Genomic DNA, 288,358 nt, shown 5'->3' with positions numbered 1-288,358 from the left:
GAAGAGGTCAGGGCCGACATTTTCAATCTGAATGGCAAGGACTATATTCTTCTTGTTTACTACAAGTCCACATTCTCTGAGGTTATCAGCCTTGGCTCAACATTATAAGAAACAGTTATCACTACGAACAAGAGCATTTTTGTGTGCCATGGTGTCCCCAAGCTACTATGCACAGACAATGGAGGACAGTTTGTAGCCAAGGAATTCAGGGACTTCGCACAGTTCTATGGCTTCTGTCATGCCACCAGTAGTCCTCGATTGCCGCAATCAAATGGAAAGGTGGAATGGATTATCCGAACTGTCAAAGACATCCTCCTCAAGTCGAAAGACCCATACCTGTCTCTGCTGGCTTGTCGAGACACACCCGGGCGTCAATGGAGCTAGCCCTGCTCAGCTGTTGATGGGCAGACACCTGCAAGCATGCCTCCCCAAGACAAGTAATCTGATGAGGCCAAGTTGGCCATCGTCGTCGTCGACCAAGTCAACTACAGAGATGACGCTAACAGACAAAGACAGACGAAGGACTTCAGCAGAAGGCATGTTGCTTGTGAGCTCCATCCACTTCTGCCTGGTGAACTGGTTTGTATCAGTGACATCAAGAGTACGGTGGTTGTCTTAAGCCCTGCACAACATGCGTGCTCATATGTAATAAAGAACGCCAGGGGCATTTCTCGTTACGGCTGAACTATTTGTGTGCCAAGGAGGCTGGACTTGTAAGGGGACTTGGAAGGGGAGATGTATTGTGCCGAGCTTAACATAGATGGTGCCAGGGCACCTATCGTGGTTTGTTGTAATAAAGCGAGTTCCCAGGCGGAGGCAGCCAGTCTCCCGCTGGATGCAGTTGATCTCCTGGGTCCATGTTTTCGGCATGCGAATGCCTCAGTGTACCCACTCAGCCACTCTCTGCAACTACTGCCATCTGACATCAAGGATGGGAAGAAGGTCAGGTTTCGGCTGGCAGCTGCTAGGGGGACGGTGGAGAAAACCACTGAGGAGCTCAGTCGAAACGCACGGTTGGATGAAAGTTCTAGTTGATCCACGAATAAATCATTAGTCGTTCCCATGGTGACCATGTATTGACTGATACATGGCAACCTAAACGCTGTCGATTAAAAAACCATGTGATTGCTAGCCTTATAGTTTTTCCGCAGTAACTTTCATGACGAGCTGAGCTCAAGTGACGCTTCGTTGCAGTTGGCCTTCTCCCGAATTATAGACAACCCAAACCTCTTTTTTTTCCTAACACATTACATGACCAGATAACCACTATCTTCATAGCTCAGCTGCAATAACTTCAATGACATCTACAATTCGTTTTCAACAAGCTGAGCTCAAGTGAGATTTCATTGCAGTTGGTGTTCAGGTCCCAACTTGCTTACTGACTACAATCACTTCTTTCACTAACGTGCCACATGACAAGCTACGTCAAGGCCATCTTTGGCCATGTCACACAGCTTGTTCAAAGCTCGTACTACCGCAAGTCTCCATGTGCCTCGCCAGGCGTTGTTGCCGTGTAAAGCGTGCCGGACACAAGTTGCATGCATATGGCCGCTCGCCTGTGTGCCGACGCATGTGAATCTTGACACTCTGCTTTGCGGTGAATCGCGCCTGGCAGATGGGGCAGTAGTAGCGGCGTTCTCCGGTGTGCGTCACCTGGTGTCGCTTGATCCGATAAATGTCAGGAGCAGTGTACAAACATCGGTTGCATCGCCAGACACCCGACACCCTCGACCATGGTGGCGATGGAGGACTCCGAACACCCGATGACGAGTCATCAGATGCCTCGGCCTTGATGGTCCACAGATTTTCGTGTGCTGCCCAGGCCTCTGTCACCGCTGGAAAAGACAGACAGGGTGCTCTGCTCAGAAAGGCATCACATTTTTTTAAAAACTCACCACTCGGCAGCTTCAATATTTATTAAAACACAGAGTAAAGTAAAGAATAAAGTAAACACATGTTGCTCCACCAGATGCTCAGCTTCAATGCTGTGATCGTTTAGCTAGCATGAAATATATGGCAATTCCGTTACTTCAGCTACATTTCCTGAAGAGGCGAATGCTACTCGCGAGAAAAATTGGAGTTAGCTAACTAAAAATATTTCACTAGCCTTTGTAAATATTAAATTTTGAGCACATGTCCAGAAAGTCAAGCAGTAAAGAAGCAATATGCATTTAGCAGATATCCTAAACTTAGCAGCAGTTTTGATATATACTTTTTCAATATCTGCAGCAAAATGCATTGGAGTGTTATCACTTAATATGATAAATCAGTTCTACGGAGCCTGCAAAGTATAGGAAGGTTCGTGACAGGGAAAATTGTACTAGACCCAACAGCAGCTTGAACCTGCAAAGGCAGATTTCCTTTGTAGCATTGTGTTACGGTCATATGGATGACAACATAATCCCTTTCTGCAACACTGGTATCACCACTGCTAAAGAAAACAGGGTGTTAATAAGTGCTCATAAGATAACTGCTGATAATCGCATGCTGAGAAGTAGATCATAAGCTTGTTTCCATCAATATATGTAATCTGGCATACAACTACTCATGTTTGAACGTTTGCACAGAAACCAGGTTAAGTATACAATGAGATACACACACTATCAGGTCACCACAAGTGTAAGCTAAAGAACTGGCTTGCTGATCCAGAAACATTATACAGGTATGATAATGGACCAGCCACATGTATGAAAAGAGCAGTGGTAGTCACAAAAAGGGGGCATTGTCAAAGTGTGGTGAACATGAGTTCTACTACAGCAAAAACATGGCATATTGTACATGGAACAGGTGTATAGCACACTGTCTGTCACACACAAACCAAGCACTTATTGCTCATCCAACAAGCCAGTGCAGCTGGGTCATGGCCATACTGGTTCACGTGAATACTTGAGAATGGCACAGTACAAGTGCATGTGTTACCTGTCTGCGCTCTTGCTGTCCGGTCATCTCCTGTGGTTTTTCACATTGTTCCTTATTCCCACAAACACAAATCAAAAAGCTAGTTCACAATCCTTCTGCCCCACTAGGTCAAGCAGCAAAGCAATGTTGCAATTTAAACACCACGAAACCAATTTGGCCTCTGGATGCCTTCTGAAACTGGAAGGAATTGATTGCACATCTGCACTAGCTGACAGAGCATTCTTCGAACACAACATCAAAATGCACAGAAAATTTGAAATGATGTCTCGAAGTTAGAACATAAAAATGCACAGAAAATTTGAAATGATGTCTCAAAGTTGGATCAGTTGGGTAGCAATTGTGGTGGCAGAAACAAAATGAGAGCAGACAAAAGGACTACCTTGCTCCTCAGTCCCTTCATTTTCGCAGCGGTTTTTGTTCTACCATAAATGCCATTATACCAGCTGTCTTTTATTATGTGGAACACATCTTGTTATTTAAGACGTACATCAAAAACACTGTTTGAATCTGACACAATGGCATTTCACCGTTTAATTTTGGTTTCACGGCACCCACTGTGCAACCTTTCCTTTGCACAGCGTTCTCAGGTTGTCACATATGTAACTGACAACAAGGTGTTCCTTTTTGGCGCTTCTCACTCCTCTTGTACCCAAAGAATGACATATGTGCACACTATGTGCTTACACACTCATTAAACTCCTTTGGGTCAAGCTCGTGTGATAAACAGCAGACTGTGGAGTAGTTGCTAACCGGCACGCGAACATTACTGAAAAAGGTGCAAAATGCATGCAGAGATGTGAAGAGGTCAGCTTGGAAAGAAAGTGGTAATCCTCATAGGCTCTTCGTTGTAGTTCTTGCTGTAAAAAAGAAAAAGGAAGTTAAGGAAAACGTCTGATAACACACAGTAAAAGAAAAGAGGAGTTTCCACGCCGCCTCGCGTCTTCCCTAGCTTACAAGTTTTGACCCTCACTTTTGTAGGAACGCATTAGCAGAAAAAGTCGAGTACCAGTCACACGAAAATTGTGGAAAGTTAGGTATGAATGTTTTGCAATGGTACACCACATTAGAAAAAGTGCAAACAACCTTGAGAAGCTACATTATTTGCATCCCTGGCTTCACAATTATCAACTCGCCAAAGCCATGAAAGTATTGCTCCGGTGTTCTCACTGTGTTCCACTAAGCAAAAGAACCAATGAATGATTTCATTAAACATACAACAGAGCTGGGCATCTGTGATGCTTCATGTTCTTATGCATGCATTGCTTTATGTGAAGAGCTGGAAGCTCGTTCTCTGAACAAAAACAGGCTAATCACGCACAAGTGCACCTGAAAGGGCTTTCAAAATACACGTCTTGCGCGTGATTACAGTGATGTACGTTCTATTGCTTATCAACCGCTGCTTTATGTGCACTTTTATGAACTTGCGCCGGCAAGATATAGATACCACATGCTTTAGCGCCTCTGTGTTGGCTGGATGGAAGCAACTTTATAGAGAATCTGGCAAAGTTTAATGACCCGGGCACAGGTCTCCCACGAGGAGACTTCAAGGCTTTGCCTTGTCGTTGGCTGTGGTGCAATATGGTGGGACCATCTAGCACATGCTTGGAAAATGGAGCCTATTTCCTGCGAGATTTTGGTGTAAACATTTGCACAATTTTCCATCTTTATTTTTTTTCTGCTGGAGTAGACATATGATGTACAAAAGGCTAGAAATGAAAAATGAACAAGTGCAAACATAAAGTATAACCTGCTATCAGGAGTAAAATTTTGCACAATTACACATTATAAAGGCCAGAATGGCAGGTAAAAGGCTTCATGAACCAGTGCCAGCAGAAAGTACACTGCTTGTAAACTGAAACACGAACAGCGATGAATGTAAATTATGCGTAATTACATAGAAGCACTACACCCAATCGCTCTGTAGCTGGTTTCTAAGCATGGAGTAGTCGCAAGTGTACATATTGGAGTTTGAAATAAGTCACTGTTGTAAACGCTGGTGAGCCTGGAAATTAAACAATGCATTGGAGTAGTTTTGGAATTGGTCACATTTGAATTTACGAGCCCTGTACACCACAAGTAAAAGTCCTGAATAGGCATGCACACTGCAAAACCAGCATTCCTCCAGTGCTGCTCATGCACTACAAAGATATTAACATCATTGCGGATTAACATCAAATAACTGTTTCCGTCAGTGCAATGAAAAATGTGATGAGTTACGGCTGCATCATACCCGAAACGGTGCATAACTTGGATTTACCTGCATTTTCACGTGCTAGAAGCCTCTGCAAAAACCGACACATTTAATGTAAACACCAAACAAATGCAGCCGCAGTGCATACTGAACACTACACTAACCTAAGTTTGATTACAGAAAAACTGTGTATCTCGTCCATGTTAGAAATGCATGGTAGATACAAGAATAATTAACAAGAATGACATGAAGCAAGGTGCAATCATGAGTTTCACGGAACATCATCTGGTCAGGTAAATGCATTGTTCGTACAATAGGCCAATGGCCAATGTCAAAAAAAAAAAAAAAAAACATTTACGTTTTGCGATCTGCACGGTCTGAAAACGTCACACTGTGTTTTTTGAACATTGGTCGGTGACCTATTGTATGAGTAATGAAGCAGGATGCTACAGTTTCTTTTCTAAGCAGCTACTAAACTCTTCACCAAACTTGTTCCAACACAAGTGAACATAGTTACACTTGATACATGTATAACGTCACTATGTCACACGTACTTCGATCCACGCAAGATAGACAAATAAAAGTTTATGGAAGCAGGAAACTAACAGCACAGATAGTTCGAATGATTAACCTACTGACAATGTAAAATGCGTCGCTGGTCTTTAGCTAATTACTTCATCAATTTGCAACAGGCCACTTTGTGCTGCAATGCTACCTTTATTTGCTGCAATGTCACCTTTATTATAAATCGCGAGCAAGGCAGCCTCGTGTGGACAAATAAACAAGAAGAGTTCGCCCTTCAAGAAAGTGGTGCTACAGTAAAATGAAAGCTGCTGCTGTTACAGCGGCAACTTCACATACATTCTCCGCATACATTGGTTAAGAACGCCTGTGCTGGTGACCTAACGATAACAGTTTTTAACTGCCTTCGCTGGAGTTACTTTGCTGTAGCCTTCACTTAATTGTCCTGCCGTAGGTGAGCGAAATACTGCGACGTTTCCAGCAACAAACACAGCTTGCCGTGTCCGAATTAATTGAAAAGAGCTGGTATGAAGTCATGCATGTTTGTACACTAGCCAAGGGAAACGGAAGCAAAGCGCATACTGACGTTTAGCACCAGAAGTAGTCATGTTTAATGTTGTACGCGCACCGACACAACCAACTTATAGCTTTTTTTCTTCTTTCGCGGATCAGGCACGCACGGAAATCAAACAAACACAGATGGTCGACAGGCTAGACTTCCTACGGTTGCCGAAACTACCATGTCGTCACGTCGCTCGCGTGTCAATGACTTTATTAAAGATCAACAACAAGCACGCTGCTAGACATGCAGTTGGCAAAGAGTACTTTGTCGAGAGGTAGCTTTGTTGACGCTCTGCGATGAGCAGCGTCCGTGCACGACTCGCCTTTTTAGCTGGATGACTCCACGGCTCGGTCCACATAGCGGTTGAACGATAATGCGCCCGATAAAGAGAAAAGTGAAGCAAGCGTTCTAGTGCGAATTACGAAGACACTTGCAACACTCCATTAAAAGATAGGACACTTTTAACACGCCTGACACATTCGTAACACAGCGTTAGGAACACAGCGTCAGCAAACAGCGCCATGTCGTGATGTCGATGAAAGTGGGGGAATGATGCTAGCGTAAGTGACGTTCCGTACTTCAGAGAAGAAATTATTATTGTATTATATTCATTAAAGTTTTCACTCACTCGCTCCAATTCCTAGACATGAAAGTTACCTATTTTTAGCACTTTTCCCCGCATGACTCTAAAACATTCCCCACAAATTTCCCTGCGCATACATGCACACTAAAAGAAGTTTGCACCCTTTGGGGTGTATATCTGCCACACAACGATAATCGTCATCTGCCTTGATGCGTTTCCTTTCTCGAAAACGCCGCGCCCGCTATTTCCTGTCGGGAATGCTACGTCATGCTGATAACGCGCATGCCGTTCGTTACTCGAAAGTACCGGGCTCTTAGCGTTAAAGAAAGGAAACGCATCAAGGCAGATGACGATTATCGTTGTGTGGCAGATATACAACCCAAAGGGTGCAAACTTTTTTTAGAGTGTGCACTCTACACTCACTCTTAAAAAGGTTGCACCCTTTGGGGTGTATATTTGTTCCACAACGATAATCGTCATCTGCCTAGCTTGCGTTTCCTTTCTTGAAAACTCGGCGCTCGCTACTTTCCTGTCGAGAATGCTGCGTCACAATGATAACGCGCGTGCGGCTCGTGACTGGGAAGTACCGGGCTCGCAGCGTTAAAGAAAGGAAACGCAGGCAAGACAGATGACGATTATTGTTGTGGGACAAGATAAGCCCCAAAGGGTGTAAATTTTTCTAAGAGTGCTCTTAGAAAATTTTACACCCTTTGGGGCGCATCTTGTCCCACAACAATAATCGTCAGCTTGCCCGCGTTTCCTTTCTTTAACGCTGCGAGCCCGGTACTTCCCAGTAACGAACGGCTGATAACGAACTGAGCAAATATATTGACTCAACAGTTTGGAGCTAGCGTTTAATTGTACGAAACAACATATCGGCTGTTCAACAATGTAAGAACGAGAAAATGACCGACTCCAAGTTAAACCGAGCACTGACAAGGATATGTTGTGGATCGACGATATGGTCTTTTGTCCATTGGCATAACTTTAATGTTTGCTCCATGAATCTAAAATTCCCTGTAATACAAGGAAAATTGCCTTTTCCCCTTTGGTCCACGATTATAGCTGAAAATTCCCAGAAAAAGGAAGGTTCCCTGCACGGAACATCACTGGCCAGATTGCGTTACCGTGTTGTTAAAGTGTGTTGCTTTGTCCCGGTCTTCTCGGTGAACTGTGCGGGGCACGTTGGATTGGGCAAACTTTAATAAAGGTCCTGACAAATTTCAATAAATGTCCTGTGCGTGGCACGTTGTTTATATTTTGTTGAAGTAGTAAGTATGTTAACGAACGATGAATATTTCGGCTGGGGAGGGTTATTACAGCCTTTAAAGAAAGTTACTTATTCGAACGTTCTAGTACGCTTAGTTCTATAATATGGTGGCTAGATAGTTCTAGCATGGTTCTAGCTGGTTCAATGTTTCTCACAGTCCTAAAACGGCTCTACGAGACACCAAAAAATTTGGTGAAAAATAAATGCGATGCTAAGTGCAATGCGTGGCGATGTTTTCACGTTTCTTGCTTAATTAGAAGCGTTGCAAATAATTACCGAACCCGCGTTTTTGTTTTTCTTTCCTATTTTCCTGCGTCATACGAAGTTCGTAGTTAGTTTCTCCAGTGTCCTCTATGAACCAAATAAGGCACGTTATTAATATTTGGCCAAATTACAGGGCATAAAATTTAGCCCGCTACCCCAGCATAACTATACACAGACGTCATCGTGATCAAATTTAGCGAACATTGGGGGAACGCTTATGGCAAGCATGTGTGCGAACTTAAATGCATATGTGATAAATGCAGCCTTTGTAAAACATTCCTCTATGAAGATGAAATGCATCAATGTGTCCCTTTTACGCCATGTTTCCCCGTGTCCCAAGGATACCTTACGTTGCACAAAGTTTACGTTTAGCGAAAATAAGAGTAACATTATAGGTTCTGTGCAGGCAAAATTCCAAGTGTGTGAGTTAATTAAAGCTTTCGCAATAAGTTTTGTACTGAAGCGCTCCACGGCGTAATGTAACTAAATTTTACGAGCGGCGCAAAATAAAATTACCACGCATCCTTGTAATAACTACAAATGCCGCTAAGATCAAGGTTAGTAATAAAGGGTGGATGACTATGGTAAACTTGTGTACAAAGCTAAACACGTGTGAATAGACTAGAGTTTTTGCAAAGCATTTCTATGAATTGAATTGAATTGAATTGAATTGAATGAATTGCCTGAAAGTGTCACGCGGTTATTATAAGCTACGTTTCCTAATGATCCCAAACAACACTGCTATACGCAAATTTTATATTTAGAGGACATAGCAGGCATCTTAAGTGATCGATATGTATCGCAGTTTTAACGTTTCTTACTTAAGTAGAAGGGTTACAGATAATTGATGAACTCCCATTAAAAAAAATTCCATGCGTTATACGATGCTTTGCCCTGTGTCCTCGGGGTACTTAACGAGGCATCTTGTTTATGTTTGGTGAAAATAACGGCCAGATATAATAATGTGTAGGCAAAGTTCAATCTGGGTGGCTTGCAAAGAGATGAATAGGTGGGCTGTTTGGTAAAGCATTATAATAAAAATTTACACAAATATAATAAAGACGTACACAAAGGCGTGTGGTGTTTGTTTCTTCTACGTCCTTTGTGTTTTTAGAGCTCTAAGCTTTTCTCGATTATAGTGGGTGGGTTACTTGCCACTTTCGCAGTAAATTACGCATGCCCTGTCTCCTTGACAGAACTACAGTTGCTAACAAGATGAAATTTAATGATAATGGGGGGAAGGCTGTTGGCAAAATCCGTGCGCAAAGTTAAATATGGATGAAATACAGCCTTTGCGAAAAATTCATTCAGAAATTAAGTGCTCGAAAGCGTTATATGGCCAATTTCTAACCCATATTTCCCAGTGTCCCGAGTTTTCCTCGCGGGACACTGAGGAAAGAGTTTGAATTTGGCGACACGCACGGTACGGGTTAATTATGTTTAGGCATAATCCAACGTGTTTAAGCTTGCGCAATAAATCCCGTATTCAAGCGCTCCAGAACGTTTATCTACTAGTGTGAAAACTTCGTGCCGTGAAATGGAGCGGAAATGTATTTCCTCCGTGCACTGTAAACACAACTGATAACAGCCGGCATAGGTATACGAGTGGGAACGCACAACCTATTTAAACTCCTCGGCTCAAGATACTTTATCGGCTGAATTCATTCCAAACGCTCGTAGATGTACGAAAAAATCTGTCGAAAATGTAGTCCTTCTTTTTTTCCTCGCGAAAGACCTCATGTCTAGATGGAGTAAAGTAGTGGCTATAATGCGGCGGTGGCATAAATTAGGCATAGTAGGGTTCTTTACGGCTCTGCAATTGTTTCTTCTTTCGTGCACTTCCCCTCATGGATGCTACGTGGTATAATCAGCGGCCATTTCTAAAGGCCTTTGGCGTCACTAGAATATATGACAGCCGCGACATCTCGATGCCTTCTTTGATCAGCACGCCACTCACACGAAGTTTGTAGCTTGTATACGAATTTGAGAATACCATGAGAATACTACCAAGAAGACAGATTTTGTGACGAAAGAAAAAGAAGTATCGTGTCTGCGCAGGGGTGCGTGTGCGCATGCGCGCTTTTTTGCTACGTGTGTGTGTATACGTCAGTGCTTTCTTTTTTTATGGAAGCTTACGCATGAGCGCTTTCAAGTGCGTGTCCGTGTGCATGTAGTTTCGTTTCAGCAGCGCTTGAATGCTTGCATGCACTTACCTGTTGGGGTATTGACATCGGTCAGCGCGCAGGTACACAGGCACAGACGTTCGTCTTTCATGACGGCGCGGGGCATGGGGATTACAAGCAAGTTGTGGAGACGATGATAAATCGTAGTCTCTCGTCTCGTTGACACGCATCTGGAGGGTTTTGTTAACGCTACCTAGACAAGAGAAGGCCTGAGCGCTCGGCGAGTGACGTCACGGAGAAGGGGCCGGCGGCGTGCTCGGGGATACGGGTTGAATGAAGGGATCGCGCCCTTATGGGCAACGTTAACCAGAGCGCAGTTATTGCTTCTTTAGGCATAGTTGAGCAGATGGCCCGCAGAGAACAGAGGGTGTTCCAAGATTATTTTATATGTGCGAAACTATTTAAGCACTGCATTAATAAAAAGCCCGTCCATAAAAAAATTAAATGGTTCAACCTTAGTACTGAGAACGAATTTCGGGTAAATTATGACAGGGAGCATGGCTTAGATTGAAAAGTTACAGTGCTGCTCTCTTCTTCAGAGTAGCTTCTTTGCCTTGATTTATCCTCGGCGTCAAAGAGTTTGCCGTTCATGCGACCACAAAAGTTCTTCAAACAAATGGTAGCACTGCACCATAACACATACCTCATGACAACCTCACTGGTGTTCCCTTCTTTACATTCGGGACACATGTACTTATTCCAGTCAAGATTAGACTCTAAACGAATAATTTCGCTTTCGAGGCATGCATTATCACATAGAGTACCGCAGCCCACATATTTACAACACCTCAAATGAGTTTAGCAATGGAGATACAAAACATTCGTTCAACTATTTACAAAAAAACAACTGCCTTATTCCGCAGAATTCCAGCTTTTCTCCTTGCCTTAGCATTGGCACCCAATATTCTGTCATTGATCTTGGGGAAACATGAACGCGTGATTTTTCGGTCCCGATTTGTAATTGCTCCAACAATTGGGCACGCTGCAATTATTAGGCATATCATGGCATGAACATAATCCCCATTCCGCGGCAATGAAGGCTTGCCGGACACACAACCGCAATCGCAGCACAAGCGCAGACTACACGAACGGTTCACGTCCAGAAAAAAAGTGCGCTCGGAAGCATGTCGCATCATGCCAGGACTTTTCTAACCCCGAAGCTATCCAAGGAGCGGCAGGATTCCCGGAACTAATCGAATTGTTGTGGCCGTCGTCACCCACTCGGTCTTCCGCGTCTCATTTTCAACGCAGATGCGCCGCTCGTACTTAGTAGCACGCTGCACGAAACTTCTATGTGGGCCTCTTTTGCGTGACGTAGCTCAAGCGGAGAGAGTACAGCCAGAAGGACTTCAGTTCTCTAGAGGGTGTTGGTTTTATGGACACTCACCCCCACCGGAATGCTGCGTGAACATTTTCGCTATAGGGTGCCTTCATGTTCTCCTCCAAGGAGGTTTGAGAAGAAACCTCCTCGGTTCTACCGAAAAAACGGTTCCTCCTTGGTCTTCTCTCACCCGGCGAGGAGGAGACCATTCAAGCCAACGTTGCTAGACTAGCATAGTAAAGTTCATTCAAACACCCACGCTAGGCTGTTTTCTTTTTAAAGAAAAACCCTCGTCCCCGGATGACATTTCTTGCAGTAAATGTGGTTTACCCAAATTTAAGGAATAGCTATACTTCACAGAGTTTGCTCGAGTATTTAAAATCTTGTTAGAGTTGGCCACGCATCGTTCTGTTCAACGTATAGTCAGTACCTAATTTTATTAGTACCTCCGCATTGTGTTGTTCTTGTGGGCGCGTGTTTATTGAATACGCGATATTTAGAGCCTCATTGATGTATGGTATGTACTTTATATTATTGCTAAATGATATGCATAATTTTCAATAAGATGCTCTTAGTATACGTAATTTAATTTCCTCGAATACTGTGTTTTCCTCTATGCTTTGTCTCTACCGTGTGACGTTGTAATGCCCCCCCCCCCCCTACATATAATAAAGATACACTTCACACAGCTATGCGAACAACCCGTCGGTTTTATTTTGTTTATTAAATCGCAACGTAAGTTGAAACGCTAACATCAAATACATAAGCGAGAATGTACTCCTGTCAAGGTTTCCATTTGCTAATGGTGTCAAGAAAAAATTCATCGTGCACACTTCAATTATGTATCAAGGTAACATGCTCTTGCCGACGTGAAAGCGCAAATGCCGGCGTTATATTTTTTGCCGAGTTTGCGTTTCGATTTAGGTTATTGAACAAAGTTGTCTAGCCGAGAAATTGCGGTTAACTAAATGAGTAGATAAATGTTCTTACTATACTTCAATTCTATATTAATCTCCCGTGCAGTATCATAAATGAATTCACTATCTAAGAAAATATAATTAAAAAGGTGGGAAACAAAGTAAGTTACGGTAAAACTTGTCAACGCGGCACAGAACATTGCGCCTGCGGAACTTCACCGGTCAATAATAAGTGTCCTGAAGCCACGGTACGAAACCTGAGCCTTCATTTCGTTGCAGGAAAAGAAAAAGTATAAACAATGCAGTAGGATATTGAGAAACCCTCTTCAGAAATGAAATCATATTTACTACGCTTGTAACGCCTCAGGAACCCTTTCCAAAATCATATATTGTTTGCTCCATCTGAAACCCCTAAAACCCTAGTAAGTATGGAAGTAATGTTCAGTCCAGTTTGAGCACTTAAAGCTCTTTCAAAAAATGAAGTAATTTTTGATGTCGGCGTGGCAGCCATGATCGCCACGCCTGGCACGTTGGGCACGCCGGGACGGTGACCTGAAGAAGGAGACACGGATGCAGAAGGGGACCGAAGCTGAGGAAGCGTTTATAGCGTTTATTCAGAGCGCGGCCACTTAAATAGGCTCAGCGTCACTATCACAGCGCCCCCTGAGGGCGAATAAGATTCGGATGCGAAACCGAAACCCCGATACAACAGTACTTTTCACTCTATTTAGGATACCTAAAAACACCTTCCAGAAAGGAAGTAATATTCACTCCCATTGGAACACCTATAACGAACTCCCGGCTGTAAGAAATGAAGACATAGGCAATCCTATTTGAACACCATAAAGACTCTTGTGAAAGATGGAGTTAAATGAAACTCCATGTGAATGGAGTATATTATACTCTCATTCGGGAATGCGCCAGGTAATGAGGCATTTACTCCCTTCTGAGATCATTTCTGTTTAGCGCAGTTCGAGCAGGATCGAGTTGGCAGAACTGGCTCAGCAGCACCGAGCGTAAGCTGTTGAAAGTTGCGCATTCTAGTAAAGCGGTGGAGTGTTTCGTTGTAGTGTCCACAAGCTCTCGGTACGAAGGGCTCCGTGAACATGCTTGCCGCTGAAGGTGATCTGCTACATTAACGCACGGACATAGATTGGTGCAAGAATGTACGATCCCTCATAGATGCGCTCATACGGGTGCGATCGCTGTAGGTGGCGGCGTCTAAGCAGTCGCTCGTCGCCGAATTTGCATCAGGTAGTCAACGTTGTACGCTTAAGTCGCCAGAGCATTGGCTGCGTTGTTTACTGAGATACCGTTGTGAGGTAATATACCTGTCAAAAAAAGTTATTGGGTTTTACGTGCCAAAACTACTTTCTGATTATGAGGCACGCCGTAGTGGAGGACTCCGGAAATTTTGACCACCTGAGGTTCTTTAACGTGCACCTAAATCTAAGCACACGGATGTTTTCGCCCCCATCGAAAGGCGGCCGCCCGCGACCTCGTGCTCAGCAGCCCAACACCATAGCCACTGAGCAACCACGGCGGGTCTGATACACCGGTCAACTATGCCGAATTTACCGCAATGTTCACGAATTAAGTAGCCTTCAACGAATTTACAAATGTTGCGTCACGTCTGACGAAAAGTTCTGTTGGTGAGAACATTTCGCACGTCCGTCTACGACCACACCTTTGGAAGTCTTCTGATCGTAAGAAAGAAACACCCGAGGGTTACCTGCTTCCAGCAAGTTTATTCCGACACGTTCATATAGCAGGCAAAATAGGCAACAGCAAAATTGCTCAAAAAAAGCATTGCGGTATAAAAGCAATGTGTTGCTTGTTAGCCTCTTCTGATCCATGATTTGCTGCTGCTTGTGTGCTGCATCTAATGGTAAGTCACCTTTAATAATGCACTTACACAACCCACAAAGGTTTGCGCGCTTAGGGGCTATAAATGTTTGTAATGCGTGCTACAGATGTTCGGCAGGGATGCATCAATCAGGATTGCACTTATATATCGGCGCGAAACGATGGGATTGTTGTTTTGCGACATGCATAGGCCCGTTCATATGGCTGTCTCTCGCTGGCGTTTACACGGAAGAGCGAAATGAAGGAGCCACATAAACGGAAGTGCTTTTGGGGAGGTGACTGGCGCGTACCGAACGTGATGCACTGCAAGAAATGGGACATGCTTCGCATCGGCGCATCCGCACTGCTGTTTCGACAAGCGCGTGAAGAAATGAGTGTTTTTTTAAGAAAACGACCACTTGGACTGCTCTTTTATTTTCCGCAAAAGCGTTCCCGTGCTAACATAGCTTGCGTGCTGCCCGTTTGTGCACATAACTATAACGTCCTCGGCGTCACCCACCCGCGTGTTTACTGGCCTTGTCACGTCCGGCCTGCAAAGAGACAGAAATGGAAACTATAAGAAAGTGAACGGAGCTGCGAACATATATACTCATATTCGAGGCCAACTCGAACTCATAACTCCGTACAAAAAAAATCGCAGCTATGTCAACTTCACATGCAGAAAGACGTACTCGACAGAAATTGAATTTCAGTTCAATTATTTACGTCCAGGGCCGTAAGGAGAGGAGTGGAAATAAAACCAAATAAACAATACTAGTAAGTACCTGTTCACAGACACCATATTTGAAGGCATCATAATCTATCATAATATATATATATATATATATATATATATATATATATATATATATATATATATATATATTATTAGATTTGGCAGACGTAGCTGTAGAGATGAACTTGGGACGACAGGGCTAGGCGAGCAGGATTTAATTGCAGGATTTGCATTTAAAACAGGACATACATTGGCAGCCTAGCGCGACTCCCATATGGAGCCCGCAAGACTAACATACAGCAAACAGTTTACGAGCACACAGCTCACTAGTACATTTCTAGTATGACAGAGCACTCAGCTCCCGACAACGAGCACGACACGAGCACACCCTAGCAGCCGGCAAACGCTGCTTATAAGCCCTTGCTCGACGTCATAGTTCGACGTCATTCAAGATGACCCGCCTTTTTGGAGGATGAGGTGTGTCGACTTGGAGGATGAGGGCTCACATACACGTGCCGCACATACACACAGGTGAAAAGGCCGGACAGTTCTCGGTACCGCCAAGCTTTCAGTGCCGACGTCAGAGGGCTTCGTAGAACTCTGCTTTGTCCCGGGTGGCTCGGCCAAGTACCAATTTCCTGAGTTGATCGCGCGCCACGTGGCTGCCGGCCCTTCGCAGTTCTCCGAAGGGCGCCCCGTCTGGTGGGCTTGGAACACGTGCAGCGGGCTGAAAGCTGGCACGTTGCCACCCCGTACGGCCATTCTTAACAATATATATATATATATAAAATGCTGACAGAGGAAGCAACAAGGCGATTACAGCATTGATTTCTTTCAAGAATGAAAGCTTCGAAGTATATATACACGGCACTTCTAAGTCCTTCATATAGAGTATATTAATACGTATAACAAAGGCGAGAGACGCAGAAGCGTGCGGAGCTCCAGCTATAGTATGCACAGTTGTGGATACTCCGCACATCCACCAATTAGAGACATTTGTTGGCAAAAAGGGTTCACGGGTCAACTGAGCCCTGCGGATACGTTGCTCTGGCTCCCCTCCCACCATCTGATTAAGAGGCGCGCCATTTTGTTGTCCCCTTCATAGATTCCACTGAGCTGCTGAAGATAAGCGGATCGAGTTAAAATCCCAGATAATCATTGTAGTGGCTGTATAACAATATGACTACCTCAACGTTCTCAGTGCACGTCCTCTATACTGCTATGGGGGTACGCATGTAATCGCGACAGTGCAACGAAAGGTTGGACGGTGTTCCACCGGTCAACGCTCATTTAAGCTCATTTAATATCTGTTCTATATGCAACGCCCTACTGGAAAATCAGTGCTGCGGAAGCCCGCAACGCTCTAATGTAATAAATTCGTATTAATATGTTCCTGTTACTGCGCTATTGTACCAGGCCCCGAACACTATCAAGTTCCTACGATCGCCACAGCGAAAAACCAACCCCGACGCGTTCCAGCACCAGGCGCAATAAGTGGAGCTACTGCAATTTGGTCGTACACGCTAATTCGTACTTTTTCTGCTAGGGACGCTCCAAGTTTCAGTCCACTCTAAACAGTTTACACCCTTTGGGGCGTATCTTGTCCACAAAGAGTAATCGCCATCTGTTGTGCTTGCATTTCCTTTTCTGAAAACTCTGCGCACTCCACTTACATGTCAATAACGTTATACCACGCCCGATGACGCACATGTGGTTCGTGACCAGGAAGTACTGGGCACGCAGCGTCAAAGAAAGACACGCAGGATAGATGGCGATTACTATTTGAGATAGAGATAAGGGTGCAAAATTTTTGAAGTGTCGTTCTGAGACGACACACATCTCTGCTTTCATCAACGCTCTGCCGACATGCTGATAGAGGCAGGCCACAGAGACAAGTGCACTGCTCGGACGTGCCTTCGATGCAGATCTTGCGGCACTCCTGCTTAGTGAGGAAGTTGTTGAAGTTCCGGCCGCAGCCGGTGTAGGTGAACTCGTTGCAGGATCCCCTGTCCGGGTCGTAGTAGAACATCACCATGTTCTGCAGGCACCAGCCGGGCTCCGGCGGCTGCGAGCACGGATCTTGGACGCACCGCGTGAACGCTGCAACGAGAGAAGGGATGCACCGCGTTTCAACAACCACGTCCTCCGAGATCGTTAGGCGCCACATACTTCCCAGACCTCGTAGGCCATGGAATAACTTTAGAACGGGCACATCATAGAGAGAGAGAGAGCATTGTGCAATACGACTGAAGCCAGACGAATGGGAACGAAACACTCGATTGTCACGTCAGATCGCGCGGTAGGTTTTAGTGCTGCTGCTCTGCAGGAAAAGCTACGGTAGGGAAGCCGTTCACTTGCCAAGGCTGGCTGCGTCGACGTGATGCTCCCTCCTTTGTTTCCTGCCTCCGTGGCGTACATAAATATCCCAGGTGAAAATATGTCATTAACGCACGTTTCTGCAGGGGTGCTGGACACTCAAATCCAGCCATTTTGTCGAATTTCGTTGTGCTGTCTGCTCTGACTGGTTCACATGTCGTCTACGCCCTGTCTGATTGGCTCAAGACGAAAACATGGTGGAGCTTGGGCAATGTAGCGAAATTCGACAGCGTCGCATCCCATGTTTCTTCAGCAGCGTTTGAACGGTCATGGCGCTGATGGAGACTGGGACGTACATTGACTTGACTAAAGTTCCTTCATCGAGCTTCAACGATTTTGTGGACTCTCCTATATGTTAGAATAACCATCGTCCCACCCGTTTGAATTACAATGGTCTCAGAGATCGGGACAGCACCTCGTACCACCCAATCACGAAATGTCGAACGTGTTGAAATTTATTCATACGTTAATAATTACGCACCTAATTTCAAATTATTTCAAACGTATGACACTTGACTGCTCCGAGGAAATGCTGTGAGGTTTGAGCGGCACACAACTGAAATGTAAATAGCAGCAAAAGAATGTGCGATGCACAGTGCCAGACGATCCATGCGAAATTGTCGACAAATATCCCTGACAGAGTTAGTATACGAGTAACCATGACCCGCCGCGATGACTCAGTGGTTTTGGCGTTCCTGCTGCTATGCATGAGGTAGTGGTTTCGGCTTCCGGTTGTACTCATGCACTTAGATTGGGTACACGACAAAGCACATCAGGTGGTGGAAATTAATCCGCAGCCCCCTACTATGGTGCCCCTAAAAGCCGCAGTGTTGCATTAGGAAGTTCACCCACATGAATAAGTAAACCAATCAATTAGTGTACCTATGGCTACACTAACTCCAGTACCTAAGATTATCAGGCTTGCTGAACGACTGAATCGCCATATTTTCGCCTATGGCGGCAAAACGAAGCGCACTGCGAAAAATCGCCTCCGAGATTGGGCGGCGCTCATGATATCCGTGCGACATCCGATCTCGGAGGTCGTGCAATAAGTCTACACGGCAGAAAAAGAGAAAGCAGCAGCGGCCACCGGAAGATCACACAAATACGCAGCTCGCATTAGAAGACACGAGGTCGGAAATCGTGTTGCCTCACGTGTCGACAAATAAAAAATCCGAGGACACGTACCTAAGCACTTCTTATGAGTTGTGAAAGCGAAAGCATTAATGTCCAATCGAACGCCGCTCAGCGGTCCTTCGAGTTTTGCGCTGCGAATAATGTACCACAGCGGTGCGTGCTGCCCGAGCCAGCAAGCAGCAGAAATCTGCGGTGCCAACGCCGCATGCCACCGACGTCCTTTGCGATGAGAGATCCAGGAACCAGCACCGGTCACCAAGGCCGGCACTCGCGCGCAGCAGCAAAGTCGAGTGGGGGTGAGAGAGAGAGAGAGGGAGCTACGGACAGCGCGCAGGCTTCCTTGAGCCAGAGCGAGGATGACGTGGCGTCGCGGCGATGCCCTCTCCCCTCACGCAACACCTGGCGCGTTAGCTCGGCAACAGGTGTTCCCTGACGTGGCGTCGCAGCCAATGGGAACTCCGCCGAGGCGCGGTCCTGACTTTGCGCTGCAGCCAATAGGAATTTAAGTGCCGTTTCACTGTTCCAGAAGACAGATGCCGGCTTTTTTCGCTCAATGGGCCATTTGACGCTGTTGCGTCAAAGGAAAGTCAAACTTCGCGGTGATACGGGGGCCTATATACGACCTATGGTGGTGTCTACGCGCGGAATCTCGTTATAAAGCCGCCGTTTTATGGCGTCGCTGCAGATGTCACAACAATTAGCCGACATCGTGAAAGAAAGGCCCCGGAACCATAGTTATACATTAGGACTCATCGCTGCTGGAAAGCTGTCCGTGCACGTTGAACCGATGTCGGCCGTGGGGGCAATCAAAGGAAAGCTGTTTCGGACGCTGCCACGACTTTTTCCCTTAATAGTCTAACGCACACATTTTACGGTTACGCAAGTATAGAGAAAACAGCATCAGTCTGGATTGACGAAGTATTATTTTAAAACTATTTTGATTAATCTAGACATTAGATTTTGATTACTAGAAGATTAACTGAACGACAGGGTATATGTCGTGCTTGTCCGGTGTGTTCTTTCGCGGTTGTCAACTGTACTCCGCACATAAGAGGGCGAACCCAGGCGACCCCGCTGCTGTCCTCCCAACAGAGCGCATACAAGGAGCGACGACCTCAGAGCGTGCAAGCCGAGGTATGAAGAGCAAAGGTTGAGTCATACACCATCCGTGTCGTAATACGATGTACGTATACATAAACTCGCACAAGCGTGGCCACGAGGTGCATGGCACGACCCAGACCGCGCGGACGCAGAGGGAACGTCAGCAAGGGCAGCAACAGCTGCGACCGATAGCGCGTGCTCCGAGGAATGCGGCAAGCAAGGAGACCTACCCCTCAGCCCCTTCCACCCACCCACCGAGATGGCGTAGAGAGCGCGTGCTCAGTTCCGTGAACCGACGATACGGGGCCGGCGGTTCGCGCGTGATTTACGGTCGCCCATGGATGGACTCCGCGGAGTGAGGAGCGCAGGCACGAGCAGCGCAGGCACGGACAAGGAGGCTCGGACTCTGCGCCGCGCCTGCGTCGGAGTTCCCGCGCCATCTCCTTTTAACGTGTTAAAGGGACGCTAAATGGAAACACCACATCAGTTATAGGCTGATACAACATTAATGCGAAGCATTCTTTACCTCATTCTTGGCACTTCGCAGTAGGTAGGTGGGTAGATAGGTGGGCAGGTAGACAGGATCCTGTCTCGCCTCGCTTTGATAAAAAGCGAAAAAGTGCGTGACCGATAGCGGGATCGAACCTCTGCCGCTGAGTACAGAAACCCGGTGCTCGAACGATTAGCGATCTCTTTCTTTTTTCTTTCGTGCATGGTATTTATTGCAGCTTTTTAGGCCACGACCGCACGCGTACTTCTCTCGTTCCAAAGGTGCGGCCAGCTCTTCGACAGATTCGGAGCGTGCTCGTCGTGCCACAGTCTCTCGTCTCCTTTCGTTGTGCTGCAGCTCGCGCTTTGAGGCGCCACGGTATACTGCAATATCTCCGGGACCGGCCCGTTTTTCCCCCCAGTACTTTCCTCATAGCACCTAATGCTACGCGGAAACTGCGCGACGTCGTGTACGGATGAACAGAATGAGGCTCAAAGCTGCAAGTTTCGAATTGCGCGCCGAAAACCTCAACGCCAGTACGTCAGTGTGACGTCACGGAATCGGGCCGTAAACGTTATCAAAACTCGCTTATTTCAGTCTACGGCTGCTTTGGAAAGCGATGTTTGGGCCAATAAACAGGCCCAAACAAACACCGTCAAAATCTGTGACGTCATAGCGAGCTAAAGAGGGAACTTAAAAGCCACGTCACCAACCATTCTTTTCTTTTGCGTTTTCTTCTGGCTTTTTGAGCTTGCGATAACGCTAAAGAGATTTCATTTTTTTTAAATTAGAAGGGAAATTTACTAATAAAGCTCGGATTACATTTTTAGTACGTAATCATACACCTAGTACGTATAGTTGGCTACGGGACACAACATACTTTTTTTTTGGCGGACTTAAGAGCCAGAAACATTTGATTGATGGTTTTACGCTGTCACAAATACAGTGCTGCCTCAGTGCCGGCAAAAATGTCTATATTCGCTGCTTCACGGAGTTTCTTCACAATATTAGCCAGAGACACAGCCGTGCCACAGGAAATGAACCTGGCGTCACTCCATCTGCACAAGTTTTCCTAACACGGGCCCCGTGCCACCATGGAGATACCGCGATATTAGTGGATTGGCTTGCCTCGAGCGTGAGTTGTCTTAAAACGTGGCTGAATCTCCGCACATAAAACTTCCTTATGATGGAACGTTCCCAAATAGTCTCAAGAGGAAGCTTTACCTCGGGGGTTTCCATATAGATACATAGGAGCGGAGAAAGCGTGCTTCCCGGCAACCATTGCACCGAATTACAGCATGTTTGTTACATTTAAAAGAAGAAAGTTAAAATCTAGAGGCTGTAAGAAGCATATTATTTATTAGGCCTCCAATATTTTAACAAAAATGTTCAAAATTGCAACATTTCAGAAAACGAAACTATGAAGTATGCAACTCTGTAATTCAGCGATAAAAACAATATCACAATTCTGTAGACTGCACCTAATCACACATCTAAAGAGGACAAAATTGATGCGTTATACACGTACGGCTCTGAAACAACACTAATTTGTGAGTATGAACTTTTGCAAAACCCTCGTACACATTGTAATAATTCCACGTAAGCTTTAAATTGATGTAATAAATTTGTCCGCTTTAGATTCTCTAACAGATGCGATTTAAGAATTAAGATACATGTTTTAGTGCGGAGTTACGGATTTGTCAACTTCGTTCTTCGATTTTTTCGAAACTTTCCAATTCTTGGGAATTCCTGAAAAAAAAAATGTCAGTCCCTGTATCGAAATGATGCTCCCTACAGTTACTAGAACAGATCTTTCTCTCTCAAGCTCAAGAAATTTCATTCAAGTAAGTCCAGCGGTCCTTTCATACAATAATTTATGCGTTTTATATGTATATCTGAATTAGCCAAGAGCTAAAGCTTCCTCTTAAGTATCGCATAATACATCTTGCATCATAGATAGAACGTCTCACCACTCAACCCTCTACATTAACTCAAGAAAGTCGATGTCTCCACTGCCCCTCGACAAAGGTAGTCACCGGTTTTATTTAAACTCCACTGCCATTCTTGAGAAGTGTAGCCTCTTTCTCAGCCGAGGGGCGACGCTGTGCCCAACTCGGTAGAGTGTAGGAAAAGCTTCGAATTCCGAGCATCGTTTGAGAATGCGGGGGTTATAATTTCTCCGTAGATGCATTACCGTTTGCGGAATACTGCCAAATCGGAGCACACTGCCAAATGTGTACGGCAGCAACAAAAAGTTGTAGTTTTTCCGGTGACACAGAGTCTCGTGATACAGAGTTTAACCAAAAGGGCGGCTGTGTCAGAGCTTTAGTCATATCTCTTAACCGCATGGCAGATCTTTCCATCCAGAAGGTGCAATGAGGGAGATTGCCGCATCATCTACGGCTGTCGGGGAGGACTCGGCCCTGCCAACTTGTTGCCTCGCAATCGAAACGGGTTGGCGCGTGCGACTCGTGCTTACTCACCGTCGCTGAACTTTTTGTGGAGCATGCTACCGCTCCTGGACAGCAGCTTGATCTTCGCATTGTAGTTGCGTTCGGTCATCTGGTCGACGTACTCCACCATACCTGAATGACGAGGGTGAGAGGCATGTAATTAATTAAGGTCGGGTCGAACACCTGCCGGCTGGAGTCCAACAAAACCAGAAGTGTACCCGCAACATTCGCTTTGGTCGGTGCAACTCTACAAGTGAAGCACTGCTCTGCGACTTCTGCTGACGCGTTACACATCGAGAGCTAGAAAGGCGCAGAAGTATCGAATGCTATATACGCGGGCAGGCGTACATTGACACGCGTCATTACCGCCTATTCTAGTCCGTATAACTTTCGTGCTGAAACACTACAAACTAATGTGGCAAGTTACACCTTTTAATTCACTTTCACCGCGAGAGTGGATAAGGGGAAGAGAGAAAATGGACGTTCTGCCTCCTGTCGGCGCGTATATTTGCCGGATTGCAGTTGGACAACGGGTGCATCAAACCGGGAGCGGAAGAAGCAGTTGTCAAAAAGCAAGAGAGAACATTGTACAATAGTACAATACAAAGATAACATATATTAATGCAATCGCACAGACGTTCACAAAGTAATAAAAAGCGCAACGACAAGTTGCCGTTCCATCCGGAAGACAAAGCGTCGAGAACGATAGCAAAGCATTAGACAACTGCATGAAGTAATGTTCGTAGTTTCACAAGCGGTGTAAATTGCAGTAAGCATTCACTTACTAACTAAACAAGCATGGTGTCACGCGCGAACAGACAAGCATGAACAGATCTTACTCGATCGCCCCAATCGTTCGCAATCACAACATTGGCGTTATGAAGGCCGCCGCAGCGGGGGAGCCGTGCGTGCTTGTCCCAAAGCGAACTCTTAAAATGGTGAAGCGAGAGCGGCTGCACGAAGTTTGCATCGTCTCCAAAACTCCGACTACGCGACGTCCAACAACAGGCGTGCAGGAGCGCGCTATCTACCCATGCTCGCTCTTCGCCCTGGCACTCGCAGCAGATGACCGCGAATATGTGCGGCGCGGGCAGCCACGGCCGGGCTAGAGGAGGAGACCCGCGCTCTCCTTCTCTAGTCCGGCCGCAGGGCAGCGCGGCCTGTATCACGTGACCTCCAGGCTCCAACGTACGCCGCAGGAAGGTGGCGCACATCAACCAACCACCATCTCTCTCGGCTCGCCCTCGCAAAGTTGCCCTTGCAGCCACAGCACATAACGTGGACATAACCGTCACGTGATGTGCGTTCTTCCCCTCCCACTCGGACTTTATTCGAGACATCACGGCGACGGCGACGGCTAGAATGTGCCTCGCGGGTGTCCGCATATAACAGCTATCTCAGTGAGAACAGAAACTAGCGGGCAGACAAAAGAGCGCGCTTACGGCCCAGCAGTATGTGGAAACGGCCTCTCCTGTCCGGCGGGGCGTCCCGATAGTTGATGACGTTCTTGATGCAGTGCTTGGCGCGGGGCTTGAACACGGCCAGGTTGTGCACCGTGCCGACTATCGAGCGGCCTTTCTCGAACGGCGCCGCCGCGTCGAGGTCCGCGTCCGCCAGGGCGCAGCCCAGCAGCGCGGCCGCCGCCACCAGCGCCGGCACGACGCGTGCGCAGCTGGACACGCCGCCGCTCGCCCCGTCAGCAGCGCGGCCGGCAGAGGCTGGCATCCCGTGGCATCCGCTGTCCTCGTTGGCGCTGCTGCGGCTGGGCGCGCGCGAAGGGGGCGCGCCGGGCGTTTAACGTCAGGTTAGAGAACTCAAATCGCGAGAAGGAAGTACGTAGACGAATATACATTGACAAGGTGGAAGCTTGGGCGAGTTGGTGATTCAACATCGACGTGTTTGCACAGCGCTAAAGACGAGGATTGGAGAAAGAACACATCACGGCGTCTATGTTGTGTTCGTCCTTCAGTCCCCATCTTTCGCGCTGTGCAAGCATGTCGATAACGAACTACACTCATGCATCAAAGACACAAAATCGTGCGAGAGACTGCCTCTGCCCAAAATCTGAGCGACGGCTTTGCAAACGCTTCACGATCATCTGGTGCCATGCTTTCTCCATACCGGATTCTTCAAACGTTTCACTATGTCCGAGTTCGTTAACACCAAGCTCGAACGATATAGTGAGGCGTTTCTTGATCCTCTGAAACGTTTCAGGGCCATCGTTCACTCTCCACGCTGCCTTCTAGTGATAGGTATAGGCCAACCCTCACTGTAAGAGGGATGATATTGCCATTTAAGAAGTGCAATGTACTAATACAGCTTAGCTTAAAGGAAAGCTGAAGCATATTATATAAAAACGAAGAGAAGAATGTTGGAATGCGATCCAACCTCTAGCTGAAGTCGATGAAAGATAATGCCTTCCTGGGCGAGCTGCGTGTGATAATGGGATGCATGAACCATAAAATTCATTGTGAGATTCAAACGCTTGATCGACTTCAACTCGAGGTTGAATCTTATTCCAAATTTTTGTCTTTTTATCGTCACCATCGTCGTAGTGTCGTTTATAGACATAGGAATTTAAAGTAGCTAAACATGACATGACATGGGGGTTACATACACATCTATACTGGAGTGCACTCATTTAGATACATACTCAAAGCGTACCAAGAAGACGAACGCCGATTTACGCGTTCAACACATTCCGCGCTCAAAAAGAAAAAAAAAGAAACGCAACGTAAGCACAGCGCAAACACAGTAAAAAAAGAAAAAGAAATAAGGAACCGCGGTTACAACTTTTGACATAAAAATGAAACCCGCGTGCTATGACGAGATAAGAAAAAAGGAATGCGTGTGTGTGTGTGTGTGGGGGGGGGTGACAAAACGCTGTAAAATTGAACACTTGGGAAGCCGCTGAAAAGATTTCGCGCGCTTAGTATCGTGTCACGGGAGATCGTGCGTGGCATCTATAGGAGCGAAAAAAAAAAACGATTCTTCAGAAGTGTCCACTGAAGGTAACTTATCGCACTGCCGTAATGTGCGCGGGACAAAAAAGAAAGAGAGTTAGCAAAGGTGGTTGTTCTGCGATAGGCGATAAGGGGTAAATGGCGGTAACTCGCCAAAGAAGATATGGACTTGAAAAAGAAAATTGTGGAGGAACCATCGACGACTGTTGTCAGTCTAAGCGAATAGCCAAACGTTTCTAGAGAGGTATTGCAGTAAAACACGTTGTGGGGCTAGTTGTTGCATAGCTTTTAATATATGAAGCGCCAACAGTAACAGCGCACTAAGAAGGAACAAAGACAGGAGAAAGTGCTACTTGCAACTGTTGCAAGTAGCGCCTTGTCCTGTCTTTGTTCACTTCTTAGTGCGCTACATGTCGCTGCTGTTTATTCATATTTTGAAAGCTTCTAGAAAACTATTAGCTTTATTAGAGGAATCGTGCCCTTAAGGGCGTTTATTTGCTGCAGTGAGGGTATTTACATAGCGTTTGTTGTTTCATTGCTTGGTTCCATAGAGGACAGAGCCGTTAACCAGCACAGCTGTAATGCTAATACAGGTGGCCATGCACATAATCCGATTCTTAACATGCGTGTTGAACCATGAAACACATCCATCCACTAACCACCATTCTCATGGTAGGCAAAGCGATCGCAGCGCCAGGGTTCCCCCTGGTGATTTTAGTGGGAAACTCCACGCTTCGCGACATTCTGTGGAAGAGACGTGCGGATGGCCACAACGTTCACACGTCACGCCAGCTGGCTTTTAGTTGCATAGGCGACGAGGTAGGAGGCTCGAGTGGCGGCAACAGGCTCGTTAGCGGCGTGAGACAAAAGCAAACAGGCGGCGTTAAAGGAGGCCTGAATGAGGCAGAAAGCAAGGCACTTAGCGAGGAGCCGCTGATTGCTCTCGGCTGAGGCATGAAAACTTGAACGAGGGTGGCGTCCCTGCCGTGAGCTGAGCGAATTTCGTTGCCCGTGTGATCCCTGTGTTTCTTAGTTATTTACTTTTTCTTAAACGCAAAAAAGAAAGAAGAGAAAGCTCGATGTTTCTAGGATAGCAATGAGCATCTCTTTAGTTGTGCCCTCGTGTAGTAACCTCAAATGTATTTACAATCTCTGTCCTTCAGTTGGATAAATTTTTGGTTAGACAAAAAATGTGTGTGCTTACTGGAAACTCGATTGTAGCATCTACAAAAAAAAATGACTGTCGTATTCTGTAATCTGTAATATATTATTTTCTAATGAATATATATCATTTTTCAGCCTTTGGCTATATGAGTCCAAACATTCCTTTTGCATATTTATACGATGAAATGCATAAGTAAAGAAATAAAATTGAATACTTGCATTTGTATGCTGAAAAGCAGCACTTGCATGACATTTTCGACCTGCCATATTCTTTTGTTTTGTTTTTGCGGTACATAAAAGTGCGAACTCTCGATATCCCATGAAAAGTACTGGCAATTAAGCTTCAGAACGCACTTAATTTTTACCAGTGTACTTTTTTCTACGAGCAAATTTCTGTATAACTACACAGTTAGTGCACGCGTCACAACGATATGGTAAACTGGCTCAATCCGCTCCTCCGATCGCCGTGAATGTCACACGCGAGCCCAGCCAAAGGAAACGCGCGCAGTACTCCATCTTACGAGCGACGTCATTATACATGTAGCATGCACATACATAACGTCAACAAATTTTACTGTTTGTAATGACGTTACGATAATGTCGATGACTGCGGGCCCGTCATTAAAAAAAAAAAAAGAAGTATAGTGTCAAACCAAATTGTAAATACTCGCCAAGTGTCATCCCTTCACGTGCCAGAAGCGTGCGCTTGCGTCTCTAGAACTTGTTTAATTCTGCGTCAGTGTCTCAAGAAAGAGCCACTAAATAAAAACAGTTATCGTGTTAAAGCTGTGTAAGTGTGGATTGCGCTTCTGCTATAGCAAAGCGGCTACTCGATCGTACAGGACACAGATGATCGATAAGCCAGCAAAGACGAAAAAAAAAAAACGAAAGGCTGGTGGCGACGCTGTCTCGAAGTTCCCGCACTAACGCGCCATGACATCACTGACTTCCGGTTAGCTCACCATGACGTCACTGACCGAGCGTCTAGTGACTTCCGGTTAAGAGGAAGCTTTAGCTTGGGCTCAATTACAGTGCCGCCTATTCAAATACATGCAAAACGCAGAAACGCTTTTCTGAGGTAGCCCCTGGAGCGATTTTAATGAAATTTGTTGCACTTGAGGTTGAATGTTAAATTCCAGTGACTGTTGGAAGCGGAATTTCGATTTATCGCCTGAACGTATTAAAAGGAATTTTCGAAAATTGGTACGTCTGAAAAAATGAAATAGAAGCACGAACTTTGCAAATCCGAAGCTCTATACCAAGAACAAATATCGCATGTCTGTAAACTGCATCCGTTATAGCATCCAAAGTGGACAAATTTAATATGTCCATTTGTATCTTACGCGAATTTGTTTACTAGGGCTTTGCAAAAGCTCTACTCATATATTAGGGGTTTATTCGAGAGTGCTGCATAATATATAAATTTTGTGCGCTTTAGGTGCAATATTAGGTTCAACTTACAGAATTGTGATATCATTTTTTATTGCTGAGTTACAGAGTTGTAAACTTGATAGCCTTGTTTTCTGAAAATTCGTAATTCTTGCCAATTTTTATTAAATAATCGACGATCTACGTTGAAAATTCGCAACCTACAGTCACTACATTTTAACATTTCCTTTTTAAATGCAAAAGAAATTCGTCAAACTTGGTGCACTGGTGGCCGAGAAAAACGATTTCCCCTTTCCCATGCCTCGTAGATAAGAGCTCCCCGAGCTAAAGCTTCCCCTCAACTGTTCGTCGGTAATGGAGCACTACGTGGCATTCCAGTGGAACCAGACGCCCAAACCAATGAGATTCGAGACCATTGGGGGGGGGGGGGGGGGGAGAGAAGGGTTGAGGGGGCAAAATCAAGAAAACATTTTGAAATCTGTGGCCTCACACCGATCTTCCGGACCCGTCACGGTAGTCCAGCGGCTGCCCAGACCGAGGTCGCGGGTTCGAACTGGGTCGCGGCGGCCGCATTTCGATGGGGGGGGGGGGGGGGGGGAGAAATAAAATTATGGGGTTTTACGTGCCAAAAGCGCTTTCTGATTATGAGGCACGCCGTAGTGGGGGACTCCTGAAATTTTGACCACCCGGGGTTCTTTAACGTGCACCTAAATCTAAGTACACGGGTGTTTTAGCATTCCGCCCTCATCGAAATGCGGCCGCCGTGGCCGGGATTCAATCCCGCGACCTCGTGCTCAGCAGCCGGGGAGAGAGAAATGGAAAAATTGATCGTTGTACTTGTTTGGATTTATAGGGTGCACTTTTTAAAAAACGCCAGGTGGCCAAAATTGATCCAGAGTCACCCCCACTACGGCGTGCCCCATCATCAGATCGTCAGCCCTCCAGAATTAATTTTTTTTTAATGTTCAGAAGTTGAGGCTCCGGCGCGATGTTGAAACAGGATATTCAGTCGTTATCTTTTTTCTCCCCACCGCTAGACAGCCTTTTTTTTCTTTTGCTCCATATAAATGAAATTACAGTTTCGAAGGACTACTTTACCAGACTTAACTAAATTCACGTTACTCTTTAATTGGTTGTCCCATTAAGATCGTTTGAGAGCAGGTGCCCGTTGAGGTGGCTTTAGTGGCTACACGGTGCTCTTCTGGCGAGCGTGAGGTCGCGGGTTCGAATCCTGGCCAAGGCGGCATCATACCGATGTAGAGCAAAATGCGAAAAAATAAAAGGCCTGTATACTTAGATTCAGGTGCACGTTAAAGAATTACGGGTGGTCGAAATTAATTCCGGGCTCTCCACCCACGGTGCCTCTCATAGCCTGCGCGTTGCATCGAGGCGTCAAAGCAAAACATAGACCCTGTTAAATTAGTTCAGCCACGCAAAGAATTTTTTTTCTGGATAGCATTTTCATTTATCTGGAGGAAAAGAAAAGGTTGCTTTATTAGCTGGGAAAAATAAAACTATTCCTCTATTTTGAAAATCTCGCTCCAACCATAGCTCGGCTACGTCAGTGCGGCGTCTTAAATTTGAAAGTATTTGCTCAAGTTCATGCGCTTCTGCCTGGCAAAAAAAAAAAAAAAAAGAATTCCAAACTTTCTGAAGGTGGCAGCCTCGTTGCTAGTGTCTAGTAAAGAAACTGTGCGTTTCAGCGCATGCCAGTGTTTTTTTATATTACTATTATTATTCGTTTAGACCACGTTTTTCTGGGCGTTAGCCATGCGTAGTGTGCGTAACTATTTCTTTACAGGCACATATTGCATCTGCCAGGGTGCTGTACAGATGTTCACCCATTTCAAAGGGTTGAGCCACACATCATCAACGCAACATAATCTTTTTTCCGCACAATAAACTCGCGTTGCAGACAAACTATCAAATGTAGTCGCTGAGAAGACGCTTTCAAAATCTATGACGTCATGAGGAGCGTGACGTCATTGTGTGCGTACATGTGCACTACGAAGTACGTACTGCACATTCGTGATGTGCTTTCAGCTTCAATGCGATCAATTCGTAACCTTACTCCAACGTCTTGTTCCGTTTCCAGGTTCACTCGCGTTTGAATCAGCGACCTAATTCAGATGCCACCCAAAAGAGCACACTTGACACTATTCGGCACAATTATAAAACAACTACAGAGCGACCGCACGTCGCGATTTCATGTAATCATGCGGTAACAGGCGTTCTCACCAGACACTTTCTGCGCGCGTTTCAATTTATCGCTGACGTTGCGCCTGTGTATAACCAAGGCGCGATGTTCTTCGCTAATGTTTTGAGGCAAGCCGTGATGTACAGCCGTAATCACGGCCCTTTAAACTTCCATCCAACGCGTGCTCAGTGTCGGGAAAAGCAACGGACGCAAGAAATAAAGAAAGAAAGAAGGAAGGGGAACAAAAAACGCGAACGGGAGCGAGTCGAGTTGCAGACACCCGCATTCATATCCGGCGCTGCGACAGGCGGCGACAGCATAGGTGACAGCAGCGCGACAATTTCTTTCTCTACGGCGCGACGGTCGTTATCCGGTCGCGTGCCTCGCGCTCCCCATCGTAGAGAAAGAAATGCTTCCCATTTCAGACGCCCCTCGACTGCTCCGAAACCGTCTTCACCGCATCGCGCGTTCGCACGCGCTCCCGTTTCCGCTGTCATGAACTCCGGTCACAGTCGCGCTGCCGGCAGGGACGGCCCGGCGCCTGCCTGGCCTGCCCTGTGTGTATACTCCGTTTCGTACATCAGGTGCAATGCTGTGGAGGCTAGAGATACTTTTAAACCGAAAGCTTTACTGGCCGCGAACTTGCGATTTCGCCGTGGCCGTGCTCCTGTAGGAGGCACATGACGTCACATCGCGTTCCTCGTCGTTGCGTTCGCCTCCGCTCGCTTCTCCAGCTGCGCCGCACGCGCGATAACATGTCGGAGGATTGAACAGGAGAGCTCGCGTGCGCCGCAACCACAGTTGAGGCGGCAGTATGGACGTTCGATTGCGATTTCGCCGTGGCCGTTCTCTGAGGAGGCACATGACGTCACAGCGCGTTCCTCGTCGTTGCGTTCGCCTCCGCTCGCTTCGCCAGCTGCGTCGCACGCCGGATAACATGTCGGAGGATTGAAAAGGAGAGCTCGCGTGCGCCGCAACCACAGTTGAGGCGGCGGTATGGACGGCGACAATTCTGATAAGCAGGAGGAGGCCTGGAATCGACATCGGAACGAGATGAAGAGGAAACGAATCGCCCAGGAAACAGACGAACAGCGCGCCGGGCTAAACGCCGCAACATAGCTAGACAACCAGACTAACCTGGACTTGCTATCAAGATTAACCAAGGTTAACCATGCTATGCCTTAGCTTTCGCTACGTATATCCTGGCATAGCCGAGCTAAGCCACTGCCAATTATTTGCAGTGACCGCGTTCGCGTTTAGATATAGTTGGGCGTCTTTTAACCGCTTTTTGCGAAAATGTTCTTTATATAAAGTCAGTTCTGAATGAAAATGAGAATTTACCCCTAGAAGGAGACAAACCGTACACGCTTATTTGGCTGCTAACACGTTGTTTTACATCAATTTGCTTTTCGTTGTTTTTTTTTTATTTGCATCCCGTCACGGCAGCCTCACGTGCATGCTCGCGCGAACAAACGCCGCTGGCGCCTCTGGCGAAGCGTAGACGGAACGCGCGGAGCGATAAAATTTGGAGGCCGCACGACGTGCCCAGCTTCCACAGTGTTGCACCTGATGTATGAAACGGAGTATAAGCTGTCGACCCCTTTCCTCGTGCTAGAGGAACTGCTTACTCTCCGGGACAAAGATAAGGTGTCAAACGGGTCTGACAAACGGTGCGCAGGCAATTGATTTATCGAGCAAACGGTAAAATTCGGAAGATGAAGAGAAGGGAGAGAGAGAGAGAGGGGGAGAGAGAGAGAGTTTGATGAGAAGTTGGACATGTCAGGCCGCGCTATAATGCAGGACTCGCTACTTCAAATTGGTTTGTTTTGAACTGACAACAATATAAAACAAAAGGAAGCAAGCAAGACAGACGGAACGTAAGGTGTAGAACTGAGCGAATTGGCTGACGTTTTCTATAATGGCTGCGCAGCTGGGGAAAGCGGCACACAGAAGAGAAGCAGACAACACAATGCGCTCTGTCCCGTGTTGCTTCTCCTACGTGTCGCCCGCCCATTTGCTCTGCCGCCATGATGAAAAAGCGGAGCTGGGAATAAACAAACAAGTCGAGCCCAGAGTAAATGTATTCAAAGGGTGTCTATAACATGGCGCCCGTACGTGGTTTGGACTGCGTCCGCACTTCAATCCCAGAGCACCAGGAAATTCGCTATAGTGTGTACCGTTTGTCGTCGCATATCAATTGGACAAGTCATAGCTGCTAACTTCCCCGCCGTGGTTGCTTAGTGGCTCTGGTGTTGGTCTGCTGAGCACGAGGTCGCGGGATCGAATCCCGGCCGCGGCGGCCGCATTTCGATGGGGGTGAAAATACCCGTGTACTTATTTAGGTGCACGTTCAAGAACCCCAGGTTGTTCAAATTTCATGAGTCCCCGACTATGGTGTGCCTCATAATCAGATCATGGTTTTGGCAAGTAAAAGCCTATAATGTTATTTTAAAAAGAAAAATTTAATTCTCTGGTTTTACGTGTCAATCCCTAGATATGATTATAAGGCACTAAGGCACGCTGTACGGGTTATTCCGTATAAGTTTGATCCCTTGGGGACATTTAATGTGCACCTAATGCACAGTACACGGGCATTTTTATTTTTTCATTTAGCCTAGGAGTTCGCCTGCGTCATGATTTCAGGGAACTGATCGAACGTAATCGGCTGGCGCATTTATACAAACTCAGCTTCAGTTGAATAGCGATGCCTTATTCCCTCAATGCTTACAGGTTCTCACTAAACTTTTTAACGCTCTTATGCGTCCAGCAGGCCCGGGGTGCGCTCGAAAAGCACAAGCCTCATGCCCCGCTACAAACGGGCCCAACTGGGCTAGTGCAGAGTAGGGTACAACCCCGGGTCGACGCTTGCCCAGCGTCACGACGCGTTAAACCGTCGTTTGCCGGCACTTTATTAAAATTATCCCTATCCTATCCTATGGGTGTATGAAGGGTTCTGGGCTTGTTTGTCCAATGGCTTTCTCAAAAACAAAAGAAAAAAAATATAGTTGTAGCTAAGGAAATCACGCTGGCCCCGGTAGTAAAATCAAGAAAAAGAGAGTGCGACATACGTGCATATATATATATATATATATATATATATATATAAACGAGAAGGAAAGGGTTTAACCGAGGGGCCCGATTTTTATTATTCATATCATAAGAAGCCAACAAACACTGACGCCAAGGACAACATAGGGGAAATTACTTGTGCTTAATAAATGAAATAATGAAACAATAAATTAATGGAAATGCGAAGGTTGTGGGTTCGGTTCCCACCTGCGGCAAGTTGTTTTTTCATCCACTTTAATTTCCATTAATTTATCGTTTCATTATTTCATTTATTAAGCACAAGTAATTTCCCCTATGTTGTCCTTGGTGTCAGTGTTTGTTGGCTTCTTATGATATGACTAATAAAAATCGGGCCCCTCGGTTAAACCCCTTTCTTCTCGTTTATTACATAACGAGGGTCTCGAATCCGGCTACATTGATGCCTTCAGGTAGCATATGTGGGTTTATTGACCAGTTGCCTTCACCCAAAAAGATCACGTTATTGTGACGCCTGCGGGATAAAGGACGTTCCACGTCCGCCGCCATGGTCTGTGAGTGGTGGCGCTGGCTAACACTCCCAGGGTTCTACTAGGACACATAAATACCCAAGAAAGTGGATGGGCAAACAGCGCCGCGGTAGCTCAATTGGTAGAGCATCGCACGCGAAATGCGAAGGTTGTGGGTTCGGTTCCCACCTGCGACAAGCTGTTTTTTCATCCACTTTTTCCCATTAATTTATCGTTTCATTATTTCATTTATTAAGCACAAGTAATTTCCCCTATATATATATAAGAAAAGATATAAGAAAAAGAGAGTGCGACGTACGTGTATGTATGTATGTATATATACATATATATATATATATATATATATATATATATATATATATATATATATATGCATACACTTAATGGTAAGGGCGTTTGTCACCGACTGTATAACTCCGGCCATCCTCTAAGAGCCTCGCCTATCGCAATTTATTCTCTGCATAAAACTGAACAGAAATGAACAATACAACGAACACATGCTGAAACACTTGTCTCCGTCATGGTGTGCGCTTGCTCCTTCCCGCATACACTCAACGCTTCGCCTTTAATTTCTTTCTTTTTTCTCGGCCCTCACGAGTCTCGCGACACCGCAACACGTCGGCGTCCATACAGCGCCGTCCTGAATAAATCGCTCGCTCGTTCCGTGTTCGGAACGCGAGGCCCGAGTTACCCGTCACCGAAACTCGTCGTGAGTGCATGCACGTGCCAAGCCCTGATTTGCATAAGTGAATCATCGACGAATGTCTTGACGACGACGTCGTCGGACGCGTGCGCTTGCTTGGTCTATGCGTAACACTTTTTTTGTCGTTTTCGGGTTCTCCCTTTTTTTTATTTCAACCTGTTTTCCTTCGTAACGCGTGCAATTATTTCAAGTGTTTCGTTGTTTTGCGTCTCTTTTTTTTCTTTCCTCCGTATTTTTCCTGAAGGCATACAGACCTTTCTTCAGTTAATATGATGAACAATGGTGATAAATTCGCACAGCCGCCTCCCCCCCCCCCCCCTCTCACAGAAATATTTATTGTGTTTTATTTAGGACTTGATTAAATGAGGCCTCTGGAATTAACTGAGTTTTCAATGAAAAAAGTGTTTATTTCTCCTCACCTTTGGGAACAAATTGGCATGCGCGAGTCAAAATAAAAGTGAACCACGTTTTAAGTAAAACTATCGAGTAGACCCAATGTTCTACTTTGTATTATTTAGGTTCTGATAGTCCAGACGCGTTAGAAAATTTTTCATAAAGATATTACAGCAATTTCTGTGACAATCTAGCTTTTCCACACTTTTCCGGCAGTTTCGCCATAACAAGGCTTTTTTCCAGTCAATTTACGTAGTTCACTTCTTTATGAGTTTGTTCTTTATCGGTGTAACCTTTACTTCTTTCCCGATTGACGCTTTATCCCTTATAAATATGACTATTGAAATGTTGTTCGCATATTGTTGATGAATTGCTGACTCAATAGCCTTTTAACAATACCTCAACAATTATTGAAAGCACAGAGCAATAATTAAACAATAAGGTTGTTCGGTGGTTCACAACAAAAAAGTCGTTGACTAAAAGCTGTTGCCACATAGTTGAATAGTATTGAGTATTATTGAGTCATTGATGAGTAGTTCCCAACAATAAAGTCGTTGGCTAAATTTTGTTGATATATTGTTGAATTATATTGAGTAGTATTGAGCAATATTGAGTTTCGAAGTATATGTGAAAAACACACACATGTGTATGTGCGCGTCTTTTGCACATATATATATTGTTTTATTGATCACTTAATCACTATTGCATATATACAGGGTGTTGTTTCACGTTACTTGAACCAAAGACGTATCTACCGAGTGGGCAGGGGGACAGTGCCCCCTGTCCACCATGTAGATACGCCTATAGTTCAAATTACGTGACTTGACCCGTGCCCCCTTCACGTTACTGGTTGGGCGCCCCTGTCCACCCAGTAGATACGTCTGTGGTTGAAGTTACGTGAAACACCCTGCATATATATATATATATATATATATATATATATATATATATATGAGGCCTATATATATATATATATATATATATATATATATATATATATATATATATATATATATGACTTCATGATAGAGGCATCTATGGCTGCCGCAAGGTTTTCTTGGAAAAGTTGACGCACTTCTTGAAAAACTTTCTCTCATTCACACACCTTTTCTTATGCCGGGTGTCCCAGCTAACTTTAGCCAGAATTAAAAAATATGGGAATGCCACGTAGCTGGATAGAACCAAGGTAATCTTGTTTGCCGTCGCTTGGTGACACTCAACTTATTATATTTCATTCCACCTAATTGGATAATTAATTTTAATTAGTTATTCGACTTCTCAAATATAGTTAGATGAATAGTGTCAATGAGAAAACTGTTGAGCGACATGAAAAACTCCCGATACAGCTTTCTGTTGCTCAACACGTGGGAATATGCAAGAATCGTACTGCAGTGCTGTTTCAACATATCACATACACAAGTGAGTGAGTGAGCGAGTAAATTTTTATTGGGTCCAGCAAAACGCGATAAAACGCGCACCCGGCTAATCCCACGACGGGACTAACAGACCTAGCATGTCGGTAACCGCGCTATGTGAACATGTGGGAAGCAACAACGCACCCTCCGGCCCTAGCGATACATATATATATATATATATATTCACTCTACCAGCATATACCGTCAGGCCCCAAGTACCATGACTACCCGGTGAGACACGACATCTTTTTCAGAAATTAAGGAATAATTGAATTGCGCTTATGATATCTGTCTGCCTACGCTAACGTGGGTGGTGGAGCTGCCCACAAATGGTAACTAAAGATGACAAAGAAACGAAGAAACCCGATTTCGCTCATAGTTTAGACAAAAGTTTCACTTTGCTTTGTAGAGACGATTAAGGTGTAAAGACGACAGTGTAAAGAAACTGTCAGTGTAAACAAGATTTTTCTTTTATCAATCAAGTAATGTCCAATTTTGGTCTAAGGGAATTGTCTGCAGTAAAAAATAGGAATGCTGTGTTTTTCTGAAGGTACGCCTTCCACGAATGTTCGCAAGAGCATCTCCGTTGAAAGTCCATTAAACGCAGTCAAGTAGGTAGTAGTTTATTGTGTCTATTCAACACGAAGTACTTCGAGACCCTACTGACTACACTAAAACATGAAACTCAATATTTTCTTTTTTTTAATTCGTCGGAGCCCAATGAGAGCTTGCCCAGACGCGGAAGGGAAAAGCCGCAAAATAAGTAAACTTTTACCTTCAGTGGCGTGCTTTGTCTTGTTAAACTGTTGCTAATAAGGAACTGTTTATGTTTGCTCTTCCCCAGCCTAAACGAACTTGGATAAAAACACGGGACCCTTTTCAGAAGCGCTCTCATTTGTGCGCGCTTTGCCACCGTAGCTTTCCCTTCGTTGCCACAGAATGTTGTCCACTAGACCTTAGCACGACAAGGGCGACGGCGACACCAACGACGCTTCTTTTCTTCTTCGGAGCGCGGGGGAGGGGGGAGGAGCGGAAGGGAGGAGGGGAGTGTCCGTATAATTGCTATCACAATAAAAAAACGGATTGTCTCACCTTCGAGCGTGGTCTCATTCGCCTTTGTTTATTTACGTTGTCGTAAATCCACGTCTGCCAACGGACAGCTGTATCGGTTGCTCGCATACAGAGCGGAATACTGCTTACGTGCATTACGAAAGCGCCTGACGAAAACAAAAAAATGAAAGAAGAGGGGGCAGGGGTGCGGCTCCGGCGCATTCGTATTCTCATATTTCATAGACTCCCGCTCGGGTTGATGACGCCAAGGCTAGGACTGTTGGTTCTGGGCCTCTGTCGATTGCTCGGAGAAGTGCTATTACTGAATCCCCCGCCCTGTTACGTTACGCCATTATTTCTATTTCTTATTTTGTTTTTCCTTATCACTGACTGCACCCGGAGTGCTGGCTAACTACACTTCAGTGCAGTGAGCATTCATTCCACCTGACGCGAGGCTTCCGTTTATGCAAGAGTCTGTTTGTTGCAAACTTTTTCAATTTCATCACAATCAGCCAGTCAGTCACACGAACGTTAATTAAACTCGCGTCACCTGTGTCCGTGTGTAACGGCTATAGAAGCTAATTAGGCAATCAATAGCAGGGGTATACATCGGAAATACCACGTCTACTTCAGCACCAAAAATTGAGAACAACAACAACAGCAACGACAATGTGAGCGCGTTCTCTCCAGAGATGCACGAACCCAGCAAGCTTCTGGAGCACGACTTAAAAGGAGAGCGTCGAACGCGTTCCCGAGACGCGTCCCATTCCGCGAAGCGTGGCAGCGTTTATTAGAGAGTTTTAGTTTAGGGTCTAGGTCTGCGCATGCGCAGTACCGTCTCCCCTAGTTCTTGCGTAGGCAAGCAGCTTGCATCCCTTAGCCTAAAACTCTCTATTAACCGCAGCTGCGGCTTTGCGCACTGGCAGGCGGGCGCGTATGATTCGCCGTAGCTCGAGACGACGCGCAGGGAGCCCTAGACTACATGATGTGTGTGTGTGTGTGTGTGTGTGTGTGTGTGTGTGTGTGTGTGTGTGTGTGTGTGTGTGTGTGTGTGTGTGTGTGTGTGTGTGTGTGTGTGTGTGTGTGTGTGTGTGTGTGTGTGTGTGTGTGTGTGTGTGTGTGTGTGTGTGTGTGTGTGTGTGTGTGTGTGTGTGTGTGTGTGTGTGTGTGTGTGTGTGTGTGTGTGTGTGTGTGTGTGTGTGTGTGTGTGTGTGTGTGTGTGTGTGTGTGTGTGTGTGTGTGTGTGTGTGTGTGTGTGTGTGTGTGTGTGTGTGTGTGTGTGTGTGTGTGTGTGTGTGTGTGTGTGTGTGTGTGTGTGTGTGTGTGTGTGTGTGTGTGTGTGTGTGTGTGTGTGTGTGTGTGTGTGTGTGTGTGTGTGTGTGTGTGTGTGTGTGTGTGTGTGTGTGTGTGTGTGTGTGTGTGTGTGTGTGTGTGTGTGTGTGTGTGTGTGTGTGTGTGTGTGTGTGTGTGTGTGTGTGTGTGTGTGTGTGTGTGTGTGTGTGTGTGTGTGTGTGTGTGTGTGTGTGTGTGTGTGTGTGTGTGTGTGTGTGTGTGTGTGTGTGTGTGTGTGTGTGTGTGTGTGTGTGTGTGTGTGTGTGTGTGTGTGTGTGTGTGTGTGTGTGTGTGTGTGTGTGTGTGTGTGTGTGTGTGTGTGTGTGTGTGTGTGTGTGTGTGTGTGTGTGTGTGTGTGTGTGTGTGTGTGTGTGTGTGTGTGTGTGTGTGTGTGTCTGTGTGTCTGTGTGTCTGTGTGTGTGTGTGTGTGTGTGTGTGTGTGTGTGTGTGTGTGTGTGTGTGTGTGTGTGTGTGTGTGTGTGTGTGTGTGTGTGTGTGTGTGTGTGTGTGTGTGTGTGTGTGTGTGTGTGTGTGTGTGTGTGTGTGTGTGTGTGTGTGTGTGTGTGTGTGTGTGTGTGTGTGTGTGTGTGTGTGTGTGTGTGTGTGTGTGTGTGTGTGTGTGTGTGTGTGTGTGTGTGTGTGTGTGTGTGTGTGTGCGCGTGTGCGTGCGTATTCGAGAATGCCCCGCTTATCATAGTACATGCACGAGGGCGTGAAGAACGCTTTCTGCGATGGATGACTGTGTTCAACCTAAGCCACACTATATAATGCTTTCCCTGGCTTCCCTATGTCCTTGCTTCTTATGGTTGTGGTGGCGTTGAAAAAACGTCTCTACATACAGGTATGATATGGTGGTTTTTTTACGAAGGGATCGGGCAAAATGTCGCACGTCTCGTATCAGGGAGTCAAACTGACTCCCCGTCGCTAGCTGCAACAGAAGTAGTGTCAAGGTACACCGAATAAGTAGCGAGGAAGGTACGCGCGAAGGTGACGTGTTGGCAGGGCTGTAACAAGATAACACACGCCCAGTGGCACTACAATCTGCCGCCATGTCCGTGAATGGCTCTCACTAACACACCACATCGGCCCCGCCCTTTCCCAAGGGTACACCATACACAAATACCCTAGAATGTGCATTAAAAAAACGAGTAGCAGCGCAAGAGACAGAACACAGGAAGAATGTAGACGGGAGGATGGCCGTCGCGGTAAATTCAAAATTAAATTATGGGGTTTTACGTGCCAAAACCACTTTCTGATTATGAGGCACGCCGTAGTGGAGGACTCCGGAAATGTCGACCTCCTGGGGTTCTTTAACGTGCACCTAAATCTAAGTACACGGGTGTTTTCGCATTTCGCCCCCATCGATATGCGGCCGCCGTGGCCAGGATTCGATCCCGCGACCTCGTGCTCAGCAGCCCAACACCATAGCCACTGAGCAACCACGGCGGGTGCGGTAAATTCAAGAGACACTGAAGCAAAATGTTAAGTCGAGCTAGATCAATAGATTGTTCGTCCAGAAGTGTACTATCGTTTTGCTGTTTACTAATGTATCCCTTTGTTGCCGTATATATGAAAATTGCCGCCGAAGGTGCTTCCGTCACTGCTTCTCAATTTGAACTGCCCGCGTCAGAACGGGCGAGCTGACGTAATCACCTCCCTTTCTGTGAATCAGCCACTGCCGACTTCGCACGAGAGGTACCACAGTTCACAATAGGTGGCGCCACTCCGACTTCCAATTAGCGTCATCATCTCGCTTATAACAGCTATATTCGCGCTATGGATTAAAATTCGTTATTACCTAAACCTATTCTTTTAATCTAACGCGACTCAATGTTTTCTTTTAGTGTCCATTTAATGGTAACGCAGCGCGCGCGCAGCGCTAATGTTGGTACGGCTCCAACCTGCGGCTCGTTATCATTTCGCCTACTTTTATTTTCATTTTCCCTATTGATTACACATTTCAAATAAAACTAACAGTTAATTTCTAGTATACGCTTTTCTTGGCTTGTCTGTCGGTTTGTTTTGTACGGTTGTAGCCCGTGCAATGCAACCTCTCTAAACCTGTAACCTTGGTCACATTTTTCTGCCAACGAGCACCTCTCGACACAAGCATGTTTAGAATTAGTACTAGTTAAACAAAGTGGCTCGAAGTGTCCCGACTAGCGTTTCGGTTGCCAGCGCGTGGATTCCGAATTGTGACATTACACTCTACATAATACTGCTTAGCAGACAACGCTGCAAAGACTACGCAAGTAGTGGGGGCATAGAAGTGTCACTGCGCGCATTTCGCTTATTTCGCACTTATCGGAGCCTCAGAAGAGATAGACCAATGCGAGCAGTCACCGTGGTCAGTGTTATTATGGCACTGGGGAGCCGTGGTAGTTGTACGGGCACACTAAAGTTCTCGAGCCAATGCGTGAGGCAACATCCGATGAAATACTGTTCCCCCGTTCTTTTACTGCAATGCGATGCTGCGCCAGATAAATGAAAGCAGAATCACAATTCGCAAGCGCCTCAGTTGACCGGGTGTCCACTTGCAGACGGCATTACATCCGCGTCGATCTACACGATCATTTTCTTTAATAAACTGGACTCTACGCAAACCTTACATTCAATATTGTTTAGAAATAATAAAATAGACGCTATTCGAATCGATATGAGAATGCTGTTCTTCTAGAACGTCGCTATTCGATGATTTGATACGGAAATATCACTATTCGAATATTGGCACTCATTTTTTATCTTACGGAATCTCCTACGAAAAGGATAAAACGTACATTTTCCGATACAACAACAACAACAACAACAACAACAACAACAACAACAGGGAAATCGTCGAGTGAGCGCTATATTTTGCAGCAAGTAGTCAAGAGGGAAAGGCAAGCAACACAAGGCAAAGAAGAAGAGAACCAGCGAGTACGGTTCAACCACAAAAGGCAGGCATAGGGTTGATCAGCATAGAGGAATAAAAGGCTGCAGCGTGTTCAACGTCACGTGGGATCACATGCAAATTTTGGCGTGGACGATTTATTTCGTTATTGATCAGCGTAACCAACGCCTGACGAATCGCCGCTCTTCGCACGTATGCCTACGTGCGAAAGGCACCCGCGACACTACGAGAGACTTGCTCGTGTTTCATACATGAGGTGGATGTGACAAAGGGGGTTGCGCATGAACATCAAAAAAGAAGGAAAAAAAAAAGGAAGCTTGTTCAATGTCCGCAAACTCTTGCGGTTGTCGCCACTGACCAGCGTACATGTTTATCTCTGTCCGGTGACCGCATCTGACCGGCAAATGGTAAAGGTCATCGCCCAGCCCAAGACCAACACCACCTAGATAGCACAAGGCTTTTCACTCCGATCCACGACGTCATGTTACCTAGCCCGGCTGCTATAGAATACAATGGGGATGATCCCGAGTAGGCAACAGTGATTTTGACGTCACCGCTTTCGTCACCCCAGCCTTGTCAATGGGAATTTAGGGCCATGTTTGTGACGTCATGGATCGGAGTAAACAGGCCTTGCGCTATCTAGGTGGCATTGCCAAGACGCGCCTTTCCGCATCGGAAGTCTCCGGAATGTAATCGATGGTTCCATCTATTGTCTAACGTTGTCGCCGAGACTTGTGTAATCAAATGCTGTGTGCGACGGGAATACCGGCGTACATTCGAGAACTTACTCGAGCACCAGTGATTGCGCTAGAAGGTTCGTTGGTCCATGTATAATAGCCGACGCGTCTGATCCGTAGATCAGATTTCGACGGTAGCCGAATGTTGGTCGCCGCTATCGTTGTGCTTTGAGCGTCGCCTGCTTTTGTGGGCACAGGTTCGCCGAATAAAAAAAAAGTTGATCTCGTGATTCACGGTCTTTTTTTGCTACTGTTTTCTTCACCGTCACCACGCCACTATCGTGCGAATCTCGTTTGAGACTTTCTCGAACTCTCGCAGTTTCCTGCAATGGTTAAATATTTTTTTTTTTCGAATCTTACGTTCCAAATTTGCGATTTGATAAGGTGAAACGCCGCAGTGAGGAACGCCGCACCTACGGTTCTTTAAAGCGTTCGCCCAGAGCACGGGACACGGGCGTGTTTGCATTTCGCCTCCGTCGATCGAGACAAGATAAATTGATTTCTGATATCTGGTGGCTGGCCATCAACCTGGTGGCCTAACGCGATGGAACGATTCTGTACCAATTCTTTAACATTTCGCGCGTCGTCAGTGGCCCGAACGGTGCTCCACCGACGTTATCACCGCGATCGACTGCTCAAGACAGGTGGATAACACAAAAGGAATGAAATCAAGCGAAAGAAATCGCTAATTCCGTGGACGGTACCCGATCGCCCATCTAGAAATTACCGACGTCGCTACACGGACGACTTCACTGCGGGCGCAGTCAACGTCACAATCTCGCACACCACGCGCGGTAACTGACATCTAGTCAGCGAGATTGTCTGAGAGTGCGATAAGTGAGAGAAAAACAATAAGAACAACAACAACAAAAAACGAAAAAACTGCACATCAGTGCGTGTGTTCTTGAATATTTCATATTTGGTACGCGAGCGAAGATAAACGCAGGCAGCTGTACTTACAGTGGTTGCGTAGCCCTGTGAGTCGGTTTCGGTCGGTTGTTCGCCGCAAATTTCTCTATAGTTGCAATCAACACAGAATCCATTATAAATGAAAGAAAATAAAAAAAACGAAGATAAAGAAGTAGAAAGACTAATTGCTATCGTTTCCGAGAACATCGTATGGGGTGTTGAAAAAGAAAAGCAAAAATAATAACATTGTCAGATCATTTTCTCTATTCTGTTTGTTCACCATAAGGAACCAGACGTTATGGCGACGGAATACATGTCACCAAAACAGACGAGTGACAAAGAAAAAAAAAAGAAAACTAACACATCCAAAACAGACGAGTGACAAAGAAAAAAAAAAGAAAACTAACACATGTCAAAGGAGTGGAAATCCTAGAAATACTCGTCTAGCGTAAATGCATCCTCATGACAGTTTCGCGAGAGAGAAGCTAGAGCAGCACTAGCTGAAGGTGGTTGAGAAGACAAGTTTTTTGAGGCAGGACATGCCCTGGCAGACACGCTAGAACTTAAAATAAGGAGGCGAATTCCCTAGAAAACGGGTCCATATTCGCGATTTTGAAGAAAAGATCGCGCGCACTGAGGAAAAAAAAGAGGGAGACAAAACTTTTTTTTCCTCCTCTTTTTTAAGGAATCGAACCGAACGACGGAACCATTGAATGCGAAACGAGATCTATATATCACGCGCGTGAAAACGACACAAATGTTTCTGGCCTTAGCGTAAACAATCTCGTATAAACGAGGTTGTGTGAAACAATATGAAGCTAAGTACGGAGAAAATGCACATAAAACATATACAAAAATGCTCTCTGACTGAACGACTAAAACCGGTGTACACCACGTGTTGTGTCTACGCATGTGCTGGGCTCTTCACGAGAGTGAAGTGCAGTATTTAGCAAGCAAAGGTTTCCGTGCCTCTCTAAGTGATCCCTTATAGTTCCTCGTATATCATGGTTACGAATAACTGATTACGAGCACGAATAACTAAACTTCATTTCTTGTGCATAATCATTCCCATTATTTCTCCTTGTTATTTCTACGTCTCAATTAAATATCACAGCTTCAACCATGCACCTACGCTTCCTTTGGCTTCATTCCCTGTTCTCTTCACATAGTCAGGGTTAATTTTGACCGCCTGGGATTGTACACCTAAATCGAAGCGCACGGGCGTTTTTGTATTTGGACCCCGGAGAAATGCAGCCGCCGCGGTAGGGATCGAATCCACGACTTCCAGCTAAGCAGCGCAACGCCATAGCCACTGGAACACCTCGGCGGGTAGCTACAGATATGTGAAGAGCGAAGTTCCAGATAACCTGGCTCGTTTAACTGGAACACGCGTCCACATACTACGTTCCGCGGAAATGTGTTCCACATTTATTTAGCAAGAAGCTTGGGTCTGAAATATACGGAACACACATTTACATGTATTTCATACGTGGAACGCCAGTTACATTGGTTCAGTGGAAAATATTGTAAAAAAGAAATGTTCCGCCTACTAGCTAGAACCTAAGTGGGACACGGTTACGAGTGTATATACCGTGAGTCAACTGGCTCACGATTCGGGGTTCAGGGATGCGCCGAGCAAGACGACAATTCGCAGAAAGTCCACGACACGAAGCGGACAAATGCGCGAAACCCACCTTCTCAAAATCGCACGTTCCTCCGGGAAAGGTGGCCACTTCCCACTGCGGTGACAACGAGCCGTCTTCCTCGGGTCAACAAACACAGTCACACTTTCCGTGGGCCAGCAAAACCACAATCACTTCGAAAGTGCTACACTCGCCATCCATCCTGTCCTACACTGCGCACATGTCGAAGAAAGAAAGTAGAGTGGCCCGTCCTAAACGCCGACGTCGGTATACACACAGTTTGCCTCGTTTCTACGTAATTAAGCCCAATTACTGCAGCAGCTGCCGTCAGCTTGCTCCATCTTCAGTGTCCGCTCAGCTTCCGTCGAGAAGACCCCTGAATGGTCCGTATACACCCTGCTTTCGGTTTCTAATTGCGCTAATTAGGGTGGCTTCTGTCGATTCACGCTGCATTCAATGGCCGCTCGGAGTCCGTTGGTAAACGCGTCTCGGAGCGGTTTCCCCCTCAAGCGCGGCGCTGCGTCTCATGGCGGCGGTAATAGTTTTTTTTTTTCTTTTTCCTGAAAGAACTCCTGCTTCGCGAAGATTAAAGCGGTCGGGGCGCTTTCGCCTGACGCCGTTGTGAGAAGTTGAGCTACGAGGTCGCGCGCACGTGTATAGTTTGGCGAAAGCGCGCTCGCTTCATCTTGAATGCGGGACAGTCGTGAATGCCTCGCCACTTGGAGCCACGGGCTAAGCTCTCTTACTAAGCTGCGTGATAAGCTCCAGATGTCGGGCATGCCGCCGGGGTCCGTGCGCCGGGGTTTCTCAGCTGCGTTCTACCGAGCTAGTTGCTCTGAAATGCCTCTCTCTCTCTCTCTCTCTCACTCTCCCTTTTCTTTTTTTTTTTTCCTCGGGAGAACTTCGGGGTGGTTCCACGCGCACGCTTTGCGTAACAAGCGTGTTCAGGCGAAGCGCCTGTCGCGCCTGCTTCCCACACACAGAGAAAAAAGCTCGCCGTGGTCGCGTGTTTAGCGCGCTTTTCGACACAGTCGCAAGCCTCTCCGCGCTGTTGACGCGCGCATTTCAGCGCGCTGGCTCTGTGTCAACACCGCCAGCCCGCGCCTTGAATCCCGCTCCTTTCAGCTCCTCGTTTGCGAGTCATCACGCCTCTAAATACGTTTCCCCATTTTGTAACCTTCCTCAACTCTTTCCCTTCCTTACCCTCTAATGCTACTTTTCTTGAATGCTTGCTTGCTTTTATGTTTGATTCGTCGTGGCTCCCTGCCTTCTCTAGGTCAGCCCTTCCACCCTCCCCCCCCTTCCCTCCCCCCCCAAAAAGTGTAAACAGACCTATCAGCCGAGCATTGTTGTAGGTTTAAGCAAATATACTTGAGCGAAGGCGCGCGCTTCCTGTTGTTACTTTACTCTGCCCTACACACATCTGCAACATAATGGAAAACGAACTAGCCCGATCTGCTAGCCTTCTAAGATCGCGGCGGCCCACAGTCACGCCCGCAAGTGAAATGATATGAATGCGCGAGGTAAGAATAGTCACCCTTTCATAATCCGCGAGCGGGCGTCTCGGCGCTGCACATTTGCCCAACTAATGAAGGCACAGTTCGCAGTTCAAGCGACGACAAGAGAGAGAGAGAGAAAAGGAAAGAAGGAAAGGCAGGGAGGTTAACCAGACTAAGTCCAGTTTGCTACCCAGCACGTGGGGAGGGGAATGGAGAGTGAAAGAGAGAGAGAGAAATAACTTAGGTGTAGGATGTCTATAGTCGGGCACTCAAGTCTGTTGCCCTCAGGTAGTGAAAAAGCGCTCGAACTGAAGCGACGACAAAGTTCCAGCTGCGCATGCTGGGTCTTGTCGCTTGCGCATGCTCTTATCACGAGAGCCTCGTCTACATTTTTTTTCGTGTCGTAATGTACGCGCAAACAGTGCTTGTACACGAAGTTTGTCAGAATGACTACGCTACCATTGGTTGGGCAAATTGCATCGCAAGGAAGTTAAATTCACGGTTATTAAGGGAGTCTGAGTGTTCACAACCAGGAGTCAGATAGCCAAGAGATGAATAAAGTGTCGGACAAGTGTAACTTGCCTAAGGCAGTGTCGTCGTTCGATAAATGGGTGGGGTCTGCCCCGGGCTGACGTCTAGGACAATTACAGCAAAACCTCGTTATAACGAAGCTGAAGTGCGGGCCAGAATTACTTCGTAATATCCATTGATTCTTTCCATATATTACTGCACGTCTTATGTATGTATATGCATTACTGCAGAATGTCAGTGAGAATTTCAAGAGGACTTACTTTGTTACATCTCGTTTCGTTATATCGAGGTTTGACTGCAACTCGCTGTAGAACGCCGCGCGTGAATATTCCATTGTGAGCCGTAACTTGGCACGATCACTCTTCCCCATTGCCCACTCCCTCAAGTAGGCCTCGAGCCATCATTTATTATTCTAGCTATCTCTCTCTCTTCTCCTTTAATCATTTTACGTGTCAGCTTTCCCAGCTGGAGTCGGCGAACCACACATCTCTTTCCTTCTTTTTTTTTCGCTCATCTTTTTGACTGGGCCAACACCTGGAAATCTGAACAACGAAGATTTCTCGCTGTCTTTCGCAGACACCGCGAGGTCTCGTTGAGCACGCGAAAAAGAGAGAGCGAGAGAGAGTGAGAGAGATAATGCTTGCATGCGTGGATGAGCAGAACGAGTGGAAGAGGGGGGTTGTGAGGACGCAGCTGTCAGGCTCTACGCAAGGCTACGTTTTGCGCCGCGATGAGCAAGTTTTATTGAAGTGTTCTCAGAGGCGCGCTCGCGGAACAGCACACGACGTGCGCATGTCTCGCCAAGTGCCGGCTCATAATTAGCCAGCGCAAGGAAAAAAAAAATGAAAACAAAACAATCGGCGCTCCCGTAACGTCGAGAAAAGAAAGGGAATTGGGAGATGACCGCGGCGAGGTGTACTCTCGCCGTGGTTCGGGCGCGAGCGAGAAAATGCGAGAGCGAGAGGCGGACGGCATTTACTCTGATCGCAGGAAAAAGAAAAAAAGAACTTACAAGAGCCGGCGCTTGAGCTGACTGTGAGCGGTCAGAAACGATAGAATAGGGTATATATATATATATGAACGCATCAATGAAACTATAGGCGCTCTCTCCCCTGGTGTTTAATGCGCGAAGTATGTAGAGAACGTAGAACGTAGGTAGAGAACACATGGTGGCATGGATTATTAGTGTCACTTGACAGATTTGTCGGTTAGTGACCGTGAGACGTTGAAACAAAAGACGGGCGTCTTTCCTGTAGTCGATAACAATTTTCTCCCTCTTAGGTAGACGTGCCATAAGCTCCGAGGAAACGTACTAAACGTAAGTAAAATTACACCCTCTGGGTCGTACCTTGCCCCACAACGATAATCGTCATCTGTCTTGTCCGCATTTCCTTTCTTTAACGCTGCGAGCCCGGTACTTCCAAGTCACGAACTGCATGCGCGTTATTAGCACGACCGAGTATTCTCGGAAGGAAAGCACCTCTGAGAGCGCCGCGTTTTCAAGACAGGAAACGCAAGCAAGGCAGATGACGATTATCGTTGTGTGTGCAAGATACGACCCAAAGGGTGTGCATTTGTTTAAGAGCGTAGAACAAGAAATCAAACCTCCGCGATGTAATTTTTTACACCCGTAAGGGGAAGGGTGTCAGTCATTGGACAAACCAAACGCATCCTTAGTGGTGTAAAAATGATTTTTAATCGCTCTTTTACACCTTTCGGGGGCTTTTACATAGATACATGGCAAAGGAGGAGTAGTTTTTTCTTGAAAACCACTGTATACAAGAGAAATAGTTATGTAGTGACTATATAAGAAGCGGATATTTTTTTTTAGGCCGTCGTTATTTTACAAAGAAAGGTTGAAATTGCAAATTTGCCAGAAAAGTAAATTTACAACTGCGTAACTAGGCAATAAAAAATAACACACAATTTCATATTTCTATAAACTCCCCATAATGCTTCATCTAAAGTGGACAAGACGTATGCGTTATATACCGCTCTTAAATATACCCCTAATTTGTGAATCGGGCTTTGGGAAAACACATGTAAACAATATAGAAATTTCATGTAGGTGGTAAAAATGTGTAATAAATGGGACTGAACTCATCTACGAATACTATCCGGGTAATGCGAATAGCGCTATGTTTAGCTGAAGATGTATTTTATACACTGGAAAGGGGAACTTTATTCAACGAAAACATTCATTTGCCACGTGGGCTTACACACTAAATGCTTTTAACTTGCGTCTGCATATCTTATGCAAGCGCTCGACGCAAATCCAGTACTGCAATATGCTGCTTTACAAAACGTGCTACATGTCTACGCCGTAAGTTACATAGTTTATTAGAAGCGTTATAGTACACCCATGAGGAAAAGTATACGGACCACAGGGTTGCCGAAAAAAAAACTGAATTTCTTCGTAATTGAAACGCACAAACGAAAACTGACGAGTGCACTAGAAAATCCGCAACGAGATGTTTGGACTGCAATCTTTAATTTCAATTTACACTCACAGGCAAATGAGGAAATCTATCTTATCGCGCAATCCCGGACCCGCACACTTTTGCCCAGGGGTGTACATATCTCACAAATATTAAAGAAATAACTGCTTCTGTAAGGTTCCGCATCAGGCACTGCCGAAAAATCGATTTTGCCTGCTTGCGCCACGAAAAGCGAAGCGTCAACCGTATGTTGACGCTAAAGAAGACAAGGTCGACGTACGTGGTTGTTCAAATGATTCGATGATCAACTGTTGATTGAACGTCTCTATTCTGTTTGTTTTCCACGTTACTTCGGCGCCTTGGACGTGGAACGCAGCAGAGCACTAAATCAGCTGTTGCCGCAGCACATGCGCGCATGCGCAGAGAAAGCGCGGCGAGAGAGAGATTTTTCGTTTGGAGAAAGCGCAAACTCGGAACGCTTTCTTCCATGCGCGCTGTCCTCTTTCTAATCCCTATCTCCCAACCGCAGTGTAGGGTAGCAAACCGAGACCGATATCTGGTTAACCTTCCCTGCCTTTCCTCTTCGTTTCTCTCTCTTTCAATGCGCCCGCACCGTATAAGCCAGCGTACTGGCGGCAAGTCAAGCTAGCGCGCGATGTACTCTCTCGATCGTAAACTTCACGCTTCAAAATTTTTAATAGCGTTAGCGTTAGGAGTGTCATAGTGGTAAAAAAAAAATATATGTGCGTGAAGTGTGGGAAGCCGGTCACGTGGTAGAGGTATAGAGGGGAGGAGAACCCCAGGTGGTCCGAATTTTCCGGAGACCTCGATCCACTACGGCATGCCTCATAATCAGATCGTGGTTGCGATCTGATGGAAATGAAACCACACAATTTAAATTTTGTTTTGGGGGATGGGCGAGCTTAGAAGAGTGTGCATGTGTGAATACTTCTGCGTATATATACTGTACATATACAGGGTGTTTCAGCGAACACTTACAAAATTTTTTAAGACTTGCCTGTTGCAGATGTCACAATTCTAGTTTATGAGCTGGCCTACTCGAAGTGACGAACAATACTTGCCCGACAAATTGAGATGCAAAACCGGGTAATTAATAAAACAATCACTAATTATGTTTTAACTAATTACATTATGGCCCATATTGCAATTTACAAATTCTAGCAGTGGAGTTCGCAAGGCGGATCTACTTGGAAGGAATTTTCAAGATGACACCGGTTTCGAGATATAGCTTCCCGAACTTTGCGGAGAAATGCGTTGTCGTTCCAGTTAACTTGTTAAGAAAACATCGTTCCATGCACTGAAGCACACAAGTAATTATATATATATATATATATATATATATATATATATATATATATATTCCGGCACACCGTCAGTTGTACACTTCGCTCCTCGACGAGGCAGAACCTGTGTCTAGTGAGCTCCTGAACAACGCCTTGCAATGTGGTGAAAGTAGTTTACATCATAGATCCTGGACCCTATCCGGGACGTAATGCTCTCTCATTCCTCCCGCATTTACCGCTAAATCGTCACTGAATTTTTTTGAACTCGACAGTTTCCGGGAATTTTCGTTAAAAACAAATTCAGGGCCTAAGTCAACATTGTGCTTCGTCGATTCACCAGAATTTACCGTTCTCTCTCAAATGCGACAAATTCTTCGTGTAGCGGCTGTATCACAAGAGCGCTTGCTTATGTGTTTTACATATTTCAACAGGCAAGTCAGAGTTGGCCCCGAGTATTCTTGCTTCTTTCTTATGGCGTAATAAGCGCCAGAAGCACACTTTATTTTGGCGATTGTGATGTTATTGGTTGATTTTGGTGTTTTGAAACGAGTTGCTTTCTTTCGCTTCTTCGCCGGTTCTCGCGTTCGGTGGTCGTACTTTCAGCGCCGGTTCAAAGGCGCCGACGCGAAGGACGCGTATATCAGGCATCTCAAATTAAAAGACCATCGGTGCGAACGTAGTTCTCAAGAACTTATGAGTTTTGGATTATCGTACCTGTCGTGGTAAAATTACTTATTAGTCCACTTTCAACGAACATCCAGGGCTATTGCAAAGATTGTAAATATAAGCAATGGGCAACACTGCGATGGCATGACTCGGCTGTGTTGTAAGCATAAGTTCATTGTGCCATCGCTGTACCAAAACTCTTGCGTTTTATATAATATCGCGCGAATCGCTGCCATGCCTAGAAAATTCGGCTGTTAAATCGGCCTTTTAAGATAAAAAAATACTTATGGGATGGGTATCAGGGCGATCTTGTTTCAAGACCAGCTGTTCTCCGCTCGGCTCATGAACTTCGAGGCTTGAGCCTGCCGTCGTTGCCAGTTGCGTGCTCGAATCTCAAGGGTCATCACAAGGGTCATCAGTGCTGCCCCGAAAGCACATTTTTTGCAGCTCAAACTTATGACAGCTTAATGGCAAGTGTTCTATGCGTTCTCCCATGAATTACCGCACGGACAACGAGACCCATCTGAACGACGCACGCCCGCTTGCTGAACGTCCGTCCGCACACATCACAAGGTAGCGTCTGATCTTGAGCGTTTCTTGACGCAGCAGTTCACATATTTAGACACCTCAGCAATACGTACCGGTTACTCGTATCAGTGAAAATGTCCCTTTCTTTGAGCTGAACAATGCGCGTCGCCTTCAATGTGAATCGTAAAAACGGAAAAGCTTATTAGGAAATCGTTTGCCATAAGACCTACGTGGTTCTGAGCGGAGGCGGAACTGGCAGGTGCTAGAAACTAAAGAGAGATTAGCAAGACGGGGGAAGGGGGGAGGATGTCTTGTCCCCTTTTCACGCTGCCACAATTGTTGGTTGCCTGAAACACAATGACAGGCTATGCGCGAACGTGCAGTTGCACGTGCATTTAGGACCCTTACATAAGACATTCTTAGTGTGCTTATAGATAAGCGCTCGTTGTTTGAGAGCTTAGTACTTTGAGCCGCAATATTTGCTTGTCGTGGCGGGGCGGCTCCTTACCGGTAATCAGCGCTAAGTTACAACGTACAACGTATAGTTTCCTCAGACACATTGGAATTCATATCTGGAGTTACCCACAAGAACAGTTGGTTCTTGATGGTGAGGGACGTTTCTACGTCACTCGTCGTCAAATTTCTTGACTGTATTGAAAAGGGAGGCGTGCCTGAGACTTCTTCCTTACTAAACTAATGCTAGATCGGCTCTTTCTAAATGTCTAAGCATTTATATGTCTACCTAACTAGAATATTGTCCATCCGTCACGTAAGACTAATGCAATGACTCATAAACCCCTAAACGATGGCTCATACTCGCATAAGCAAGCAAAAAATGCAATGGCTCATACCCTCGTAAGGTAGAGGCTACAAGCGCTCAGTGAAGTGAAGCGAACAGAGCATATATTCATTGAAATCACCCTTACTACACACACAACAGCACACAGAACAGCATACAGAGCAGCTGGACTGTGCTACGGCGAAGGGAAGGGATGGAATGGAAGGTCCAGTGGCAATGTTGTTTCTCGGCTGAACAGCCGAAAGAACGGGGAATAACCGGCAGTGTCGTGGCGCGATGAATTACATGCAAATGTGACATAGGATAGAGCAAGGTTCCAATCAGTATGGTCGGACGAGACAAATTTTGCAAGCATATCTGTCAGGGTTCGATTCAGACGCTCCGTGAGGCCATTAGTTTGCGGCTAGTAAGACGTAGTAAGCTTGTGCCTGGTTGAGCAGGACTGCAGGATGTCGGCGATGACTTTTGAAAGGAACGTCCGGTCACGGTCAGTGAGCAGTTGGCATCGTTACATGTTGTAAAATCACGTCGTGTAAAAGAAAAATCGGCGACATCTGTGGACAGCTCGTTGGACACACTCCAGTAATTGCGCAGTGCGTGGCGTAATCTTTCGCCACAGCGACCCACTTGCTGCCATATTTTCATAGAGGGAAAAGGTCAAGTAAGTCCAAGCCAACGCGAAAGAACGGCTCCGACAGGACGTCGAGCGGTTGAAGGCACCCGGCAGGAAGCGTCGAAGGTGTTTTTTCGGCGCTGGCATTTCTCACACGCCGCAACGTATTTCCGGACACAGCGGGCAAGGCTGGCCAAAAGAAGCGTTGGCGAATCCGGTCGTAAATGCGGGAAACGCCGAGGTGACCGGCGGTTGGTAAGTCGTGAAGTTTGTGGAGGACAACTGACCAGAGGAGCTTAGGAATGCTGAGGAGCAGGGCAGGACCGTCGGGGCGAACGTTGTGGTAGTATAATACACCATCCCGGAGGACAAACAAGCGAAGGGACAAATCGGAAGGCGAAGATTCCAAGCGATCAATGACGGCGCGCAAGGGGGCATCACGGCGTTGCTCGTCGACAATGCGGAGCAGTTGAGAAACTGAAAAAGAAGCGCAAGCATCGGCATCAGTGTCAGGAACGGCGGGTGGTTCATCCACTGAATAACGTGATAAACAGTCCACCTCCTGGTGCAGACTGCCTGACTTCTACATCTACATCTACACTTCTACATCGGAAAATTCTTGCAGCCGCAGAGCCCAGATACCAAGCCGGCCGGTAGGATTCCTGAGTGACGAAAACCAGCAGAGTGCGTGATGGTCCGCAATTATAGGAGAAGTGCGTGTCATGCTTCACTTAAATTCAGTGCAGTGTCTTCACGGGTGACATATTAAAATACTTGTTTACTTTTTTCACTCTTTTTTGTTATCGAGTGTGTTCGTACTGTCGCCTTGTTGCAAATTGTCTCTTGTATGCAATGGCCTTTGTGTTGAAATAATCAGTTGTGCGATAGCCGGGCCAGCCGGCACGTGTTATGAGTGAGTGAGAAAACTTTATTTCGAATCAGAACGATTCGCGTCCAATGAGTTAGTGGGCTGGGGAACCCGCCGAGGTAATACGGCCAAGAGTCGCTCGAGAACTTTTGGATTGTCGGAAGGTCTAGATACTCTAGTGGAGCGCTCAGGACATACATTCTTCCTCTTCTCCCGCCACCCTCTCTCTTGTGGCGGCCGCAGGAGAGGGCTCCGACACCGTTACAGATGTTCTGGCTAAAGGCTCTATTCTGTGCAGAATTACGCAGTGAAACAACAGACGACAGCAAGGTGTCCTCACTGCAACAAACGAACGCCGTCAAGCTCATCGGTCCTTTAACAATGCTAATAACTTTCTAGAAGCGTACGGCTATTTATTACATTTACAATCATCGTCGATGGTTTCTGCACATTTTTACACCCTTAAGGGTGCTTTTCTTTTGTCACCCCCGCAAATAACACCCTTTTCGTTAAGGGTGTAACAGGAGACCTATAATAATTTTACGCCCTTAAACGCTGTTTGCGGTTTCTCCCATGCCCGACACCCTTATACTTATGCGAGTAAATATGCCAATCCTCACAGGCTGTCACTCTTAGAACGAAGGGAATGCGTCGCGCACCTAATGTATCCCGACAACACGAGTCCATTTCCTGGGTACCCAAACAAACGCAAGTCGAGAATATGTCAGCCTTCTCTAACCATCAATGGAGTGTAGAGTATACCAGTCTCACTTTTCCGTGCAATTTCACTGCGATTCACCGGTGGAATATAAGTACGATAGAAATATTGTGTGTCTAAGTTCATGCACTGCCTCTTTTCCCTTTTTTTGGCAATGTTTCGCTTTTTTCCCCGCCTTTCTTCAAGCCGTCAAAAATACGAATGAAGTGTTTCTTTCAGCAATTTTCAGCCCAGAAAGACGCAGAAGAAACCCAAGCCTGTTTCCCCCCATTTGCACTCCAAAAAAGCTTGGAAGTATTCATGACAGCCACGCGCTTCTTTTTTTATTCTTGGAATCTCAGGCATCGCAACGTACAATACCCACTCCTAACAGTAACAAATTATCCGAGCTTTCTTTATTTTTGAGAACTGTTGTGTATAACTTTTGTTAGTAACAGACTGTTCTTATGTTTTGCATTGCTGTATTTATTTAGTTACTTGCTATTCTTCAAAGAGTTGATACTTTTCAATGTCTTAAATATGTTGCTGTAAATAGTTTTGATGTTTTCTCTCTTATTAGTTGTATTTTGTTTTATTAGTCAACTGCTACTTCTGCTGCGCCAGCGAGGTAAAGGCCTTAGTCAGGAGGACTACGCCCTCCTTTTGCCTTACCTTGCGGGCAAACTTTGTATTTGTTTCGTCCAAAATAAATAAATAAATAAATAAATAAATAAATAAATAAATAAATAAATAAATAAATAAATAAATACTGGGCAGCCCTGAAAGCCAGCGTCCGCGCGGAGCCTGCTGAACAAAACTCGGCTGAAGAGTGTAAAACATGCACTGGTTGCTTGTACAGCGGACTAATGCACACACGCTGCTTCTGACCACTCTGGCAGGCAGCAATGATGACGTAGAAGTGGGGCAAACGAAGACCCACTCGTCTCGCTTGAACAAAAAGATGCCTTAGGGGTTGACACATATAGGTGGGCACCTAAATTTGGCCACCGTGAGATCCCACTCTTATTTTCTGTGGAACACGTTCCTCAGTTTTCAGATTTAGCTTTTCGTGAACGCCACCCGATCAAAAACACACTCGTAGCTCTATGCTGCACAATACGGTCCCACAGTCGCACGTACTATGTGACTGCTGCTGCTACTACTTGTCAGATAGAGACAATCTTTTTCTTGCCCCCTGCGTAGGGTAGCAAACCGGACGTCCGTCTAGTCGACCTCTCTGTCTTTCCTATCTTTGTTTCCTTTTTTTGGTTTCTCTCTCTCTCTCTCTTCGAAGGCAGCACTACTTGAAGCGTGACTCGAGTTTGGAGCTGGCTGACAATCTCGACCCGTGGAAAAGCACCACGCGCGCGTTACGCGCCATGAAAGCGCTACTGGCCTTACTGAGGGCAGCAGACCTTAAGGCACATTCCTGAATAAAAGTATTGTGTATATTTGTAACTGTGCCTGCGCGTGCTGTTTGTGTGATCACTGAGTATACCACAATCAGCCTCCAACAGCTGAAGTAACACGCCAGGCTAACATCTACAGCGTATCATTATAGTTTGTATCTCTCTTCATGCACTTGTGTTCACCAAAAGGTTAAGAAATGGCGATATGTACTCGAAACACCATAACTTGCGTGGAAATTACATTTATCTAAAGTGTATGGAGAGCATCGCTAACCTTTAAAATGCGAAAATATCTCCTTCAACAGCAGTCAGCACAATTGCGCACGTCAAGGTACTCCATCAAAAGCAAAGTCACTGATGAAAATAATAGATAAGACATGTCTTAACTGAAATACTTCCGACTGGACCTGCGCTGCAAGAAAAACTATTCCAGTAAAACGAGTTAAAAGACAGACAGCTCGTTGTTTGCTCTCGGCGTCACTATGCTGTCATGTAGACAGTTCACTTCTTTCATTGTTTTCACCGTGTTTTACAGCAGGCACATACCTCAATTGGTTAAACAGCTGCTTTTCAAGTATGCTAGACGCGACGCAGTTGACGCTCTTATTTTCCGGCGTCCCTGTAGAGAGTTCTCGCACAGAGTCCACATTCTGCAAACTTGGCAAATCTCGCTGACCAACCGAGAATTCCTCTTGAATGTGTAAATAGCAGGGCGCAAAGATCAGGACCGAAGAAAAACACAAACGACAGGACCGGCACCGGTCCTGTCGTTTGTGTTCTTCTTTCCTGATCTTTGCACCCTGCTCTTTACACATTCAAGCATGAACCAACTAGCCCAAGTAAGAGTTTTACTTCAGAATCCCTCATTCTTTGTGAAGCCGTATACACTTTGCATGAGTGCGAATATGCGAGACGCGTGGCGAAACAAAACTTTGAATGGAGCGACTTAATTTGGCACCCGAAGGGGAAACGACACGTTTGCGAAAGTTACCGCGTCGAAAGCGTATACGAATGCGATTTTCGCGCATACTATACGACTGTCTTCGTCGACGAACGACGCCCATGGCGTATGCGATCGGCGCGGACGCGTGTGCGTATCGGTTCGTTGGTTATTCGCTGATGAATGGCAAAGGCCGCAGCTGCTTCGTGTTTGCGGCCACGGAAACGCACGTGGAACGCCCGGCTTTGCGCACGCCTTCGCGGTCGACGATGACACCGCAGCGGCCAGCTGCGAAAGTATACGTGAAGTCTCTCGCTAGGGAGCTATTGGAACGCCCAGGCAGCCCCCAAAAAGAAAGAAAGAAAGCTAGCTGCCTGACCAAGCAGTCTGGTATTGAGAAGCGTATACTTACGTATCGCCAGTAGCCACTTACACGAGCCCTCGGTGCAACATACCCTTCGATTCCATGCTGCAGTTCGAGGCCGCCAGGAAATTAAGTTCAGTCGTGCGGACTGCCACGCACCGAAAAAAGCTCTGTAGGCGATAAGTTCAATGCGTCCTACGGGGAACCCAGCGCCAGCTATGAGATGCTACGTCATGTTTGAGCGTGCAAATAAAGTATGCTGACGCCGTCCCGTAGGGATGCCGCGTAAATGGCACAACACTTTTGAATGATAACCGATTCGCGCATATATGGCTGCGTTTCGATACCTGCCGCAGACGGCGGAGTGGACCAATGTAGACGGCTAAGCGGACAGCAGACATCTTAAGTATCACTCCAGTTCTGACGAAGACGTCGAATATGACAGCTTCGCGAAGACAGCGTCGTACTCAGAAACGATGCAGAGTATACATTCCCGTCCAAACAAGATTGCGGCTGGGCGAGAAGCTTGCAAACTTGACGGCAATGTCCGTATGCGCACAAGAAAACGCAACCGCGCTTTCCTCTGCGCCAAATGTAAGTGACGCGTTTCTTTCATAGGTTCGCACACGCAGACAGTCAAAATACAGAAATAATGTGCGCTTTTCTTAGATTTTTTTCTTGTCGCCGAAAGGTGGCTTCACGTCGCAGAGGCGCCTTTCCATCGCAGTAGCAACAACTTGATTCGGGCGAGTTGGTTCATATTGAGTAAAACTTGAGGCAACGCGAAGAAGACGAAGACAACAAAAGAAAACACACAGCTCCCGTCCTGTTGCGTGTGTTTTTCCTTTGTTGTCTTCGTCTTCTTCGCGCTGCTTCGAGCTTTCCGTCGCCTTCCAGTCTTTTCATTACACGCGCTCAAAGCTGTCTCCCCAGCTCTGTACGTTGACTGCCTCCGATGCTGTCCAGAATTGGAACGCGGGCTATACATCAGCGCTCGGTTTAGCCTAATGCGTCCAGCCAAGCTATACCCATGGTAGTGTTTCCCACAAAAAGTTACCAAAATTAACTGTGGCTCTATAACGCTCATGGAAGCTCCAAGCATGGCGGCTCAACTAGCGTGAGAAAGCTGGCATGGATTTGCCTAAAGCTTCGTCCTTCTGACTTCAAACGAATTTGTGATCTCGCAGCGAATTCCCCATTTTCAACAAAATATTGCGTTTATGAGGGAGACGATTCGCAATGGCTATCTGCGTGCGCCCAGTCTCGTTGCCTTCTTCGATGAGAAAAAAAAATTTTCGAACTTTTAAGGCCAATAGAGGCACGTAAATAGTAGTAAACGAAGCCACAAGAACGTTTGAACTCCCTAGCACGAAGATGAGACGAATCCACGTACCAAACAACATTGCAGTGGTGTGTACGAACGATCGCAGCGCCAGAGTTTCCCCTAGTAGTAGTTTTAGTGGGAAACTTTTCCGTAGTACAACGTGGGCCATGACCGTGAGCCTTTGAAGCAGCGCATGCTTTCTCACATTCTACAAAGCCGCTGCCCAACGAGGTCACAAGCGGAAGATGAACGGTGAAGTTGCTGACGCGAAATGGCAGTGTGTACTACCAAAAACTGCTTCCTCCTCTTGCTAGTCTGTGCTACGGCGCTGTTGTTGGCACGCCAAACCCCAGCACTGGTTGCCCATGGTAACCGGACACTGAACCTACCTGATCGACTTTCTTTGTTTTTCCTTTCGCCTGTTCTTATCAATGCTGGTAGCATTAAAAAAATCACCAGGTTGCGGCACAAGACAGGAGCATGAAGAAAAAGAATACTTTGGCAGATAACTTGGTTCTTTCTTAGTGTTCGTTTAAGAAGCTCGCCAGCTAAGCGAGGTTAGCACGCTGTTTTCACGCTTGGAAACTCGTGTTAGGGACTCTCTAGCTATAAATAGGCGCGATGGGCGTACACCGTTGGAGCAAAGTCGAAGAGCACGAGCGACCGCGTACGAACCGGTGTCTAATTTATCCGCCTTTGAGCTGCTCCGCTCGGAGCAAATGTGAGGGAACCAGCCGAGCCGACAGTTCGAATTACGCGTACGCATTACTGGCGCTCCCCCCCCCTCCCCCCCCCCCTGCAAAATTATGCGACGCTCATTCACGGCTCGTCACGGGCAGCGCGAGCCGAACAAGCAGCCGGGTGATAAATGATGACTCGGATCACGCCTGTTCACGTTGAGAGCGCGCGTTTCCGTGTCTGCGCAATGGCCGTAATAAATTTGACTTCTCAAAAGTTTCCTTCGACGGAACGACTTATGTATAGGTGCACGGGCGGCTTCGAAGCGGAACGGCAGTATAGAAACCAAACACTCCTCAAACAGAAGAGATGAAGGAACCCTTAGGGCAACGCTAAATCAATTTATACGAGAAACTATTTTTCTTCAAAACTTTTCTATTTTAATTCATTTTGCGTGATATGGTTGATCTTATTTACTGGGGTAAACGAAGACCCTAGTTCCTGCTTCTTGAACGACAGGAAGATGAACGATGGCATTAGGATTGATGAATTCAAAACAACAACAACAACAACAACGACGACGACAACAACGACAACGACGACGACGACGAGAACAACAATGACGACGACGACGACGAGAACAACAACAATGACAACGACGACGACGAGAACAACAACAACAATGACAACGACGACGACGACGAGAACAACAGAATTAATTATAAAGCAGGCGCAAGAAACACACGAACTCAAGACAGACGATAACGACAACTCAAGCACCAATTAACAACTTAAATGTCTCCTTGCTACGAAAAAAGAAAATAATAAATTAAAACAGACAAACAAAACTCTGCATGCTCTGGAAACAGACAGCGACAGTTCGTCAACGAATCCGTTCTCCATAACGAAGAGCCTGTACGGCTATCTTTCGAGCGTCAACACCTGCCTCCATCAATGGGACCTCTGTCGGTGCAAGAAAAGATCCCTAAACGTGCTACATTGAGCGTTTGTTTCCTATAGGACATAATGGGGCCTTTTATTGTCGATAAACAATTAAATAGATCCTAGTAGCCACCGTCAACTTCAAGCCAACTTCAGAACACCGTCACCGCTCGTCTTTCGTTTTTGCACATTTTATTTACCACGCCTCATCTCACAGCGACGAGTGACTTATTATTTTCATTAAATAAGCCCAATTTACTGATACAGCTGAACGTGAGGGTTCTCTTCAGTGCCCATTTCAGCAAGGATCATGGTTCTTAATTTCGAATTTAGTTATGTTTAGAGTGCTCTTCAGTATCAGTTTTTATCTTAAGTAGTGCCACTTTGTTTAAACGAAGTAAAAATAAAGGACAGACTCAAGCAAACCTACTACTTCAGGGGCTTCCGAAACAAACGTTAAGACACCCCTCGAAACGGCAATTAGTTTCACAAGGTGGACGCTAAATTAATCTATTAAAATGGGAAAATCCAAAATATTTGTAGCCTTCTGCATGTACTCCATGTCTAAATGCACCTAAATTACAAGTTGTTTCTGCTAACTCGTCCCAAGCTCTAAAAAACTGTGAGTGCGTCAAAAGAATTCAACCAACTTAGAATTCTTAAGCTCACAGAAAATACTTTGAGTTGCTAAATATGACAGGGAACAATCCTAAGTTGGCTGCATTCCCGCACCGAGTAAGAGGACTTTTTAAAGCTTGGCACGAGTCATCTAAAACACCGTGTATCTTTACTAAATGAAATTGAACTGACTTGAAAATTTGTTCTAAAGTTCACCTAAAATTTTAGTTTTCAGTACCGTGGCTCACACACACACACGTACGCACGCGCAAAGTTCGCCAAAGCTGGCTTAACCGCAATAAATTTACGTGCCCTAAGGAGAAGCCAACATCTTGCATTCACTTTGTACTACGGGTGACAGCTTACAAGGGTGACATGTCAAATATAGCGCAGGTGGATGATACTTCAATGCGCTTAAAATGGGCAATATAATTTGTTATGGTACACAGTTCAGGTGAAATTGTAATTTTTTGTAACACCGCCCACGCACAAAATAACGTTCGCCAAAGCTGGCTTATCCACAGTAACAGTCTTCATGGGGAGAAGCCAACTTAATGCATTCCTTTAATTTTACAGGTGATTGCCGGTCAGGGTGATCTCCTTACAAATCTAGCACAGGTGGACCCTACTTCAGCGTGTTTATTATTATTATTATTATTATTATTATTTGTTTTGAAAACATATATACACTTGATGCGAAAGAGAAAGCGAGGAGCAGGCTGGCAAGTGCCATCGGAAAGGGAACCACGCCTGCCTACTCTTCAGAAAGGAGGAGAAAGAAACATAGAATTGGCAAATAAGAAGCAAAGGAAAGTGAAAAGAAAGAGGAAGACGACATATCTCAAAGAATAAAGCAAAACACACGTAGTACAGGTGATATACGTAGGGCCGCTCACTGCATGTCGTGCTACTGAAAGAATGTTAATGATATAATAAATAATATCCGAGGTCTTGGCATTTGAAAACAAAAGGAAATAAGCTACAAGCGGGAACCGAAATCAGTTCCTTGTATAAAAGTAAGGAGAGTGCGATGAGCTTGATCGCCTCGAGGCACACCACAGGCCAGCGAGATGATAGTTGTCACTAGCGACTTTCGCGGCGTAATGAAAGTGGGACACTCGAATATCCGGTGCTGAAGCGTCCCGTGGGCAAACCTAATAATGCATTAGTTAGAATCTCACGGTAAATTATAAATTTCTCTAGCGCGACTTGCACAACACACGCACACACACACACGCACGCGCACACGCACAGACACACACACACACACACACACACACACACATGTTCGCCAACTCTGGCTTGTTCGCCATAACAGTCCTCATTATGAGAAGCCAGCTTCATGCATTCCCTTCGTTCTACAGGCGACAGCCTGACAGAGTGACCTGTTTACAAATCTAGTGCAGCCGTACTTACGGAGACGCAGTATAAACAAAGTGCTATATCTCATCCAAAGATGTACTCGCATTATAACCGGCGGTATGTTAGCGCCCAATACTGCAAGTGCGACACACAGAACAGAGAAGAACGAGAGCTACATTTGTGAAACGAGCTACCAGCGCCTCCACCTCCTCGCCTCCCGGCTCTCTATTTCTTTAGTTCCACTATTTCTTTAGCGCAGCAGCTAATGTCACGCACTGTAAGCAAAACCAAATAGTATTTTCAATCAGCCATTTGATGCGCTACCTGAGACGGATGACGCATGGCTTCCCAAATCGGTCGAAGCCTGTGAGCGCACCCCATTGTCGGTAGCCACGGGTGACGATTAGCTACATCCTGTAGCTCACTGGTGGCGGCTCAGTAAAAAAAAAAGAAAAACGCTGTTTCATTCACAGCTCTAGTGGCAGGTGTCGGCGACACTGGTGTGACACACGATGATGATGATTATGATTGAATTTGCCTTCGGAAACGTGGCGGTGACATATGCCACCACACTCCCGCATACTATTTAAGTTCACGCGCAGCTTTAATATACTTACATATATATTTCCATTTCGACTTCTTGCTGTCTAGAATAAGTGCACGATTACACCATTCTGACATCGTGTACCACCAATTTTCAGCCGACATCGCTCTGTTTCTCTACTTACACGCCACCAATATTCCAAACACCTCTTACTTACGTTTACTGCGGTGTTTATCACCTGATTATTGTCTTCAAGCCCTATAGCTTCATAAAAAAAAACTGACGACCTTTTATATAATTTTGAATGTCCATTCCGACATTCTAACAAGATACACCTGTATGCGTAATTGTCTCAGCGGTATTTTTTACTTGCAACGTAAACATCACCATCTTGTGTAAACGATCCCTTCTAACTTGGCCTTAGACTACCAGCCCTAGTCTCAAGAAGTGCGCTGTCCCTCTAGTAAATGTAGAAAATTTATTTTTTGACCTCTTCTTTTATTTATTTTACAGCTTTGTATGAAAGAATCGCAGTTTACATCAGAGTTAATTACAACTGCTAAAAGGAACTCTGGCGCTAGTGGCTATAACATCTGTAAGCATGGTGTTTCGGCCAGCATGGGAATAATGATGGTTAGTACATGGGTTTGCCCTAACTCCTTCCACCTGGCTTCAAACGGCTTCGTGATTTTGGAAACTGACACTTTTTGACAAGATAATGCGTTACAAGCGCAACGATTCGCAGTGATTACGCATACACACGGAGTCTTACTGCGTTCTGCGTTCAGATATACATAGAATACTTTAAAGGTTGGGCCCATCGAATCAGCTGAGCGTTGTAAACGAAGCCACAAAAACGTATCGATGCCACAAGCACGAAGACCTGACAAACCGATGCAATAACCGCCATTCCCATGGTAGTAGCGGAACGATCGCATCGCCAGAGTTCCGTCTAGCATTTATTCTAGAAAACACTATAGATGGTGGCACTGACGTCACACTGGCTGCCATCTTGGCGTAATAGCGCGTCGAGAAGCTGCGTCAACAAGAAACGTGACCACACAACGAGTGCATCGGACGCTAATCGACAAATCGATAACAGTGATAGAGAGAGAGAGAGAGAGAGAGAGGAGATTGGGAGGAAGGGAGGGAGGGAGGGAGGGAGGGAGGGAGGGATATAAGGAAGGCAGTGATGTTAACCAGTCAAGAGTCTGGTTGGCTAACCTACGCTGGGGGAAGGGAGAAGGGGAGGAGACAGAAGGGAGAGAGAGAGGGTATAGAGACGTGCACATACAGTCGTTGAGTCAAAGCCGCTCGTGCAAACCAGACGTCCTCAGAAAGCAGAAAAGTGCCTTCACTGCGTTCTGAGCCGATGATCGGTGGGGACGGTGCTCTAGTACTGTCTGTTCACTCATAGGACGATCATCTAGTTTTCTGAATGCGTCAGACAAAGATTGTCTTTGTGCTTGAAATTGACGACAGTGGCACAATAAGTGGTCAATGTTCTCCTCGCACCTGCAAACATCACATGCAGGACTATCAGCCATTCCAATTGGTGCTGAGTAAGCTTTCGTGAAGGCAACTCCCATCCACAACCGACACAAGAAAGACGCTTCGCGTCGGTGCAGTCCGGCCGGAGGTCTGAGTTGCAGTGATAACAGTGATAATGCGGCGAAAGATAGTCACCGTCAAAAAGCAATGCAACGTGTGATAATATGGCGCGCTGACCTCATCGCGGTCGCCATGTTCGGGTACTACTAACACGACGAAAAGTTGTGTCCGTGACGTGACGTGAAAACTATATTTTACGATTATTATTACTGTTGTTGTAGTTGTTGCCCTTGTGTCGGCTGACATCCCCTTCGAAACGGGGCGGCGACTAATAGTCACCTAGCCTGCCTGAGTTGGTCAGGTTTTACTACATCTACTGCAGTCTAGCATTTTGCATACCAATTTTCTTTAAAAATATTTTCTCTGTTCAATAAAACCTCTCTCTCTATATCCTGCACTTACATTTTACCAAGCCCGGCTCTATAAATCTTTCCCCACAAATACTCCAAACGTCTCTTGCTAATCTCGACCGCTGACCAGTTAATTAGTCGCAGCGCCGTCTGGTCGGCGCCTATATAATGCCGCAGGGAGAGTTCTTTGACCCCGTTTTTTTTTTTCAATTTAGCCAGCCAGCTTCATACACACGCGGTAGAGTGCGCGTACCCGACGTAATCAAAAAAGGCATTACGGTTGCTCAGTGCTTGCAGGAGGCTCCCCACGTGTTTGTTTTTGTTTTGTTTGTTTTTTGTGTCGGCTCGTCAGTGCGAAACAAAGGCGACACCGGCGTACAAAGACAAAAGCCAGAACAAAAGAGCGCCGAATTGCTGCTGACGTCAGCCCGAGATTATGGATTCTTGTTTTTTTTAATGCGTTAGCATTAGGAGTGTCAAAATGGAAAAAAATGTGTATGTGAAGTGTGGGAAGCCGGTCACGTGGTAGAAGTCGAGAGGCGATGGGAGAGCTTAGGAGAGCGTGTAATGTATGCATATACGACTCGTACGTGTATAGTGCAACAGACGGTGGTCTTCGCTCCTCGAAAAAAGGACAGGATGTGCGTCGAGTAAGTTCCCGAACAACGCTTTTGCAACGTGGCGAACACGGTTTCAATTATGGATCCGGGACATCAAAAAGGTGCGACGTAACGATAACGCGTTTCTTGCGCATTCACCGCTAAATCGCCCGCATAGTTTTTGTGTCCACCTTTTTCTTCGCATCAATCGCGCTGCTAAGACGACGTAAGGCCGCGCTGGAAAATGGGAGAGCCCCCGTGAATGGGAAGGTTTGCATTTAAAAGGCGAGCGTCACCGACGCTTTCGTTGACACATGGCAGGGATTACAAACAGGGATTAACGCTCGAAGGAAGTGAGCTCGCAGTAGATTCGCAGAAGCTTTCCGAACAAGTCTAAACTACCAATGAAGGAAGTTACCATAAGCGAGAATTTCGTAGCATAAAAGTACAATTGTGCAGATACAACGAACACGTCGAAGATCACGTGAAGCAAAGCTTCAATCTCTGGTGGGTATTTTGGATGCTTGATTATTGATTTCTTTGAACATTCATGCTTTGTTAACTTTCGTATATGTATCTGCAGACCACGCGTTCCTTTGATTTCTATGTGTGTTTCAATCACTTATATACGATATTTTTTCAGTAAGACATTCAGTTGAGAGTCAGCGCTCGTCCTGCGTATCTCGTCTTCGTCCTTTCGCGCTGCAAGAAAAATTATGTTGTACCGTAACAACTCGCCCAATTGTCGATCACCCAGCAGCTATGCGCGCTGGCACAGCGAGGAGAACGGAGTCGCAGCACGCTCCATGGCTGCCCGCCCGCTGCTGAGCGACGTGTGCAAAAAAGTGGCCTCGAGGGTCGCGGCTTTGCGCTCGCTGCAGCTTCCCAGTTTCGGTTTCGCGTGCTCTGATAGCCGAAATTGCTCGTGCCACAGTTCCGCGGGTAACCGCATTTCTCCAGATCCAAAAGCCGATATGGCTTGTACGGAGGGCTTGCTTCAATTTCTCAGTTATGATGAGCCCACTCAAATCTAAAGTTAAAATGTTAATTGTTCTTTTGTTCTTTAGCGACTAATTACTACGTATCACCCGTCACCCCGTGGTCGCCAATATGGAACCGCCCTTTCTTATTTCAGAATGGTTATTTTTAAATATTACCAAAAATCTTCGTAGAAACCCCTGTATAACCGATCGACGCCACGATGTAACCTTCCTGAGCATGCGCAGATGATTTTTGTGTCTTCTTTCTTTTTTCGCCTCAGTGCTCCCTTCAGTTGATAGTCGGCGTTCGTGTTGTCTACTTCTCTACTCTTGTGTCCTGTCTGCACGCCTCACTTTTTTGCATGACTACACCACCGGAGCACTTCCCAGGGCTCTGACACACCGGTCATCGGCATAAGTACGCAAACAAATGTACACGAAGCGCCTGTAAGGCTACGGACTACGGGAAAAAAATATCGATTGCTCCGAGATTGGCAGTAAGGTCGCACGCCTTCGCAGCTTTACAAACTTGGGCAGCACACTCGGCAATGTCGTGCTCAGTATGAATTGTAACTCGTACGACACGTCAGCTTCAGCGCAACATTTCACTGCGGTACGCAGAAGAGAAAGAAGATAACGCGAGCACATTATATTGTCGTCTCCTTTCGCTCCATCTACAGCGACGATTACACAAATCAGACAAGTTGCGCATCGCATTGCATTTCTAGGGCAGCGCATTCACGCAAAATAATTAATTGAACTCTGGGGTATTACGCGCCAAAAGGAAAAACCACGATATGGTTATGAGGCACGCCGTAGTCGGGGGACTCCGAACTGATTTTGACCGTCTGGAGTTTTTTCTTTTTTTTTATCGTGCACCCAATGCTCGGTACACATGCGTTTTTGTTTCTTTTCTTTTCTTTTCATTTCGACCCCATCAACAAGTGGCCGCCGTGGCCGGAGTGAAACCCGCTTAGCATCGCATCCATGTAAACTGAGCTAATGCGCTAGGAAAGCGAATTGAATTGATGCGCCAGGAGGGAGTATATTTCGAGACGGGGAAAGTGGTCTCACGCGGTGCACGTGAACGCCGGCTATCGCATTGGCTATCACTGGCTATCGCATACTAGTAACGCTGGCGTATCGAATTGAGAGAGAGAGAGAGAGAGAGAGAGAGAGAGAAAGAGCTCTATAGTGGAAAGTGAGACGGCTGCCGCAGCGTGGTATTCTGCGCTGACCGGCGGAACGCTAATCGCCAGGGGACAGGTTCCGGCTAGTTTCGGATGAAGGCGGTTACGCCACAGGTAAACGCTGTCGCATTGCAATTACCTCGATGCGCTAAAGAATGCAACACGCCACCATCGCGTTGAAAGGAACGCGGCCGTAACGTTGCGCTGACGCTAATATAAGTCATACAACTCGAGGTATCCTGACCAACCTGTGTTGCTGTAACTCGTGCTAACAGTGCGCCGTCGTTGCACAATATCTGTAGGCACAGTATGAGCAGGATCTCCACTTCATATACTTACTCACACTGTTATACCACTGTACCGTACTCAGTACTTACCCTCTCCCTTTCTTCCTCTTTCTATTCCCCTTTCCCCAAATCCCAGTGTAGGGTAGCAAACCGGATGCTGTTCTGGTTAACCTCCCTGCCTTTTCTACCCTTGTTTTTACTCTCTATATACACCACGAATTGCCGTGAAAAGTGCGATAAAGTTAAACACCAAATGCGATCTTCGGAACGACGCACTCAGTTCGGCGCCTAAGCATGGCCGAATTCCGACCGGTCAGAAGGAACGTGACACATTGCGGGTGTTACAGGTCCACTACCTGTAAAGTGCAATCCAACGGGTAATCGCTTCGATTGCCCGTTGGAGATGGATGTTTACACCTGCCCCCCTCTAAACAAAGAGAAAAAAAATGTTGTATATACCAATCCAAAATGAATGTCACAGTAAGTGACAATAGAAATCAAACGCACACGCTAAGTAATACTTCCGAAGTGTACTGCTGACGTCGATAGAGGGGCTCGGTGAAGGCGAAACAGATTACCGTCGACACGTTTTGGTTAGACGGCATGACAACTCGACGACGGCGGTGTGACGAGGGCGGTATGACGGCGATGCAGATCGAGAAGCAGATGACCGGCGCGACGACGACAAAAGTGATGACAGCGCGACGACACGATGGCGTGACAAACGGCTGCGCGACCTGCGCTTGCTTCTCGACTCGTTCCCATCAAGAACCGCACGCACTCTTACGTCTCCGACCACTTGCGTCACTATTGCGCAGATCTCGCGCACCGTGGGTGTCGTTCCGAAGCTCTGCTCTGCTGATGAAGGGCTTTTAGGGAGTCATGATTAGCAGGAATGCGAATTCGGAGTTTAGAAAGTATGCAGGGTGTTTCAGCGAACACTTTCAAAAATCGTTAAACGTTGCCTGTGGCAGAGATAGAGAGCGAGAGAAGGGAAGAAGGAAAGGCAGGGAGGTTAACCAGACTGAGTCCAGTTTGCTACCCTACACGTGGGGAGGGGAATGGGGAGAGAGAGAGAGAGAGCTTAGGTGTAGGATGTCTATAGTCGGGCACTCAAGTTTGTTGCCCTCAGGTAGTGAGAAAGCGCTCGAACTGCTTTCTGGGCTAATGAACTGTGATAACGAAATGTGATTGTAATATCTGCCTGTGGCAGTTACTACAATTCTAGTTCATGAGCTGGCCTACTCGAAGCGGCGGACGACACTTGCACAAAAAAAAATTTGTTGCAAAATCGACCAATTAGTAAAAATTCACTAATTAAGGTTTTAACTAATTACATTATGGCCCATGTTGCAATTTACAAATTCTAGCCGTGGAGTTCGTAAGGCGGATCTACTTGGAACGAATTTTCGAGACGACACCAGTTTCGAAATATAAATTCCCGAACTTTGCGGAGAAACGCATTGGCGTTCCAGTTAATTTGTTAACAAAACATCGTTTCATGCATTGAAGTGCACAAGTAACTGGAACGCCAGTTCATTTTTCCGCAAAGTTCGGGAACTTATATCTCCAAACTGGTGTCGTCATGAGAACTCGTTCCGAGTGGATCCGCCTTGCGAAGTCCACTGCTAGAATTTCTAAATTGCAACATGGGTCATAAGATAATTTGCCAAACAGTTAATTAGTAAATTATTGTTAATTAGTCTATCTTGCATGTCTATTTTTTTTTGCAAGTAGTGTCCGCCGCTTCGAGTAGACCGGCTCATATACTAGAATTGAGCTATATGACACAGGCAACCTTTAAAACATTTTGATAGTGTTCTCTGAAACACCCTGTATGTCTTCCGGTAGAGATGCTGGCTAGTCGGAGATATTGTGCCTGTAGGTGTGCTTCGGTTAGTTCTGATGAGCCGGCAAGACCAAGCGGCCTAGTTCGACGAAGACACGCGAAGCTGACTGCGGGCCACGTGTGCGCCCTGGAGCCGATAGCCGACAGGTCGAGGTAGCGGAGAAACGCGACATGGCGCGCGCGACACCGACCGCGGCATGTAAACCTTCAGACGCCATATTTACACACGCACAGATATCTGCGTTACATATATCACGTGTCCCAGCTAACGTTAAGCCAAGCTGTTCAATGAAAAAAAAAAGAAGGTTTTTAGAACACGGTGCAAGATACAATTACAAGATACAAGATACAGAAGGAATACCGTAGTTCATAAAATCGTGTCTTGCTTCGTGTTTCTTCAACCATTTTTTTCCCCCGTTGAACCCAAGTTTGGCTAACATTAGGTGGGACACCGTATAGGTATTACACGTATACGCGTATGTAAAGGCACCAGATATATCAAAAGTAGGGACGTAAAACCATGCAGAAGTTCTTTATGAGCGTACAGTGATTTAGAAGTAGTTTTTAAATGTTCAATGCTATCTTCGAAAGTTGCTGTAGTGTTAGTGAAGTTTAAATTCCCCGCGAGATTGTTTAGTGCATAAGGCATTTCATGTGCCATTTTCTGTCTTCCGTATTCAGTCCGCACTTTGAGTGTGCGTCGTCTATGAAATCTTAGACAATAGTTAGAACTTAGTTAATCACCCTTTTGTGCGAAATTTGTTTCGGTATATTAGTTGTAAAAGCTCGAAATAACACAACTGGTCTGCCCGTAGCATAGCGGGCTTTGCAAACAGAAGAGCTACTCCGAAATCAGGCACTTTACCGTAACAATTATCAAAAGAACGCAATATTAAAAAAATAACAACCTTCTTGTAATTTGTTTGCGTAGTATTATCTCAAGCTATTAAACTATACGTAAGTTCAGAATAAAAAAAGGTAATGATAAAGAGTTCCATTTAGCCACAGTGGTATAAAGTAGGCTATCCTTTAATGCATCCAATGGTACACTTCAAGTCATGAAGTGCGGTAGTTTAAATGTGCAGACCAACTTGGCTTGTCTTGAAACCATACCCCAAAGAATTTTAGTTCTTGAACATGTTTAATTACGCTTTCTTCAAATTTTGATTTAATGCTACTGTATAGAGGTTTGGTTGTAGGAGGAGATATCATGTATGCGGTTTTGGAAGCGTTTAAAGTCTAGTTATTTTGTTTTAGCCTTCTGGAAAGAGGGACAAGATATGCGTTGCCGTTGGTTCCAAGTGCTGCTAGCATGTAGGAGGTAAAGATATATTTGTGTCATCTGCATACACGACAACTCTAGGGGGTGCTACGAATAGAAACAATATCATTTATAAAGACGATAAATAGCGGTGGACCAAGTATGGAGCCTTGAGGGACGCCTTTTCTCGTTTTTATTTCACTTGAAAGTGTGTCATTAATAATTTCAAATCGATAGCAATCGTACCAGTAGTTTCTGAGTATAACTCAACAGCAATGGTTCGGACTCTAAATTGTTTAGTAATAAATCGAATTGTACGTAACCAAAGATGAAAAGCAAACCAAGGGTATATTCCCTGTTATCCACGTATACAAAATAGTATGGGTGTAAAACGAATGCTATTACGTAATTACGTTGCGGTGAGGCCTTCTAATATCACGCGCTGTATCACGCAAGCTTACGCGACGACTGTAGGCGACGCTCCAGCGTCTGTCTTTTATTTTTATTAAATGCATTTAACCAGCGTCTCTGTTCCGAGATTGCTCAAACGAACCTTTTTTCTAATTATTTTTCTCGCGCGGAAGTACATGTTTTTTAAAGCCAGGCGTACAACGCTGTAAAGGTCGGTTAAGCAAAAGCGAGCCACGAGGAGCTTTACGATGCGAAAGTGTGTCTAGGAAAAAAAACTCGTCTACAGCGCAGGATTACAGATGCCCACCTGCGGCTCACATAAGAGGCAGTCTACTGAGAAAGTCTCGGGCGCACTCCATGGCAGTCAGTGTTACGTCACGCTTTTAAGTGAAACGCGTGCCCCCCCGCGAAGAAGGGGGGGAAGCCGGACTCAAAACAAGCAGTTAAAACGTAACGTACCGTCTTCAGAAATTCTGTTTAAAAAAAAAGGAAAAGCACCGGCAGCTATGCAGGCAGATATAAAGCAGGCGTATGCAGGTTCGAGGGCACAATTTGCAGGTATACATTAGGAATGGCAATGAAATAACCAACCCGAATTTATTTTTCAAAAATTATAAAAGAAAACGTTTTTCGTGTACCAAGAAACACGTGCTAGCTGTAGCGCTCTGATTACGGACTCAACAGGTTGCGTGTTATTCCAAAACTGACGGCAGTCGTAAGAGCCGTGGTGGCTCGACGCCTGTGCCGCTCACTGGGAGGTAGCGCGTTCGACTCCCGATCGCGAGACGCCGCGTTTCAGTGCATGGTGGCGGCGCGGTCAAGCTACTGTGGTAGCTTTTGGCCCAAAATGACCATCCAGTTTTTTCTTTGTTTACTGGAAAACAAAAGTTGATTTGATTCGATTTGAATTTAACCTCCCGAAATTGCACAGTGATATATGAGGGAGGCCGTGTGTGAAGAGGTCCGGATTAATTTTGACCATCTGGAGTTCTTTAACGCGCACTTAAAGAACAAAACAATACAGGAGGGCTTTTGACATTCCGAGCCCGTCGCAGCATACAGCGGTTGCCATAGGGAATCGAACCTCCGACCACGTGCACAGCGGCACACAACGCCAAAGCCAACGAGTCCCTGCGGCGGGTCCACCGCGCGCGATAAACACGCTGTTATCACGGCCGAAATCTGTACCAATCATTTCGCTCCCAAGCATCCTGCAGGATATTTCGGCCACTGTTCCAAGTCCGCTCTCCGCTTGGCCTACAGGAGTTACAGACACCCAGCAACAAGCCCAGCCGAAAGCGCGCGTAGTATACAGAGGCGTGAAATTGCAGGTACTGCGTTCATTACGACAATCCCGGGCACTTACACAAGAAAGAGTATAAGTCTATAGAAAGACTATAGGTCTATAGAAAGACTATAGATGAATAGAAATGCAAGAACGCCCGCGTGTGCTGCGCACTGTGTGTACGTCGAAATTCCCGGAATCCCCGACTGCAACGTGCAGCTCACAATCGTAACGTGGTTCTACTTCGTGTGCGCTCAGTATTAACTATGCAGCGCACCTTAGCTTCCATGTTGAAGAAACCAAACTAGACTATACGCACAACCGTTTATGGGAGTATGACGTCATGCAGCCAGCGATTAAAGCCTACCGGGAACCGAACACAATTGGCCGAGTACGCCCAGCGCAGCAGCGTCACATGTCGGGCCGACCTTTGGAGACACGAAAGCGAGGGGGGGGGGAAAAAAAGCGAGGAGTTGGTTGCTGCGCGGTGAGTTGGACTTGCGAAGGCTCGCTGTATGACGTCATACTCTCGTTAACGGTTCTGCGTGGGCTAGTTCGGTTTCTCGAACGTGGAAGCCAAGGTGCACCGCATAGTTGATACCAGACGCATGTGAAGTAAAAACAGGAAGACACAAGATGTGATGCGCACTAGATCTTGCGCATCATCCTGTGGGGTCTGTTTTTTTTTTTTACTTCCTGTGTTTCGTATCAACTGTGCAGCGCAACGTGGCTTCCATGTCATGCTCCCGTCTAATTTATCACCTTCCTCAATGTTCAGTAATAAGTAAACTGACTGCGAACATTTGGTTCAATGAAAGAACACGCGTCTCCACCGTTTTCGAACCTGGAGGTGTCATTCTGGGCACCGTCCAATGCCGCCATGTTGCCGCTTTACTTAGGCCAATCAGAGAAGGCGCAGCCGTGCAGTCAGCCAGTCAGAGGTGTTCAAAGCGGTGAATTCAACAATGCGCCAGTTCGCCTCTCGAATTCACGCAGACAGCGTCACTGGAACGCCGGAAAGTTCGAGCGCGCGGAGAATTGATGCTTCGCGAGGCAGTTGTCACGATGCAAGACGCAGTGCCCAGACATGGCAGCGTGCGCCGAGGAAACCGGAAGCACAGTGTGAAAAACAGCAAAAGAAGGTCACGCAGATCTAACGCAATGTCGGAGTCTGAAATGACGCGAACCTGGACTTTGCGATGGAAGAAGAAATGGAAGAAGAGGTAACGAAAATAAAAACGCAAGCGGCAGCTTTTCTTCAGAGACGCATGAGACGGGCAGGATTAATTTGAGGGCTCAAGCGTTCAGGTAAGAAACACCTGCATCCGGCGCTCCACCTTTGAATGGACACGAAAGTCTAACACGCATATACTATAACGCCAGATATGCTGTAGACCTCGGAAGTGTGAACACGAAAGCGCTGTGTATTATTGAACTCATTGAATTTTTTTTTAACCACAAAGAATAACAGGAAAGCGACAGGAGAGGCTCACGACTTGAGACGCGTTGGATAAGAATAGGGATTTGGGCGAGTTGGTCTTAGTTCATGACGTGATTTTTGCAGCTATATCGAAATTTTTTTCGATGCGTGAGCTTTCTGCAAGTTTTTTTTATTATTGCTGGTTCGTTGAACGACCGATGTGGACCCACCGTGGTTGCTTAGCGGCTATGGTGTTGGGCTGCTAAGCATGAGGTCGCGGGATTGAATCCCGGCCACGGCGGCCGCATTTCGAAGGGGGCGAAATGCGAAAACACCCGTGTACTCAGATTTAGGCGCACGTTAAAGAACCCTAGGTAGTCCCAATTTTTTGTATCCCCCACTACAGCGTGCCTCAACATCAGATCGTGGCTTTGAAACTAAAAACCCCATAATTTATTTTAACCGATGTGGCTGGTGCCTCAGATACAGTGTTTGATAACCCTATCATCTTGCATGTATATTTGAGTGTTCTTGACCAATAAATCCAATTGGCAGTCAGTGCTCGTGTTTTTTCTTTCACTAAACCTTCGTTCTTGTTCTTTTCTATACGCACTTCGGTGCTTCACGCAGCGAAAAGCACGCCATGAACTTAAGTCGTAGCAAAAAAGAAAAAAAAGAAAGAAGAAAAACCACACAAGAAGAACTAAAAATACTGATGAAATTGTAAGAACGTGAACATGCTCGAAGTTTCGCACGTGAGTCAAGCAACTCGTAGAAGATAAAATCACACTCCAAACCACACGGTTCCGTAAACAAGCCAAAATGCTGAAATCAGGCCCGGGCACACGCGCAGAAATACGCTGACAACGTAAAACATTGCAACCTGCCGTGTCACAATGTCACGCAGCGTGTGACGAAGCCTTGTTTACTCCTGCGCATATAGCAACACCGCCGGCTAGCACGGGCACATTGCGGCGTAGCCACCCTGTATCAGGGATGTCATCGACAAGCCCGAGGGATAAAGTCGTCGTTAACCTCGGATACCGTTCAAACGACGAAACCAAAAGGAAGCGGGAGTGACTTTGTCTTTTCTGTTTTGTCACCCATCTGTCACAAGCACAATGGAGGACTAGTGTACGCCTACGCGTTTTCGATGCATGTATTTCCATCCCTTCGCAATCAAAATTGCTTTGGAGGCTACGTAAGCGGCGCGGAACAAAGACGGAGACAGGATTAAAGGCACACCCCGACACGGGCGCCAACTGCCAACCGTTGATTCGTTTCTAGACGGCGATCATATAACCGTGCAGCAGCTGCAAATATGCGTGGGTGAACTTCAGTGATCCACTTTTAGCGCGCGCCCGCAGGGAGTCTTTATCATTTAGCTGCCTGGACGACCGGCAAATTTTGTGGAAAAGAGAGACAGCGGGAAAGGAGGGGGGGGGGGGGGCGGTACGAAGGAATCCGAACGTACTTGAATTCGCCTTAACTCCTGTCGTTTGTTACTTGCCGTTCACGTATCCATTACGGCCGTGAACTTAACTAGCCCAACACTAAACTTCCGATCGAAACGACTTTCCTGAGGGAAAAGGAAAATACCCAGATCCGACGCAGTGTTGGAATCTAAAGGACACGAAGCTTGATCAAGTTAGCAAAGTAGCAGCAGTAGAGGATGACGCGAGCGCAGTCTCGTGGTCCGTATCTGTTAACTTGTCCGCCTGACGAGGACGAAGACGACGTCGATGAGAGGTGCGTGCTCAGAGAGGTAAGCCACATGTCTAGATACATTTAAGGTGATCGCGCCACTCGAGTCACAGTAACACATCCATTCTGGAGTATATTGGCCGAGAATACTGGTAGGCGAGAACGCTGGAGAACGATTACCGCACACCCAGTGCGGCGATCGTCTCCGTTCGGATTCGCACCCAGCGACTCAGGTTGGTCAAACTTGCTAGCAAGTTGACTATTCAGGCACATATTCAGAAACCCAAGTTGTCTACACGTGTCCACGAGTATATCCAGCGAGAAAAGGACAACGAACGCCAAAATCCGGGCAAGAGGGGAAGAAAACTTCGCTATAAAGAAAGCTTCGCTATAAAGAATTAAAGGAAACAGGCTCACCTTGTTGACCTGCGCGGCGGAGCGGTGGCCACACCGTCGAGTGGTCCGGCGAGCCGGCGGCTTCCCCTTTATGCGCTGACCCCTCGGACGCTCCGGCCGAAGAGGTGGTGGACAGGCAGCAGCAGCAGAAACAACAGCGCCAACGACAACAATAACAACAACAACAACAACAAGAGCACAACAGAGCGATGCGAAGCTGGCAGCACCAATCAGGCATGCGGAGGGGATTGGCACCGCGCCGCAACTTCGCCGCCGCCGCGGCCCGTCGTCGGCTCGCGTTGCTTCCGCTGACGGCGACGCAGCCGCGGCGCCTGCAGCCACATCAGTTTCCTCGTCGTTGGGGTCGCACGAAAGCCGCCCCCTCGAGAGCCCTCCCCGAGCGGCGCGCGAAATGCGTTGAGCCGGCAGCAGCCCTGCCTACACGCGCGTGCTCGTATAGCTAGCTGCTGGCCCGCTGCTGCTGCTGCGCGCGCGCGAACCGCAAACTTCGCCGCCGATTTTCGGTCGTGATCCGACCCTTCCCTCCCTCCCGCGCAGCCGCTGCCTTACTGGCTTCGCGGCCCCTTCTCTCCCCCATGTGCGTTTACGTTACATACATCACGGTAATCCTCTCCCCCACTCTCTCTCTCGCTCTCTCATCCCCGCTACTGAGACGGCAGGTAGTAGAGTCGCAATCGGATCTGCGCGCGTGCTATTTGCAAATGAGTGTCGCTTAATTGGCTGGCCTGCAGCGTGACATGTGGGCGGGTGAAGCCAGAACCGTAGGTAATGTCCACCTTCCCGAACTGCTGGGCAGTGGCTGCCAGCCAGTAATTTTTTTTCGAGGCAGGGGCGCACTTCAACGGCGCAGGGTGGGTGAGGGGCAGGTGGAGCTGGGAAGGCCGTATACTAGCACAGATTTTTTTTTTTTTGGGGGGGGGGGGGGAGGGAGCACATGCCCGGCAGGCAAGACAGACAGACATACAGACAGACAGATGGACGGACGAACGGACACTGCCAGTTTGAGTTTGCAGCGGGGTGGTGAGAGGCGTCATTGCTGACATTGTGCGCATCTCGAAGTGCGCCGAATGTCAGGTGCATCAACTAAATAAAGATGACATTAAAGAAAGAAAGAAAGAAAGAAAGAAAGGAAGGAGGTACCTTGTCGGCGAACTTTTGCTCTGGTGCGACGTCAGGAAACCGCACGGCAGGAGGTTTCATCTCATGTTCCCTACTCAATATGACGAACAACGTAAATACTGCGAACAGCTAGGAACACTCCGGCACATTGTCATAGATCGCAAACAAAATCCAGACTTGCCTCCTCTAGCCTCCCCCCCCCCTCCCCCCCCCCCCCCCGAAGAGCAGCAGGAGACGATGCTGTGGATCCAGCTCCCGCCTCTCGGACCAGATCGTCTTGGTTGAGAGGGTGGTCGCAGCCAAGACGGCGCATGGATTCCCGTGAAGAGGGAAACCACTCCTGCAAATCAAGTCGTGCTTGTCCTCATTATAGATGTTTTCATTCTTTTGTCTCTCAGGTTTTACCTAAGTGTTGCTTTTGAGTGTTCATTTAAGCGACTAACATTTGTGCATTAAAAGTGTGCGATCCGTAGGACGACGCGTCGGAAAAACGGCGGCTTTAATGGAATTTAATTTAAATGAACTTAATGGAATCTCCTATAATCTTACTGGAGACGCTTAAGACGCATTGATGCGACCACGAAAAACAAACAGATGATGGGCTCGAGTGCTGATCACTTTAGGCACACGTTTCGGGCTTTAAGCGGGCGAAGAACTCATCGGCGAGCAACTCGTGCGCGCCTGCCTGCGTCAGTGAAAAGAAAACGCCACTTTTATGGGTCGTTCGCTGCGAAAAAGTACCTCGTCCGGTTTTCTCTTCGAGCAGCGGGCATTCATTCACGGGTGTTTGCAGCTCTGTGGCCGCGGTCCTCGTTGTCGCACCAACATGAGGCCGTGGTCGAGCAGGAGCGTCGGCAAGAGCCCCTCGACAAAGAGCGGTGGTTGGCCCTCTTAATTAACCCTTTCAATCTCTGTGCACACATTCGAGTGGGCAAGTTGTTTTCTTTTTTTTTTTGCTAGTTCTGTGTCTAGCGTCGGCAAAAGGAAAACCATTGACATAGAGCTGGGAGTCTCAATTGACTCCTCTGATTACCCAATGGGGTTTCAGTTCGCTTCAGACAGCTGGTCACGGCTACAGACACCGTACAACCACTTTATGATATCCACTACCATGTTTGAAGGGATGATCGACATTCCGCATTCCGCCAACAGCCAGTGCAAGAATATTTTTTTCTTCCTCGTAATGCCTGAAGCAAATTATTAACCTGAGCATGCGTTTTCAACTTGTGAGTCAATTCTTTTAATGACAAAGAAAAAGAAGGAGAAAATTCTACCTGTCTGTTTGTGCATTAGTCAGAATTTAATTGCTATGTTTTACAAGGGCGCACTAGAAAAAAATAAAAAGAGGAGGGTCAGCCAAGTGTCGATGCTAAAGAAGACAAGGACGAAGTATAAAAGGTGGTTAAAATTATTTGATGTGTAAATGTTGATTAAATCTCTCTATTCTGTCCTTTTTTTTGAGCTCATTATTCCCTCATTCTTTCACTTTGTATTCTTTGTATCGTATTTCACGGAAAATTACGTCTACCTTGTCTTTTTTAGCGTTAACATGTGACTTGGTTGACCTTTTGTATATTTTACAAAGAAGACAGGTTGGTCGATCTTGTAGATAATGCAGTCTATGGTGTAATGTTATTTTTCGATTATATGGGCCCTCGCCATATCTACGGCTAATTCTCGCTTCATGTAGGTACCGCTTAAGCTGCGGCCTTCCAGACAGCATTGCCTCGCGCTGGCCCTGCTTAGTCCAAACGAACTCGCTCCATTTCCCAAAAGTGTGCCGTACGGTGGCTTTGCCTCAACATCACTTTATTTCCGGCGGTGCACCCTTTACAGGGTTAAAATGCAGTGTGATGAATTTTGACTTTATTGGCGCTAATTATACCTGTACTCTAAATTTTAAATACTCTTCGACTAATTATCGCTTCTTGTGTCATCGAGACCTACATTGTTCAACCTCCTGCGATTCACTATGACGCTCTGAAGGCGCAAAAGGGATTTTTTGCTTCTTCTGGAAGTTGCTACAAGATACCCAGATCCCAGATACGCCAAACCCATGTGAAGCTAGCCAAGAAAGCCTTGTCATCAAACGTTCAAACAAACCTCTTACCACCTTGATTTTCTTTCAGGAGAGTCTACAGTGATTTTAAATATAAATTTGACGCACACATTAATAATTAAGTCTAATTTGCGACTGAAGGGGTTAATGGCGGAACGATTGCACACATATATAATTGCTCGTATGACTTGTATGAACAACCGATAACTTTTCAAACAGCTCTTTACAAGTCCCGAAAGGTTCCAACACGCCTTGCAGCGCCACCTTTCCGACGTGCCGTATGCAGGATCGGATAGTTTTGTCGCATACGCGTACCTTTTTTATACTTAGAACGAAGTCCTTGGTAAAGTTATCCTTGAAAAATAAAGCGCGTCAGTCACTGTATTCTACCGGTGCTAACCTACAGTGCTGAAGCTTGAACGGTAACAAAGAATGTTAAGAAAAATATAAAGACCACACAATGAACAATCGAATAAAAAAAAAGTCACTGATTTGTCCGAAAGGCGAGCATCGATTGCGATAGCAAATCAGTAGACAGCTATATACGAAGTAAGGATAGTAGTTTTAGCGGCGGTGTAAACTTGTACACATAGATAGGCATACTATACTCGCAGAAAACTTTTTGTGGTTATAAAGGAAAAGTTACGGGCACGTGGCTGCTGCACATGTGTTACCGCGTCAAGTAGTATGACAGCGTCTGACAGTGATTTTGGTTGTTTGAAACAGACGCTGAATCGACGCAGCGTCCATGCGCTCCATACACAGATCCCAAAGGGAGGCGAAAGGAAAACCTGTGATCATCGTATGGAGCGCATTCATACAACAGTGATCTACGGCGGTAGAACACAGATAGGCAGGTACATAGATAGATAGATAGATAGATAGATAGATAGATAGATAGATAGATAGATAGATAGATAGATAGATAGATAGATAGATAGATAGACAGACAGACAGACAGACAGACAGACAGACAGACAGACAGACAGACAGACAGATAGATAGATAGATAGATAGATAGATAGATAGATAGATAGATAGATAGATAGATAGATAGATAGATAGATAGATAGATAGATAGATAGATAGATAGATAGATAGATAGATAGATAGATAGATAGATAGATAGATAGATAGATATGACATTCCTTGTTCAACTAGTGTTGATAAGTTTATGTTGTCGCCATCCTGTGAACCTCTGTCTCGTTTGCTAGAAAGATTTCATTTCTAGCGCACGTGTTGGCACTGTCCACCATTGGAATTAGGAACGAATAAATGTTCGGTGAAAGGAGCGCTTGTACGCAAGTGACGCAGTAAGGGTTCTTCAGGTTCCGTTAACACCCGCGTAAAAGTGGTAAATAAACAGCCGAACCGCTGAGAAATGCGACGATCTGCAAAGGATAATCTTTTGACACCCTTGAGGCATCTCTTTCATGCCCTCTAAACGCCGGCCAGCGCATCGCATTCGGGCAATCCGTGCGCCGTTCAAGGATACGTTGTCGCTGTAACTTATAGATTTAAAGCTGGCGCGGTCTGGACGTCGCGTTTCAAAGCAACACCTGGGCGGCTTTGCTTCAGAGGTCTTATGGAAGTACCGATACCGAGTTATCTTTGCGACACGTCGACCCCGCTCTTTCTTCGTTGTGTTTACAAAATGATCTAAGCCCATCCGCATCCCTTGCGCGTTGCGTCTCACCGCAAGGAAAGACATGGCCAGCTGCGTTGCTGGCATCGAAGATCGACGCAGCGCCACACGTAGCGCTCGAAGGCAGACGTTTCCCCCTAAGGTGTTCATATTCTTGCCCTTTCGGATTTGTAGCTGAGCGGGTTATGGGGTCGTTTGCAGAGAAGTGGAAAACAAGATTTCTTATAATAAAGAAATTTGTATGAACAGAACGAGTAAGGGGAACATATATTAGGTAACTTTAGCGCGCCGCTACTATTCATCGTTACCGCCATGCCGGCCATCACCTGCCAGCTTTTGCAAACGCCAGTCAATCCGCGCAGCCCTTACCACGTTCATGTTAGGCGCAGATAAAAGCACGAAGACTTGAAGGGGACCGGAGACCGTAGCGGTAAAGGCTAAGCGGTAGCGTAGCACTAAAACTCTCCTCTTTAAGTAGAATACATAACCGCATACAAGAAAGTATTGTTGTTATTAGCAGTAGCTGACAGTCAAGAGTGTTAACATATTTAATATTTACGCTTTTGGGCATACAAAAATGAGTGATATTGATAGCAAACGTCAACTACTCAACGTTGCCTATTTACTAAGGCACAAAGACTTTTCCTTCCGTTTGTTTACGAATAATGTCCTTGGTTTATTTATTTATTTTTATTTGTTGAAACACATACGATACGAACACGATATTGAGCAAGTAGTATGTCTTTTTCTTGTGTTCCATCGAAAAATTCACCCTGTTCAATCTCGTGAACTTAATTTCTAGTGAGGAGCCTTCGCGTTGATCTTGTTTCGGGGTTTCCCAGTGTTCGTCGCTAGCTGTCGCGTCAGTGGCTATACGCACCGAATGCATTGCGGAACATTGAATAAAATTTACCAAATATTTCTCATACCTCGTGAAAAAATCGCACATCTAGATATTTATCAGCAGACAGTCTTGACCATAGATGAACTGCGATAGCCATACACGCATTACGTGTAGGATGTATGTTTGCAGGTTTAACAAACGCCACACCTTAGACGCGTGACAAAATAATGTAAACACAAGACAAGCATTAACGTTTAACTAAACTTCATTCGAAGCAGACAGACGTGAAGAAGCAAGGAAGGTGTGCAGACCACAGTGTGCGAAAATTGTAAGAGACGTCTGAATAATCTTGCAATGCATAAGGACAGCCAAATCATAGCATTCTTTATAAAAACTGTTCTTCGCTGCTGCGCAGCGTTATAGAAGTGTCGCTGATACATGCCTTGTCATTCTGGCTGATATAAAAAGCTTCCATTAACTCCCACGCAAGCGTTCCTCCACTCTTACCCAAGTGTAGGACGTAGTTCTTTTTTTTTTGGTAGCGTATTTAGTTAGTTGAATGCTGAATATCTGAACAGGCGCAATTGCAGACGCACCTGCTGAGGCATGTCGTGTCAGCTGTCGGCATCAAAGGGTCCACCGCGAAGGCGGGTCCAGCGCACATGCAACAAATCGACGGCTTAGGACTGCGGGTCAGACTCGGACACGGACATGACTTAAGATCAAGCCTCCGTCAGGGGCCACAATGCATCAAAACGAATCTTGACGCCTACACAACGGATGGCTCACGCATCCGTCCACGAAGGAAAGGGGTTTCCGGCTTTGTTCGGTGAGGCCCCACTTGACTCTTGGCTGTCGGCTTTGGCCTCCGAACATAAATCGATACTTCACGCCGTCGTCATGTTCGTGACAGTTTGATCACGTGACTAATCCTCGTTTAACGAGGCGCCTCGATGTGGCCCGTGGTTTCTAATTAGATAGAGTCACGCCACTACACTGACCCAAGCCGTTAGCTCAGCAATAGAACGAGGGATGGAAGAAGCCAATTGACTTCCGCGACAGAATGGCAGCTAATTGCGCTTTCTTTAGGCTCTACCCTGTTCGTTAGCATAAATCGTGCATCGTGATCTTAGTAGATTAATGCGTACTAGGCTACGCCTTGGGAAGAATGCTTGAGCTGTGTTCTTCCAATGGACGAACGTATGAGGTCATTTTTTCGATAACGGTTGGGTGTAATCTAATTGCTAGTGGATGCGAGGACAGTGACCGCACCATACAAGCTGCCCTCCCAGTCTTGGCAGTCGTGAATGATTTCAGCCAGCTGGCATTCATCCTTAGCAGGCGCTAAAGGAGCAAGATTTTCTGATGACTCCGTATCGTGCGGCAGGCATGAGGTTGGCACGAACGTAAACGTCTACCGGTTGCACGAGGTACTTGGGCAGTCTGGTAAAACCAACAATATTTCATGACATCGGATATATTTGCGCACTATTTTCTAAAAGCGTTAAGTAAAAAACACTTTCAGCCTAGATAATTCACAGAACAAACGGCTTTTGAAACGGTTGCAAGCTCATATTGTGTATCGGATGTTGATGGCGATTTTTTCCATGCACTATGTCAGTCTTCGACGAATTTTGCAGTGTTTGACTATTCGTTTACTGTTCCTCACGTTTACACTGCAGACGCAGTAGTCTAGCTGGCTGTGCAACCTCCGTCGTCGTTTTGATCGAGCTGTTACTAATATGAATGTATACCAACTCGCCCAACTTTCCACTTTAATACAGGAATGCATATGTCGGATGTGACTTGATCGTATAAAAGGTCATAGCTGCCACACTTGAGCCATGCAGATATATGTCACATGAAATGTAAAGCTATCGCGTGGGACTGGTATCCATCATATTTATAGTGAACGGAAAGCCTGAATATTGGTTGCTAACTGAAGCTGCTTGAAAACTGCCATCATTACCTTTCCAGTGTTATCGATAACGATGGTCTGCACCTGCTGGACAAACTCTACCATCCGGAGCACACCTCGCAGCTGGCGGTGGTTTTTGAAGACAAGGCTTTATCTGCTGACTTCCGCATGTTTAGCGTATCTGGGACCTGGGTATCTTGTAACCACTTTCAGTAAAAAGCTTGCTTTTCACGGCTCCAGAGCGTCGTAGCGAGTTACAACGTGTAGCAAAGTTTAGGCTGAACAAGAGACAAGAAGCGATAATTAATCGCGGAGTACGTAAAGTTAACGGTACGAGCGCAATTAGTGCCAGTATAAGTGAAAATTAACATTGCATTATACCCCTGTAAAGGGTGCACCGCCGTAGATATTGACGTGCTGAGACAAAGCCGCTGTACGGCATACTTTTCGAAAATGACGTGAGTTCGGCTCGAGCAAAGGAACAATGTCTGGAAGGTGGTTTCGGCGGTGCCTACGAAAAAGCGAGAATTAGTCGCAGATTAGGTAAAATTAGGATGTAATTAGCGTCAATATAGCCTAAAGTTAAGCACATTGCTCCATAGACTGCACTATCTCCGGGATCGAGCCACCTGGCTTCTTGGTCAAAAAAGAACGGTTAAACCAAGTGTTGATGCTAAAGAAGACGAGCTCGACGTAATTGCCAGTGGTATACGATACGAATAATATACGAAATTAGTGCACAATGAGCATGAAGAAGAAGCAGAATAGAGACATAATCAGCGTTTAATCAGCGAAACATTTGAAACACCATGTGCGTCGACCTTGTGTGCTTTAGCGTCAACACTTGGTTCACGCTTTCTTTTTTAGTCGAAAGCCAATATTCCTAACTAGTATCTGTTGCAAGACGCTTGAACATGTTCTTTGTACTAATATATTTTTTTGCACCTTCAGGATAATAACTTTGTCGATTTTCAGCATGGCTTTCGTTCAGGTCATTCCTGTGTAACACAGTTAATCGGATTTGCCCGTGTTAGTGTCATACAGCGGCTTACAAATCGACTGTTCACTACTTCATTTGCAAAAAAAAGCCTTCGAAAAAGTACCTCACGATCTTCTTTATAAACTTTCTATGCTGCGTTTGCCTGATAACGTTTTTATTGGCTCCGCAGCTACTTAACAAGTCGCACTCAAGCGGTCACACTTAATGGTCAAAAAATCATCCCTGCACGCCCCCCCTCCCTCCCGTTTACTCTAGAGTACCACAGTGCTCTATGCTTGGTCCGCTTTTTGTTTTTAATTTATGTTAACGACATAGGTACCCGTATTACATCTAAAATTAAGCTCTAGGCAGACTTAGAAGAGTGGTGGTTTGGGCTAGTTGGTTTTCCATTTTAAGCAGACGATTGTGTTTCATATATAGAATGTGTCGATCACTCGGACCAGTGCGCATTACAAAACAATTTAGATTGAATTTTTTTCCTAGTCACAAAAATGGATAATGCCCCTGAATATATCCAAATGTAAACATATACGATTGACTCGCGAACCCATGCCACTTCGCACTTTTTAATGCTTAAACAACCAAGTCCTCTAAGAAGTAAACGAAGCCAAGTACTTAAGAGATACTTTTTGTTCAAACCTAACTTGGAATGAACGCGTTCATATGACATTTAAAGCAGGGCGCACTCTAAATTTTATTGTAAGAAATTTCGAGCGTGGCCCGTTTACGGTGAAACAGTTGCTTTACTTCACTAACGCTCGCCTTATTCTAGAGTACCCGTATGCTATGTGGGACCCCTATACGCGAATTCTTATTACCACAGTCGAAGCCATTCAAAAATCACGCTGCGCGTTTCGTGACTGGGAACTATTTCGTGCCAAGCAGCATCGTTGCCCTTAAACGGCTCCTGAATTGGTCCGAGCTCACCGCACGTCGAAAAGAATTTCACGTCACAAATTTTTTTTTTACTAGTATTTTGCTTGATCGCTCCATCCTCAATGAAGATAAATATCTGCAACCGTCAACTTACTCGTCAAAACGTTACGACCAGCCCTTCAAGATAAAGTATTTCCTTTTCTTTTCTTTTTGCGCGTGCGCCACTACATACCGGGAGTCTTTTTTTCTTCGCGGGCTATCGCATTATGAATTCATTGCCCACCGAATTCGTGCAGGCTGTATCGAAGGGCACATTATCGGATCTTCTGCTTCCCCCTTTGTAGACTAATAAAGTGCTAACTTGGGCTGGTTGGTACGTCTGAAAAAAAAAAGTGAGTAACGGCTTATAAGCAAAGGGACGTGCAGACTTAGACAGACGAAGCGCTGTGTCGAGTAGACTGAAAGTTTGGCCCATAAGTGCCTTTACTTCACCGGCTTAGAACGTAAATGTTATCTAAGGCTCTGTATTGTATACTATAATCAGTCTAGACGTGTTCTCGTTTTGTAATTCACCACTGTTTCGTTCGTTGTGCTGTTGCACCTTTGTTTGCCTAGGCACCTCTTGGATATGCTTCATATTCCATTTATTTCTTTTTACCCGTCACTGAGCCGCATCTGATGACCGGCTGTATATGTACCGCATGTTTCTGCGAAGACTATAAGCTACCTTTAAAAAATTGCCTGTGCCAGATACCACAATTCTAGTACTTGAGCTGATCTCTACTCGAAGAGGCGTGCATTACTTGCACGAGAAATCGAATTACATAATCGACTAATTAACGAAACTTCACTGATTTGGTTTTTATCTCATTTTATTACGGTACATACTGCAATTTAAAATTGTAGCCGGGAAGTACACAAGGCGGACCCACTAGGAACGAATTCTCAGGATGACACCAGTTTCGAGACATTAATTCCAGGACTTCGCGAAGATACAGGTGCATTACATTGGTGGTTTTTCGACAAAACGGCGTTAAAGAAAAGTAACTGGGACGACAGTGCATTTTTACCGCAAGTACGAAGGCACATGTCTGGAAAAATGGTGTCACCCCCACAATTATTATTCAAGTGGACAGGCCTTGCAGGCTCACCGGCTACAATTTGTAAGTTGCATCACGTGCCGTAAGTTTGGTACTTAAAAGCTTAACTTGTGCTATTTTAAATCGTCGATTATGCTTTTTCCCTTTCTCGTGCAGGTAATGTCCACCTCCTACAGTAGACCAGCTCAGGGACTAGAATTGTGCTGTCTGGCAAGGCGATATTTCAAAATTGCCTAAAGTCTTCGCAGAAACACCTGGTAGATCCTTGATGTTGTTGTCGTTGCCAGTGTTCATCCATGTATTAGGTGTATACTTCGAGTTACATCATTCTGTAACTCCACCCCCCCCCCCTACCGCTACCGTAATGCCCGTGTGGGCGAAATATATACCTATACTAATAAAAATAAATAACATTGCCCTCACCGCAGCTAACTTTCAAATTATGGCGCGCGGACAGCCCTGTGCAGACACGGCCGTGCTAGAGGAGGAGACGCTCATCGCTCGAATCCGTAGCCCCGAGCCGGCAGCGCAATCACATAGCCACTGCGGTACACTGGCGAACGCAAAAGGACGGGATATAATTATATTCAGTCCGCTTAAAGGGGGAATTATATAAATCAAAACACTATGTCAGATTAGACTGTTAAGGTATATTCTTTCAAAACTCCACTTCAGTTAATTTCTGAGTAACATGTTGATTATTAGGAGAGAAAATTGAAACTCGCTTTGCTGTCTTTCTGGATTTCGTACCGAAATACCAGCGCTATTGCGTCAGTGTTGACGCCACGGATTTCAAAGTATCCTTTTCGTATATGGCCCGGTGCGGCGCAGTAAAAGGTCTCGAAGCTTTACGTTTGCTTCTTTATAGCACAATTCAAGTTACCGATAAAAGAAATTTAACTGGGCGTGAGCAGACGTCGTCGAAATTCATGACGTCAAAGCGAGCTGGTGCGGGAACTTCGAGGCGGCGGCGCCACCAGTCCTTTCTCGCTTACCGAGCCTCTCCTCGTATTAAGAGTGAACTTCTTGGCATTGCACAAGGATAACTTATAATACAGCTCAGATTGCTTTTCTCTTTTATGGCGGAATTGGACGATAGTCCAGAATAACACCCAAACGAGAGAGAGAGAGTCTAACGCGTCAGCATTAGGAGTGTCAAAGCAGAAAAAAAGTGTACGTGTGTGAAAAAAAAATTAATTCTGGAGGTTTTGCTTGCCAACACCACAATCTGATTACGAGACGCGCCGTAGTGGGGGTCTCCGGAAATTTCGACCACCTGGGGTTCTTTTAACGTGACCTAAATCTAAGTACACGGGTGTTTTCGCATTTCGCCCCCGTCGAAATGGGGCCGCCGTGGCCGGGATTCGTTCCCGCGACCTCGTGCTTAGCAGCCCAACACCATAGCCACTAAGCAACCACGGCGGGTGAAGCGTGGGAAGCCGGTCACGTCGCAGAGAGGCAATATATGTATATATACATATAATGCAACTGGCGGTGGTGTGCTAGGAAACACTTTTCAGTTGCAATTGACAGGCAGGACGTTTGTCGAGTGCGCTCGCGAACACTTTGCAGTGCGATGAACGCGGTTTAAATCACGGATTCGAACGCAATGCTAACGCATTTCTCTCATCGCCGCCGAATGTTGTTGCACGTCAGCCTGCGCGCTGCCTCGAAATAAGTGCGCAGGTGCGAGTCGTTCTCGCGCGCGCGCGCCGATGTCGACGACGGCCGACCGCAAACATCGACGTACACCGCTTCGAGCGGACGGGCGAGTTCACACAGCAGCCAACGCTGTGAAATAGACGCGCGCTGGCTCTCGGCTTAATCCGAGGCTCGCGACCGCCGTTCTCGGGCTTTTGGGGCCAACAGGCAAGGCACCTCTCGGTCACGATTCGGCAATTAGGCCTTCGCAATTAACGCTGTTTCGGAGGGGGCGAGCGAGCACCTCACGTCAAGGCTCTCTCTCTCTCTCTCTCTCTGTCTCCCTTTCTACGAGTTGCTTGGAGTGAGCACCTGTCTTCTTCACCAAGCGATCACGTGATCAGGTCGTAACTTGGGCGAGGAGGGGAGAGGAGGGGGGTGGGGTTGTAAAACGTGCTGCAGGATTCTCAGGCTCCGTCAGACGCAGCTGCGCGATGAGCTTTTAGCTTGTTCATGAGCGGCATTTCCGCTATCACATTACCGTAATGGCCACGGATGATTTCGAGGAACCGCTGAAGCGTCGCTGTCACGCACTGTTAACACGCGCGCCTCCTGAGACTGTAATTATACCGATGCACGCGGTATCCCGGAGGCTCATTCTCGAGCGTCGGAAGGGCGTCGGTTTGGAGCGTCGGAATCGCGTCGGACGTTCGGAGATTTGCGTGCGCTGCGTTTTGACGTCTGTCGTCGGTAATGCATAAAACGAAAACGGGCTGGCTTCCAGCCCAGCGACGGAGAAACTCTCTAGACAACAAAAGGCACGGCACCGACTGTCAGTTAATTAAATTAAATTGCGAGTTTTAAAGCTCCGAACATAAACAGCGGGCTATAAAGGGACGCCGTAGTGGACTGTCGCCGGATGAATTTTCACCACCTGAGGTTTAACGCGCACCAAACGCACAGTACACAGGCGCTTTTGCATTTCACCCTCTCATCGAAATGCGGCCACCGCGACCGGAATTCGATTTCGCATCATCGGGTTTAGCAGCGCATGCCAAAAATCACTACGCCACCACGGCGGGTCGGGCCAAAACTTGGACGTTAACAAGAATAAGTCCACGACGACACATCTGAACTCAATTTTGCCGGCGTCGTCTGTCGTACGTTACGCTTTAGGCGCCCTCCCATTAACTCAGTGTTCAAGAGGAAAAGTAGCGATGGCGTAATTTTGATGCGAGAACATCAAATGACCCACGGAGCGAAAAAGCCGACGTCTGTAGCAGCGAAACGGCACCTAAATTCTCATTGGCTGCGAGGCCACGTCACGTGCGCGCCTTGACGAAGCAGAGCGCGCGAAAGGGCTCGCGCCCTTTCGCCCGCTCTGCTTCGGTTGAGTCGGTTGAGTCGTTCTACTTGGTTGAGTCGTTGGCCAAACGTCTCAACCAACGTCTCCGAGATAGCACAAAGGCCGGTGCGCTTCGATCCGTGACGTCATGGTACCTTGCCCGACTGTGATAGAATCTTATGGGGACGCTCCCGAGTAAGCCGCTGTGATTTTGACGTCACCGCTTTCGTCATGCCGGGGCTTGGCAATGGAAATTTCGGTCCAAGTAGCATGATGTCGTAAAGCAGAGTGCACAGGCCAGCTATCCAGGTGGTGCTGTCTCAGTGCGCTCGCTCACCCCCCGCGAGGAATTCACAACTCCAAGGACCGCTCAGCGGCATTCAATTGGACATTAATGGTTTCGCATTCACAACTCGTAAGAAGCGCTTAGGTGTCCTCGGATTTTTCATTCTTGATATATTTCTCGCTTGCATACACTCAGAAAGTAAAAAAAGGATGGACGAATATCTGAAGTATCGAATGTGATTCGATATTACACGCTAACCATTCATTTCCGTATTCGAAGATGGACTATTTGGTATTTTCGGATATCGGGACCGACTGTCAAAGTCTGGTTACTTTTGCCCGTCTGCTAAACAAAGTATCGCAAATTATCGGAAGTGAAACAACGACAAATGTTTTCGGAGCAATGCGGCACGCAGCTAATTCACGCAAAGTGGGTAGCCGTGAACCTTACGGGACTAGGAGCCATTGCATTTTTTGCTTGCTTATGGGGGTATGAGCCATAGCTCACGGTGGTATGAACCATTCACGATGACAGTTTTCGACATGCTGTTCTGTATGTTGTATACGTGATTAGAAAGAATTTAAGCACTGTTCGCTTCACTTTGCTGAGTGCACGTAGCCTCTGCCTTACCGGGCTATGAGTCATTGTCTTTTTTGCTTGCTTACGGTAGCATGAATGCTTACGGGGTTATGAGCCATTGAGGGTGACAGTTTTTGTTCACGGAGTACGAAAATGCACGGAACCCTAGCCATATACAGCTTCGCTGTAAAAGTTTCTGACTACGCCACTACCAATTGATATGTGCCGCTCTTCAAAGAACCTCTGTCGCGCCAACTTGGATCACTTGGTTTGTGCCACCGGGTATACGCATCCCTTTAATGAATTTATTTGACGCCAACTGGGTCACGGGTATGTCAACGTTAATGCGATTAGCATTACCGTGCACTGAGCGAGAGGCGTTCATCTATAGAGAAATTAAGATGTCGGTAACAGAAAAATGAAGTAGTCGGCGACGCAGAAGTGAAGAATTTGGCAGTAAAGTGTGTCACTTCAACGCTAATCGCACTATCCATCGTGCGATGGGTGCTAGAAGAACTTTCTTTTTTTTTTCATTCGTTTCACTCTTCCCCAAAATGTCCGTTGTTTTAGCAATACCTAAACGTCTTTTCCAATGTCACCCAACTCTTGACCAATCTACAGTCTCCTATTACTTTTTATTCAAATCATGCATCAACAAGCCCAAAAGCCTACGCTGCTGAATAACATCACCACGGAGGGTGTGCGCCATTAGTAAATGAAGACCCCTCTTAACCAAAGCAGAAGAAGAAGCGCGCTCGTTGGAGGCATAAGAAGAAGAAGCAGGTCCCCGGACGCTGACCGCTTTGCCTACGAGCGCCGCGTAACACAGGGTCGTCTTCGGCTCGCCACAGCAGCCGCGGCCATACTCGCGGCTCCCACTGTAACGGCAGACCGGACGCCATGGCCGAAGCGTTCGCCTTCCGCGGCAAGGCCGTGAGCCCCGAAAGGACGGCACGCAGCCCCTTCGGCAGGCGGACCTGGCTCGTCGTCGGGCTTATGACCTCTGCCATGCTGCTAATGTGTGCTTCGGTGGCGTTGTTCCAGCGGCGCTTCGACCTGGCCAGCTACTTCCGCCGCCCGCCCGTAGCCGCAGCCCCAGCCGACGAAGACTGGGGCCGAAACGTGTCGGCCAACGGGACGAAGGGCAAGATCCACGAGGAGCTCAAACGGGAACCGCGAAGTGACGCCCACAGCACTGTTGCTGCTTCGGAAATCAAGACGCGCGAACCACTGCAGACGAAGACCAAGCGAAAGGCTCGCACGAAGTCCGCGTCGCGGCAGGGAGCCGAGAACGGTTCTATGAGGACAGTAACTGCGGTTCGTAAGGCGTCTACGACGAGAGGCGCGCAGCGGCTTCGAGATGGCACCACGGTCGTTGACATCGGCCAAGAGCTCGAGCTCCTGCAACGGCCCTTCGCCGAGAGACCCGCGGCAACGGACGAGGCTTCGCCGACGATCAACGGTGGCGACAGGACGGACACGAAGAAGGAACTGCCCGTACCACGGACTGCAGGGACCGCACCGAAGTACGAGGCTCGCTTCGTTTCTTCCGTGGGAAGCAAGTCCGCAGAAGCCTCGCACAGGACTCAACCTAGTAGCGGCAACATCACAGAGTCTCCAGACTCCCGTAAGAAAAACGAAGAGTCAACCCCTAATCACCCTCCGGCGGACCTCGCGATTTCTTCGACCGACAGCAACCACGACTCCCCTGCGCCGCACAAAGGCGTCCGCATGGTGAAGAGAAGGCGGAAGCTCAGGAAGCTCATCACAGTTCCGGCCTCGACGTCAAGCACTAACTCGCTAAGCAGCTTGGCGGTTCCGGCTGGAAACGTGACTGGTGCAGGACCGCACACTGACAATACAGGGGAAGCTCGCGCGAAGGAGGAGGTCGTCATAAAGAAAAGAGAGCACCACGATGCTCTGAACAACCAGGTGAATTCAGTTTCCAAACTGGCGACGGGGCTAAGCTCTGAGAGCCCAACGACAAGTATGGGACGCGCGGCAGTTATTGATGTCGGCAGTTCCAAAGCTTCCGGGGGAAATATAAGTTCAAACAGTACTACTGCACAAGTATACTCATCTAGCCCGTCTGTAAACACTGCCACCTTGAGCACGGCACGTGACTTCGCAGGAATATTAGCAAGTAAGAAGCCAGCGTCTTCAAAGGGAACTGTAGTTGGCCTCATCGGGTCCACAGCAAGTCTTGCTGTTGCTGACACAGCAAGCTCGTCCTCCAAAAACAAGTCGTCAAGCAGACCGGAGAGCAGTTCCATAACCACTAGAAGTAATAACGGGACAGTTACCAGCGCGTCGAACAAACACACTATCACCATTGGAACATCAAACGCTTCACTCGGTGAATTTGTTTCTAGCGCGAAATCATCATCACAGCTACAAACCTCGCTTTCGACTCGAAGCCCTCTCCTCAGCACCGAGAATACGCAAACGACACGGGTGGACATGACGTCAGCCGATGCGAACCTCGTCGACATCGTGGCTGAAGGAGTCAACAAATCCGCGGAGGACGTCCTCAAGAAGATTCTTGATAAAGCAACGAAAGAGGAAAGAAACAACTCCGGGAAGTTACCAAAAGGTGCCGCAGGGATGGCCGAAACTTCGGGAGGCGTCGTTGTCGGACGCGTGACGTGGGCGAACGGAGGAGGCGACGCCAGTTCATCGGTCGCGGAAGCAAGCGCGTACAGTCGGCCTGCTTCTCAGCCTGCAGAACTGACTCGAGTTCCCAGTACGTCTTCGATAGATCAGAATCAATCAAAATCGACAGGAGTCGCGGAAGGTAGGGCCTTTTTGTCGACAAGGACGACTGCACGGCATCAGTCATCGACGCAGTCTTCAACTGCAGCACCTTCGACTACGCAGCTCTCCACTATACAACCGTCTGAGGAGGGTTTCACGACTCGGATGGCGGCAAAAGAGTTCGCTGCGAAGCGGCAACCCATGGAGGGCTCTCCGGAGGGGCCGAACTCGGCGGCCAGTACATCGCTGCGAACGTCTACAACAACGGCTTCCACTTCAGAAGGGATAGCTGAAGAGGTTGTCGTATCAACAGAGACCAGCTCAACAGCTCCTCCTGACGAGATCATCCCCGAAACGGAAGCGCCATCCAGTACGTCCTCCCCCAAAGAGACGTCCTCACCAGAGACGACCACGGTAACGATTTCCTACTACACCGGGCAGGACGAGTGGATTCCGGAAGCCAGCGGTGGTTACATGAACGCGCTTGGCGGCTATGCTAATAAGCTGAAGATTCGACGCCGAGGCAAGGCACCGCCCGCGCACGCAACGCCGGCGAAGAAGAAGGCGCCGGCGAAGGAGAAGGAAAAGACGCTTTCCGGCGACCGCTCGAGTCATCAAACCAGGCGTGGCGCAGCCGCAAGTTTCGCCAGCACGATTGGCGAACCTAAGCGTCCGGAAACGCGAAAAAGAACATCAGCTGAAGCCCTTCCTAGAGTTCAGCAACCGGCCGCGAAGGCCAACGTGAAAGCCGAAATGAGCGATCTTTACTCCTCGCTGAACGCGGCGATACAGGAGGAAAGCAAACATAATTTGGCACAGAGCAACGAAGAAATGCTCGACTACGGCGTCGTGCCTCACGACGTGCCCGTAAGCAACGTGGCCGCGAAAAATCAGCATGACTCTCTGAGAGCGCAGAATGCTTCTAGCGTGCCAAGGCTGGGGCCCGACGTCAGAAACGGGCCGAGGGAGACGGGTACAGTGACGCCGATGGAGCACCGACGCGGTTCTGTCAGTATAACGGTGGCTACGCATCCACGCAACGCAAACCGCTCTGCCGGGTGGAACAGGTCGACGAACGCGAATCCCGGGCCTTTCGGGATCAACACCGCTGATGAAGGCGTCCAGGCGCGCACGTTCGAGACACGTTCTACGAATGTGAAGCAGGGCACGTCAAAGATAGGCGTAACACTGGTTGTTATGAACAGGAACAACGAAGGAAAGCAATCTAAAAGGTTGAACGCTTTACCATCGACGCGGCACTCTCTTGTGGCCGAGTTTACGACAACATCTTCTCCAAGTCCCGCGGCCGAAATCCTGGGAAAAGACAGCTTTTCGTTTTCTCAAACCACCAGCAGGGAGACAAATAGGGCCCATACTGGCTACGCAGTTTCCTACACTGACAAACGCAAGCTGGAGCGCAGTAGTGAATTACCTCCTAATCCTCTAGACATCGAGACAGATTTACCAGAAACTGAATCACCGAACGGTCGAAACAAACCCGACGCTCGCCCCTTGGCTGACGATTACGCTAGTGCTCCTACCGATGGTAGCACGAACAGCAGCGCCACTCCTCGGTACGTCGAAATCAGTAGCGATATCAAAGACGGAAAGTCAGGAAAACCTCATCGACACTCCCCTTCCGGAAACCTGGCCGAAGAGTCAATGGAAAACGCAGACAACACGATTCCGACGCGTACTCCACAAGCAACCGAAGCGACGTCTGTGCACTCCGTCATGGGAATTCACGAGGTCGAAACTACGGCAAGAGGAATCGAACGTAAAACGAGGTCCTCCGTACCCACCGTCAAAAGACCAGGGGTCGTATGCGTATACAGGAAGAATCATGCCGGCTGGGTGACCGGAAACACGTCGTACGGCCTCGAGTCTCTACCCTACGAGTACTGCACTTCGGTGGTGTACTGCTGCTTGAGTATGCGCGAGGATTTCGCGATCGAAGGCCTCGGAAACCACAATGACTTCAAACAGCTGGCCCAGATAAAGAACCTCAACCCTGGCCTAGAGACTTTCGTGGTCATCGAAGCGAACGAATCGACCGCGCCATCGTTCAAGCGCTTAATATCCAAGACAGTACATCAGGACATCTTCCTGCTGCTCGCGGTGCACTGGATGAGGACCAGGGTTATCGACGGAGCCTACCTTTACTGGCCTCAGATGAAAGACAAAGACGGGGACAGAATGGTGAACGCCTTCCGTTACCTTCTCGACAGCTTCGCCAAGTCCAATCTGAAGTTCGGCCTCATTCTTCCCGCTGGAACTCGGTACCTCGCCAAGACGTCCGCTCTGAAGGCCCTGACCGACGACCTAGACGGCTCCTACGCCGCCATCTTACTGTCTCCATTGGAAATGGACGACTCGGCGTTCACGGGCACACTTTCCAGCCCCACAAAAGCGCTAGCCGAGGAGTACAAGAAGTACCCCGAGGATATCGTCGGCACTGCTTCTGTCTGCCCGATGATACCTTTCTGGGGCAAGACCTTCAAGATGCAGGCGGTGCTCCAGGACACCGGTCTGGCACTCAGGCCAGTCGGTCGCGGAGGAGCGAGGCAGACCAGCCGGGAACCAGGCAAACTGGCCTTCTTCGAGTTCTGCCGCGAGCTCGGGAAGAGCCTGTTCGTGTTCCCCAGTCGGGAGAACGCCGTGATCGGCGACGAGTACGTGACATTCCTGACACCGGCGTCTCTGGAGAAGGACCTGTCGTCCACCGCGTCGCGCACCTCCTGGCGATGCTTCGGATCCTGGGGCCCCGAGTGGGACGACTTCGACGGTCACTGCGGAATGGGGCGCTACCCGCTGCTGAAGACGTTGTACGAGTTCCAGGTGAAGCACGCAGTAAATGTGCCGGCCGCATTCGGCGAGGCTGGTCAAAGTTGAAGAAAAAAAGGAGTCTGTGTCTTTTTGTCGACGGTACATACAGAGCTGCGTTTAGCACTGCAGGGTAACTTATACAGACCCAAACTAGAGTAAACACAACTCTAACGTAAATAACCCGACTAGGAGCTCAACCATGAGCTTGCACGTTCCGCAGGACCACGTGTCCAGCAACAGCGAGCCCCTCAGCGCCTTGGCGTCGTTTCTCATAGTCCTGGCCGGCCTTCACAGAGCGGTCTCGCATGCCAGATCATGCCTCGTATAGCTTCAGTGAAACTATAGCCTCTGGGATCTTAGCACGCACGGGGTATAACAAGGCTTGTCCTGGAAATCTCGCGGGCCGTGATGAAACGGTCCATTGAGATCTGTGCACGACATCGGCGCGGCGAGCGCCCCCCTCTGAGCTGTCACGATTACCTACACACCGGCCGTTAGCAACAACATTGTCGAACTCGTAAGGTTATCTCTCTTTAGCCGACCACGGCATACGTTATGCGTCCTGGGGGGTGTTCGCATTCAAGCAAGAGAACATTAGGGAGTTTAGAAATAACGCGCCCAAGTGTCCTTGCGTGCCCAAAGGCCCACTCCAGCTTACTTGCATTATTAAAAAAAAAAGACAAGCTCCAGCGTCTTAGGATCAAAAGAACAATTTCACTATGAGGCACACCGTAGTGGGGATAACCCCTGGATCGATTATAATGAGACTTGTTGCATTTGAGACAGAAAGTTAAATTATAGTGACTGTTGGAAGCGGAATTTCGATTTAGGGCCTGAATGTGGTGAAAATAATTTTCAGAAATTCGAAAGTTCGAAGAAGAAATAGACGCACGAAGTTTACAACTTAATAGCTCAGCATCAAGAACAGATATCGCGGTTCTATGAGCGTCATCCATTTGATCATTCAAAGCGGACAAATTCGATAGGTCAATTTATATCTTACGTGAATACGTTAGGTTGTGTACAAGGATTCTGCAAAAGCTGTATTTCCATATTTCTAATTTTTTTTTTAGATTAATGTCTAACATATCAATTTTGTCCGCTTTAGATGTATTATTAGATGCAATTCACAGAATTGTGATATTTGTCATTGCTGAGCTCCAGAGTTGTAAACTCGATAGTTTCGTTTTCTGAAAAGTTTCGATTTTTGCCAATTTTTAATAAAAATTTGACGACTTAAAGAAAAATTCGAAACCAACAGCCACTAAAATTGAAGTTTTTCTTTAACATCCAACAGACCTCGTCAAATTTGGTGCATTGGTTGCCGAGAACGAATTCTCGTTTTATGTGTATTTAGATAGGAGCACCCGAGCTAAAGCTTCCTCTTAAGATGATAACTTAGATAAGTCCTCATGCTTTCGCACCCAAATCACGTAAGTATAATTAAGTGAATGTCAATTTTTGTTTAAGCGCCGGCCGTAGCGGACGACGGCACAAGGCAACCACGTGGCGGCAGTGAGCATTTGTGAAACTTTACTGCCACTAAATAATTTCCATTGTCGAAAAAAAAAAGAACAGCTAGTAGGAGCGCGCACGTATTTACGTGTGTGTGTGTGTTTAACATATATTCGGAAGCCTGAATATAAGCACGAGATCAAGAAATTACTCCTGCCCTGTTTGTTTTTCTCTCATCTCACTATTCATATACACTATGCGGGATTGGCCAAAGATAAGCTCGATAAAGCATACGACCATAAAGTTCCCCACTACGCGGCTGTCCCATGATCATATCGTGGTTTTGACACCTAAAACCCCCGACTTTTTAAAAATTTTCATTTTAAAGAGGTCGCGCTGCTCAGCCGGCCAGTGCATGTTATCGCTCCGCGATGGAAGACGGCGAAAAGCGCTGGTGTACGGGCGCATTGCTGGAATGGCGACACCCTCTCCACGTTTTTTTTCCATTTTTTTTTTCTTTCGAAAGCGCGTCAGTTAGCTTCACCAGCTAGACCGGGAGAGTGCTACAGCCACGGTACGCGCATTGCAGCTCCTAATGAACGCGATAGTAGAACCTTAGAAAACTACTGCCAAACGCCGCGGAGGAGCACCCCAAATAACGTACACTGCACTACTTGGTGCGGCAAACCCAGTCCGGTGGAAGCGCTGTGACGTCATGATACACCGGCTACAGCTCAAGTTCTTGCGGCTGCCGCACACGAGCGCAGTGAGTGAACGTGCGCGCACCACTCTTGTTTATTATTTTTTTTTACAATGAGCGACGTCACGATACTTGGCTTTCTTGCTACAGGACGTCACCAAACTTTGTTCTCTATCACTACGTCACGAACGATGCCGATGACGCCAAGTAGGGCATCTCGAGACCAGCTTTAGTATTAAATTAAAATAACCTATGTGTTTCCTGACCTTCGTCCTAGGGGTCATTCTTTTACGTGTAGACACGCGTTGTAGAAGAGCGTCTGCAATTTCGAAAACGCACGTCGGTATACTCCATTGATAGACACGCGGCGGTTCACCTTCACGTCAGGTTCAATCTGGCGGAGTAACGGGCGGCCCGGCTTGTCAGTGTGCGCGAATCAACGCTCAAATATCACCACCGCCGCTTCAGCACAAGAGACGTGCCTTATGGGCGACAACACGCCAACGTCGACGCGAATTCGTAAGCGCCCCCACGCGCGTAGCAATTTAAGCATTCGCGAAAGCTGGCTTCTCCACAATGCGAGGCTTATTGCGGGGTAGCCCGCTTTAATATTAAATTTTAGTTTCGCAGGCCCTAAGCGCCGTGACAATCGCAAGAAGAACGTCAGTCATGATCGAACCTCACTCCATCGGAACTTGCGAGGCCGGCGTCCAACCAAGGAGGTTTAATAGTGTTCCCGTTCAACCGAGAGCACCGTCAGGCGCTAAAGGTCGCACCGCATTTGGTTGCAGCGGCAGCCAAGCGGAACGCATTTCAGGCGCACATTTGCAGCGCAGTGCCTTTCGGCGTTGGCACGTCCGTCTTCAGTTGCGCCGTCAAATCGCTGTCGCAGTCGAAATGCTGTTCGCGTTATCGTTACCTATTTTCCTTGTCGTTACCTGACAAGGAAAATATTCTCCAGAAACCATCGCCAATGATCATCAAACAGCGTTTTCTTTTCATTTTTTTTTTAACGCGAAGTTGTTTATGGCTAGGGCTCAATGGGTTTTTTGTGTCCGTTAACAAATTTGCGGCTGAAAAAACTCAGCTCCCGAATTTGATGCAAAATCGCTTCATTCTATGCAAAAACTTATACGTCTCGAATGTGCATTTTGAGTAGATTAGTTATCAATGGGCACCATTTCCAAGATCAGTAGACTCTTGGGTAGAGAGAGAGAGAGAAAGAGAGAGAAATAACTTTTATTTAGGTAGGCGGCAGATCGGTGGAGGGGGGGCAACCCCACCTATATGGCGGCCTTGGTAGATAATAATTCTTTTAAGGCGAAAGCCTTAGGTCTCTAAAAATAAAATTATGGGGTTTTACATGCCAATATTAATATCTGATTATGAGGCACGTCATAGGGGGGACTCCGGAAATTTGGACCACCTGGGGTTCTTTAACGTGCACCTAATCCAAGTACAAGGGTGTTTTCGCATTTCGCCCCCATCGAAATGCGGCCGCCGCGGCCGGGATTCGATACCGCGACCTCGTGCTTAGCAGCCCAACACCGTAGCCAATTAAGCCTTATATTTCTATGTTTCAAAGTCGTGTTGTGAGGTATAGAAAATTGGAGCTATCGTGCCACTGATCGCGCATTCGTCGTCGTCTTCGACATTAGCGACATCGATGCCACTAATCATTCCAAGAAAAAGGCACAATTAATATGGTTAATCAAGGCACTCGAACCAACGACCTTTCGTGGGAGTCGAACCCACGACCTTTGGTGTTAATTAAGGCGAAGTTGATTAAGGCAGTTAATTAATATAGTTAAGGCATTCGAACCCACGACCTTTGGTGGGAGTCGAGACCTCGACCTTGGTGTTAATTACGGCGACGTTGATTAGTACACAGTTAATTAAGGCAGTCGAACCCACGAACTTAAGTGGGAGAAAACATGCAGTAAGTAACGACGCATTCGAATGTCAACGTCTCTTGAGCGCGCAGGCTTTCGCCTTCCCCTTCTTTGGCGTATGCTAAAGGGACTCAATTTTTTTGCTTCCTTATAGGGGTATGAGCCATTCACTGCCTAACGTGACGGACAGGTGGTAGTAACAACTTTATCGAGATTCTGCTCAGTTACGATCTGGCAGACCCGAGTCCTAGGATGGCCCCTCACGAGGAACGACCCTTTCGGCCCAGGCAACGAGGGATTTTTGTACGGACAAATTTCTCATTGGGTACGCATAGAAATGCTTACGCATTTAATAAGAAGCGATACGAGATGTGGACACTTGTGCACCTATCGTCACGATGACCACCGATCAGGGCAATAAATGTGTTCCTGCTTTTGTTCAAAATGCTGTCACCTCTGTGTCGTGTGCTAAACACTTAGCTGGTCACCCACTTTCACAGAGTGGAATGGCTCATGATTTTTTTTTATACTTTGTGACTTCAGCACGCAACTTTCTGTCGCTTCCCACCGACTTCTGCTCACTGTCATCCTCTCGCGCAATATTTCGGAACTCGCTCCCCCATATCCCTTAAAAATCATTTACACGCGTGGGCGGTCCAGTTTTCATTGCACCATCTTGAGGATATCGTCCCACTTTGGTAGGCGAGGAACAAACCTATCAGGCGCGCCATAACGAGAATGAAGCCAAATCTTCGCTAGAATAAAGGAATCATTCGCTCGAAGTTGTGTATTGATTGCAGTGAGGATAATTACATACCATTTATTGTTTCACTGCATAGTTCGGTAGAGAACAGAGCCGGTCACCGGCACACCTTTAAGGGTAGCACAGATGCAAACCGGTTTGTTATAATGTGTTGTCGCGACGATTCCTCCAACCCCCCCCCCCCCCCCATCTCACTTTTTATTGCGACGGCAATTATATGGACACTCCAGGCTCATTCATTTCCGCCATCGCCGTGATGTTCCGTATAAAATCGAAGTGCGATACCATCGTGGCGGCACGCCGTATGCTGTATCTGCGAGTGAAAGCTTGCGAGGTTGAGTTGAGCATGGCGGCTTGAGCTCGCGCGCACAAGGGAGGGAGGCGGGGAGGAAGCGCGCCGTCTTCCATCGCGAGCGAGACACAGGAGGTGGGGAGGGGAGAGGGGCCTTCTACGCCGGAAGCGCCTGCGAATGGCGCGGCTGAGCACGCGTGGGTCCTATTTTGAAAGCGATCTGCCATGGAGGCAGTATAGATAGTATGCACGTGACGTCACATCCGCTACTGTCGTCTGCTTCCGTTACCTTCCGCCATTTCGGGGAACCTTATCAACCGGCGCGCGCATAGGCCTATAGGTTCCCCAACATGGCGCCGCCGTAAACCGGAAGTCACGGAGTATCCTTGAATGACGTACGTGCATACTATGTAGTTCGCCGCTTAGTTCGCGTTGGAGAGAGAGCTGCTGGGAGGTCAATTCGCTCGGTGCCGCTGCCGCGCCTTGTCACGCCAGCGTTTTGACAGCGAGTGCCCGCGGTCATCGAGCGAGACGTGTTCCCAACTGGCGCGAAATAGACGCGCTACAACTACGCCTTCCTTCCGTGGTTGTAGCGCGTCTATTTCGCACCAGTTATCATGTACCGACTAGCCCAGCAGGAAGTTTTACTAAAATGTGTTCATGTTTGCCTGTGCGCACGTGACACCATGCTTGTTAATTTAGTTAGTAAGCGAACGTTCGCAAGTTTATAAGGACGATTAAACTACTATCTTTACTTTTATAGCTGTCTAATAATTTGCTATCACAATCGATGCTTCGCCTTTCGGCCGAAACTGACTTGTTTCACGACTTCCTTCACCACATCCCTTTTACGCCACTGTAAGCAACTTGGCACATTTAACATGCAGCCTTTCGAAGCAACGGTTCATTGACTGAAGGATTGGATTGCCACGGAGTTTTTCGCAAACTACGCCGCTCTTCCCGTGATATTCTACAAGGGTTTGGTGCAATGCTATGCAAGTATACCAGTATCAGCTAAAACGGAGCAACATTTACAATAAAGCAGCCTTTAGGGTGGATGAGACCACCTGTATGTTATTAGCAACCGCCTGAAGACATATTTTGAAGACAAGGCCTTCTTAGCTGAATTCACACAGCTATGGCGTATCTAGGGTATCTTGTAGGCACTTCTAGAAAAAAAAAAACACATTTAGCGTGTCTCGATCGTCGTAGCGAATCGGAAAAGGTATAAAAATGTAGGTTCTCAAGGAGGCAAGCGAGAATTAATCGCAGAGTAAGTGAAATTATTGGCACTGAAGTCAATATCGCGGGTATAGTAAACATTAACCACTGTATATTACACCACTGTAAAGGGTGCACCGCCGTAACTATAGAGACGTCGAAGACGCCCTATGGTACACTTTTCGGAAATGCAGCGAGCTCGCTTGGACTAAGCAGGGCTTGCGCAAGGCAACGGTCTGGAAGATGGCTTCGGCGTTGCCCACAAGCGAGAATTAGTCACAGAGTAGGTAAAACGACTGGTACAAGCGTAATTAGCGCCAATATCGTCGAAAATCAACCCAATTGCACCAAGAACTGCGCCATCTCTGGGATCGGCTCACCTGGCTCATCGAGTTAAAGAAAAAGCAAACAAGTGTCCACGCTAAGGAGGAGGTAGACGCAATTGCACGTGAAATACAATACAAATAAGATACAAAATTAACAAATAATGAACCCACAAAAGAGATAGAAAGTGACAGAATAACGAGGCATAATCAACGTTTAAACATCAAATCATTTGAACCTCCATGCAAGTCGACCTCGTCTTCTTTAGCTTCGACATTTGGTCGACCCTTTCCTTTAGCATTCGTGTTTTATTGAGTAATAAATAGCCATTACATTTATGACTACAATGTCAATCATGGTTTGCAGAGCACTTTCATCTGTTAGCGACGTGTCTGCGCAGCTCCTTTTGACGCACTTAAGCCGCTGTGGCACACAAGCAGTGACTTTTTAAAGGTTTCGGTGGTTTTCCTTGAAGCGCAGAGAGAGCTACGCAAACGGTAAATCGTCGCAAACAATTTAAAGTGCTGTTTTCAAATATAGACTTTTTATTGAGATTGTGGCAAGGAAATTAATTGGAGAATTGTTAATCATTCGTAATTACTCAAAAACGAGAAGGGAGGCTTCTTGGGAGGTTGCTTATAGTTGGCCTCATCTGCAGAGGAAGCTTCACCTTTCTTTTTCTAAACCTGCAGCGTAGGGACTACACATTTAAGAAGGGAAGATGCGGTTTGCTTGCTGACATGCAAAGAATGACGTGCTGCAGTGCTGCAGACACGTAACACCACCTGAACACAATGTCGCGAAACCGCCAAGCAGCTGCAGCTGTCGAGGTCACCGCTCCAAGATGCACGGACTGATCTCAGAGTCTGTGCAATACAGGGCTGCCCCACAGCAATTTTAATTGTTTTATTACATTGTGAAGTGACGTGAAGTTTTCCGATGCTTCAGAATGCGGTTGGTCTTACTCTAGGTTTCTTTGTGTACGTGTTGGATACCTGGCGACGCCCAAGCCTGGAGAGGATGTCCCGGAGGTACATTCAATGTGGTTGCCACTCAACTCCTGACAGCGGAGAATGCTGAGCGATCATCGATAATGGTAGTGCTGCGCAGAGAAACAGCGAGGCGCAATGCACGCTTCCCGCACATTTTCTGCCCATTTCTAAGTGCTCGTTACATTACACTCGTCAACATGTGCCGTTGAAATCTTTCCCTGAGGTCACCACTGTCAGTTTGCAATAGCACACTTCACGAAACTTGCTGCAGAGTGCAACGCCAAGTGCTCCCTTGTTCATTCACTCTCTGCAATGATGTACTACCCACCATGCAATCGCTGCACCTGGGTCAGTCCTCTTTACTCAGATGACAGGTCTTATTGCTCTTTCGAATGCACCGTTGAGGCGTCACAATCCATATCATGTTTGGTGCTGCCACTTTAGCCAAAGAACATCCCTCAAACACACCCCTGTGAAATAGAATCAAGTTCTCCACATCTGTGCAACATGCTAGGAATGAGCAATGCTTGACAACACAACACGCTTGTTCTGAAAACTGGAAACATTGTCGTCATTGCAAAGAAGTTTGACATGAAACCGCTGTAACCATGGTGACCACAGCTGTCAAAAGTTAGAAGACACCTGCCTCGAAGCATGAACTTTCTTTGCATGGTGATTGCATGATAACTTTTTTTACCATGGCATTGCATGAAACTGAAGTGAAACATTCTTGCTATGGTGACTGCATACAACTGAGCTTGCATGTGAAACAAATAGGCAGTTCTCATTGAGTTTATGGCACACTGGTGAGCATAGCAAGCGGAAGCACTTTCAGGGAAGTCATGTAATGGTTGCCTTGATTTCAGAAGTAGTAGTGTGTTTAATATTCAATACATGTTTCAAAGATTGCTTACCCTCAAGGCATTGTACACTAACATGAGAAATTGATGCTTTGGTTGTGTGGAATTCCACAAATTTCCGGGGCGTTGGCCTTACCCGACAAAAGTGCCATAAGTTATAGAAGTGGAGCATGCAATGAAAGCATACAGTCTTAGTCAAAAGTTTCGAAGCCACTTCATGAGTGATCGCGAAGTTCTGTTGCTGCCCACTTGTCACACAGCTGATGCTCTAAAGCTCAATAATTGCCACTCAGTCTCTGGCATTCCGAGCCGCAAAATTTCTGAGATCCCTCTGGGTGGACAGACCATAGGTCTGGTCATGTACACATTGGCTTCTAAACTTTTGACAAAAACTGCCCATGATAACACCATTAGGATAATTCGCTCCCACATTTTTAAGCGACAAGTGATCTGCCGTATGGCTTAGAGAAGTAACAAAACTCACAAGGGAATCAGAAGTTCTCCTTGATACAAAGCAATATGTACATCATAAATTACAAAGTACAGAAGTCGATGCGTGTGATTGGTAATGAGGTTCCACAAGTAAGCAGCGCCATATAAGCAGGGACAAACACGCTGACTCAACCTGCAAAATAATGGACAACTGGAAAATATACACCAACAGTGCATTGAAAATTTTCTTGACAAGATGTTTGGAGATTAAATGTTGCTAACTGTACCTGGGATTTAGTTCAGAGACCAATGCCGTTAGGTCACCGATTACTACAGCTTGCTGGAAATACCTCCAAGCACCTTGCCATCTTATCAGAAGTGTGCCAGAACTGAATTCTGGGTATCAAACTAAAAGCCATGCTACATCTTGAGTCCTTTGACAGCTGTACTCTGCTCAAGCACTTTCTTTGGCCCATGGAGCTGCTCAAACAAAGTTCTCAGCATTACGTCATCATGTCCCTAAGCTGAGACGAACCATCTCAAGACACCCACATGTTGCTAAGGGCGCATACTCATTTACCCTACAGATAGGCACTTGAAAGCAAAAATAACAAAAGTACCTAACTTATGACCACACAAGTCCCCGCAACTCACAGTATAAACATGCAGTTTCAAACACTAGGGCACTACGAACAGTGCGTGAAAAGAGACACTAGCAGACTAAGCACAGAAGTGCAGATAACTATCTGGTAGAAATGCCATTCAGAATAACATAGTGCTGCTTTCCCAGATGGGCACAGGAATCAATAAGAATGGACACTTTTTCATGGTCACTTTTCAGTTATTGCAGTCGCAGAACGAGTTACGGGCAAGTTTGAGCCTGCAAATGTTGATGACAGAAGCAACACAACTTGGTAAAACGGATTCAATGACAGAATAAAACATGCTCAACCATGACAACTTGGGAAGTGGCGTGGTGCATAAGAAACGGCAGGCAATGTTTACTGCCCTGCAAGTTTACAAATGCCTAAACTGCAACAGGACCTGGGAATGACCAAAGCAAGGGTTACAGTACAAACTACTTTTCATCGATGATGTTGGGGCCATGAATGTGTGCGACATCACTTGGTCCTTTTTTTGGGGCGAATTTAGTATTGAACTGAAGAACTCATTCGTCCATATTCAGCCGCGTCAGATGCATCCATTGAATCCTGGCCACAGAGTTGTGCTTTCAGTTATCAACTCACTAGCTGCCAAAAACACATTCAGTTGCAACGCGGGAAACAATAGCAAACAGTGAAGTGTCAAGTCTGGCAGTAAAATTCCACAGAGAATAAACTGCAGTTAGGTCGCACCTGACTAAAGGTGGCAGCTTGCAACTTTGTAAACGCTGCTGACTTGAGGTCAGACACAACTTATGAGCTAATTTGGCAAGAGGAAACTCATCAAGATGATTAATGACAGTCTTGTCACAATGAACTAGTCTGTAAAGCGTAACTAGTGCAAACAACCTATGTGAAAGCTGTCAAGCACAAACCTAATGGCAGTGAAACGGCAGCCGATTTTTTCTTTTACGGCCTGCCTGTGCATAAATCAAGTCTCCAAAGCTGCATCTGGGAAAGCAGGAATCAGATACTACAGCAAACAGACAGGATGTTCCAGGTGAGGCATCCTGTGGCACCATCAACAGGAACATCCATATCACTGCCCACATATGCATCCTTCCCAAAGCAGAACACAGATCCCTTGAATCTGTAAAGCCATGCGTGCTGCAAGTCCATCCACTAGTGCATTCATTATTAGACACTTGCATTTTCTCCAAAGGAAGAAATAATAATAAAGACAGATGGTGAGGTATGCCATGCTCCCTGCTGCCTTACAGCTGTTTCATGCTGCCCTGGGAACCCAGTTCGCAGCTTGAAGTGGAGCATGAATCCAAAACAAGCCATCAGAAGTACACACAGCCAAGAGCTTCTTGCTGTTCTTGCTGACTAGCGGCTAGCAGCTGGAATCGGCGGCCAATGGTCAGACAAAAGCTATGTTGATGATTCCTGTCGGACCCACAAAAGTAAAACCATTTGAAAAAAAAAGAAAAATACAGATTCACCAAGGAGTAGAGGAGAAACGTGGAGGTGGCAGTAAAAATAAGCTACAGCTCATATTTTGCCTCGTTCTCTTGCCCTATCGCTCCAACGACATCTACGTGTGAAACAGAAACAAGCAAAAACAAGCAAACACACAACCATACAAAAAAAAAAGAGTGAAAGACAGAGAAAAACTGCACACTTCCCTGACCCATACGAAGTGCTTGTCACACAGCCCGTTCTTCTTACTGCTCGATGCTGACAATACCCACATCTTCTGGTCATCTCTTGTCCTTCACACACACACACACACAAACACACAAACAGACACGCACCAAATCAGCATTTCCCTTCCCAGTCCCAGAGTACTTTCTTCCGCGTCTTCCACCTCCATCCATTTCTCAGAAGCGTAGAGAATTCAGTCGGTCGATTCATGCGCTCTGCACGACGCTGTCGCAGCCACTGCTCCCAGTGATGCAGCTATGCGGCAGCGGTGGACAAAGGCATGCTAGCTGCATGACTCAGTCGATTTTGACAGCAGCGTAGATCTTGCAGAGGAAGAAGTATGCGGCGTAGAAACCAATCGTTCCCGTCAGAAGCCAGAAAGTCAGCACCATGATGCATGTGTAGCCGAAGTACAGAAGAGTCGGAATGAACTCTGTGATCTCCAGCTGAAAGGGAGGCAAAGAAGGAATTTACCCTTCGTGGGAAGTTTGACATGGCATTAGATACCAGTATTACTGAATATTTCTAGCCAATGAGCTATATCTAGTACACCTCCTCTTACCTGTTAGCAAAACTAGACAAGTGCGCCATGGGAAGATAGAAACTTGAACTGATCAACAGTTAGTGATGGGAAGTCTCAGTCATGAAGTGACATTTCGACAAGAGAACTTTGTAACAACTGTTATCATTGGCAGAATTTATCTAGCTCCCTCTTCTAAGGAAGTTTATTTTTATAAACTTCCTTCGTTAGGGAGGGCTACTCTCTTTAAAAATATTAGACCCTTAGGGGTGCAAATTTAACTGATCAACAGTTAGTGATGGGAAGTCTCAGCCAGGAAGTGACATTTCGACATGGAACTTTGCAACAACTATTATCATTGGCAGAGTTTATCTAACTCCCTCTTCTAAGGAAGTTTAAGGAACTCCCTTGAGTAGGGAGGGCTACATTCTTTAAAATATTTAACCCTCTGGGGCTTGTCTTGTCCCACAAAAAGAATTGTCTGTCTTGCCTGCATTTCCTTTCGTTAACACTGCGAGCCCGGTATTTCCAAGTCACGAACGGCATGCGCGTTTTCAGCGTTACATAGAGTTCTCGACAGGAAAGTAGTGAGCACAGCGTTTTCAAGAAAGGAAATGCAAACAAGGCAGATGACGATTATTGTTGTGGGACAAATATACACCCCAAAGGGTGCAACTGTTTTAAGAGCGTACATAAACTGAAAGGTGTTTACCGACTCCTTTGAGTAACGGGAGCTAGAAAATCCCAAGGGAGTTACTGAGAGAGAGAGAGAGAGAGACAAAACATCTTTATTGAAAAGTCCCTGCTAAGTTCGAAAGGGGAACGGAGATGCTGCGAGGCCAACCCCGTAAAGCTCCCCTTTCCATCAGACACAGGCCAGGCCTTGAACCGTAGCGGAGTCCTCCGCCAGCTGGACAGCTGAAAGTTGGTCTTCTGGGCATTTGCTGAGCAGTATAGCCTCCCACTGCTCAGGAGTTTTTATTTTACTATTGTGATTTATACTGTGTCTGATACTGTTTGGAGCTGATGGGCATGCCCATATAATGTGACGGAGGTCTGCACGTGGTGTATTGCATGTCTTACAGTATGATGAGTATGCTTCTGGGTGTGTTCGGGAGTTACTGAACTTCGTTGAGTTGAGAGAGCTATGCAAGTCCACCTGTGTTTATACTAACTCCCTTAGGTATACAGGTTGTTTTCTCTTTCTATATATATATATATATATATATATTAACAGGATTAATAAAAGCATTGTCACACAAGCAGCCATGATGCTGTTCAAGCGGATGTCACTAAGGATATGTGTTATCCATTTGTACTGAGATAGGAGTGCTGAATGGCATATGGAGAATTTAAGCAAAAGAAAGTAAGTTCACATCATTCAAGTCAAGGAAACATACTCGACAGCAACGTTTCAAGGATTATATGACTACATGTAGCGGTCGTTGCAGCATTTCTATATAATCTTTCTTCTATTCTATTTCTGAACACAAAAGTCAACACTGGTGAGCTTAGTAGGTCAGATTTATGCAAACTTTAGGCCAGCAATTACCAATACCTAATCTGCATTAATGCGGCAACCACCTGCACACAATATTCAAGTGACAGCGACAAGTGACATGAAAGGCAGACCCTATCATGTCGCTGTGTGGCCTGAGGCAAGCATATGAATGTGACATTGCGAAAAAGAAAAATAACGACAAATTTTCAATTGTACGCAATCAGTAATACAATCATTTACCCATAAAAAAATCTGAACGTTCCACGAGGCTAATCTTCTCACCAATATTTATTAGATCATTTTAATACGCTGTCATCACCAGTAATGATACGCCCCAGGTGGCCAGCGTGAAATGCTGTGGCACCATCTGGTAGGTAAAAATCAGAACACTTCCACAGCTCTCGGTGGCGTCTAAGGCCTAACAGCATTAAAACAAGTGATCTCAATAATAGCAAGAAAACATTGCCAATAATTTGTTCATGAGATGAAGCAGTGACCAATTTTACCATTTACTTCTTGCTATGCCAGCTGAGAGCAAGTAACAAGAGCGAATTCAGATCGAAGTGGGCGGACTGGTTGCTACCGTGTTTTTGCGCAATCGTGTGGCAACCTGCGGAAGCCGCTGCACGAACTTCGGGCAACAAGCAAACTTATCTGGCTGGCCATAAACTGGCGACACAACAAGCGATGACGACGAATTGTCCTTCGTGACGGCAAAGCCTGTCACTGTCGCTTGTAGCTTGAAAATTGCATGCAAGTGGTTCCGCCTTAAGTCTATACGATGTGCCTAGATTTTTGGCTGTAAGCCTCATCTGATTTTAACTTTCGTATTTGCCAATTTAATCAGTGAGGCTAAACTATAAACATCTTATCTGACAGCGGTGCCCGACTGAAGCACAGTTTGCAAGAAAGAAAGGGGTTGGCAAAAAAATGGGACGGTACCTTGGTGACGAAGTAGAAGATGGCATAGGCAAACACATAGAGTGCAGATCCTCCTGAGACTATCAGTGATCGCCACCACCAGTGGTAGTTCTAAGACGAGGCACGAGACCACATGTGCAGACACCCCATACAAAGAAAGAAAAGAAAGAGAAAGAGAATAAGAAACATAAGACTACCTGGTATGTCTGCTTGACATCGCCATTTCAGGCTGCTGTTCATTTCTCAACTCTAGTAGTTTTGCAACTACAGTAAATCCTCGTTAATCTGGATTTCATGGGACCGAAGAAAGTGTTCAAATTAACCAAATGTCAATTTATCAAGGATATCTACAAAACAACTGGCAAATGCTTACTACAGCAACATACTCTTATTTAGTGAATGAATGAGCAGAGCCTGTTGCTATTTTGCACAAAAGCAATGCGGAAGCTGCAATTCTTGCCATCTCGTGACTCATTTGTTCGCGCAACGGCAAATGAAGCCTCGTGACTTCCTTCCCAGCATGGCCACAGCGCACGCCTTCATTTGCAACACGCTTTGCACTACCGCGTGCACATCCCGATTATTTTTTCAACAGTGCGCTGACTGCGAACAGATTGTCCGTCCATCGTGATGCAGCCAGGACTCTTCATCCTCGACAGCTTTGCACCAAGTCAAAACAAAACAACTATTTGACATAACTGCTGCGGAGGAAATCGCGGCCACTACCAACATGATCACGGATGGCAACTACGCAACTATGAAAGCATGCGGCCAACATGGTGTTATGCACGGTGGTAAACGCGCTTTAAAGGCACAAATAGGCACACAGCATTCCGTCATTGCTGTCATTTACGTAGAATTTCCGCTGATGACTATGGCGATGCGGATTCCGCCACTTCGTTTCGGTTGGATGCTAGGGCCATTGTTGCTCTTTTGCATCAACATTTGCGGTGCCCCTCACTTGCCGAGCTCCAAAAGCTTTCCGAATTAAATGACAGGCGGCCCAATACGTCTGAATTAACGAGAGTTTGATTGCATTGAATAATGCATATGTCTGGCAGGTACAGAGTAAGAGTCCGAATGATCCGATTTTGCAAATTAACCAGGGTCAAACTAACGAGGTTATAGTGTACAGTCAAACTTCATTAAAGTGAACACGGATAAACCTAAATTCGTTCTTGCTGATATCAGCATGTCATGAATAGATGGTTGAATGAATATTGAATATGCCAAAGGTATTTCCAAGTCGGTTGCGATTTCATTATAAAGAGCTTTGACTGTAATAACAGCAAAATCTATCCCATCGCACTGTCCCATCGAAGCGTAGGTGAGTGGCTTAACTAGGCTACCTAGCATTTGCTAAACTTTGGCTTATGCATTTATTTATTGCTACTAGTATTGCCATTTTTGGAAAGACGATGCAGGGTGGTTTGAATAACAAGAGAAAAGCAAAAAGAATACAACATTAATATGTCTACCTCGACACGCTTTCACATACAAAGAAGAAACACTTTACTATATGAAAAGCAAAAAGCAGCACACAGTAACTTCGGAGCACATTCAAAAATAAAAAATAATTCAACTTTCTTTTGCAGCCATCATGCACTGCATAAATTGCCATTTGATATACTATAAGAATATGTTGCTATATGAGAATCCAGAAATAAAAAATAAAATAAAAAACCAATAAATAAAAGCAAGCATTATACAACTGATGTATAACTGCACAAATAATAGCTGGGAAAACAAGAATTCCAATCCTAAACCTACCCTATCCTCACTGTTGATCATTTTACCTATACTATTATCTTAAAGCTCACTAGTGGCAAGAAAATGCAGCACCTAATCCGGGGATGATGCGAGGCAAACAGCATTAACAATGACTCACCTCACCGCAGAGTTGAAAATACACCATCACAATGGAAATCTGAGAGCAGGAGATTATGAGGATGATGAAAACGAGAAAGAGGAAACCAAACAGGTAGTAGAACTGGTTCTCCCACAGGGCCTGAAAAATAAAGAGGGAGGCAAGAGAGAGCACACATTGAAAGGCAAACCCTGAAGCTGAGAAAGGTAAAACCAAGCAAGTCTGTCTGCTATGCCGACACATTGGTCATACTCACGGAAAAGATGAAGAAGAGCTCAATAAACATGGCTCCAAAAGGGAGGATCCCTGCCATCAGTGTGCTGAAAAAGATAATTTAAAAAAAAATCACCGATGATTATGATACTCCCTAATGCGAAATTTCAGCGTAGCTCTATATGAGTTTTCATTTCATGATATATTGGCTGGTGCAGACAATATGCCTCCTGCAGCACGTTGCAAACGGAGCAAAGCATTGCAAAACAAGAAACACTCAAGCACAATGATAGTGGCAAGCAGAGTCAGCGATCATCAAAAATCTGATATGGGGATCAAGCGCGCCGACTTCTACACACGACTTGTCAAAGGTTCCAGTGTAATCACTGGTGCCCACATGGCTTCCAGAAAGTACTAAACAATTTGCATTGTGTATACAATCAGATTAATAACATTTTGGCGCAGTCTTGTAGACTGATGCGGCACTCTGCTTTCCTCAGCCTCCTCCTCTGCCTTTCTCCTCGCACTCTCTTCTTTCATCTCCCGCTGCACTGCGCGTTTGCTTTCATCTTTTGCTGTGCTCGTTCGCGCAGTTACGAGGGACAACGCCGACACTCGCCACATGAACGGGTGCCTAAGAGCCGTGCTCTAAAAAAAAAAAAAAGCCAACAAAAGAGAAATGAAGGTCCTATACAGGTGGCTACTAAGAAAGTGCACAGTTTTCAGACAGCCAGCCGGCTTCCCATGGTGCTGATTTCGAAAATATCACAGATGGCTTAGAAAGTGAGAGGTACCACTGCAATAACAGCCTAATAGGAGCTGCCAAACAGCTTTTTCGCGCAGCCATGAACATCACACTCGCACTGGCAGGCCATTATTCACCGCGAAGGCTTCACCTTGCAGAATATCGCCGATTGGCTCCACGTTCAGCGAAGAACTGTTTTCAGGATAGTGAAACTGTACAAGGAGGAATTGGACATCAAGGGGAAGCTAAAAAGCAGTCGCCTGCCAAGTGTCAACATTCCAAGGATCAGGAATATAATTCGAGATAGGATTTGGCAAAATGACGCCGTTAGCGTTAACAAGATTGCTTCTGACTTGAAGATTACCCATTTCATTTCATTTATTATCACCTTGAAGACCTGAAGGCATTACACAATGGGGGGCAATACAATGATGTGTAAAAGTGTTTACGTACAAATACAGCTAACAGCCATACAAATAAAAAAAAAACATTGCTGATTTTGTACAACTTAAAACAAGCAAACAACAATTATGATAGTAAAGAAGCAACACGGCATACAGAGCGAAAGAAAGTACACTAGGTGGAAGGGTGAACAAAGGTAGGCTATTGAGAGTAGCTTATGATGGATTCTAAACAATGAACACTGGGAACAAAAAGTTATTGAAAGTGATTTCTTAGGTATTGACGAAATTGTTTGCGGTCAGTACATGTAACGAAGTGGTCAGAGAGTCCATTCCAGAAAGTGATTGCCCAGCATAGTATCCAGAAGATTGTGCAAAACAACTTTGGGCTTCATTTATATTGTCTTCTGCAAGGACATTTGCTAACAGATACCGCCATGGAGAAGAGGCTGAGATTGGCAAAGAAACTTCTGGCGCACATCAACGTGACGGACATCGAGGACATGCTCATCAATGATGTCAAAGCTTTCACCGTGGAAGTCGTGTAAAACAGCCACAACTCTTGTCAACTGCTGTCGCTCGCAGAAAGGATATCGGGACAGTCAAAGCTTTATACCGAGACCCTTTTCCTAAAGTCTGTCATAGTTTGGGGTGGTATCTCCACTGCTAGCAATATATCGCCAATGTTTCTTGACAAAGGCATGAAGATAAATGTGTCCTGCAATCAACAAGGGATTCTGGAGAATATAGTGTGACCCCAGAGCTCCCACAACTTTTGTGATGGTGGAACAATCTTCTAAGACAAAGTGAAAACAAGACCATGGAGCGAACAAGACCGTAGAGTGAACAAGACCCTGGAGCGAAAACAATGTTGAAGCTGTGTGAACGATTAATCCCAAGACATCTGTCAAAGGATTTCTGTCCCTCGGACTCGCCTGACCTCAATCCTTTGGACTTTTCCGTCTGGAGTGCAGCGGAGCAGAAGGTCTCAGCTAGTTCCCGACAAAGTTTGAATTCCCTGAAGTCTGCCTTGACCAAGGCCTGGGACGAACTTGACAAAGACTACCAGCGCGTCACTGTAGACTCCATAAAGAGGCATCGCGAAGCTTGCGTGAAGGCTAAAAGAAAACACTTTGAGCAATTCCTTGTTTAGTCGTTACATTGTTCTTGTTAACTAAGAGTGCTTGAACAGAACATGTTTTTCCTTTGAACAAGACAGCTCTGAACTTGTGCACATACTTGGCAGCCACTATGCAAATTGTGAAACAGGCCTATGCAACTTTTATTTCTTCACGCCAGGTAATGACTAGCTCTACACATCACCATAGGTCAGCACACTCACTCACACTTAACTGACACTCATTTCTTAGGCACGAGTGTGAATGAATGTTTGAAAGGCAGCTACAGTTCTTTCCAGTTTACTATTCTCCTTGAATCAATGTGAGTGAGTGAGCACCTGTGAGAATGTTAATGTGGGTGAGCGATGATGAGTCTGAATGGACATTGCTGCAAGTGGAAGTGAGTGTCCACTACGTTCTGACAACCTACCAATCTCACAGTTTTTTTAAACCCAGTCAAGCAAGCATTTCTGGCTCATGACAGCATTGCCTTGCAGTGGATTTTTCCTATCTCTTCAGTAAAGAAGGAAAAGTGCATTCACTGAACAAGGTGAGTGCCTCGCGTGAAGTACAAGGCTCATAATGCAAGGGGCTTTTACTTTTGAGGCACATACAGAAAGGGGACAGCATCAGCAGTGAGCATAGCAATGTCAGCTGTTACTGCAAAGAAACTAAAGGTTCTTCACACAAAACTGTGACTGAAAGGACTTACAATAGCAAGTTCAGGTCTCACACATGGTAGCGCTAACATGCGTGCTCTTGGTCATCAACCACTACTTCACTTGCGCATTGATGAACTTGTACTAGCAAGATGTAGGTACTACATGCCTTGGTGAGATCTGTCTGCAGTGGCACGGTATAGTGGCGCCATCCAGCATGCACATGGCAAGTGACAAGTGTTGACTCCAAGATTTTGGCGCACAGCTTTACGTCTCTCTTGGATTTTTTTTTTCGTGCTTAAACACGGCTCACGAGAGGCTCCAGAGAAGATGACACAAACCAGTGCAAGCACTAAGTGAACTTGCCAACCTAAGTGAAAGTCAGCTTGTTTACACACATCTCGGAGGCCCATATGACATGCAAGAGGCTTCAGATAAGAGGTTTTACAAACCAGTTCAAACACTAATATCACGCTATCACAAGTAAAAATGGTGTGAAAGGGCATGGTAAGCAGTGCTCACCAGAGTGCTGGGTTCATGTACCAGACCTGCTCAGGCACCTGCCTGGGGATCTGGTTCGTGCGAACAGGGTGCTCGTAGGGCTTCTTGCGGTACCCGAAAAAGTACCCCAGGAACACGAGGGGCACTGAGATGCCAAACCAGAGGCATAGCAGTGCCACCATAGTGGCAAAGGGAACCTGCGCCACAAACCACAGATTGAAAATTAATTAAAGTCTGGGCTGTTACGCGCCGAAACCATGAGCCGATTGTGACACATGCTGTAGTCGGGGGCTCTGGATTAACTTCGACCTCCTAAGCTGCGTCAATGTGCACTCAACACATGATGCATGGTACACGAGCGCTTTTAGACGCAACCGAGTTTAGACTTTTATGGTGCACTGGTGCTGCAATCAGAGCAAGGCCATACGATGAGAAAAAAAGACAATTTCACTGTGAAACACACTGCATAACACGAACCGTTGGCAGCGTCAGGAACACCAAAACGAAAAAGGATGTTCAAGTGTAGGGTCTCTTGTTGGGAGCAGATAAGAAAGGCACAAGACCACTAAACGTATTCATCAAGCTACCGATGCTAAGAATGCCTTATTGGCACAGTGTCCGTAATTTGGACAACTTAGCTCCCAGAGAAGTTGGTTGTGGTTCTCGTTAAGTTTGAGCTGTGTAGCCCTTATCTAGACACTTTGAAAATGATGTCGTGAATTGTCAAAAAGGAAAAAGAAAAATGACAAATGAAGTTGCCCAGAGTGGGAAACAAGTACAATATGGTTCATGCTTAAAGGAAACGCCTCGCTGGTGACAAAGCCAATAAGTATAACCGAAATGCACCTACACCACCAAAAGAAAAATAAAAGGCTGAGAGGCTGAGCTGATATAAATGCACTAAAAAACATTCAGCATGACTTCATGCGACAATTCAGCTGTATTTTATAGCCAAATACTAATTGCATGTCTCTTTCAAAAGCGAACCATTCCATACAAAAAAGGACACTTGTTGGCGTTGCATTAAATGGTGTTGCTACTTTTCAAACTAGCGCATCAGCTAATATTGATATGTGCCTGCTTATACCATGACAACATGGATAGAAAAAGTCTAGGCATGCCATGAAAGCAAGGCAGTTACCTTAAGAAACAGAAATGTTCATGAAAACCTTAACTCAGGCTCTAGATGCCAACGCAAGATACAAACGAGTTCCAAGATAATTTGGCAATCTAACTCACCGCTCCCGACGAGTGCTTTCCCCAAATGAAGAAGTTGAGGAAAAAACATGTTCCAAATACTATGCCTGGGTACAGGACCGATGTCTGCACGAAAAATGAAAAAGATTGTATGAATTTCTTGCAACTTATCAATGACAGTAAATTGAAAAAAGTCACATCAACAGGCCCCAATATGGCTGATGGCAAAATACATGCATAAATGGGAAGTGAAGGAATTTCTGCAGGCCTTATTTAAGTACCTAAAACACCCAAAAGTCGAAACACCATTTCGCATCAAGGAAAATTAGAATGACCTGTTCACCTTCATATGTTGCCTAGTGGTTAGTTAGTTGGTTAGTTAAGTAAAATGAGTATAGCAAATAATTATGCAGCAATTAGCTTCCTCAACTAATCACAGCTGAAGACATGCTCCAGGGCATCAAAAACGCTATCTATGGGCTTTGTGTTAAGATTCCTCTGATTTAATCAGAATTTGGAGAAAATAAGTGAAAAATTATATTCGCGGCTTTGTGGTGTTAAAGGGAACACAACACAATATTTTCTAAATGCAACTCTTCTCAATGAGTTTCGATCAGACTGAAATATGGGTAAATTTCATGGCCTCGATATCTTTAAAAACATTTTTTTGTTCCGTCTAGTCGTGAACGCCTTAATAGTTTGGCAAGTTGTGCATTCGCGACTCTTGATGTCATAGGCCTTGGTACACTCTCAGGATCATCTGCTGTGGTGGCATGCTCACAATTCTCAGCTCTACAGCTGCTGCGAAGGTGATGCCACTGGCTTTGCTTGACTTGAAGCACAGCCGCAGCTGCTTCACTGAAAACTAATGTGTTAACTCAGCAATGCCCAAAAATTTAGGCAACTGTTTACCTCAGAGAAGCACCTGTGAGATGCGAACGGATGAAACCGACAACAGTGACGAAATGCTAACACTGCGAGCACTACCCTTTTACATGCGCTCCCTGTCAGTTTACTTCAAGCAATCATGACCTCGACTAAAATGAAAAGGGGGTTGCGTACACTAGAATTGGTTAATGTGCACACAGAGGCAACAACTTCACATATGCAAACACATGGGCCACAATAGGCCTAACCTCCATGTGATGACATAGTGCAACAGAGATGACATCGGCAAAAACGCGCCCGTATGTGGTTGACAAGTATAGGCATTTGCATGTTTGAGTTTTAAGGGGGATGGCAGGCACAAACGGGACGACGGAAAATTTCGCAATTTTCTCAACTATTAAAATTTATTAAAATTTGCATGTTCTTATTAATGGTATTCCTCATTGTTCATGCCAAGTTTTTGTTTTATGTTATTAGGAACCCTTGCAATTGTAATGTTTTATATCTATCCATCTTTGTACTTTGTAAAGGAACATTTAAAAAATAACTAATGCTATCACAGAGCTGAAATTCCTGTCAAATGTTCACAACGTGGGCTTATGACGGAAAAAAAACCTATAACATTCACATTGTGATTCATTTCAAAATAAATGTTTCAACATTGGCATCTCAATATGAGGGCAGTTTGGTAAGCAAAATGTTTTATTTCAAAAATTCTACTGGAGGTAACATAAGTGAATAACATCTCACAGTAGAATGTTTGCTAGTTGTGGGAGAATGTTCCTTTTGTGAGAAAAAAGAATGTTTTCCAAAAATTTCACTTAAATGGTCAGTTGTGAACCATCAAGCCTAAAATACACCAGGGCCATAATTTACATCATGTACAAGTCATACCGTTGCAAAATCCTTTCTTGCAATTATTGTAGTTTTTCTATTTGGGTTGCTTTAGAGTAATTGAGTGAGACACCAGCGAATTTTTGTAGGCTTGCCCTTCTAAGCATGGCTTCACTACGTCGTGAATGCAGGGAAGCATACCTGTTTACAATGAATCTATGCTTTTTTCTTCACGTTTGGTGACAAATGAGGCATACTTTTCTCCCAAGTGTAGCATGTGAACAGGACAAATCTGTTCGTATTAAAAATTTTCGAGAAACTGAAAAAATGAAATTGCTGATGTACAAACAACCGCACTGCCGCAAATGATCAGCAAATGTTATTTCGGTGAATATTCAAAATCCTCAAAAGCTATAACCAGTTTTTTAGCTGTACCTTCAATTGCAATATTTTTCATATTTCTAGCTCTTTTCAAGAAGGACTTGTCAAATTACTATCCAGCCAAGCCAACTTTTATAGTTAGATGGTAATTTAGCCGTTCCATTTGAAGCACTGCCAGTGCTTGTTTTGCCATGAAATTTGGAGGACATATTTGACATGAAATGAAGTATTTCAAGATTGAAAAAAAAAAAACTGCCTTTTTTGAAGGTAATTGTCTATCATCCCCGAGTAAGAGCTTGCTTTCACTTACTTTGAGCGCAAGTAGATACAAGTGCTGTCAACCTGAGAGCGTTTACGTTCATTACGAAGTTTAGACTCAGTGGCCAATGTTCCCGGAAACAGCACTCTTTCAACGTCTGCAGTTCACTGAACATATCAAAATGGCTTTCTGCCCCACAACACCCTTCTAACAAAATCCTCTTAGGGCAAGAAACAACTTGACGATGAAGCGAGCGCCTTACCAGGAAGGCTGCTTTCCTCCACTGGACACCACGCAAGGTCTTGTACAAGCGGGCCGAGAAGTAGCCGGCAAAGAGGCTGTCAGGCGAAGAGTCACAGGTTACGGAAGAGTCAACTTTTACACTTTACAACATAACAAGACATAGCCACAGTTTGATCGATCGATCAATCAATCAATCAATCAAAATTTAATTTCTCTCGGGGAAAGAAGGAGGGTAATGGGAAATAGTTGCCAAGCTACAGCTTGACGAAAACCAGCCACCTAAGAACAGTTTGGCAGCGTGCAACTTGGTACAGTTTAGAGGCACATAAACAGGGTCGTCCACACCTAAAGGAGACACTTTATTAGTATTCAAGTGCTGATAGCAGCTTCAATTTGGCACGAAATGCAGCAGACTACAATAATTGATTAGCTTTTTAAGTTCCATGCCTGCTAATGCTCGTTTTGTTTTTGTACAAAAGATGGCGTGACAAAGCTTAAGTTATCGGTCACTGTTTCTTGTATGTCATTGGTAGAACCAGTGGACTGGTGTAAAAACCCAGACGTGTTTCGAACGATCTAGAAAGTTAGGAACATTTATTCTGAATTATGATTGAGAGGACTCTGATACTGGTTAAAGAGGCATGTTCAAGTGATAATTACTGTAATGAAAACGCCGTGTTTATGACTGAACACCAATTATCCTTATTGAAGTTGTTAATTAGCATGTCTTAATTTTTATTAAAATTTTCAGATTAACGTAACTTTGTAAAATGTTCAGCAACACATCAATGAACAACATGTGAAATCGAAGCCTGCTAATGCATTATTTAGAAACTGAATTTCTTTCAATTTGGAAAAAACATTGAGCACACAGTAGGCAGAAATTCCCAAAATGTATAAGGCACATTTATAGGCATGAGGTAGAAGAGATACTGGACTTATACTCAAATGCTAAGAAAATGTTTTTGCCAAGAACAGGCGACCCTGTACAAGCCAGCTTGAGATAAATCTAAGCACTACATAGAGAACACAAAAGTAACAAAAGAGTGAATACGTAGCAAACGTAGTAGCAAAACGTACAAGTGTGGCACAGGATAGCAAAAAGTGGGGCTGGCATAGCAGGAATACAATGCCTAAAAAGTACATGTAGACTAAAACTCATGAGCCATTCCCCTCCGAGAAGGTGGAGGGCCAGCGTTGTTTAGCACGTGACACAGAGGTGACACAGAGGTGACACAGAGGTGACACAGAATTTTGAACAAAGGTACGAACTCATTTCCTGTGATATCTATATACATTTGCATGGACGATGGGAATGCCGTCCTAAAGTGAATGAATACACACATCTGAATTAACGATTCCTCCAAGTAAGTCTTTTGTGATGCGTTTGCTCATATTTCAAGAGTAAAACTTTTGCATGGCGGTTGCTTTGTCTCTAAGCTACCAGAAACTAAGCTTGTTACGGTGCAGTCCAGAAATGTTGGCCTATAAAGAGGTATGGTAGCACAAGGACGGTAAAATGAAGCATTTATGTTCAAGCGGAGTCGCAAGAAGACTACTTTTGCCTAGATATGGTAGCATAGAAACATTAGGCCTGTCGTTCTCCAACTCACCCCATGAAGACGTAGAGGAAGATGGCAGCGGTCATGAGGGCCCCCCGGGAGGCCGGTGACAACATGCCCAGCATGGCGAAGACTAAAAACAAGAGGAAGCACAACATACAGTAGCGAACAACAACAACAAAAAAACAGTACGTTTACTTTGTGCAATCTGGGTCTCCTGAGCTAAACTGCTCAAAAAGTTTGAGCTGCATTATGCCAGGCCACTGGCTTTGGACAACAGCCTCTTGGACACTCACTGCCATGTTATTTTCACTGAATGGCCTAATCATTGTACACAGGACTTTCACACTTTGAGAATTGCCATAAAGAAACTGTGTGCATCAAACAGCATGTCCAAAAATATGTGCGACTTAATGAAATAATGTTTATTTATAGCCAGAGAGACTAGCAGAATGAAAGGCTGTGCCCTTGGCAGCAGCACTGCATATCTTGTCTGATAATAATGAAAAAAAAAAATAAAAGCACAAATGATAGCTCAGAAATAAAGGCAAAATGAATTTTTGATAGACACCTACAACATCATAACTTTTTGTAGACTACTATATGCCCAGCTACATCCGTGTGGAACACATTAAGGCTTGCTCTAATGTTTGTACCATACACTATTGATCTTAAGAACTTTTTAAAGTGCAAGGAAAAGACGAGACACAAGAACCGACAGGACAAGACACTTACATCCTGCTGCAATACATTATTCTTTAATAAGGGCTTAACATTTTCTTTTTTCCAGAAGTTTAGGCCTGAATTTCTTGAGTAAGGTTCATAGATGAGTAAAAAAGTAAATCAATTTGTACCGGTAACATAAAACTGACATGCTTGCTGCCCTGTGCAACGTCATTAGGAAGCTATTATTTGAGCTTACTTTTTTTTTTTTAATCGTGTGTGTATAACCATACTGGACCCTCTGTTCTCAGTTGCAAGAACAAAAGGAGAAAAGTTGGCCACCTTGTCATGGCATCTCTAGGGTAGCGTTTCACTTAAAGCAGAATTTTGCTATTTGTTCAGTTTCCTTCAATATGAGAGTTCATGTGCTTTCTGGCAGCAAGTCTGATGCTACTATGACACCATTTTCTTGAATTGCCACAAAATGAACAGCTGTGAAATACCAAAACAACTCTGTATGTGTTTGCTTATCTTTCAATAAAATGGCTAGAACTCATGGGAAGCAGGACAGGTCACATTCCCTTGGCACTCACATATTGTGATGAACATCATGAAGAAGATCTGAATCCCGCTGCCCACAACGGCAACGAAGAGCTTGGGGTACTGCGGCGGCCGGAAGACGTCACCGTGGACCAATTTCCAGCCAGTCTCCTCCATCGCGTCTTCCTAAGAAAAAAGAAGTTGGGGGGAAAAAGAAAAAGTTGGCCAAATCGTTTGTAATTGTTGGTGTAATCGATGGTCGCAGTTGTTGGCATAATACAGCAACAACCTTCTGAGCAGTTTATCTCACAGGACCTAAGTGCAAAATATTGCGTCTTTTTTTCAACGGCCTCACTCAACGTAAACTTGCGGCGCTAAAACACCGCGGACACGTCCGACAGAAACCAGCGTTTATTACACACACTACACACACAAAGCCGAACTCGGTGGGGATGACCACGACGGCATGACGACGATGGCACGGGGGAAAGTCTGATTTAAGCACATGAAACTTACTGCACAGCCTCGGGTAGCATTTTTGATAATCTGGGAAGTTCTCAGTTGTGGATAGTTCAGTAAACCAACTACTAGTTAATGACTTACTATGCTAATCTCTAACTCAGATAACATTTCATGCTTTTCTTTATATATAAATGTACCCTCCAGGGCCAGAAATAAATGTGAACAGCTCTCTCAAATATTCCTTGATGTAGGACTGTGTTCCTGCATTACAAGATTAGGATGTACAAGTCTGATGTTCGCTCCTAGAAATTTTGCCTAGTCACTATGCTCCACGGTGCCGCCAAGTGATAAAACTGCCAGCCAACACTAGACGTGCTGAATTCGGGTGTCGGCCTAAGGAAGCACACAAGCATAGTAACTTGGAAGGTACAAAACGAGTCCAGGCAACACATAGCCACCGCAGACAGCTCACTTAAGTGTACTTCACCTTTCATACCCCATTTCCCCTTTCCATTACGGTCACCGACTTGCTATTCAGCCAGCTTCACGATGCTATCACTAGCCCCATAGCTGTAATGTATAAGGACGATCAATGTTTCAGACTTTGTACAGGGCCATTTGATAATTTGGACTACACCTGCATGACGGTGCACTAATCCAGCCGCCAGGAGAAGCAGAAAGAGGGACACTCTTGTTTTGATACATTGCCAATGCCTCCTCATAACCAAAAGTGGCAACAGCCTAGTCAATCCAGCAGTCGCCAACCACGCATAAACCACAGAACAAACCAAACCTCTAAGTTAAAGCTGCATTTGCATCTTTTGTCGTGTGTATCCCACTCGCACACACCCAGTGTTTGCTCTTTTATGAGTTGAATAGTGACATGGCCTCGGGCAACTTTGTTGTCTGCTGCTTTGAATTTTTGCCACTTAGAACTGTCGAGCAGGTTCAAATGCCACCAACTCCACCCTCCATGTCACGTTGACTTGGATGGCAGTAAAGCAACAGAAGTGGCAGACTGCTGCAAGAAAATCTGCACGATCATTTGACTATTAAAGCACGGTTTACCTCTGTTAAAGTTGCCAGGAGATGGAAATTCATTGCATGCATTGACCTTGCTCTTATAAAATAGCATCTGTTGCAACAGCACAACAATCATCGAGATACAGATTGACTAGGTTGCATGCAAGCATATGTGTGTGCAGTAACAGGCTGACAAGCTTTTCTCACCACTTGTGAATAGACACTCACTTCCTACGAATCTGTTACTTCAAACTCCTGAGTATTCGGACTTTCAAAGAGTACAAATTATGGGTCAGCGACTGTACAGGGTAGTCAATCGTTGATATACCACAGTTAAAACTCCCTGTCTTTCTTTTCCTTATCATCTCTCTCTCAGACATGGCTTGTGATGGACTGGGGCCCAACCACCACTGCGTTATGTTTGAGTAGCAAGGGAAGCCAGGCACTCACCGAGTCTTCGTCTTTGTTGTAGCGGGCAATGTCCCTCCGAAGTGTCCTAACGATGATCATAGTCAGCATACCTGAGCCAAACAGGAAGGAGAATAAGCCTACAGTGAAGCACAGCGTTCCCTACAAAACCAACTAGAGGGCACTAGTACCTGTGGAACGTGTGGTAATTCAGTTAGCATGGGAATGGCAGTTAGTACATGGATTTGCCTTAACTTTGTCCCTCTGACTTCAAACACCTTTGTGACTTTGCAAATTGATAATTTTCAACAAAATATTGCACAGAGACCCATTGACTTGCTGTGTTTAGAAAACTAAGGTTGCATGGAAATTTCTAATGATAAAGCGCAGCAAATAAAATCACAAGAACGTTTCAAGCCACAAGCACAGAGATTAGACAGATCCACGAACTAAACAACATTTGCATGGCAGATGAACAATTGCAATGCCAGAGTTCCCTCAAGTAACTTTTGTAGGAAGCTCAAGGCAATCAAGGACATAGGGACAACCTGAGCTATATTCGGCCACCATACATTGGGGTGAATACAACCAGTGATGAATGCAAATGAGTATACTGAGACTAACCAGAGACAAAATTTTACTAAGTCAACAATTCATTCACGCACACCAGTGGACAATGTTACAAGAACAGCGAAAGGATTGATTAGGACGCGAAGCGTGCTGTCTTGCATATGTCACGTTAAAACCATATAACAAGTGACTGCCTAATGTACATTTTCACGCTAATTTTGTGCTCATAAGTGCTAAACTGAATGGGATTATGTGTTTCATTGTGTCGAAGAAGCACACAGGTTAGGAGAGGTGTCGTAGTGGAGGGCCCAGATTCATTTCGACCACCTGGTCTTCTTTTACATGAATCCAAATTCAACACATGTGCTTTTGCACTCTGCCCCATAGGAACACAGCAACTGTGGTCGGGAATCAAACCTGTGACCTTGTGCTCAGCAGTGGAATGCTGCAGCCACTGGTGCTCATAAGTGTTGGAGTGTCACGTGAGTGATTTCTTTACATATGTTTAGTTACTGTGGCTAGATAGCTTTGTACTGAACCGCTAACTAATAACTTCATGGCTTTTGGCCAAGATATTTTTGGTAGAGTTGAATCTAACCCTAACGAAGTCAAATTGGGCACAAAAATTCCTTTTGTTATATCCGATTCACTATAAGCTTACAAACAACAACAAAAAGAAATTAAAAATAGCAATCAGGTCTATGCAAAACGAAAGTCAGCGGGATGGTTCCGACAGGCCACCAAACGGTCTCCTGTGAGTTTTGACTAACTGTCGACATCTTGCGGGGCCGACACGAGGTGTGGGAAGAATAAATTAGACACACATCCCCTGCACCGGTGCAAATGGGCAACCATGTGATCGATGTTATCGTGCAGGATTGGCTTATTCGCTTGCCAACTGTGGTCCAACGAAGCCCGCCGCTGCCAGACTTTTCAGGCATGGACAGCACAGCACTCAAATCAATGCTCCACTAATACGGCTGTCAGCCTAGCCAGTACGTCTGACGTAACGCTCGATCGCCAATGAAGCCGTCATTTTTGTTACCAATACCCATTTATTGGTTTATAAACAATTCAAGGCCAAATTTCATTGAGCTTGGTTTTTAACATACAAGGGGCTGGACTCACCCGACAAGAAAAAGACAACAATGACCGAGTTGACGATGGAGAACCAGTGGATCTGGACGTCGGTCATGGCCAGGTAGGTGTCCCAGCGGGAGGCCCACCTGATGCTGCTCTGCCTCCATTCCACCTCGTAGCTGAAGTACAAGTCTGTGATGCCGTTCTCGTTCACGTCCTGCTTCTTCGCTTGGCTCGAGTCGAACTCGCAAAAGCCACCCTTCAGGAACTTCATCGAGTCCTTGTGCACACTGCATGTAATGAGGAGGAAGGGAGGGGGGGGAGCACAGAGACCAGTTGTGAGAGCACTACAGACAACCTCACATCAAGTTTCTCCACCCAAGCCAGAACCCTTTACAGGAGCAAAGCGAACTCACACGGGTGTTCACGCCCGTCCGCTCTGCACATCACTTTGCTAGGCGCACCCTGCTCCCACTGCACGTGACCGCTTCTTTATTCAATTCACACAAAAAGATCAACATTTGGTTGAAGAAGAGGTGTCTCTCGAGCCAGCCTTTCAACAATGGGGCTTGTCTTCGTCGGGGCAACAACTGCCATGGATACTCAATGTGACGGAAGGGACGGTGCAGCTGATTCTTTCAAGCGGTAGTAAAAACACAATATAGATAAGAACCTTCAAGTGTAAGCAGACCCTGTCAATTCCAGGGACCTACTTTTTCGTGGAAACAGGAAGAAGATATATACTGTTTTGACAGTCAAAGAACCAGCAATAATTACGAAACAAAAAGTTTGCAGAAAGTGAGTTGCATGAATAAACCTTAATTCAAACTCATTACTTTCATTTCTTTCATTTCACATTTGGTCTACTTAGCCAATTCGTACTGCTTAGCACAAGACCATGGGTTCGATTTCCAGCCATGGTGGCCGCATTTCCATATAGTAGATTTAATGCAAAAACACTTGTGTACTGTGCTTTGAGTGCATAGCTAAGAGCCGCAGGTGGTCAAAATAAATCTAGAGGCCTCCACTCTGGTGTCCCTCATAGTCAACTTTTCAGCATCTGGACGTTAAAGCCTGCAATTTATTATAACCGAACACTTTTTACACAGCTGTGCACTGAAAGAACAGCACAGCTTTATGCATATTTATACATTACAGTCTTCCGGCATTGAAAGCATCAAATGTAAGTTCAACATAATGCACTTAAGTTCAATAAATGCGCACAGTCACAGCAGACTCCTGAGAGTGGACATAACCATCTGCTGACTCAATAAATTTTATTTTGAAGCAATATATTACCCACAAGTGTTCATGTTCGCCTTCATTTAAGCCACAATTATAATTATTTCACTACGTAACAAAAAGAAAAAGAACTGACTCGATACTAAGGGTTGTTTAGATGAAAAATTACTATATCAGAACGCATTTGGCCTCTGAGAATTTTAAACATGCTGAAATAATGCAGGCAAAAAAAAAAAAGAAGAAAAGGTCGGCATGTGCACCTGCTTTGCACAAGCATTTTTTTTTCTCATGAGCGCTGGCTTTGCAGCAGCCCCACACGGCACTGGTTGTCTGCAGCCAAACCTTGTTACAACAAAGTTGGACAGCAAAAATTGGAGGACGCTTAAGCTTCGTCTTCAACAGTGGAACGCGACAGCGTTCCTGTCCACCCGCCAAGGGGTGTAAGACAATGGGCTACGGCGAAGCGACTACGCGCCCCGCATCGGACGCGGTGAGCGTCGAGCAACGCAGCGTTCGGCGCGGCAACGAAATGTGCGCCTGAGCAAGCGATGCATGCCTGAGCCTTAGAAACAGCTCGTTTCTAAGGCAACACCGCATTCACTAGACGCGCTTTTGTAACGCTTTGAAGCATCGAACTCGTGGCTGAGTGGTAGTGTCTCCGTCTCACACTCCGGAGACCCTGGTTAGATTCCCACCCAGCCCATCTTGCAAGTTGTTTTTTATTCATGAAGTGCCTGCTGGGATTTATCGCTCACGGCCAACGCCGCCGACGCCGACGACACCGGCTTTTCTGCGACACGAGCTCCTTAACGCTGTCGCGTTAAAATTGAATACGACACGAAAACACCCTCACTACATTCGACATTCCTAAGCATACATGCTTATACAGTGGAACTTTATTACATCTGGAACCTCGTTGTTCAATATGTTGCCCCCAGCATGAACAACATTAAACTACAAATGTGTGCTTCACACTATTGTTGTTGACCATGCAATTGATGTGATTCCATGGGATCGACACAATGGCTTGACAGCTGTAGACTAGCCCAGCCAAGCAGCCAGCCAAAAACGCACATGAGCATCTACAACGTGCCATTTCAAGTTGCTCTTTGCGAGTATTAATATTTCTGCTACCAGAATACTCAAATGTAACACGAGGGTCGGCTTTACAGTCATGCAAAATAAAAACTCGATGCAACGCGAGATGAACAAAAAAAGAAATGTTACCTTTATTCAAGGAATCACCATTCGGAAACAAAGTTCTCTTCATTCATCATCTTCGTATGAAGAGGAGACAGAGCTTTTCTTGGGCAGTATTCTCAGGCAATCTCTTTCAAAGACAGTTTCACTTTCGTTAAATCTGGCATGACTCAGCACCGAAAGCGTCTCCGACAACTGTTTCTGGCGCTGTCCCACACTTGCCATCTGTCGACTGTATACTTCAGGTTAGCGTTATACTAGGGTTCAATGCCGGGACGATCGATGTCTCGCAAAAGCGAAACTACCTCTGAAAGCAGTCGCATGAGAATCAAGTAATCTTCTGTGCCGTCGGGTTCGTTTGAGATGAAGTACTTTTTAAGAGACCGCACAACCATCTCATTCGGGGACTGTACCAGGCCACTACCAGCTCCACGGAGCCCTTACAATCAGCCTCACATTTAAAGAGGGCTTCCCGCTGGTCCCGCCATCCGAGAATCGTCGAGTCGTTGACATTGAGACCCCAAGGCGCAACAGTGTTTCCCAGCTCCTCCGCCATCAGAACTGCTTGTCTCATAAGGAACAATCATACCAAACATGATGCGTCGCCATATCGTCACAAATGAACCGAGTCAAAGAGCAAAAGGCCACAAGGTACTGCAGCACCATCACCAGTCACAAGCAAAGCGAAAACGGCGTCAATTTTAACGAAAAACATGTTTCGACTTCGGTCAACTTGTCTATATATTGGAACGAGACGTAAAGGTGCAGGTTGCCAATGTAACGCTAAAAACTGTGGGATTTAGAATATCTGTATTAAAATGGTCAATTTTGACATTATTAAACTGTAACGCGATGGACGAGTTCAAGCAACAAAAATCTTGAAACGAACTCACGTTACAATCGCATCAATCTGGTAAATGTTTCGAGCTGCTCAGAAAACAAACATTCACTTTGCTGTAACCGATATTGTCTCAAATCTTGCATTTCTGGTTTCATGATAGCAGTAAAATACTCATTCAAATACAGCATGGCAAACCAAGTTATATGCTTCGTTCATTACATCTGATCACTCGGTGTATCAGTGTTTGCTATTATTGAGGCTAAACTGCACTGCCATCTCCACTGCCATCTGCACCTCATGTTTCACGTTTCTTAGGCCCTGTTTTGAAACTTGCATTTGGAGACTATTTTATGTTGGCTCTAACATTAGGGTAATATAAAACAATTTGTCACAGCCTTGTGCATGACAAAAGCTTTTTCAAGACCAATGACAATATAAAAGGAAAATGAAAAAAATGAAGGCCAGTAGGCTTGAATAACCAGAACACAAACCTCTTGGTAGCGACTTCGAAGCCAACAACCCTGAAGTGCTCACTGCAAAAGGAAACAGAATGGAGTAATGGGCAGGTTAAGTAAAAAGCACACATTATACAGTCGACTTCCATTAATTCGATCCTGATGGGACTGACGAAACTGGTAGAATTAAACAAAAAGCAGAAACAACGCTGAAACACCCCATTGATTCACTTGGCAGTATATGTCTTTAAAGTTAGCTTTGCCGCCGTAAAGCAGTCGATCGTGCAGTGAAGTATACCAAGCGGGGGAGGGGGGGGGGGGAGGCGAAGTGCCACTGTTATGGAACATGGCACGTGTTTCCTCTCTGGTCACAATACGCACACCGAGACGCTTGACAGGTTTACTGGCAGGCCTTCAGTTTCAGATAGACCCCAACTCTTTTGTAGGCTTTAAGTGTCCCCTCAACTTTCCTAGTTCTTTTATCTTACTGCCTTCCCTTTCGCTAGCTTTCCAAAAACACAGATGGCTTTTCTCCGCTTCTCGGTGCATGGCGTGTGTGCAAACATATAGTTCAGGAAAGCGTACTAGGCCCCATTAACGGTCTCACATACTAGACACGCATGGCTGTTGAAACAAGGGCTCAAATCACCACAGCAACATCAGAAACAGCTCCGAGTGGCTTCCAGTATGTTTATTAGGCACCTAGGTGCTCATACTGTGACCAAAGATGGCACTTGCATGCATGTATAATTAAAAAGACGTCTACTACGTTCCGTGGCAGTGGCCCCGTTCCATTCTTAATATGCTTCACCGCATAATACGGCTGTATTGCAACTAAGCTGACCAATCAAGTTCAAATTATCTTGCGAAAGCCAATTTTGAGATCGAATTAACGGAAGTTTGGGCCCACGAAAATGTATGGGCGCTGGACCTGTGGTCGGGATCGAACTAATCGGAGTCGAATGAACAGAAGTCTACTGTATATTTATTTTAGAAAAAGTGAAGACCTGCAAAATACTGGCACGTGGTTTACTTTGACCTCGAGGTGTCGAAATGCAAATGAAACTACCACGCAACTGAATCACGCTGCACAGAGTACTTGGCCATTAATATATTTCTTGCATTTTGGCAGAAAAGCCGCTCCCCTGCTGAATACACACTTTAAAAAATTAATATGGACAAAATTTTGCCAAAGCACAAAGCCTGCTTCAATTGCGTTTATACCAAGATTTCGTGAAGCACAAGTCAGTCTAAAAATTCAATTGCAAGTTTGAGGTTTTTCAACTTTACAACTTGTCCAAGTATCAGCATGAACATCATACAGCGTGATAAGATGAATGACAAGTTTGACAAATTGACAAGAAAGTAAGTCACTAGTAAAAAAGCAATGCAAATGAAGGTAGCATCTCAAAACACTTACTTGTCCTCGGTGTGGTAGTAGAGGATGAGTTTCAGGTGGTTGTTGATGTATGGCTGCAAAGCAAAACAGCAGTGGGCATCAGCCAGCAGAGCTATTATTGTAGCAGAGTGCAACAATTTCTCAGCGTTGAGTAGTCTGCAGAAAGTTTGTAGCTCAAAACAAGGTACAGCTGAACCTCAATGCAAAGAATGGGGATACAAGCAATTATCGTATGTAACAAAGCAAATCGGGAATACTTTACGCTGACTTCGGCATGCAACACACGTGAGCTTATAATGAATACATATAGGGTACAATGTGTCAGATGTGACTTTGTTATAGTGAGACTCGACTACAGTAGCGGAAGTACACAGTATGATGTTGAAGATAGGTTGCTGGATGGTGCAACCTTTTTGTCTACATGCCCACCCTTCGCACACTCCATTTGGGCCAAGCATTTTCTTGGGTAAGGCGACTTTCCCTAAACTCACCAAAAATGTGCCACTGTGTGCATACAGTAAAAATGAGAAACGTGAAACTAGACGGACTGCCAGAAGGAAGCCTACAGGACCATACTCTAGTGCATAAACACAGCATATGTGCTGTCCACTTCAGCAAATGTCCTGACTGAGAGACTTGGAAGCCCCACTATCCTTGAATAACTTCAATGCAGAACTCGAAGGGACAGTTTAATTTTGCTGTGGTAAAAAAGAAAGATGATATTGAGCTCTGCTTTGAATGTTGCAGCTTCTTTTCCACAAGGTAGTTGTCCAAATGCCAAAGTCGTGCAGCCCTCACATTCTAAATAGAAAATAGAAAATAGAGCTTCAGACTTTCTATTTGGTAGAAAACAGGAACGCACACTAGAACAGTAATAACTATGTCATCGTCACTACAATCACGGTCTTTCCCACAAAACTTGTGACATCTTCAACAGTTTGCTCAGAGAAAAGAAAATGATTCCTTTGTTCTTTGCACCGAATGTACTAGTATCTGACTCTTGGGTCAGTCCTTAAAGCCTACTGTGAGCGGAGGTCCACAATCAGGTGTCACTTTTATTGCTGTAAGCAGTCACAACAACCTGATTCGAAAGTCTTCCAGTCTCGTTAGTGCTGTTGTCCTCAACGACCACTTCTTGCCCAGACACAAAGGAACACGAGAACTATGCACTGCGAATGCTACAAGGCAGCCATTAATACCATAGCTGTGCAAATTCCTCATGAATTCAATTTTTACTATTTAGCAACATCATTTGGCATGTTAGCTGGACTTGCCCTGTTTCATTTACATATACGTCTACTACATGACCAGCTTCCTAAACTTCACACATATGCTTGGACACTTTTTTCCACTTTGACACTTCTGAGCCTAACGCATTAAAAATGTCACGGGCTGTCATAAATGCTGTCAACAGATTGCAGTTACGGGTGATGTGTTTGGTTGCATGCCTAGTTACTGCCCGTTGTCATCTGTTGTTGATGTTTATCATTTTTTATTATTCAATCAAGCACTGCTTGAACTTGACTCATAAAATAAGCACCTAAGCGCACAGGCAAAGTAGCAAGGGAGAGCAGCATCGTGGTGAAAGCAGCCACCACATGCGTGCACTGGAAGTGTGTTGAAACTGGTGTAATTGTGGACTACTTGAGTATACCCACAAAACCCTGACGTCAAGCACAACTCCAAGTGGAAGCACTTAGTGCACGAGTATTTGTCACACATAAACGCACGAGCAAATACACACAACCCACACGCCTAAACACACATGCATGCAAGCAAGTAAGCAGACACACAAAGACCTACCAACACACACACAAGAGAAATAGTGCTCTGCAAAAGGATAAAAAAAGCAAGCAAGAACAAGTGAAGTAATACCTTGTCATTCTCGACAAATCCAAGCCGATATCCATGTTCGTAAACCGGTTGACTGCTGTCGAACGATTCAAGGCGTACCGCACATGGCATGTTGTCGGCAAGCCTGCAGTGTGAACAAGGCAGAAGTGGTGAAAACAATCTCCTGACTTCCTTTTACATAAAATTTCCGCTTTGCTTTGTAACTGTAACTTTATCCAGAATCGCAAAGCTAGATAGCGCAGTGAGACAGCCCCTCCTTCTATCTGCATGCTTGCTTGGCTACTGACTCAATTGAACCATCACATGTATTGAGTTCAGTGCTTTCAGTTTTCTTGTATAATTTCAAGCTTCGATGACATTGTCTTTGATGATTACCGAACTTTGGTTAAATTATCTCTCGGATTGGCCCAGCTTCCTTGGTCAAACAGCCGCCCAAGCAAAGTCAGGGGATGAGCCAAGGAAAACTTTGTTTCAGAAGAATACAAACACGGGCACCCTGGCAGAGACGACATTTCAGTTGATTTCAACGGCAGTCCTGAAGTGGGAGTGGTCAGACATCAAGGCAATGTAGGTGGTTAGATCATTTCAGTCTTGGCCTGTGCGTAGGCATCAGTAGGCCTGTGCGTTAAATGGCATTTGAGTGACGGTGGCAGAAAATGCAATGGGCTGGTCATATGAAGCAGTTACCAACTTGGAGGGCATGAAATAATGTACAATAAAGGCAAAGATGCGCTACCTTACAGTGAGAGGCTAAGGTTGAGAGACTTAATTGTACTTTTAGTGCAGTTATGCAGACATTCTAGGAGTAACTGTAAAGGATGAACGTAGTCGCATGGTTTTGAACAGGCCTAAGTGTGCTGGTTAGGTTAGCGTGACGCAAATCCATGATAGACCTAACATACTTTAGTTTCCAATGCATAAAGGTCTTGTAGGTGTGGAGTTCAACAGATCAGGGTGCTAGGGTAAGGTTGCAAAGTTTGTAACTTGATTTATATGCAGGGCACATGTTAGTACAGGAGAAAAGTGAAAGTCAAGGTACTTGACAGCGTTTGTAAGCGTTGTTGGGCAATCAAAAGCAATAGGCTGGGGTTGTGTAATTACGGTGGCAGTGGAAAGAGATTGGCGAGGGCTCGTTAACAGTAAGCGGCACAAGCCGTTTATCGCAATAAACAATAAATGCTGCAATAATCAAATAATAATAAACGCCTGTCCGAGAAGTGTGCCAGCCACTCACAGGTGGACGAAGTACTGGTGCCGGATGCGCAGGGCGGCAGTCTGGGAGTCCTCGAGCTGCCACGAGATGGGTGGCGGGTCGGTGTCCCTCATGTGGCACAGCAACTTGCACTTCTGGTCCACTGCCATGTGAACCTCGTAGGGCGTGTTCACAATGCGGTCCCCACGGAGGACCTCCCCTGCAAGCCGGGCGGATGAGTTGCGGAGAAGAGCGGGCACTCGCCACTCGCATGCCAGTTTGCAGGGTTCCCAGGTTTGACTACTCTGCACCAAACTGGCTACTTTTGGAGCTTTCCAGCTATAAATCTTTCGACTCGTCTAATGCCTGGCTAGTATTTTGGTGCTCTTCATGCCCTGACTCTATCTGTGACAGCAGAACTCTTGGTGGCCATCAAGTCACGATTGACGAATACACTTGCATTTTGCATGTGATGCATGCTACAGTTAAAGAGACACTACACATAGAAGCACCAGATACCTTTACACTGATACAGCATTCATTCAAAACACTACTTTTCATTAATTTCACGGCAATAGGTTGATAGTTCAGAAGAGAAAAAAGAAAAATGGTTGGCCTTGGACAAGCACGGTAATGTGCTCACTGCAGCAATATGTGAGTGAATTTTGAGGCATTTTAGAGCACAACAGATTTCCTGCAACCTGTTTTCTTTGCCCGCACTTTCTCCAAAATCTTCATTAACTCAAGCGACACATTAAGTTCACTTCATTGCCTCGAGGTAGTGAATGCATTAGGCTTTGTATAATTATGCGTAAAGGAACTGAAAGTACTTTGTTAAATTGAAAGTTTGGTAAAATCAGTCTTTATTAAACTGAGGTGTGAATGCACTTAATGCCATTAGATAGCTTTAGAGTAGCGTATGCAAGTGAATGCAAAGTCCTTATATGCATGAAGAAAATAACATTTCTGTCACTGCAAATGCTCTGTAAATTATCATTACCTTTTTTTGCAGCTTACTTGAAGGTACAATAAAGAAAAACACTAAATTTATCATCAGAATAATTTATCAGTTTATACTGATCAAGTATTTACAAAAATCAGTTTTAACTTATTTTGACATTAGAAGTTGATTAGTACAATAGAAGAGATGGAATCCAAACTACTTCCCTTTTATTGAATTTCAACTCAACTTTTAAACTTGTACATTATTAGCTATGGCTATGCCTTAAAGGAACTAAGTTTGGCTAGCTGATCACTTCACAGAAAAGTGGCACCTTTTGTTGCCCCGCAAATTTAGGAGTGTCTCATACAATGGTAAAATAATAAAATTTGTGCGTATGCATACATGTACATGTGTGTGACAGGGGAGTTGCTATGAAAAGTTGAAGATATGGTTATTACACAAGTCTACACAACCTGCATGCAAATCATGAGTTAGCAAATTGATTATTCTCAACAAAAGATTGCGTTATGAATGCAACAATTCTCCATAATTATGCACACGCACAGAGTCTTATCGCCTCCTCTGTTTAGAATATGTAGGCTTGAAAATTTAGAAAAATGAAGCATATTATGTAAAGCCACGAGAACATCTGAAGCTGCAAGCCAGAAGATTACACAAATACCATATTTGCACACTTGGCTGCCAAAGCTTACAGACATGGGATCTTTGAAAACGCTGAATATCTGCGCAGTCTCGAAATGCAGCCCTGTGTACTAATTTACAGCCTGCAATAGCATACATGCAAACAACATAGTGTTGTGATGTTTTACTGGCTACAGTCACAGAGTGCTTGGGAATTCGACGTTTTCTAAGATCACCCGGCTCGTAGACTTTTGTGGCTGAGTGTACTATCCCTAATTTCCAAGGTAGCTGAACTTTTCCAGTGCCAGAGTTCCCTCTAGTAAATTTTGTTCCAAACCCCATGATCACTCAAACCACAGCACATTGTAAAAATATTTGCATGCGTGCATGTGGTGTGCGTGCACGTGGCATGCGTGTTGAGGCAAGGTAGCCTTGTCTGTGACCAAAAGGTTGAAACGTGACTATTACACAAGTCCTGACGGCCTACACGCAGATAACTCTGAGGAGGCATGGAGCTTGCTGTTCTGCTCACCGAGGTTCTCAGACTTGTAGGTGAGCGTGCCGTTCTTGGGCTTGCACAGGTTGAGCGAGTAGTAGGCGTATGGCAGCTGCGTCAGGGTGCTGGTCATCTTGACGGCCTTCACCTCGATCGGCTGGCCACGGCTGAACTCCACGGGCGCCACGCCAGGAACGTAGAATGTGTCCGCACAGCCCGTGAATAAACTCATCAGCAGCCATAGGACCAGCAGCCTGCCGGACGGCAGGGGAACCCTGCAACGGCCAGCTCTCCCCATGGCCGCCTGCAAATGGTTGACCCATCGATTGACTGACCGAACGCTCTGCATACTTGAGCTGATAAAGGAGGGAAGCTGAGAAGGGTGCTTCACATTCTGAGAGAAGTGGATGCGGGGGGGGGAGCTGTGTCAAATGGGGAGAAGTGCAGAATGAACGTGAAATTAATGGCCAATGTAGCATGACGAGCTTTTCGGTGACAGCCACTGTGTGGCTCGTGACCACTTTGCCTGGCCCACCTAGCTGTCTGACCCACACATTAGCGGTTTGTCACACCACGTGACAATTAGCTCCAAATTTTTTTTTTTTCACTAAGGAATGCTCATCAATACACCTTATGCCAGGAAGCCACATTGCTCTTGGCATGCATTTTGAGATGGTCACATTAAAAGATAATGTAATCAGCAATTTGTTGCACATCTTGGGAATTCCGGCACCATATCATCATTGCAGTGCCGACAGCTTATAATAAAGCAAGAAGCGAGATACAAAATTTTTCTGTCTGTATTCCATCAAGAAGTGAAACATGATGAGGCTTCTGCTATCTAAACACCCTTTCTGTAGCCGTGACAGATGTACTGAGTTTTTTCGATTTAACGTGACAAGGCACTATTCATCACTACATGACAGGCAGGCCAACACAACTAAGTGACGCAAATGCAGCTGTCAGAAAACGTTGCTGGCAGGCATCACAGTAAAAACCCGGCATTTGTCCACAATCCTACGTCAGGCCATGTTAAATATCTTTATACTACTAGTTCTTTTACATATTCACTGGACATGACAAGTCTTGGGGGGTCTTATTTGGTTGGGTACACGTCTTGCATTTATCTTAGCAAAGAAACTTCTAGGGAGAAGTTGAGCTGCCTGTTTTGCTTTTTTCAGTTGATACCACGGATCACTTCTCTTGGTAGTGGATAGGTAAAGGCAACTGAGCTGTATGTGCTGCAGTCAAAGAACCACGATATAACAAACACAGATAACACAAAGTAAATTAAAATTTTTCTCACAGATGTAATGAATATACACTTACGTAAACTAGGATACACCGAAGGCATTCTCACATTGGACACAAGCGTGCTATGATGAAGTTCAACTGAATACAAATGGTGACAGTGTGCTTCATATTTCTTTAAAAATCACAGCCCAACAGGTCCACACATTTCAATTGTAGTTTATGCCTTTTTTTTCCATGATCACTTGACTTATCAAGAACTAAGCTGCCAAAGTTACACACTTGCATTATTCAAGGATATGAGTGCCTTCAAAAACAAAATCAGTGTTTTCTACTACTACTAACAACAATATTAATAGTAAGATATTAATAATAATAAAATAAGAATTTCATGTTTCAATGCGCATGGATACACTGTACAAAGAGCAGGGTTTTTGTATTTCCATAGTGGGCTTGCATAAGAAAGAATAGTTGGTGATAGAGGGTGTAGAGTTGAAGCCTGGGGGCTGCAATATTACATTTGTCCCCAAGCTGCAATAAAACATGCTGTTCATTTCTACGCACAGGAAGATGCTCATATCCAAGTAATGGCACTGGATTGAATGATGTCTGGTATCTGTAATAAGCTACAAATTTGCCATTTCTTACACTTAATTCAGTGGGAGAGACATATGCAGGCAGGTAAAATGTGCAAAACGCTTAATTATTGTCAACATGGTGTGCACATTTTAACAGGAGGAACCTTTGGGTTTAACCACTGAAAAATTTTGTTTACGGCCATAAATTACCTTTTAAACGCACTTTGCCCAAGCATTTCCTTTCTTTCTCTAAAACAACCCTGCCGCCTTTTGAAGCATCCTTCTGCGATTCCTTCATGTTAGTGCCTGCAATACTTCTAAATTATGAAACAATCCAATAGCCAACTGCCCTTACATAAAAGCAGTTGCCGACAAGTCATTAACCACTTCTGAGCCTGAATAAAGTGCGCTTTTCTTCAGATTCGTACCATCTCTATATCATTATTTAAAATTTTCATAATAAGCTATTCTATTATTGAGACAATGTTCTCAAAACATTGACTTACAAAAATTGCGTGGTTTAACATCCTGAAACTGTGGGTTATGAACGATGCCGAAGCACGGAACCTCGGATTAATTTCAGCCAGCCGTTTTTTTTATGTGTACCCAAAGTATGGTACATGAGCGTTTTCGCACTCTGCCCCCAACAAAACACAACTACCATGACACCACCCTGGAGGATGCAAAGCAACAAATAACCAGTCGTCCATGAAAAAAGTTGCAGACACCTCTTACAATTCTGGACAAGGTGTATTTATCTTCAGGTTGCTACCATTTGCAAGCATTTACTTTAGTTTTCGTTTTGTTTTTCATCAACTGTACTATTCAATACATAATGGTCCCGGAAGCTTTCCTCTAATGCCCTTCAAGAAGTAACAAAACAGAGATGAAGATGATTCAACAAAGCCAAAGTAATGCAGCTTTCCAGGTGGGTACTGCAGCATCATGTGAGAAAAATAAAGCCAACAGCTGCATATGGAGAACATGCCAGTGACAATCCGGCAAGCACAGCAAATCCGCAAGGCCAGCTGTGAATTGGCCATACAGACAATGCAACCTGACAAAGCTTTCGCTGCATGCACAGCTGTAACAATGAGTGCAGCTCGAGTTATCCGAGCATGTTTTGGGTCTTCTTCAAGACGAAGTCGGCTTCAGCTACCGTGTAGCTTGGTCTAACAAATGCTGAACTACACACACGGATGAAAACAAGTTTCTTGTAATAGATGTGACATGTTTTTATACACTTAACTATTGCCTGTAAGGCCTTGAGCACTTCACATGGCCTTCGCATTGCTGATGTCAAGTGTAACAATCACTGCTGTAACCTAAGTTAAACTGAGTGAGGCAGAATCTGGCAGGTAATTACTCGCACTTCTTTTACGACACAACCACGAAAGGCGGACCAGTACGTACAATCTGAAAGTACACAGCTTGCAAACTGAGACTGCACAAGCAACTTTTGATGCATTAAGCCGCAATTGTGCCGAGTAATGTTGAGCAAAATGTCGTATGTCAAAGTTTGCTTCGTTCTTGGCAAAGGTTCTAGGGGTGGAGTATACACTTAAACAAAATGTCGTATATCAAAGTTTGCTTCGTTCTTGGCAAAGGTCCGAGGGGTGGAGTATACACTTAAACAGCGAAGTAAGTTGACGCCACGACTTTGCGTCAACGGAGATTACAAAGACGCAACATTCTTACAAGATGTACAACCAATGCCCGCACTCTTCAAGTCTTCGACAAGTGAGCCACGTTTTTGTAGCCAATCACGAGCCAGTGATGCGTTGCGAGTAGGTTGCTGACCAACACATGTAAACACTACACGTTCTGCGGCCGTTCCTGAATATTATCTGAGTATATGTTATGGTAGCGTGAGGCGCTCTTTCATTCGTTACCGTCCAACAAAGGCAGCCGATCGCTTGTTTCGCTATTCGCACAGATGTAAGCAAAACAGGACACTCGCGATCATTTCGCAGCTGCCTTAACAACAGCGTCCAGTCAATGCAAAACGTCGTCGGGAAGCTGACAAGCCTGTGAAACGCACGGGGGTGTTAAGAGCAGCTGCTCGTCGACGATTGGCAAATTCCTCGGGTAGCACTCTTTTTTCTGAGCTGCCGAGTTTCAGAAGACGGTGAACAGGCGCATAAAGGCTGTACACAAGCGACTTTCACGAAATACCGGCTTCGACACAACTTATCGCTATAAGTTGAACCAGGCGGCGTCAACGCTGAGAAGTTCAGAGGAACTGAGAAAGCTGTTCAGGGCTTCGTCGCGCAACCACCCAGTAGACGCAGGCGGCTCAGGGCCGAAAGCGACGCTCATACAAACGCAATCGCAGCCGCCTACACGCGGTGCGGCGGGTTACCGCACTTGCCTGAGCTCGGCGAAACTTAGATCCGGTCGCAGTTGGCGATTTACTGCTACCGTACGGTGCGTCACATGAGCATTAAAGGGTAGTTTTGGCAAAAAATTGCGCTCACCGATCGGCACAGCGTAGACGTCGCCATGCTGGGAAAGGAGGAAGTTACGTCAGCGGCAATGGGAGCGCACACAGGTGATGCGTTGTGGCAGTCGCGTAAAACTGCTGTAGTGCGTTGTCTACGCTTAAAAGCTATTTATTTTGCCTTATTCAGTAGGTGATGGGTGTCGCCTAGCTTCTGTATAATGATAGGTTTGCTCGAGGAAGATAATGAAGTCATGTTAGATAAACTGAGGCAAAGCGCGAGGTATGGACACGCTATAAAAAGCAGACGAATCTCCTTGCTCTTCGCATAATATTGTAGTTACAATACAAATGCTACTATATAATCTTATTTTTATGCAAAAGTAATGTTATTTACAGTAATTTGTATTTAGCTTTGCACCTTCTTAACGTAGCGTGCGTTTGGTGGCAGCGCGATCGCTAGTGCCGACTCTCTTTCCTACCACGTTTGCGTAGCGTGTAGACGCGAAGTCCCTGGCTCACCGCTGTTCAAGTGTTTCGACGTGAAATAACTTGATTAAGTCGGCCAGAGGAGTGTTTCTTTAGGTCGTCATGGTAAGCTACCCTTGTTCGATCATCGATTTCTTTAATTTTGGTTCGTAGTAATTGCGCGATAGTCGTACTTTCGCGCGTGCGCTAGGCCTAGTGCCGGGCAACGTGCAACTGGTGTCTCGATTAAGCGTGCCGTGTTTGCATCGTGTTTGACAAAGAGTGCTGAGCAGATCGTTTGTCCTTTTCATTTTGTGCCTACAGTCTGCGTACAAGGACTCGAAGCCCGTCGATGACTCGCAAGCCTGGCCCGTCCACCGGATCAGGATCACATTGACGAGTCGTAATGTGGCCAGCCTGGAGAAGGGTGAGCAAAAACTGGCATGCTGGTAACGACATCGTACTATAGCTTTGCCTTGCGGTTGCGAAGGTTCTTTTAGTGATGCATTGTCACGGTACAGGCAGAAGTTCTGTCGATTCTGCCGTTTACTTCTCGCGTTGCTAATTAGCACATTTGTCAACGGCGAATTCACATGATCTAAAACGCTGTCGCCGATTGATTGGCTAAGGGCGCACTTTTATGAAAGCTGACAAGGTGGCAGTTTGTGCACGTTAGTATTCCTTCGGGGGCTACTAAAGAAGCGCGAACTATTCAGGCTTAGGTTTTGGCTCTTTTCTGTGTCCAGTTCTCGCGTCTTTAATCGTTCTTATTGAATGTCAGTCTGCCCAAACTGCCAACCTTTCTGAAAGTGGTCGTTGGCTTTAAGAGACCTCGCATAATTATCACCATGTTTCATCTCAAGAACAGGTAGAAGTTGCCGAAAGTTAACTGCGGCATCAGTTTGATTTCCATCTCGTGTCGTTGACGCATAGGTATGACAGCACTATTGATGTGTGCTGTACCGTGTGCACCTAAGCGCCACCAATCTAGCTGAAAAGCTGGGGTTGCCACGGCTGTGCAGCACACCCTCAACCCCCCCGCCTTTTTTTTTTCTCCCTTGTGATTTCACTGCATCGCATGATTCTCTCGTGTTCCGTTAGCGCGGATCCACGGTAAAAACGCTTGGCATGCCTGTGCGATTGTTTCCAAACCTTGACGCACGTTTGTGCAAGATTGAAGGCTTGTGGGCACGTTCGAGCTGTTCCTCTCGGCGTTTGGTTGGAGGACCCGCGGCAATCTTGTTGCAGTATTCTGCCTGTCAAATGCGCTGCTATTCAAGTGCATGTAACAAGTACACTTGACATTTGCTGTGCAACTTCACGTGGATGAAGCATATGTGTCTTTGCTATGCTTATAGAGGCTTTGTATGTCAAAAGTGATTGCTAGGGACCATGAGTGGAGTTCTGTAGCAGCATTTTATGATCTTTAAAGCAACAGCATTGTTTACTTTTGAGGAATATGATGACTTGATCCTTTGTAGTGTCTTCCAGGATGTATAAGTTGCGGTAACTGAGGGCAAACGATGGGCGAGCTGATAGTATGTTAAGCCGAGTTCCATGGAACAGCCTAGCAGATGACACTAGAATACAGCGCTGAACGATGGGGCAATGCTCGCTTGATATTGTTAATATATTTGGGAGTTGTACTTGCAGCCCATTGCATCTGTTGTTTACAAGAGGTGCAGCCACAGGGTTGATAGACCTCGCATTTCCTCTGCAGTGTGCGCTGACCTCATCAAGGGCGCCAAGGACAAGGAGCTTCGGGTGAAGGGACCCGTGCGGATGCCCACCAAGACCTTGCGCATCACCACCCGCAAGACCCCCTGTGGTGAGGGTTCCAAGACCTGGGATCGCTACCAGATGCGCATCTACAAGCGTGTCATTGACTTGCACTCGCCCTCGGAGATTGTCAAGCAGATCGTATCCTTTTAGTCGACGAGCTGAAGTTGTGTGTTTGGGTGGAGACTTTGGAGACTTGTGGCATATTGAGTGTATGTCGCAGTACATTTGGTTGGTTTCTGTTGCACATTGATGCATAGCTCGCTGTGTGACGGTGGCAGCATGCTGGGGAGGTGACTCGCGTGCAAGCTGTAGCAGACAGCGGCAAGCAAAAGCATCGTGCACACTGCGAACAAATCTCCTTTTACAAACTTTTGTGCAAACAGTTGCATCCTAATAAGTACAGTACATTGATTCTCGTTAGTGTAGTGACCTGTAATTGTATTGCAATAGTCACGAGTGCGCACATGAGAATGCATGGTTTGCAAAGGCAGTAGCACGCAATGTGGCACCCTACTGGGAATTGGTGCCACTGACGCAGTGTACCGCCGCACCCCGCTTTGTGCTGCTGAGGGTCTCTATGTCAGAAGTAGAGAAAGATTGCTTGCGCAAACCATTCTGCCACCTACCAGAGCAGTTGAAGGCTGAAAGTGGCAACATGTCAGTACTTATTCTGTTGTTTTTCTCATTAAATTAGCACACACTCTCATGTACTATCATGAGCAGTATGAGCGGAACCACACGAACGCAGGGCAAATAGTCTAGAACCCAACGGGGGGCGATTCACGGTGGCCGCTGTCGGAAACAAAGTGGAAGGGCCACTGCGATTCCGTTAACTGTTTGCACTCCCGCCTCGCTAGCATTGCTGCGAAATGGTAGCTGATTGCGTGTCACCAGCTGCTAGCAATGGTATAAGTTTGTATCAGCGCATGCAGCCACATCCAATGACCCATCAGGCTACATAACTACTGAGGGATTGGCCATGACGTAGCCTGCTGTGATACATGGGATTTGCTTATATCTAGGTGGTGTTGGCTGAGCATTGATTTGCCTGTTTTAGTCTTTTTTTTTTTTTTTTTCCCCCATCCATGGAATATGCTTATAGAGGAGACCACGGCTGTTCGTGCCTAGGGGTCGTCTGTGTTTCAGCGCCTAACGATGTAGCGAGTGCCCCCATTGCATAAGCGGGAAGAAGTTGTCAAATTGTCAAAGGTCGCACGCAGCGCAACATTGCTGCCTTGACAGGCTACCAGTTAAAGACCGTCAACAGGAGGATAGTCCAAGCATACTGAGATGAAGGATGCATTAACCCTCTCAGGGTCGACTTTTTTCGCCATATGCGACTGCCCAGGATCGATTTTTTTTATTGCAGATTGAAATTCTTCAGGGGGCCTATTTAAAAAAAATATATAATTTTTCTAGGCTGACCGTAAAGTGGGAAAGAAATATTTTGCATTGGTACATATGTACTGTTTATTCATGAATAAGAAAAAAAAAGGAAATGACCTTTCAAGAATTAAAAATTCGAGGCATTGTTATACACGTACTGTGTTTACACAATTGTAAGTCGATCCCCTCATATCGTGCGACAGGAAAAAGAAAAGGAGAGAAAACCCGAGGGCGCATTCGATAACGAAAATTTATTAGTAGCTGACATGGTCACTAGACTACTCATCTTCACTAGTGCTGCCATCATCATTGTTGCTACAGTCCCAAGTGCGTCATCGTCCCGCGAAATTTCACATTTGGCAAACGACCGCACCACAGCGTCTTTTTTTTTTTTACTGCTTTTTTTTTTTTTTTTTCGCATGAATGCTATTACAGGCAGTATAGTATCAAGCCGGTATCACTGCCGGACATTCAGTGCATGTCAGAGAGAGAAAGAGAGCGGAGTGTGGAATAAAAGGCTACGACCAACGCTGTGGAGGTCACTTCGCGAGTGCAACTGCAAAACTGCGTGAGACCCTTTTGGGCGGTGTACAGCAGCCCGAAGGAACGATTCTCACTCGTCGGGGTTCGCTTCAAGACTGAACGTTTATTTTACAAAAGACATCGTAGTGAAGAGAAAAGGAAGAGAGAAGAAAATACAAAATCCAAGTTGTCCGTTGGCCACACCGACGTCTTCGTTCTTCTCGGAGGCACCGGCCATTCGCACCCAGCAGGCGGAAACACGGAGCACGAATCAGGTTGCGGGTCGAGGCACCGCTCGGGACGCTAGCCCAGCGGGGCACCCCTCGTCCGTTCGCCGGCTCCCTCTTGATGCGTCGCCGGGCCCCCAACCATGGTTGCAAGAAACGTGCGACGGTCGCTAGCAATTCTCAACACAGGGTATTTTGCGCAGAACTATAAGCAACACATTGCCAAGTTCTGCATACGATAACCGCCTTATCATCGCTAGCCATGTGGTAAAGCAAACAGTTAGCAGAAGAGCACCCCCTTTTCCCCTCTGTTTTCGACAGCCCCATCCACATATCACGCTAACTCGTTTTCGAGACTATTTCCCACGCATTTGCATGTTCCCGTTCATATTGCTCCTGACAGTACATCTGAAGTGATCCTGGAAAGAGTCATGAGAAACACGACTTTTGATTTGAGTATTTGCTGCACAACCTAGGCTACACCATGTGAATGACCATATGTAATTTACATGGTGTAGCAGATGTTGTGTAAGAACACTCGTTCTCCGTTAATTTACGTTGTTTGTAACTTGGTTGGAAGAGGCCTCATTTGTTGCAACTTCATTCATTCATTCAAGTTATTCAGTGCCCTGCGATTCCGTGGGGTGGTCCTGGACCCCGCCTAGGTTTTGGCCAAGGGTTGTTGGCCCTTGGCGGCTTCCTAACATAACATTGCATTTTATGATAGGAGCAAAGTGACTTTTGATGTGTTGCATTACAACATTGTCTGGCATTCTTTAACCTGATTTGCACAGACATCCATCAGCATCGAGCCTGGTGTTGAAGTTGAGGTCACCATCGCCGACTCTTAAGCTGGGTCCGTATGCCACCATCGTGACAGAAAATAAAGACCTCTGACGTACTTTGTACAGTAACAGTGGTGCTTGTCTTATTGTAGAAGGGTCAGCTGTGTGCGGAGGAAGGAAAGAAGGGAAGGAGTGTAGCATGGTAAACTGGATGGCAAAGAAAGCCAGCCCAGTAAGTGGTCATGTTGCCATGGGCTTTAGTGTCACCCACCGTTACACTTGGCTTGTGGGCTTCCAGACGGTCACTGGGTTCAACAGTATTGCGCTGCTGCCGCACTTCGGGCATTGCAGTGAAGACGATAAATGTATTTGTTACACTAAACTATCGAAGTTGTACAAGCATGTTGGCAGCAAAAATGCGCATGGAGCAGTTGGCAAAGCACTCGAGTAAGCTTGCATTGACTAAACCCTGGCGGGAACCACATACACTGGGCGGAGTCGGCCAAATGCAGCCAATGGTGACATCACATGCTTGGCCGACTTTTGGAGATACAGAAGAGTGAAAAAGCTAAGGTTGAGGCATCACGGAACGTTCACTTACAAAAGATGGCTCCATGATGTCATGCTCCTTCCGATAGTCTTCTTAAATGATGTTATCTTAAGTGTTATAAGTCCATTAAATTCGTAGAGAATCCTCGTTCCAGAGGATGCCACTGCCATAATTGTTTTGCATAGCGCATGCCTCCAGGCCCTTGCGTTTCAAGGACTCTAAGGAGGCAGTAGTGCTCTAGCCAATTTTAGAATCTGATATTATATTTTATACATCGTATCATTCTTTTGAAATGCATCTTAACGTTCGTAGTACACATCATTTGTCATTGCCATAATCTTATTATACAAATTTTACACACTTTAGAGCGACTATATTTAAGGCCCCTTTACAGCCACGTCAAAGAAATTTCATAGAACTCGTGTAACTACACTATGAACTCATTACCACGGGCATGGCGCTCTTTGGCCATACTTGGCCCTTGTGCCATTAAACATCAAACATTCAGTTCAATTTTTTCCTATAGTCGGTGGCAGGTAAAGAATGCAGCAGCAAGTGTACCTCAGTGGGAACATGTACACATGTGCCAGCGAATCACCTCGTATTAAGGTAGTCCTTGTCATTTGTATGGGCCACCATAGTTTTTCCAAGAAACCCCTTGCTCTGCTGGGGGAGCTTCTTGAGCGTCATGTGTGTGACGAGTCTCTGCAGGGATGACTCTGTTCATGCTGCCTTTCCTGGTACACCACAGTGGTACTCACCCTCCCTAAAAGGAGGGGGACAATTGGACATTGCTATCCGTGTTTAAAGACAGCCAGAGCTTGTTGTCCCCCAACTTGGGAGATTTCGGCACTTCACCTGTGTTGTGCATGACCATGGTGTGCTCATTGTTGCTGAGCAGCCAGGGCTCCCCCATTTAGTGCAGATGGCATTTGTAAGGGGACTATTTCTAGGAAGTACAGGGGTACAAAGGGCAGATGCATCATGCTCTTTTGGGAGGAGCCTCTCCCACACTCTTGGGACTATTTTCTTGCTTACCAACAGACCATGGCAACCTTCTGGTGCTCCTCACAGTGGATGAGAAGCTGGCTAGCCATGGTAGCTCAGTTTGCCAGTTTTCCTTTGCAGTTAATAACATTTGCAATTAAATTTTGCATGGTGCGCATTTCCTTTTGAAGACATAGCAGAGTTGTGTGTTGCACAATCTTTAAAACACCTTTTGGCAATACATTAGGCTCTTAATCCTGAACAAGGAATGGTGTTTTCATGCACAATAGACCATAGGTTGAGAAAAAAAAAATGAAAAACTAATCCAGACTTGCTCACAAAATATGTTTCTTGCTTATGGGACACTAACTCCGAATCTCCAAAATTATACTCATCCAGGCATCGATTGGTTTCACACACCAAGGATCCAGTCAAGCTCATTCAGACTTGTAGGTCAGTCTGAGTAAGGCGACTCATGAGTGAGTTTGCCAACTTATGCGAGAGACCATCGTAAAATCATTTGTTACCCATTTTATTCAACAGACAAGTGTAAATGGCATTTTTCTGCGTAGCAAAATGCAATTTGTTAAGACACTTCATCACAGCGGCATCTTCGTTGAAAACAAATTGCTGTATAGCAGCAACCTTCCAGACTTTCTTTTTCTGCGTTTTACTTGTTTCCTGTAAGCGTGACAAGATTCCTCCTCGGCAGCTCACCTCTTGTGCTCAAGAATAGTGATCTGGTAGCGGTCTTGCACTAAATATAGTCCTTTTCAAGAAATAACGTTTGCAAGTAGCTTGGCATGGCTGTGAGCATGTTCACAAACTTGTGCTTGCATTACTTCTTTCTGCAAGTACTATAGCTTTGCTTGCCATGCAAGTTTCACAATTTCTGTTTTGAGCAGGCAAGTGAAATGCAACGATGTCATCGGTGGAAAAGTGGGAACCGTGCTCCAACGTGGATTTGACGTGCGCATGCTTTTGCAAGTCTCGGCTGCCTAGAAATGCAGCAGTGGCAATATTGTGCGCTTAAAGAGGCAAAGGAAGAATACTTCACGAATGTGCAACCCTTGCAAGCTTGCAAGGTCGTGCCGTATGATGGGCAAAGCTTTCTTGTTTCATAGGAAAAGTGCTCCGGGCTATGCGACTGCTACAGCTATGCACTCTGTAAGCCTGTACACCTGTCAAATGTATCACGACAGCACTAATTTTCTTGCACTGACATTTGTTTATATTAGGGACTTGAGGGGAAAAATTCTCAAAGCATTCTTGCTGCAAGTAGGCATGCCTAATGTCATTATTCCTAGTTGGTGGCTGTAGTCTGCTGATCTCGCCATCAGGCCACATGACTGTACTAGAAGACGTGCTTTGTACAAACTGAAGCCATGGCGTTGCTGTGAGCATACTCCTCTTGCAATTGCAACAGATACGCATTTAAAGATGCAATGGGAAGAAATCGGGCTACACGCATGAAGATGGACTGATGGCTGCTTAAAACAAGCTTGTTTGTACATGGCTGTTAATGCAACTGTACAATTGTCCTATGTGAATAAGTGGACACATTCAGTTCTGTGGAGTTTATAGAAAAGCAAGCAGATTCACTGTGTGCGAAGTGAGACTCTATGTTGCATTATAGTTGATGCGCTGGCAGTCAAATGTTCAGTGTTTAAATGCAAAAAAAAAAAGAAACGGTATAACGAATACGTGCCCCGTGACCTCCTCATGCATGCTTGCAGTTAGCTGCAGACATTTGCAAGTGTTGCTGCAAGGTTTGAGTTTGCCTTAATTCTGTGGTATATCCTCAACTTGTGAGCTCAAATGTAGCGAGTTAATTCTACATGCACAAGATGGTCATGGTAGTTGCTGAGCCAGTAAGCACTTACTGCTTTTGTTATCTTAGTTGTTTAGCCATTAGTACTACAACATACATGAACTAGCAAGGTGCTGTGTGGCTCATATGCAGAGCTAGCAATATGAAACATTACTGCTGGATGATTGCGAGCAGCAGAGCTGCTGCAATGATCACTAACATGTCAGGTTTATACAGCAACTTGTGTTAAGATTCACTTCACTTTCGCTTTCCACTAAACTTCATTATCCATCGTAGTATCCACACTTGTCTATGCTAGTGCCAGTGGGTGGAACTATCTCTGTGCCCTTGGAGGAACATCAGTAGAAATAACCTAAGCAGCGGGCGAATAAACTTATTAAATCCCAACTCAATCTTGCCATCAGCTCTGCAAGACAGAAAAGATGGGGAAAAAAGGACAGGTGGCGACCTTACAGGGAAGTTCCAGCACCTGTATGCATCTGCTGGGTGGGAGTCAAGTGCTTGGCTACAAAAAAAACTGCATTTCCGAGAAGGCAAATGAACCTGTGAACTTTTGTGGCCTTGATCTGCACAAAAGAAGCTCAAGTGTGTGGAAATGCCATGTAATTCGTGACATCATCGATGTCAGATACAACAAACAGCTCAGGCTCAGAATGCAAGAACTAAAGTTTGTCTTCCTGAATACTTCGTGTTTTCCACCGAGGAATGCCAACAGAATCTTGAATCTGCTAGCATAAATAGATTTAGTGTCTTAATGCTTGCTTTGGACTGTTCTCACATGCTCTTAGGATACCAGCCATATGTACTATGTTGCTTGCTTTTCCACAAATTTAACTCAAAAGGGATCTACTATATCGAGCATCTCTGTCGGTTTCACTATTAACCGCATAAAGCAAACATATATTGATCACAAGTGTAGAAACAGGAATTTGTGATTATGTGGAATTTTTACGCTTCTTTCCCACAAACTGCTGCTTTGAATGCATAACGAAATGGTATGGACCTAAATGTTGAATTATTGAAGCACAATTTTTCTTCTGAGCATTACAACATATGTCCTAAATACAAGCAATATTCCAAAATGACATTGAATGGGGTTGAAACCAATGCATTTTGTTTACAGTGATCTTGCATTACAGCATCTTTGTATAGAAATGTTAACCTAAGCTGCAGTAGCATACACTTGTCAAATCACAAAGCAATCTTACCATCAGCAGACTCTTTATGAGCCAGAAGTGATGGAAAAATGAGTCAGTTGAAATACTTAAGTCAGGTGACAGTGCTTAAGTTCACTCAGCCATGGTGCAAGTGATGTTAGAAGCAAAGGTTGAGACGTTTTTTTAAGTCCTTGTTCATGTAGGTTGAGGTCGAGCATGTCACACTAGTTCTCCCAAGTTATACTCCAAGTGAAGCCCTTTGTTACAAATATTATAAAGTAGTGAGCAAATATGTTGCTGAAATTTCAATAAACTAAGTGATTCATAGTGACATTCTTAGTTCCAAAAGAAATCTTCACTGTAAGCACAAGATTTGAATTCTAATGGCGCTGCTTATAGCAGACTTGGGGCCACCCTAAGGCACATTTTCTGTTGCGTGCAACATCCTTATTCTCGCATGTCTTCAGAAAAGATCTGCAACTGCATGAATATACTCCTAGTATTAAAACAAACACATGGTCCCAAATGTCACAATGCACATTGTGTGAAGTGCCCTTAGTATTCGTCGGCTTCAGTCTTTATGCACTGGATGAAACAGCTCTAAGAACTTGGAACAAGCGACTGTAGCTTTGCTCACTGCTAGTTTTCAGCACTTCACAAAATCATTTTACAGTCTGTATCGCTGGTGCTTGAATTCTTTGTGCTTGTGCCAAGCTGCCTAGCTCTTGTGGCACTTCGTCCTATTCACAGGTTGTCCATGTGGCATGCCCTAACCTTACAGCCATGATGATGGCCATACTGCGGTTGCGCTCTACTCCACTATCGACTTGCTTGTGTGTGTCGTATGCCTTGGGAAAGCTAATGCACCTTGAACTGCCCTGCATCACACGACACTTCTTGATGACATAGAAACTGGGCAAGGGAGCTGTCTCAAAACGCCTGTGTGCGGACATCCTTTTTCAACCACTCTACAGTTGGCGTAAACTGCTGAAGGAAGTCGTGTACAGCACTTCTGCTTGATTTTCACGAACAGGCACTCGTGGTTCCAGACCACCATTCTGAGACGAATGCCACAAGAGTTCCGCCATCAAACCACGTGGAGTGTCACGGGTTGTCCAAGCAAGCAAGCACCAACAAATAAAGAAAAGGCCCGCACGTTAAAACAGTGGAGGGAGGCTACGAAATCGAGTCATAGACGGAGTCACTGTCCATGTGCGACGTTCCGTAGCCGTCATCGCCCACTGGCTCGAAGTCCTTGGCAGCCTTGATGGGAAGCACGTCCCTGGCCATCAGGTACCGGGGGGTCCGAGTGGCGCGGGGTCTCGGTATGGACTCGTATATGTGGTCTGTCGTGGACGCGAACAGCCTTGTGGAAGCGTTTGGCCCGACCGTCCGGAACATCCCGAGCTTCTCGAACTCGTCGGTCGTCTCGGAGCCGTCACCGAACTTGGCTGCCGCGCTGGCCTTCTTCGAAGAGGACGACCTGTGCAGGGACCAGAGCCTCTTGAACGGGTTGCTCGACGTCGAGGACGCGGAGGACTTCTTGGACGACGTGGACATCTGGGACTTGAGCGTGGGGACGCCGGACGAAGAAGGCAAGTCGGCGAACGAGCAGGCCGACTTCTTGCTCGCCGAAGAGAGGGATTTCTTGAGGGCCGTCGCTCGGCCCGGCGCCTGCAGCTGGTGCTTGGGCACCACGTGATGCGCCACCTTGATTTCGCTGCGCCATCTGTCGGCCTCCTCGAGGCAGTGACGCAGCATGCGGTTGTACAGCTGGCTCGACTTGCCCATCTTGCGCGAGTCGCGCTCCGGCATGAACGAGAAGGTGGAGCCCATGTCGATTTCCAGCAGTGTGGGCCGACCTTCCTGGAGGCTGCAGGCGAGTACCACCTCTTGTTCCTGCGGAACAGCGTGGGACAGCGATGCGTGAGACAGGTGCACTTATTCGTAATGAGACAAGCTTGAAAGAAGAGCTCACAGGTATTAATGTAACACTTAAAAGACTGCAAGACATTAGCGTTGGTGCCTTCATACGATTCCTCCGCCCGCTGCGCTTTCCCCCTCCAACCAATCCACTCCGCCTGCTCCCCTCTGGAACAGACTCCACCCTCACGCGACTTCTTTTCCACCTCCCTCTCCAGGAGCCTACCTCATCAACCATTGCTTTAAACTCGTAGACATAGAATTTCAGACTCATCGAGTGAACAGATGCACGCTAAAGCTGTTAAGTGACTCGCGCTTCAATGGAACGCACGCGACCTGGCGTCGCAGCTTGCTACGTCCATTTTACGCTGTACGTTAGCTTTTCTTTCTTGTACGTGGTGAACAAATAACAAATCGGGGGGGGGGGGGGGATGAACTGTGGAACGCGTAATTAGCACGGTTATCGCGCTTTGCAGCAGCGTTGAAGTAGACGCGGCGATGCTACCCCTAGAAGGCTTGCCTCCAGCGGGTGGTCTTCACCGCAAGCGCTAAAGTTGTTGGCAAAGCACGATTCCAGGAGCCTCAATTGCCGTCGCTGTAGTGGCACTGTGCGGTTTCGTGCTCCTTCATCGTCTGAATAGGCACAGTTCTTCATGTATATGTGCTCTGCAGTCGAAGCGCAAGCGTAATGGTAGACAGCCCGCCGAAGCAGTACAGCAAGTGAGAAACGCGGACTGGCAGAGATTCTCTTTGTCTGCGAAGGAATTTTGTAGCGTGCTCTTATATCCGCTTATTTTACTATGCTGAGACAATGCTGGCTGAGATTGCGTTTGTTTCGGCCTTGTACGGTCTTGCGTACGCTTCCGCAGAGAACTACGGGAACATACACAGGAGCCAGGACATTATGAGCAATTCAAGTTCGCGATGCTAGTGAATAAGATGTAGGAAACTTTGGAACTATAATGTACATGGGGTTAGCATGAGCTAGCTGCCTTCCATACAGAAAGAATGCAAGCCGGTTAAGGGCTTTGCACATGCGCTGTGTCGCTGATACTGTCGCTCTGTTTTACCAGGAGGGAAAGAAAAGAAATTACTAGGGGGAAGCGTCACCTGACAATTATTAAGCCTAGTTATAAAAAGTGTGAAGGAGGGCTCATGAGAAATAGGCCCTGGCCCCGGAGCGCTGGGAGAATATAGAGAGGAGTGCACAGTGTGACAAAAAAAAAACATCGCCAGTGTCCAAGAGTGTTGTTCTAGACACTGCCCAACTCCACCATGTTGGCGTTTTGAGCCAATAAGGGACGCCGCAGCAGCCCTGTGAGCCAATCAGAGAAGGCAACGTGGCGAATTTGACGGCGTCCAGAATAACACCTGCCGTCAAGTATGGTTAACGGCGCTTGCAACCTCTCTGACTGGCTCGAGACAATGGTGGATGGAAATGAACTAGGTGGAAGCATTGCGTCACGCAGTCAGCCTTGGCAAGCCAACTCTCCGCTAAGCCATTCCCTTCCTTATTTTTTCGTTCGAAAAGTCGGGCCAACACGTGACCTCCTGAGAGTGTGCTTACTGACCGAGTGTGTTTGGTTTCCGGTAACTTTCAATCAATATGTACTTCGGCCCCTATTCCAGCGGGCTATGTCCCTACCTGCACTAGCGGGAGCACCTAACCTAACACGCTTTCTCGCGCGAGGATCACGTGCTGGGCCGACTCGTTTGGCTTCGCCAATCGCGTTTGTGCAATGCTCCCTCCTAGGCCTTTTTTTTACTTTCTCCACGCTCCAGACGCGAACACACGTCGACAGCGTCCACGCTGTCTCGCCGAAGAAATCGCAGCTGTGGCGCGCACCGCACCTGCACGTGCTCCAGCCTGAGGATTCCGGTGAATCCCGTGGGCGTGCGCAGCAGCGGGCCGCACACGAGGCGCACGGTGAGCGGCACCCTGGCGAAGCGCAGCAGCTGCGCCAGCGGGAACACGTGGTTCGGCGAGCGGGACGACCGGCGCGCCACCGAGTAGAATTTGCCGCGCGAGGCGAGCGGCACGAAGACCACGTCGCCCGTGGCCCCGTGGCAGCACTTCGCGTAGCGGCACTCGGCCGGCGCGGGGCGCAGCATGCCGACGCACGTGGCCCGGATGTTGACGTCTTCGTACACGCCCAGGAAGCCCAGCACCTGGCCAGGGAGAACCTGCGCGAACGTAAAGAAAAGCAAAAGTGATCTTAGTCGGAATCGAAGACAGAGGCGGAATTCGCTGGAGGATGGCGGAAACGCGTCTTTCTAAACCGCTGTAACAAATGCGTTTCAGACCTGAAGTATAGACACCTACCAAAGAGACTTCTGTGTAGTTTATCGGAACGATCGACCAAAAAGAGGCAGACGGGGTATACCACAGAAAGAGAAAACTAGTTTTATCGTGTTCTTGTGTGCATACCGTTCACGGAATACCGGATTACTTGAGATAGGGACTTTTAGCTTGTCCGCTATTCCGGCAAACGGGGATGGTTTGGGCGGATTGCCGGATCGGCGGGTGCGTAAACCTGAGCGGCCGGAGCGGTGCACCCGCCTGGTGGCGTAGAGCTCAACCAGACAAACACAGTGCTAAAATTGCAGTGACCTACTGTATTCTGCTTCGCTGCTAGTGCAAACTTGCGGTAGCGGCGTAATTGTGAACACGGTTACGCCGCTGTCGAAAATTTACACCAGCCGCTAAGCAGAATATAATAATTAGCTCTGTGTTTCTGTGGTTCAGCTTTGCACCATCAGCTGGCGCCACCAATCTGGCCGCTCACGTTTACGCGCCCGCTCAACCGGCAAACCGACCGCGCTTGACGGAATACCGGACGCGCTAAAATTCTCTAATTCGACTGCAGCAAGAATGCTGGTCGCCACAGCCTTGAACGCCTTGTCAAGCCACAACGGGTTATAAACGTCTCTGCGTTGTGTAGGTGTTCTCGTCGTACGAAAAGAATTAAAACCACGCGTGGAAGGATATAGCGGCCGCTGTCGACGCTTTACAATCTAAGTTGAATATGGTAGCGTTGTGGTCCTCTCCGGTTAAGTAATGCGCCACAAGAAGGCGCCACCAACGCGGCGTGTCGCACCTACGTGTCCGGTAAACCGCGGTCTTCCGTAAGTCGTAATACACTCTTAGACGTTCCAAAGTTACACCCTTTGGGGTGTATATCTGCCACACAGCAATAATCGTCATCTGCCTTGCTTGCGTTTCCTTGAAAACGCCGAGCCCGCTACTTTCCTGTCGGGAATGCTATGTCATGCTGATAGCGCGCATGCCGTTCGTTACTGGGAAGTACCGGGCTCGCAGCGTTAAAGAAAGTAAATGCGGACAAGACAGATGACGTTTATTTTTGTGTGGCAAGATACAACCCAAAGGGTGTAATTTTGTTTTAGAGTGTAGGTTACACGGGTAGGCTAAAGCTATCCAGCGACTTTCAATGCTCTCAGGTAGCAGCAATAGAGAACTTTCTTTTATTGCACTTTACGGAATACCGGATACGTTCGCGTGAGCGGCTGAGTTGGTGGCGTCATCCTATGGCTCAGAGTTTCACGTAGAGGACAGAGAGCCAGGTCATCCATTATAATAAATGTTTCAATCGAACAGCGACTAACCTTATTCTAGTGAATAACAGTCGGCGAACAACAAGGGACTCCGTTGAAACCATCGACATATCTTGTGACCATTGTTATTCAGCTTCAAGCCTCCATGTTTCTAGAAGCCAACTTCGTCTAGTTTGGATTTCAAACGTATTTTATAGTTAGCTGCTGGTGTAAAGAGTCGACATGATATGATAGCATACATTGTGCTTGTATGTGTGTGTGTGTTTTACTTCGGTGAGTTGTGCTAGTTGGTTCATTATATAGCGGCGAACGGCGCCAGAGAACACGAGAACACCCACGCAACAAAATCATTCATAACGGGTTCAGGTTGGACAACTCGCCACGAGATGTCGCTACCAGCGTAGCCACTGCTGCCCACGTCTCTACAGTAATCCGGGTATACCGTAAAGGGGTAACTCGCTATACGGACAAGCTACAGAAAACCTCAACAACAGCCGAGCGTGCAATACGCACCACGGTGCGGCTGTACTCGGCCCTGCCGGTCTCGTGGCTGTGGCCCAGCAGCCGGTAACCCTGCAGAGGCTCCCTGGCCAGGAAGTGCGACACCTGCGCCAGCGCCACCTGCTCCAGGCAGCTGAAGTAGCCCGCCGTGTGGCCGTCCTCAGAGATTATGGCGAACCAACCTGCGCACAAACAAGTTTAAATGTATAACATCCGTGGCACAAACACGTATACTACGCACACTAATCTAATAGCAAAGACTGTTCGATTCGTATTCGAAACTTCTAATATTCGCACACCTGCACTCAATTTTCCATTCGAAGTCCACCCGAACCATTCCGTTACGCCCCGAGCTGCCGAAAGCAAGAGACAATACTAACCCCCGTATGCAGAAATGCAACTTAAGTCGAAGCACATGCTTGACTTGATTTAGATGACGCCTGGCGTTAACGTGCCCAAAGACCCTCACTGCGTTTCCTTCGGCGCGTTCCCGATAGGCGTCACTCGGATAAAGTCAAGCACGGGCTTCAACTTAAGTTGCATTTCTCAATACGGGGGTAAGAGTCAAGCTTTCTACTTAAAAAAAAAATGCGGCTGAATTGAAGTTCTTGGAACTTGCTAATTAAGCGCTGTCTACGGCTCTTTTAGTATACCACTGTAGCCCATCTTTACCGATAGAAAATTAAGTAGGCTCTAGCAGGGCGCCGTCAGAATCCGTGACGTCACGGTGAACTGGTGCGGAAACTTCAAGAAGGCGTCGCCACCTGCATTGCGTTTTTTACTGCTTCTTTGGATTACCTATCCTCTTCTCGCGTGAGGCTGGCTTTATCGGTATTGTAGCACGATAATTTACTAATACAGCTCAAAAAAACATTTTTTTTTGTCAATATTGACACTCTAAGAAGCTCTGCCAACAACATCGCACTGCGCCTCTACAAATCCTTGAGAGACGCCAACACTGAAAGAAGCTCGTCTCTGTCGAGACGTCACAGAAATGAAGGAAGGGGAATTAGCTTACGTGCCTATACGAATTCTGATTGACAGTTGTGGAATAAGGAATGTCGCTGAAGCCAACGTTTCGACGTATTCTTCGTCGGGGCAACAACTGCCCAAGCCCACTTGTCGACACGTTGGCTCCAGCGACATTCCTCGTTCTACGACTGTCAATCACGTCAAGCCTCCATCTCGCTGCGAGCCTTTCACTCGTTTTGGATCCACCATACAAATTCTGTTCCAACAGTCGAACGAAGAGTGCCACTGCACTCGTAGGTTTTCACCGACGTCTCAAATTTCCGTCGTGGATCGCTCAGGCGGAGGCGGCCCCACAACACGTCAAAGCGCCAAGTATGAACTGGTATACGTATCCGTCTCTCTACGTCACGGCACGCCGCGCGGAATGGGGCGGGTGTTTCCCCGGAGCGTGGCGTGGAGCGGTCGTGCGCGCGCACTCAATTTTCGGGTCCGCGAGCCTCCGGGGTCGCCTCTGCCTTGACGCGTCCCACGATGACGAGCCGGGGCAGCGGCGCTCCGTTCTTCGCGGCCGGGTCAGACTGGCCCGCCGCTGACCGAAAGCGAAGATGACGGCTCGCGCCTATGCGAGAGCAGTGTTGCGAAGGCGTGGGGCCGAGCGCCGAGGAGAACGGGTACTGCCGTGTCTTCCGCTATGCGGTGCACCTTGCGTAAGCACGACTTGCCGCGTTCTCATGTGTACCGTCACAAGGCTTGTGGCTGCACCATAGGGTCGATCGTACGAAGACAATGCCCATCGCTCCGAGAAAAGTTTGCACCCTTTGAAACTCAACTCGTTTCCAAACAGTAATCGTAATCTAGCTTGCGCGCCTTTCCTTTCTTGAACGCTTCGCGAACGGTGTACTTCCAGGGCACGAAGAGCGAGCACTTTATCAGCGTGACATTGCATTCTTGACGGGAAAAAAAAAGCGAGCGCAGAGCTTTCAAGGGAGGAAACGGAAGCAAGACCGATGACTAATATCGTTTGGCGACAACATAAGCCCTAAAGGGCGTAAACTCTCTTTCTTTAAGAGTGTGCCGTGTGTGGAGCGCATCGCTGCTCCGTCTTCAGCGGATGCCCGCCATCTACATCGAACGTGCCCTGGAACAAAGACAGTTCGCGCAAGTGTAATTGGGTTATGCGAAGTTGAGTACTGGCTGACAAAAGGCTATGAACGGTGGCTCGAGGAGAGTGCATTTCGTAAGTAACTGTTTCAATATCTGCGTAAAACGCGAGCCTCCAGGTTTACACTCTTAAAACGGTTGCACATTTTGGGCTGTATATTTGTCCCACAACGATAATCGTCATCTGTCTTGCTTAGGTTTCCTTTCTTGAAAACTCGGCACTCGCTACTTTCCTGTCGAGAATGCTGTGTCACACTGATAACGCGCAAACCATTCGTGACTGGGAAGTGCCGGGGCTCGCAGCGTTAAAGAAAGGAAACGCGGGCAAGACACAAGACTATTGTCGTTGTGGGAAACAAGATAAGCCCCAAAGGGTGTAAATTTTTTAAAGAGTGCGCATGTAGTTTTATTCCCACATTATGGCAATTACCGCGGCAATTACCCCCCCCCCTCCCCCCCCCCCCCCCCCCGTGGTGAATAATAATAATAAAGATATTCTAGTGGCTTCCACTTCGGTAAATGGAGAAACCGAGCAAAGGACGGGGCAAGTGGGCGAAGCGATAATTTTCATTCCGTTCATCACTCCGTTTGCCCTGTCCTATATGTCACGTCAGTCAGTTTAGCTTTATAACGCTTAACAGCCAGCCCAAACTAGCACTTTTTTTTTTGCGTTCTGCTTCGCAGTTCGCGCGTATCCGGGTAAGTTGCGTATCCGAGTACTTATCCAAGTAGTGTGGAATTTAAGAACTCTCTTGTACGTACGTTTTAATGCGCGTTAAAGAGAAGAAAAAAAAAACATGAGGTAAAGAAAATGGGTTGGCTTACGGCAGGCATTGCCAAGACACGATTGGCAGCTTAACGCTATCCTTTAAGAGTGCACAATCATTGCATTCTACCGGCGCAAACATTGCTGTTTGCCAAAGCTTATAAAGTGGACCCCATTCTTAATGTTCAGTGGGAAAGAACTCCATATCTTAGGGTAGGGAACATCAGGAGAGTGCTAATTTGGGTCGAGCTGACATATCTTGAGTGTAATTTGTGAATTTTTCTCCTTCTATCGTACATGACGATGCTCGCGTTAATTGTCATACAATCAATCTTTATTGGTAGGTTTTCATTACGAATAAACATAACGGTTAGTATTCAATGCTTGTGAGCGTCGTCTGCTGTTTCGTTATTAGGCATTGTGCCTTGTTTCAAAGTTCGTTATAACGAATACTTGTACGTGGATTTAAACAAACATAAGAAGTGGGCGAAGACGCGCTGTCATATTGTCGTACCGTTGCATTCTCCTAGAAGACGGTAACGTAGTAACTCGATCAACAGTCGATGAACCAAGAGATGCCTCGATCGGATTGGGGCTATTTGTTTTCGACAAAGGGGCCATCTTCGTCGGGGTTACTAACTAATCTTTACTGCTGAACATAACTGTCGATACGACCATGCACTGCTGATCACTTCATGTCTCCACGATCACACGTGTAATCCTTGTCCGAATATTTTAACTTGGCGCATTTCACGCCACCGCCACTGCCACCTCGCGAAGTAAGACGAAGCGAGGGTTATACAGCGGAAAGCGCGGTACATCGGGGCTGCAGCGATATGCGGAAGTTGGCCGAAGGCGACGACACTCGCGGCGCGCGCGCGCATTACGGGACGGCGACGCCCACCGCTATTCTTCGCAACTGCCGTCCACGCCGCGTAGCGGCGTGCGGAGGAGGCAGGAGCAGCCCCATCCTCACCGCCCGACCCTTCCTTCCCACACAACGGACAGCTGTGGAGTCCGTTGTAAGGCGGCCGAGCGTAGAAGTATCTTTATTACAGAGTATACTAGGGTATATACATACGGATATATGTATTCTTTGGCCGCGACCTTCTCCTTACATTGCGAGGAGGACATTATGGGCAGTGTGGAAATTTTGTTTTCTTGTTCCGCGCAACCTAGCTTCAAAGAATGGACAGCGCGTATCCAATCTCGAACTTTATTTTATCTTTTTCAGTCTAATCAATTTTCTATGTACATATCGTTTTTTTATTTTTCAACCAACTTGTGTGTCGTTATGTCATCTCCGATTTGTCTCTGGTATTTTTTTTTCAGGTTGATCTACATATTTTATAGTATCGGGCGCCGCTGTAGTTTAAACCATATAGAAGTGTAATGAAGCAGATAGAAGCACATGCTTCCAACCTCGCTTACTGATATCTATCTATCTATCTATCTATCTATCTATCTATCTATCTATCTATCTATCTATCTATCTATCTATCTATCTATCTATCTATCTATCTATCTATCTATCTATCTATCTATCTATCTATCTATCTATCTATCTATCTAAAGCTTCAGCCCTTCGAACCTTATAAACACATACAGTGCTTCCCTGCCTAAAGTTTCCTACAGAAATTACTATAATGAAATCTGGTGCTGTGATCGCTGAGCTACAGTGGGAATGATTCTTAGTACGCAGGTTTGTCTACTCTTCATGCTTTCGGCTTCAGACGTCCTTGTGACGTCATATATTTTAAGCTTTGTTTCTAAACTTTCAAAGAGTCGTGTACATTTCTACACACAGGAAGGAGAAGTTTCTGCGCGCGAATGCAAATCGCTGTTAATGCTTGCATGTATAATTCATTATTTTGTTGGAAAGCACCCATTTGCAAAGCGACAAAACCGCTTGAAGCCAGTACGGCACGTAGTTTAAGATAAAATCAAAAGTACCATCCATACTATTTTTGACTTACCATATACCGGAGTGCTATTGTCGAATTCCGCCATCTTATTGTCAGCTCTGATTGGCCCAAAGGCTTGCTACGGCCTCTCTTATTGGCTCAAAATGGTGCCATTACAGAATTCGACATTATGGAGGAATTCTACAATGTTCAGAATACTACCACATTAATACCACCACATTAGCGTCTGAGTTCTTCCAGTAATTCAAGCCTAGAAAGTATACGCTTTTCAAGAAGCAGTGCCGTTGCGACAAGTAGCAAAATTTTCCCTTTTTAGTGATCAACCTATTGCTATGAAATCAACAAAAATCGAGTTTTAAATTAGCAGTTGGTTGGTTTACATTGATTTAGCGCTTCTCTGTGCTGTCACTTTAACGTCAGGAAGTTGTAGGGGGGCAACAAACGGCCTCGTGGGTGGTACCCCTGCTTATTCCAATAGTAGCGACAACTGCCGGCAGCTCCTACTGGTTTGGGCTAAGAAATTTATGCAGAAACTCCTCTGGGAGTTGTCTATGTATCCGCAAGCATTGTGCTACTAGCTCATCTCCATGCAGCCCGGTGTCATTATCAATGTCATGGAACTTGATCCGGACAATATAAAGCTTGTCAACCCTTGTCAATCGTTATCAACCTTATCGGACTGGGTCCTTATCAACCCTTATCAAATTTAAAGCAACTGATCCAATCCTTATCAACGCTTACCAACCTTATCGGACGTATCCGACCCTTATCAACTCTTATCGGTCCTTATCGGACTTGATGCGACCCTTATCAACCATTGTCAGTGCTTATTAATATTATCAGAATTGATCCGACCATTACAAGCCCTTTTCGCTCTTAGCACCTTATCGATCCGCGTCGAACCACTATCAGCCGTGATGAGACCCATATAACCCATCTTCACACCTTATCATTCTTATCAAGTCATTGGTTGCTTATCTGTCTGTGTTGCGCAACGTGAAGCGCATGAGCACTCATAAGATGATCAGTGGCATTCTGGTCGGTGAAGGAATGCCACAACGGAAGGCGCATCCGGCGCCCACCGAAACGCAACGGGGATGTAACTAACGTGTTTGACATTAAATTTTCGCAATATCGGAATTCGATTGCTATAGCAATTATATGGGCACTCCAGGCGCATTTCTGCCGTCGACGTCGCCGTGAGGTTCCGTATGAGCGAAAGCTTGCGAGGGTGAGCCGGCGAAAGCAGTTCAATGTCGCGAGCGCGAGCGAGGAACGCGGCCCCGATGCGCGCCCTCTCCTGTCGCGCGAGAGGCAAGGGGTCAGGCGAGGGAGGAGGGGCGTTCTTCTCCGGCGGCTGCTAGGGCACCTCGATGTCCTCCTCGCCCGCCGCTCCGCACAGAGTGGAGACAACCGCAGCGTCTACTACGGCGTTGGCCGCGCGAATCGCGGACGCCATAGTAGACGCCTTTGGTGGACGCCATAAGGACGCGTTGCCAGCGCTCGTGTGTCTTGAAAGCGATCTGCGACATGGTCAAAGTGCACGCCCGCGCGGGCCTCATCTTCAAAGCGATCTGCGATGTTAGCAGAGTGCGTGTAGTGCCGGTAGATTCGTATGCGCTGTGCTTTCGACGTTTAGTTCGCGTTGAAGCGAGAGATGCATGAAGGTCAATTCGCTTGCTACTGCCACGACTCCTCACTCAAAAATTCTGACAGCGAGTTTCCGCACTCATCGAGCGACCTGTGCTCATGTTTACCTTTGCGCGCGTGACACCGTTCTAGTTAATTTAGTTAAAACACGTTGGCGGGCTAGTTGGTTTGAATCCATGATAGAATGTGTAAGCGCGACTGAACAAGGACTTAGAAAGAAGCAGACACAAAGACAGCTCTGTCTCTGCGTGTCTGTTTCTTTCTACGTCCTCGTTGAGTCGCGCTTCCATATTCTATCATTGTTAATTTAGTACGTGAATGTTTACAAGTTTATACGACCGATGCGATCACTATGCTTACTTCGTACAGCTATCTACTAATTTGCTATCGCAATCGGTGCTTCTCTCTTAGGAGGAACTGCGAATTTTTCCTGACGTCTACATTGCACCAAGTCGGCTCTACATGTGGTTCTAGAGATGGCTTTTATTTCCAACAGCACCAAATATTTCAACAAAGCCTTTGTAGAAACAATGTTTTATACATTGTTTATAGATGTAACATGTATACACGTAACATACATGTACATGTAACAATGTTTATACATCTTTATAATGATTCGTCTTGCGTGACAGACAGGTTTCCTCGTTGGGTAGGCATAGAAATGCTTGCGCTTAAAAAAAAGAAAAACATTTCTTTGCGCGAGCGCTACAAGCCGCGTATACATTAAGCAGCTGTGTGACATTAGGCGACAAATCAGGGAGTTCGGCGTCCTGTCGGCGTTTACAAACGGAGCGGAACCCGGCAACAGCCAGAGCAGTTATCGTCATAGCAAAGCCGTATCAGAATCAAAGGGCACGTCCAGGCGTGGACGTGGGCGCCGGTTGAGAACGGAAAACGATGCGCGCGCACAACAGCTGCTCCTGGCCCAAACCAGGGGGCGCGCTGAAGTTATCTGCCAATCGCGTAGCATGACGTAGCTCGCAGCGGCCAGATCAAAGCCTTTCGCTACTTTTAGAAGATCCAGGGGTTTCGCTCGTGGTGGATCATAGAGTTCCTCACCATATTACCTAGAGGAAAATCTGGCGCTGCTCCGCTGTGGTATGCATGGGAATGCCGGTATATTTTGACTTCGGATTGGCACCGTTCTCGGAGAGCCAGGACACCTTGAAGACGCGCCTGGCAAGCACCGTTCAGTCTGTCACAATGATTCATTTTCTACTAAAACAGCACGTAAAAAGCTGTTTTAGCTTTATTATTACACAAAAACATGTTTTGTTTAACTATGAGAACTTGTTATTACATGTATAATTATGTGGTACATAAAAAGTATCAGCGGGCCGCTAAAGTTGGAGGACAGACGACAAGATTCGCGCTCGCGTTGAAACAGTTTGTCGTCTGTTCTTGCTTTTCTTCGCTTGGTCATGCATTGTAGGTGAGTAAAGATATAATACGCGTGAATGGAAACATTCCATAAAAATTTTACTTTAAGCACGCGTTATTTGTGTAGCCATACCCACGTTTTAGACAAAGCCTCTTACAACACCAGTCAACACAAGCCTCGCAGACACATATACCGTCATTCCCATGAGGGCACAGCACCCCTTAGGAAACTCCCATAGACGGTGGCGCCAGATTTCCCTCTAGGTGTTATAGTGAGAAACTCTATGTGTTGGATGGCTCCTGAATAACTTCTGAAACGTTCGCATAAATTTCCTGACGCTGTCATTCTTTTTGCATCGTGCGTTCTCGGAATGAGGCTAACGTGGCCTCGAATAGAACCCACGACCTGGCGTATAGTTAGCAGCAGGCTCTCGCCCAACACGAGTGGTCTGTTTAGTCCGGCAAGCCGGAACGCAATGCGACGAAACCGTAACACAACGTGCTGTGTCGTCTTCACGTTCGTGCCCTCACACCTTCCACCCCCCCCTTCCCCCATTCCCAGTTATTCCGTAACGTTAAACTTCCTTCACGGTGGCTTTGTCCGCGCCTTTCTTTTGCGTCCCTTCGAGGCGAACTGCCACGCGTGACTGCTTATTGCTACGTCACGCAGCGTCAAACTGACACTGCCAGAGACTGACGTTGTGTGATGTAACGCGAGCGACAGCCTCTCAGCCAATCAGGAAGCAAACATGGCGGCTGTTCCGGAATGTGGCAATATTGTTTTTTCGCGAAACCGTTATAAACTGACCGTCCGCGCCCTAAAGCTATGCCGCATTTCGTCTTCAACAGAAATGTTTTAAGGTGCAGCCGCTGTATACTGTACGCAACTTCTCAATTGAACCAACAGAAAAAAAGAAAAACGAGCACGTTTGTTTAGAAAAAGTTTATTTGGACAAGGGACGATACGAACGCCGAGTCGCAATCACGGCAAAATGGCACGAGGACAATAACATGTACAAGAAACGAAGGATTGTATACATGACACGTTACCAAAGTAGTGTCCGAGTCCTTTAAAGAATATGTGCACATTTACTGTTAAACTGCGAGCACTGCACGTCGCTGTGCCAGATATCCAGGACCGACAAAACTCTGCTGATTGGCCATCCGCGACAAGCAGGTTCTAGGTAGATATTTCTTCAGTAGCTTTGAGGAATGCGAAGTTACTCTACCAGGGACTAATAATCTCTTTCATAGCGTAGACTTTCTTTAAAATTATGTTCGCTATTAACATAGCAAGGAAAGCTACACCATCAGTTTCCATATCCAAAATTGTTGCATGCTTAGTGTGCCAAAAGACTTTCTTTACTGTGCCGTAAACAGAGCCACGCTCCAAACCTACGTCATTAAGTGCTTCGTGACAACGAAAGTTGCAGAAGTGATGTCTGATGACCTATGATGAGCTCCGAGAATGCGACGACAACATTCAAGCGTAACGGTGCAGTGGAGTTCGGCATTGTTTGTGCGGACGGCTGCATGCAAGGGTCGCGCGGGGTGGTCAAAGGAGACGCGTGGTTCGACACCAAGACGGCGGCGATTTATATCCATCGGGGGTGGGGGGCCCCGCGGTCTACGAAGAGCGCGTAGGCGGGGTGACTGTGTGTCAGGCTTCCGCCAGTCGGTTCGCGGAAGCAGTGCCCTGGCCTTGAAGTCAGCCCCTCGTCACTGAACCGCACTATGCCGAGTCATTCGCAAACTGTCCAGATGCCCCAACGGAGCGTGGAAGTGCTTTCTTCGGGGAAGTGTGTCTTATGCGAGGTTGTGAGACAAAAGGGGACTCGTTGCACTTCAAAGATTTGTGGCAACGGCCTGGACGCATTGGAACTCCCGATAGTGTCACCTTGGAGCCCCGTTGTGTGCACACGGCGCGCACCGCAGTGTGATTGGACGAACGATGGGGCGAGGGGGTTGCTGGGGATGTTTTTAGGTACGTGCGGGGCCGTTGGAGGGATTCGGTGGAGATTTGGCTAAGAAAGAAGACCAAGATTCTGACCTTGGACTTGTAGTGTGATGTCCGTGTAAATACTTTCCATTCTATCGCTTGCATATTCTATCTTAATAAACAGTTAACCCCATTGCAATCAGCGTCACTGGCTTGCCTACTGTAATGTGACTTCGCGACATCCACAATATCTTCAAGTGTCCCTCACTGACATCGAGGCGAACATCAACTGGTGCATTAGGACGAGATTCATAAGTCCGCACATGTTATCGAAGCGAATAGATTTCTTTGGCTCCCGGCCGTGGCGGCTGCATTTCTAGGGGGGGGGGGGGGGGGGGGGGGGGTGCAAAACCACCCGTGCCCCATGCATTGGGCGCACGTTAAAGATCTCCTGGCGGTCAAAACTAATCCGGAAGCCTCCCCATTACGGCGTGCCTCGTAATCAAATCGTGGTTTTGGCACGTAAAACCCCAGAATGCAATTCGATTTCTTTGGCTACCGTAGCAGTTTTGTCAATCTGACCGAATGACGCCATCGCTCGAGGAGAAACGGGAGATTCCTCCTTTCGGCTCCGCGCCCGTGGCGTGGTGCGGCACGGACACATCGGATTCAGCTTTCTTCGCGGCACTCTCTCTCTCTCTCTCTATCCGATTGGTGTGCTTACAAGCAAACAAACTGTGGAAACTAGGAATATAGGTTTACGGGTAGAGTGCTTCTGCGTTGTTGTAAGAGGTTTCGAGGGCGTTCCTCGCTTAGCAGTGTGTGCTGTTTCGTGCAAGGGACTCCTGGCTACCCGTGCCCCACGGTGCACCTTGTGAAATCGCCTGGCTTCCGGAACCAGCGTCGACTGCAACCAATTTCGATTGAAACATTCATTCCTTGGACCAAGTTCGGATAAAGCCAAAGCGTTCGACCGCTTAGAACACCAGTACTGATTTGAGGTTTTACAATGCTATAACTTCCCTGAAGAGTTGGTAGACTTCCTGCGGATGTTGTATTCGCGAACAACAGCTGAGCTACTGCTTAACAGCATTTTAACACCTAGATTTGATGTGACAAGGGGACTGCGGCAGGGTTGTACTTTGTCACCCATATTGTTTGTGCTTGCGATTGACCCGTTCTTAAGGCGGTTTAGCGAGAGCCCGCTCGTAAGAGGTCTTCCTATGCCGGGAACCGGGTGCATAAAAGTATCAGCGTATGCGGATGACATCACTTTATTTTTACGGGATGGGGACAGTCTTGTAGAGGTATTTCGTATTTATAATCAATATGCTTCAATGTCAGGGGGCAAAATAAATATGAGAAAATGTGAAGCATTAAATTTAGGTCGCGCCGAAATAACGCTACCAGGGGACATTAAACAGAGCGAGCATATGCAAATACTAGATATCAAATTTTGTACCAGTGGTGTTTCACCTCACACGTGGCGAGACATTGTCAGTTCCATTAAAGAACAGTCGGAAGCAGTGACGGCGTCGCCACTGCCGCTGGCAGAAAGGGCTTTCTTCATCAAGAACGTGTTGTGCAGTAAACTGTGGTTTGCTGCAAGGGTAGCTCTCCCGCCGTCACCAACAGTACGAGTAGTAAACTCACTTATTTTCTCATGGTTCTGGCTAAACAAGTCGCAATACGTAGCGCAGCAATTCTTGCGTCTGCCAAAATCCAGCGGAGGATGGAGCTTGCCGTGCATAGTAAAATTCGGTAGACTGTTGTGCACTAAGAGGACATGTGACCTACTTGATGATGATGAGTACCCTGGTAGGCCACTGCTCCTTTATTGGCTGGGCCATTACCGTTGAACGCTTATGCCGCACAGTACAGGCAACTTACTACCGACGGCAGTAACGCCAGCACCGCAGTATGCGGCGGCTGCGCGCTTGCAAAGCCAGCTTGTACAACTAAGAATTACAAAGTGGCGTGCGACACCAGTTTCCAGGCTTTGTGAAATGTTGTGTGAGACAGCTGTACCTCCACGGACAGCTACTACACAAACATGGACAGCCGTGCTTTCACCTGATTTGCCCTCTCAAGTGAAGGATTTTCATTGGCAATATCAGTGGGGCATTCTACCTACAAGAGACAGGCTTGAATGCTGGCATATGGTAGCGAATGATAAATGCATATATTGCACACAAACAGAGACCAACGCGCATGTAGTAAAGGACTGCCTTGTAGCACGCACCTTCTGGAAGCTAGTTGCAAGAATGTTCGAAATATCCATCGTGCGGCCACCACAGCGCCGAGATCGGTTTGCGAGTCTCGTCTACTACAGCGCTAGCTACGTTTTGTGGTGCTTCCGCAACATCGCAGAACGATCTCGGCAGTCAAATAGAGCAATGTACCCCAGAATGCGAAAACTACGGGTGATAGTATGGGGTCATCTTGAAGAACAGTTGTTCAAACTCGGTGAAGCCGAGTTTCTTCGCCGCCGGTCTACGCGGTACATAACTGTCTCCCGAGGCAAAGTCTTTCTACATCCAGAATAATGCTCAATTCTGTTGCCTGAGTTCAGACTGTATCTGTATGTGCCCCGGGTACCTTTCATAAATTCGAGGCTGACAATAATGATTTTGCGTGGACGCTGTAATGAGTTTTGTTGTTGTTGTTGTTGTGTGTGGCAAAGCCAGTGTCAAGTAGACACCATTTAACATTTCATTTGTTAATCTGTTTTGTTTACATCAAGTATGATGTATTACATGTGCTGTACTTTATATTATACTTTTCGTTCATACCACAGTTGTAAGCGTGCCTACGGGTGAATAAATTTCCTTGTCAGCATGTATTTAGAGTGCATTATTTCAAAACCTTTATTGTGTGGCAAGAGACACAAAAAAGCTTATATTTTTTAGCTCATTGTAAACGTATAACGATCTTATATTAAGTAATCGTGTGATTCCTACACACCAGAGTATTGGTGAGCCTTATGGTATGTGTCAATAAACTTCCCGTTGTGTAGAATGCATATAGCCTTTGGGACCCGAATTCACAATCTTTTCGTTCGTACGCGGGCTCTTTGCCAATGGACAGTCGGCGTCGGTAACAAGATGTTGGGCATCAGGATCGGCTGTAACTTTTCTCTTACGAATTCAATTCACAAAAAAATTTTGTGAATGCTGGCCCAGCTTGAAAGCGAGCTCGCGCCTGTCAGATCAGGCCGTCAACGAAGGCGGGTGCGTGCAAACTTTGCTATCCGCTTTTTTTTTTTTTGCTCGGCGCAGCATTCTTGGTATAGTGGCTCGAGTTCCGATACGTTGTACGTTCACCAACAATAATAAAACGAAAACAAAGGGACACGACCACGTCCCGTCAACACCTTAAAACAGCAAACAGAAGGAAGCGCGCGAAGAAAAGACGTCTTTGTTTTCCTTGCGCTCGCCGGACTGCTCCAATGAGCTTCCCATGACTTCCAGAAAAAAAAAAAAAAAAAAAAAGACGATGAGATTTTACTTTCACCAGATTCCAAGTGGTGTTCTTATAGCAATTTCTTATATTCTACACGCAACAGTAAACCTAAGTTGATTTTCCTTTTCTTTTTTCTTTCACTGCGTGCACAGGTTCGTGCCGCCATGGTGGTCGTTCTTACTTCTGCTAGGCGGTGAGCAGGGAACACCGATTTCTCTAAGGTGACTGTTTGGACGTGTTGGTAGGACATGGATGCAGCTTTTTTGCGCACAAGACGAAGAAGAGGCCGAGACAATACGAGTTGTCAGCGAAGAAATCGTAATCAGTTAACCCGAGAAATCATCGAAGCGGAATTGATCGACAGGTGTGGTGACACCTTTGTGCGGAGATAGGAATCTTGCGTAGAGATAGGGATTTCCTGCAGGCGGCGCACACCTGATGTGTCACGGATTGTGTTATATATGTGGTCACTTTCTTCGAAATAAAACAGTGTTGTAAGTCTGTGCTCGTGTGCCTCGGCCTCTTCTTCGTCCTCGTCTTGCGCGCAAAAAACCTGCATTCCTACCGATTTATCGCCGGCACTCTGCGCACTGGCGCTGCATGTCCGATTCGGATAAGCGGCGCGCAAGGTCTATAGTAATTACTACAGGTCGGGTGTTTAGGCACTACGAAATGTTGTTTTAGGTACCAATAAGAGGCACTACAGGCTATCATTCAGGGCCATATTGTAGGCCCCAAATACAGTCCTTTAGGCACGTATGGGCTCAATTAATAAGAACTTTCGCTGTGTATATCTGAGGATAAGTTACGGTTTTTTTTTTTCTAAGGAACACGGCCCACTGAACCCCCTGTTTAGTGCAATTCACTTTATTTTTCTCGGTAAAAACGGAAAGAGGCAAGTTGCGTGTAGCTTTCAAGATTTATCTGAAATTTAGCGCGACTAGACGCACACGAGAAAAAGTTGTGAAAGCAGTGGCAAACAAACGCCGTCTCAAGATTTTGAGGTATCGTGTTCAGTCTTCTTTTTTTTTTTTCTCGCTAAGTATTGGGCTTGTGTGCAGAAAAAGACGGAAGGCCCAGTATCAATCTAAGTTAGGGGCATATATATTTGCACTTGGGAACGTTCGATGATCCAACGAGCTGCGCAAATTCCTGAATGTTCGCCGGTCAGAATATCCGACAGTTCTTTCAGAACCGAAAAAAGAAAAAAAACCCGGTATTTCTGTTCGAGGAAGATAGAAGTTTCGCACTAACTCTATCAACCACAGGTCCATTGGGAAACGAGGCGAACCTTTCCTAAATGTCCAAAATTAGCCCCGCGTTCCGGGTCAGAGTTGCGCCCGAGCGTTCAAGTTTCTCGATGACGTCAGATAAAAGCGTGTAGTGAGCGCACGAATACGCAAAGTCACCTTCAAGTGTATCGGCGCGTAGCGCAGTTTCAGCCCTTCTCACAGCGATGCTCTCGTCTGCTGCAAAGCTGTTAATAACAACCAGGTACACCGGCAATGTGTTTGAGATAATGAACGGCTACCTTCAGCCTATGTTTTCTATTGGGTTGGTAACACCATAAACACAATAAGGTTATATGAAAAAAAAAAAACGACAAGAAAAAAGCATTTTCGTGCTCTGAAAATCGAGTATAGGCGCCAACATCGAAACAGGCATGTATAGGCACAAATAAAAGTGTAACTGCAATGCTTCTAAACCATAGTTCGTGCTTACATGTTAAGTAGACACGATTAGGACTTAGCAAAAAAAAATGCATATTGCTTAAAAGCTTCGGTCTCTGGTAATTACTGCGAGAGACTATGCAAAAGAACGACCCTTACTTCGGTTTCTCGTCGAGAAAGTGCGAGAGATGGAAGGGTGACGTCACAGCCGCATCTCGCAAAGCCGCGCGTGTGCCAAAAAAAAAAAATGAACAAGAAGAGTAAGAAATGGCGGCGAGGCGCAGAAACGGAAACGAAGATGGACGGAACGTGAGCGCGGTCGTGTCCGCCGAGAGAGTGTCCGGCAACAATGGCGGAGAAGTCCGTGACACGCATATACATCCGTTTTACCACCGCCTCTCTTTCTTCTTTGTTCTTTTTTTTTTGTCTTGCTTCTCTGCCTTTGCAGTGCCTTTCTTTTTTTTTTTCTCCGGGCTGACGCATAAGAAGACATCGAGGGTCAAGGAATCTTCGCGTGCACTACACACACAAAAGAAAGAAAGAAAGAAAGAAAGAAAGAAAGAAAGAAAGAAAGAAAGAAAACGTCTTGTTGATGACTCCAGGCAAGCTTATGCCACGTGCCACCGAGAGACATTTATTTATATATGTATGTTTCTTCATCTCCTAAGCAAAAGTGAAAATTGAGAAGGCCTGCCGATAAACGTGGCCGCGCGCTTCACGCTTTGTGGCGTCGCCATATACGTCGTCACATTGAGACAAAGAGCCTCGCCGGCCTTGGCCCACACGGACGCAATTGTTTCACGCGCCGCATTAGGAAGTCGTTCGTGGTGGCGAGCTGCGTGTACACCAAACTTCAGCTCAGTATTCCCCGGTCGATCACTTTCGGAGTGCTACGTACTATCGATGTTGCGTGACCCTAACGACTGGCACGATGCCTCACAGGGGAGAAGGGGGCGGAATTAATGAAATGCAGTGAAGTGCACACTGATGCCAGGAAAAGCAGGGGGTAGCGTGGCTGCTCAATTTGCTCATTTCTTGTAACTGAAATGAAGAAATGATGTTGAGAAGGGAAATGAAGGTGAGAGAAAGCACGACTAGCCGCAGGCGGGAGTCGAATCCACAACTTGCGCATCACTGGTGCGGTGCTTTACGATGGTACTATACACTGCCAACGGTCGCCCTCCCTTACACTTTATTTGGTATTTGTGCATGTGTGCTAAACATCTAGTCCTGGGACTGTTAGAGACCGCCGTCTAAGGGCCCTGGCGGCGAATTCGGAACGTGCTTTCATGTGCAGGCGTCACGTAGCACGTGACCCGTCGCGGTATGAGGTGGCTATGGCGTTGCGCTGCTGAGCTTCTAGGACGCGGGTCCGATTCCCGGCTGCTGCGGCAGCCCCATTTCGGCGGGAGCGAAATGCAGAAGCGCTTGTGTGTACACCGTGCATTGGGTGCACTTTTCAAAAACTCCGAGAAAGGTGGGCAAAATTAACCTGGAGTCCCCCTACTATACGGCGTTTTCTATAGTCAGATTGTGGTTTTGGCACGTAAACCCACAGAATTCAAAGAGCAGGCAACGTAAACTTAGAAGCAGGCAACGTGAACTTAGGAGGAGGAGGAGGGAAAGAGATAAGTAGAAGGCAGGGAGGTTAACCAGAATAACGTCCGGTTGGCTACCCTACACCGGGGGAATGGGGAAGGGGAAACAAAGATAACAGGGAGAGAGAGAGAGGAGGAAAGGAAAGAAGGAGCCGGCAACGTGTACTTAGGAGCAGGCAACGTAAGCTTAGGAGCAGGCAAGGGCCAACAATCCTTCGCATATATACTGCCTCATGGCGCCAAATCCGATGCCCTCGATATGCGATGGGAGGGCAAACTATAGGGGAACCGAAGGGCTCGATTTTAAAACGATAGCTTTATTCCACTTTGGATGGTTGGACGATCTCGCGCAATAAACTGTGACAAGTACACACCCATGGTGACCCAAGTTGTCCGCTATATCTCGGTCCGATAGGTATGCGCTGGCTGTTTGCTGTCTTGCCGAGTGGACAACAATGACCACTGACTGCGTTAGGGAGCGGAATACACCACTTGCTGCTGTCTGGCCTAGTAGCCAACTTGGGTCAACGGGTATACGGGCCGCTGGGTATATGTGCCCAAACAGACAACTTCGGCACTGTGGATGCGACAATGGCATGTGCGCATGCTTGTTCAGTTCCCCAGAATTGACACAACTATTCCTTACTGCCGCATCAATATATTTAGCGTTATTTCACGAACCGGAGACAAGCGAAATCACCTTCCACACTTCACTGGTGCGACGGAAAGACAAAGTCAAGTCTGCAGTCAATGAAAACTGCTCCACGTTAGCTGCGAAACATGTTTTCGCTTTTTACTATGTTTGCCGTTTTCTTTTTTGTCTGACTCCGGTAGCTGGGCTTTCATGGGACGCTAATGAATGAATGAATGAATGAATGAATGAATGAACGAATGAAAACATTTTGATGAAGGTATCCATCGACATATGCACAAATTTGGCTTCATCGAGCTCACACCAGCCTCACGTCGGGCAAATTCCCGAACGGTGATGACGTTGAACCAGATTTACAAAGATGTGAAAAGTTTGTCCGATATCCTAACGTAAGATTATAGAGAATTTACAGCGAATAGGTCTAGGGAAAGTAAGGGCCTAGTGAAGATAAAAGAACGGAGAGCATTATTTAAGAAAAAAAAAAAGAAAGAAAGCCAGAGAAAACTGTTCAAAGCTCTTTCGGGAGTCCCAGCTAAACTATAGGAGAAAGAACGCATAACATCTCATGCGGTACATCTGAAGGCACGCATCTAGAAAAAAAAAAGAACCAATAATGATAAAGTGGGTAGGGGAAAACTGAGAGGGAGCACCGATTTTCTTTGCAATAAGTGATCGCCATCCAGCGCTCGCTCTCCGTCACTGATGTAGCACGGCCAGTCTCGCATCCACGCTGGAGCCGTTAGAACTCCGGCGACGTAAGCATTTCGAAATACCTTATAGGTCGCCGCGGAAAGTCAATGACGTGCTACATAGCTGAGAAGCCTTCGGTCGCCCGCACTGCTCTCACTCTCTCTCTCTCTGCCGTATTTCTTTGAAATTTTTTTCCCTGCATCGACCGTTACCTCTGTCGTGGCCTTTCTTTGCCGTGGCCCGACATAAAGACCGCGAAGAGGCGTTGAGCAACAACAGAACCGCTGGCGTGGCCTGGGCGACGTTCCCGGCACTTTGGCGACACTCAATCGGCTGATACGCGCTCGCTGAGACGGACTCTTGTGGAGCGAAGTGACTTGAAACTCGAAAGAAAGCCCGCGTGCTCGAGCTCTGCGCGAAAGTTTTGTCAGTCGCGAGCGATTACCCTAGGGAGAGGGGGGGGGGTGAGGAGGCGAAGAAAGCGCGCAAGGAAATTGAAAACGTGGAACAATTAGATGGACGCTTCGGCGGCTGGAAAGCGAGACAATGACGCGGAGAACGAAGCGCCTCTATATGCTGCAGTATAAGACGACGCGCTCGCTGGCGTCCCCTAATGACTGCTTGGGGAGTCGCTGCGCCGTCTGCTTGTACCGTGTTTTTCGCCGAATGACTCGCCGTATTCGTAAACAGTGGGGCGCGTAGCGCGGGCGAAAAGGAGGCGCGTGGGGCAACTTTGACGCTCATTCATCTCTCTTCGCTGCCCTGAACAATATTATCTGACAAATGTTCTAAAAACAGTGGTGGAACAGCAGCGCCAGTTGCGCCAAAGTGTGCCGAGAAGCGACGCTTGGCGCCATGCTGCGCCATAACGGCATTTTAGCAGAAAATTGCGCCGAGCCTGCGTCAAAGTATGCATAAAAGCGAAACCCTCCTTCCCTCGATGCCTGGCAGCTAGCAAACTGAAATCAAAACTAACAGCACGCTATCATCATCATTATAGAAAGAAGCAGAGGCCCATCCATAAGGTTTCTCACTCTATAGTGAGAAACCCTATGGGAGTTGTCCGGTTGGACATTAGCGGATTTTTCTCGTACAATGTAGTGCCGCTGTGCCGTCTTGCTGGCGCTTTATTTCGGTGGCCATCGAATACGCTTAGTACCGCGGAGTTTGCCGAACGAGGATGTCACATTCCAGGATTAAAGGTACATTTTTTTCGATGTTTATGGGCGATAGCGGGGCTTTGCAAAAGAGCCGTTTCGATCAGAATCGCACGTGGTGCGTAGTTCAGAATGGTATTAGCGCGGTATACTATTTGCACGGTATACGGTAAGCACACGTGCGCTAGATCCTGCGCCAAAAGTGCTTGCTGCTGCGCCAAATCGGCTTTTTGCCTGCGCCAGGACCTGCGCGGAAAGGTGAAATGGCTGTTCCACCTCTGTAAACAGAAAAAAAAAGAGACCTTGGCTATGTCTATAGAGTTTTCTGCAAAAGTATACTACTAGGGAGTACTATATATATATATATATATATATATATATATATATATATATATATATATATATATATATATATATATATATATATATATATATATATATATATATATATATATATTCGTCATAGACTTGTCTTAAGGCATAATGTGTTTCATGTATTAAATGTGTGCTGTATAGCAACTGTGTTGTGTGCATGAATTCAAGCAGTCTTTCCCGGTATCTGTTGTCATGTGCCTGAGAAGTATCTCATATGCAGTCATATACAGTTCTCGTGTGTACGCTACAGCCACAGTTCCCTCTGACACGGCCTCCAGAATTGCGCGCACAATCCTTCGACGCCACGCCTTTAGTATTGTTTCGCCAGAAACCCCGACGATGCTGCCTAAACCGTGCGGAAAGCTACGAGGAGGCCGACAACACAAAAGGTTCGCGCCGGCGCGCGCCTCGCAGTTGACATGCATTGCGCCGACGCGATGCCGACTGGCCGCTTCACTTCGAGAGATTGTGACGCAGGCGGTGACTGTCGAACGATTAGCCGGTCGAAATCGCTCGTGCGGCTGGAAAACCTAGAACAACGAAAAAACAAACAAACACACAAGAAACAGCGAGGTGGGCAGGAAAGCGCGCGCGCGCACACACGCGCGCGCGCCTAAATGACGTTTGACCTCTGACCTCTCTGGCAGCGGACCGCAAGTCCTGTTTTTTTGTGTGCGACAGCTCGCTCGAAAATCGTTCGGCTGCGATCGAAGCGCAAGCTCTCTTTCTCTCTCTAGGATAGACTGCGGCTCGGAATGCACACACACGCTCCGTATGCACTCGTTTTGATTCAGTGGGTGGAACGCGCCGCGGTGAACTTTTCGCTTCGGCCGGTTGCGAAACGATGGCGCTAACCAGAGTCCTCGATTCTTAAGAGTTGTGTCATCGTTGGCTTTGTTTCTGCGTTTGTCGTTGATTGACGCGCTGACCTGCTTCCCCCTACAAAATGCCGTGGCAAGCTGGCGCATAACGAACGAGTGGCTCAACAAACAAACAAACAAACAAACAAACAATAAGGTAAACAAGGCACGCTAACAAATTAACTCAACTGAGTGAGAAATTAACAAATAGATATTCCGCGATTTTCAGTCATGAACGCGTTCTTCAGATGCGACCATCATTCATTCATTCATTCATTAAATAAATAAGTAAATAAATAAATAAATAAATTAGCTTGTCAACGACATATATGCTGGATAGTCGGCTGGGATAAAAGTCGTTAACAGCACCCACCTTGATTCGGTTCGAACTTTCATTGAAATATCACTTAATGTGAGAATTTATGCGTTTCAAGATGGTACGAATAAGACAAATCGCAGGTAACCTCGAACTAAAGTTTGGTCTCAAGAGTGCTCAGCTAACGAAAAGAAAGAAAGAAGAAGAAAGGAAAAGAAGAAAAGAAGAAGAAAACATGTGCAAATTTGACAAGAGATGTGGTAACAACCAGCATCAACGTGCGCACATGAGCACTTAATTTTCTGATTTCGTACTCATTCGGTGGCGTATATTTAAAATATTTAAAATATATTTTCTTGTTTTTCATCTTTCATTTATCCAGACAATTTCATGTAAAGAATAGGTGGCGCCACCATCTTCAATTTCGCGCACTACCTACCCCCCCCCCCCCCCCCCCCCCCCGCTACGTTACACATTTTCCTGTCGACCCACCCGAGTCTGGTTAGTTGTTTATCGGCAAAGAAAGATGTCGTACCATTCCAAAGGAACAAAAAGCTCAACTCGGCAAGTTTTGGCGACTTTTCCTGCCCCAAAACTCAAACTAGAGAGAGAGAGAGAGAGAGAGAGAGAGAGAGAGAGACGCTCGAGTACTTTGATTTATGTACCCGTTAAAAAGCCCACGTTGTCAAAACTATTCCAGTGCCCTCCACTAGGTATTCCTCGTAACTTGCTGGACAGTTTCAGGGCGTTAAAACCCTCACAGCTTAAGTTTCTCGAAAAAAAAAAATACGTTAAATGCGGTCAGCATAAGCATAAACAAACTAGTCTGTCGTGTACACAAAGTGAGTCACAAAGTTCGTTTTCCTTCACCATGTGGAAGTCCAAAAGGTGGAGCAAGGTTTATTAAAGGAAAAAAGAACAAAAATGTCAACCGACTGCACAGCACGAAGCTACGAAGGAAAGCCGTACATGGTTTCTCGGAAAGCTTCCCAGTGGAAGAAAAAGTCGTCCCTGGTCCGGGAATCAAACCTGGCACCAACGCCTTTCCGGGGCGTTAACGATCCGAGCTAATCAGTAATCAGTATGGCTATAGCAGACCACAGGGCGAACGTGAATTAATCGACGACCCGAAGCGCAGGGACGCCAAATATGGCAAATCAGTTCTGCGAAAGACCACAAGGTGGAGTTAAGGCCCACGATATGGAAAAAGAATTAGCTACCAGACTGTGTATATTATTATTATTATTATATTATTATTATTATTATTATTATTATTATTATTATTATTATTATTATTATTATTATTATTATTATTATTATTATTATTACTTGCTTTGAAAACGTACGTACACCAGACAGGAAAAGGAAAACTAAAGCACTACGCCTGCCTCCTCTTCAGAAGGAAGGAGTGTATAATAGCACGAAGCTACCAAAGAAACCCAATACGGGTTTCTCAGAAAGAAAAGTTAGCGTTTTCTTGTACCGACTCAGGATGGGCCCAGTTTATTCGGTCGGACAACCGTTAGAGCAGACTAAAAGGAAGAGCCAAACAAAGCTCCGCTTTAATAATACCAATAATTTACTAATCTACACTTAACGTTGTCCTTTGTAGTCAATTTAAACGTCGACCGCACATATATCGGGGACGACAGTCAACACACGATGTGGTTGACAACTATCGATAAGATGTAACGTCACGAAGCAAATTTTCGAGCGATGCAATGGCCGGATTCCCAGCCTACATTTTTTTTTTCCAGTGACGAAATAACCGCGTCCAAAGCTTCCGTCGCGGGATGAGGTGAAGGCGTGTTCGCGCATCCAACCGAGAATTCGATCCGCGCCCGGTAGAACGCTTTCGAATGGACGCTTCAGAATTACGTATCCGCAGTTTTCCCGATGACACAACCGATGCGCTGACCGCGGTGGAAAGAAACACAAGACGTTGTGTAAGCATGTGTCGATTGCGAGTCTACGACCCGGCAATTTCACGCGTCGCCAGAGACTCCCGCGGGAAGCAGCAGTGGAAAGATCGGTGTGTGTTGCTGCGTCAAAATAGAGAGAGAGAGAGAGAGAGGGGTTGGAGGATGGAAATGGAGCGTTATATTACGTAATAACGGCTGCGAGAATGTCGACTCCGAGTACAGAGCTGCGGCCGGCCGGCCGTTGATGAAGACTTACTGCTCGACAGGGAAGCAGATACACAAGGTTCAGAGGGAAAAGGTTCAGCGAACCGTCTGCAACGAGAACTTTTTCCACGAGGTGATGCAATAGCTTATAAAAGGCGGCACGCTTGTTGCGCGAAGGTGTACGAGGGGCTGAAAAATTTTTTTATTGCAAGCGCCAGCTGCGGAGAAATCGCTTCCCCCCCCTCCACTCTCCTATCGCTTCGCTCTCTCTTTTTCCGCCTCATGAGCTTCGTTTTAATGCATTCCTTCCCCCTCCTACACCGGCATCACTTTCGACATTGTCACGGAGAGCGGTGTATAGGTATACTGCGGGAGAACAGCGTAAAAAAAAAAATTCAGAGAAAAAAAAAAGAAAGAGGGAAACGGTGGTTTTGGGGCGTGCGGGAGACATTAAAGCGTAGGCGAACTCGAACGTGGTGCGATGCGATACGGAGATCGTCGCGGCGTCGACCTGGCGTGCTTTTCTGCGCGCAGTCGAGTACGTATAGTGTAGTGTGTACCGCAAAAGACCGTTTAGGAGAGCCGGTAGAGAGAGAGAGAGAGAGAGAGAGGAAAGAACATAGCGTTTACTCTGCGCGATACTTTCATTGCTCAACGTTTAGGCGGAAAACTGGAGAAGCGATAACAGCACAGTTCCCTTACCCCACGCACGTACGCAAGCACCCCCCTTTCCTCCCCCCCCCCCCTTTGCAAAGAGCAAAAGGAACAAAACTCGTAGAACGCCACGCGGGTTGAAGAAGGATTCTCGTTGTACGACGTGACTGATAAGGCAACGACACGACTTATCGCGGTCGCATTAGCGACGCGGTCTCCTTCGCGGACCTAGCTTTTTTTGATCGATACGCGCATATCGATTTAGAAATATTCGAAAATCTACATGTAAACGAAGACGACTGTAGACTTGTGTGGACGTGGCAGGATCTATTAGTCGTCGCTGCGCGATGTCTTTCTTCCTTTCTTTATTTGTTCGTTATTATTTCAGGGGGTGCAGCGGAGGTCATCCCTATAGACTTTACGGCGGGCCTTTGATGTGGAGGCGAGGAGAAAAGCAAGCGGCCGAGAGGGCAGAACCCCGCTATCACCTCGTTAGGGCGGGGCGACTCATTTCGAAAAGATGCACTCAGCGGGGAATTGAGAACGTCGGAGAGCAGCGAGATAAGAAGCGGGGAGACGACTCTTTCTCGTTCTCGCGCTCCCTCGATAAACGTTAAAGCACTGCATGCCACGCTCAGTCGTTTCACTATTAGGCAAGTTACAGGTCAGCCTATCTCGTGACAAATTACTATAGTGCGGTTAACCAAGCACGAAGCTGCGGACAGACACACAGGCGCGAACCAGACGAGGACACGTGAGCTGACTATCAACTGCGTCTTTGTGTCTGTTCGCCACTTCGCGCTGTAAGTTGTAGTTAGAATGCAAGGCCAGCTATATAGCCCTGCAGTTCGTTCTTCGACAGTGACGAATGACCGCCGTCGTCTACAGATAGGACGGAAAAAATGAAGACGTCTGCACCGAGCGCTGGTGGAGTGGCTTCGACGGGACGGCTAATTTGTCGGATGGAGTACTGTGCGATAGGAAGGATTTTGGGCCGCCTGGAGTTCTTTAACGTGAACCTAAATCTAAGTGCGCGAGTGCTTTTGCATTTCACCCACATCTAAATCCGGCCGCCGTGGTCGGGATCGAACCTACGACCTCGAGCTGAGCAGCGCAACGTCGTATAGCTACTAACCTATACCGCGGCCGGTCAAAATTCACCCCCTATTCAAATGCATGTGAAACGCAGAAACGCTCTCGTTACACAACCACTCAGTCATCCGATTTTGAATTAAATTTGCCGCATTTAGATGAAGCAAAGCTAAGTGCTATACAGACTGTAGAAACAGATTTTTTTTTATTTTGAACCTGACTTGCCTTAGAAAATTGCAGAAATCGGCAATTATCCTAAAAAAATAACTGGCGCACAATGCTTACAATTCTGTAATTCTGTGACTTAAAACAGATATCGCGGTTCTGTAAAGTCCATCTATTGTAGAGCATGTAAAGCGGACGAAATTGAATTACCAGCTTACTTGAGATATCGCTGCGATGCGTACGAAGCCTTTGCAAAACTCCTGCTCAGAAAACCGTGGTATATATTGCAGAGTGACGTATGACAAATCAAACTTGTCAGCTCCAGACGACTCAGTAGGCGAACCTAACGTGATTGTGACATCGTTTTTGTGAACGTTGAGCTACGGAGCTATAAACATGATACTTCGAACTGTTTTAAATCTCGGTATTTCTGTGAATTTTTCTGTAAGATACCTATTACTTAAATTAGAAACCTATTTCTTACAGTCGGCAGACTTTAGTATTTTCATTTAAATGCAAGGAATCTCATGAAAATCAATGCAACGAACGCCGAGAAAACCGACTTGTTCGTTCCCATGTGTTTAGAAAGAAGCTAAAGAAGAAAGATATTCCTCCACGCTTTATATACGGTATGTGATGACTCGCGTACGAGCAAGATCACGCAAACCGCGCCTCTATTTGCTGTGCTTTATAGAGAGAGAGAAGTTTAATGATACGAAATGCTGAGAGGTCGGCCTGAGGTATATTCCTCTAGCCAGCTACTCGGCATTGGGGGAAGGGGAAGAGGGAAAGAAAGAGAGAAGAGGTGCATGATGGGTGACGATGACGATAGAAGGAAGATGTAGAACATATCGCAAGCAATTTGGCATGCTTAAAGTCTGCAATCCAAGCCCGTAGTTTTTAAAAAGTTCAGTAATGCCTGAGTGGCCTTGAAACTTGATCGAGCATCTGGCCAAGGGCCTAAAATAACGTCCTCCGACAACGGTGCGCTGTCGAGACGCGTAAGGTCGTTGTCCAACCTTTCACGCTCTTCCACGTACTTAAGGCAGTCACAAAGCACATGACCTATAGTATCAGGCACATTGCACACCTCACAGTGTGGAGACTCGGTGCGTCGCATGAGGTGCACGTATCCGCGCGTAAACGCTACCCCCAGCCTTAGTCTGTGCAGAAGACTGGCACCGCTTCGATGAATTTTCGGTGGTAGCCTAAAATTCATGGCAGGGTCCAATCTTTGGAGTCGTCTGTGGTGTTACGTTTCGCCTACGACGCGCGGTATAGCCGGCGCGGATGCAACGGACGCCGGGGCTTCGTTCAAAGCGGCGGACATTTTGGCCCGTTCGGAGCTCCCGCAAAGCCTCCCCGCCAAGCGCCCCCGCCAAGCGCGTCCAGGCGTGTTTCAGTGCCACGTGTCTTCGTGTGTGCGTGTGTGTGTGTGTGCCCACGCTTGTCAAAGCGCAGCAGCCGGGGAGAGGAGCTCCCCAAGTGTGAAGCGAGGAGGTCTGATCGGCGCCGGCTCGGCGATGCGTCACTACACTCGTCTCAACAGGTCTCTCAGCCTGTCCGGGCCCAGAGTCACGTGGTCTCATCCCGAGACGTTCCTTCTTGCCCTCAACTCCGAGAGTATAAGAGCAGCTGCCCCCGGACGCCGAGAGAGAGGCTCCGATTTCTTCCGTTGAGTTGCGTGCTCTCCCGTCTCTCCACTTCGGTCGACCTGACCGCCCGCTCTTTTGCGATGTTAGAATAAACAAGTTGTTCTGTTACCAGTTGACTCATGCTTTGCCGGGACCTTCGGATGCTTCCAGTGCCCCAGGCCGTCAGGCCAACGCTACCCTTGGGGCTTGCGACCCATTTGCAACATCGGGCGTCAGCACTGAGGTTCCAACAACTCGTGCCAGCGGTCCGATTCTAACAGTGGCGATTATCCGGATTGTCCCAGTGCTGTGCTGTCAATTTTCGGATGACACTGGAGAGGAGACAGTTGGCGTCCGCTCTTGAAAAAGGAATTGAAAGCAGTGACTCTCGTTCTTCGAGTGCTTTCTTCGCTTCGGCGTCGGCCAGTTCGTTGCCCTGTATACCACAGTGACTGGGAATCCACTGAAATGTGATGTGGTGGCCGTTTTCTTGTGCTAAAGTGTAGAGCTCGGCAGTTTGAAGAGCCAACACTCTGTAAGCGCTTTCTTTCAACACCACTCTAAGTAGTTGAAGAGCCGATTTTGGGTCGCTGAAGACTGTCCATATTTGAGGAGGCTGTCGCGAAATATATTGAACGGAAATATATATTGCTGTGCTTTATGCCGCGTGTGACGCTTATGGTGACAAATTTCGTGCGCATAACACAATGCAACAGAACGTTTTAGTAGCACGTTACTACGATTTCGTCACCAGAAACGGTACACACACGTAGTCGTAGTTGGAACGTATACTATGCGTAGCAATAAGCTCAATCTTGTACCGTATACCTGTGCGGACTACCGGACGAACGAACGAACGAACGAACGAACGAACGAACGAACGAGCAGACAGACAGACAGACAGACAGACACACAGACAGACGGACGGACGAACAGACAGACGGACGGACGAACAGACAGACGGACGGACGAACAGACGGACGAACAGACGGACGAACAGACGGACGAACAGACGGACGGACGGACAGACGGACGGACGGATGGAGAAAATCTATTGATGGATCTATAAATAGCAACACATGTAGATAGATAGATAGATAGATAGATAGATAGATAGATAGATAGATAGATAGATAGATAGATAGATAGATAGATAGATAGATAGATGCGAAATGCTTTAGAAACGCTGTATGGCCGTCAGTAAGGCTTTCTTAGCTTTTCGAATACAGAAAGCGCGCTTTCATGTGATTGCCACTTGACGTTTACGGACAGCATCGACGGCTGATGGCCCCCTTTTGTCGGAATCACAAGGTTAAATAAGGAGCAGTAATTTCGCGCTGTTCATAAAGTCCTTTTATGTGAAAGCCAACAATGAAGCTAGAGGATGAACGGTTCGAGGCATAAACGTTATCTTGAGAAGGAAAAATACTAAGAAATAAACAAAACAAAAATCAAAAGACCGGATTCTGAGGACTTGGCAAACGCTTTTACGGGAGGTGGCTGCGGCGTTAGCCCGTTGTCACGTACAATGCGCATTCAGCGCCTCGTCACGTGTAGAGGCGCATCGCGCCGCCGCCGACGGCTTCGAGGGCATGGCGAATCGGTTTCGCCGGCCCCGCCATTGGTGCTTTGACGCCTTGACGCCACGCTGTGTGCAACAAGTGGGATCGCGGTCGCCCCCCGCCTCGCCTCGAACACGCGGAAAAACGACGCTGCGCAGTGCATGGGGGCAGCGCATTCGCTCGCCGTGACGTCAGATCCGCGACGCCCATCCGTTGTCCCGGTAACTTTTGACAGCAGAGAGGGCACGAATGAAATCACGCGGCCTGTCGCCAGGGTTCTGTAGCGGCCCATTAGAGGAGACTCGTCTGGCCGATCCAATTCTGCGGTCACACTCGAGCATTAACGCGATAGCGTTAAGGATCCCGTGTCGCAGAAAACGCGGCGTCGGCGTTGGACGTCGTTTCGGCAAAATCAATTTCGAACAAAATTCCGAACCACGCATACCCAACCACTTCGCTACCACCACCACCAACAAATCTGCTGTTACCCGATCCTCCCCAGCTGCCTTCCCCTTTTGCATAGCTCCCAAGGCTTTCTTTACTTCTTCCGGCGTTACTTGTGGGATTTCAAATTCCTCTAGACTTTTCTCTCTTCCATTATCGTCGTGGGTGCCACTGGTACTGTCTAAATATCTATAGAACTCCTCAGTCACTTGAACTATCTCATCCATATTAGTAATGATATTGCCGGCTTTGTCTCTTAACGCATACATCTGATTCTTGTCAATTCCTAGTTTCTTCTTTACTGCTTTTAGGCTTACTCCGTTCGTGAGAGCATGTTCAGTTCTATCCATATTATACTTCCTTATGTCAGCTGTCTTACGCTTGCTGATTAATTTCGAAAGTTCTGCCAGTTCTATTCTAGCTGTAGGGTTAGAGGCTTTCATACATTGGCGTTTTTTGATCAGATCTTTCGTCTCCTGCGATAGCTTACTGGCATCCTGTCTAATGGAGTTACCACCGACTTCTATTGCACACTCCTTAATGATGCCCATAAGATTGTCGTTCATTGCTTCAACACTAAGGTCCTCTTCCTGAGTTAAAGCCGAATACCTGTTCTGTAGCTTGATCCGGAATTCCTGTATGTTACCAGCTATATTCTTATTAATCAGGAATCCGACTCTTAGTTCTCGTGCGTCTCCGCTAAGCCCCGGTAGCACAGGACGTGCCCGCTTTTTAGCATTGTATATGCTTCATTTGTCCTCCTAACTTCACTGAGCCCTATTATGTCCCATTTACTGCCCTCTAATTCCTCCAATAGCACTGCTAGACTCGCCTCACTAGATAACGTTCTAGCGTTAAACGTTGCCAGGTTCAGATTCCAATGGCGGCCTGTCCGGATCCAGGGATTCTTAGCACCCTCTGCTGCGTCGCAGTTCTGACCGCCGCCGTGGTCAGTTTCTTCGCAGCTGCTGGGTACTGAGGGGCCGGGGTTTGGTTGTTCTATTCATATAGGAGGTTGTGGCCAAGTGCTGCACCAGGGTGGCCAATCCTGCTCTGGTGAGGGAGTGCGTTACCGGTTCTGGTCACCGGGGTCAGGCCGCACTCCTGGCCTGTTTATGCAATTTTATCAACACGCGATTTTTTTTTATATCCGGTGGAAGATTGCGCGGCACCGGGATTCGAACCACGGTCCTCTTGCACGCGAGGCGGATGCTCTACCTCTACGCCACCGCTGCACCATCAAAATTGCTCATACCTTGTCTTTCATCCTTTGCAAAGTTATTCCTCGGAATTTTGAGAACGGCAGCCCACAAACAAATGTATTGGAAGAAAACACCGACAGCGCATGTGCTTTACGTTAGCTCTTCTCGAACTGAAATATTAAATGTGCGAAACAATAACAGGAGATCGACCCACGCAAGAGGCCGCGTTTCTACCAGAAACGATTCTACCAGCCAGCGTTTTCCGGTAAACACTAGAGGATGAACTCGAAATGCGAAGGTTGTGGGATCGTTCCCCACCTGCGGCAAGTTGGTTTTAAAGCGAAAGCTTTACTGGCCGCGAACTTGCGATTTCGCCGTGGCGGTGCTCCGAGGAGGCACATGACGTCACAACGCGCGCCTAGCCGCGGATATTTCTCGCTCTCTCGCTCCCTAGTTACTACTGCGCATGCGCCACTAGTAGCACCGAGCCACAGGTGTTCCGCCGCTGCGCAGCGTCGCGCCTTTCCGCCTCCGCCGTTTGGTATGATGTATGTAAATGCAAGACCACTCACGTACTTCGATGTAGGTGCACGTTTAAAGAGCCCCGAGATGGTCAAACTTAACCCAGAACCTCCCACTACGGCGTGCCTCTTAATGAAATCATGGTAGTGGCACGTGAAACCGCAGAATTATTATTATTAATAATATTTTTCATCGTAAAAAGGTAATTTGGTAATGCAGACCAACCTATTTCTCTCTTTAGTGTCCCTTTAGGTGAGAAAAAAGGCCGACTACGCCGGCAACATTGTTTTCAAGAATCTATAACATCTACAAACTCCAAGGAAGACATTGCACATCTTGTGCTCTGTAAACCGTTGCCCATCCCTCACGTAAAGCCCCTAAGCAGGAGGAGCCTTTGAGGCAGTGGAAATAAATTCAAAAAAAAAAAAAAATACCACTGCCAATGCGACCGCTGTCAAACCGCGTATATATACTACGCCTTTGAAGACCACCATCCTATACGGCGAGGACAGCTGTGAGCAAGGCGACCCTATGGTATAGAAGCGAAGACACAACAACCACAACAACGACAGAAAACAGCCCTCGAGTCAATTTGGCACTTTGTGGAGGCCAGCGCGTGGAGTAAGCGGGACGTTTCGCGTGCCCGCGCTGCGAATTGCGAAGAGCTGTGTAGCTCTTCGCAATTGTGTAGCCTCCGCGCGTATCCTGCCTGGCACTGTGCACCCTCAAGGTTGCGGCGTTTACGTAACGAGTCGCGGGCGCGCGGGCAAGCGCTCTCGCCACAGGGAGGGCGGCTCGCTTTTTGCACGGGGGCAGCACGGCGTGGCAGTGAGGAGCAGCGGCTGGCGTTGTTGGCGTGCCATGGAGAAAGGTGTAATACGCGCACTCGCTGTCGTTAAATCCTTGTCGGGGCTCATGTTGTCGGTATCGTTAGAAACGTGCAGCGGGGACCCGTGCGCTGTATTAAAGCTCTCTTCGGCCAACCGGGACATCGCGTGTATACAGAGCTCAGATATACGTATACGTATGTTTCGGGTGTCAAATGTCGAGATTGTTCGTCAACGGTGTCAGTTTTACGCATAAGTACATAGAATATTGTTAATACACATGGAGCTCCGAAGTTAGGAACTGTCGGGGGACTCCATACATAAACTGTATATATATATATATATATATATATATATATATAAAGGTATACGAAGGTACACGCGTCATATGCAGTGCCAGGCAAACGGATAACATGTGCCGTGAGCACGCCCTCATCGTTAACGCAGCTGTTTATCGCGCGACGATGCCGCAGGTATCGACAGACGCCTGCTCGTGGCCTTCCAGCTATAGCATACCTGAGGTCCGTACACATAAACTGCCACAAGGTTAAGGTAAACACGATTGTATGCATTACTGTCAGTTGCGTAGCATTTAATCCACACTGCTGGACTATAGCTTGGCTTCACACCCACCTATACACCCGCCCGCACACATTCTGAAAGCACATGAGCACGTGTGCGTGTGAACGCTTCCCAATTCCAACACGTGCGTTGGATCCGCATAATTTCTTTTTCTCACTCGTTTCCACATAGTGCCCCCTGCAACATGCGAATAGTACACACTCGGTTGTATAGACCAGGTTACAGATGGCAGAGCGATGCACCTACATGCCGCCACGTCGTCTGCTCTCGAACGCGCTAAGCAGGTGCCGGTGTACAGAGAGGGGGCCGCAGTGACCCGGATATGACACAATGAGATTTTACGTCCCGAATCTATGTACGCGGCACGAAGAGATGCCGTCTAGAAGCGAGGCTCCTGAGTAATTTCAGACAGTTCCTTTAGCGTGCACCAAAATCCAGGTTACACGGAAGGCTATCCATCCGGTCAAAACGGCCGGTAGGTCAAACCCGCAAAATCGAGCTCATCATTCGTTTTGTGACAAAGCTCTATGGTTGCTGCGACGTTGTTGGCCGATGAGCTTTGCTTTTGTGTGCAGAAAGTCTCTCACTCTGCTAGGTGTGGGGTACAGCTCAACTCCCCCCCCCCCCCCTCCCCTGACACCCCCGTCCTGTCCTCCCACTCCCCCGCCTTTGTCGTATGCAGGTGTACCTTCGTTGCCACGTATATATAGTGCATGCGATGTTGTGTCGGTAACGAGTATGTTTGTGCCTGTCTGCATATAAGGCCTTCCCGTCTACTTAGTGTCCTTTGTGGTGTCAGAGCTGTAACCTACTCTGAATCCCGCTCACTTAATTTATACTGTCTGTTTTATCACATACCTCAGCCTTGCGGAGTCAGCATACGACACGTAATAACCCAAACTCAAAAGACCATTATACCCCGGTCACACGGGGCCCTTTCGAGAACCATCGAGCCTGATCGGGATCGAATTTATCAATCGCGAGGGGCTACCATCCGTCGCTTACGCAAATGAGCCAATCGCGATTGACAAATTTGATACAGATGCGGCTCGATCGGGATCGAAAGTGCATGTGAAACAAAATGTAGAACTCGTTATACCTCTGAAACCGCGGACGTACAGGGGGACAAAATGAATAGAGTAGTTCACCGTCATCTCGAAGAAGGGTAACAAACGGGCCCAATTTTCCGTAATTCACGACCACATAAAGCCAGCAGAAAATGACAACAAAGAAAGCACAGGGAGAATTACTTGTTTATTTAATTGAAATGTAGAAAGTAATAGATAAATGAGAATGGAAGTGGACGAAAAAACAACAACCGTAATTCAACAACAACAACAAAAAAAGTGATTCGCCCTATGCTTTCCCTGTCGTCATTGTCTGTTGGCTTTGCTTGGTTGTGATTCGCCTTCACTCGTCACTGAGCCTGAGCGCAATTCTCAGCTTTGACGACGCTGTACGGAATTAGCAGGAGGCAAAGCAAGGAGCTCGTTGGCGGCCCAAGAAAACTGCAGCCAGCGAACACGAGTATTCAGACACTTCTGAGCTCTGAGGTGATTGCGTAAGCCCTGTAAACGATTACGAGCGAACTCCTATACCTTGGCTCGCGCTTTCGGCTAAATGCCTCTTGAGAGGCTGGTGTAACGCGCTCACATTATAGGCGCTGCCAACTTTTCTGGCTTCTACGCGGTGCGCTGGAAACAGTACTGAGACGCGCTAATGCGCTGCTTCAGCACTTGCCTTGAGTTTTCTCGCCTTCTTATTTTAATTCAGGGAGCTATAGGCTACAGGTCTGTGGCGTAGAAAAAGATAATCGAAGTTCCTCCATCGCGAGCTGACGACATGATAATAATAGAGAACACGGGAAGGGTGGAAACATTTACAGTCAGCTCGCTTCATGTTAGATATAACCGTTGTTTCAAGCATCAAGTTTAGCTACGCATGCATTTAAACTCACACAAGTTAAAGTGAAACGCTCGATCAGCTGATGCGATTGCCGACATGTCTTTGCAAGGCTAGATTCAGCTGTGTAGCTAGAACGATCCTCCTCGTCCTTCAGATATAGCGGCTGTACAGATGGTTTACGCAGACGTCATTGTGGCGAAAGTATACCATAGTACGTCGAGGAGCCGCGTAAACGAGAAACATCACAGTATATACGAGAGCCCAACAGGGGCGTTTCGCGCCGGGCGACAATGCTACAACAGTGATAACTCGGTTTAAGAAGGTCACCATTAGAAAAGCAAGGCAATGTGTGGGTGAAAATATAGTGAGCTGACGTCATCGCGGTAGCCATGTTCGGGTAACTATAGCACGGTGAGATGCTGCGTCCGTGACAGAGAGATAGAGAGAGAGGAATATCAGGAAGGCAGGGATGTTAACCAGTCAGGAGTCTCGTTGGCTACCCTACAGTGGGGGAAGGGAGAAGGCGAAGAGAGAATATAGGAGAGAGAAGGAATAGAGCCGTCCACGGACAGTACACGTGTGTGGCCCCTTTCCTTCTTCCGCGAGGAGCATGTATTGCCGCCGAGGTGCAGATTGACAGCGCTATTACGAAACTATGCAATGCCAAACATCCCTAATCAACTACGGGTCAGTTCTTTCTGACAGCGATACTTCCTACAACTGCCTCGCCCTTGGCGCTTGGGTGTCAGCTTTTATATGCGAATGACGGACGAGCTAGAAGGATGGGTGCCTCCGCAAACACTTGGCGAGTCACCGGGAGGTCCCCATGATCCGCAGCTTATCCGCTTGCCTATAACCGCTTATGCAATGCAGCAGCAAGACACACGCGACCTTGGCCGGAACGGCTTCCGTTTTCACGGTTACGCGTATAAGACGCAGCGCAATTCTTTTAAAGTCTTAGCGATAGCTCATCTGGCCCGCACCACAGTGCCTCATAAGTCGCGCCGAGCATGCCGCTGCGGTATACCTGTGCGCGTCACCTTTGCACCCGAGGACCGGAAAGTCTTCGCTGAAAAGAAAAAGTGTGAAATGCTTTCCGCGAGCAAGTCTTCCTGGTATTGCTCAAGAATGCGTCGCGTCTGTATAGGCAGACTGCAGAATTTGCACGCCCGGGAACTCCATACGCCGCGGTACAAGGGGCGGCTTGCACTATAATTGATGACGATGACATAAAATGATAATGATGACAAAGAAAGAGGGATGCGCAACAGTGAAAGCAAGTTCAACATTTTGGTGATGAACATTCAGCAATCTACGGACAAACATGCAGCAAACTATGCGAAGTTCCCGGAGAATGCTAATTGCATTAAAAACGCCTGGTCGGGTGACACGCCTCGCGTTCTGCTACTAGTTATACCTGAGGACGCACAACAACGTGTGTGCGGATAAATCGAGCCGAAGCAGGTCGCACGGATGGCCATCAGTTACAATGAGCTCGCGGTCTGTGCCCCCCCCCCCCCTCCCCCACACCCTTTCCCGCTCTAGTTCTCGCCGTGCCCGCGATTCGACGCCGGAGCTGCAGGGGTGGCGTTGTTTGTGTGCCACACGTCCGGAGTCGGCGGTGACAAACGTTTCTCTTCACTGCGGGGGGAACGCGCAGGACGCCAGTCGGCGATCGCCAGAGGAAGGCGCCATTGCTCACGCGTTCTGCGAACCTGCTGTATGCAGCAGCGCCCCGAGAACGCGTCAAGTCGAAGGAGTGGCTCGGCGCAGTTGGATGTAGCTTTAGCTGCCGGAGACGTTGCAAAGTGAGCAAGATTCGTGCCACGCGCCAACAACGCGCTGCGAGATCCGGAATCGTTGGCGAGTGGGTTTCGTTGTGGACGCCCACGTAGCCTGTGTAAACCGCGGCGCGGACGGGTTGGCATGCATGTAGACTACACACACTGCGTGGATCGTTAAATGCGTGCACCGTCGTGGGTCCTGCGCTTTCTGCATAGCTATAACTGCTAGAAGGACGGAAATCTGCGCGGGTTTGGTCAGGAATTCATCGTGTACTGAAAGGGCAGGAGTGCAAACACGGATAGAAGCGGAACGAAAAAAAAAAAAAGAAAGACGTTTATGTTCTTTGCGTTCTACTTGCGTCCGTGTTCGCCCGCCTTTGCGTACAATTAACAGTTGAGCTAGTTTTTTTTTTCCTTTTTTTTTGAAGTACCGTGAAACGCGGTCTATGGGCGCTAAATTTAGGCCGGTCAAAGCCGGATGTACACGTGAATAGTCTTTACCATGTCACATCGTGGTGACTCACACTCTTAAAAAAATAATAAAGCCGTTGGTAGTTAATCCCTCCTGTTGTCGCAGCATTCACTACCTTGGCATATAGCTGCAGTTGTTAACGTTAGAGTTGGTAACATTACTGACTAAACAATTTACTCGCTGTTAGTAAATGTTATCAGATACCGATTCCAAGTTCAGTTGGAACCTTTGAATGTGTAGGACGCTTCTAGTCTATAACGCACTTATCGCACCCACTAGGAAATATGCCAGAGTGGATCCGATAAATGCGTTTTAGGCCAGAAATATTTCATCCGGTGTAGTGCTAACTGCGTTACGAATTGGTTAGCTGAGACCCTTTAGGTATAACAGCGACTACACCTTGTTTAATCAGTTATGTTACCAACTCTAGTGTTCCCACCTGCAGTTATACGGGCGTAGTGATCGCTGTGGCAACTATGTATGTATATACAGTAGTTACCCCAACAACCCTCCAACCTTTTTTTTATGAGGGCAGTTGCTATGGTGTTGGGCTGCTAAGCACGAGGTCCCGGGGTTCGAATCTGGGCCTCGGAGGCCGCAGTTAGTTCAAGGTGTAAGGAAAAAAAAGGAAGAGAAAAAGAAGCGCTCGTGCACTTGGATCTTAAGTGCACGTTGAGCAGCACCAGGTGGTCAAACTTTTTTTTCCGGAGCCCTGGACTACACGGCGTCCTTCGTAACTTACTGTGCAGTTTATAGAGAAGCTAAACATCACAATTTAATTTGTATTTACATATGCAACAATATGCATTTGCATGCGTATAAAGCAGTCGCTGCGCGGATCAACCGCGCCGCCACATTGTCACCGGGGCCACTGTCGAAAAGCGCGATCACATCCTCGGTATGATTTATTCGTGGGGATTAGCGTCTCAGAGCGACAGACACGCCGTATGTTGCCGAGGGCTTTGGGTTAACCTTATCCCCCTAAAGTTCGTTAACGCGAACATCTGCAAATCTAGGTATCTTGTCTTGCATCTGATTGCCGTTCGAATTAGTTGTGCGCATATGTTTTGTGGAGTGAGAAATTTCGGGTGAGAGTCGTGTCAGTGAAGGTACAATGTTTTGCGACGGAGTGGCGTTGCATTCTTCAAGAGATTTAGTAGCGCAACAGGCGCAATGCCCCCTTCTCCCTGAAACCGCTGCGTCGACGGAACAGCCTGTTGTCGAGTCGCGCTTTTCGTACACCTTCGGCAATGCTGCGCAGTTTTTTTTTTACTTTTTTGTACTTTGCCAAGCGGAATACACGGGCGTATGCGCGACTTCCATTTCTCACCGCTGCCAACAGGGCGCGCGGCATGCAGCCGTCTCGATCGTGCACGGGGTGCCATAGATCAGGGCGGAGCCGCGGTCAGGCTCCACTGACCCGGTCAACACCCGGGGACCACTCGTACAGTTAGGTCCGTTCGCGCAGGCCTTCTGGTTCTGGAGGAGTACTGGAATAACACTTTCCACTTCTGCCCCCCGCCTCTTCTTTTTATTGCAATAAATGAAAGTCCAAACTCTCCAAACCACTTGAAAAAGAGAAAAAAAAAAAAAATCCCTCACAGCAGAACGTTCTACTCTGACCGTGTTTACTTTGCGGTGCCTTTCCATTACCCTGTTTCAGTGCTCGTTCCTGCAGAATGCGGTACCGAGTAAGCTGGTACAGCGTTCGAGGTATCTGACATGGACACGCTATATGTGATGCAAACGCCTCATAAAGACAAGCGCTGTACTCAGTCTGGCACGCGTGTTATCGTATGACCAACCTAATTGTTGAGTGCTTCAGATAGCAAACCGGATGTTCTGTTAGTTGATTTCTTTGGCGAGCTCTCGGACTTTGTTGTTCTTACTGTTGGTGCATGCATGGGCAGTTGATGAAGGAAGTTTTGTTGCTAACAGCGCACTTAAGGGGCCTCCTGAAGGTTCGCTGAGAACCTGTCTGTAACACATTTGTAGGCATCTTGGTAACAGCGCCTTTCGATTCATATACCTGCGAAGTCCAGCTTTGCATATATCCAGGATTTAGTGTGCTTTCGAAACTCGCATAACAATGGAATTACACTTGTCGTTTTGCTGGCTGCGTAATATAGTTATACCTTTTCAACCTTTAACCTCGAGAGGAGAACGCAATGCGCTCGATGACTATACGAAAGCTTCTTTTGTATTTTATAATTGCGTGTAACCATGTAACTACAGAACCATGGAACCTTCATGTGAAACGACAAATTGAGACTGTATGCGCACAGAGAGAGAGAGCTTATAGCCCCGAAAATAGGTCAGAGAATAGAAAACACGGGCATGGCACATCGCGAGCGAAAAACCGAACGAGTCCGGCGATAGCGTACAAGGTCGATGAGCAAAGAATGACAGCCCAGATACTCTAAAAACTGGCGTGCCTAATCTATAGAGGCTCAAACGAAGCATCCTTGAATCGCACACTCGTCTCTTCCGAGTGGTTTGCCAGGCGCCGAAAGCCGACGCGTTTTATTTTTTTTTATTTTTCCCCGTTTCGAGATGACCTTGCCTGAAGCGTTCTTTTCATTTCTTCTTAAAGTGCCTCTCGTCGTCGTCGAAACGTCTTCGGAGGTGTGCTCGAAGATTGCTCTCCTGAGAGCATTCCCGACCACTCGAAGGACTCTGCGCAAACGTTGACGACCCTGAGATTCACTGGCGAACAAAGTCGCTGTGGGCCGCAAAGGCGCGCGACCGCGGGGGAGCGCTGTTTAGCAGTGTACAGGGCGTTCGAAATCACCTTGGAGGAAACGTGCTCGGCGTAGGTCGAAGATAAGCTCGAACTCTAGTAATAACCCACGCTCACGTTGCTTCTCCTTGCAGCCCCCGCAAGTCGTAGCGTGGTTTTACCGCTGTTAACGCCTGGTTAAGCATAAACGGAGAATTGTCACAGAGTGGCCTCCGAGATCGCATTACTAGATCTCGGAGGCCACGGTTACAAGGGCACGTTTGGGATTATAGCGCGTTGCGGCAGCCCACCACCGATAACTCGACGGACATGCAACGGATGTTCAAAGGAGTACTGGCACATATTTTCGAAGTTTTGAGCACGCAGCCACAAGCTTTGCGCACGTAAGAACGACGACGCTTTGCAGGAAACACATTTTCAGGTTATACTAAAGTTCGTCTCGAAATGCCGCTCCGGTGTAATCGATATCATCGTGACGTCATGACACACAGCAATATTTGCCGACGTCATGTAGCGGTAAGACTAGGTGTGATGACGTTGCTCATGAAAACGCACGCAAGTGTGCTGCGCGCGTTTCTCATGGCTGCGCTCGCGTGCGGCGCTTGCAGTGATAGAAGGACCGAACGAAGCGAGCAGCGTATCATGACGTCATCATGGTGCCACCAATCGGGCACCGAAAGTGAAACTGGTGCGTAGAAACAAATACCGTTATAAATTATTTATGGCGCTCTGAAAGTTGTCGATATATCTTTTAGGGCTTACAAAGTTTACGCCTATACATGTATACGTTAATTTGACGCAAAAGAATGGCAAGTCCAAAATGTCGTGTCACTGCTCCCTCGCCCCAAACAAAGCCGATTTTACGAAATTTTCGATTTAACGAACTGTATAGAATTGCCCGAAACGCATTCACGCGGAGCCTATAAAGCGAGTTGAAAAGCCTCGAAGCGACGAACTAAACTCAACGCCTCGCCCAGATTTAACGAATATTTTTCTTTCTTTCCTTCTTTCTTCCTTTCTTTCTTTCTTTCTTTCTTTCTTTCTTTCTTTTAAACGAAGCTTTCGTACAGCGAACCATCCGGTGGATGCTGCCACTGCCGCGTGCTTGCCGACCGAAGAATAAGAAAAACCTATACAGGCGCCCGGTGGTAGGATCGAACCTCGGTGTCCGAACGTCGCGTTCGTCCTTGTGACGACATCGTTGCGTCGACGTCTCGGAGTGCACGCTGCACCCATCGGCTCGGTGTAAGAGGCAACTGCACTCCCTTTCACAACACTCTTACGTTGGACTCGGCGCAGTGGTGGAAGGGCCGCTCCGGAGTTGCAGGTTGCGATCTAGACTGACCATGCGACGCCGTGACTTCGTAGGGTAACGTGCCTTCGCAAGACCGCGCTTTCGATTGGCTGCAGCTGCGTAGCCTCACTCCAGTGCCAACTGCTGAGGTAACAAGGTGCACAGAATCGGCGAAATTCGGGTATACTTCCCGGTCCTTGTCTTCCGGTCTTTCGGGCCGTCGAGGCGCTCCTGGTATTTCGGCAAAAAAGGTTTCTCGAAAGAAAACAGACACAGACAGACAGACGGACGGACAGACGGACGCACAGAAAGACGGACAGACAGACGAACGAGTGAACGTGACAGAAGAAAGACAGAATGAAGGAAAGAACGCCTACGTTCTGACAAGGCTCAGCTCTTATTTCTGTTTATCAGTAAGTAAACAAGCGCGTTTGATTTCTAACCGAAGAGCCGAATGCATTAACGCGCACGCCGAACGGAGGCCCGAAGGTTGAGGAACGTTAAAAGCAGGAACCATACATACTCTCTCTCTCTCCGTACTCTCCCCTAATTTGCAGTCACTGCGCAGCTGCGGCAGAAAAGGCGAGCAGGTATGGAACGCCGTCACTCCGCGGGCAGAGGCCGGCGTTGTCGAAAACGAGGGCAGAGATAGGACTCCGCCTCGTCGCCGTGAATCAAGCGGGACAGCTTGAAGGGAGCGCCCTTCTCGCCAACCCAGAATCCCGGGACAGACGGGCCGATGCCGTAAGTGACGGAGTGCGCCGAGCAATGGAAAGCAGATTGAAGGGGAGAGAGAGAAAGAGAAAAGAGAGTGAAAGATATAGTTGGCTGGCCGGTCTCGCTCGGTGGAACGGGATAACGCAAGGCACCCGGTGTTGAGCCATAAGTCTCAACGCGATTCCGCCGAGCGGAGAATGCAGCGAGAGGGAATTTCCTTATATATATATATATATATATATATATATATATATATATATATATCGGTATCACGGCTGATGTATACTTGTGGATATATATATACGAAGGTCAGACGTGCGCTGAATTCAAGCATACTATCAAACAGGTTTATACGTATAACCCTTGTAATGAGGGGAACGATGCTGACCAACCCTGTAGTGCCAGTAGGCGCACCTGCGTCCTGCGTAATGAAAAACAAAAAGAAATCCTGCCATAAAATCTGAACACGTCGGCCCATCGTTATCTCTATAAGGCAGAACGACGTCCTATAATGGAATGGCGCACTGTATACAAAGGAGTCTTTGATTTATTTGACTCTGTTTAGTCTAGCCATTCGGCAACCGGGTACGCACCACTGCGCCACAAGATGTGTATAATTTTTTTTTAATGTAGCATTGTTGCTCATATACACGCGCTATCGGCATTTTTTCCCCTTCAACAAGCGTCGTACACGGCCTTCGTCCTTGTGACATCTTTGCTTAGGCGTCTCAGAGTGTGCATACGTCTGATCCGGTGTTTGTATTTCGGCATCGCTTGTGAGTGGCACCGCGAATAAACATAAAGAAAGTTCATGAGAATAAACTCGTAAACTTTGTTCTGGATAAACATAAACATTTAACGAGATTACTCGCCGCAGAGAGTTAAAGTAAGCGCAATCGCACGCATTGCCGCTACTTGTATACACCATTTAATTAATCGCGTCACTAAACTACCGCTTCATATTCATATCTGCATTGGATGTGCATAATCTTTGTGTGTGTGTGTGTGCTGTCTGCTACATCTCTATGTCGTGTGTTGTCTCTCTTTGTCGTCTGCTGGCGTTTGATTCGTCTCCTTCTGTTCTCTCGCTGACCTTTCTTTCTTTCTCTTTCGACTAAGGTGCAACGTCGACCGACTAGCCCGCCTCGCAGGGCACTGAAAGATAAATGCGTGACAAAGAAAAAAAAAGAAAGAACGAAAGAAAGAAAGAAGGAAAGAAAAGTGCCGGAGGGCGGCTTTCTGTCGACCCAGAGCGTCCCCGAGATCGAGGCGCGATGGCCATCGCCTGGCCGGGGCGACCGTTCACGTTCCCTCGGAGCACCAGCGGGCATGTGGCAGGCGGCTCATCGGTGGAGATGCCGGTTGTCCACGCTTGCGCTGAAAAGCAAAGGCTTTCATCCCTTCCGGGTTTCGCTTGAAAAGGCGGGCGCCTCTCTCGAACGTCATACCGGAATACTGCCATCGGGCGTCCGCCATAGACACGAGTCGAAAAAGGCGGCGAGGAATTTTCTCCCAAATAAGGGGTATATCATGCCCGCGAATGATAATGGCAGGACCGCTGCGATTACGGCGGCCGGCTTCCTGGACCCGCAAGAGGAGGCGTAAAAGGGGCGCGTTCAGTTCGCGGCGACATTGTTATAAGCGCGAATCATGCTCGCCGTGGATTTCGAAGCTCACGTGAGCTACTGAATGCGCGAAGGGTAAAGAACGCATGGGGATCCCGGAGGCACCCGGTTTTACGTTAGTTCCTTCTCCGCGTAACAATATGAAGGAAAGAGATAGCGAAGCCCGAGAGAGAATGGAAGGGATTAATGGTTATGTTCGATTGAAATGATCGTAACGGTGAAATAAAGATTCAGTGGCGATTTGGCGGTAATGCGCGATAAATGCGATGGGCGTTACGTCGCACTTCTATAGGTGACGGATGCACGATTTAAACCGCGTTCACCAATTTGCAAAAGGGTTGTTCAGGAGCTGATTCGAGACGCGTGCTGCCTCTTCGAGGAGCGAAACACACACACACACACACACACACACACACACACACACACACACACACACATGTGTGTGTGTGTGTGTGTGTATATATATATATATATATATATATATATATGTGCGTGTGTGTGTGTAGATGCACGTACGCGAAAAGCAAGATGTTTTTACGTCCAACGTTTGGACGGGGGCCCGGCCTTCGTCAAAGAAAACTTCACGAATATATACTGTTGGCTTCTTATGATATGACTCTCTCTCTCTCTCTCTCTCTCTCTCTCTCTATATATATATATATATATATATATATATATATATATATGAAAAATTGAAATGAAACTGTACGAAGAGGCAGCTTGCCGCAGGTGAGAGCCGAACCCACTTGTACAGTTATTACGCGTGCGGTGATTTACGGAGGACTGCTACACCGCGGTGAATATTGCCCCGTCCACTCCCTTGGGTATTTGTGTGTGTGTACGATGATCACAACGTTGCACTCCCCTGGCGCTAACATACGGAGAAGAAACTTGGATATTAACAAAGAAGCGCGAGAACAAGTTAAGCGCCGCGCATAGAGCGATGGGACGAATAATGTTAGGCGTAACGTTAAGAGACAGGAAGACAGCGGTGTGGATCAAAGAGCAAACGGGGATAGCCGATATTCTGGTTGATATTAAAAGAGAAAAAAAAAAGATGGAGCTGGACTGGCCATGTGACGCGTGAACCGAATAACCGGTGGACCATTAGAGTCGTGGAGTGGGTACCATGGGGAGGGAAGCGCCGTGGAGGACGGCAGAAAATTAGGTGGGGTGATGAAATTAGGGAATTTGCAGCCGCAAGTTGTAATCACTAACGAAAAAGAGGGGTAATTGGAGATTGTTGCTAGAGGCCTTCGTCCTGCAGTGGACGAAAAGATGGTCTGCTGCTTCTGATGTTGTTGTTGTAGTAATAGTAGTAGTAGTAGTAGTAGTGGTAGTTGTTGTTGTTGTTGATGATGATGATGATGATGATGATGATGAGGAGGAGGAGGAGGAGGAGGAGGAGGGTGATGATTAGACCTGGCAGTATTAGCCAGCGCCCCTCGTGGTCATGGTGGCGGATGTAGAAAGTCCTTTTAACCGCGGGCGTAAGGTTTAGGTCAGTAGCGTTTGAATTCGTCGCGGTACATCAGTGCCTGTGGCGTTCTCCTGCCGAGCGACGAACGCACCGATTCGATCCGGGCCGTGGTAGGGAATCGAACCGACACCAGTTTGCAAAACTTTGCAGAAGCCGTGGGAAACGTCCTCTTAACGCGCGTTTGAAGTGAAACAGGCTTGCGTGTATAACCAGGAGGACCCTTGTCGAACAGCCAAAATGCGGCATTTAAGCAAAAAGACTACGGTCGCACAGCGCTACAAGACGCAGTCACAGAGCCTTCACAGTTCGGTCGACGCACCTATCAGCTGTCCATCTCTCTTCGCGAACACACCGCATCTCTCACTGACTCTCGCTCTTTATCTCTCTTCCCTTCCTTACCCCTACCTTCTCCCTTTGTATACCCCTTTATCTCTCTTCAATTTCGCTCTCTTTATCTATATATTTCCCTTTCTCTCCAAAAACCTTTACCTCTCTCTTTCTTTCTAACTTTCTATATGCCACTATCTTGTTATCTTGTTTTCTTCGGGTGTTCTCGTTCGGGAGGCCCAGTGGATCCTAGCCCGTGCCTCAATATTCAGTGGGGCACCGTGCAAAAACATCAAAACCATGTCATCGAAGCAACACGCGGAAGGCCAGCGTCCATGGCATATCGTCGAAGTCAGCACACGCCGTGCACGAGTTTGTCGCGTTCGGATCTTCCCGTTTCCCGTGCAGGGGGTCAGCGTGGCAGTTCGGTCGGTCGGTCGGCGAGAAAGCAACAGCAGCTGCGCGATGGATCTCTGCTTCCGTGATTTCGCGGGCGCCAAATCTCACCGTGTCATCGCTGTGACCTTAAAAAAAAAAGAGCACCGATTCCTAGGTCATCGCGGACACCACCTCGTTTTCGTGGCCCGATCGCAACACAACACGTGCGCAGATAAAGCAGGTCGTCGATGGCCTCGCGAAGCGTTCACACTCTCCTTCGTTGCGACATCCGACACTCGCGGTTTCTCTCGCAAGTCGGGCGGAGAATCCTTTTTTTTTCGGGGACAAGGCGGCGAGTTCAGGCCACCAACGCTCGGTCGAAACAGAGAAGCCTCAGCCAGGAGCCAACGTTTCGATCGCCTTCAGGCAAGAGAAGTCTGACGGAGATGAGTCCCCTCGGTTAAAAAAACAAAAAAGCAAAAAAAATATATATACGGTCGCTACGGGCTGAGACTGCCGCGTGGTGTGTCCGTCCAAGCCCGCTGTAAAAGTGAGACCACTTGTCAGGAGGTGTAATACCCGGTGGCTGGTGAAGATTAACGGACATCTAGGCTCTGAGTAACGCCACATGTGATGCAGGTGTGTGCGTGTGCGTGGGCGTGCGCGTGCGCGTGCGCGTGCGCGTGCGCGTGCGCGTGCGTGTGTGTGTGTGTGTGCGTGTGTGTGTGTGTGTGTGTGTGTGTGTGTGTGTGTGTGTGTGTGTGTGTGTGTGTGTGTGTGTGTGTGTGTGTGTGTGTGTGTGTGTGTGTGTGACGGGGACGAGGTGTGTGCTTCAATCGACGGGCGGTCGATTGAAGAACTTTAGTGCATGCTCAAACATCACCATACACGGGCGTTCTCGCATCTGTCAGATGCGAATCGAACCGACTCGTTGCTGCTCGCCGTGTGAATAGCTAACACGTCGCTATATGCTCGAGAGCTGCACCTTCGCCGGCAGCTGAATTGTGCCGCTCCCAATATGGGGCAACAAGTCAAGCAACCCCAGTCAGCTATTCATGCCGCACCCATCGCAAAACCAAGAAAAAAAAAGAAGAAGAAAAAAAAAGACAGGCTCGTTGACTTCTACCAGAATATACGTACCGTGGTCGTGGCAATCTACAGACAAGTCGATAAGTATAGGCAAATGGCCGTTTAGCGCCCCAATCATACATCTTTCTTTTAGTTTCTTCTTCCACCTTCCCTCTATTTCGAGAAACTGTCGCTTTTGGAGAGCAAACGGGTATAACCTATATTCCAAATGACATTAAAAGAAAAAGATGGAGCTGGGCAGGTCATGTAATGCGCAGATTAGATAACTGCTGGTGGACGATTAGGGTTGCAGAATGGGTGCCAAGACAAGGGAAGAGCAGTTGAGGACGGCAGAAGCTAGGTGGGGCGATGAAATGAGTAAATTCGCGGGTGCTGGTTGGAATCGGTTGGCACAGGACAGGGATAATTGGAGATCGTAGGGAGAGGCGTTCGTCCTGCAGTGGACACAAAATAGGCTGCTGCTGCTGCTGCTGCTGATGCTGATGATCCAAATAACTGTAGCGCGGCGAAAACTATGGGTCGCGACAGCCAATCAAAACAGAATAACGGAAGACGCGCTTACTCCACTGTTCGCCTCTCATTGTATTCCGCGCGACGCCGGATAACTGCTTCTTCTATATTTATACGGCTCAAAGGATAAATACTGATTGGATGCACACAAACGATAGGACCGAGCGTTTACCAACTAGCTCAACTTCAGAACGACCAAAAGTTGGGCAAGTTGGTATAGGCTTTCATGTTACTGAAAGGGAGTCGTGCAAAATACGGACACGAGTGTACACAGGTATACGAAAGTTGTCTTAGGAGCGCCTTTTTTTTTTTATCCGAACACGCGTTTCAATTGTGTAGTGGGCACGGGCCCAGTTAAGGCACCTCTTGTTTTGGCTTTTTTTGCGGGCGCTCCATAACATTCTGCACACAAGGTCGAAATAAAGACTTGATTTGATGTCATCTTTGAAACGGACAACACAAAAACAAACGCCCTGTGCACCGTTCCCACCTATACGTCTGGCTCTCTTCTTGTTGTATTGTCTCCTCTGGTGCCGAAATGAACTGGTTTGATTCGATTTGATTTGATTCTTCTGGTTGGCTGACACAAGCCTTCTGATGCATTGCCCGATCGTTGGAGGGTGTACAGCGATGGCGGTGCCAACTCTGCGGTTATCGACGCCGTCGTCGTCGACTTCCGTCATTCCTGCTGCCGCCGCGCACTCTTGATTTTTCTTCGCGCCGTTTTTTTTTCTTCGTTCTTTTCGATTCTCTCTCGCTTTCCGCGGGATTGCGCGCTCTCTCGCGTAGCTCATTTCGCATGCGTGCCTTCGACGCCGCCAAACCCACCCGACACGTACGTGCTAAGAAAAGAAAAAAAATACATATATGATAGAGAAAAGAGAACGTTACAAGCCTCGCCTTCCACCTAGAGGCTCCCTTCGTTTTTTTTTTTTTTTCCGAGAACGCGCGCCGACGGATCCAGAAGGATCGTGCCAAGGTTGTCGTGCACACCCATCGGCCACGCTTGTATAGTGTACCTTTGGCGTCGACTGCGTACGTACACCTATGTGCGATCTCGAGAGAGAGAGAGAGAGAGAAGCGTGCAGTATTATACGGACGATAGATGGGTCTGGCACCTGGCGTACGTTATCGCTGACCTGATTCACAGCGACGCTTACGCATTCGAACGAGTGCTTGTTAGCGCAGAGTACTGAGCGAGTTTTAACCGGCGCGTGTTATAAGCGAAAGTGAAAGCCTTGTGGGCTGCCAAGAGACTCTACCTCCGTGTCGCTAAAAAATATAACGTGATTGCGAGTTAGCGCGTGGTTACGAGTGAAACAGAGAGGAGGGTGCCACGTTTCCCTCTTATGAACCTTACCCTTCTTGTTAATTTCCGCAGAATTCATTTGGTTAATGACATGGTTGTGAAACAAGGTGACTTCACATGGATGGATGGATGGATGGATGGATGTTATATGAGCGCCCCTTTGGGTTGCGCGACCAAGCTCTTGCTATTATACTGCCTACTATCCTACCTAGGAAAAAAAGAAAAAAGAAAGAAAAAAGAACGCATGATGAAGCCCATAACCAAGTTTTCTGACCCCCTATTGTGAACTTTATTCTTGTACGTATCCGTTTTTTGTCGTTTCCCTTACTTTTCTTCTACCAATCTTCCAATCGCCTCTTACTAATCTCTATTGCGGACATCGCTGAACCCACGGGCTTCAAGGAGTCCATTGGTGCCTAAATCGACCGCTTGGCAGATATCTTCAGATTCTAATAAAACCTACTCCATCGTTTCCCTAACTTTACCGCAGCAAGCACACGCTTCTTCCTTCTTATATCTCGCTTTATAGGTGCGTGTTCTAAGGCATCCTGATCTCGCTTCGAAAAGTAATGAGCTTCCCTTTGAGTTATCATGATCATAGTCTTTTCATGATCATGATATTATGATCAGTTATTAGCTACAGGTGGGGTTCTGGGGCGCCTCCCGGCGACCGCTGCAAGAACTATCTCCGGGAGTGCATGTAGGTGGTCCGAAGTGTGGTGTATGTACGCGCGCTCATAGAAGCACTCATCTGGCAGAACTTACCATGGTTTACTATGGATACCTAAGCCTCGACTGTCTGCATAAAGTGATATCGGCATCATTCATGGGGGGCCCACAGATGAGTCCGGGAGCCCACGTGTAACACTGAGGCCGAACGTGGGATCCAACGTTGGGCGCCAGTGTTTAGAGTGGGTTGGGGATTCCGCGTTCGACGCCCGCGATGGGCGATGAACGTGAGGAAAACCACTCTCGCGGGCTCCTCGTTAGCTTTAACCAGCCGCACGGCTCTAACGACCACGTAACAATAGGCTCACCAGCTTTCTGTTAACGCCCCGCAACCTTAGGGATCGAACCCGCTACTTCACGATCAGCAGCAGAATTCCAGCGTCACCGACGCCATGCCACGCTCCGTGCAGCGACCAACCGTGCACCATCCCTAGAGAAAATCTCATATGACACATATGCCGCATATCCAATGATCTCGTATGGTCGTAGGAAGACACGTGCGTTTTTAATAAGGGTTCCACTTTTCGCACCAGTTAATTTAGGCTAAACACGAATTTGACGGCATCTGTAGTCTGTCTATAGATACGAACTAAGAACTTACGGCCATAACAGAGAATGTTGTCTGCGCACTCCCCATATACATGTGCCTGTACACGATGGACAGATATTAAACTGACCAAAACGAAATACAAGGAAAAACAGTCTGTGACAATGCATTCAGCTATTATGTACACCGAACGACAAGTCCCAACGAAGAAAAAAGGAGTCTCTGGGAAATCTGTATAGACGTAGTTCGTAGACTGCTTAAATACTGGGAAGCGGTAAGAGCGTTGTGAATCGCGTTCCACCCTCCTGTCGCTGAAACCATACCAGCTTCCATCGTGCTGCACGGTAATCCCGACAACGGACTTGGAGGCTTCGCGGTAGCCAATATGCGGGCAATAAATCTAGCGTAAATTTTGCAATTCGAATTGCTAGCAACGCAGACTGAGAAAAGAAGCGCAATATTGCGATTTCTAACGCCGGGTGCAATATGCGCTTGGCACCACCAGGCGACGTTTAAGAGAAACGCGCGCCCTTTCGAAATGAAGAACGAGAGAAAGCAAAGAACAAAAAAAAAGAGGAGGAGCAGCACTATCGAAGAGAAATTACGAAGATAAGAAAAAAAGACTGACGAGTAGATGCATATACCTAAAGACGTGATTCACGATTTCAAGCGTTTCGTCGTGCAAGAGATAGGGGCGGAAACGCGGCAGCGCGTCGAACGTGAATGATTAACCACCCTGAGGAAAAGGCGAGAGAGAAATTGCTTCACGCTTCAGGTGCTGAGTTGAATTTGCGTGTGCAATTTTCTTTTTTCTTCCCTTCTGGAAAGTCGAATACCCTCTTTCGGCATGCCACGAGGACCCTCAGAGGTAACGACATCACAACGCTAGGTGCATACTGAAAAACAGGAATGTTATCGACGCAGGAATCCGGACGGACTGCAGCGAGTGGTTAGCAACGAGATGTTTTCGTGATATACCGTTCCGTCTTGACTTATAATTTTTTTTTCTCTTTCACCGAATAAAGGTCTAAGAATGTGAAAAAATAAAAGGAGAAATGAGAGAGAGAGTGAGAGAGAGAGAAGTCCACTAAAAAAACGTGTTGTTGAGATGGCGTTTGAAATGCCGTGCTCCTTACACATGGTGGAACTGAAATGCGATCAGCAAAATAGAAATAACCTGGCTTGTGGTTAGCGGCACGCTATTTTTTCGCGGTAACCCGGCTAGCTTTTAGCTCCGAAGATGTGTTCGCTTCGCTCCAACTAACGCCAGTCCGCGAGGGTTAATCTACTGAATTCTACGGTGGTGGTAAAGTGTTTACCATTTCCGTGACGAAAGCCATAAACACCTCGGGAATGCTGTTTCGGAGACGCAGAACTAGCCTAGCCTGACGTAAGCAGACCATATCGCATTTATGGAAAGATAGCGTGCATGAATTGCAAATGCATGGCTGATGACTTCTTATATAGGAAACAAAGCTGTACATGGAATTTCGCTTCTGTGTGCGTCGAGACACTTTACTGATGCCTTGGTGAACGCCAGAGGGAGCGTTTGCGTTTCAGGGAGAAAGTTTTTTATATTGATCTGAAATGAAATGAGAGGATTGCGCCTTCATTGGCGCCGGCTACTCGTCTTCGCAGGGCACGCAAAACTGAAAGCATGACAGATAGTGAGAAAAAAAAATCTGGAGACAGTAAAATATCGCGAACATTTGCGAAGTTCCTCGCACGAGTTAAGGAAGACACAAAATGGAATAAAATGACGCTCTGAGACACACAGAGTACCATATAAACAAGTGAAGGTACGTATGAGAGTCTGAAAACACGCGCACATATATAGTCGAGAGTTTTGCGGACGGACAGCCGACGTATCTACGCACATCTACATAACATAACGCATAACAACGTATAACAAAATCAAACGCGACTTACACGTATACATCTCGTAGTATTAAAAAAAGCATATTGTAACGAAGCCAACTCATTCCGAGAGGGACATTCTGCTTGGAGCAAAGACGAAGAAGGCGGGTCTGTCTTGTGGGCAGGCTGTCCACCATCTCGGTTGCTGCTGTGTACCTCGTTGTAAGCACACTGTGAATAGTCACGCCTCGTGTCGTTTCACGTACCAATATTTAAGAGTTTAATTTGATCTGGAAAGTTTGGTCTATAGCGGCCGGATTACTAGAAGAACCTGTCCCCGTTCGTTTCCCGTACTCGCCCCTCCTCCCCCCCCCCTTCGTCTTCGCAAATTCGCGATACGTTTTTCAATATGGAAAGCTGAGGCACTTAGGCACTTTTTTCTCCGGCCCAAATCAAGAATTTATTTCAACTAGTTTAGTATACTGCCGCGCATTGTTATCGGGAAGAGGACCAATCGACTCCGGAAGAAGACCAATCGACTCCCGAAGACGACCAATCGACTCCGGAAGAGGACCAATCGACTCTGGAAGAGGACCAATCGGCTCCGGAAGAGGACCAATCGGCTCTCTCTAAGGCATCGTCCAGTGGCGCGTACTCACCAGCGTAGCTGTCCGGGATGACGAGCGGCGGGCCCGTGGTGCCGAGCCGCCCCGAGCTGCGCGCGTCGGGCGCCAGGGAGCGCGCGTGCACCTTGCGGCACCGGTAGGCGCCGTACAGCACCAGCGGCTGGCTCAGGTCCAGGCTCGAAGGCGAGTGGACCCGCTCGGCGATGCGCACCACCTGGGGCAGCGGCACCCGGCGCACGAACTCCCGCGGTGGGAGCCCCGGCTGCCAGCTGCTGCCGCTGCTGCGCGGGGAGCCGTCGGTGTTCTTCGAGCTCAGCGACATGGCGTCACCGGCGTGAGGGACGACGACGGGACGATGGGGAAGGAGGAGGACGTGGCCGAGCGAGACGAGTGGGGTAGAGGGCGGGGACCGACGGGAGACAACAGCCTGCAAGTAGAGACGAAGAGGGGAGAGCAGTTAGGACACGTTTCACCCCTACACCATAATATAACTTACGCGCTTAGAAGTGAACAAGGCTGAAAATTGGTCTATAACTCGTAACCTTACGCCTTAAAAATAATATACACCCTTACAAGTGAATAAGGGTGTAAATCGGTATTGAACTCATACCTTAAAGCTTAAGTAATTTACACCCTTAAAAGTGAACAAGGTTGTAAATCGGTCTAGAATTCATACCCTTACGCCTTAAGATGATATACACATTTAAAAGTAAATAAGGGTGTAAATCACTCTAGAACTCATACCCTTACGCCTTAAAATAATATACAACTTTAAGAGTGAATGAGGGTGTAATCGGTTTATAACTCAGACCTTATACCTTAGAGCAATTTACATCCTTCAATGTGAATAAAGGCGTAAATTGGTATATAACTCATACTTTTACACCCCTTAAAAGTGAATAAGGGTATAAATCGGTCCATCAATCGGTCTATAAATCGATCTACAACTACGCGACTGGCCGCTCGAGGCACTTTGCGTGTGTTCGCGAGCTTTTTTTTCACGCTCAGAAAAACTCTTCTATGTGGCACGTATTGAACATCAGAAAGCTATATGGGGAGCTTCTCATTTTGCTCTACAATTTACTCATTGACGCTTTTCATCTAATTATAATATTTTCGAAGTTCATTAATTAAGGCTAATTATCGAATTAAGCGGCATGCAAAAAGTAACCTGAGTATCTCCAAGCGACTGCAAACACCATTACCTTGGCTCTGTCTAGCTACTTTTCATTTGCATATGTTTAAAGTTTGGTTCAAGTTAAGTGAAACGCCCTGTATGATATCAGTTAACACTATGTTGCGTGCGAATGCACACGAATACGAAAGAAAATATTATACGGCAGTTGCTTCCTGTGGTTCATGCATGCGTGGACGTATATACTTTTGTATCCTGGAATAAAAACAGTTGGTAGTGAGCGGTTGAGTTGCAAACAATGCTCTGTGTGTTTATCTGCGCTTGCAGGTTTAAATGAGAAAGAACAACCCTAATGTCCGCACTGAACATTGATCAAAGACTGTCACCCCTTCAACTGCGCCACTTACTTGGCCCATGGACTAACGCTACCTGTGCATCCCGCCTAAGTTCCTTTTATACTTCGCCAGAGACATTGGCCCCAATGAGTTAATTTAGTTAGTGGAGTCACGGTTGTGGTGTGTTTTAGCGCATGTTATGTATCTGTTATGTGCACTGTGCGTATATCTTTTTTCATCGTACACATCTGGAGTAGCATGCTATGGGCATGCCACGTGGCAAACCAGTCCAGGATTCATCAAATAGCCTTTCCCTTTCTCTCTCTTTCTTGTGCTATTTCTTGGCCTCCAATAATAGTGACTGACATGCACATAAGTAACATAAACGCAGACGGTACCATGCAATATATCACTCCCAGACTCTCAGTGAAGCCGTTCTCTTCGCTTTTTTTTTTTTTCATTGAGAGAGTCGGCCGAACACATGACCTCAGAGACTCAGGGTATAGGCCGAGAATGCTTGGTTCGCGATAGCTTTTAACTTGATGCGCAATTCGTTTGGCTGCTGTGCCGTCGCTCCGCTTGCACCCCCCCCCCCCCTCGGGAGCACTAAAAAACATTAACGCGCGCTCCGCCGCGACGGTCACGTGTTGGGCCGACCCTTTTTGACTTCAATCGCGTTGCGCTATTGGTACCCGCTAGCTCTTTCCTCCCTCCAGGCTTAGACTGCGTGTTCGCGGCTGCGAAGCGAAGTATAACTTCATTTCTAGCACTTCGCTCCTACGCTCTTGTTCATATACAATTAAAATTCCGTCTAACGAAACCCGAATTTACTAAGTTCCCTATCTAACGAAGAAATTTCGATTCCCCGGCAGGTACACATAGGGTTAAATGTTGTCATCAACCCGAATTAACGAAACTAACCTTGCCGAACTCGATATAACGAAGTTTTTTCCTGAAATGAATGAATTAAAAAAGCGGCGATTTTAATTGTGACACAGACGAGTTTTCTTCGAGCGTGCGCTCTAAAGCTATCACGTTAAATCATCTAGGCGCCCTAGTCACGGTCCTAGCATTATTTTGACGAGACTGCACGCCGCGCCCATGCACGGTACAGCCGATTCAACACCGCCTCGGTAGGGGAGGCGGTGGTGGCTTTCGTTATTTCGTGGTTTATGCGACGGATGGCTGGATTAGCGACCAATATAACAATGCCGCGGTAGCTTTTGCGTGTCACTATACGTTACAATTTTAGATTTCGAAGGACCGAAAACATCCTATGTCGATTTTACGAACTTCCCGATTTAACGAAATACTTCAAGCGCGGTCACCACTTCGTTAAATCGAGTTTTTTTTCAACTGTATAGTGCGCACTCTGTCCAAGGGCCCCAGTGACAGAGCGTGCAGGTGTTCGCTCGGATCGTGCTCCTGGCGTCGACGTGCTCTACACACGAAGCCGGCTTTTTTTTTTATCTGCCCCGTCGAGCATTACTGCGTGCCATGCGCTCTGGGTGTTCGTCATCTGTGCCTCCATCGCGGCGGTGATCTTGGTTCTCCGGTCCTTGAACGCCGCTGACTCAGACGCAAGGCGGCGAGCGATGTCGGAGCGCTGAAGCGAAAACAACTGCGAAGGTTTCGAATGACTCAGTTGCCGAGGCGAGTATTGTGCGCACCCGACTGCCGCTGCATAACAACAACGAACGAACTCGTTTTTATTTCTTCATTTTTCTCTATCCTTTCGCTCCCTTGTTTTGCGACGACCCGAGTCCGCTTGCTCGAATAATTTTACCGGCCAGCGTATTACGTCATGTTTGATTGGTCTGTTTAAAAGCGCAGCGAAAGCCTTTCAAGAGTCTTGTTAAGACAAACCGTTTAGCACGTTGTCGGAAAGCGTAAACGGGCTCCCATGGTGACGATGAAACGCGGTGATCAGTGTCACGTCGCGATGTTGGCGACACGCGACGCGTGCTCCTATACAACGCAATACAGCCCCCCGTGCACCCCTCCCCCGCCTTCTCCTCGCGCAACCACCTCTATTTCCTTTAAAATTTCTCTCTCATGTTTTCCCCAGTATATTTACTTTGCCGTGGGCCGAAAAAAAATGCTTTTAGTTCAAAGTCAGCGCTTGTCGTTTGTTCGTCTGTAGCCCGTTCCTTGTTATAGTATATAGTATACTTATAGATATAGTATATAGTATATAGTTATAGTATAGTATAGTATAGTATAGTTCCTTGTTATAGTATATAGCTCGTGCGACAACGCGGAACAAGCCAGCTGTCGAGGCTGCAGGTGTGGGAGTCATTGTGTTGTACGCCTATCATCATCATCATCATCATCATCATCATCATCATCATCATCATCATCATCATCATCATCATCATCATCATCATCATCATCATCATCACGCAAGCCAGTTCTGCGTAATCCGGCAAGCTGGAGGAAGGTTCATGAAAGGAAACATTGACATCCAGATGTCTTGTAGCGCGAAGCTACAAAGGAAACCCGGCCGGGTTTCACAGCATGAAAGCTTTACAGCTGAGGAAGAATTCGTCCCGAACCAGCACTAATTTCTTGCCATTTGGGTTTCTCAATGAGAAAAATTCGCATTTGAGGAAAAAATCGTCCCGTATCAGGACAAAATTTTCCTCAATTGCGCTTTCTTTCTGAGAAACCCGTTTTGGTTTTTTTTTGTAACTTCGTGCTACGTTAGGGTGGATAATGTTTGTCTTTTCATCATCATTATCGCTATTAACATATGTATATAAATATGTATATACATGGCCGATGCAGGACAAAGGGCTCTCCCAGCACTATCCAATTACTTTGTACTGCATCACGCCACTCCAACATTTGCCTGCAAATTGCCTAACTTCGACTGCTCTTCCCTTGGCACCCATTCCGCTATACCAATAAACCAATATATATATATATATATATATATAGTGTGAGTACTACCAACGAACGCTTATAAGGCAGAAAAAAGAAGTGGCTTATGGAGATATTCGCCTGCCCGGCGTTCTTTGCATATGCGTAACTCTTTCTGTAGCGTGCAGGTGCTCAGTTATCGCTACCGGAAGTTCACTGCCTCGCGAAATATCATAGTTCCAATTATTTATTCGCATTTTACCACAGCGCACGATGCTAGTGAAGTGAGGGTGAGACACGGCAAACTCGCTCACCGGAACGCGCCTAGATATACCCTACGACGAGCACAATTCTAAAGCACCGAAGGTCATTCGGAACGTGCTTGCGAACGAACGTGCTCACTAAAAAATATAGATAAAAAATATCTGACGCCACGAACCGTACCGTGGGTACGGCGCACGTCACCGTTAGCGGTCGTGTATATACGGACGCACCCGTTCCCAGGAGGCGCACACCGTGCCATTAACGAGACTAGGAAGACGATCGACGCAACGACCGGACCGCGAGCGACGACGCGACTCTTACACTGAAGGAGTCTCGCCACCCGTCGCACTGCAGAAAAAACCTCGTCCTTTGACGCGGCCGCGAACAACAACCATGCCCGTTCCAAACACCGCGGCGCGTGAATGCGCACCGTCTCTCGGAGTTTTCGCGCGGTCGCTTGTCGCCTCGCCCAGCCAATGACCCACTGCCTTCTTCGCCTTCCATGTGTCCCCTCCGCCTGTGTACCATAGCTTCTTCCGGGCGGGGGCTATTCGCTCGAGCAAGCTTCAGCGCGGCCGGTGACCAACCACGAGCAAGCCTTTCCACCCCCACCCCCCCCTTACCACCACCACACACACCAGCAAACCCCTTTTACGACGTGGCTTCCGTGAAGAGAAATCACACCGCGAGCGCTCCCTCCTTTGACGACAGCTGCGGTCTGTCGGTGAGAAGAGATACCTCGGGCCGTGCCAGCGACGCCTTTAAGGTGACCGATCGACTATAGCCCGCAGATACCGTTGCGTGCAATGCGCGTCGGAGTCGGATAGATAGATGCCCGTGTAGCGTGCTTTTCAGTGGTGCGTGTGTGTGTGTGTGTTGTCCGCCCCGACTTCGCCAAATAACCTACTTCCCGATAGCAGGAGCTTCATTTTTCTTTCTGTTTCTTTTCTTTTTTTTCATATTCTTTTGTGCAGGTCGGCACTGGAACAGGGACGTGCGCGTCTATGTGGGACAGATTCACACGACGTGGAGCGGGTTGACGGTACGCCGGATACGGAAGCCCCCCGGGGCTGACACGCGAGCGTGACGTGGGATCGCCGGTTCGCCGAATGCTTTCATGATCCAGATTGGCTGTAGCGTTGAACGGCCACGAAAAGAGGATGGTCGAGTTAAGCTGTAATAGTATTACCGCGTCTCTAGAAGGCCTTAAAGCTTAATCTTATCCTGAGCGGTGGACTTACGAGTCAGATAACGCTGTAACACTCCGTGTCGTGATCGTTTAAACGTAGATAAAAAACGATTTCACGAGGATGCCCCACCGTCACTCACCTAGAACTAACCACAGTAAGCACTTTAGACCACTAACCTCCGGTTGTGATAATTCCACGTCTCCAGCATCTGGGGAGACATGAAATAATCTGTCCTTTCTCAGGATGCTTTGAGTTGCCCTGCGTGACAAAGAATTGGCCTATCTTGAATACGCAGAGAGTGGTTCCCGATCCTAATCTATCCCGCTTTCTTACAAATGAACGATGAGCGCTATGTTTGCCATAGTAGGGGGCTCCGGAATTATTTTGACAGTCCCAGGGTTCCTTAAAGTCTACCCAATGTACGGTGCACAAAAGCTTTTTTTTTTGTATTCTGCTCCCGTCGGAATGCAGCCGCAACGGCTGGGGTCGAACCCGCAAACTTGTGCACAGCAAGGCAACACCCATATCCACTGAGCTATCGCGTCGAGTCCATTTGTCTCAACCTGATTTCGAGTATCTCCTCTGTGTGCCTTTGCACCCTTAATTACCGATGTCGAGTTAACTTGTTAATACAACGGTTGCACAATACCTTGTGATTCTGTCGCATAAATAAATAATACGCAATCTTTCTGGCTATTCATTTTCTTCTTCGGTTATCAAGAGCAGCAAAAATAAGCGCTATATGCATTCCTGGTATCATATTTGTTAGGAATGAATAGCAAAACAAATGCAGGTTCTTGAAATAGATCAGCACTTTCGATCAATCTTTTCAAAATTTCTCGTCACCAATGTTCTTTTAACAATGCGCGCACTGAACACCCATCAAAGACTGTCGTCCCTTGACCCAAACCACGTCCTTCTCCCACGGACTAACGCTTGCCGGTGCAACTGGTGCAACGCATAAGGCCCTGCTAAACTTCCTCAGAGACAGTGGTCCCAATGGGATGCATACTTTAGTTTGTAGAGTGTTGTGACGTGTTTCGTGTAGTTTGGGTACTCGTCTTGCACCGCGAATATGATTTAATATTTCGTCCTGCCCGTCTGGAACTATCACGCTATAGGCGTGTTGCTGGAGGCACGAACCTCTCCGGGATTCAGTTAAAGACACTCTCTGTCTCCCTCTCGCATGGTTAAGCTCGCACCCACTTGTGCGACAGCTATACATACCGTTGCTCAAGCGCTGCACGCAACAAACGGACGCGGCTTTCAAAGAAGGAACAAGCCACGACAACCGTCCTACGACAGACGCCCCAGTGTCCGAAGAGTGGCGCACCTACGCCGGGGCGATCAGCCGCGACGAAGACTGCGACGATTGCGCACCGTTCGGCATCTCGAGCTGAGCGTACCATCGTCGTTCCGCTAGGCTGATTGTCGCCCTGCTATCGGCGACTGGACGCTCCCGGTATAAACGCTATGCTTTCGGTGCTGCCAATTCCCTACACCCCCCTTCCCACCCGCCCACCCTCCTTTTTTCATGCAGCGTTTCTCCTTTCTATCTAGATTCAATGGACAGCTGCTCTCCGCGTCTGATCCGCGCCTGTATTTTGAGGCCACGCCAGCAGCTCTTCGCTTGCCGCCGATTACCCAAGAAAAGCGTGTGTATAGCGACAGTTGACGCCACGATGAAAGGCGTTTGCCGCGAACGTCGGCGACGTTGAGCTCTATTCTTGAGTCGGTAGCACGTTCTGGGGCTGCTGTGGTTATCCTTTCCGCGTCTTCACGCTTTCGAGGGAAGCGGGCACCACGAAATTGTCGCTCTTTGGTGCGCGAATGATGCGCTTGAGCATCCTTTGATTGCGGCGCAGTCTTACACGTGCGTGTGTGTTTGTGTGTTCGTGCGTGTTTGAGTGTGTTTGTGTTTGTGTGTCTGCGCGGTCTTGTTTTAAACAACACAGATAGAAATGACTGGCATTTCTTCGTCCGACCACGCTCACGGTCCTCACGGAGGCATCGGATATTGGATGTGCGATTGTCACCCTTCACACATCCTGGAACCTATCCTAAGTAGTACAGCTAGCGCCGTCAGTGCAACGACAGGTACGCATGTAACGATTACACTTCGGCAGGTGTGAGTCGTTACTAAGTAAACAGAAACATGGTATATTCGTGTATTTTTTTGTAGCGTCATCGAATTGCAGGCCACCGACAGCTTGCTTCAGGCCGTGACGACATGCACATAGCTACGTCTGCCATTGCCTTATGCATTGAACCTTGTGGATCTCGTGGGATCGCGGAAGTATATTGGCCCCGAGCTTTCTTATTGTCGTATCGAAAAACGACGTTATATAACAAAATGGTTTTGTGTTTGTTTGTATCTGCAAGACGCCGGATTAAAAAAACTCGAAGGGTGGTGGTGCCAGCTTGACCTTTAGGTAATGTTATTAATAGTTCTCCATGTTGTAAATATGTCTCCTCCATCTTTGATTAAATCGACTGGTAGTCCGTCTTCTCCTGCCGCTTTTCCCCGTTTCATGTCTTGCAAGGTACTTCTGACCTCATCGCTAGTTATAGGAGGCATTTCTGTATCCTGTTCATTACCGTTTCGTGTGTAGTTATCCTGAGCCCTTTGGGTACTGTACAGGTCAGTATAGAATTCTTCCGCTGCTTTTACTATACCTTCTAGATTGCTGATGATATTACCCTGTTTATCTTTCAGTGCATGCATCTTGGTTTGTCCGATGCCAAGTTTCCTTCTCACAGATTTCAGGCTTCGTCCATATTTTACTACTTCCTCAGTCTTATTACCTTATACCTTATTTTCTTCTTGTTGCTTAGTTTTGTCAGTTCCACGAATTCTATCTGAACTCTTGAGTTTGACACTTTCATTCTTTGTCGTTTCTTTGTTAGGTTCCTTGTTAGTTGGGAGAATTTGCCTACTGGTTTCCTTGGTGCCTTACCACCCACTTCAATTGCTACTTCTGAAGCCAGCCTAGTTGCGGTTTCATTCATTACCTAAATTTCATCTTCATCTCTTTGTTCTAAGGCTGCATATTTGTTTTCAAGTAGCAGTCTGAATTGATCTGCTTTTACCCTTACTGCGTCTAGGTTGGCCTGTTTCTTCCTGAGCAATTTTGCTCTTTCTCTCTTCGAGTGACCTCACCAACCTCTGATCACTGCACTTTACCTAACACTTCAAGATCCCTCACTATGCTGGGATCGGCAGAAGTTATGAAATCTATTTCATTTCTTGTTTCACCATTAGGGTTTTTTCAGGTCCACTTGCTGTTGCTATACGCTTCCCGAAGGAGGCGTTAATTATTTGCTGCTTAGTCCTTTCCGCGAATTCTACCAGCATCTCTCCTCTAGCGTTCCTAGAATCTACGCCCTAGTTGCCAATTGCTTGTTCAGCCGCCTGCTTCCCTCCCCCCTCCCCGCTTTTGCATTGAAGTCGCCTATTACTACAGTATACTGAGTTTTCACTTTTCTCATTATTAATTCAACATCTTCATGGGTAGCACAATGGGTAGCACAATACACTGTCATTTCTCAATGGTAATAATGTTGTAGTTACGGAATCTCACGCATGAATGCGGCCATGAACGCGGCTAGGTACACAATATATTTTCGGCGAACTTGAACAGCACTTAAAACGTGTGCGAAAAAAAAGGAAGAAAAAGTTTTCAGCACTTACCGGGAAGCCCTGAGTCGCGTATGCGCAGAGATACAGCCGCCCACTTATTGTATAATTTTATATATTGATAGGCTATTCTAACTTGTGATGTTATTGTTACTCACCGAACTTAAAGGGCTGTTCTCACGAAGTAGTTGAATTACCGTTCATGAAACCTCCAGTGTACTTAATGTACAGTGCGTTGTATTGTTACTATATTTGAATCGTCAATACAGAAATAAACTACCCCCCCCCCCCCAAAAAAAAAAAAAAAAAAGTAAGCAAGGAAAGGCTGTTCCAGAGGTTTTAACCGGAATTCTTTTGGGGAAATCTAAGCCAGTTGTGAAGTTCATTCAACAGTTCAACACTTTGAAGGAAGAAAAGGCCAGTTGCTTGAAAGGCAATGCGAGCAAAGTTTTGTATTCTTGTGTTAGTATGCATAATAGTCCGCTAAACATTTGGTATTTTCCTACCACTTTTCTGATGCTCTCAGTGATTATGCTACGTATACTTAATGGAATCGCTTATTTTTATACGGATGTTTGAATAGCGAAGTTTTCGAATCAAATTCGAATTTTCATGAAGAAAAGGTGGCTTTCCAATATAGAATAAAATACAGAATATTTTTTCTCATGGCCAAACAAAATGAATTATAAGGGTTTTGCACAGTGCGCTTGGTAAAAAAGAAAATATGCTTATTCACATCATTCGATGCAGTGCAGCTCAGAATCGGAAGCCCCATGAACCCGAGGTGTTTGTACAAACAAGAGATAATTGAAAGTTAATTATATCTGGTAACACCAATGACACCAATGAAACACTGGAACAGTGCGCCTCCAGATGGCCGCAGAGTACCGTGCACGTTGAAAAAGCGAAATGTAATTACCAGCACCGCACATCGTTTTAAAGTAATGCAAACGCGGTGAAGTTGTTCGAACAATACGCAAATTGCTTTTCCTTAACACATTCACAAAGCTGCCTACCAGCAAGGCATTTTTCGTGTATGGCTGTAAGTTATCAACTCCACAGTTAACTACTTTAAGCGTCCTGCAGCACCGTAATCACTGTGGCTTCACTGCAGCAAGATCGCTCGGAAGAGGCTCCACTCGCATCTTTTTCTATCTGACCATGTTGACTGGAATAAGTACCGTTATCTTTCATACTCGAACGGAATCGATTATCAGACAACTTTGAATCGTGAATTCGCGATAAGAACAGGAGTTGAGTTGCAAGGGCCATTCGACCCGTATTCGAGTTGGAGGTATTCGCACACACCAGTTTTTTTTTCTATACCCGGTTATGTTTGCTTCGAATGGTGAATTCTCGAATTCAGTAAGTGCGTAATAATAATAAAAAATGACTGTTGTGTCCGCATTCGAAACTTTTAAATATTGGCACGCCTCGTTATCGAATCGATACGCGACTCGAACAGCGAGGACTATTCAATCCGCATTCGAATAATTTGATTATTCGCACAAACCTACCTTTCTCGACTGAGTTCTGGCAACCCGTCTACAAGCAGAATTATGCGGCTGTCACATTGTTTCCTTTTTATTTGCCTTTTCAGTCACGGTGTGAACGTGTACGTACGTGACGTATTTCAGCTAATTCTGCCCATCGATGACAAAAAATGAAACCTTTGGCATTTACAGACACGTGTAAATCATTTTGAAAAAGCTACCTCTTTATGGAATTCGTGGTGTCGCATTATCCTTAATAAAAGGCTATCTCACCTCTAGAACACAGTACAGAACAATAAATGGAGTTATTTCCGAAATTCAGCACATTAAGTATGGCGTGCCGCAAGGATCCGTCTTAGGACCTGTTTTATTTTTACTCCATAATAATGATATCGTCACTATTCGGCAATTCTGTTCCAATATTATATTATAAGCGGATGATACTAATGTGTTCTTCTCAGGAAGAAAAATAGGAAATCTTTTTGAGCAAGCTAACATCTGGTTACAGCAACTAAGCTTGTGGCTAAATGCAAATAAACTCAAATTAAGCATAACTAAAACTAAGTATCTAGGTTTAAATCGAAAGGAACTATCCGAAGACTAACAGAAATGTTCAACTACAGGTACAAAACATTTTCGTACATGTTTTTTGTTGTTGTTGTTGTTGTTTTGTTTCAAGAGCTTAGAAAACTGTGTAAACTTTAACCTTTTTTCTTTCTCTTTACGGGAATTGTGTACTCAAGTGTTGGAAAATGTGTACTACTTTAATTTCATGTGTGTCCTCCTTAAAGCCTGCCACTGCCATTTTGCTGCCAATGTACGGGTGGCACGGCCTAGTCAGGCAAATTTTTGCCCTTAGCCGTGTCCCCTAAGACAATGTGTGTATTGTCTTAAATAAATCAATAAAGAAAGAAAGAAAGAAAGAAAGAAGGAAAGAGAGAGAGAGAGAGAGAGAGAGAGAGAGAAACACCTGCATATTCTATGGGGCTTCGTTTCGTTTCAGTGCTCAGAGTATTTCTACACATGGTTTCACTGAAGGCACACAACCATGTTTGAAGGGATGCTCCACATGCCGCATTCCTTCAGCAAAGGTGAAATAGCAGCCTTTTTTAAAAATTTCTCTTTATGCTTGCAGCCAATAACTAACCCATTCGTAAGCGAGAAGAATAGGTGGAACTCAGTGGCTTGGTTTATGGCTGGTTCCGTGGATCTTTCGTGTCCGCCAACAAATCTGCGTGTGTAAGAACTCAGCTCCCAAATTCGATGCAAAATCACTTCACTCTCTGCAAAAGCTTATACTTCTCACCACTTGGATATGTGTTTTCAGTAGATTAGTTATCAATAGGCGCCATTTTCAAGATCAGTAGACTCTCATGTAGATTTTTTTTCCTTCGTACGTGGGTAGGAGCCAGTATTAGCCATTCACTGTCTTACGTGATGGACAAATTTCTCGTTGGGTAGGCATAAAAACGCTTGCGCATTTTTATAAAGGAGGTGTTACGAGAATGTGTGCGCGTACCTATCGTCACGATGACCACCGATCATGACCATAAATGTGTTCGTACCTTTGTTCGAAATTCTGTGTCACTTCTGTGTCGCGTGCTAAACAGCTTCGCTGGTCATGCACCTTCACAGAAGGATGACTCATATTTTTTTTTCTACATTTTTTCTTCTGCTCACTTCCTCTTAGGGCCTTTCTTCTCCTTCACCCTATTCTATGCGGAATACCATGTAGGCGAGAAAACGCTTGTTAATGATTCTGATTAAAAACAAAACAAAAAGAAAGCTATCTCTCTCTCTTTCTCTTCTTCTATAAAAAAGAACGTGACATGAACGGTTGCACATTGGGCCGCTATTTAATTGCACCGTAACTATAAGGACTCACTAGAACATGCACAGAGCATTACATTCAGCCATTTTTACTTTCTTTCAATAGACCTCGAAACAAAATACTGTAACTTTAACAAATTCAATGACAGTCCAACATAATTCGTAACTGAAAGGGATAACTTTCTTTTCTTGCTCCTGCACTGCATCCGGTAGCTATATTGCTGGTACGGTGACACGGGCCAATTAAGCCAGCCATATTCTCAGCCTCTAACCGTGCCTCCCAAGGCAATTTCGGTCTGAACTATACGTCGCATGGAAAGTAGTACACTGAGCGGAACGATCCACACGTTTCCACTTACATTCCCTTGGGCGATGGTCTCGGTTCAGGGGTGCCTCCTTGCCATGCGAGGTCAGGTAATCGCTCCAGATATCAGGACCGATGCACTCGCAGTCACCACGGTCGCTGGCTTCTGGTGCCTGCAAGCATGACAGGAGGAAAAAAATAAAGATTAGGAGGATAGAAACACTACGTCAGCTTCGTGAGTAATTGCTGTCCACTAAAGAAAAGTACCCTCGAACAGCGGTTTACTTCTAAAAAAGCACGTACCATAAGGACTTTTACAGTAGTTGCATTCATATAACAGTGTAACTACAGAATATGGACGAAAGATTAATGGAAAACATTTTTTTTCTTGAATACAAACACTGCTGACACGGCGTACTAGCCAGGGCTGGCAAGTCAGCTCAGAGCTTTGGGTCGTAGCAGGTGACGTCCATAGCGATCGCAGACTGCTCCTGCCGTTTATAATCCTTCTTTAGATTCTGTCTCAGCCTTTGGTAGAACCATTGTTCAGAGATCACAGAATTATCACAATGAAATTCTTGCCTCTCCCATACACCTCCTCAATCACAAATTCCGAAGCTCCGGCCGGGCGCTCAGCTCTCAAACTTTTTAAAATGAGAAGTCTGTAGCGTTGCCACAAAGGGACCATTCGCCTAGTAGTGGGACCATATGTTTGTTGCGATCTATGTAATTTTTCATTCCTCTCTTCCTATCATCCGTATCATCGTATCACACACACACACACACACGTGCACACACACACACACACACACACACACACACACACACACACACACACACACACACACACACACACACACACACACACACACACACACACACACACACACACACACACACACACACACACACACACACACACACACACACACACACACGCGCACACACACACACGTGCACACACACACACACACACACACACACGCACACACGCACGCACGCACGCACACAACGAAAAAAAAACGAAAATAGAATCCCGAACGGATCGGTACAACGGTACAAAATATGGCCCCTGAATATTAGCACACTGGGACTGTTCGGCTGCATTCATATATTCACAGGAATTTTTGCGTACCCGTATATATAGCGGTAGTTTCTTAAACGGTAATGACATTGATCGTTACATAATACAGCGCTTCAACGATAGCACGTTCAAGTGTGTTCGGTTGTATCCACGGAACTTGGCGTATTCCTATTTTGCACTAGTTTCCCTGACGAAAATAAAATTAATCGTTACAAAATACGGCGCTTGAATTTAATAGCAGCATGCCGGGCGAGTTGAGATGCATTTGTAATTAGATATTTGTGAGCCTCTTTCCCAAACAAAAATTAAACGAATCGTTAGAAAATACAGCGTTTGAGGGACAGCGCGCTGCGAGTAGGGTTATATATATAAGTCTTCTTTGTCAGCCTGCATTTCGCGCTATAGCTTCCTGAACGTATCCCTCTGCCCCACCTTCACCCGAAAAACCGGATCGAAGAAAGGAATGAGAACGAAATGGATCGTTACAAAATTCAACGCCTGAATATAGCCCGTTGGGCGAGTTGGGTTGCATTCACAAATACTTCTTTGTACGTCCTTCGGTTGAACTAGCCTCCTAAACGTCTCTCGTCGCGACACCTTCGCCTAACAACCTGGATGAAAATAACAGGAAATGAAATGGATCGTTACAAAACACGACGCCCGAACGACAACCTGCCGGACGAGTTGATTTGTATTCTCGCCGTTTAACCGTTTTTCGCGCTATAGTCTCCTGAACGTCTCCCTCTACCTCACCTTCGCCTGAACACCTGGCCGAAAGGGACAAGAATGAAATGGATCGTTACAAAACACAGCGCCTGAATGATAACCCGTTGCGCGAGCTGGATTGTGTTCATTAGGACTTACTTGCGTGCCCTTCTGTCGAGCAAGTTTCTGAAACGTCTGTATATCTCTGCCTCACCTTCACCTGCCAAAGTGGGCGTCTCATCCTGGCGCGACATTTCCCACTGGTCCGTAAATGTTTTTTTAGACAAGACAACAGAGACCCACCACAAGCAAGTAGTAATTTCACGTGCGTCTGAATCGTACGCATATACCCGATGCTTATACGCACGCCTTGCGTCAACCTTCGTCACGTCTCTGCCAGCGACAACAGCGGCTTTATTCGCCACAAAATGGGCGAAACCATTTGACGCTTTCGCCAGCTTCACAGCAACCGGCGATCATATGGCACACACTGCGTTAACGAACGAACGTCGCAGCGTTCCTCAAGTCGGCGCCATAAACACACAGCGCGAGCCGCCATTCTTGACGGCCAAGTGAAGGTTGCCTTCTGGAGTGCGTGCTCGGGCAAACACACACGTGCTTCCTCAAGGGCGCACTTGCTTGCTCGCACACTATATAATTGTGCAAATACGCGGATAGAGTTCCGGTCGCTTACAGAAACCGCAAACGCAAGCGCAAGGGGGGGGGGGGGGGGCACAATGCCCAAACGCCGGCTAGAGAAGAAGGACCGCTTCCAGGCAAATACTGCGCTGTGGCCGCTGGCCATGTATTCCATACGCGGCGTTGGAAGAAAGATAAACAGGCCTCGCCGTGGCCCGCCTGCTTGTCTCACTCTAAAGGTTACGCGGGGTGTCTTGTCCGGCCAATACGGGCACCCGCTTCCTGTTATTCACCAGCCACGGGGGGCTCACTGGATAGATGACCCGCCGTGGTGGCTTAGCGGCTGTGGCGTTGCGCTGTGTAAGCACGAGGTCGCGGGATCGAATCCCGGCCGCGGCGGCCGCATTTCGATGGAAGTCGAAATGGAAAAAAAAAGAAGAAGTGCGCGTTAGAGGATCCCCAGGCGGTCACAATTAATCCGGAGTCCGGCCCCACTACACGGCGTGCCTCGTAATAAGATCGTTGTTTTTGGCACGTAAAATCAAAGAATTTAATTTAATTTTAACTGGATAGATGATACCAGTGGCTCCAGTTGCTTCACGAGTTTACGAATCGATGTCGCCGTACGTTAGGCGGTAAGTTACAGGTATACGTGCTTGAGGCACGATACGCATTTCTTTCATTAGAACGTTCTGTTGATGAACTGTAGGTCACTCACGCTTTCCTTACACACACACACACACACACACACACACACACACACACACACACACACACACACACACACACACACACACACATATATATATATATATATATATATATATATATATACAAAAGCTAACAATATCTTACTGCTGTGCCCGTGGTGGTATTACAGCATTGAAAGCATGACCCGTACGCTGAAGTTCAAGGCCATATTGCCCCTGAAAATTTATGTAACTTCGCTGGTGCATTCAGACTTCAAATGAATGAACATACAAATAAACCAGCGTTGCTCGTGCCGTTATTACGGTAACGATCGCCGTTTTGTTATTAAGAAAAAGAAAAACGCGCTCGTTTATAAAATTATTTCCTGTTGGGCAAGCTTAGACATGCAAGCGCGCATCCGCTTGGTTACGTACTGAAGCCTCTCTGTCAAACGCTGGCCGGAACTGATTTCAAGCACATGCATGGTCGCTTGCGCAACTTTCGCACTGCGTGTGTGGGGGAAAAATTACGACACATTCTTCCGCGTAGCTAGTGACGCAACGGTGTTACGGTAATGGGCTATAACTCCTCTTCACGTTCCTTTTCTTTTAAATTATTGCGAAGCGTCTTGTAGGCTAAATAAGAATGATTACTCCAATGATTACTCTCTCTCTCTTCCTACGCTGGAAAACTGGAAAAATAAGAAGGAGGGGCGGGGGAGGGGACAGACAGGCCGAATCCTCCGCACTTCCTTGTTGATTGTTTACGACCCAACTGAGAAAAAAACACGAAAAACTGGGAACCGCGATGTACGGCCGAGAAATAGGCTCGATTACGCCAGCCGCTGCGAGCAGGCGCAGCGAAAGGTCGAATTCCTAAATTAAATGACCAGTGCGTGGCATAAGAAAATAAACAAAACGGAGGGGAGGAGAGGGGGGGGGGAGAGACGAGGGGGCAGGCAGCTATAGGTGAGCAAGTGGATTCTACTCGAGAGGGCGCTTCTCTTTGACGTTCGTTTCGTGCTGGCCAAACAAGCCCTACACGACGCCTTGTATATACTGTACACTCTGTTCGGCGTGCCGGAATGTCTTGATCAGGCTGGCAGAGACACGTATAGGCAAGCCCCCACGGGAGGGGTAGGTTAAGTAGTGCGGAGGGCGGTAAGTTTTCGCGGCGGAAGGTCGAGGGTTCGTTTCGCAACTATGGTAGATCGACGCTGTCGCAGAAGAGATAGAGAAAAAAACAACAACAAAAGATCGAGGCGGAACGGTGGCATCTTGGGGCCGTAGAAGCGGTACGACGTCGACGACGACGTCCGACAGAGGCGTCGACGGCTCGGAGTCTTCTCACGAGAGGGCGTTATTTATGGGGATCCCGCCCGCCGGTTGGGAAATCGGGCTTGCCGCTCGCGAATGAGCCGCTATACCGAGCGTCCCTGTTTGTGCTGCTGCTGCTGCTGCTGCATGTTTGCTCACTGGGCGATGTCGATGCCGCTGCTGTTGCAGCGGCCGGGCCGGGGTGAGTGGCCGCGAGATTTTTATTGCTCGCCATATTTCTTGGGGAAAATTGGGCGCCGTTTGTGCGTTGCGAACGCCTCGCAGTGCGACGCCCCGGGTTTCGGAAGAACAACGCTCCGGCGATTGTTCCAGCACAAGAGATAGCCCCCCCCCCACTCGCCCCCCCCCCCACCTCCCTACTCCTCCAGCCTCATGTCTCAGCCGAGTCGCTCCCCGCCACTAGCCAACGCCTCCCATGTAGTTGGGCTGCAGCGAGCGTCGGAAGCGCGTCTTGCACAATGGTTTCTCAGATTGCACACTCCAGGAATAGGTTTACAGAGTTTCAAATTCCACGAAAAGTAGTAGAGCAACAAGTTGGGCTAGTTGGTGGAAGTTCATCTTGTGACAAGGGGGTACCGCGCTATAGACACACGGACAACAGAAGTAGAAGTGGCCAGGACTTCTACTTCTGTTGACTTCTACTTCTGTCGTCCGTGTGTTTGTGGGGCAGTACCCCCTTATTACAAGATGAACTTTCACGAAAAGCAACTCGATGGACATTCCAGCAGCGTTATTCGTCGTCCACAGCAAGAGAGATGTTCACAGGAAGATGGAGGGTTGAAAGGATTACCAGCGGTCGAACAAGGAATGTCGCTGAAGCCAACGTTTCGACAAGGACACTCGCCCTCGTCAGACCCTTGACGAAGACAACTCCCCTTGTCGAAACGTCGGCTGAAGAGGCATTCCTTGTTCTGCCATTGCTAATCGCGTTAATTAGGAGGCATTTTCCTTCTTCAGTGACTTGTCACCATTCCGCCACGAAACTAAGGAACAGTTAGTCGCATACGTGAACTACTTCGCCACTGCGCAGTCGTCAACGGACACATCATCATCGATCACTGGATACAGGAAAAGTGCGACATCTCTGGAAATTAAAATGATTATGAGGCCACCCGATCTGTGTCCACCATGGCGTCCAATATGCCTCTGTCGAAAACGGATGCAGCTACGTGACTCTACTTGCAGGCGCGTGAGATTACAGCGGGCACAGTGCAGGCAGACCGAATACGCGAACATTTGTCTCTGTAGCCTCGATCCACGTCTTCAGTTCCGTATTCTGCTTGAGATGACACGATATCGGATACAACGCCACCCCTCCGCCTGTAGTTCGGGGTGATATTCGCAATTGGCCCACGTACACAGCTTCGCTGGTCATCCTTCTCCACAGAGTGGTAGGGCACTGAGTTTTTAAGCAAAGCTTTCTTTGCCTAACCTCTCGGGCTTGGCGTGACTACTGCTGTGTCAGCTGCTATCTCGACGGATATACGTGTGCTATACAAAAATTACATCAGCGCCGAATGCAAGTACCAGAGAACGAGATTATATAACCCTGTATGCTGACCAGTAAGCGCATCTCTGTTCTGCGTAATAATTGAAAAAATAAAGGTTCTGCACAAAACCTCCGCATTTAATGCCGTCTAACACGTTCTAACATGGATCTTTAAAGTATACACCGACTCTTCAATAGAATATCGCAATATATTCATTGACTTCCTCGGTTTGCTCGAGTTTCTTTGATTTTAGCCAATCGGTATCCGCCACTGAGTGTGTAGCCATTCTTGGCCGGTCCTCCAGAATGGGTATGTGCTACTGTAGCACAGGAGGTACGTGGTCCTTAAACATAGCTAAGTATGAGTTGTACTTCTCTATGCAAACGCCTGTCATCGCCGTTCTTCGCTCGACAAGCATGGCACACCACCTTCGTTACTCTGTCATGGCTGCGTGGAGTAGCACTCTGCGCGCTCTCCTGATTTGGTGTTTACATTTCGGCATAGCTCGTGAGCCAGTGCAGTGCATAAGCAAAAGAAAACAAACAAAGAAATTGCGCAGACAAAGGTTTTGACCTTTCTGGTGAATAAACATGAACATTGCATGAGACTTCCCGCAGCACAGGATGAAAGTAAACACAGCCATACGCACCGCCTTTACAAGTTTGATTTCGTAAACCCCTTCACTAACGCTTCGCTTCACGTAGATTCCCGCCATGTGCGTTGGAATTGGATAATCTTTTTTACGAGTGAAAAAAAGAAAGCTGGATGCCGAACAGTTTCGTGTAGTTCTTGTTCTAGCTGCTTGCACATTCCGGAAGTTAAGCCGAGAATCAGCGCGGACGACGAACTCCGCATCCCCGGTTCAAAACACGACGCAGGCCGACATGCGAGAACCCACGAGAACGCGAGGGCGGTGACGTCGTGCGAGCCACCGTGAGATCGACGGCGATTGCGGCGGCGATAGTGCGGGCGACGTGACGCCGCCTAACGGTTGGAACAGTTTTAAAACATGGCGGCCAGTGGATGCGAGCGCGCCCGGGCGCACTTCTTCTATCGGGGTGAGCGATCTAGGAAGAGGGGCGAACGTCCGGCTCGCATCCGCCTTGCTCATCTCACGCCCGTTGTGTAATGCTCGTTAAGAAGCGGGGGGCTAACCCTGCAGACGTGAGTCGGTCGGTGGCCTGTTGAAAAGCCGGGCGGTGAAAGTGGCCGAAGCAGACGACGCATTACGAGTTTAAAATCTCGGCGTAGACACTTTTCCATTGCCCGCCTACGGGCCTCTTCTATAGACCATTTTCCAATATAAATAAGCTGCAGCAAGAGTAGGCGAGTTGACGGTCCATGGTGCTAAGTTTACAGCGCGGGGAATGGACAAGGAAAACAATAAAATAAAGAGTGGAGATAAGCACTTGTCTCCGTCCTATTTACCGTCTTCCCAATGAAAGATGCTCAATATCTTCATTAGACTTTTTACGCGATCGCGTAACGCCGTCATTCTTTAACCGTGCTTCCCATTTCGACGCGATGCGCGATGCTGAAGCTTGTGTTGCCAGCGAAATTAACTCGGGTTCCCTAGGCGATGTTAACGTACTGAAACGCCTGCTGATTGCGAAGCAGTAAAGTCGGCGAGGAAAACCGGAAATGCTCAAAGAAATATTCAAACTGCGCGAGATTCGCGCCCGTGCAGGCGGGCACACGCTTTTCCGCACCTGTTGCTTCACGCGCACGGATCGTTCGGAGAGCACGTGAGCTTTTCCGGTAATGGTGGCGCAATAATCATTAAGGAAGCGTGCGCGATGCGCCGTCGTGATTGGGGATCGACGTTGCGGCGGGACCAGACGAACGCTGCTGAAAGCAGACGGCAAAGCAAGGAAGAAGCAGAAGGAAAAAAGAAGACGACGACAAAAACAAATGAAAAAAGATAGAAGCAAGCGGCTAAGAGTAGACGGCCATAAAGAAAAGCAGGGTGAAAGCAGGCGACGACGAAGCAGACGAGAGATAAGGAAAAAGAAAAGAAAAGAAAAACGCGTGCAGACGAAGCAGCTAGCGCCGTCACGAACGAGGCGCCATTACTCAGCGGGCGGTGCCCCGAGGGCTACAACCTGAGTTGTGTACACAGCGGCAGTTTCGTACACGAACATAGGCCGGGGCTAATCGTGCTTAGCGGGCGGCTTTGCGGCAAGGTCCGAGAGGGAAGATGAGAGAAAGCTAATGAGAGATACTTGTCGAGAATATAACTTTCTCCTGCCACCCTACGTGGACCAGGAAGATGCCGCAGCCAGCGAGAGCGCCGAACCTTAGACAGTGTTGCGTGGCAGCAGCTCCTCTGCTGGAGCAGGACGTTATAACGCAGATTATAATCATCGTAACCGAATGTTACGTATTTTATAACCACCTGTCAAGGTTGGGTTTCAGTCGCTGCGCACTCCAACAGATCAATGTGACGGATAATAGCGGTAAGAAAGTTGTGTCATTCTGGGAAAGGCCGTCGTCAGTAAACAGCGAAGTTCGGCTGCTTGGGAAGTACTTTCACCTAGCTAAACGGCTGAACCCAACATTGTGGCGAAACTTTGTTGAGCTATGCAGAATACGACCATGCGTATAGCGTCGCAGATGCATCGAAAACGTGTGCTGATGACCGACCTCTCTTCTATGCCAAGCCGTTGGCCAAGCCCACCACAGATCGCATACGGTAAGATACTTAAATCGTTTCTTGTATTTCTTTGACCACTCAGAATCAGCAGCTTTCACCTCAATGCGGGCGTGCGAGGAAAGGCAATGCGCAAAAGGCCAACAGGAGGAGCTATTCAAACTAATACACCTTTCTTTTCTTTTTCAACGCGTGTTATACGTGCTTCTCACGCATGCCGGCTAACTTAGTCATTACGTGTACTAAAGACTGCGTCATTAAAGACTAAAGACTTAGTCATTACACGTACTAAAGACTGCGTGAGCAGAGGTAACTTGATTAGCGCCATCATACCGTGGCATTGAGCCAGAAATGTACCCGCACCACACGCACGCAACGCTAACTGCATAACCCCGGATTTCGATAAAATAAATATATAAAAGAACACTGTGCTACAGCCAATGCATCCTTCCTCCAGTAGAAACGCGCACTGGTGACCATCGTGTCACTAACCTATAAAAGCTATAGGCTTACAATGATGAAGTCCCTCGGGACTTGGGCTGTTTCGCGTATATCGTGGTGTTGTTATTGCAACCGGCAGGGCTAGCGCATCGCATTTATCACATCGTGCTTGGTCGACAACTGTTACCGTGCGAGCATATATTACGCTGTTAACACGGCTGTCGTTCACCGAGCGTTAATCAACTTAGCGATCCGAAAACGATACGTTGACATCAGCGCAAGTTTCCTTGTTCACGAGTGAGTGAATAAGCTTCATATCGGAGACCAAGCTGTTGATGCCAGAAGGTGGGCGGCCCCCCTATTCCAGGTAGCCATGGCCCTGTGCCGATAGCCTGGACTTGTTCACCAGCCAGCCGTAGTTGGTCCTCAGGTTTTGGGTTTGTCAGCTGTGCCTCCCGCTGGTCTTCTGTTGGTGCTTGGATAGGAGTTAGCGAAAAAAAAAGAAAAAAAAAACACGGCAGCTTCGTTCGAAAGGCGAAGCACTGACAACAATAGCAAGGTTTAGCGTCGCGTTTGAATTCCTTCCACGGCGTTCTAACCACACGCGGATGCAACGTATGCGGGTGCGCCAAACCTTCTGGCACCCTTAAAGAGCTTTACCAGGCAGTGTAAGGTTTGTAATGACGTTTCACCGGTACCACCTGCGCTGCCAGTAAAGAGTGGTGGCAGTGAAATTGCATCCGTTTCAAATTGTGAGCTCTAATATCATTTTCCACATTTTCACAGTCTGAGAAGATTTAGGATAAAAGGCATGCGCTTTGAATGAAATGCTTGAGGACATTTTTCTTTTTGCGCCGCTGTAATTATAAGATAACTGAATATCTAAATGCATGCTCTTCTTGCCTCCGGTGCTATTGCTGCGTTCCGTTTTGTCCCCTTATTGCGCAAAGACCATTAGGGAGTTTGCACTTGTACATACCATTTCAAAGTAAGCATTTTAAGGCGAACGCCTTGTATGCCCCATTAAGCGAAAAATCCGGCGTCCATGCGGCGCTAACATAAGATGGTACCAATATCCACGTGACCAAATAATGACGTCACATTCCCGACGCTGGACCAACACCACCTAGACTAGGTGGTTCTGGCTGGACCTGCCGCGGTCGAACTTCGAAATCCCACGGTTTACAGCCAGAGGCGTTGGACGGACGCCGTGGTCCACGCCCCGAAAAACCGACCTGGCCCACTCCCGAAATTGGATTGAAATAAAGTGAATTAAGGTAGATTAAGGTGGATCAAAGTGAACTAAGGTGGACTGAAGTGGATCAAGGTGGATTAAAGTGGCATGCGATGGATTAAGGTAGAGTTTTAATCTAAGGTAATAACTTGTAGATGTAATTATGCTTTCGCATTAAAATCACGCTAGGACATTTAAGTGATTAGAGAGTTTTAGATTAGGAAACGCAACCGGTTTGCGTTCCTTAATTGAAAATTATCCATTGTCAACTTTTGCCTAATCGTATCGTCTAATTTCATTAAAAGACGTTCATATCACAGAGAAAAGCACGTGAGATATAGTAGGTTTTCTATGTGCATATCGCCTTCGGCTCCTCGTTTTTCGTGGCCCCTGTTTCACGCTCTCGATCGCTTCGTGCGAGTCGCGTTGAAGCACGCCGGGCGTGCTCATCAGGAACTAAACACGACAAGCATCGGCGAAGTGCAACGAAGGGAGTGTCCTGCCGTACTACGCGGTTGCTCCAGCAACTGCGAAGACAATGGAAGCAGTACAGTGGAAGAACGAGCGCCGACTCGGCAGCTCGTTCACCTTGCATGCCGAGCTTCTCCATACACTCGAATCGAGGCCGGTTAACCGCGAAGCGCGTGGCGGGCATTGTCGATTATTCTGCCGGCGTACGCTAAGCGCGCGACGACGTTCAGGAAGAAAGAGCGTTTCTTCTTCCGACCGGTCATGATTGCCGGGCACGATATCGCCCGCGAAGTCGTCGAGCACGGACAGAACGGGCTTACAACAGGGGCGCGGGCGCGCTCTACAGGCTGCGTTCCAATACTTGCCGTGTGGACGGCTAAACAGACAGCCCGAGCCATTTCCATCTCTGACGAAGCCGCGACACGAAAGACAGCTTCTCAGAAGACAGCATGGAGATTAAAAAAATGACGTAGTGGTGCTATTCCTCGAAACGGCTCGACAAGCGAACCGTTCGCTTGAACTCGTGTGATTGGTCGAAGCGGCTCGAGAAGCGAACCGTTCACCAAGCCATTTCCATTTCTGGCGAAGCCGGCACAAGGACAGCTTCTCAGAAGGCAGCATGGAAGTAAAAAACGATGTACGTGTGCTATTCCTCGAAACGGCTCGACTAGCGAACCGTTCGCTTGCCCCCGTGTGATTGGTCAAAACAGCTCGACAAGCGAACCATTCGCCAAGCCATTTCCATTTCTGCCGAAGCCGGCACAAAAGACAGCTTCGCAGAAGGCAGCATCAAAGTGAAAAAAAAAAAAAAACGATGCAGAGGTACTATTCCTCGAAACAGCTCGACAAGAGAACCGTTCGTTCGCTTGCCCCCATGTGATTGGTCAAAACGACTCGACAAGCGAACCGTTCGTCAAGCTATTTCCATTTCTGACGAAGCCAGCACAAAACACAGCTCCGCAGAAGGCAACATAAAAGTGAAAAAACGATGTAGAGGTGCTATTCCTCGAAACGGCTCGACAAGCGAACCGTTCGCTTGAACTCGTGTGATTGGTCGAAGCGACTGGACAAGCGAACCGTTCGCCAAGCCATTTCCATTTCTGGCGAAGCCGGCACAAAAGACGGCTCCGCAGAAGGCAGCATAAAAGTGCAAAAACGATGTAGAGGTGCTATTCCTCGAAATGGCTCGACAAGCGAACCGTTCGCTTGCTCTCGTGTGATTGGTCAGAATGGAGCTTTCGCTGGCGAAAGCGCGATTGTGACCAATCACGCGGCAGCAAGCGAGCGGTTGGCTTTCCCAAGAACCGTTACAAGACCGCACCCCAATCTACATTACCGACCAGACCAGACAAATCTTGACGGGAAGGCCGCGCCTGCGGACGAGAAGACGTAATCACGTTCTTTTGATGCGCCTAACGTAAGCTAAGTTTAGTTTTTGAAAGGTTCGCACACGAAAAAAAGAAGTTAGGATACAGCGGTAACGCGTGCTTTTCTTCTCTTTTTCTTGTTCACACGAGCTGACGTCATGTCGCAGAACCGTCTTCCAGATGCATTCCATTACTTGACCTCGAAGTTGTCTTCTTAGATGCAAGTCAACATCGACATGTCTCCAATGCTGGTCAGAATTCGAACCCATTCTTAGAGTCTATCTGCAGAGCTGTTGTATCACGTCGGTTTATGGCAGGCACCTCTGGAACACAGAAATTTCGGAGGAAGAAGGCAGACGTTCACGGTGTGCCAAGCTTCCCTCTTTGCCTCTTCCCATCCCGCACCCCCCTGGCTACGCGACCCTGCCTCCCAGGGCTTCACGTATAGTACACATATACCAACGAGAGTGGACGGGACGTGATCGGGACGGGACGGGATCAACGACGGAGGCCGTTGATCAACTGTAGCAGGGCATCACGCGCGACCAACACGACAGATATGTGGGTTCGCTTTCCACTGTCGGCAACACTCCCATTTCCCTTCTTTTTACTATTTCTAGGTTTTAATTAAACGTACCAGTTAATTTCTCCTCTATATGCTATCTCGGGTTTTATTGCCTGTTACTTCATATATGGCTGTGGCTGACCAAAACTCTAGCCCATTGGTTCATGCTATCCTTCTCACAGTTGCTGGCCTTGATCGCCAGGCTAAACCTGCCTGCTGCTACAACTCCCCACCACCACATTGTTCTCACTCATCACCTCCATACGTATTCTTCGTCTTGTGCTTTGCGGGCTATACAGCTTATACTGCACTGTACTAACAAGCTTAACAGCACAAAACATCAGGCCGAGCTACATCGAGAGCGAGAACAGAGTTTTCGTAAGCGAGAAAAATGGCGGCAACTGGAAACTCTGAGATGGCGCTTGTCTGTCGTGGGTTATGGTCCACTTTCATTATTTTTTTACTCCTAGTAATAAACCTTTTATCCCGAAATAGACAAACAATACAGTCTTTCGATATAATACTTCGTCAGTTTAGACTAATTTGTAGTTTTTCTTCAGCGGGCCCCTTTGGGCAATTGTTTTGTTTTTATTTTCCATTTTTTTTTCAATTAACTGTTCTGCCTATAGATGCGTACTGATATACATGTATATTGTATCGCCCAACTGACACGCTCTCAAATGAGAGTAGCGGTAGTGTAAAAAAAAAATAAGGAAAAGTATCCTCCGTCGTGATTCAATCGTTCTTCACTCTACATGCCGCGTACACAAAGTAGTAAAGCAATAAGCGAAGCATCACACACTGCCGGCACCGCCCGGAGCCACCCTCGTCTCCTCGCCTCGTGTCGGCTCACTTTCGACTATGACCCCCCGGCGACCGCCCGCGTAGCGTCGTCCAAACGGGAGCACGTCGAACCGGGGCGTGCCCCGATGCCAACCACCACCCGCCGTTGCAGCACTGGCCCGGAAGCTCCGCCGCGGATGCTGCTGCTGTTCGGAATTCGCCCCCCAAACGACCTACCGCGCATGCGCAATGCCTCCCGGTGTTCTTTCCCTTCTCACGGGACGCGTGCTTTGTTCGCGGAGTGACGTTTATTAGGTTTCTCCCTCTCTGAATACTCGAGTACTTGCATGGCAGGCATTTCGTTCGTGCGCTATCGGCACGGCGTGAGAATGGTGCCCCCCCCCCCCCCCCCCAAAGAAAAAATATGTATATAGACGGTGGCTAGTTGGTGCGCTTCTGGCCGAGTTGAGAACTGCACCCGGCATTAAATCGGCCCCTTTGTCTTCCGTCGGGTCATCGTTTCTTGTAGCGGGACCGCGTGCGGGACTTCGTAATGTAGTGCCGAAAAAGAAAAGAAGGAAAACCTGCTCCGCCGGCGACTGCGAATGTAATTGTTCTGCCTCGGCGCATCCCAGATTGCGAATGATTTTCGAGGAGTAGGTTAGGGCGTCCAAAGTGTGCGCCCGTCCAAATTATTCGGGCGGGAACTAAAGCGCTAAGAGCATGCTCGAAGGTAAGGGCCCATATAGCAAACGACACGTTGCGCAACCTGTACTCGTGTTGAGAAACCAACTAGCCGACGCATTCACGTTTAATAGAGTCCAAGCGATGACCGGTCGCTGCATCATCATAGAGTTAATGTACAAATAGTTTGAACAACTTATATCAATCTTGTGCTATAGTTACTAATGGCAATTTTGGCTGCTGCAATCTTTTGAGTTACCATGGAAATTGTGGTTATTTTTACGGATTTGTCTCATCTTCGTGCTTGAGGCCTCAGACGTTCGGTGGCCATGTTTACCAGGCTTTATGTGACGTTACTGGCCTAATATAACAAACTGAGGACCGCGCGACGAGCGATGGAACGAAGAACGTTAGGCGTAACTTTAAGAGACGGGTAGAGAGCGGTGCGAATCAGAGAGTGAACGGGGGGTAGCCGATATTATAGTTGACATTAGGAGGGCGAAAAAAATGGAGCTTGGCAAGCCATGTGACACCTGAACCAAATAGCCGGTGGACCACTATGAGCCACTGTATGGGTGCCATGGGGAGAGAAGCGCCGTCGAGGACGGCAGAAAATTAGGTGGGGCGATGAAATTAGGAAATTTGCAGGCGCAAGTTGGAATCGGCTAGCGCAAGACAGGGGTAACTGGAGATCGCTGGGAAATGCCTTCGTCCTGCAGTGGACATAAAAAAAAAATAGGATGATAATGCAGATGAATGGTGATTGGCCTAATTTCGAGGCAATCTTACTTTTCCAAACGCAGAAGCCGGTAAGAGTCTGCGCGCATGCTGAGTCATTGCACACCGTTGTACACGTAACGCTATGTTTAGTTGAGTATGATCCATTTGCAAAGTCTCAAAGTCGTTTGATGGCAGGAGCACGAAGCTTAGGCAACTCAGTGCAGCAACCATCGTTTCCACGCCGACTGAAACACCGTACTTGCAGATCTCATACCCACTAGCACCGGAGTTCCTCCTGCTATTATATAAAGCTCTACGTTTATATATTTTGGCGTCCCAAAACAACACAGATCTACTGTGCAGAGACGCAGTAGTTGTAAGGAGGAGGAGTGGGGAATGAGGGTGAGAGTCAGATTAATTTGACGCTGTGTGCTTCGCTTCACGGGCCCATAAAGCAGTGTACACGAACTCTTTTTTTTTTTTTTTGCGCTGCCCCCGGTGGAAAGTGGCTACCGCGGTTAGGAATCGAAACGGTGACCCAGCTGCACAACAGCGTAGCGTCATATATAGCTACTGTGGTGAGTATGGATAAGACATACTGCGGGCAGTTACTGTACGCCTCGCACTGTTTAAATCAAAGCAAGCCGGATGATCATCGGAAGATGAAGAGGAGGAGAGGGACGGTGGTCGAACAAATGATATGTCTATGGACTGTACATAAACATTGCACGAGATTAATGCGCGCGTCCCGCGCACCACGACAACGCAATGTTATTTTTTTTCTTCGCCGGAGTCAGACCAGTCGTCATGACATCCACTGTCGCCGCCGTACTATATCGCCATCATTGGCGCCTCATCATCATCATCATCATCATCATCATCATCATCATCATCATCATCATCGTTGTCGTCGTCGTCGTGATTTGCAATTGCACGGTGACGTGGCACCCGTGCTCGCGGCAGACACATACACACAATTGCTCGCCCTCCGGAAATATGTTGACCCCTTTGGTAATGCTTTATGCAAAACTCCAAACGACGCTAGATTCGACTCGTATACAGTGCCTGGGAATCGCACTTGAGCTGTGCTTCTTCTTTACAATTTAAGAAAAGAAACCAGAGAGCTGGCTGGATTCGTTATAGGCGGAAGTCACACTGAACGAATTCTCCGGATATTTGCTGTGTATGTGCGGCGTGTTTTCGCTATATTTTCGGCGTATATATACCGCTGGCAGTGTACTGCGAGACAACTGTGCTTTAATTAATGATGGCCGTGAAGCCAGCGTCAGGGTACAACAATAAGCTCGTAGAATAACTCAACTGCTGTCCAGCACAGAACGCGTTTTCTTTTTCTTTTCTTTTATTTACTGATATTTTACGTTAAACGCTGAGCTATGAATGCGAAAAACCGACCGACTCTGGCACTCCGAACAGCGGGAAGGTAAAGAAAGAAAGTGTTAATTAAACCCTCGGCTTTAACTGCGTGCCAAAACCACGATCTGATTATGAGACACGCCGTATAGTGGGAGACTCCGGAATAATTGCGACCGCCCGGCGTTCTTTTGACGCGCACCGAAATCTAAGTGCACAAGCATTCTCGCCGGGATCGAACCCGCGACCTCGGACTGAGCAGCACAACGCCAGATATAGCCTCTGGGCTACCGCGGCGAGTGTTTAGGCAAAGGAAGCTTCGTCTTTATAACGAAATGAATCAAATGGCACCTAACTTTTCAACATTTCCACTCAAGGGGATCAGCGATGTGTAATCGCAGGGTCGTCGCAGCCTCGTACTGTTCACTGTAACATAATTTACACCCTTAAGCGTGAAATAGGGTGTAAATGAGGCTATAACTCACACGCTTACACTCTTTTTGGGTGTAACAGTGTGAGTTGGAGACGAATTTACACCTTCATCCACATTTAAGGGTGTTAACTATCTCTTTTTGTGTGTGTTTGTGTAAGGGTGCGAATTATACATCAACATACATCCTTATTCACTTTTGACGCGTGGGTAAATTTTTGTTTCACAGCGAATTCTGTGGTTCACGGGTATAAGGCGCGTCAGCCGAAACGAGCTCACTTGGACGAGGGCACGCAATACACCGATGCCGGCGCGCTCGCGTGTGCAAGGAAGCACACAGCGCGCCACCGTTCCCATGGAACGTCGTCGCTGTCGCCGCCGGAGGTCCCCGCTCGCCGGGTGACGTCGTCCTCGTCCGCGTCGTCGCGGTACCACCTCCCCCCCCCCCCCAACCAGCGCCCCCCTTTTCCACACTGCGCAGGTTCAAGAACGCGCCCCTCCAGGTTTACACCGCTCGGCGCTCTAAATGCGGAAACGAGTGCACGAAGGGTCAACAAACAGACGACAAGCGGCGACTGTTTCGAGCACGCACTGAATAAGCGTGTACCACCGACGGCGCGACCCGCGACGAACCGTGATGACGAGGGAACGACATCTGGCGACGGAAAAAAAAAAAAAAAAAGAAAGGAGCGAACAGCACGGCTGCTGACTGATGACGACGGCTACGACAGGAAGGAACGAACGAAGTCGCTGCTGCAGGCCTCGGTGATGTCAACGGCTACGACGACGCAGTGCGTGCGTAGCGCACGCCTGCAGCTTCTGCGTTCGCGTGAGCAATTGGCGTCGTTCGGCGGTCGACGGGACACATCGTTTCATTTGTACGAAAAAAAAAAAAGGGCAGGACAAGAAGAAACAAAGACAAGTCAAATTATAGAGCGGGTCTTTTCCTTGATTGAAGCGACGCCAATTTCCTACTTCGGACGCGCTACAGCGCCCCTGGTTACAGATTGTGATTGATTGGATTCAGAATTGAGGTATAGTCGGTGCGAAACCGGGTCTCGCGAGCGTTCCTCATTTTTGTGTTTCGGTGTCACGTCGAGGTGGCTCGTATGCGCGAACAAAAATAAACAGGTAAATACAGTTCGCGACGAAAGGTTGCCTAGTGTTTCCTCAACGTCAACTTAACTAAATCGTATGCTCGCTGGCGTCAGCACTGTCGCACGTTAAATGTTAGCCACAAAACGATCCAAAAAGCGCTTATAGCAGGCGATTGCTGCATGCTGACGAACGAAAACTGTCTTGCACTGAAAATATAAATTGGCTTTTAATGGACCGGCAGCTTGGCTATTACGCGAGAGAAGAAGAGAATATATATTGAGTGTCATTGTACATCACAAAACCGTCGTTCTTGAGAATATGTGATAGCTTCCTAATCTCGAAGTAAAGACGTTCAGAGCTGGAGGCATCTCTGGACGTTCCTGTTCCACCTTTTTCTTCCGTTCTTTCTAAACTTCGAGTGCAGGCACTTACAAAGGGCTCTATGCTGTCTGTAGTTTTGTAGAGTTTATTCGTTCACGCGCATCTCTGGCCTTCACACGTCGACGAACGTGTTAAATGTATGCAAGAACCATAAGTCAACGATGTGTTGTGAACTTGCGGTAACCTAGCAGTGCGCAGGAAACATTCGGATCAGCAGCGAAAATTTGAAACAACAGAGGCCACGCTGCAGAAGTAGCGCTTGATAAATTACGAAAGATCGCGATCTGCCAACGAACTAATAGCGCTCAGAGGAACCGTACGCGGCAGTATCTGAAGGCGCAAGCGAACGGCCACTTCTTGCTCGAGGAATTTCCCCTTGCACTCTTAACTACCAATTGTTTCGAGACAGCGCTGCTGACTATAAGCATCGTATATAGACGAACGGATTGCGCAGCCGATACGGTCAGATACCGATTAGCATTGGACGCACGCCGCTTGAGGAGAATGCAGGAAGTGGGGGCTAACTTGAGGAGACGCGCTGCAAAACAATCGCGGACGCGGCAGAACAAACAATGGCCTCCGAGATCGCAAGACACGCGCGGGCTTCCCGCGCAGCACAAAGATCTCGGAGGTTATGCACTAGCAAGTATACACGCGAGCACAAGGCGTGCACCGAGTCGCTAGCGCGCCGAGTAGACCTGGAGAGCGGGTCGCACCCACGAACGCGGCGAGTAAAAAACGAAAAATAAAGTGGAATGAAAGAATAGATTTGCGGACGCTTTGCGAGGAAGTGGGAGCCGTCGGCGGTAAGCCGCAATTAAATGAGTTCATTGGTATTCGTGAGCGGCTGGAGTAGCAGCCGCTGCCGGAGCTATTTCCGTGCGACGCCTACGCCACCATTTTCTTTCTTTCTTCTTATTTTTGAGATGAGGCGTGGTGGATTCTGCGACAACAACGCCCTAAGGAAAGAACAGGCGAGGTTGTTCGAAATGAGCAGAGTTTACTTAAGTACATGAGGACACTCTACGCAACCTGGCAACGGCGGCTCCTCTGTAACACGAAGCGCGCCTCGCGGCTTGGACAGCAGCAGAAGACCAGTGGGGGTTCAAGGCCGTCTGCAAAGCGCTCTTTAAAAAAGATGAACTGAATGGTTGGCAATATAAAGCAGGCGCCTCGGTTCTCTCCAGAGCAATATATTACACAGCAGGAAGTAACGGGCGTGCTGTAATGAGTGTGGACGGGAGAGGAAGGGTTAAGGCTTTCAATGGCTTTTGGCTGTGAGGCTCGCTCTTTAGTAAATGCTAAATGCGTGCAGGCTTGTGAAAGTTCTGCTGGCATTGACAAGCCCCCCACTCGCACTCTAGAACCGATCGTGGTGAGACTGCCGTAGTGCTGTCGTCCAGCCGGCTAGCTATTGTAATTGGTCTGATCGTGGAGCCGTCAGCCAATCACATAGTGATGACGTGTGCCAATGGCTTTGCGTGGGAAAGCTTCCTTAGAGTATGTTCCAGGAGGGTCCGCTCTGCGTATGCTCCGGTTAACCAGCTGTCGCTATAACAACGGAGGCGCGCCTCTTCTACTATATTATTTTTCTTTTTTGCTTTCAGCAGTACACGTACTTTTTCTTTTCTCTCTCTTTCTCTCCCTCTCTCTGCTTCACTGCAATGCCTGGCTCGGAAGGTTCCTGGCAAGGGCAGTGACCTATGAATAATGACACGTTGTTACGGTCAATATTTTTTATGTAACATACAGATTTGGAGGTTATACGTAATTCCAAATTCATGGCTGGGCAGAAGATACTAGGGCCGGGCACTACTGGAGCATATTGTAAAAGAAAGACCCCTCCCGTTTTGCATTCAGCGTACGCCGCCTTGAAAAGTGCAAAAGAACAGACAAGGCAGAAGGAGAACACCGCACAAGTCGCCTTGCCCTGTGTTTCCGTTTGTGATCGTCCCTTCTTTCGCGTCGCACAAGACGCACACATGACTACAGGCAGCTCGAAGCAAACGGAGAACGCAAGAAACAGACGATAGGAGGGCCAACTTTCATAACTACAGGCAGCTCGAAGCAGACGGAGAACGCAAGAAACAGACGATAGCAGGGCCAATTTTCATGACCACAGGCAGCTCGACGCAGACGGAGAACACAAGTGACAGACGACTACAAGCAGCGCCAAGCAACAGGCAGCGCGAAACAGACCTTACAAAACACAGCTAAGCAAGAAAGAACTTGGCCCACAGCAGGCCATGATTAGTCGATGCCCCGTCTATAGGATTCGAAGCGCTGCACCGATCTTTTCGGGCGAGAAACGTTCGGGCCGCTTCCGAAACGGCCCAAGGTCAGGGATAGTATACGCCGAAAGTGAGTCGTGACCGGCGGGTCTTTCAAACCGGAGGGCGAAAACAAGTCTAAGCGAGGCTGTAGTGCAGGAGAAGCGGAGGAGATCTGCACGCGTCCCGCCGAACCTTTTAGCGAGCTGCCGCCGGGCGCGGTTGCATAGGCAATGAGGCAAGCAACGCTGAGCCTGAAATGTTGCGCCGCCGCGAACGCGTGCATGCGACCGCGTGGCTTGTTCGTGCGCGAAAGAAACGGCCGAGACGAACAGGCGGCGGTGCCTTGAAAGAGAGAAGGAATGAAAGAAAGAAAGAAAGAAAGAAAGAAAGAAATGAGGGGGGAAGCTCATTTCGGTGGAGAGAGAGGGGCCAACGCTGTGAATCTGCTTTGGCGGGATGAGCTTGTGCTTCGCGTGAATGCGGCGGTGTACGTTGTACCGTTTTCGCGCGAATACAACGTGGTTCTCGAAGATGTCGCACGAGCGGAGTTATTATGACCTTTCCATCCCAGTGCCAAGCGTCAGCAGCACCAGCAGCAGTAGTAGTACTAGCTGTAGTAGTAATAGCAGTAGTAGTAGTACTTGGAAGCAGCGGCAGCAGTAGCTGCAGTAGTACGCGTTGTTGACGAAATGCGAAGCAAGTGAGAAATGGGAAGACGGGAACTCTAGGGAATTTGTGTCTGAATGTCCCACTTCAATATGGAGGAAAAGGGCGGCCGTGGGGGGGGGGGCAGTCACGTGTGCACAGAAACGTGAAAACATTAGAGAAAGGAATATAAAGAGAGAGTTCTTTTCATGCGGCTCCATGCCTGCGCCGCTCAATGCATTCACGTGTAGAAAAGTTCGTTTCGAGAAATTCCCCGTCAAAACGCATGAGTCTTTGTAAAAATCTTGGAATCCACACCCCGAGTGAAAAAAGTAATCGGCCACGGTACTTTGTCTGAAGGCACTCCTGCAGTGCTACCGACGCTTCAAAGGTATAGTTTAAAACTGCGCGAGAAAAACGAGGACAGCGAAAGAAACACACCACGAGCGCAGTTTTAACCTACCTTCAAGTATGAACCAAATCCGCCGTGGTTGCTCAGTGGCTATGGTGTTGGGCTGCTGAGCACGAGGTCGCGGGATCGAATCCCGGCCGCGGCGGCCGCATTGTGATGGGGGCGAAATGCGAGAGCACCCGTGTACTTAAATTTAGGTGCACGTTAAAGAGTCCCAGGTGGTCAAAATTTCCGGAGACCTCCACTACGGCGTGCCTCCTAATCAGAAAGTGGTTTTGACACGTAAAACCCCATAATTAAAGAGAAAAGTGTGAACCAACCAGCCGTCAAGAACGTCCTACCAAAGACGCTTCAAAGCACAGGAGAGTGAGCATCGATGTTTTCCATCGATCGCTGCAGCTTCTTTAAGGCAACGAAAGTTAAACCTCTGTACGCGACTCGAAGAAACGGTCCACTTGCATCGATTACGAAACAATGGACCGATTTTTTCGCGTCGCCTCCGAGATTGCAGCGGCGCACCTTGCTCGGAGGCCACGAATATTACCGCGAGATATGGCGCGCCACCGCTGCCGCAATGCATGCCGGTAGTAGCAGTCCGTAGCGGCCTGAAGGGCAACTATGGTAGCATGCATGCAAACTAGTTTAAGCCTCCAGGTCCAAAGGCAAGGAGCTTTAAGTTGAGAATGAAATAATTTTGCAATATGAGTAGGGGTTGAGAAGGTGACACCCCTGACATTCCCCCGTAAGATTTCCTGAAAAAAAAAAAATTCTTCAATGGCATTTCCCTCTGCGTTCCCCTCAATGTTGTTTCGAACAATTTCAAAGATAGCAATTTAGTTTTTTTAATTATATTCCGAACTTCGAATTCACATTACCTTTCAACTTGACTTGCAATGACGTTTTATAATAATTGCATGGGTCCAGAACTAGCAGTTCTGTAAGGACCCAGGCGTATTGCAACAATATCTTTTTTAAACTTGGAAATTAACTGGTAATAAATAAATAAATAAATAAATAAATAAATAAATAAATAAATAAATAAATAAATAAATCATTCAACCCAAGTTGAGCGCGAAAGCGGCGAAGAATGCTGCCATCATGGCGCACGCAATGCAACTGCGCATGCGCCTTGAACGTGATGAAATCGATGTATTGATAAAAAAAAAGAAACGTTACATGCGCAGTGCGTCGGGCGTCTCCCTGGCACTGCGGCTATCTGTTCGACAGCTGCTGCACCCAATGCTGAAGGATTGTTTGCGCAACAACCGCCAGCAACGGTCACGGAAGCCGCGTGTACGGCGAATTTCGCAACGCAGAGTAAAGGTCGCATTGCGAACGAAGGTTATAGGGCTCTCGGGCCCGATCGCACTTTACACCGTCTCCTCGTCTACCGTCCGTGTCGGATCACGCGTCACGACTCCGCGGGCGCACATGTACTTTCGACGATTCGTCGGGCACCGCGTATTCATGCAATCACGATCGATGGCGAAGAGTGGGAATCGAAGGTTCGCGTGGTCCCATTCGCTTGTCATAACGCTCGCCCTTGCGTTGGTCTACTCGTGTTTGTTGTTTGAAACCAGTTTAGCTCGGCTGTAGTGTCGTGGTGTAACAACGCCTTCTTATGGCCCATTTCATTGTCCCTCTTTCCAGCGATGTACTTCTCTAGTTTTTTGTTTAATTGTCAGCATTTGCACAACCTTCTATACTTCTTAGTTTGAGCCCTTTGTGGATGGAGAAATGTTGGCTCATTCACCATCTAGTTGCCTCATTCACATCTAGCTCAGAAAGGCAAAAAAAAAAAAAAAAAATCCGATGTCGTCAGGATGTCATGTCAGGATGTCATGTCATGTCATGTCATGGCAAGTTAGTCACTTGCGAGCAAGCACATCGCGACGTTTTTTGGACACTCACCCCGGCACGCTCGGTGGTCTGGCAAAATTCTGCATCGAACCGTACCAATGTAACAGCATTACAGCGAGGGCCGTTACGTCGCGATACCCTTGCTTGCACGTGCCCAACTCCTGCTTCATGACGTCAGGACACACACTCCTCGAAGAATGCGAAACGGAAACTTGTTCATAGAAAAGGTGTTCTATTAAATTATTTAAGACGCTCTGAGACTCGCCAATGTTCTTTCTTTCTGGAGTCTCGAGCTTTAGGACGTCAACCTGACGCAAGAACAAACAAACAAACAAACAAACAAACAAACAAACAAACAAACAAACAAACAAACAAACAAACAAACAAACAAACAAACAAAGAAGCAAACAAACAAACAACGAAACAAAAAAACAAACAAAGAAAAGTTCACAATGTCATTCAAGTACTCTTTTCTCGCTCGGTATCATCATCATCGTTAGCCTAAATCTCTGTCCACTGCAGGACGAAGGCCTCTCCGAGGGATTTCCAATTGCAACTGTTTTGGGCTAGCTCATTCCAAGTTACGCCTACAAATTTCCTAACTTCATCAGACTGCCTGTTTCTCTGCCATGGTTGATTGCACTTAGCTCGGCACCCATTCTGCAACTCAAATGGTCCGCCGGTTATCTGCGCTACGCATTACATGGCCTGCCCAGCTCCATATTTTCCTATTAATGTCGGTTATAAATGTCGGCTACCCCAGTTTGCTCTCTGATCCACACCGCTGTCTTCCTGTCTCTCACCGTTACGCCTAGCATGTTTCGCTCCATCACTCGTTGCGGGGTTCTTAATTTCTTCTCCAGCTTATTTGTTAACCTCTAAGTTTCTGCCCCACGTGTTAGTACCGCTAGTACGCAATGATTGTATACTTTTCTTTTCAATGATAGCGGTAAGCTGCCGGTCATGATTTGGCAAGCCCTGTCGTATATGCACTCCTACCTATTTGACCAGGGTGATCAGGGTCCCCTGTCAGTGATTGACCTTGATAAACGTACTCTTGCACGTATTCCAGAGGCTGACTGTCAATCATGAGTTCTTGTTCTCTTGCCAGGCTATTGAAGATTACATCTGACTTTTGTCGATTAGTTTTTAACCCTACTCTTATACTTTCTCGCCTAGTGTCCTCAATTGATCATTTGGTGCAATTCATCTCCAGCGTTGCTGAACAGGACTATTTCGCCTGCAATCCGCCAACTGCTTAAATATTCGCCGCTGATCCAAAATTCTAATCCTTTCCAGTCTAATGGCTTGGACACTTCTAAGCATGCAGTGAATAGCACTGGATAGATATCGTGTCTCCTTGCTTGACTCCTTTCTTAATCGGTATTTTTCGGCTTGTGGAGAATTAAGGTGGCCGTGGATTCCTTATAAATATTTGCTGAGACATTCACGCATGCTTCCCGTACGTCTTGATTATGCATAGCCTCCATGACTGTCTCTACTGAATTAAATGCCTTTTCGTAATACATGAAAGCCCCATGGGCGCTGTACAGCTCGTGTATAAATCCACTCCCTATAGCTGCGGTTTCCTTCGAGTAACAGACACAAATCTCGAAGGCTACACTTTTGAAGTTGTACGCACTCGAAAAAAGATGGAGGACGCCTGAGCTTCGTGTTTAAGGGCGGAACGCGACAGCATTCAAAGATCCCTGACTGCTCCACATGCTTCCCGGTAACTGGAGCGTATGTAACCGTAATGATTCCCGGGTAACGCTGGCCACGAACGCTATGAACGAAGGCGGGCTTTATGGTAGAAACGCGGCCTCTTGCGGGGCCGCAATGTGGCGGAGACGAGCGCCATTTGGAGGTATTGCAAGGAACCGGGCGCACCGCCCCGTGGCCCCCGAGATACTCACGCGCCGGCGCGCCCAAATGGCGGACGCCGTGGCCGGTCTACGATGGGTAGAAACGCTGGAAAACGGGTTTCCTTGAGTTTTCGCGTGACAGAATTATGTTTTATCGTATACTAAAATTACAATCCGACGCTATCATGTCTGTAGGTTGTGTTGAAGCCGTACTTTACGATTGTTCTACATATTTTAGCCTGAGCAATTTAATTAATTCAGTAGCTACCTTGAACCACATGGAGGGTCTGGGTATGGGTGGTTCGAAAACCTTTTCGCCGAAACGAGGTCCGACACCGGATTTTCTGGGACACGGCGCCCTTAACGCTATCGCGTTAATAATTGAGGAGCCGGAAACAGGTCATGGCTGCCACGTTTAAGACACCACCCGTACGTCGGTATATGCACACGTTCTCATGTTTGCCTTGTCTTTTCCAACCGTAAGTGCCGCCCAACATTTCCAGAGAGCTGCTCTCCGGCAATGAGCGTTGGCGTACACAGCACTTGGGCCAATCCGGGACGTCAATTCTAAGTGACGGCATAAGAGACACAAAGTACCATGGAAGTGCGCTGCCATTTACCCACCGATCCACATACCACTCCCTTTAACACATACCTAAACAATCACATTGTAACACAGATCGAAGTAGAATGGTTAATCTAGTGTAAGTGTTTCACGTAACTTCCGCCTGGTCAGCAGTTGCACGAAACCTGCAGATTGCAGCATGTGACCGAGTCCAAGGGGTTTCGCTGCAGGGACGTTCGGGGACCCTTAAGGGTACATTGTTCAAAACACAAGGAGCGGCGAAATTTTGACAGGTTCTACGGTAGCGGCCACGTAAATTGCCGTCACTGAACAAGTGATCCTGCAACTTGTTCCCAATCGCTTTAGCGGACAAAATTCAACTATAGGGCCCAAAATCCGAAAGTTTCACAGTTTCTGCGCTCAAGGAAGGAGAAACTTGAAAGATATTGGCAGAGACGGTAACTGCTATGCGTGACAAGTATTTTATGTCAAGGAAACCCTCAGCATTCCGAAACGTCCACTATTAACACTTATTGGACTCCATGAAAACCATCTACCCTCTCCACGCATTCGACTTGGTCAGTGACTGCAATTTGTGGCTCTCAATACAAAAAAAGAAAAAGAAAACGAGATTGCCATAGCCACATTGCGTGCGTGAAAATGCGGTACATTCCCTTTACCGACCATTTCTTGGCTTGAAGCTGATTTACGGTGGGGGCCACAACAAAGGCTTATGTACGAACGGGACGACGTTAAATGGTCTCCCACACAGAGCTCGCGGCGTGGTTGCGTAGCAAGAGCTCTCTCTGTACGAGCACCGCCTTTTTTATGACCTCTTCTAAAGTCGGGAAGTGAAGCGCGGGCACGCGCACGCCCTCTGTGAGAAAAAAAAAAAAGAACTATGAAGATAGAAACTGGGAGCCGGAGAAAAGGTTATACGCATCGCGTCACGTGACCCTGACGCTGGGAGGTCTTCTCGGAAACGCGACGACTGGAGTGGGCAATGAACCTCGAGCCGCGGAGCGGGGGATTCGACGTATGGGTTTTCTTTCCAAATAACCAGGGGCCAAATTCACAAAGCCTTTCATTCGTAAGTGTTCACTGCCATTGGCAGGCGGTGGCTTCGCTAATGATCTGTCCAGAATCAGGATTGGCTGAAATTTTTGATCACTAACAGTTCCACCGTAAGAGCGGTTTGTGGATGCGTTCGCGCACGCACGCACGCACGCACGCACGCGCGCGCGCGCACACACACACACACGCGCGCGCACACACAAACACACACACCCACACACACACACGAGGCGAATAACTTGAACTGCAATACGCCATACAATATGCCAAGTTACGTCTGTAGGTACTGTTTTATGATGATTCCCTTTAACCTGAAGTTTAAAATGACATTGATGTAATTATCTTTACTAATTAATGCGGTAATTTAGTTCGCCTGGGCAGATAATTTATTTGTAGTGACCTGATTGGAGTGAATGGCTTAGGCTTTCAGAAAAAGGCGTGCTTAGAGTAAAAGAGACAGGCATGCCCACACACGCACAAGTAAGGGAGGCGAGTCTGCTAGCAGCTAATCGCTCCGCCCATTGAGTAAAAAAATTAACAGGAGCGTCTAGAGATACCCCAGTACATCGAGAGCCATATCACCGGGTAAAGACAGCTCTTCGACGCTGGCACGTTCAGTCATCAGCAAACTTCTTGTTTCTTATTTCGATCGTTCAAAGAGAAGCAATAGGAGACGATATGCCGCAAGGCTTTCGCAGCTGTGTCACATGTTGGTGGACGAATTCGCAAAAGTTTCTCGTCCGCAAGAGAGGCTCGCCAACTTGGCCAGCCTTCGCAGCTAATACGTACAACGTCACCATCAGCTGGCATCCGCCATTGCAAACAGTGTTAGCTGAAGAATTTCTTTGTGTGTGTGTGTGAATAACGGGCTCTATAAATTGAAGTGGAGAAGTGGAAAGAAGAGAGAGAATGAGGGCAAAAATGGGGCACGGAGGTCTGTTTTAGCTGACACATCTTTTTTTTCCCCTTCGAGGTTGCAAAATCTCTACCACAGGCATCTCGCAAGTAAAAGAATCGCACTTGGGAAGGTACGTAGGTGGAGAAACACTCGAGAGATCATTAATGTTATTTTCGTACTTGAGGTGTGTGTCGGGAAACGAAGGACCTGGCATTCCCCGACAATATCGTGACGTCATGACAGGGAGAAAAATGTGCTGGCGTCGCATATTCATATGGCTTGGTATGATGTTGCTTATAGAAAAAGGTCGGAAATACTACACGCGTTTTTTTGCTTCTCGCTTGTGGCGATATATATAAACGGTAACAAGTCTCTCTTCACTTGACTTTCATTTACTCCCCTCCCAATACGTGAAACTACTTACTCCGAGGGTGCGACAGACAAACCCCTTTGGACAGTATAGCCAGCTGAACTACGCGCATAGAGAGACGGGGGCACGGGGTCTGTCGAGAGCGACAGGAAATCCCTTCCGAACTACTCGCGCACAAGTGAAACTCCGTGACGCGAAGTCCTGACCGACTTCGTGAGAAGCGCGTAGCACCACGTGGTCACGCCGACGACGTTCGCAGGCATGACGTGTGCGCGGCAGTAGAAGGGGTTCCACAACACGCGCACCCGTATGTGCTGCGGCTCGACCGTGACAAGGCAGAAAGACGGAGTCGCGCACGCAGCTGTACCTGCCACTGCAGGTACAGGTGCGGTATGAAACAGCTCGTTCGCATGTTTACGCGACCATTCCCGATAGAAGCCTATAAAGAGAAATACAGACTTTAATCATCGTCATCAGCCTATTTTATGTCCACTGAAGGACGAAGGCCTCTCCCTGCGATCTCCAGTTACCCCTGTCCTGCGCCCACTGGTTCCAGCTGGCGCCTGCGAATTCCTTAATTTCGTCACCCCACCTAGTCTTGTGCCGTCCTCGACTGCGCTTCTCTTCTCTTGGCATCCATCCTGTCACCCTAATGGTCCACCGGTTATCTAAGCTATATGCATTACATGACCTACCAAGCTTCATTTCTTCCTCTTAATGTCGATTAGAATATCGGCTATCCTGTTTGTTCGCTCATCCACATCGATCTCTTTCTGTCTCTTAACGTTACGCCTAACATTCTTCGTTCCATGGCTGCTTACGCGGTCTTTAACTTGTTCTCAGGGTTCTTTGTCAGTCTCCCAAGTTTCTGCCCCATATGTCAGCACCGGTAGAATGCATTGATTGTTCACATATTTTTTTCATGATAATGGTAAGCTTCCAGTCAGGATTTGACAATGTCTGCCGAATGCGCTCCAACCCATTCTTAGTCTCCTGCAAATTTTCTTCTGATAATCAGGGTTCCCTTTGAGTAGTTGACCTAGGTAAACGTACTGCTTCACAGACTCTATATAGGCTGACCGACAATGATATGCTTGAAATGTTAGCCTGGCTGATCGTCTGGCGTACGCTACTGCATGAGCCGCCATTCCTGTCGTTCCCGTAGACGTTAGCGCCAGAGTGCCTCTCTAGTAATTTTTTCGTAACTAATCTTCATTCTAACACTACACAAAATCCACATGCAGTTGGCCACAACAGCGAAGGCACTCCAAGCGATGTCACGGAGACAGTGGTCTGAACTCGTTTGGGACATCGCAGAGCACGTCGCGGGCATTTGTAGTTGAGTTATAATCTTGCCTACGCGGTTAACGGGGCATTTTGTTTTCTGGGTGTCGACTAACTGCGTCTTTAGAGACGCCGGTCAGCCAACTGAGGCAATCCCGCTGTGAGGACACGATTCTGGCCGCCTCTTGTCGACCCGACACTTGTGCCTTGTCCCTACGGCGCGACGCAGGACGGGGCTGCTGTCGCAAGTATTGCGAGATGCGCGGCGCAATATGCATGGCGTCTGCATCGCGACCCCCTCAGCGACCATTTCTTCAAAGTTATGGAAACCCAATCTCGAAGGCCATGCATTTGCCTGATGCAGGCGCCGGTAGCGACCTCTGACGTCACGACCGCAATTTTTTTTTTTTTGTACGCTGCGTATCGTCGTGCTTGTAGGTAGGGAAAAAAACACATTAAGAGGGAGCATGATGCCAGGAAGTTATATATAGCATCAGCAAGCTAAACTAACCCCTAACATCACCTACATTTTTTTACAGGGCCCACCTGTGCGTTGACTGTTGGGAAATGGGCCCTACCTGGTTGTCGGGCCTTTCAAGGCGTTGTTTGGTTCGAGGTAGATTTTAGAGACGTCCACCGTTACGGTCGGCCTTCGTTACTCGAGGGTGCCATTCTGAGGGGGTATGTAGTCTGAAGATGTCGAATTCCTCCGTATTGTCAAATCTGCCATTTTTTTGTCAGTTGTGACTGGACCACAGCGCTGCTATGATCTCTCTGAATGGCTCGAAACGCCGCGCCGTTGCAGAATTCGACAACATGGCTGAATTTCAGTGTTCAGAATAGGTCCTCTAAACATTGTCAATTTCCGCCATATTGTCGAATTCTGCAATGACGGCATTTTGAGCAGCCCTGCTGTATATCAGCCCTGCGAGCCAATCGAAGCTGACAGTATGACAGCATCCGACGTAGTTGGACCGTATGGCGAAATATCTTAAAATGTCCAGCATACCACCCCCACCACCGATCTTCTCTGTGCGGTTTACCATACTCTCCGCGCTCTGTGTCTAGAAATTACCGTTCGCAGGTCACGTCGTGAGGGCCTATTTCCCATGAGTCTTTCGTTATTATTTTTGGTGAGTCGGCTCCAAACTGCCACGAGACGATCCCTCCTAGTCTCTCTTACCTCCTGCGCGCTGTCTCGTTGATCCGATCGTTTAGTGCGAAGAAATGCCGATGGATGCTTCCTCACACATCAGGTACCGACGACACTGACGAGTTAGCGGAGATGCATGTGTATCATGAAGCTCGACTCTGACGAGTGCAGTCATAGGTGACATGATAGATACATACTTGCCCGAGACGGAGTGATATGGGAGGTGTTACAGCGAGCTCACGTGCTCAGTGGCTTCCTGGCTCCGCGGTAATACACCTTGCATAATGGCTTATTCGACGGATCGTTTCGGAGCGTTCAACAGCGTTTCAGTGATGCGTGTAAGACAACAACGCATCTTCCGTGCGAGAATGTGTGGTCTCAAATAGCGACAATCAAGCCAGAATAACGTTACACAACCTGGTTATTCTGGTAGCATCGCAAAGACCATTTCTTACGCGACATTATTAACACAGCCAGAGCGTTCCGAAGTGCATCGCCGGTCGATTAAGCCATGCAAAGTTTCATAAAGTTTCGCCAAAATGCGCATAGAAAATAACAGTAGCGATAGAGGACGATTACTCTATAGTCGGAGGAGATAATCATGGAGATTGAAAGCGTTGCTCCGCTTTCTAAAGACAAGAGGACTTCATGCCTGACTTAATCCATGCCGAGCGACTTATTTCTATCTCCAGGTTTCACGAAACGATACTGTAGAACCTAACAAACTTGTTCTGATCTGCGTACAAGAGTAAACGAACGCTCCTCCTCTGTGTTGTGCAGGCTCCGAATGACAATGACAGTCAAGTTATTCTTGCCGGAGAGTCCAATCCTTACCAGCCTCCTTCGTGCATATGTCACCGGAGGTCAGCCAAGGTCCAATTCCCGGTAAGCACGCATGCGCGTCGTATTCAGTTCTCGTCGCGTTGCTGCTCTGTTTCCCGCACTTTAACGCGTTCCGTGGTTTTCGCGTCCCGAGATCAACGTGTCACGTGATTCGACGAAGTGCAGCTCTAAAAAAATACTTCGAGGCAGCCCGTGTTGCTATAACAGACAAGAAACGAGGCCAAACATCACCGCGACCTTGCTGAAGTATTATACTTTATGCAGTCACTTAAAGCACGCATAAACTAGTGAGACTCAAAGAAAGAGAGAAAGAAAAGGAGCACGAAGAGCAAGATTTACACCCAAAACAAAGCTTCAACCGTACAGAAACCGCCTGGTAACATGTCACCAGTCACCCGCGCAGGCGCCTGTACCGTATAGATGCGCGCGTACGACTCGGTCCTCTATGTAGGCCGACCGGCTGTGTAGTTTGCCTGCGGTTAAAAAAGAAGTCAAAGAAAACAAAACGAGAATTTAAGGTATACGCGAGCCGCGCCGTGGTTTTCTAACTCGACTTAACCGAGATACCCCGAAACATGGTCTCAAAATTATTTCGCCGCGGTTTGCCGGCGACGCGCTCTGATACACAAGCTTCACTGCGTTTTGATAGTGTGAACGGTCTCCGCGACTGAGCGGTGCGGTGCGCAGAGGAAGCGGTTTTACGTATAACCACGCCAGCGCGTCACGTGTAGAGCTGGCACCGAAGCAATTCGGTGGTAACGCAAGCACGCAGCGTTGGTTTCCATGGCGACGCATCTGAAGTCGTTCCTCGTAGAGCTGCGAAGGAGTTCGCACTTGATTGCGCAGGTCCTTTCTTTATTATTCTTAGCCTTAGGTTTTACTGCACGTATTCGAGGTCATCGCTTGCGAAGGCGAGCCCGATTCTGCCACTTCGGTTGAACTGTTATCGAAAAAAGCATAAATTACTTGCAAGACAAATCACGATGTGTAGTTGGCTGATGAACAAAACTTTGCTGATTATCTTTCGCAATATGCTGGCTTGACGAAGCAGGTTACAGTTGCATAATCTAAACAGACCAGCTCGTAAAGGTGCTCAAAGGGAGCCGAAAGGGAAAAATAAATTCTGCTCTTTTAGTAAATTTCGCTTATGCAAGCTTTATACATGCATATAAAGTTATTCATAATTTCACGTGTGTCGACTGAATGACTTGTGTATGGGAAAACGACAGCTTTCGGTTATCCGGAGCGCCATGATAATGACAGTAAGGAAACAAGGAAACGTCACGTGACCAAATGCACGCAGGGTGTTGCGGTTGTTAGAGAGACAAGCGGCTACACGCTGCAGGCACCACGCATATTATTTAACTTTAACGTAACGCAAACATGGTGAAACTGGCCAAATAGCAATTTGCTTTGTCTCGATCTAAACGACTATCTTGTACACATAGCAGGCTGACTAAAATCGAAACATTCATATTGTATGACCGGAAAGTGTTGAGGAGAAGTTATCTTCCTCTCCCGTTCATCCGGGTCTCTGCGCTACAGTCGCTGCTTATTTGCAATAGAATCGTATCGGAACGCCCCTCACTCACATCGGCATCTCTCCCTGGTGACGCACCGCAATTAGTTTAGTTGTTGTCTCTCATGTTCGAACAGAAACGAATATTCGTCAATTTAGAACAGTCACCGCTTGAACCTAAGGCGAATCGAACACCAAAGACTGTTTGATTCGCATTCGCATTGCTGGTGCTCATCGAATAGCAAGGACTATCCGATTCGTATTCGAATTTTTCGAATAATCGCTCACCGCCACTGAAACGCAAACACAGCGCATACAGCGTCGCAACACGCGTGTCTACACACCGCAAAATAATTTACACCCTTAAAGTGAATAAGGGTGTAAATCAATCTATAACGCACACCTTTACACCCAAAAAGGGTGTAAGGTGCGAGTTATAGATTGATTTACACACTTATTCACCTTTGAGGCTGTGAACTGTTTTACAGTGTGTTGGGGCTCCTCGAGACTGCCGCGTACACATTCAATTACCGCTCTCTGCGAATCGGGTCTCGGTATAGTCGCGAAAACGCGGTATACGCGGCGTCTCCGCTCGGTCGCACACAGAGCACCTAACGCAGGAGCGCAGATCACCGCACTCCGCCGGACAAACTCGAGCGACGCTCATCGCATCGCGGCTTCTTTTTGCCTCGAAATCAAGCGACCCTGAACGGACCCTCACAGCGAACGGACCCGTCGGGCTGCTGCGCTTCCATTAAAAGCCTAAAGTGGTGGTTTGGTCCCCCCCCCCCCCCTTCCCGTCCTTCTTTTTTTTTCTTCTTTATCTCGTGGAGGCGCTCGTACTCCATGGGCTGGGTTTTCGCAGATCCACGAAAATGTAACAACAAGGAGGCCGTCTTAAGCGCAAGGCAGAAAGGGATAGAAGCGAACTGGAGCACGCATTGCAGCGAGCATTAGCGTGTTTACCACGGGTTCCCGAAAGCGGGTATATGCAGGCGGGGTAAAAAAAACAAAAACAAACTAGGCTACTGAACGTCGCAGAGTTTCGACTTCTCACATGTGCACCAGATAGCACCGTGGTGCTGCGTAAAGGCCGCATACACCCTTATAACCGTGTGAATCGGGGGCGTGTGCCTTGAGTATACGGGCTACGAAGTGGAGAACGAAGAAGAAAGCGTCCACCGAAAAGTTCCCAACATCTGTGTGCTATATGCACGAGGAAAAAAAAACAAGCGCACCGCCACCGAGCCTGTACATGAAGATGGGGTCAGCTAAATCATGCCCTGAATTGACAAACCCGGGGAACGTTTAAGGACGGTTTGTGAATAGCATCGGATATCTTAAGCCGCAGGTTTTTATGACACATTAAGATATTTAGAAACGAAAAGAAACATGAAATATACGGGACGGTCGCTCTTTCGTGTTGTGCATTCTTTTTCAGCGCTGCGAATATGTCACGCACCTCAAGCTACGAAGAAGCACAGTATTCCGTTTTAGGCTTGGGATATCGCTATCGTTGACTGTCCTTACTACTGGCTATCGCTGTTACTAGCTAGCTATCGTTAGCTTTTCAATGGCGTCCTTTCGAAGTTCTGAGGCTGCCGATAGCCAACGGCAGCCAACGATAGCCGTTGGCTATTGCTATCTCTGCTGTTAGCTATCGCTGTTGCCAGTATTGTTGGTTATTCGATGGCAATATTTCGAAATTCTCACATCACGTTACAGGGCACGTGATGGCAGAATTAAAGCTGTCTGCCGTTAATGTTGGCTACGGCTACGGACAGCTGTCGTTGGCTGTTTGATCTCAACAATTAGACATTCTGGCATCGCTGACGTTACCGCGTAGCCGTTCTCTCTCAGCTATACTCTTCACTGCGATAAAAAATATAAATAAAAGGAAGGCAATTGTTATTTACGGCTATATATCGATGGCTGCAACTAGGGGCCAACGTGCGGTAATCACGGCCTCGCTAATTCAATAGTCGACCGGTATACGCTGCATGCATGCATGCATGCAGGTGAATCTATCACCGTGTACTGCATGCGATGACAGAACGAACGCGCCATGCAAAAGGAGAGAAGGAGCCACGCGGATGAAAACCGCGCGCTCTATTGAGGACTCAAATGCGTCATTGTATACATATACACACACACAATGTGGAGTAATTTCTTCTCTCAAGAACCAGTGGAGATAGCGATGCGAAAAGGAGGCATTTGTGCAGAGAGAGAGAGAGAGAAAGAGAGAGAGAGAGAGAGAAAGAGAGAGAGAGAGAAACAAAAATCACCGCTATTATACGGAAAGAGACAATATTGTGCTCCACGAAAGCACTCATTACCGCCGCGCATGCGGGTACTACGGCGAGTTCTATGACAAGCACTGCGCGTTGCGAATTGTCCTAAAAAGAGGCGTGGGCTCCAAAAGGATATTTGGACGGGGAGGTGCACAGTGAAAAAAGAAGAAAAAAAAGAAAAAGAAACAGAATAAGATGAAGGTATATAAAAAAGTCGAAAATGGCTGAAAAGAAAAGAAAGAGCTGAAAGGAGAAACCTTGAGGAAACGAGACTTCAGGGAGCAACCTCTCATCGTTCCAGCTTCTGAAGCGTGGCTTGTACACAGGTCTACGTACAGCGCACACACAGTTTTCTTTTTTATTTCTGTCTTCATCGTGTATTCCTCTGTATACCTCGTGGTAGGGAGTCGCGGCGTTCCGCCTTGTTGGCTATGCGGGTAGCCGCTCGTTCCGAATGCACGCATGTAACTTGTGTGCTCGTATACCTTCCTTTCTTTCTTTTATTCGTTCGTTTTTTTTTTTCATGTGGATAAAGTGTACTTGACAGCGAAGGTTACGAGAACGAAGTGACGGTGTGCACCGAGCGTAACATCGTTGAGTGGTGCCGAATTAATGCGAGAAACCCAGAATTTTTTTGCCATTTCTCTCTTTTCTTCTTGGGATGTCAATGTACGAGGAGACGAGAGATCCATGGAGAGCGTCGCTGGCGGATCGTCGTTTCGTGGATTTGGACTCCCGAGTTCCTCACGCTTTCATATGCTGCGTATTCTTTTTCAAAAAGCCGACACGTTTTCTATTGGCGCCGGAAGATGAAGCGACTGCCTTTGCTCTAGCGTGCCGTCAGTGTAGAGGGGCTGCATGTGATCTCGTGACAGCCGTATACCTTGGATTGCTAGGCATTACGGGACATGGAAATATTATAAAAATGTGCAGCCTTTCCGTCGTATATTAGTCTGAAACGGGGGAGAGCGAGTGGGGGTTACCGATTATCTAGTTGACATTAAAAAGAAGAAATGGAACTGGGCAGTCTTTGTGATGCGTAGAGTAGGTTTACCTAAGAGTTACATGGGGGGTGCCAAGAGAAGGGAACCGCCGTTGAGTACGCCAGAAACTTTAGGGTGTGATGAGATCAGGAGGAGGAGAAGGAGGAGGGAAAAGAAGGAAGGAAAGGTAGGAAGGTCAACCAGATGCACGTCCGGTTTGCTACCCTACGCGAGGGAAGGGGTTTAAGGGAAGAAACGAAAGAAAGGAGAGGGAGGGAAGAAGCTTGCAGGCACAAGACGGGGTCAGCTAGCCAAAGACACGCGTAACTGGAGATTGTTGATAGAAACCTTCGTCATGCAGTGGACGTAAGCACGTTGTTCTCGATGACGATGACTGCGAAACTGCGCTTGTGACGGCATTAGCCTTGTCCTCAGTGTGTCATTTTAACATAACTGTCCAAGCCCAGTATACTGTAAGGATTCCTTTGACTCGAATATATTCCTTTCTTATCATGCATCCAGGTTTCACGGCGGATGGATGAACTGACAAACGGCTGGCCGATGTCAGTGACGGCACCTGTCGCTCGTGCCACTGACGAAACTTGAAAATAAATAGGTGGGTGTCTAAAACGTGGCGTCTCGGACGCGTTTCCTGCTCTGCAGTAGCTTTCGGCGCATGCAATAACAAAAGCATGGCCTTAGAGATTGGTTTCTGTTGCGCAAACAGAGCTGTCTCTAGGGGCGCGGATTCGAACACCAGCAATGGTATCGCAGTGGAATCGTTATATCATCTCGTTTCTGGTTGGTAGACGTGTAGCAGCGGTGTCCATACAGCAGCAGGTCGCAAAGAGCGTTTCAAAACTGAATCGATAGCTCCATGGAAAGCTTTCCAAGAATTTTCGTCGTAGCATTTCAACACCTCTGCGCTGATAAGAGCTGCCGCAGTCCGCAATTTCCTCTCGCGATGTCGACGGGAGTGGCGGCTCATGCAGCTCTCTCTCCGAGGTAATCGCTTGGCCGCTGATACACTTGCCTCGGCCGCGGCGTACAGCCCGGCTTGGATAACGCAGTCTACTACGGCGTGTCCCTACTACACACTATAATACCGCGGTCAACTTTTACGATGACCTCGACCTTGTTATCCACGGCCGCCGTACAGGACAGGGTCGCTGCGCCGTCTCGATCCTTCATCGCGAGCTTTGTAGCGGACTATAGTCTCATTCGCAAGTCCCACACTGGTGAACGCACAAGAGCAAGCACGCACGTACGCGCAGACACACACCCCCGCACACGCCGATACACACAAAATTCGCGCACACGCACAGAGAACGCAAACGTAGCGTCTCAAATAACACACACACACGCACACACACACGCACACACACACACGCACGCACGCACACACACACACGCGCGCGCGCGCTGTAGTAGTCCGGAATAGCAGGAAATACAGAGGCAGATGATGATAATAAACGAGCGAGCGGCACCCGCGAAGCGCTATTTCGCAAGGTCGCTTGGCAATTCCAACAGCGGCGAGCCGAGAAATGCAGGTCGGCCTGGAGGAAACAAACGGAGCGCAGTCCATCGCTCTGCTCGCGCGCTTCGTCCGTGGAGAGATTAGCAAACGCGCAAGCAAGCGCTGCTGCTGCCGTCGCCGAGAAGCTTCCTCCCTGCCTTTTGTCTTCTGCGAAGCCTCGGGCAGGCACAGCCTCGGCTTGCGGTGCATGGTGTCGGCGCTCTCTCGATTCGTTCCTATAGCGTATACGCAGAGCGGAGATTACGGGTGCGCGGACCGTTGGCGATGTGCCCGTAATTTCTCCTTATTGGGGCGCGTGCTCGGGATGCCGAGTATATACACACGCGGCCGGACGCCACGGCGGCACACTTAACCCCGTAATGGCCAAACGCAGTTCCACGTCACGGGAAAAACTGGAACAACTCGTTCACCTTTACTTGAGGCCATGGAGGGTACGTTCGTACAGAAAAGAAAGAAAAGAAAGAACAACAGTGAAATGTATTTGAATTAAAGCCCAATTATTGCCGTAATTCATTATTTAGCAATTGTTTAGCAAGTGGAGGTGGGGAGCGAACTCTCTCCAGCGTATCAGAAAAGCTATATGCTTTAGGTTTCCCGTACTTGAATCAAAATTTTGAGCTTTCAAAACAGCGTAATATATGTATGATGCACTGGATACTACTGGGGATATATTTTATTAATTTTTCGAAAAATATTGCAAGGAACGTTGCTGAAAACAGAAACTGGGACTGTTCAACACCGCCTCACAAACGGTTCCTTAGTCCGACTGACTTGGGGAGACAGCGGCAACACTCGTGTGCTTTTAGTGTATACTACTGCGGTGGGCGAGGCCGTGTTCTCCAGAGATGGCAAGTCGTTGACCTTGAACGGAAGTTTAACGTATACAGTCGTGCGGTGGGCGTTGTAATGCTATAGCTGGCGCCGGTTAAGCCTGAGAATTAAGGCCCGCGCACTCTGCTCAATGACTTCATGCTTCCTGGACCGAAATTTCCATTGCCAATTAACCCTGGCGTGACCAAAGTGGTGGCGTCAAAATCACTGCTGCATACTCGGGTGCGTCACCATTACATTCCATGGCAGTCGGGCAAGGTAGCATGACGTCAGGGATCGAAGTACACAGGCATTGTTCTCTATCTAGGAGGTGTTGGTCACAGCCGGCGATGGCTGCCCCTGTCTCATCACTTTCGGGGTATACTGTTCATAAACTGTAGGCAAACGAAGGGTAACCTAAGCCCGGCGCTGACGTTTCGGCAAGGGGGCTTATTTTCTTTTCTTGCGTGTCACTTAATCAAGGCTTATTTCCCCCCAAACTTTCGTTTATGTAACATGTTTATGACCATGGGCTTCAAAACTGTCGCATGACGCTCTCTCAGAGTGATTTCCCCTTCCACTGTGGTAATACGTATACGGACAAGCTACATCTACACGTGGGGAGGGGAGCAACCCCCCCCCACATGTAGGGTAGCAAACTGGGCTCAGTATGGTTAACCTCCTTGCCTTACCTTCTCTCTATCTGTCTCTCTCTCTCCAGTATACGTTCACCCTATTACTTTCAACGCACAAACGGCGTCAAAAGCTCACGGACCACAGAATGCGAGAAATACTTGGAATTATTCAAGCAATTCATGATGGGTAAGACGAACAAGGGAATCCGAAATGGTAGAATTTTTTTGTTTTAGTAACGACTACACGATCTAACAGACAGTACGCCAGAGGTAGCATAGGGGGAAGCTAATTGCTACTCTTCATTTAAGTGCAGAAATAATAGGACGAAAAGGTGCCTTGCCGCATGTGAAGACCAAAGGTGTACGTCTTTCTAATTACGCGTGCGGTGGTTTACCGACTGTGCTATAGCGTTCTGTTCATGTCCCCCAGCTCACTTTCTCGGGGATTTGCGCATGCGTGCTATATAGATATAGTCCTCGTAGTGTTATCCAGCGCCGCTCGCGACCAATATGCAGAGGGCGTGAAACCTCCGTTTAACCACGAGTAGTTTCTGAACGTATGTAGCCGGTAGGGCCCGGTGATGTAGCTAGCCTATAATGCAACCCCATGACGCATATACATTCACTAATGACAAGACGAACTCGTTGCGAAGATGAAAATGCTCTGACCTTCTATTTTGCCTGAACTAATGTAACTAACTGCTTCATTCTCTCTCTCTTTTTTTAATGTGCCACTGCTGACCGGAATTGCTTAGGTCAAGGGCGTCACCAGATAAGTGCGCAGCAGTTGAATTCGCACTTTCGAACTCCTTTGTACTCACATTTCCGTGGGCATTGTTTGCTTTAACTTATTTTGCCCTCGCTGCATGGACCTCATGTCCGCAGTGTGTATTACGTCCATAAAAAATTAAATAACCCTCCCTTGTTCAGTTAAAGTAGCACGGGCTAGAACCACATATGCGAAGATTAAAGCGTCGCTCTTACGACAGCTCTAGGGCACTTAGATCACGGGCTTTCTGCAAACAAGAATATCCTGAGACCGTGGCTTCGTGCGTCTTCGGTGCGCAAAACCAGATATATCGCTGCTGCGATTCTTGCGATGCGTCAGCCTGTATGACAATTTCTGGTGAACCGAACGATGAACGCTTGATTGCGGGACGTGTCAATCCACAAAGTGCAAACTTCTCTCCTTCTCGCCCCTTCCCAAGCGCTGGGTAGACAACCGGACTCAGCCTGGTTAAGCTCCCTGCCTTTTCCTTATGACTTAACTTTCCCTCTTACAGATAGGCTGCGCGCCCAAGCTGCAGAAAGATTCGGGCAGACAGCAGCATTAAAACAGTGAGACAAAGGACAAAGCAAAAGAAGCCCAGAACAAAGCGATGTCCTCCGGTGGTTCTTTTGCTGTGTCCTGTGTCGGGCTGTTCAAGCAGCTGCCGCTTAAAAAAAGATGTGCTGCTACCAACCAGCCCAAATGAACAGGCTGTCAGAAAGATTCAGCTTTTTTTTTTTCCCCTCTCAGATACCGCAATCTGGAAACTTTTGAGGACGACTGTGTCTACCTCGGTCGCCCACCGCTTGAGACTCGACCGCGGCTCCGAGGGGCTTTGGCAGAGAGCGGGGTCGCCCTCGCTGGCGGGGAAACGTGGGGGGGAGGGAGGAGGGGGCACACTGGATCGCGGCAGTTCCTCCGCGGCCATGCGCGAAGACAGCTTCGTGGTGCGCCCACTCTGCCGACGCTGTATAACACGTGGGGGAAACAACAATGTACGAACGCGTCCTTCTCGCGACGACGAACGCGGCGGGCGTGGAATCTGGGTGACCAGTGCGCTGTTGCTGCGGTCTCTCTTCGCGTGTTGGGCTGCCAGCCAAGCGGAACCGGATCGAATTCCGCTCGCCGTTCGGTGCAAAGAAAGAAAGAAAGCAAGCAAGTACGAAAGAAAGATTCCCGAGGAGTTCTAGCTACGACGACATCGCTTCCGTGCACATAGCAGGAACGCTATACAGGTCCCCGCAGTTTTTTTTATAAATGTCGGCATGGGCTCTTGTTGCTGTTTCACTTCGATCGCTGCTTGTGTCTTTACTTTGTTTTTTTTTCAGTTATCTTAAAGGGATGCGTTTCTTTTTACGATAGCTTTATTTCCTTGAAGTTCGGACCTGCCATTTTGTGACCGCAAGAAAATCCTACGACATCTTTGTTGCCGAGACAACATATTTATGCTCAGTGCTATTCTTCTACACGCACGAGCAGAAGGGGAAGTTTCTATATGCGATTCCAAAAAGGTTAGCTAGCTAACTGAGTCGATGTTCATCAGAGAGTCCCTGAGGGCTGCATATTATTGCATTTGCACCCTGACTCTGGCTTAAAACTGCAGGACTTTCTTATTCCGTGGGGAAACATTGCGTAATACCGCGTACAACGCAAATGCTTAAATTTTTTTGTTGAGAACTACGTGCCTTAATGAGACTTTATGAGCAGTTTGAGCGTGTCTGCGTGTATGTGGATGTATGTGCCGTTTTTTGTGTCCGAATGCAATCGCTTTGGGTATCATCTGTATCATAACTTTCACCTTACACCTAGAAGCAGCACGCCTGGCTATGAGCCAGTAGACAACTCCAGTTTTCACTGAAGACAGCATTTGTCTACGGGTAAGCCAACTACGGATGTCTCGCCACTTGCGTGATGCTTCTACACAATAAATAAGGATTCCTAATCTTATGTGATCATTATGCGACACAGTAATGCGCTAGCTCCATCGCGTGTATAGAACGCATCACTTCACCGCGTGTGGAGAGCCGGAGCTTGGAATCGGGCCGAGCTTAATGACCCGTGTAGCCTACAATAGATCCCAGGCATACAATGAAAGTATAAGAAGAACCAACGACAGCGGCCATAATGCGATGGCCAGACGAAAGGAAAACAAAGCGCGCCGAGCAGGCTGACGACACGAGTGGAAGACATTTGACGGAGAGCGAAACAATAAGGTCGCAGCACTGTCTCAGTATATCCGTGCAGTGTAGTTGAAACCGCCGCCTGGCTTCAGCCGATCGGGGAACCGAACGCAGACACACGTTTATCTGCTCCTCTCGAGTAAGCAGACGACGCCGCAAAAGATAAGCAGACGATACCGTTGCAAAAATGAGCGAACTACGCTGCAGGAACCTCGTAAATTATCTGTTCTGAAGAAAAAAAAGTTTGAAGAAAATCTAGCGAATAAGAAATTCGCACGCTGCACGAACCTTCGCCCCCCCCCCCCCTTCCCCTTTGACTGTCCCCAGGGTCGTTTGTTAAGAAGGGAGAGCTGGTTGGTATACGCTGTGCCAGAATCCGTAAGGGGACTAGGGGTACACGTGCCGGATTCAGAAAGCTTTTCGTTCGTAAGAGGTGTTTGACGTTGGCCCTCCATGATGTGTCCAAGATCACAATTATTCGGTATCTGCGCTTGACAACAGCTCTAGCGTAAACACTTTTCTTTAGTAAATACTGGCCCGGAACAGTTTAGATTTAGTGACCCCACTTTCAGAAGCTCTGCTCAAAGGGGACACTTTTCTCAAACGGTTGTGTACGACATTTCGTTTTGTTTTATTTCCGAATAACTAATCGTGTTGTCTCGGCAGTACAGCTTAAAAAAAAGTGGGGGGGGGGGGGGGAAGTAGCTTCAGCATTTCCGCATTACAAGTCCGAGTTGGCGGCCCCGGAAGGCACAACCAGAATCGTCTGCAGACGCCGGCGAAACGCGGCACCATTTTTCCTACTGCGCACGACAACCTCGTTGCACCTCGTGTACAGCCTCCACGACGCTGAACAGTTTCAGTGAGACAGAGTGACCCGAGTCTAAAGACAGTAACGTTCCCTGAAGCTCCTTGTAGGCGCAACAGTATGTGTTCCGTAATAGCGGCTCTGCAGGGACGAACGCGGATAGGGGGCAGCGGCCTTCTACAAGTGTCCGCATTGTCTTCTGCGGTGCGTGTGTGTAACGTTCGTCGAACCGTCGCCGATGCGTATCGAGCTAAAAACAGCGCCGAACTTAAATTGCCCTAGCGGCCTCCTTTCACCGTTACGTTGCCATCCGATCGGCTCGGGCCTACAACGCCGAGGAAAAGGTTAAGCGGGGGGATTTCGGCGCACGATGGACTGATTGGCCACGGGGACAGTAGCCGGCAAAATGTGCGTCTGCAAGACGAGACAGACGGCAGAAAGCATTCTACGGACAGACGGTAGATACTTGCCTCCTCCGCGAATACTGAAAGGTAGCATAGTTAAGCGTTAACCTACGCGCAGATAGCCAGGGAGAGTCATGGGAGACATAATCGAAGGAAAGCCACCACATATTATAGCCGTCGCATGCAGTAAAGGTCGACAGTGGTTTTAAATGTTACCAACGTTATCGACTGGTCGCGTCATGTGATATCAATAGGTGATCAAGAATAACCGTATAGTTCGGAAGACATTGATTGTCCTAATAAATCGCGGAGAAGAAGCACCCTGCTTCAAGTTCATAAGCTTCGAATGTCTCCAATGCTGTAGATCTGTCCAAGCTGTATTTCGAAGGTGGGAAAATAGAGCAACGCATCTATTAACTACTGCAACGCACATATGCTACACGTGGCAAAAGGTGAAATCCAGCGACATCGTACTGGTAGAGATGTGTGTAGCGAGAAATGGAGAGGTTGATTTCTTTGACGGGAACCGGCTACTCGAAAAATTTTAAGTCTACCAATGCAGTTTATGCCTGTGACAGAAAAAGTGAAGCATACAGATGACAGAGGGGTTAACACAGTACACGCTATCCACTATGCATAGCAATAAAATTCACAACATTTGTGTAAGTCAACGGAGTACCAGAGCACCCACGCAACGACTTCAGTTTACGATAACCCACTCACTGCTTAACAAATTACGCCTCATGTCAGACTTCCGTCATCTGTTATCCCACTGCCAAAAATATTCATGCGCGAACTTTCGATACGAAAGCGTGCGCAAACGGCTCGTGCCGTCACCTGCCACAGAAGACGAGGCGTATTATACATTCAGCCTCTCGTCTGCAGAATAGGCGCGGACTGCGACTAGCTGAGCGGATTTGACCCAAAATCTTTGTGTGCCTCACGCTTCCGCGGTATTACGTCACCGCGCACGGTAGGGAAGCCCGCGGTCGTGAATCGATGATGTCACGTCAGGCAGAGAGGAAAGCCAAGGGGAAATCCCAAGCATAAGTCGAGCTGCGCATTCATATACGGCGCGTGGCGAAGCTGCGACGGTTGTGACTTGACTGCCCATCACGCATTCTATAGGGGCGCTTGCATCGTCTGCTACATCGTCTGCTCAGCCGACTGTTGACATGTTCCTTTGTCGAAACATTGCCTCCAGCCTGAGGCTTCTATTGTTCGGACACTCTTGATCACTTGTGCAGGTCGGTGTTCCGTCTTCTTTCCAAATTTAATAAATTTCGTTCCTGTCAGTGTAGTTCTAATCTCTTATCATTACGCTGGCGTACTCAGTCTTCCCTGCTGAATATAGGTTACAAGGCCCGCAAGCAAGTAAACAAACAAACAAACAAACAAACAAACAAACGCCACACTCGTTGCAAGCAAATTAGTACCGAATTTCAGACGATAAGGGTACCGGAAGGGACGGGATTACGAAGTTCCGACCTCGATGGCGAGGTAAATAGTGCGGCTTCGAATACCGTCGGAAGCAGGCGTATGCAACAGAGGACCGGTCCGGACTCCGCAATCAAATACACCCGAAGGCTTACGCACAATAATGGATGGGCGAACTAACAATTACGCCGGCTCGTGCGCATAGAGGAGTCTCGAAAACGACCGCACGCGGGAATCTTGTTCGCGCTTATTCTTAAGAAAAATAAGAAAAGGCCTGCTAGAGAAATTAAGAGAACTGGGACACGAGCCTTTTCTAAAAGTATGCCTCCGGGCGCCTTGCGGCGGAAAATTCATGCAAGATCTCTAACCACTGTGTCGCTAATACCGTGCACCAATGTTGAAGCAATAGTGCGTGCGAAAATACGACTACTGATCCGCGCAAGGAAGTAGTGTTGAATTTCAGCAACGTTTTCTGTGCTCGACGTTCATTCAGTTCCAACCGGTCACTGAAGCCAAACCTACAGAGCCCGCAGAGATGATATCTGTTTCGCACAAAAGACTAGTGCTGAATTTCAGCAGTATTTTTTGTGCTCCGCGTTCATTGCATTTCCAACTGGTCACTGATGCCAAATTCACAGAGCCCGCAGAGATATTCACTGTTTCGCACAAGAAAGTAGTGCTGAATTTCTGCAGTGCTTTTCTGCTGCATGTTCATCACAGTTCCAACTGGCCACTGATGCCAAATCTACAGAGCCCGCAGAGATATTCACTGTTTCGCACAAGGAAAGTGCTGAATTTCAGCAGTGTTCTTTGTGCTCGGCGTGCATTACAGTTCCAACTGGTCACTGATGCCAAATCTACAGAGCCCGCAGAGATATTCACCGTTTCGCACAAGAAAGTAGTGCTGAATTTCAGCAGTGTTTTATTGTGCTCGGCATTCATTACAGTTCCAATTGGTCACTGATGCCAAATCTACAGAGCCCGCAGAGATATTCACTGTTTCGCACAAGAAAGTAGTGCTGAATTTCAGCAGTGTTTTATTGTGCTCGGCATTCATTACAGTTCCAACTGGTCACTGATGCCAAATCTACAGAGCCCGCAGAGATATTCACTGTTTCGCACAAGAAAGTAGTGCTGAATTTCAGCAGGTTTTCTTTGTGCTCGGCGTTCATTACAGTTCCAACTGGTCACTGATGCCAAATCTACAGAGCCCCCAGAGATATTCCCTGTTTTGTACAAGAAAGTAGTGCTGAATTTCAGCAGTGTTTTTTTGTGCTCGGCATTATTACAGTTCCAACTGGTCACTGATGCCAAATCTACAGAGCCCCCAGAGATATTTCCTGTTTTGTACAAGAAAGTAGTGCTGAATTTCAGCAGTGTTTTATTGTGCTCGGCATTCATTACAGTTCCAACTGGTCACTGATGCCAAATCTACAGAGCCTGCAGAGATATTCACTGTTTCGCACAAGAAAGTAGTGCTGAATTTCAGCAGGGGTTGTTTTTTTTTGGTGGTCGGCGTGCATTACAGTTTCAACTGGTCACTGATGCCAAATCTACAGAGCCCCCAGAGATATTTCCTGTTTTGTACAAGAAAGTAGTGCTGAATTTCAGCAGTGTTTTATTGTGCTCGGCATTCATTACAGTTCCAACTGGTCACTGATGCCAAATCTACAGGGCCCGCAGAGATATGCACTGTTTCGCACAAGAAAGTAGTGCTGAATTTCAGCAGGGGTTGTTTTTTTTGGTGCTCGGCGTTCATTACACTTTCAACTGGTCACTGATGCCAAATCTACAGAGCCCCCAGAGATATTTCCTGTTTTGTACAAGAAAGTAGTGTCGAATTTCAGCAGTGTTTTTTGTGCTGGACGTCCATTACAGTTCCAACTGGTCACTGATGCCAAATCTACAGAGCCCGCAGAGATATTCACTGTTTCGCACAAGAAAGTAGTGCTGAATTTCAGCAGGTTTTCTTTGTGCTCGGCGTTCATTACAGTTCCAACTGGTCACTGATGCCAAATCTACAGAGCCCCCAGAGATATTCCCTGTTTTGTACAAGAAAGTAGTGCTGAATTTCAGCAGTGTTTTTTTGTGCTCGGCATTATTACAGTTCCAACTGGTCACTGATGCCAAATCTACAGAGCCCCCAGAGATATTTCCTGTTTTGTACAAGAAAGTAGTGCTGAATTTCAGCAGTGTTTTATTGTGATCGGCATTCATTACAGTTCCAACTGGTCACTGATGCCAAATCTACAGAGCCTGCAGAGATATTCACTGTTTCGCACAAGAAAGTAGTGCTGAATTTCAGCAGGTTTTTCTTGTGCTCGGCGTTCATTACAGTTCCAACTGGTCACTGGTGCCAAATCTACAGAGCCCCCAGAGATATTTCCTGTTTTGTACAAGAAAGTAGTGCTGAATTTCAGCAGTGTTTTATTGCGCTCGGCATTCATTACAGTTCCAACTGGTCACTGATGCCAAATCTACAGAGCCCGCAGAGATATTCACTGTTTCGCAGAAGAAAGTAGTGCTGAATTTCAGCAGGTTTTCTTTGTGCTCGGCGTTCATTACAGTTCCAACTGGTCACTGATGCCAAATCTACAGAGCCCCCAGAGATATTCCCTGTTTTGTACAAGAAAGTAGTGCTCAATTTCAGCAGGGGTTGTTTTTTTTGGTGCTCGGCGTTCATTACAGTTTCAACTGGTCACTGATGCCATATCTACAGAGCCCCCAGAGATATTTCCTGTTTTGTACAAGAAAGTAGTGTCGAATTTCAGCAGTGTGTTTTGTGCTCGACGTCCATTACAGTTCCAACTGGTCACTGATGCCAAATCTACAGAGCCCGTAGAGATATTCACTGTTTCGCACAAGAAAGTAGTGCTGAATTTCAGCAGGTTTTTTTTTGTGCTCGGCGTTCATTACAGTTCCAACTGGTCACTGGTGCCAAATCTACAGAGCCCCCAGAGATATTCCCTGTTTTGTACAAGAAAGTAGTGTCAAATTTCAGCAGTGTTTTTTGTGCTCGGCATTCGTTACAGTTCTAACTGGTCACTGATGCCAAATCTACAGAGCCCGCAGAGATATTCACTGTTTCGCACAAGAAAGTAGTGCTGAATTTCAGCAGGTTTTCTTTGTGCTCGGCGTTCATTACAGTTCCAACTGGTCACTGATGCCAAATCTACAGAGCCCCCAGAGATATTCCCTGTTTTGTACAAGAAAGTAGTGCTGAATTTCAGCAGTGTTTTTTTTGTGCTCGGCATTCATTACAGTTCCAACTGGTCACTGATGCCAAATCTACAGAGCCCCCAGAGATATTTCCTGTTTTGTACAAGAAAGTAGTGCTGAATTTCAGCAGTGTTTTATTGTGCTCGGCATTCATTACAGTTCCAACTGGTCACTGATGCCAAATCTACAGAGCCCGCAGAGATATTCACTGTTTCGCACAAGAAAGTAGTGCTGAATTTCAGCAGGGGTTGTTTTCTTTTGGTGCTCGGCGTTCATTACAGTTTCAACTGGTCCCTGATGCCAAATCTACAGAGCCCCCAGAGATATTTCCTGTTTTGTACAGGAAAGTAGTGTCGAATTTCAGCAGTGTTTTTTTGTGCTCGACGTCCATTACAGTTCCAACTGGTCACTGATGCCAAATCTACAGAGCCCGCAGAGATATTCCCTGTTTCGCACAAGAAAGTAGTGCTGAATTTCAGCAGGGGTTGTTTTCTTTTGGTGCTCGGCGTTCATTACAGTTTCAACTGGTCCCTGATGCCAAATCTACAGAGCCCCCAGAGATATTTCCTGTTTTGTACAGGAAAGTAGTGTCGAATTTCAGCAGTGTTTTTTTGTGCTCGACGTCCATTACAGTTCCAACTGGTCACTGATGCCAAATCTACAGAGCCCGCAGAGATATTCCCTGTTTCGCACAAGAAAGTAGTGCTGAATTTTAGTTTTCGTGCTCGACGTTCATTACAGTTCCAACAGGTCAGTAATGCCAAATTTATAGAGGGTGCAGAGATGTTCACTGTTTTGCATAAGAAAGTACTGCCGAATTTCAGCATTATTTTTTGTGCTTGACGTTCATCACAGTTCCAACCGGTCAGTGATGCCCAATGTATAGGACGTGCAGAGATGTTTGCTGTTTCGCATAAGAAAGTAGTGCCGAATACCGGCAGTACTTCGCTTTTGATGTTAGCTGCAGCTCCAACTAGCCAGTTATGCTCTGTATCTGTATAAATGTAATCCTTCAAACACAAAGAAAGGTCATGTTAAAATGATAGGGTTGTAGGCGTACTTCAGGCACTTTGTAGGTATCCTTTGTATGGCGTAAAATATGGGGCGAGGGAAGAATGCGAGAAACTGGCATGTGACGCCCGCGCCAGACTTCTCCAAGAGCGACTTTGGCATGAGAGAACCATGCGTGTGAACGTGGCATATTGGTTAGAGCATTGGGCTGGAAGACAGGATCGATTCCATCATCGGTCACATTACATATATGTAGTATAGCATTGCATCTATAGCATTATAGGCGGAATTCACGCAATATGGAGGTATCTAACAGTGAACTCGAGGTGTGTTGAGCGTACTCGAGCGTGTCACAGCGTGTACGAAATAGCAAGTTTATAAGGAATGCTAAGTGTAGATGTATTACTTTCAGGATGAATGTGTGCAAGGTTGCCCGTGGCGCACGCAACTGTCAAGACGTCACAATCATCCCAATTTTAATTGCGTATGCTATCCCGTGCCTAGAAAGTTAGCGGTGAACATATGTTGCCCCTTCGGTACCCGATGTGCCCGAGTTGCTTGGCTTGCACGACAATGCACACGTTTGGTTAGAACGTGAGTCGCGAACTTCACGTTAGAGTGCAGCAGACGACTGTCGTTACTGGAAGAAATGGACTGAGTTAAACGCCACTGGAATTTCACAGCGCTCGTCTTGCAGCACTGTCTGTTCCTTAATTTCGGGAGCAGACGACAGACATCCCCGCGTAGGCTGCGGATGAACGCAGTGTGCCGTCACAGGTCTTACCTCTTAGACGGTGCCCGATGTGCACGAGATGCTTGGCTTGCACGACGATGCACGCATTTGGTTAGAACGTGAGCGCGCGTATCGCGTGTCGTGCGGCCGTCGTTTCCGCTTTCTCGCGAAAATCAATGCCGGATTCACGGCGCGGTCGCGGTGTAGCCTTTAGGAAGCGGCAATTACGCTCCGCCACTCGTCATTAGGGGCACTCAATGCGCGCGCGCGTGCCCTGTTTCCTAAAGCTCCCGGTTGCCGCAAGAAGGCCGCAGGGGACGGAAAGACGCGCGATTAGGCCTCGGCTTTGTCAGGCCTAAAGAATGAAAGAAAATTAGGAATGGCTTGTGTGCTTCTTCTTCGTTAGGCTTACAGAACGAAAGCGGGAAAAAAAAACACAAATATGGCACGTACGTCTGCTCGGGAAGGATGCAGAAGTCAAAATAACGAACGAGGTATATACGGCTTTTTTTTTTTTTTCGCGAAGGGCGTCGTTCATGCTAGCAAAGCGGATGTTTGTATGTACGGCAGTGCTCGTAGCTCTAACGCCGCCTTGACATCAACGCCAGGAATCACGAAAAGCGTCTTTCCGAAAATATCTGGCACAATTGGAGCTCAGACTGGGCAAAGAATCGGTATACGCTTTCCGGTAGTGGGTATCCATCAGCAAAGAACAGCTCTGCGCAAAGAAGCAAACAAGGCTGTTAAGGAAACGGGAACGTTCCTTGGCGACGAGTAATAGACGCGACCCATATGATCGCGTAGCTGGGAACAGAAACACGGTTATTAGAAGAACCAAGTTTCGGAAGGTGTTGTGTAGAACCAAGAAGTCATAAAAAAGTATTTGGTTGTGCTATAGCTTCAGAACTGGAATTTCGCGGAGCCGGGACATGTAGTAGTATATAGTTCCGTCCAATCTGGGTCGCCTAAACATCGGTAAGCCAACTGTCCTAATGCTGGATTCCTATTTATTTAAGGTCCCGCCGCACTGGGCGAGATATTCTTAAAACGATGCCGACTTGAAGGGCTGCTGCAGGTAGCAGGTGAACTACAGAGCTGTCAATTTATTAATAACCTAACGCCTAGCTTTCTTCTTTTGAATCCGGCACTTGTAACTAAGCCCTTCACGAATACAACTCCGCCTTTGGAATCACGGTCCCAAGATTGAGGCTAGCCTTGCCGACAAAGAGCTGATTAAAAACATCCCGGCAGAAACAATCTTCGGTTGATATCTTCGTTAGCGATAGCTTGCACATAAAGAGCGACGCGCTGCAGATTACAGTGACCAATATGCCCCTCAGCCACCGTGGTAGACCATGCATTGAAATCAGTAATTTCCTTCAGCCTTAAAACGTGTTCAACCGCAATATACAATGGGCTTTATCTTGTGGAAACGGACCACAGAGGCACGTTATACGATGAGTTACACGCAGCGAATTTCGGGGAAGAACTCGTCTCGTCGTTTCTTTCTTCGTCCTCAGACGGAAGATTCGAATGTTACGAAAAACGGTTTCCAGTCGAACGCTTCCCCAACGTACGCCGCTACAACGAACGCGTCGCGTAGCTGTGGCGCCACTGCCTTTCGCAGAAGTCACCTGCGTAGGTGCGCTTTGCGCTAGCGTTCAATGGCAACACTATAGCGACGCACTTGAGAGAGAGACAGAGAGAGAGAGAGAGAGAGAGAGGACAGGAAAGGAAGGGAAGTTAACCAGACGCACGTCCGGTTTGCTACATTGCACTGGGGGAAGAGGTATGGGGATGAAGAGGAAGAGAGGAGATAGAGTACCGTTTCGCGCACTTCATTGTTCCGATCTCCTATATACTGCACTGCTCCCCGATTTACTCAACCCGTATACGCTGCTCGTCGTGGCACCTAGCTCAGCGGATGCGACAGCTGACAAGAGCCTCGCACATGTTGTCATGACGTGATGATGACGTCGCAAATGATGACCGACGGTGTCTTCGAAAGCCAGCTGGGCCGAAATCCGAGTAAGCAACTCTGATGAAGATCTTGAAAACGAACCGAGGATTTCGACGGCAATGGTGACGGCGTTCGACGATATGTATCTTTGCATTGCGTAGTTCTTGCGTTTCGCTGAAAATCATGCATGTAAATCCGGCGCTGTAAGGTTATCTGAAGCCGCCGCATACTGTCAAATAGTGCACAAAACTATTAGCGACTACAATAAAGTTTTCACTCACTCACTCATTCACTTATTTCGGTAAGTCCCTCTTGAATTCATGGTAAGTAAAAGTTTCCTTTTGTTGAATGTGCTTAGCCCACTCTAGTTTGAGCGGCACGGTGCGCGTCCTTTTACAACAAAGTGACCTGTATAACGAAGAATTTTCGAGGTCCCGAGCATTTCGTTGTAAAGGCTTTAACTCTATTTTGCGAAGCGGCGAAATCATTTAAAGCCAGAGGCGCGAGTTTTAGTAAGTACACGCGCTGTCCACGGCTGTGACATCGGACGTTGTAAAATTCCGCCATGTTGGCGTTTTGAGCCGATCGGAACGGGCATAACCACAGAACAACAGCCGAAAAGGTGGCAGATTCGACAATGTGGCGGAATTTGACTGTGTTTATAATAGCACCCGATCATTTCCACGCTGACTAAACCAGCATGCTTAAAGCTCACATGTGGACACTCGCGCTGAGAGTAGTAACCTTTTATTGGAACCATATATATATATATATATATATATATATATTTATATATATATATATATATTCGGCCGGTGTCCTTCTGACGAAGGCCGGACCTGTGTGTGTGTGTGTGTTGTAAAGGTAAGGGTTCTTTCGGGTGTGCCTCGAGGCCGGCCTCGATTGCGGGAAGCATATTGCTCCCCGTTCGTCGCGTCAACGGTGCATCGCGTAATGCGAAAGACCACGTGACGCGATCCCGTGAGGGGGTCGGTGATGAGGGATACACCGCTGCCACGCTCGATCGAGGTCAGCCCCCCACGAGTGTAGTGGGCGTGGGGGCCAATTTCGGATCGGTTTTTTGTCCGAGCGCGCAATATGACGTCTCCATTACGGCTGGTGTGTGCAGGCGCTATATGCACCGGCCCGTGTGTTCTTTCAGCGGGTGGGTCGACCCGGTTAGCGATTACGTGTGTCGCTCCATGGACAGATCTTGATTGTTTGTTTGCTTGTTGTCTTTCTTTCTTTCTTTACTTTAAACTTTTGTTATCTTGTTTTCGCCCGAGTCCCGTCTGACGTGTTCCATGCAAACGGCCGCAGAGTTGCTTGCGGCGTAGGGTTGCTTGAAATTGATATGGTCGGCAGCGTAGAAACGCCGTTAGGCCCTCCCGCGACCAGTTATCGCAGAGGGGCTGTGATTACAGGTAATTAAGCTAACGCAATTACCTACAGAGGGCGCACGTGTAACTGCAGCCCACGTGTAACGAGGGCTGCTTGAATGCAGGCTGCAATGCATGTCTTACAGCAAACACACGTAGTACACACCACACATTATGTCTTAAGGCAAGTCTTGATCGCAAAAATAAAACTGCTGCTGGCGGGGATTACACATGCACATGCACACATTCGTAGATGCATGTATACATACATACATACATACATACATACATACATACATACATACATACATACATACATACATACATACATACATACATACATACATACATACATAGATACATACATACATACATACCACATGCACACATACATTAAGCTGCCCTTCATGTTACCAAATGATTAGAGAACTTGGATACGTGGCGTTTTGGGCTAGTTGATGGCTATCTCAATGGTGCTTGGGTAACAACGCAAAGGCAGTATACAGGACAAAGTAACACGCGGCCAAGAACTGCCTGTAAACGATCGAACAATTTCGATTTCTTAATAAGAAAACAAACAAGACACGGACAGGAACGGAAGGAGCAACGGGACAGGCGCTGAACACGCAACTCGGAAACTTTGTTAGAAGCAAGACAATTAAATTCTATAAGCGCAATAAAGTCACTTGAGTTCTGTGAACGCGATACAAAAACGTGAACGAGCGTGATACCATTTTCGGGCTCGTGCTCACGCGAGCAGGACGACAATAGGTGCGCATAGATCAAGCCTAAAAAAAATTAAGTTATGGGGTTTTACGTGCCAAAACCACTTTCTGATTATGAGGAACGCCGTAGTGGAGGACTCCGGAAATTTTGACCACCTGGGGTTCTTTAACGTGCACCTAAATCTAAGTACACGGGTGTTTTCGCATTTCGCCCCCATCGAAATGCGGCCGCCGTGGCCAGGATTCGATCCCGCGACCTGGTGCTCAGCAGCCCAACACCATAGCCACTGAGCAACCACGGCGGGTAAGATCAAGCCTGTTCTTCAAAACGATTTGAGGTGAATTAAATTATTTTGTCCGATGACACCGCTGTCACTTAAGATGAAGATACACCGACTCGCCCAAATGCCAGTTCTGTTAACGATGTCTTATTTGCCTGGTATTGTCTTATTTGTGACATTGCGATTTGTCCTAGTTACTATATGGCCTGGTGAGGCAACCACTACGGCGAATCGTACTGATCGTTTGGAAGGCTAACAAGAAGTCGCCAATCGACTTATTTAGTTACGCGAATTAGGGCAGGCAGTTTTGCAGAAAAAGCGAGACCTGTGATTCTCCAAGGCAATTTAATTCTAATCGGAACATTTACCTGGGGCGATCGTGCGAGAGGTTACCCGCTAATGAAATTGCGACTAAAATAGTCGTCATCATCATCATCATCATCATCAACATTGTAATTGATTAACTTCACTGCACGACAAATCCCTGTGCCAGACATCTCCAGTTATCTCTTTCCTACGACAGCCCACTTCATTATCATCATCACTATGTGTAAAGAGAACCTAAAGATAAACACTGGATCGGTTCACACCGATAAAGTATTCTTTTAAATTATATTTTCCCTAATTTCGCTGTGAGGGGTTGATTATCAGACGAGAAACCGAAGGTCAAAGTTCGAAATTTCTTTGAATCATCGCGCCGAAACACGAGAGCCTCTACGTCAATATGACGTCATCAATTTCGAAATGTTGGTTATCGCAATATAAGCCTTGTGGCTTTGGTAGCATATCTCGAAGCTTGCTAGATTAAGCCTCATGGTTTTCTTTTTCTTAGAGCACAATGTATTGCGTAGTCAATCCTTAACGATAGGAAATTAAGTGGACCCGAGCAAACACCGTCAAAAATATGTGACGTAACGGTGGCCTAATGTGGAAGCTTGTAGGCGGCATCCCCACTTGTACTTCGTTTTTTTTTTCTTTGTGCCTCTTTTCTGGCTTACCAGGCCTCCGCTGGCGGTAAGAGCGGCTGTATTTAGAATTGCAGCAGGGTGATTTACTGATGCAGCTCTGAATAATATTTTTAGCGTTAATCTCTCTTTAATGTTCTGCAGCCTACGCGTATGCGGCATAAACACCGGCGACGCTAGCGCAAATTAAAAAAGAAATATTCGTGGTGATTTAGCGATAAATGCAGGAGAAATGCGTTAGAATTACGTCCGACCTCTTTGAGGTCTCGCATCCCAATGATTTAAACTGCGCTCCCCACATTGCAAAGCTTTGTTCAAGGGCTCACTCGACACACATCCTACCTCTTCGAAGAGCAGAGTATATATATATATATATATATATATATATATATATATATATATATATATATATATATATATATATATATAGAAAGAGAGAGAGAGAGAGAGAGAGAGAGAGAGAGAGAGACGCTCTTCTAAGCTCTCCCATTCCCCCTCTACTTCTACCACGTAAACGGTTTCCCACACCTCACACACGTACACACTTTTCCCCCTTCGACGCTCTAATGCTAACGTAATAAAAAGAAAAAGGAATGGGTGGGGGGGGGCGACGAATAACGATTTCGCAATAGGTACGCAAGGCAAACACCGCAAGAAGGTTGCTTACTAACTGCTCGTTACTCAGAACTCTCAATACTGCAACAACGAGGATCCGGTAAGAAAAACGAAAAGGAGAAGAAAGAAGAAAGAAATGACAGCTTGGATGATTGAAGACATCAGCGACGAAGCGATCAACGACGGCGTAATGACCTGACAGGCTGTGTTTTAGGGGGCTCGTTAAGGAACGCCAGGTGGTCAAAATTAATCTGCGGCCCTCCAATGATGCGTCTCTCCTAGCCTTAGCGTTGCCTCAGGGCGTTAAACCCCCCACGAATCAATCAGGAAAGCTGAGAAGCAATGAAACCTTTGTCACGTTGGAACTCACCAAAAGCGAGTCAATTTCCATATAATGTACGCATGATGTAATAGCTGTTGTATATAGTGCCCATAGGGTGTGTTCTAATTATGATCTGCATCGTAGGGCAATCTACGATGACAACTAAGGAGACGGCTTGGGACCGAACCAATGGAACGTATAATTCAGAGACGCGAATTGCCAGACATACCACTCAAGTTTACAACACAGTGAGTTAGGTCAGCAACCAGAGTGCGTCCTGCTTCGAGCCACTTTAAGCTGGTTTGAAGAATGACACATCTTGAACCATTTGGAAGGCGTCTCTACGACATGTCGCACGGACAAAAAGAAAGAAGCTAGGAAAAGCACATATTATCCCTGTATTTTAACGTTTTGCATGAGCTAAGCTATGAAGAACACAACGCATGTTGCAGTAAGCACATGAGAAAGCGCGTCTGCATTTTCCTGCGAGCAGACAACCTGCTCGCCGAGTTTCCGAGCCACGCCAGCCGCCATATTGTTGGGACAGCAAAAGCAGCCTGCATCGTTTTTGACTTCGGTGCTGTCATCGCGAACCGGTCTCTTTTGCCGGCTTCGTCAGAATTGGAACGAGACTTCATGTGGCCGCTGTCCACTCAGCTGTTTATTTAGCCGCCTACGGCGAGTATCGGAACACGGACAGAGAGAGTATACGATAAGCGAGAGGTAGCGAGGTTAACCAGGACTGAGCCCGGTCGGCTATCCTGCACTTGGGGAACTGAAGAGGGAAGGGAAAGATTAAAGTGAGTCGGTCAAGACTTTCGCGTGTTTGATCGGACGACTAATCGATAAGAAAAGTTTATTTCCAGGTTATATCCCGATGACAGGCAAACACGCAAACAAGACAAGGTCTACGTGAAAATGGAGAAGAAGCGATCAACACAAACCGAACCAGACAAGCTTCTGGCTCGAGTCAACGCTTTTTCATGGGTACTTGTCTTAGTCAGGGCAGAAACTGGTGCCTGACAGTTGTCGCCCTGACGAAGACACGCCACTGTGTCGGGAACGTTGACACTAGACCGTCTTACATTGCTCGGACGCTTTTAGTTACCTATGATACGGTACGTAGCCTGACGCCTCTACAACAAATGCCTATACAACCGAACAACCTGTGTAACAAACAGTTACGTACGTCCCGGCTGAATTCATATATTTCATGTGCATTGCGAGCGCCTCTACAGCGAAGATCACTACAACGAATTTTCCGGCACTACGAATGAATTTATGCATCACCAAAGGCTGATATGTTGCTTTACAATGAGCGCATTTAGCGACAATGTTACTGCCCTAGAACCGCAGCCACAACTGATCACCGGCTGCCTAATCGGGACCAGTGCGGTGCGCGACATTTACAACGAAGTAACCTGTATAACGAATGGTTTTGGAGGTTCCAAGCAATTCATTGTATAGTCATGCGGTTGTTCCCACAATATACCGACAAAATGGGGTAAGAAACGACAATGTTTAAATCAGGAGTGAAAAAAAGAAAGAAAAACAGATAGACGAAAGGTTACTAGAGACATACCTTGAGCCGTTCTTGAATTGGAGAATTCACGACTGTGTGTACGAGATCCATTATAAAGAACGAGCAAGCGTTTGTAGACGGAAACGCAATTTCCGACGTCTATCGGTAAATCACCCCTTTCTCTCTCTCTCTCTCTCACACGTGGAAAATACTGTGTTCCCATGTCAGCGGGAAACCCAACTTTCTTTCTTTCAGCGGGTATACAAGGAAACATTTCCTGGACAAATCCTAGGCTTTTTCTGGGAGGATTAAGGCACCCCCCGCCATTCAGTATCGGACATCTGCTCATGGTACACATTTCACGTCTGACTGTAGAACAGCAACCAACATAAGATAACCACTTCACACACACACACACACACACACACACACACACACACACACACGCACACACACACACACACACACACGCACACACACACACACACACACACACACACACACACACACACACACACACACATATATATATATATATATATATATACAAGCCACAGTTTTGCTAATCTGTACATCTGACTATTGAGCCTGCCCAGAAAGGTTTCCGCATGATTTCATCTCCGCAGTGAAAGTGCGGTAGCAAAGTGAACGGATTAAGAGGCAAGGTTCATTGACCCTGATTATGCGCGTAATCCGACCCCGTCTTAAAAAGGACAGCGGAGACGTTCAAGTAATGGCCGGGATAAGCATTAGCGTTAGATCCGCGTAACAGGTCCATCATATTGCTTGTCTTTGGAAAAAGACATTGCGTCTTGTTTTCCGCTCCCCGTATTAAAGCTTACATTAAGCCGTTGAAACCCGTATATATCGGTAGATAAGGAAAATATATCGTACAAAAAAAAAAGATGAAGCCAGAGGAAAGGAATGCGTTTTTTTTCTTTTTCATTTTTTAATTCCCAAAGGCTGATTCAAAATTCTAAATAACCAGTTTCCCTTATGCTAGACATGAACGCGTGCGCGATGTTGTAGCAAGTGACGTAACTTTGGCACTAGACGTGAAGTTGGCCACAGATCTTTACAGGACACTGTTGCGACGAAAAATATGAATTTCTGCTCTGCTAAGGGAGTGAGGCTTCTAATTTAACGAGTCCCCCCGTTCGTAGCAAAAGCTAATATAGATTGAAAACATGAATGCAATGATACGTGCTCAGACTTCGCGTGAATCAATCATTTCTGTAAATCCTGCCTCGGGTAAACTTTTGCAGTCGACCGTGCCTAATAAAAAAAATCGCTAGTGAGTTCATTAAGCCCCATGTTATCGAAAAGTGTGTTGCAGCGTTAAAATCTGAGATGGTTTCAAGGCAACCAATCATGCCAAACCAAAGTGCTTGAGAGTGCCGCCACTTGCATACCTCCACCGCTTCACAAGGCATGCGTATTTAACTGCTTCAGGAAGCACAAGAAAAACGAGTGTCTACATACATTGAAGACACACAAGAAAACAGACTTTTACGTTTCTTTGATCGTTCATACAAGGCGTAAATTGAGGACGTCCACTTCAGGTGTGGGCAATGGTCGAGTACAATGCGAGAAATGAGGCAGGCAGTGAAATACTGCCGTCACAAGACTAAAAGGGGGTAAGGACGGCGATACCTACTTACCGCTCACACGGTTGCGGTTGAGAGCGCAGCGAACCGACGTCCGATGCTCCCAGTGATTGATCAGGTCCCCAGTCGACGCTTGAGCACGCGGAAAAAAAAATAATGCCAAGAAGAAAATAACTCGGCTTCCCACGGCACCAAAACAATCCAAACGTCTACGTAGCACAGGGCTTCAGTATGGGAAGCGAAGATGGAAAACGGCGCAGACGAAACTGACGTCTGCTAGCAGAAGACACCGACAGCTGCGAGCAGACGAAACCGACGTGTACCGCAGGCGAAAGTGGCAGAGATCGACGGCAGTGCTGTGGCAGACGAAACACGCGAACAAATACACACAAAAAGCTGGCAGGCTTTCCGGACGACGGAACAACAACCACTGCGTGTGTCCCGTGTGTGTGGGCTTCCAACGTTGTAGTTTTGGGCAACGTCTGCAGATGCTGTGGGCGTCGCGAAGAACTGATAGAAAGCGAAACGTAAGTGCGCTCACTGCTGACTGGTGAACACTTGACTGTCCGCAAGCGCTACGTCAGCGTTTCAACGCCGACGAAAAAAGTTCAACCCGGTGCAAACGAAACAAACGGGGCTTCAAATATAACACCGGCCACACACTGTTTCGACACTCAAGCACCACTACACGTCGTCTGCGTCCGGGTTTGAGTTTGACACCGCAAAGTGTCTCGACAATCAGAAGAGCCGACACAGGTGAGTTGAAGCTTCGACGGAGTTAAGAACACACGTTTGTCACAACAGGCGGTCGCCGCAGACCGTGGTGAAATGTTTTGCTGATGGCAAATGCTGTAACGGGGACTCGTCCATCGCCGCGTCAGGCCATGCTTGGTGGTGGCCAACTTACACAAGCATCACAGATCGCAGATCACAGAAACTAAACGCCACGCTGTAGCTGATCGACCTTGGCAGCCGTAGAAATCCCGCGACTGCCGTGTCATGCAGACACACTTGAGACGACGAGTACGACAGTGCTAGCTTGAACGAACGCAGCGGACATATCCTCCGCCACCTCCGGAGCGCGGACAGTCTGACAGCCCGGCGAGATCTGCCGGCAGCACCTTCTTCCTCGCGTTGGGAAGCGCTCTCTCGCGTCGACGCCGACGACCGGCGCGGTTGGGTCCGCTGTCGCGTTTGCCTAGCGCAGCCCGTGTGGGCCGCTGCTCCCGCGTCTTTCCGTCCGGACGGAGAAAGGGCGGCGACGGCGTAGGAAAGAGCTGCCCCGTAGCACCCACTCCTTTCCGACTGGAAACTGGGAGAGCTTCGGCGGCGGCAAGCGACGGCGTTTGGCGAGAGGCGCGAAAACACCCTCCCAACCTGCTCGTCGCCTCTCTCCCGCGAGCGCGTGCCCGCATGTGTGTGGCTTCGTCAACCTTTTTTTGTGGTTTCGTCCGTTTAGTCCTTTCCTTTTCTTATATATTTTCGCGACGCTTCACCTTCTCTTGCGCGTCGCTCGGGGTCGTCTGCGTCGCAAGAATTGTGTCTCGATATTCGCCCTCCTCTGCTCGCTGCTTTTGCCCTGCCTGCTGTACGCCTTTCTTCTCTTCACCTTATACGGGGCAGCACCCTGGAGCACCGTACCGGCCTCATTTGGTTAGGGAGGAGCGATTTCGTGATTTCACAGTGCTGCACAGTATAGTGTAGCAGCAGCTGAGGTGGTCAGCTTCTATAGAAAACAAGCGGACGCCACATGCAGACTTGCTCAACGATTTCCAGTCCAGCAGAGCACACTTGAAGGCTAGTTATTGCCTATCTGAAAGATACATTCTCATTGCACTGTGGCTAAACTTCTGGAAGGCAGGCAGAAAAAAAAAGATGACTCCTAGTCAAAGGGGTCGTGAGTTTGTCTGTAGAGTTTCGCGATGAACCAGCAGCTTAGTTCGCATGCACATTGCCTGCTCATCCGCTGTGAGAGGGCGGTCAATGCAGAGCAACGCAGTTCTGATTACCGCTGGCTGCAGTGTGCAAACAGTTGATGTCGTTGGTGAGATGGCCATTGGCGCGTGGCGACTTTAAGGTTGGCAGGACAACACGTGAGTCTGCAAAGATAGACCCAGGAGCAGACCGCGGCAGCTTTAAGATGTAAGTGAAAGCTGTTCGCAGTGCAGCTAACTCCACCACAGTGGTTAAAGTAATGTGACTAAACTTCAGGGAAGTAGTTATACCTGGGGGTACTCTGTAAGTTTCCACATAGTGGACATACCCATTTTGTCTGTTACTGAAATGCTGGTTGGCTGGAGGCGCCTGCCTCCTCCTGACGCGTACCCCAGCCCAGCCAATCAGAACTTCAGAAGAAGACGAAATAGACATACACCCTCCCCCCCCCCCCCCCGCCTTCTCCCCCCGTTAATGGAATCCACGAAGTTATAGCAGATGAATCGGTTGGCACAGAGCCGTCAGCGTAGATGTGACGACATTGCTCGTAGCAGCATGAGAAGGGTTGTAGCACATTTAAAGTACTTTAGTGCTGGCAGGGAGGTTCTTGTTCAGATTTTTATGCCTTGCATGGTTGTATTGATAGAACCGCCAGAGAACTAAGGAGGCGGTAAAGGCGCAGAAGGGCTGCGGTAGTGAGGCAGGAGCAAGTCGATTATACTTTGGAAAGCTGTGTGTCGGCATGAGGATGTTCGGAGATTCTGGTAGTATATCGCACACGAGCTCTATTAAATTCATGCGTTTGTAGGATTGGCAGTGAGAGGCGCCTGCTTTCTGCCAGTGGGACCATTGTTGAGGTGTCCTTCGGAGGGCCAAGACATATCCTTAACGTTCTCGCTTCCCTTCCGTTCAAGATATTCATGTTTGCTCTGGAGTTGCCATGCAGGACAGGAAGGCTGTATTGAAAGAGGCCACCGCAGAACACTGTATGTAATTTAAGGATGGACTCAACAGAATGTGCGAATGCACCCCGCTCCCGTTTTCTCATTCCCCGGTCAGGAGCTAGACTGAATGGACCGCCTGGCTTAGGGCCGGGGACGTCGACCGACAACTTGTGTGGTGGACTGGGCGGAGAAGGCCACGCAGACTCAGGGCCTTACTTGAGCCCGAACGCTCAGCACCTCCCCCCTTCCCCCTTTCAATGAAGTTTGTCACCACCACCACCACCTCCACCACTCAACAGAGCACCCAACAGCATTGCTGGAAAGCATGCCGAAGATATGAGCGAAAGAGGCAAGCTTCACCTTTAGACGTCGTACGCGTGGCGACCGTATCAGCTGTCTGTCAAAAGTCACGCCCGTGAATGTGCGAGTAGCAATGCATGAAGGAGCTGAAACAACCGCATCGAATGCGTAAGATGATGATGGTTTTAAAAAAAGTTAAATTCTATGGTTTCCCGTGCCAGAAACCACAATATAATTATGAGGTACGCCGTAGTGGGCGACTGCGGATTAACTTGGCCCACCTGGGGTTTTTTTAACGTGCACCCAGTGCGTGGCCCACGGACGTTTTTCTGCATTTCGAGCCCACCGAAATGCGGCCGCCGCGGCCGGGATTAGATCCCGCGCCTTCAGGCTTAGCAGTGCAACGCCATTTCCACTTCCCCACCACGGCGTGTAATGAGCGTGCGCTATTGAGCGACAAATCTGTGCTTAGAAGCGCTTGCAAAACTAGGCAAGAGGCGCGTTCGAACTAAGCTTGCATCACGCCCGAATTGCCTACCTCCACGTGACGTGAGCGTCCCCGACATTGCACGGTTCTAGCGAGCGCGTCAGGCGGCGGCGCTCCTTCGTACCACTCCAATCTCTCTCTCTCTCTCTCTACACTGCAGCCTTTCTTTTTTTAAAAGTTATTTATGTATTTCGTCGCTCTTGCCTCACTTTTGGTACTTGCGCGGCTTGACTTGACTCGACTCGCGACGCGCGCTTGTTTTGTGTCGGCGCAGCTTTCTCGGGGTCACGTCGCTTTCGCGTGCGCCCGTCTCCCGTGCGCTGCGGAGAAGCGCGTCACCCCGAGACTCGCTCCTGCGCGCTCTGCTCCAGAAACCATAGTATTTTCGTTTTTTCGTTTTGTTTTTTAAATACGTAAACTTGTTTTCCTTCTACGTCTTTCCAGCTCATGTCATTCGTGAACTGACCTGAAGAGGGTGAAACCTGTCGCCGCAGCCGCCGTTGCGTACAAGAAAACAAAAAAAGAACTACTGGAGGCGACTAACAGAGCAGAAGGTCTTGGTTATTGGAAGCTTTAATCAACTGCTCGACGCGTGACAAGAAAGTTAAGTAAAAGACACGCCTCCCTATTCTAGAGCCCCCTCCCCCTCCTCCCCCCTCCCCCCGCACACACACATCCCCGTCTTATGACTTCGTCATCCTTCTTTGTCAATCTCAACGTCTACCGTCTTCGGCGCACCGCGCGTGACCTAATTCCTAAGGTTCGCTGGAGTATCTTTTGTTTTCCTCTTTTCTTCTTCTTTTTTTTAGACATTCTCGTCAGTAAAGTTCTATGTCAAATAAAGCACGCGTTCTCTGAGCCAAAACTTGCTTGCTGTGCACCACGAAGACACGATTGCATTTTCTTTCCAATAGCGACACTTTCAAGCAGGCTTCTGAATCAATTAGAGAGAAAGAAAAAAAAACAGCAACTCCACCCAAGGTATTCGTCAACACAAGAATGACCTGCGCCACCCAAACAGACAACGCGTGTGCTGCGGCAGAAAACTGCGATGCTCTTTGATCACCAGGTTAGCCCCGAAGGTGGTTTCGTCTTGGAGGGAGAAAACAACCACCTGCCGGCGGCTCCTTTTGGAATCCTGGCACATTCAGAATGAGCCGGGTAACATAGGTCGTTCGTCAGGAAACACTTCCCGCCGTTTGCTCTCGAGGTCTACGAAAAAGTGTCTGCGCGCCTGTCAAGAGAGAAAAGGATGCATAGAAAGGCAGGGAGGATAACCAGGAGTAGTTCCGGCTGGCTACCCTGCACGGGGGTAGGGTTAAGCTGGATAAAGAGAGAAAGGGAGCGGAAAGGGGGAGATAGAGAGAAAGAGAGACGAACCCGAACAAACCGCGTGCACTACATGCAACGTACACTACGTACATGTAGTGCAACGTAGTGTAGTATAATATGTAGTGCTACAAAGTAGTGTAGTGTAGTGCAGTGTAGCATGTGTAGCATGTAGTGCTACGTAGTGCAACGTGCACTACGTGCGGCGTTCTTAAAGTCTATTGTGAAGGCCCGTAGACCGCAGGAACCGTATAGTAACGCGAGTAAGGCCTTCAGCGCGGATGTTTTTGGGAGCCCTGACGTGAAGCTGCGCACCTGTCAAAACGCAAAAAAAAAAAAAAAAAAAAACGCATACAAGTACTGCTACTCCTCACGCCATCTCACCGCTGAAGGAGGAGCCTTTCGGGCTCCGAAACGTTGGATGTTTTAAAATGAATTTTTGTTGTAGTTATTCCTTCTCTTTAATTAAATTGTCCCCAACTAGGCAGATAGCTGCCGAGTTTTCAAGCCTTTGAGGTTTGGGAATGAGCGTTCTTTAGGCGAGTCGGTAGATATTTAAAGGGTGAGAACGATCTTTGAGATCGATTTGACATTTACGATGGAGCCAAAGGGCATGTCCTCACATTCAACTGAAGTTTAATGAATCCGTTTTAAGTATGAGATTTCCTTTATTGACGTGAATAATTAATACCTTGGCCCTATAACAGATGATGTGCGCTACTTCTTTTCACAAAAGTAACATGGAAACATAACAAGTCACACAACGTAACGAAGGTAAAAAAAGGTGAGTTGACTCGAGAGATCATCAAAGCATGAAATATCACCCTAGGGAAATACAGATTAGAATGTCGCAGACACAGCACGAATACGGGAAATACGCATGAACTTCAACGTGTCTCCGAAAGTTATTGATCGTTTTGACGCCTTCAGAACGGTAACACTGAGTCTGCGCAAAATGGTCGAATCTGTGCATACGTTTAGGAGCCCAGAACAAGCAATACCGTAGAAAACAAAAAAGAATATGTGGTAATATGTACTCAAACCGCGACACGGTTATGTGGCACGCAGTAGAGGGGTACTCCTGTTTAGCTTTGGCCCCCTCGGGTTGTGTAGCATGCACTTAAATCCAAGTACACGATTGTTTTTTGCAATTCGCCAGGCAATATACTGTGTACACTGTAAGATAATTTACACCCTTAACACTGAATGAGGGCGTAAATAAATCTATAAATCACGCCCTTACACCTTCTTTAATGTAAAAGCGTGAGGTATAGACCAATTTACGCCCTTATTCTCTTTTAAGGGTGTATATTATTTCAGAGTGTACCAGACGAAGACGGGCATTGTGGCCACTGCACCGAAGTGGTTCATGAGCAGAAGCTTGATTCGTGGCCAATACGCCTGAATTAGTATTCGCCAGTACTAGTGGCTTCATCATCATCATCATCATCATCATCCTGGTTACGCCCACTGCAAGGCAAAGGCCTCTCCCATACTTCTCCAACACTACCCCGGTCATGTGTGGCTAGTGGCAAACCAACGCAAATATCCTTCTCGGGTCTCCGCTTTGGGCTTTATCAACTGGATTGTTAGCCTTGCCATGTGTGATTTTTCTGGTACTAAAATAGAAAAAATTTGCTGCGATAATTTGACATTAACGTTTTTTTTATATTCTTATTTCTTTGAAGTTGTCACCCTCAGTGACTACGACGTTTCGCCGCTACGCTCGAGGTAGCGGGTTCGATCCCGGTTGCAATGGGTAGATATCTATAGGGGCGGAATGAAAAAAGAACGCGGTAGCAAATTATATAGCACCCCAGCTCTTCAAGATTAATCAAGAGCACCCCTCCTCCTGCCCTTGCGGGGGTCTCGTAATCAGATTATAGTTTTGGCACGTACAACCCAGCTTGTCTTTTGCCTTCTTACAGCGAAGGTGTTAGCTTCTCGGTCGTCCGAATATTTTTGGGCCTGTTCTTAAACAAAAATTATAATCATCAGCAATGACTCGTACGCCCCTAAGCAAGCAAAAATCCAATGGTTCATCCCCCTCGTAATGCACTCAGCAAAATGAAGCGAACAGTGCATACATTCATTGGTATCACGCATACAGCGTACAGCTCGAGGCCCGATCTTCAGGAGGCCATCCTGGAGTGGGCTGAGAGGATAAAGGAGGCCTACTTCAAGTAGTTCCTCCCCTGACCCTCTATTCCATTGCCCCCTTCCCTTTAAAGAGGGATAAATAAAGTTTTTCATCATCATCATCAGTAGAGCACAAGTTCAAAGTAAGCGTAGAGCACAAGCTCAAAACAAGCATCTATCTTCATCATCAATGGCTCAAACCCCCCTGTAAGCAAGCAAAAGAACGCGCTGACTCACACTTCCGTAAAGCATAGGCTACAAGCTGTCAGCAAAGGGAAGTGAACAGTACGTACATTCATTGAAACGTAAAATCTCAGTGGATCCCATCTCACGTAAGAAGTGAAGGACATTAGCAAGATGACGCTCTTGCGCGTCTAGCGGCGACATGCACCCCAAAAGTGAGTGCGTAAGCATCTTTCAGAACTCTAAGGATGCAATCCGCAATTACTTTGGGGCGATCCACAAGACTCGGCACCAAGCCTGTGTAACCCGTGGACTTACGCGCGAAGAAGCAACGCTGTTGTACTGCACCAGAACCGAGTCCACGTGCACCCCGGTTTGATTATTCAAGACTGGACGGTGCGCTTCTTCGCTCTGTGCCTTCTGTGGCGATATCGGCGACATCGAACATTTCATTTGGCTATGCCCGCAGTTCGACACGGAAAGAAAAGCGATGGTTGATAGCCTGCAAAAGAAAGGTCTCTCGCACAGGACCTTTAAAGACGTCGTTTCCCCGGAGGGCGCGCGACAATCGGGAAGGGAGTGCAAGGACTGCTGATGGCCTTCATGCTGGACACGGAGGCTCTTCGACACCAGGGGAGGTATTCTGTAGTAGCCCACCTAGGGGACTGTCCATTTCGGTCGCTGCTGATTGGCTGGGGCCGCTCGTCTCCTCCTCGCTCGTACAGCTGCATCCAATCAGCAGTGGCCGAAATGGACAGTCCACTAAGTGGACTCTTACAGAATACCCCCCCCCCCCCTTCTAGTGACACACCCCTGATCTCAACCCAAGAGGCTCAGGCGGAGCAATTGCATAGTTACGTATGCAAGGCTAACCCCGCCTGCTGTATCACTACCGCCATCATCATTGAAATCACCGATATACAATACACAGAGCAGCACACATTTCAATAAAGAACAAGCTCAAAACAAGCATCCGAACCATCAATAAGGCATTGCATACCCCCCCCCCTCCCCCCCCCCCTCAGCAGTTGTAGTGGTGGTTTTGCAACAGCTTCGCCGGACATCCACTGTCGCAAAACCGGGATGGCGAGTCAATTTTTTCATCGAAAGCCTGATGCAAATTTCAATTTCTGTTTTATTCATTTTCAATGCTGGTTTTGCTCCTCTTCTTTTTTTTTACCGCTTCTTTTTCCAGCTTTGTATCAAATGAGTCCTTTTTGCTTGCCTTGTAGGCCGACTGCTAAACAACACTTTCCTTTTACCATTACTCTACTTTCGAAAGTAAATATTCAAGAAATATTAATATATTGTTCCTGTAGAGATTATTTCCATGTTTAATAGATTCGTCGCTTTCACCTTCGTGATGCAGACGGTGAATAGATAGCTCCAGGCTG

General features: G+C 47.0%; 4 protein-coding genes across 6 annotated transcripts; 1 reads left to right on the top strand and 3 right to left on the bottom strand.

Annotated features, from left to right (window-relative positions):
* Positions 1-14,991: 14,991 nt before the first annotated feature.
* Positions 14,992-76,807, bottom strand: LOC126527377 (uncharacterized). 3 transcript variants are annotated; one of them, XM_050175192.2, is made up of 5 exons: positions 76,719-76,807; positions 24,313-24,632; positions 22,901-23,002; positions 17,228-17,413; positions 14,992-15,128 (listed from the first exon to the last, which is right to left on the bottom strand). In XM_050175192.2, the coding sequence occupies exons 2-5, from the start codon at positions 24,593-24,595 to the stop codon at positions 15,118-15,120; spliced, it is 582 nt and encodes a 193-aa protein (XP_050031149.1). In that variant the 5' UTR covers positions 24,596-24,632; positions 76,719-76,807; the 3' UTR covers positions 14,992-15,117. The 3 variants fall into 3 exon arrangements, with proteins under 3 accessions (XP_050031149.1, XP_050031150.1, XP_050031148.1); XM_050175193.3 differs by lacking the exon at positions 76,719-76,807 and adding an exon at positions 45,282-46,039; XM_050175191.3 differs by lacking the exon at positions 76,719-76,807 and adding an exon at positions 43,639-43,922.
* Positions 76,808-105,209: 28,402 nt separating this feature from the next.
* Positions 105,210-141,159, bottom strand: TM9SF4 (transmembrane 9 superfamily protein member 4). The gene is made up of 17 exons (XM_050175185.2): positions 141,077-141,159; positions 136,807-137,074; positions 134,732-134,909; positions 133,519-133,621; positions 131,665-131,717; positions 130,281-130,322; positions 126,555-126,796; positions 124,899-124,969; positions 123,017-123,149; positions 121,812-121,893; positions 120,218-120,293; positions 117,636-117,719; positions 116,418-116,593; positions 113,016-113,079; positions 112,781-112,900; positions 110,914-111,003; positions 105,210-108,396 (listed from the first exon to the last, which is right to left on the bottom strand). The coding sequence occupies exons 1-17, from the start codon at positions 141,101-141,103 to the stop codon at positions 108,247-108,249; spliced, it is 1,959 nt and encodes a 652-aa protein (XP_050031142.1). The 5' UTR covers positions 141,104-141,159; the 3' UTR covers positions 105,210-108,246.
* Positions 141,160-141,506: 347 nt separating this feature from the next.
* Positions 141,507-146,338, top strand: RpS20 (ribosomal protein S20). Its single transcript, XM_050175196.3, has 4 exons — positions 141,507-141,633; positions 141,832-141,934; positions 143,228-143,427; positions 146,219-146,338. Exons 1-4 carry the CDS (start codon positions 141,631-141,633, stop codon positions 146,273-146,275), a joined length of 363 nt encoding a protein of 120 aa, XP_050031153.1. The 5' UTR covers positions 141,507-141,630; the 3' UTR covers positions 146,276-146,338.
* A 1,924-nt stretch (positions 146,339-148,262) lies between these two features.
* On the bottom strand, positions 148,263-280,959 carry LOC126527366 (uncharacterized). Its single transcript, XM_050175171.3, has 6 exons — positions 279,702-280,959; positions 220,609-220,726; positions 207,537-207,930; positions 156,744-156,913; positions 154,509-154,841; positions 148,263-152,633 (listed from the first exon to the last, which is right to left on the bottom strand). The coding sequence occupies exons 3-6, from the start codon at positions 207,823-207,825 to the stop codon at positions 151,911-151,913; spliced, it is 1,515 nt and encodes a 504-aa protein (XP_050031128.1). The 5' UTR covers positions 207,826-207,930; positions 220,609-220,726; positions 279,702-280,959; the 3' UTR covers positions 148,263-151,910.
* Positions 280,960-288,358: the final 7,399 nt, after the last annotated feature.

Source organism: Dermacentor andersoni, chromosome 9, assembly GCF_023375885.2.
Source record: "Dermacentor andersoni chromosome 9, qqDerAnde1_hic_scaffold, whole genome shotgun sequence".
NCBI lineage: Eukaryota > Metazoa > Arthropoda > Arachnida > Ixodida > Ixodidae > Dermacentor > Dermacentor andersoni.
This window is presented reverse-complemented; position numbering and strand designations above follow the sequence as displayed.

Excerpts from the sequence above, each read along its gene's own strand:
- TM9SF4 (XM_050175185.2), bottom strand. The coding sequence starts at position 141,103 with ATGGCGACGTCTACGCTGTGCCGATCG. Across the intron at positions 137,075-141,076 it reads CGTCTACGCTGTGCCGATCG|GCGGCCATGGGGAGAGCTGG; the intron begins GTGAGCGCAATT and ends AACCATTTGCAG. Across the intron at positions 124,970-126,554 it reads TGTTGTCTTTTTCTTGTCGG|GTATGCTGACTATGATCATC; the intron begins GTGAGTCCAGCC and ends TGTTTGGCTCAG.
- LOC126527377 (XM_050175191.3), bottom strand. The coding sequence starts at position 43,721 with ATGGATTCTGTGTTGATTGCAACTATAGAGAAATTTGCGGCGAACAAC. Across the intron at positions 24,633-43,638 it reads CACAGGGCTACGCAACCACT|CCGCAGCAGCGCCAACGAGG; the intron begins GTAAGTACAGCT and ends GCGCGCGCCCAG. Across the intron at positions 17,414-22,900 it reads CCACAAAAAGTTCAGCGACG|CGTTCACGCGGTGCGTCCAA; the intron begins GTGAGTAAGCAC and ends CTCTCGTTGCAG.
- LOC126527366 (XM_050175171.3), bottom strand. The coding sequence starts at position 207,825 with ATGTCGCTGAGCTCGAAGAACACCGACGGCTCCCCGCGCAGCAGCGGC. Across the intron at positions 156,914-207,536 it reads CATCCCGGACAGCTACGCTG|GTTGGTTCGCCATAATCTCT; the intron begins GTGAGTACGCGC and ends GTTTGTGCGCAG. Across the intron at positions 152,634-154,508 it reads TCAGGCTGGAGCACGTGCAG|GAACAAGAGGTGGTACTCGC; the intron begins GTGCGGTGCGCG and ends GCTGTTCCGCAG.
- RpS20 (XM_050175196.3), top strand. Across the intron at positions 141,935-143,227 it reads TGTGGCCAGCCTGGAGAAGG|TGTGCGCTGACCTCATCAAG; the intron begins GTGAGCAAAAAC and ends TTTCCTCTGCAG. Across the intron at positions 143,428-146,218 it reads CGGAGATTGTCAAGCAGATC|ACATCCATCAGCATCGAGCC; the intron begins GTATCCTTTTAG and ends TGATTTGCACAG.